At 43.8% G+C, this 288,358-nt stretch overlaps 2 protein-coding genes across 4 annotated transcripts; both read left to right on the top strand.

Moving 5' to 3' along the window:
• The first annotated feature begins 45,497 nt into the window (after positions 1-45,497).
• Positions 45,498-99,123, top strand: LOC115646756 (ras-related protein Rab-10-like). Its single transcript, XM_030552996.1, is given in 7 exon segments — positions 45,498-45,699; positions 45,701-45,737; positions 56,622-56,682; positions 58,108-58,246; positions 77,585-77,674; positions 87,190-87,291; positions 97,989-99,123. Coding segments are annotated over 7 exon segments (624 nt in total). The 5' UTR covers positions 45,498-45,582; the 3' UTR covers positions 98,067-99,123.
• A 10,240-nt stretch (positions 99,124-109,363) lies between these two features.
• GAREM1 (GRB2 associated regulator of MAPK1 subtype 1) lies at positions 109,364-261,787 on the top strand. 3 transcript variants are annotated; one of them, XM_030552994.1, is made up of 6 exons: positions 109,364-109,758; positions 134,933-135,073; positions 229,492-229,622; positions 242,831-244,009; positions 250,309-250,475; positions 260,265-261,787. In XM_030552994.1, exons 1-6 carry the CDS (start codon positions 109,638-109,640, stop codon positions 261,172-261,174), a joined length of 2,649 nt encoding a protein of 882 aa, XP_030408854.1. In that variant the 5' UTR covers positions 109,364-109,637; the 3' UTR covers positions 261,175-261,787. The 3 variants fall into 3 exon arrangements, with proteins under 3 accessions (XP_030408854.1, XP_030408853.1, XP_030408855.1); XM_030552993.1 differs by having other exon boundaries at positions 260,262-261,787; XM_030552995.1 differs by lacking the exons at positions 109,364-109,758; positions 134,933-135,073; positions 229,492-229,622 and adding an exon at positions 234,032-234,118 and having other exon boundaries at positions 260,262-261,787.
• The last annotated feature ends 26,571 nt before the right edge of the window (positions 261,788-288,358 follow it).

Here is a 288,358-nt window from a genome sequence, read left to right as displayed (position 1 = left end):
TGGGGTGTATAAATAGCCACTAAGGGATTGTGGGACAAAGTAGCTGCCTCCCTAGCTACAGCTAATTGGTTGACCAGCAAGAGTTGGGATAAGAAGCTGCAGCCCAGGTAAGAAGGGGAGGCTGCCAGAGAGGCCCAGTAACACCCTGTGTCAGCAGCAAGCTGTGCAAGGAGCAGGACTGAAAATTGACTAAGGTGAGATTGCTGGTGGGGGGAGAATCCTAAACAGGTTTCCCTTCTGCTCTCCATGAGCTAGAGCAAGACTGGACTCCATAGGATCCTTCTACCAAGCCTGTGAGGAATATGACATAAGGTTTTGAGAACAGCAAGAGCTGAGGGAAAGGCTAAAAGAAGTAGTTCTTAAAGGGCCAGTGTACTTCCAAGGGGACTGAGGCCAGGTGAAAGTGTTGAGAGCCTCTCTCATGTGATACCAGAAACGAGAGTCTGCTTGGCTGTAGCACAGACCCATTGGCCTGAGAGGAGCTGGTGAGGGCCCAAACATGGAGGAGTTTTTGTGACAACTAACCCAACAAAAGGCCACATCCTTAAAGGTACAGGCACCTGTTAGGGAACAGCAACAATGGATGCAAGCCTTTTACCTGACAGCTGCTCCAGGCTCAGCAATGCTAGAGCCCCCTCACACTCTGGCTTTAGAAATGAGGTTCTAACATATTCTGTGTTTCTCCTGAGCATGACCCTAGAGGTCAAGGCCTGAAAGAGGGCCATGCAAAAACAAGTCCTATATCACATACCTTTATTTCCTTACTGCATTTGAAATTACCTCTTCAGTTGGATCCTGTCTAGTCCAAGTGCATAAGTAAGGCAGGTACCAGTATGAGTAACTAGTGAAATTAAGCAATAAATCCTAACTTGCACATATCCTGGTCTGACTCTGCAGTCCTATTGCAAGAAATGGAAGTTTCCTTTGAGTAAGGACTGTAGGTCCTGATTGTTCATTAGGTGACCATAGAAAATGCAAATTCCATTATTACAGTGCATGGTTTTTTTGTTCTTCTAATTATAGTGCATGTATATGTTACCAAACTGAATTCTGGTTTCCTCTTGCTCCAGTTAGTCTCCAACTTCAGCATGACCTCTCAGTGAACTGGTGCCATTCCATGCAGGTTCAGGAACTGATTCAGGCTGTTAGGTTCCTTTTGGTTTAAGTTCCATCCATCCAAAGCTGATTGCTTTCACATGCAACTAAGCTGCACCCATTCCTGTTCTCTACAGGGCACCTTCCTGAAAGTTCACCAAGGGCTTGATCTTGCTCTGACTGAAATCTGTGAAAAAACTGTTGACTTTGATGGGCTCATTTTGAGACAAACTTCCTCACAAGTATCAGAGGGGTAGCCGTGTTAGTCTGGATCTGTAAAAAGCAACAAGTCCTGTGGCACAAGCTTTTGTGGGTGAATACCCACTTTGTCAGATGCACAAATACATTCTCCATTCTGTAAGACGTGAAATGAGTATTTCTGATAAATTCTGATACATAGCTGATAAATAGCTGCACTGATAATGGGTGCAGATTGGCATTCCACATGCACTCAAAACTCCTGTTGACTGAAGTTGAGGGACTGGTGTGAGAGTGCAAACCAGTTTCTATCTGGTTCTTTTTTTTTCTGCTTTATGAATCAGTGAAGGAATTTAGAAGGGGGATTAGACAAGCTGTGTATGAACTTGAAGGTGTTTGGGACAGACTTTGCTCTTTCCATAATTAATTCTAAAATATTTTTACTTTTGTTGTTGGTTGTTTGAGAATGGTTTCAGATTTTTTGGGAGTATGTCTGGTTAGAGGATGTATAAATATAAGGTAAGTACATTCAGGCAACAACTTCTCCAGTTTAAAATAGCACCTGAACAAAGGGAAGTACAGCTGATGGGTGAGGTAGGACCTGATGGTTATGGTTTCTTCACCTGTGTTTTCTTGCTGCTGTATAGCATGGCCTGTGTACTGTAGCATGGGGCCAGTTAGGTAGTAGTTCATTTACAAGAATAAAAACAGAAATATGGTTTGCAAATAATAATGTACTCTTTAATATTCCAGAAAAATGCTTAGGGCCAGTTGCTTCCCTCTATTACCTGCCACCGCAGGAAGAAATTTACTATAGACAGCTACCACAATCCCTCTGAGGGTGTGGATCAGAAACCCCTGAGTGGCATACTCCTGTTGCTAAATATGAAATACGAGGCAGATATTACATCTAGTGCAGCCATGAGGTCCTGGACAGGGTGGAATTACCCCATATGAGACATGTTCCTCATGGAACAATGCACAAGTTGAGGCTAGACTTTGAGTGCAAGTTAATGGTGATCAAATCAACATTCACTAGCACTGATCAGCCTGATCACCTGGAATCCTACAGGTCAAATCAATTCCAGAATCTTTTGTTCTGGTTACACATATACCATGCTCTGCTGCCATCTTTGTGACCAGATAATCTAGGACAGCAAGAGGCTTGGCAATTTGAGCGCATTTACTAGTTGAACATAAACCTCTTCTCTCCCCTCCCCACCCTGATGCATATTTTCCCAGATGGTGGTGGAATCTCCTTCCTTAGAGGTTTTTAAGGCCCATCTTGACAAAGCCTTGGATGGGATAATTTAGTTGCTGAGTGGTCCTCCTTTCAGCAGGGTGTTGGACTAGATGACCTCCTGAGGTCCCTTCCAACCCTGATATTCTATAACACTCTGCATGGCTGGTCCTTGGATTAGTGGGTCTTTTGGCCATGCCTACTTCTCCCTCTGACAACTTATGAAGTGTGACTTTTCATAGGCAGGATGCAACACAATTTTTGTTTCTGAGCCCTCGAGTCTATTTTGACATACCTCTTTCCCTTCACGCTGATTTATACAGACAGGTACAGTATAATGTCCAAGACTTCTTTTAACCAAATTAATTTTTAAAATATACAGCTGTTGTACATTCAAAACAAATTTTCAACTACCACTTCTTGTTCCATTCTGTAAGTGTCCCCCCCCCCCCCAAAAAAAAACTATTTTAGGGGAATGGCTAAAGGAGAATTGGAGGGAAGAAAGAACATGGTGACTTCAGGGAAAGAGTGAGTGATTCAGTGCAAAAAGGGTAAATTTCATCTTCACATTCTTAACTGCGAGGACATTCTGCACATCTCAGGAGTGCACTAAGTGGTGCGGTAAACCAGTAAATTAGAAGAATGTAAATTCTTTAGTAGGAATTGCACGCAAGGGGAAAATGCTTCCTTATGCTCATATTTGTTTTCATGAAAATAATGTACACTCTTCCTAAAATCATACTGGTACAAAGCTAAGTAAGACATCAAACCCTGTAATGGATATTACACTGGCCTGAGAAATGGCAGTGACACAACTGTTTTCTATGTATATGAAAATTCTTGTGATGACCATGAAAAATACCATATTCACAGCCTGGCTCTGTGTGTGTAGCTCTCTGTCTTATTTATCTCTCATTAAACTAAATTGCATTCTGATTGGCTGAGTGACCTCTGATGTTGTTTGATTAATAGAGTGCCTTTTGCAAGCTTCAAAGCACTTTACAGAATGAAGATATAGATGTAGATATAGATATATATGATCACTTCACCCACTGCCTACAAGCAGTCACTTCTGGGTTGGATATGGTGGCCATAAAATGCCACTGAAAACTCTCTTTAGGGTCAGAAAATGATGAAGAATATTGTATCCAGTGTCTTCTAACAATCCTGCTAGCCAGGAGCTGTTCCATAACTGCCTTGAAATCAGACTGGAAGTATATAAACCGTGTTTTTTAAAATGACTGAGTACAAATGTTGACTAAATTGAATGTAACCAAAAATAAAGCACGTAAAAGAATATTTTGTGAATTCAATATACAAGAAAGCTGTGAGTAAAGCTAAATTCTCTTCTTGGCCTTCTGATGTAAACCTCTTAAGCTTCACTCTTATCAAGATATCTGCATGTGTGTATATTGGAGGTCGGCAACCTATGGCACATGTGCCAAAGATGGCACGTGAGCCAATTTTTAATGGCACCCTGCTGCCTATTGGGGTCCAGACTGCTGGCCCCAAATAGCCCGCTGCCAAACCCAGGCTGGCAGATGGCTGGGCGGGGCCAGCAGCCAGGACTCTGACAGGCAGAAGTGTGCCATTAAAAATCTTGCTCTTCTCTGCCCCCCTGCCCACCACTCTCTCCTGCAGGGCTAGGGGACAGAAGCTTGGTCCTGCCGGTGCTGCTGCAGGGCAGTCTCCACCAGCAGCCAAGCTCCCTCCTCCCCCACCTCTTCCCCCAGCATGCTGGGTTCCTGTCCCTCCTCCTCTCCCTTCCTGTGGCCAAACAGCTGATGGCCCTGGAGAGGGAGGGGGAGAAGTGGAGCTGGAAGCAGAGCTGCAGTGTGCTCATTGCTCCGGAGAAGAGGCGGGGACGGGGCCTTGGGGAAGAAGGGTGGAATCAGGGCATATCCCTTCCAGCCCCCTGCCGTGAGCCACTCAGGGCAGGGGGCTGGGAACATCCCCACACCCCCAGCCCTGACTCCGGCACCCTCCACACATACTCAGCTCCCCCACACCCCATGCCCTGACTCTTACATCCACATCCCCACCCTGAGCACCAAACAGAAGCTCCTGCACCTCCCACATTCCCACCTGCACCCCTCACACCAAATGGGAGCTGCCCAGGTAAGTGCTCCACACCCAAACCTCCTGCCCCAACCCTGAACCCCCTCCCTCATTCTAGCTCCTGGCTAGACCCTAAACCCCAACCCCCTGCCTGCTCCTTCACCCCCAGCCCTGTGCTCAAGTGCACCCCCACCCTCAGCTCAGTGCAGAGAGAGGAAGAGACTGGACCAGAACCAGGGAGAAGGAAGGTACCCACGGTGTGTGGGCAGGGCCAGGACCCCGACCAGCAGCGGGCTGAGCGGGGCCAGCAGCCAGGACCCAGGCTGGCAGGAGCTGGTGGATGGAACCCCAGACCCACAGCGGGCTGAGCTGAAGCAGGCTGAGCCACTCAGCCCACTGCTGGTCTGGGGTCCTGGCCGCCGGCCCCGCTCAGCCCGCTGCCAGCCTAGGTGAATGGAACCCCAGACCAGCAGCGGGCTGAGTGGGCTGCCGGCGTAAGATCAACATTTTAATTTAATTGAAGCTTCTTAAACATTTTGAAAACCTTGTTTACTTTACATACGACAATAGTTTAGTTATATAATATATAGACTTATAGAGAGACCTTCTAAAAAGTGTTAAAATGTATTACTGGCACGCGAAACATTAAATTAAAGTGACTAAATGAAGACTTGGCACACCACTTCTGAAAGGTTGCCGACCCCTGGTGTATAGCATTATCTCTAACATTTGAGGCATTGTCTAACTGTCTGGATACACAGGCATATTTCTAATCATGAAAGGTTTTTACCTGCAACATAGGTGCTGGAACTAAGGATACTAGGGGTGCTGCCACACCCCCTGGCTTGAAGTGGTTTCCATCACCCACAAGGTTTACAGTTTGGTTCAATGGCTCGCTGCACTGTCACTATACAAATTGTTCTAGCACCCCAGACCTGTGTGCACATGGCTATGTACTCACAGGTACACATAGGTACTGGCACAGGTAAATATTATTTGTGTATGTGACTACTGGATGTGTAGGGGTTTTTTGTGGCCGCTTTGGTCCCAGACCACGAGACACAAGGCAAGTGAGGTAATATCTTTTGTTCAATAAAAGATTCTCATCCACCTTGTCTCTACTTAATGTGTATTAAGACAAGTATTTGTGCGTCTGTACATTTTGCAGGTGCAAATCAGCCTTGGGTTCTTGGGGAGCTGGCCCCTATGCTATATATTTCATACTGTGGCTCTGATTGTGTAGCCGGCCTAAGCTGTATTTGGCACAGGACCCTAGTGGGAGGAAAGGGAGTGCAAAGGCTGCTACCATCACACTTACATTTCCCTAGTCCTTGGGGACTGCCAGGGACCAATTCAGTGCCCAGTGAAAGTCTGAGAACCTTTGGGCTTGTTAGGCCAGTCAGGAATAGTAAGAATGTCAGTGATCCAACCACAACCCCTCTCCCAGGCACTTCCCCAACATGCTCCCTTGTCAAGGTTTTTCCCCACTTTAGAGTACAAAAAGTGGGGACCTGCATGAACACTTCTAAGCTTAATTACTAGCTTATATCGGGTACACTGCCACCAGCCAGAATTTAGTGTCTGGCACACTTTCTGTTCCCCCAAAACCTTCCCTGGGGAACACAGATCCAAACCCCTTGGATCTTAAAACAAGGAGAAATTAACCATCCTCCCCTCCTTTCCCCCCACCAATCCCTGGTCAGTTCAGACCCAATCCCTTGGATCTTAAAACAAGGAAAAATCAATCAGGTTCTTAAAAAGAAAGTGCTTAATTAAAGAAAGAAAAGGTAAAAATTATCTCTGTAAAATCAGGATGGAAAATGCTTTACAGGGTACTCAGATTCATATAGAGCAGAGGGACACCCCCCCTTACCCTTAGATTCAAAGTTACAGCAAACAGAGGTAAAAATCCTTCCAGCAAAAGAAACCTTTACAAGTTGAGAAAACAAACATAAGATTAATCCACCTTGCCTGGCTATTACTTACAATTTTGAAACATGAAAGACTGATTCAGAAAGATTTGGAGAGCCTGGAATTATGTCCCATCCCCCTCAGTCCCGAGAGCGAACAACGAACAAAACAAAAAGCACAAACAAAGACTTCCCTCCACCAAGATTTGAAAGTATCTTGTCCCCCTATTGGTCCTCTGGTCAGGTGTCAGCCAGGTTTACTGAGCTTCTTAACCCTTTACAGGTAAAAGAGACAATTAACCCTTAATCATCTGTTTACAACATCCCTATACCAGTGTTGTGCAGAACCAGCCACACCATCCAGGAATTCCTCAGCACGAGGGAAATCCTCATGCGCTCAGTTCGACAGCCTGTATGACTCCTTTGCACTACTCTGGTGGTGCACAGGAACCATTGCATGGCTCAGGATTAAGTTTCATTTTTCTTTTTTACCTTTTACCTAAGAAAATTGTTTCTACTGTATAAATTTGGGAGAGTACATAGGTCAAATAAGAATCCTCACTAATAAAGGATATTGTGTAATGTACAATATTGCCTAACTCCTGAGGGGGAAAGAGGTTTAAAATAGATTAAAATATACAAAGTAGGCAGCCATCGATGAACTTAAAAAACAGCTCCTACAGTCCCACCTGGCATGTGTCAGTTCAGCTGCCATGGCACAACGGGAGCCCTTCTTATATGATCCTTGTTCATATTATTTATAGAAGATGAGACTAATTTAATATGACAACTTCAGAATTTGCAGTAAACATTTGTAATCTTTTTACACCAAATATAGATGAGATGTTCCATAATTTTCAGCATATTATACCTTGGTCTTCCTTTGAAACATCTGAATGCCTCTAATTTTAAAAAAAAGTCTTTCCTAAGGTACAAACATAGCAAAGGGTACCAGAAATATTTCTGCAAGATTAGGTCATTAAAACTGCTTAGATTTGATTGAAACATTGTCTATCTGGGATGGTTTTGAACCCTTCTCCATTAAAATGATCCTTGGATATGAAAATATGTACCCCTCTTCCAAAAAGAAAAATTAATTTCATAGGCTACATTAACAAGCAGGTCTGCACTCCTTTTATCTTTCAAGAATTCTATGCCTGATTGCATTTATGTTCTCATTTAGTATCTCAAAATGGGCACTTTCTTTCAAGAAGGGTTACTGCATGACTCACCCGCTTAATCTGACTAATTAGCATACTGTTGCCCATTAACAGCATTATAACAACTGTAGCTCTCACTACCTCACTGTCTTGAAAACAGACTTTTTCAGATTTGCAAGGGCATGTGTTGCACCCTATCTTTTGTTAACTCTAAAGATATTTATCACACCAGCAGGATTTGCAGATAGCTGTGGAACAAATGGTATAATTCTTAATATCCTGCAAAAACCCTTAGTCCATAATCTTTTCTAGTGACTTAGTTTTAATATAAATTTCTAATAAGTCCTTAAGTCTGCAAGAAACCTCCCTGGAATCCAGGCAGCTCTCATGCCTCTCCAAATTCTGTTGAAAGGCACCGAGAGTGGGGAATTACAGACAAGTTTTGTGTGTATATGCTAATTCATAAGAGGTAGATCAATATGAGTATCTTTAGTAGTTGAATTAACATTCATAACTTGACCCTATTGCCCACTAATATTTTTGGTGCATATTGCTATTCACAGAGACGTACAGTCTAGAATTAATATAAGATTTGTGGATTCTTGCAAGTATAAATCTATCATGTAGGCATGAATTGCAAACTAGGAATATTCTTATTCATGAAGGTGATTCTGGGAACCACAGGTGCATAAAAGATTAGAATAGAAGGGCTAGCTAGTGCCTTTCAGAGCTATTTGGAATAATTGTGGAGAGGGGTGAGGCTTTAAGTGTTAAAACTTAGGTGCTTAAAATTAGGTACTTAATCTACATTTTTGGCACCTTTAAAAAGGGTCTAATGTTCAAAGAACTACCATCTTCCCAGAGGGAAGACTGGCTTTCCTCCCCCTGGGAACAACAGGAAATTGTGGTCATGTTGAAAAAGAGCACTTTAAGGCAGCATGTAGCTCCTTTCCACTGAGAACAAAAGGAGATGGCAGCCATTTTGAAAGAGACAGTTTTTCATGGAATTCTCTGAAGAATATTAAGCCCTCTTCAGGAAAAATGAAAATGAGCAAATAAAGAAATCTAATGTGTCTTTAAAGATAAGTTTAATTTAATTTGGAACTAGATTGTGCATTATGTGCTAATCATAATTGTACACAGGTATTTCACAGCATCAATACCAGTCAGAGTTAAGGTTGTTTGAGTGCCCTAACTGGGTATTTCCATATCTTATCTTGTTTGGATTTATTTTAAATTTAACCTTTTAAACTCTGAATTTTCTGGGTTTATAATGCTTATTTGGAGGATAATTACAACTTTCCTGTATTTTTACTCTTAAATTATTGATATGCACTCAAACGTAACTCCACATTTGTTTTTTTTTAATCTGGGAATATATGCTCAGAATTTGGGGATACATATATTTTGTAAACTGAACTCAGATGTACAAGACCTCACCAGACAGATCCAAACAGCCAATCAGAATAAGTCTTCAGACAATCCACATTCAAAGCCATATTATGACATATGTTGTCTTGTTGAGCCTATACTCAGACTAAAAAAACAATAGGAGCAAGATAAGTGTGACTTTTCAATATGTATCTCAAAGTGCTGTTAGCTGGAAAGCCTAATTATGATCACTTAAATGCCAACATACTTAATCATTTCACTACTGACCACTGTACCAGAAACATCCATCTAATGTGCTGCTTCAGTGTCACCTGTATGTAAGTGAAACACTCTGGTGTCACACATTCACATGGGCACGCCAAAGGAATAAATCTGCAAAATCTGAATAGACAGATCATTAGACATGATATAGAAAAACATTATTTAGATAATCACAATCTTTGTGTTTTGTTCTTAGAAATCAGGGAAAACATTTTATTTGGATTGCTGGAACTAAAACTCTTAGACTTCAGTGGTAGGTGAAATCCTGTGGAATACTGTTCATATCATGTTTACACTATGAAATTGTGCTGCTGCTGACAATGATATTCAGAATGGTTCCTCCTGCAACTGATCCTGACAATTGTTAACCTCTAATGCAGATGGGGAGGGGGAAACCTACATAAAGTGTGAATGAGAATTGCTTCCATCAAGTCTGTAATGGTGTTGATAACATCATCTTATATACATTAATAGATAAACAATTTTCAATACCAGATGGAGGCAACCCATTGCTGACAAACATCAATATTGGTTCAGTTTCCTACAATAAATAGGGCCTAAATGCTGGCAGAGGTGTGGAGGTAGCCAGCTACAGAAGGCCTCATTTTGCTTAACCGCAACTCTTGACCTTGCCATTGGTATGCCTGTGCTCTGTGACCCCACTGGAGGGAAACTGCAGAGCGGCATATCTGAGTTTACTGCAGATTTTCCACAATTCTGGGTGGAGCGTGCTGCTGATTGAGGCTCTGCTCCTCAATCCTTGATACGTGAATATTTTCTCAACAGCTAATGCGCCATGCTGATATATTCTAGAGGACAGTAAATTGACTATGCGGAAGACAGGAAATTTTGTTCCTCCTGCTGCACAGCAAGGATGGGAATATAAGAATTTTGATTGCAGTGAGGTCCCCAAATCAGCAAACCATTTTAAGCATGTGCTTAATTGTAAGTACCTGAATAAACCCATCCCTATTCAGCAAAGCACTAAAGCATATACTTCAGTGCTTTGCTGAATCTTGACTTAAATGTCTAATGTTACTAAATATCACCCTACAAAACCATGGGTAGCAGTAATTATAACACTGAAGAATGGCTACTACAGGTTACTTGGATGAAATAGCTCATTCAACATTATCATGCATGGTAAAGGATGAATCCCAGTCCAATTTGGCTTGCATAGGGAGCACAACTTGGGGGCATACAGTATGTCAGTCTCTGCAACACAGATTTTCCAAAATATGCAACAATGCATGACATATTGGATGGCAAAAATCAAGCCCCCAAAATGCATTTGGTTGTGTTTCAGTTTTGACTCTTCTGATTCCATTAATCATCTGCTTATTTTAGCAGGAGCCCATCTGAAAATACAGCTTTGAAAATTGTCATTTGATAGATAGATATAACCCCACACACACCCAGAAACTGAAATTATTTTATTTTCACAAAATTAGGAAAGGCAAAAAATGAAAGAGGATTCTACTGACATATATATCCTATAAAAAGTGTGTTTCAACTTAAAACAGACACAGATTATGCAATTAAGTGGCATGAGGTGAAAGAAAATTCTGTTCTGGATTAGGCAATAGCTAAAAGACAGAGAACAAACAGGAATAATTCTCCTGCGGCCAATTCTCCACAGGACAAAAGATTAACAGTTGAGTCCTCTGAGGTTCTCTAGTTTAGAACCGTGTTATGGACGTGGCAGTAGTAACTCCATAGTTAAGTTTGTTTGAAATTTACACTTGAAGCAGGATTAAAATCCTTGCTTTTTACACTTTAATGACTGAATTTAGTTTTACAGATTGGTCTTCCTAGGACAAGTGAATTCTCTTTTTTGCAGTAACTGATTAACTTTGTCTGAAGAAACATCTAAAATGCTCCCTTTTTAAAAGTTTGGTTTGGAGAATCTCTTTCTTTAGCTAAATAACTGAACTCTAGGCTTCACATAGTCTGATAATATCTCTCAAGAAGGCCACTTTTCAAATTCTGATATAATTTAACAGAAATTATTTCCTTCATTTGGCATAAATTTATTCTAATATGCCAAGAGTAAGTGACAGCACTGTTGAGTTTCACAGGCTGCTTCCATTTTCTAATACCACCTGACTGAGTAACTGTGTGCTGTGCGTATTGTTGAAACAGAGCTGTGCCACTGGGAGGAAGGGAATGGGGCTGTGTTGAGGATTCAGAGGGAGATCCTGATTATTTGGATTTGAACATCTGTAGAGGTTCCGTGATAGAAGTAAAAGATCTGTAGTGGAGTTACAGTGTCTGTGTGTGAGAGAGAGAGAGAGAGAGAGAGAGAAAGGGGCAACAAATGAATCTTGCAGATTCTTGCATGCATGCTTGTCCCCAAATAGTCCTCATTCCAAAAATATATTTGTGCAAATATTGATCTAGAAATCAATCTTTTCCACCATTTTTTGTTGTGGCTCTGGATGAAATTTTGATTTGTTCTTAACTGTAATTCAAAGAAAATGTTCTTGATTTTAAAACTGAGCTTTAACTTGGGGAAGACAATTATCATCAAGATAATTAAATCCAGTTAGAACAGAACATTGATCATTTCTTACCTTCATTAGATGAATGTGTAACCCACTAAACTTTGATTACACAAGTACCCCCTATAATTACATTTTACTGCAGGAATAGTGAGTGGGTTCAGTTTGTTTTGACAGCAGAACTCCCACCTCTGGATAACATAAGGTAAATATGCAAATTTGGACAGTCATGGATGCCCATTCTCTAAATTGCTCCCATTTGGAATACAGACACCACAGTGTAGTAAAGCTGCTCTAACTAAAAAATATTTGAGAACAATTTGAGGGTTACCTAAGACTCCTCATAAGCCAATCTTATCACTACATCAGTACAGCAAATACTGTGGAAACAAACAAAACAAACATACAGATCTCTTCATATCAAAAGGCCACAGATCCTATGCATTTAAAACATGCACTGCCAATTTGACATTAACGTCACCACACCATCCTGGACTGAACAAACAGCAAACGCCCAGTTCTTTGAATAGGCTCGTATCTTTCTCCTTGTGGTTACCTTCTTGTTGAAATTAGTAAAAGCAGGCCTGTGGGCATCAGCTTTCAGGGCAGAGATCTTCATGTCCCTTCCCATAAAGCTGTCTCTCTCTGGGCCTGTCTGAACTAACTGAAGAGTTTGGTGCCTTTTTTTCTATATATTTGGGGAAAGAATTGGCCTCCTCGCTTGGAGATGCCCAGGCTCCAAGGGTTTTCCTTTGTTTCCCTGCTAGTCCCAGACTAGTTTGAGTCAGTGGACAGCTACTCCACTCTTCTGGCAAAAAAATAAAACACAACTGACTGTGATAGTTTAAAAGGAACCGCAACAGAAGCATAGGTTAACAAATGCATTCCCCTGTTACTCCTCTGTTAAAATGGTACTAAACATCCCTTGTTAACAAAGATTTTATTATGTTTAGATAAAGGGTATGGACTTTTTAATCACATCTTGCCTTCAGAAACTAACATTATTTTGAGATGTGTGGAAGGGAAACACAATAGCTAATCCCAAAACCAAGACTATTCTGTACAGAAGTACTGTATTCATATAAAAATGCCACAAATAATATAAACAGGATAAGCCTTTAAAAATTCTTCAATGTTCCACCATAAGTAAGTCCCATCATTCAGACACTTTTTTTTAATCCAGATTCTTAAGAAAGGAAAAATTTACAAATTCCCAGAGGGATTTAACCAGTCAACTGAATTCCCACATCCATCCAGCTCAAAGGCCCCAATCTCTTCTAGCCAATTGAAGGGAAAAAACCCTCTTGCTTCAGCCTCTGTGATTAACTCTCTGAGGAACAGCTCCGTGCTGAGCTCCCAAGGGAACAGATTCTGCCACCCATAAACTGAATAATAACTTTGTTCCACAAAGAGTCCCACTAGACCAATGCACTCTGACTGCTTTGCCTTGCTCTGACAATGCCAACACAACCCCTCCCACTCCTGGCTTTCTATGGGTTGCTCTGCAGCCCACAACAGCTGAGAAGCCTTATAACTGCATATGATACAGAGATTCCCTTCCTGTGCATGACATTCCCCCTCCTGGTCCTGCCCCCTAGCATGCCCACTACTCCAGAGATTGTGATGAGGGCCTATGTAGAGCACTATATGACTGTCCTATGCAGTGTCTGCACCAACGGACTCTTTCACCATTTATCTGTTATTCCACAGTTATTAGGGCTACTTCCCTTATACCAAGTGGACCTAGCTTCTCCCTCCATTTTCTGACTCAGAGGTAGCTATTGTACTACAATGTGTAAATTGTTTCTCTAGTCTACATCTAAAAGCTTCTAGCTGTGTCAGAGAAAGTGCTGGCAGCTGAACTCTAGACCAAATGAAAAGTTGTTGGTGTACTTGTGTACGCACTGGATTCCTTTCTATCTTCTATCCAAGCCAGAATTGTGTACAGTATCTTCCCCCATTCAGGTACTTACCACCCCACAGCTTCCAGGCTGTGATTCCAATTGCGTGGAACCTAATTGACATCTTCACTCGTGCTCCAAGTGGGGCAACATTTTACCCAGGTACTATCAATTGCAGGATCAGAACCTAAAATCATGATTGAGATTCCAAATACAGATTAATCATACATGATTACTATAACAGTTTGTAGCCACACCTGATATGATGGGTTGGGCACGTTATTGCTGTAAGCCTCCATGCTAACAGTCTACTTTAAAAAATGCAAACACTTGGCAAATTTAAGTAATTTCTGGAATAAATAAATGTACATACTGTGATGGGGTGCGAATCACACCTGTGGCACCTCCTGCTGGCTGTCCTGGAGATGAGCACTGTTCACCAGTGCGCCCTCTTCTGGTGATGTCTTGCCGCCATCATTTCTGCTCCTGGACCCAGGTCACTCTCAGGACTGCAGTGTCCTCTTCATGACATATCCCTCTGGCTGTGTCATACTCTGTGCTTCCCCCATTCTGGGGAAAAGGCAGCCCTCTGTCGAGCCACTTCCTCGGTGATTAGTGGGGGCAAAGGGGACCCGATCCCACCCACTACTCTAGGTTCCAGCCCAGGGACCCTGTAGATGGCAGCCATGTGCTGTGTCTCCTCCAACCTCTCAGTCTACTTCCCTGGGCCACTTCCCCACAGCCTCAGCACCTTCTCCACCCTTGTCTCAGGGCCTCAGCCTGCCAGCAGTCATCTGGGAGCTCACTCTCAATCCCCTGCCCCTGCCCAGCAGTGCTCTTTCCAAGGTACTAGCTTTCTTCCTCCTGCAAGGCAGCTAATTCTCCCTCCTTGAGCTCCAGGGAGCAACTGAAGTTGCTCTACTCCACAGCCCCTCTTTTATGGACAAGCCCGGCCCAGATTAGCTGCCTCCTGCACAGCCTCCCTAGGGCTCTATTAATCCCTAACGGGCCAGTGTGGGGCAGATGCCCCATTACACATACCTATATTACAGCGGTGCTCCAACTGTGGTTTGGGACCCCAGAGTGGATTGTGACCCTGTTTTAATGGGGTTGCCAGGGCTGGTGTTAGACTTGCTGGGGCTTGGGGCTGAAGCCAAAATCTGAGCCCCACCACCCAGGGCTGAAGCCCTCAAGCTTCGGTGCCCCTGGCAGAGCTTGGGCTTTGGCCCCCCCAACCTGGGAGGTGGGGCTTGGGCTTTGGTCCTCCAGCCTGGATGGTGGGGCTCAGGCTTCAGTCCCCCTTCCCAGCATTGTGTAATAATTTTTGTTGTCAGAAGGGGATCACGATGAATGAAGTTTGAGAAACCCTGCTATATTAAATTATACACAAACTTGACAAAGATTAATAACTACTAACCCATTTAAATTTGCAATTCCAAAAAATTAGTTTAATATACATCTTGCAGAGAAATTGTCTGCAAACTTATTTGCAATGTTTGCATAAATAAGAATGCTACAAGAATGATACCACAAATGCCTTCCTGCCAAACGTGTACAACACAAAGCTGCTCGTTACCACATACCATATGAATAGATCTTGCACGTCCATACTAACAAGATAGGATCACAGAAATTTTGTTGACCCAACTGGTACAGGCAGTAGTAACAGTTATCAGAAGTGGACCCAGTGGTGTGGAAACAGTGAGGGTAGTGTTTCCACAGGTCAGACCAGGTGGAAGGGGAGAAGGTATGTGGGGAATGGATAGGAGATTCCAAGGACAGGGAGTAAGAGAGAGAGAGAGAGATTGGGGGGGTGGAGAGAGAGAGAGAACAGCAAAGGGAAAAAAGAGGGGAGTGGCAATAGGAACATACAATTTGTCCAACATTATGGCTTACATCTCAAGGATTGGTGTCTTGTGTTTTAAGAATCTATGTCCCACATTGCAGGAAGAATGGCTGTGAGGTCTAACTTGGTGGTCCAGCAGAAGAGTTAATACTGTCTTTCTGGCAAAATGTGATATTAATCTTAACAAAACTGTCAGATTCCTGAAATTCTCCTGTCTTAACAAAATATTTTTTTTCTGTTTTAGCTGAATCATGCAGCACAACTTCAATATGTCTTCTTGCTGTGGCTGCTTTTCACAGCTTGTTTTATTTATGGGCCTTAGATTATGTTCTGGTGATTCATAGTACTTCAGCCACTGAAGAGCACTTTTTCAATTGGAAAATTCACTCGAAGTGAATGCATCATCAGCATGATTGTCCATGCATGAAAGAACTACAATCAAAACAAGGAGTACCATTTTTTAAAACCTACGCTTAAGCCAAGAATAACAGTTATCATGAACTATTAAAAGACCTTATTTTTCAGTTTCCAAGAATCTGTTATGGAGAACATGGGTTATCCTTGTCTCTGAGCCTCTTATTCTGAGAACCCTGAATTGCAAATGGAAAAAATTTAATGTACGTATTGTTTTAGAGTCATTAGCATGATACACTCGGCATAATTTAATTTATTTACAACAGATGTATCTACTACTGATTTCTGTGGCAATTTTTTCTAGGAAGAGGCTTATAAGATTTAAGTATTGCATATTCCTTTATTTTCTTTTGTGCTTTCAGAATGCTTAAAAAAGGAAACTGCCTGTAAAATCTTTTAGTGATAAATAAAATATCATTTTGTGAATGATAATCACATTAAAGATATCAGAGGCAAAGTCAGATAGTTGAGTCAAAATGGGTGTCTGTATTTTTGGCAGTTAGTTAAAGAAAAACAAATGTTGGTGGATTTTTTTTTAGGTTTATACTGGTGCAAACCAATGTGAAGCCAGCAACCTCCCTAAAACCACAAAAGAGCCAAAAATAAAATAAAAACCAGCTCTACCCCCCTACAATAATTTATAGTACTTAACATAAACTCCTCATGAGCCTTTCAGTGCATGGAAGCCTAGAGCACCAAAGCATACCCAGAAATCCCAGCCCTCATCCCTTCCCTGCCTCCCTCCCAAGTAGCCTGTGATAACAGAGGGATTTTGCAAATTCAGGCTATTTCAGACTAGAGCAAGGAGGGGTACTTTCCCAAATTGGTGGCCTCTTAGGGAGAGCTGCCTGCCAGCATTGCAGATTACTAATGAGGTAGTATGGTATGGAAATAGAGATGGTCTCTAGCAGGCAGTTCCCCAGCCTCTGATGTTGAGCATCATAGAAATGCCTACAGATACATACATAAATCAGATTAATTCTGTAATACAGAATACCGCACTGTAAATGATTTTGATCATTTACCTTGATTGACACTTCTGTTAGTCACCCTATTTACTTAACATCTATTATGATATGACTCACAAATGTCATGGATCTAAGTACAGGAAAAGATTTATATAATTTAGCTGCTTAGTAGAGGAAGAGCAAAAATTCAGTCACTACATGGGCACCTACACAAACAAAATCCAGATCTCTTTGAAGGGTTTGGTATCACTAAGCCAGAGGAGGGCAAACCATGGCCTGCAGGCTGGTTCCAGCCCATCAGGGGCAGCTCTAGGCACTAGCGCACCAAGTGTGTGTCTGAGGCGGCAAGCCACAGGGAGGTAGCTGCCTTTGGCAGCACGCCTGCTGGAGGTCCGCCAGTCCTGCAGCTTCAGTGGCAATTTCTCGGTGGGTCCGCCGAAGGTGCAGGACCGGTGGACCTCCCACAAGCGTGCTGCCAAAGGCTGCCTAACTGCCGTGCTTGGGGTGGCAAAATACATAGAGCTGCTCCTGCAGCTCGTCAGGGCTTTCAATCTGGCCCGTGGCATTGCCAGCCCTGTGGCACACTGGGGCTAAGGCAGGCTCCCTGCCTGCCCTGGACCTGCGCTGTACCACGTCCCTGTGGCCCAGGGTGGGGGGCAGAGGGCTCCGTGTGCTGTCCTCACCTGCAGGCACTGCCCCCTGCAGCTCCCATTGGCTGGAAATGGGGAACCGTGGTGAATGGGAGCTTTGGGGGTGGTACCCACCAGTTTTATGCCTGTGTAATCAATTACACTATTGTAATTGATTCAGCATAATGGAGAATCAGGCCAAAAATATTCCCTTAAATGGTCAACTGAATTCTTAATCCCTTTTTCATCAATTATAGTAGTAATGTTAAATCTGTTGATTCTCAGTATATTTTACTCCAAACTACAATAAAAATTGTTTGCTTTTTACTTGAATTTAGTAACAGTTTAATTAGCAAGGGAATAACCTTTGAGGTGAACATATAATCCTGGAAACTCATTTTTAAAAGTGCACTAAATGGCCATTTTAGCAATTCTCACTGGAAACACTATTTTCTATTATGAAGCTGATTCATAATGAATCTTTTAGGGATAAAATGAAAATCATTTAACTGTTCCTAACTGGATCCTAACTGGATCCTAGTCTCATCACCATATGGTTCTAGTTTTGTACTGAAGAGTCATAGAGTGCTCACTAGGCTATCCTTCACAAAATGCTTGAATTCTATCGGACATACAGAAGAGATTCCAAGACAAGTAAGGAACTGTCTAACCACCTGTTTCCGGGGAGCTCAGAGGCAACACAAGCTGACTTCTGAATAATAAAACACATACAAGTTTGAAAATTGTTATAACTATTGCATTATCCTTATTTCCAAGCACTTCTACGCAATAAGATTTCAAATTAACATGGAAATAAAATTTGGAGGCCAAGGTGGGTTTTCAAAAATTGGCTCCTGAAGCCATATTTAGGCACCCAAATAAATGATCATATTTTCAAAACTCTTGAGCATCTAACAGTCCCTTTTCAGCACTTTTGAAAAGCAGATCACTTATTTAGGTGCCTAAGTATGTATTTAGGAGCTTAATTTTAGATGCTTATTTTGAAAATCTTTACCAGAGATAATTAGCTCATTAGCTGCAGAAGTAAAGTATTGTGCAATGTATGTATTGCTCCAAAAAAGGAGTTAAAGGAATTTGGGTGAATGCAGGATTATATATTATGATATTTGGGGCTCATTCCATTTGGAGTCTTCAGTGAGCAAGGATGTGGCTGATAGAAGTAGAATCGTAGAACTCATTAAGAACGCAGAATTGGTCAAGAGATATTGGTTTAAATCTATTGTGCGGTGATATTTTACATTATAGATTAAGTGGGCTCTAAGACAAGGACAAAAAATAAAAGTTGGGCTACGATGGTTCTCAGGGGACCCAGGACCATAAGTCAGCGTGTTACCACCTCACTTCCAATGAGAGGAAGTCTTTTGTGTGTGTGTGGTAGCAGGGTGTGAGCTTCCTGAGACTGCCAACTCTCTAGTACAACCTCTCAAGCACTCTCCTCTGGACTTATGCTGCCCTTCCTTCACAAAGCAGCTTAGCAATAGATGCACCCCAATCCCCAACTCTTCGTATCATTCCCATGTATTATCCAGCCCTTAACACTGGCTGTTCACAGAATTTCCAGATTCTTTGCCTTAAACCACCACTTCTGTAAACCACACAGCAGTTGTGAGCACCTATAATAAAATGTTTATTTAAGAAAGAATAAAGAGTTAACTACAAACAAGAGAGACTGATGGAAACAAGTGGTTACAATACAAAACAAAATCATAAAACACAAACCTGTGTCAATAGTTACCATTCCTATCTAATAAAGTAGATTTCTCCCAAAGTTCAGTCTGTTGCAGAACTGACTGGTTTCTCAAGAACCAGGAACCAAACGTTCCTGAAGGGGCACCTGTCAAGGTTTTTTCCCCCACTTTGAACTTTAGGGTACAAATGTGGGGACCTGCATGGACACTTCTAAGCCTAATTACTAGCTTAGATCTGGTAACACTGCCACCACCCAGAATTTTAGTGTCTGGGGCACTTTCTGTCCCCCAAAACTTTCCTCTCCCTGGGTTGCCTTGAGGGACTTCACCAATTCCTTGGTGAACACAGATCCAAACCCCTTGGATCTTAAAACAAGGAAAAATCAATCAGGGTCTTAAAAAGAAAGCGCTTAATTAAAGAAAGAAAAGGTAAAAATTATCTCTGTAAAATCAAGATGGAAAATGCTTTACAGGGTACTCAGATTCCTATAGACCAGAGAGTCTCCTCCCCCCACCCCCAGCCTTAAGTTCAAAGTTACAGCAAACAGAGGTAAAATCCTTCCAGCAAAAAGAAACATTTACAAGTTGAGAAAACAAACATAAGATTAATCCACCTTGCCTGGCTAATTACTTACAAGTTTGAAACATGAGAGACTGATTCAGAAAGATTTGGAGAGCCTGGATTGATGTCCTGTCCCTCTCAGTCCTGAGAGCGAACAACGAAGAAAACAAAAAGCACAAACAAAGACTTCCCTTCTCCAAGATTTGAAAGTATCTTGTCCCCCTATTGGTCCTCTGCTCAGGTGTCAACCAGGTTTACTGAGCTTCTTAACCCTTTACAGGTAAAAGAGACATTAACCCTTAATTATCTGTTTATGACACGCCCCCCAAATCTCAGACAGTGTGGAACCACACTGATGGTGACTTCTTCCTAGAACTTTAGAATAAACAGATTAATAAAACACATGCACCTTTACATATACTACTAATTATGTAAAACTACAAAACTTCTCACATTTCAAGGACAATTTTTAACCAGTTGATTCTGGGAAACTTTCACGGGAGAGTGCATCAGCTACTTTGTTAGAAGCTCCTGAAATGTGTTGAATTTCAAAATCAAAATCTTGGAGAGCTAATCTCCATCAAAGCAGTTTTCTGTTTCCCTTGGCAGTATGAAGCCACTTTAGCGCAGCATGGTCGGTTTGTAGCTGGAAATGCCGTCCCCAAATGTATGGGCATAGCTTTTCCAGGACATACACAATAGCATAGCATTCTTTTTCACTGATTGACCAGTGGCTTTCCCTCTCAGACAGTTTCTTGCTGAGAAACATGACAGGATGGAAGTTTTGATCCGGTCCTTCCTGCATTAAAACTGCTCCTACACCACGCTCAGATGCATCTGTGGTTACTAAGAATAGTTTGTCAAAGTCTGGGGCCCTTAGCACAGGGTCAGACATGAGTGTTGCCTTAAGCTGGGTAAAGGCCTTCTGACACTCATGAGTCGACTTAACTGCATTCGGCTGGGTCTTTTTGGTCAGGTCTGTTAGTCGGGCAGCGATTTGACTGTAGTGTGGTACAAATCGCCTGTAATATCCGGCCAAGCCTAAGAAGGATTGGATCTGTTTCTTTGACTTTGGGACAGGCCACTTTTGGATAGCATCCACCTTGGCCTGTAGGGGGTTTATTGTTCCTTGACCCACCTGATGTTCAAGGTAAGTCACTCTGTTTTGGCCTATTTGACACTTTTTAGCCTTAACAGTTAGTCCTGCCTGCCTGATGCGCTCAAAGACTTTTTCCAGGTGTTCCAGGTGTTCTGCCCATGAATTAGAAAAAATGGCCACATCATCGAGGTAGGCAACTGCATATTCTCCCAATCCTGCTAGGAGACCATCTACAAGTCTTTGGAAGGTGGCGGGTGCATTTCGCAGCCCGAAAGGAAGCATATTAAATTCATACACCCCTGCATGGGTGATGAAGGCTGACCTTTCTTTGGCAGGTTCATCTAGCGGTACTTGCCAGTACTCCTTGGTTAAGTCTATTGTAGAGATGAACTGGGCACGTCCTAATTTCTCCAATAGCTCATCAGTGTGTGGCATTGGATAGTTGTTGGGATGAGTTACAGCATTTAGCTTACAGTAATCCACGCAAAAGCTTATTTCCCCATCTGGTTTGGGTACTAGAACAACTGGAGATGCCCATGCACTGTTAGAGGGGCAGATTATATCCATCTGTAGCATGCTTTGGATCTCCCGTTCTATAGCAGCTTGGGCATGAGGAGACACCCGGTAGGGTGGGGTTCTAATTAGGTGAGCATTACCTGTGTCAATGGAGTGGTGGCTGAGAACATTGGGGCAAAGCTAGCACACAGCTCCTTGATCTGTTGCCGATGCAGATGTTCCAGGGTTTTGGAGAGGTTCACCTCTTCCACGCCACCATCACTTTTTCCTTCGTAGTAGACACCTTCAGGCCACTCAGCGTCATCTCCTCCCTGGGCTGTAAACTGACAAACCTTTAAGTCTCTGGAATAAAAGGGCTTGAGAGAATTAACATGGTACACTTTAGGCTTTAGGGTTGACGTGGGGAATACTATGAGATAATTAACAGCTCCTAGGCGCTCTTGGACCGTGAATGGCCCTTCCCATGATGCTTCCATCTTATGGGCCTGTGGCGCCTTCAAGGTCCCCTACTTTGAAGGAACGTTCTCTGGTATGTTTATCATACCAGGCCTTTTGCTCTTCCTGAGCATCCTTTAGGTTTTCTTTAGCAAGGGCTAAAGAGTGTCGTAGGGTGCTTTGTAGGTTGCTTACAAAGTCTAGAATGTTAGTTCTGGGAGAAGGCGTAAACCCCTCCCATTGCTACTTCACCAACTGTAACGGCTCTTTAACCTCGTGGCCATACACAAGTTCGAATGGTGAAAACCCTAAACTGGGATGTGGTACAGCCCTGTAGGCAAAAAGCAACTGCTGCAACACTAGGTCCCAATCATTGGAGTGTTCATTTACGAATTTACATATCATGGCCCCCAAAGTTCCATTAAACCTCTCCACCAGGCCATTGGTTTGATGGTGATAAGGGGTGGCAACCAAGTGATTCACCCCATGAGCTTCCCACAGATTTTTCATGGTCCATGCCAGGAAATTAGTTCCTGAATCTGTAAGGATGTCGGAGGGCCAACCTACCCTGGCAAAAATGTCTGCTAAGGCCTGACACAAAGTCTTAGCCCTGGTGTTGCTTAGAGCTACTGCTTCTGGCCATCGGGTAGCAAAGTCCATGAAAGTAAGTATGTACTGCTTTCCTCTGGGGGTCTTTTTTGGGAAAGGACCCAGAATACCCACAGCTACTCACTGAAATGGGACCTCAGTTATGGGGAGTGGCTGGAGAGGGGCTTTGACCTGGTCTTGGGGCTTTCCCACTCGTTGGCACACCTCACAAGACTGGACATAATTAGCAACGTCCTTGCCCATTCCCTCCCAGTGGAAAGACTTCCCCAAATGGTCTTTGGTTCTATTCACCCCAGAATGACCACTGGGATGATTATGAGCTAAGCTCGAGAGCTTTACTCGGTACTTAGTTGGAACTACCAACTGTCTTTGAGGATGCCAGTCTTCCTGGTGTCCACCAGAAAGAGTCTCCTTGTATAAAAGTCCTTGTTCTACAACAAACCGGGATCGGTTAGAGGAGCTGAGAGGTGGTAGGGTGCTCCGTGCTGCCGCCCAAGCTTTCTGAAGGCTGTCATCTGCTTCCTGGTCAGCCTGGAACTGTTCTCTTGAGGCTGAAGACACCAGTTCCTCCTTAGACTGTGGACTTGGGCTTGGTCCCTCTGGAAGCAATGTAGGTGATGGGGTTGTTTTAGTTGATTGTGAACTGCTTTCCGCTGGTGCACTATGTGATATTTCAGACTCTGGCTGAGCCTCTTGGGTAGGGTTGTCTGCTGCTTCTGCCAGTCCAGGCCCGCTGGTGCCCTCTGGCATTGGAGTTGTAGATGGGTTTGCAAGTGCTGGCGTCAGTGCTGGCAACGGTTCTGGTGCTGGTTGCTTTTCCAGTTCCGGTTCTGGGACTGGATGCACTATGGCTGTTGCAGTCGTTGGCAGAGGATCCGGTTCCACCACCTCTGTCTGAATCTCTGGTAACACAGACGGGGCCCTGGTGGAAGGCTCAGGAACAGGGATGGGTGTGGAAGCTTGCTTGGCCTGGCTGCGTGTAACCATTCCCACCCTCTTGCCCAGCTTAACATGGTTGGCCAAGTCTTTCCCCAGTAGCATGGGGATGGGATAATTGTCATAGACGGCAAAAGTCCACATTCCTGAGCAGCCCTTGTACTGGACAGGCAATTCAGCTGTAGGCAAGTTTACAGATTTTGACAGGAATGGGTGAATTGTCACTTGGGCCTCTGGGTTGATGAATTTGGGGTTTACTAAGGATTGGTGGATAGCTGACACTTGTATCCCAAAGTCGCTCCACGCGATAACCTTCTTTCTGCCCACTCTCAAGGTTTCTCTTCGCTCCAGGGTATTTGAGAGGCATCTGGGCCTGGGGATCTGTGGGGTGATGGTGGTGTAATGAACTGTACTCGGTTGGGGTTCTTGGGGCAGTTGGCCTTTATATGTCCCAGTTCATTACATTTAAAACATCGCCCAGCTGACAGGTCACTGGGTTGAGGTGGGTTGCTGGAGACTGGTGAGGTGGGACAATAGGGTGTCTGGGGCTTTCCTTGGGTTGTAGGTGGGATCTTGGGTTGTTCCCGGTGATAGGGTTTATTTTCAGTTTGCCCCCTCTGATATTCGCTCCCCTTGCTAGTAGTTTTTTTCTTTTCTGCCACTTCCACCCATCTGGCTCCAATCTCCCCCGCCTCGGTTACAGTTTTGGGTTTCCCATCTAGGAGGTACCTTTCTATTTCCTCAGGAACACCCTCTAAGAACTGCTCCCTTTGCATTAGGAAGGACAGCTCTTCCAGAGATTTAACATTTGCTTGTGATATCTAGGCATCCCAATTCTTTCCAATGTGGTAGGCATGTTGGGTAAATGACACATTTGGTTTCCACCTTAGGGCTCTGAACCGCTAGCGGGCATGCTCAGGTGTTAGCCCCATTCTGATTCTGGCCTTGGTTTGAAAAAGATCATAATCGTTCATGTGTTCCTTAGACATTTCAGCTGCCACCTCTGCTAAGGGTCCACTGAGCTGTGGCCTCACTTCTATCATGTACTGGTCTGCAGAGATGTTGTACCCAAGGCAGGCCCTTTCAAAAATTTCTAAGAAGGCCTCAGTATCATCACCTGCCTTGTAGGTGGGAAATTTTCTGGGATGGGAAACAGTACCTGGAGAAGGGTTGTTAGGGTTGGCTGGTATATCTGGCTTAGCCTTTGCTAAGTCCAGTTCATGCTTTTTCTCTCTTTCCCTCTCTTCCATCTTTTTGCTTTATCTCCATAGCTCTCCTGTGGTCAGCCTCTTTGGCTTTCTCTTCTGTGTCCAGCCTAGCCAGTTCCTGTTTAACTGCTTCCTTGGTATTCATTTTCCTGCTTTCTTGTGCTGGCCACATCCCCCTGCAGCTCACTGAAACTTGGGATGCACTCAGCAGGGCTGCTTGGTTAACAGAGACTTCCTAACTAGCTATACCCGAGAGGTAGAAAGAAAGAAAACAATTCAGCTTGTAAATTCCCTTTTGCTGGCTGCTTGCTCACAGCTTGAAGCCTCCTCTTAACAAAGACCCTTGTTAAAAAAACTTAACACCTCTGCCCTCAGGCTGCTTTCCAAGCAGCTAGAAAGGAGAAAACAAAATCCTACTGGCTTTTGATTCCTAAAAATCCCACACGGCTGCTCACCATGTCAAGGTTTTTTCCCCCACTTTGAACTTTAGGGTACAAATATGGGGACCTGCATGGACACTTCTAAGCCTAATTACTAGCTTAGATCTGGTAACACTGCCACCACCCAGAATTTTAGTGTCTGGGGCACTTTCTGTCCCCCCAAAACTTTCCCCTCCCTGGGTTGCCTTGAGGAACTTCATCAATTCCTTGGTGAACCCAGATCCAAACCCCTTGGATCTTAAAACAAGGAGAAATTAACCATCCCCCTCCTTTCCCCCCACCAATCCCTGGTGAGTCCAGATCCAATCCCCTTGGAACTTAAAACAAGGAAAAATCAATCAGGTTTTTAATTTTTACCTTTTCTTTCTTTAATTAAAAGCTTTCTTTTTATCTCTGTAAAATCAGGTTGGAAAATGCTTTTCAGGGTACTCAGATTCCTATAGACCAAAGGGTCCCCCCACCTAGCCTTAGGTTCAAAGTTATAGCAAACAGAGGTAAAATCCTTCCAGCAAAAGAAACATTTACAAGTTGAGAAAACAAACATAAGACTAACACACCTTGCCTGGCTAATTACTTACAAGTTTGAAATATGAGAGACTGATTCAAAAAGATTTGGAGAGCCTGGATTGATGTCCCATCCCTCTCAGTCCTGAGAGCGAACAACAAACAAATCAAAAAGCACAAAGACTTCCCTCCACCAAGATTTGAAAGTATCTTGTCCCCCTATTGGTCCTCTGGTCAGGTGTCAGCCAGGTTTACTGTGGGTATGGCTACACTTACAGTTGTACAGCGCTAGGAGTTACAGCTGTCTTCGTACAGCTGTGTAGGGAAAGCGCTGCATTGTGGCCACACTGACAGCTACCAGCGCTGCAGTGTGGCCACATTTGCAGCATTTGCAGCGCTGTTGGGAGTGGTGCATTGTGGGCAGCTATCCCAGCGTTCAAGTGGCTGCAACGTGCTTTTCAAAAGAGGGGGGTGGGGTAGAGTGTGACAGGGAGCGTGGGGGAGAGAGAGACAGTGGATTTTTGGAGGTGACACTGTGTCAGCTCCCTACCTTGCAAGTTCTAAGTACTGGAAGATACACAGCACCAACCTGCAACCAATTTAAAAATTTCGAGCCCTTCCCCCACCCCTCTCTTATTCACTAAATGCAAATTATGCACTCCTAAATAGCCTTCAGAGCACATAAGCAGCTGCTAAACATGGATTCCCCCCTCCCCCTCTGCCGTGTGACTTCTCTCTTCAAGCAAACAGCTGTGAACCTTCCAAAGCAATTCCCCTGCCTGCCTCCGCTCGTTCCAGCAAACAGGAGCTGTTTGTTTTTTAGATAAGCAGCTCGTTGGAGCTCGGAGTTCAGCCATTCTTCCGGTTTGTTGTGAGCAGGCATTCTGGGATACCTCCTAATACCCTGGTGGCCAATAACAGCGCTTTTGGTGGCCACACTTGATGAGCAGCGCTGCATCACCAGCGCTGCAATCGTTACACCCCAAGCAGACCAAGTGTAGAGCCAGCGCTGCAGCCAGGGAGTTGCAGCGCTGGATGTGCCTTGCAGGTGTGGACAGTTACTAAGTTGCAGCGCTGTAAACCCACTACCAGCGCTGCAACTCCCCTGAAAACAATCTTTTGTTTCTGGTCACAGACAGGACAAACTTACGTTTTGCGGCAGTTTCTTTTCTAGCTTTAAGTAGTTTTGATTGTTTTTGCCCTTGTTTCTGATGGTTTTCTATTGATTATTCTGGGAATGTGGCAAGGGTAGACGAGTGCAATTACCTCACCGTCTGACTATGGAGGGTGATGGCTCCTTCTTGCCTAAATGGGTCATCATCGAGACTAATTTGTACTCCAAATCCATATAGCATAGTTTCAACATAAATACATTGTTCCTTGACTATTATCCGTACATACATCTCACAATGATTGAATCTTGACAAGTTATGAGCTATCTGTAGATACCTTATATGTTACTCTTTATGGATGAACAGCCTGTAAGATGTGTTTGATGTAGTGAATTTGTCAGGTCTGAGGTGAGATCTGTTTGCAAAGAACAGGAAACCCTTTGCCAAGGGATCTCAGTGTCACATGGGCCTCTGCCATAAAAGTTAATTTCTTTGAGTGAACCTGAAGTACAAGTGAGAATTTTATTAAGTGCACAAAGGTCCGTTATTACATCCTTTTTAAATAACTGTTCCTTTTAATATCCTGGACCTAGAGAAACTGACAGATTCTAAGATGAGTTCTGGAAGACAGGATCATTTCTCAAATTGGAACAAATATCCTGTTTTTAAACAGAATCATATTATTGGAATGATTCAAGCAAAGAAAGGAAAGAAACAATAGCAGTCTTCTGCTTTCATAGTGATGGTGTAATGGGATTACACTGGGGCCACTAATGTATGTTATATGCCTTTGTTTTATGATTTACATAGAATGTGTTGTGGAGGCTTACAAGCTCTTCTAATAACTCAGATCCATGACCTTAATAAAGCTGACTTTCAATTTCATTCTGAGAATTAAACAACTTTATTTCAATTTACAGGGTGGGAGATATAAGCACAATCCAGTATGAACAAATAGGAGCACTTAAGTTACTGGGACTTGAAGCATAATTTTTAAAACAAACTGAATTGGATAGAACTGTGTTTTCAGCATTTCGTTACGTTGCATTTATCCACTGCTAATTTTTAAAGGAGTTGACCTTAAAACTATGTTGTAGCTGGTAATAACAGATGGAAAGACTGTCCTCTTGTGGATAGGAATGTGAGTAGAGTGGTGTGGGGAAAGAGGAAAGTGATATTGTAGCTTTAGCAATGGTGACACTGGCCACTTTAGGGTTTCACTGCAGAGTTCATTTGAGTTAGAACTCAAGTGTTGCCCTTAACTTAAGTTCTGTCTAAACACAAAACCCATTAACTTGAGCATGGTAGTGCTTTTAACTGGAGTTGGTGGGCATGGCAGGAGGATAGTCTGCAGCTCAATTAGGATAACTCATCAGTTGCTAAAACAATCACTGCAGAAACTTTTGTGCAGCTTGAGCATTCTTTCGCGTGTAGCTGTTCTCACTCAGGCTAGGCTAACTTGAGACCAGCGAACTTGAGTGTAGATGACTTAACCCTTCAGTGATGACATAGCCTTAGTTAGACCAGAACTCTCTTGGAATGTGAGCTGATAACATATCACAACAGAGAAAAGTAAATTATCAGAATCCATTTTCTGTGCCTTATATGATGCCAGGAAGTTGATATAAAATAAACTGTAAATGACTGGTTCCTATGCTCCTCACAGGTTTGTAATATGGGCACTGTTGAAGCTCTGTCTCCTCATCTGTGATGAAACAAAGTAAAAAAGAGGGGGAGAAGGGCCTTGCAGATTTCTCTAATCCTAAAATGGAGAGGTAGCTGACATGCAGCCTCTGGCTCAAGTCCAAATGTGATCCCACCCAGAACCAAGCTCAACACTGCAGTAGGTATTTTTACACATACAGCTAAATTCAAGACATAGCCACCAAGGGAGTTCGGGACAAGAAGTAGAAGGATGGACAAGCACAATCAATATGATGCATGTGTAACACAGACAGAGTAGCAGCAGAAGCTCTGAGACGGTTATGGGCCGGAGTCTCAGTTGTCAATGACTTCATTGCTCCATGCCAAACAATTTGCCTACTGTTTTTTAAATAATTATAGAAATTATATCCTCTAGTACATAACCATCCCAGTAATTTCTACAGTACATTTTGTGTAGTCTAGTGATGGCTCTCGGAATCTGGCATAAAATAAGTGACCCTATGTAATTTTAAGCCAAACTGCAAAAAGATACAGATTCTTTATTATTTGAAACTATTTTTAAAAGCCCACCTCAAGGTTCCAACACTGTAATTCTTCTGAAAAAGAACACCACATAAAATACATTGAATCAAGACCAATTTGAATTATAAATCACTGCCTCTTACTAATCAGAACCCAGTATTTCCCAGTGGCCTGAATTATACTGACTGTTCCATATTTCAGAATGGTGAGGATTATCAACTGGCTAGTGAGGATGCTAGTCTTTATCCCAGTGGGATGTCCAGCTATAATAGGCCTGTTAACTCTAAAAATATATCCATACAGTATATTATCCCCATTTCACAGGAGGAGAAACTGGTTCAGAAGTTAAGTGATTTGGCCAAGGGCAGATAAAAAAAATCAGTAACAGAAGCAGGACTGGAGCTCTTGAGCTCCTGGATTTTCTGATATAGTTGGTGTTCAGAACACTAAGCTGTACTTCACACATGTGACATCTAAGGTGCTTAATTACTTTCATTCTTCAGGGTTATATACTTTGTTTGTTTCACTATATTTGAGTTAAGTGTAAGCGAGGGAATGGTCCCGCTATGTATGCAATACTAGCCTATGACCTGCTGTCACTATGACCTACTGTCACAAGCACTGGTCGGTAAACACTGCTAGTACTTTGGTCAAGGAGAGCAACGTGGGATGTAGACATCAGCAGGTAAATGAACCTATGTTCTCATGACCCCTGCCTCAGGATGACTCAAGAAAAACATGTTCCAACCAGTGTGGTCCAATATGACGTATAAAATGCTATAAATATACAATGTAAAGCTTGTCTCGGTGTGCCCTTCCTCTGGCATTAGTCGAGGGGGACACCCGCTCAGCTGATCGGTCAATAAAACAGTAAAGCTCTCTGCGTCTCTCTTTGGAGTAATTGGCTAGCTCTGGGGAGAACGAGCCTAATTTGGCTAACAAATTGGCGACCGCGGCAGGACTCTCCCTGTAGAGGGCGCTGACGCTATCGGTGGCTAGTAGGTTGGTACCGAGAAAAGTGGCCACCCCGAGCTGATTGTGCGGCTCGTGTTCTCGGACCATCACGGCCAACCGGGGTGGCGGTGTCCTCTCTAGAGTAAGTCCCAAAAGGACACAAGAGCACTGAGTTTTTGGTTCCTCAACGTCCCCAAGCCGGACGCGGCCACTCCGGGTGGTAAGTGCGTTTCCCTCCAAAGGGTTGAGGACTAACGCCCCCGAAGTGTGGGTTGGACGACGGAAATTGCGACGAGAAGGTATACTACTAGTAGCATTGTTATAGTTTTGTGAATAATTTGTGTAGTATTAGTTTATGGGTTGTTTAACACAACTCCTCACTCTTTTGCTTCTACTCATGCTTTTCTTCCTTCTTCTTATTGTGTATTGGAAGTTCAACTAGTGTATAAGCATTTGGTGTTTCTGTGTGGAAGGTGAGTGAGTGCTACTAGTTATATCTGGGACTAAGCTGACTCCAGCCGCCCCAAGACTCCTGCAAGGGGAAACCCGATGACCAGGATATCTTGATTGCAAGGGGGGTCAGCCGAACCTCAGTGAACATCTGTTGTGAATCTGTATGTACATAGCGTTTGAGTCTTAAGTATAGTGTCTATGGGGTCCACTCAAAGTTCTTATTCTAGAACACCCCTAGGATGCATGTTAGATAACTGGACAGCGTTTAGACGCCAGGCAGATTATGGGACGGTATTATGTAAAGAAGATCTGATAAAATTTTGCACGGTAGAATGGCCGACATTTAAGGTAGACTGGCCAGATGGTGGTACATTAAAATTAGACATTGTACAGGCTGTGCATGGCATTGTGACCTGAGATGGGCATTGGGACCAGTATCCGTACATAGACATTTGGCAGGATCTGGTAGCCAATCCCCCTCCCTGGTTACAAAAATGTAGGCAGAAGATTCTTAAGATTTTGTTGGCCCGAGCCCCGGTTAAGAAACCCAATACCCCTGTTAAAAGGCCACGCCCTCCCCCTGTAATCCCACGACCTCCGGAATATGTGGTTCCTCCTCCTCCTCCCTTGTACCCAAACCTTTCTCACCTGCAGGAAGGGGAGGGCACTAGCACCCCTTTTGTGTCTGCAGGGGACAAAGAGGATAAAAGCGTAGAACAGGACTCTACCCGGATTTCCCCTGACTCCACACAGAAAGGGCCCATACATACTTATGAATTAAGAAGTAAGGACCAAGGTGGCTCGGCATATCTAATGCCCCTACGTGAAACTTTAGGAGAAGATGGTAAAATGACCATGGTATATGTCCCATTTACTACAAGTGACTTATATAATTGGAAACAACAAAATCCGTCTTTCTCAGACGATCCGGCCCCCCTTACAACAGTCTTTGAAATGCTGATAATAGCTCATAACCCCACATGGACTGATATGCAAATAGCTTTGAGAACATTACTGACAGCAGAGGAAAGGCGAATGGTTGTGGCAAAAGCCTGTGAGTGAGTCGCAGAGACGGACCAGTCAGCCTCAGTGGCTGATCGAGTGCCCGAGTGCGACCCTAAGTGGTCATATACCGAAGTAGGACGAGCTGAACATGCTCGATATGCCGCCACTATAGTGCAGGGTATGAAACGTTGCATTCAAAAAACCCCCAATTGGGCTAAACTATATAATATCAGACAAGAGAGAAATGAGAATCCAGCCGCCTTTTATGAGAGACTTTGTGATACCTGTAAAAGATACACAGAACTGAACTCAGAGGATGAAAATGGGAAACGTGTGTTAATTCCTCTCTTCATTGGTCAATCCTATGAAGATATTAGAAAGAAATTGCAAAAGTTAGAGGGAGCATCCGGAAAGAATATAGAGGAGCTGTTACAAATTGCTCTAAAGGTGTATGATAGACGGGAAGATGAAGAATGTAAGAAGGGAGCTCGGACCCTAGCAATGGCTTCAAGAAAGGGAAACGAAGGCGTTGGGTATGTTGGGGAAAGAGGTAGGAAGCGACTTCCCTGCTTAGGGAGCAATCAGTGCGCCATCTGTAGAGAAGACGGACATTGGAAAAATGAATGTCCTAAAAGACGATTTATGGAAAAGGGACGTAAGAATGAGGCTCCAGCACTCCCAATTTTCTATAACACAACAGATTCGGACAGTGCTTCTCCCCAATAGGGGGGCCGGGGGACCCAGCAGCCCCTCTTAGCAGTACAGGCTGCTGAGTTGGATCCACGGTACAAATTAAGATAGGGGACCGCCAAACAGAGGCCCTAATTGACACCGGTGCTGCCCTTAGTTTACTCCCTAGTACTGAGGCTGCCCTTAGTTTACTCCCTAGTACTGAGGCCCCCCAAAGTAAGGCTGTAGGACATGAAATAGTACAGGGAATTGAAGGACAAAAGATGGCATTAAAGAAAACACTTTCCCTTTTAGTTAAAAAAGGAGACCATCAGATCTCTCATCAGTTCGTCTGTAGTCCCTCATGCCCCATTGCCTTGCTAGGACGAGATATTCTCACTAAACTGCATGCAGAAATCTCGTTCAGCAATGGAACTATTGAAGTTAGGCTTCCGAAACAACAAACTTCGAACTATCAGATGGCCTTATTGTCTGCCAAAAATACGGAATACCAGAATACAGAAGGGGGCCTGATACCGGGGATTAATCCTGAGGTCTGGGCAGAGAAGGGAAGTGTCCCATGGGCTCGGAATGCCTCCCCAGTACGGATACATCTTAAGGAAGGGAGCAGTCCGATCCGTGTCCGACAATATCCTCTGAAGTTGGCTACACAAATTGGTCTAAAACCCCTAATTCTCAAATTTGTGCGATGTGGCTGGCTCAGGGAAGGCACGTCCCCATACAATACTCCAATAATAGGGGTGCCCAACCCTAATGGACAGTATCGATTGGTACAAGACCTAAGACAGGTGAACAAGCAAATAGAAGCCCCCTTTCCAGTAGTTCCGAATCCTCATACTATTCTTGGTCAGATTCCCAAGACTCATAGCTGGTTCTCTGTAATAGATTTAAAAGATGCCTTTTTCTATATTCCTCTACACCCTGACTCACAAAAGCTGTTTGCATTTGAATGGGAAGATCCAGACACCCATTACAAGGCTCAGTATCTGTGGACTGTCGTCCCACAAGGACTTACCTGTGCACCTGATTTTTGGCAGCCAGCTAAAAAGAGACCTTGCCCCATTCCTTGCTAAACACCCCTCATGTAACATAGTTCAGTATTGCGATGATCTGCTTTTAAGTACTGACAGCGAGACATCCTGTAAAGTGCAAACAGTAAAGCTCCTTAATTACCTCGGGTTGCAGGGGTATAAAGTTTCAAAGGAAAAAGCCCAATTAGTGAAGCAGTAGGTCACTTTTCTTGGATATCATCTTTCCCAAGGAAATCGCAGATTGGGAAAAGAAAGAATCCAGGCCATACTCGATTGTCCCCAACCACGAAATCCCCGGGAGTTAAGGGCTTTCTTAGGATTGACCGGATTTTGTAGACTCTGGATCCCTGATTATGGGGGAAAAGCCAAACCCCTATATGAATCCCTAACTAAAGAAGGTTTGCTCTATTGGAAATGGACCAGGGAGATGGAGAAAGCATTTCGAGAGCTTAAGACAGCTTTAACTCAGCCTCCTACTTTGGCTCTTCCAGATCCTCGAAAGCCATTTACCCTGAATGTCCATGAAAGAAATGGAGTAGCAGCAGGGGTCCTGTGTCAACGTTCAGGACCAACCTGGCAACCAATTGGTTACTATTCAAAAGTATTAGATCCTGTTGCCAGGGGATGGCCTGCCTGTTTACGAGCTGTTGCGGCAACCAGCCTCCTTGTTTAGGAAGCTGAAAAGTTAACCCTGGGTGGGGACACTGAAGTTGTGGTTCCCCATGGAGTGCCTCAAATATTAGGGAAAGGAGCCGGAGAGAAACACTTAAATCCCAGTCGGCACTCACGATATGAGGTAGGGCTTTTATTAGCCCCCAATCTAACATTTAGGGCTGTTAGCTCTCTTAACCCAGCAACCTTGTTACCAGACCCTCGGATTTCCCAGGTATCCAGTCCCACTCATGACTGTGTTGAAGCTTTGCAGCAAGAAACTAAACCCCGGCCAGACCTCTCTGATGTGCCCTGGTCAAACCCTGATATCGAAGCGTATGTAGACGGGTCTTGTTACATGTTAAATGGTAAGCGGCATACTGGGGCAGCAGTGGTGGTTAAAAACAAAGGAGTATATAAATTCAAATTGAACCCTAACATGTCTGCTCAAGCAGCAGAATTAGTAGCTCTTATCGAAGCCCTTAGAATGGGAGCTGGAAAGGTTCTTAATTTGTATACTGATAGTCGTTATGCTTACATGGTGGTGCATGCCCACGGAACTCTGTGGAAAGAGAGAGGATTCATTACGGCTTCAGGCCAAAAGATTGCACATGGGGGTCTTATCAAACCCCTCCTAGATGCCCTGATGCTTCCCCTGCGGGTCGCCGTAATCCATGTGTGTGCCCATGGGAAGACCCCTCAAGTTGAACAACGCAAGTATAATCAACTAGCTGATCAAGCGGCAAAAGAAGCTGCACAAGAAGGAGCCGCATGGCTCCTCTTGACACAGGATACTGAAGCCAAAGCCCCGCCTCCTCAGTACACAGCGGAGGAAATACAATATGCCCAGAGCATAGGGGCTCAACAGATCTCCTCAGGATGGTGGAAACTACCCGGAGGAGAGATCTTTGTTCCCCAACCCGTGTTGAGAGAAATTCTTATGCTCTTACATAAAGAAGGACATATGGGGTCGGGAGCAATGGTTGATTTGACCACCCGAACTCTTAAGGGACTGGGCATGCATATGGAAGCCCAGAGAATTGTTACAAATTGTCCTACTTGTCAACAAACAAATCAAAAAGGGTGTGGTCCGCCCCTCCCCATGGGCGGCCGACCCTGGGCCACCTACCCTTTTCAGAACTGGCAAGTTGATTTTGCTGAAATGCCCCATGCAGAGGCTACAAATACATACTTGTTTTTGTTGATCAACTCACTGGGTGGGTAGAGTGCTTCCTCACCAGACATTGCCAGGCCCGAGCTGTTACTAAAGCTTTACTGCAGGAAATCATTCCTCGATATCACCTCCCAGAGGTTATCGATTCGGATCAACGGAAGTCATTTCCTGTCAAAGGTAACCCAACAAATATCCCAAGCTTTTGGTATACAATGGAAATTGCATACCTCGTGGAGACCTCAAAGCTCTGGGCAAGTAGAAAGAATGAATCAAACTTTGAAGGAAACTCTTACTAAATTATGTATGGAGTCTGGATTAAAAGTGGCTAGATGCTTTACCCTTGGCCTTGACTAAAATTCGAAGGGCTCCACGGAAGGGATTGAAATTATCACCCTTCGAATTAGTTTTTGGCTTTCCCCCTCGTGTTCTTATTCCAGGATGTAACTTGGGAGGTGGGAAAAGATATTTTATGGAAACAGGTTTCTGTTCTACAGACTGTCTTGTCCCAATTGCATCGCTACGCAGCAGCCTTCCAGTCTCTTCCATTGGACCAACCTGTACATCCGTTCCAGATCGGTGACCAGGTTCTTGTTAAGAAATGGAAACATGATCCTATAACAGCACGGTGGGACGGCCGCATACACAGTCTCGCTCATCAGCCAGGCTGCAGTTAAACTCCTTGGAAACAGTAAATGGACACATGGTGGATTAGTGACACACGGGTAAAACGGTACGTAAACCCCACTTTAGGGACTGAGTTTCCAGTAGAGGACACCAGCCCTTTGCCCTCCCCGGCACCGGAAGCCCGAGGAGACACAGGCGAAACCTCTGACGACTGGACCAGCTCTCTGTCCGCCCCGGCTCCGGAGGCCCGGGTGGCACAGGTGAAAACTCTACCTGGGAATATCAAGGACTCGACGGACTAAAAGGACTCTTTAAGAAAAAGAGACAATGAAGCAATCAGTAATATTTCTGTTTCTGTACATTCATTATAATTATGGTTGGGAAAACAGGTTTATGCAACTAGGGGAAATTATAGCGAATTCCTTTAATCTTAGCAACTGTTGGGTATGTGGGGGACCAGGAGAATTAGATGAATGGCCTTGGGTAGCCCAGCCAGTGCAACCCAAGTTGTGGATTAGTAACTTAAGTATAGTGCATAATGGAACAGGAATATGGACAGCGGATAGTAGTCCCTGGCGGCTCTATTGCTCAACAATGGGCTTCTTGTGTCTTAATCGAACGAAAGAGGAGGGAGTATATTTGGGGACAAGTAAGTGTGAGTGGACCCTAGCCCTCGGATTTGATTGTTACCAAACCCACTGCCACCTGTACGACTGCTCTAAACATCAAGGGAGATGGAACCATACACATGTAAAACTTACTAATAATAGCTGGGTAGAATGTTCCTACCAACGCCATACAGGTGCAGGTTGCAGGGCAGTAGGACAGGATGGAGTTTTGTGATGCCCTCTTTTTAAGTTGCCAACGAGATAATACCACGAGCAAAGAGCACGTAGTACGGTGGTTTCAGTGGGCATGGCAGCATCATAATGGCACCCGTACTCACTTTAAACACTTCTGGTCTAGTACTAACAACCCAGAGTGGGGCTGTAATTGTACTTGGAAACCAGGGGCTGGGGCATGGAAATGTGAATATTGCACTTCCGACGGCTCACACGCCATAGTAGGGGGGCCCTTAGAGTCAGGGAATTACTTGTATTATGAAGAACCATTGGACCCCGAAACCTGGGATGGCCCTTTTGCTAATGGAACCTGGACCCTGAAAGGCCATTACTGGATTTGTGGGCAATATGCCTACCAAAGGTTGCCTCCAAATTGGTCAGGAGTATGTTACGTTGGATATATTAGGCCCTTGTTCTTTTATTACCTCAAACACAAGGAAATAAATTGGGAATTAAAGTATATGATGATTTAGTTAGAGAAATACGATTCGTAGACTCCACCCTAGCTGCCAGAAGCTCCCAAACATGGGAAGCTCAGGAATGGCCCCCTGAACGAATTATAAAACATTATGGTCCAGCGACTTGGAACCCAAATGAGTTAATATCAGGGGCCAGAGAGCCTATTTATAATTTAAATCGGATAATCAGGTACAGGCGTTTTGGAGATAATAACTAACCAAACGGCCGCAGCCCTGATCTGTTGGCCGATCAATCAACTCAAATGAGAAATGCGATCTATCAACATCATATGGTCCTCGATTACTTACTGGCTGAAAGAAGGGTGGAGTCTGTGCGAAATTAAATGAGTCTAACTGCTGTATACAAATCGATGATAATGGAAAAGTGGTAAAACAGCTTAACAAAGGAAATGAGAAAGTTAGCCCACGTCCCAGTTCAGACATGGGGAGGGTGGAATATGGATTGGTTTACGTCCTGGTTACCACAAATAGGGTGGCTTCGAAAGGGCTTCCTTATCGGTGCAGTCTTTATTATAGCCCTATTAACTCTAGCTTGCTTTGCTCCCTGTTTAATTGCAGTAGTCCGGCGAATTGCTAATCAACGTATCTATCAACGAATAATGGTGCTGTATCAGCCAATAAAACCTGAAGATTGGGGGGTTTAGCTCTCTCAATGCTTTATTCAAAGGGGGGATTGATAGGTAAATCGATGAATTGAAAATTTATTGTATGCAATACTAGCCTATGACCTGCTGTCACTATGACCTGCTTGTCACAAGCACTGGTCGGTAAACACTGCTAGTACTTGGTCAAGGAGAGCAACGTGGAATGTAGACATCAGCAGGTAAATGAACCTATGTACTCCACGATCCCCTGCCCTCAGGATGACTCAAGAAAAACATGTTCCAACCAGTGTGGTCCAATATGACGTATAAAAATGCTATAAAATATACAATGTAAAGCTTGTCTCGGTGTTCCCTTCCTCTGGCATTAGTCGAGGGGAACACCCGCTCAGCTGATCGTTCAATAAAACAGTAAAGCTCTCTGTGTCTCTCTTTGGAGTAATTGGCTAGCTCTCGGGGAGAACGGAGCCTAATTTGGCTAACAATCACATCATACAATTTAAAGCAAATACAAGTTATTTAATTAACAATTAATTTAAAAAAAGATAAGGAAAAATGGGAAAGGTTAAAGGAAACACAATCACCCCCGCTTTGTGGCAGGGACCATCACAAACAGTGTCTCTGGACATCAGGGCACTGCACAGTCTGTTCCTTGTAGGTCCCAGGCCTCCTTCTCAGGCCCTGGCTGTGCTGCAGAGATGCTGCAGCTCAGACAGTTGCTCTGGCGGTGGCCACACACTCTCAGCTCTGGGTGGCAGGGACCCTTCTCCCCAGTGTCACCCCTGCTCTGTCAGGGTTATGATCCCCTCCAGCTCTGGCCTGCAGAGCCTCTTGGCTGAGGGCACCTCCCTGTGCTGATCCCACTGGCCAGGGTCCCCCTTGCTCTCCCCAGCTGCTCACCGCACCCAGCTCCGGACTGCTCCAACCCCAGCTCCACACTGCCCCAGCATGCGGCTGGCTGCTGCTGCTGCTCTGCCTTCAGCTTCTGGGCTGCTTCTCTGGCTTCCCTGGCTCCAGTTGCTACAGCTCTGCTCCCAGGGCAAGTCTGCTCTGCAGGCTGCTTCTGTGATTCTCTCTCAGCTCTCACCCTGCTTCCTAGGCTGCCTGTCTGGCCCACTCTGGCTCTGGTTGCTGCGGCTCTCCTCCACAGGGCAGGTCTCTCTCTCCTGGGCTGTGCTCTGGCTTTTTGGGTTGCAGCTCTGCTCCCAGCAGCTTACCTGGGGCCCTACTCTTGCTTTAGCTCTGCCCCACTCTGTCTGACCCAGGCAATTCCAGCTCACACGAAGATAGGGCCCATCCTGGCCTTCTGTCTCTTTGATTAGCCTGCCCGCCCTGTCAATCAGGCTGACCTGGGGCATTGGCCTCTTGCCATTGCTCCTGGGGACTGTCAGTCTCAGGGTCTTGATTTGCCATCCATCCCTCCCCTTTTAGTGCTGGGAGCTACCAACCAAAACACCCCCACTGAATGTTAGTAAGGGGATAACAGTCCCTGTACATAAGCAGGCAAAAGGGGAAGATCAGCAGATCATCTTGCTCTGACGCTGTTTATAAGGATAGCTATGGTCAGAAGGGAATGCACCATGGATGAGATTTGGCTAGTGTATACAATTTGTCTGCTTGTGTATACAGGATGTTCTTTTACTCCCCTTAATGTTGTTTTTGTTTTGCTGCTGTAGCAAGCAGTACCGGAAAAGACAAAATTGAATCTATAGCAGTGCTTCTCAAACTTTTGTACTAGTGACCCCTTTAATGTAGCAAGCCTCTGAGTGTGACACCCCCCCCTAAATTAAAAACACTTTATATATATATATTTAACACCATTATAAATTCTGGAGGCAAAGCATGGTTTGGGGTGGAGGCTGAGAGTTCACGACACCCCAGGTAATAGCCTTGTGAACCCCTGAGGGGTCCTGACCCCCAATTTGAGAACCTCTGCTCTATAGCATATGAACTCTGCATTAAAATGTATTGTGCCCTGTTGAGAAAGAAGAAATGAGCTGAGCGGGTGTCTTAATCAACTTTCTGAGCCAAGTTCCTGTTAGGCTTTCACCACAGAACCGTCATCTCTTGAAACTGCCCTCTCAAATGATCAACCCTTTACTTCCCCTCTAGAAATAAGCATTACAAATTACTCTCCAAACAATTAACCCTTTGTTTGGCGCAATTACTTTTCCATCTGACCTTTACACAAAAGCCAGCTGGATTTGTGTGACATACTGACATTATATACTAGGCACTTGAAGGGTGGTGCAGGCTTCACACTGCTCATTTCTGAGCGTGAGGATGGAAACACTTCTGCGCTTTTTGTGTAGAACCTCCTAGTGCAGGGACTGGGGTTTAGCACCAGAATTTGCCGAGGAGAAGAAAAAAGTCAGATAAAGGCTAATGGAGGAGGCACAGACAGAGCCCCACGGGAGCTAAGACAGAGCCCTCTTGCCCCCAGAGCTCGCTTGGAGGCAGGCAGCCAGACACAGGCCCACCTCCAGATGCTCACACAGACAGATTACAGCCACCACCCACAGATGGTCACACAGACAGACAGAGCCCCACCCACCCTCAGACATGCTCAGAGACAGACACACACAGCCCCACCACCCCCAGACGCTCCCACACACGAAGGCAGACACGCACAGCCCCCACCACCCCCTGACGCCACACAGAGGCAGACACACACAGACCCACCATCCCCAAGACGCTCACACACACAGGCAGACACACACAGCCCCACCACCCCAGACACTCACACAGAGGCAGACACACACAGCCACACCACCCCCAGACGCTCACACGCACAGACAGACAGACACACACAGATCCCACCAACCCCAGACGCTCACACAGACACAGTCCCACACCCCCAGACGCTCACACGCACAGACAGACAGACACACACAGCCCCCACCACTCCCAGACGCTCACACAGACACAGCCCCATCACCCCCAGACGCTCACACACACGCAGGCAGACACACACAGCCCCACCACCCTAGACGCTCACACACTCACGCAGGCAGACACACACAGCCCCACCATCCCCAGACGCTCACACACACAGGCAGACACACACACACAGCCCCACCACTCCCAGACGCTCACACAGACACAGCCCCACACACCCCAGACGCTCACACACACACACAAAGCCCCACCACCCCAGACGCTCCACACTCACGCAGGCAGCACACACAGCCCCACACATCCCCAGACGCTCACACAGACACAGTCCCACCACCCCAGACGCTCACAACCAGACCGACAGGCACACCACTCCCACAACCCCCAGAGCTCACCCGACAGACAGACAGAACACACAGCCCCACCACCCCTGACGCTCACCACACAGACAGACAGACACACACAGCCCCACCACCCCCAGACGCTCACACGCACAGACAGACACACACAGCCCCACCACCCCCAGACGCTCACACGCACAGACAGACAGACACACAGCCCCACCACCCCCAGACGCTCACACACAGACAGACAGACACACACAGCCCCACCACCCCCAGACGCTCACACGCACAGACAGACAGACACACACAGCCCCACCCCCGACACTCACACGCACAGACAGACACACACAGCCCCACCACCCCCAGACGCTCACACACACACGCAGGCAGACACACACAGCCCCACCACCCCCAGACGCTCACACACACACAGCCCCACCACCCCCAGACGCTCACACGCACAGACAGACACACACAGCCCACCACCCCCAGACGCTCACACGCACAGACAGACAGACACACACAGCCCCACCACCCCCAGACGCTCACACGCACAGACAGGACAGACACACACAGCCCCACCACCCCCCAGACGACTCACACGCACAGACAGACAGACCCCACACAGCCCCACCACCCCCAGACGCTCACACGCACCAGACAGACAGACCCACACAGACCCACCACCCCCAGACGCTCAACGCACAGACCGACAGACACACACAGCCCCACCACCCCCCAGACGCTCACACGCACAGACAGACAGACACACACAGCCCCCACCACCCCCCGGACGCTCACACGCACAGACAGACAGACACACACAGCCCCACCCCCCCAGACGCTCACACGCACAGAAGACAGACACACACAGCCCCACCACCCCCAGACGCTCACACGCACAGGCAGAACAGACAGACACCAAGCCCCACCACCCCCAGACGCTCACACGCACAGACAGACAGACAGACACAGCCCCACCACCCCCAGACGCTCACACGCACAGACAGACACACACAGCCCCACCACCCCCAGACGCTCACACGCACAGACAGACACACCACAGCCCCACCACCCCTGACGCTCACACGCACAGACAGACAGACACACACAGCCCCACCACCCCCTGACGCTCACACGCACAGACAGACAGACACACACAGCCCCCACCAACCCCAGACTCTCACACACACAGGCAGACAGACACACACAGCCCCCCCACCCCCCCTGACGCTCACACGCACAGACAGACAGACACACACAGCCCCACCACCCCCAGACGCTCACACGCACAGGCAGACAGACACACGCAGCCCCCACCACCCCCAGACGCTCACACACAACAGGCAGGCAGACACACACAGCCCCACCATACCCAGACGCTCACCAGACACAGTCCCCACCACCCCCAGACGCTCACACGCACACAGACAGACAGACACACACAGCCCCACCACCCCCAGACGCTCACACGCACAGTCCCACCACCCCCCAGACGCTCACACGCACAGACAGACAGACACACACAGTCCCACCACCCCCAGACGCTCACACGCACAGACAGACAGACACACACAGCCCCACCACCCCAGACGCTCACACGCACAGACAGACAGACACACGCAGCCCCACCACCCCCCAACGCGCACACACACAGGCAGGCAAGACACACACAGCCACCCATCCCCAGACGCTCACACAGACACAGCCCCACCACCCCCCAGACGCTCACACGCACAGACAGACAGAAACACACAGCCCACCACCCCCAGACGCTCACACACACAGGCAGACAGACACACACAGCCCCACCACCCCCAGACGCTCACACACACAGGCAGACAGACACACACAGCCCCACCACCCCCAGACGCTCACACGCACAGACAGACAGACACACACAGCCCCCCACCACCCAAGACGCTCACACGCACACACAGACAGACACACACAGCCACACCACCCCCAGACGCTCACACGCACAGACAGACAGACACACACAGCCCTCACCACCCCCAGACGCTCACACACACAGGCAGACAGACACACACAGCCCCACACCCCCTGACGCTCACAGGCCACAGACAGACAGACACACACAGCCCCACCACCCCCAGACGCTCACACGCACAGACAGACAGACACACACAGCCCCACCACCCCCAGACGCTCACACACACAGGCAGGCAGACACACACAGCCCCACCATCCCCAGACGCTCACACAGACAGCAGTCCCACCACCCCCAGACGCTCACACGCACAGACAGACAGACACACACAGCACCCACACCCCCAGACGCTCACACGCACAGACAGACAGACACACACAGCCCCACCACCCCCAGACGCTCACACGCACAGACAGACAGACACACACAGCCCCACCACCCCAGACGCTCACAAGCACAGACAGAAGACACACACAGCCCCACCACCCCCAGACGCTCACACGCACAGACAGACAGACACACACAGCCCCACCACCCCCAGACGCTCACACGCACAGACAGACAGCCACACACAGCCCCCACCACCCCCAGACGCTCAACACGCAAGGCCAGACAGACAGACACACACAGCCCCACCACCCCAGACGCTCACACACACAGGCAGACAGACACACACAGCCCCACCACCCCCCAGACGCTCACACGCACAGACAGACAGACACACACAGCCCCACCACCCCCAGACGCTCACACGCACAGACAGACAGACACACACAGCCCCACCACCCCCAGACGCTCACACACACAGGCAGACCAGACACACACAGCCCCCACCAACCCAGACGCTCACACGCACAGACAGACAGACAGACACAGCCCCACCACCCCCAGACGCTCACACGCACAGACAGACCACACACAGCCCCCCCCACCCCCAGACGCTCACACGCACAGACAGGAACACACAGCCCCACCACCCCCTGACGCTCACACGCACAGCAGACAAGACACACACAGCCCCCACCACCCGACGCTCACACGCACAGACAGACAGACACACACAGCCCCACCACCCCCAGACGCTCACACACACAGGCAGACAGACAACAACAGCCCCACCACCCCCTGACGCTCACACGCACAGACAGACAGACACACACAGCCCCACCATCCCCAGACGCTCACACGCACAGACAGACAGACACACACAGCCCCACCACCCCCAGACGCTCACACACACAGGCAGGCAGACACACACAGCCCCACCATCCCCAGACGCTCACACAGACACAGTCCCACCACCCCTAGACGCTCACACGCACCAGACAGACAGGACACACACAGCCCCACCACCCCCAGACGCTCACACAGACACAGTCCCACCACCCCAGACGCTCACACGCACAGACAGACAGACACACACAGCCCCACCACCCCCAGACGCTCACACGCACAGACAGACAGACACACACAGCCCCCCCACCCCCAGACGCTCACACGCCCAGACAGACCGACACACCCAGCCCCACCACCCCCAGACGCTCACACACACAGGCAGGCAGACACATCAGCCCCACCACCCCCAGACGCTCACACACACAGGCAGACAGACACACACAGCCCCACCACCCCAGACGCTCACACGCACAGACAGACAGACACACACTGCCCCACCACCCCCAGACGCTCACACGCACAGACAGACAGACACACACAGCCTCACCACCCCCAGACGCTCACACCCACAGACAGCAGACACACAGAGTCCCACCACCCCCAGACGCTCACACGCACAGACAGACAGACACACACAGCCCACCACCCCAGACGCTCACACACACAGGCAGACAGACACACACAGCCCCACCACCCCCAGACGCTCACACGCACAGACAGACAGACACACACAGCCCCACCACCCCCAGACGCTCACACGCACAGCAGACAGACACACGCAGTCCCACCACCCCCAGACGCTCACACGCACAGACAGACAGACACACGCAGCCCCACCCCCCAGACGCTCAACACACAGGCAGGCAGACACACACAGCCCACCACCCCCAGACGCTTCACACGCACAGCACAGGACAGACACAACACAGCCCCACCACCCCCAGACGCTCACACCCACAGGCAGACAGACACACACAGCCCCACCACCCCCAGACGCTCACACGCACAGACAGACAGACACACGCAGCCCCACCACCCCCCAGACGCTCACACGCACAGACAGACAGACACACACAGCCTCACCACCCCCCAGACGCTCACACGCACAGACAGACAGACACGCACAGCCCCACCACCCCCAGACGCTCACACGCACAGACAGACAGACACACACAGCCCCACCACCCCCAGACGCTCACACGCACAGACAGACAGACACACGCAGCCCACCACCCCCAGACGCTCACACAGACACGCAGACAGACACAACACAGCCTCACCACCCCCAGACGCTCACACGCACAGACAGACAGACACCACACAGCCTCACCACCCCCAGACGCTCACACGACCAGACAGACAGACACACACAGCCTCACCACCCCAGACGCTCACACGCACAGACAGACACACACAGCCCCACCACCCCCAGACGCTCACACGCACAGACAGACGCTCACACGCACAGCCTCACCACCCCCAGACGCTCACACAGACACGCACAGATAGACACACGCAGCCCCACCACCCCCAGACGCTCACACAGACACGCACAGATAGCCACCACGCAGCCGGGCGGTGGGAAGCGGCTGGCGCGGGGGGGAGCGCCAGCAGCTGTTTTGCAAGGCCGGAGAGTCCCGGGGCAGTTGGAGCCACACGCGGCGAGGGCGGGTCCCTCCGGCCAGTCCTTGTGGCTCGAAGGACCCGCCCCCCTTCTCCGCGCGGTGGCGCTGGGCCCGGCCGGTTTCGGTTCTGCGCAGGCTGGGTGCTCTCGCCGCTCGCCCCTTTCTGGGACCACAGGACGTGGCTCCCGGACGGGACATGGCTGGGCCGGGGCACTGCTCCGCGGGGAAGCCGCTGCTGGTGAAAATAGTGATGGCCGGGGAGTCCTGCGTGGGGAAAACCTCTATCGTGAGGAGGTACATGGAGCCCAGCCCGCGGGCCGCCCCGCGCCGCCTCCTACATCGCCACCGTCGGTGAGTGACACGGAGCCAGCGCCCGGGCCCCGGCAATCTACACTGATATCCCCCCCCCCCCACACACACACACCCGCATTCAAACCCTCACAGGCTGACACACCCACGTTCACACACTGACATACACCCCCACATTCAAACCCTCACAAACACCCGCATTCACACCTCGACGCTCATTCACACACTGATATACACCCCACATTCACACCCTCACAGACTGACGCTCCTACATTCACACACTGACATACCCCCCACAGTCACACCCTTGCAGACTGACACACATCCGCATTCACACCCTGACACACATCCACACACTGACATACACCCCCGCATTCACAGTATGACAGACTGACACCACCTGCATCCACTCTCTGACATGCGCACATTCACACCTTGGCTACGCTCACTTTCACACTAAACAATATTTATTTATATCTTCAAGACCTACTTTTATCTGAAACACATTTCCAGTCTTTGCTATATTAGACATTTAAACACTGATGGTGAGGACCTAAATAGGGAGAAATGCATGGTCCTGTCTTTCCATCTCCAAATCTTCCTCTTACCAGCTGTCATGTGTTGGCATTAATTAATAGTATATCTGTGACAGCCTCCTGTTGGTCTTAAAATTATTATTTATTTAAAAAATGTATGCAGTAATGCCTAGAGAATTTAACTAAGAGCTTGTCTATACTTACCAGGGTATCCATGGAGCTGTGATCGGTGCAATGGCAGTCAATTTAGCAGATCTAGTAAAGACCTGCAAAATCGACTGAAGATCGCTGTCTCATCAACTCTGTAATCTACCAGCTCGAAAAAGAGTAGAGGGAGTCCGCGGGAGAGACATAAGTAGATCTAAGCTATCCCGTAACTCAAATTATGTAGCTTAGATCGAATTTCCCCCTATAGTATAGACAAGGCCTAAGTCAAGGCCCCATTGTGCTAGGTACTGTACAAACACACACACACACAAAATTATACTGCCTGCTCCAAAGAATTTACAATCTAAATTAAAATGCCTAATTCCTTCATCTTCAATGATAGGTACAAAGTTCAATCCTTTCCATCTATTTTACTGACCCTTCGTAGATAATGATTTGTCAGACATAGTATCTCCAAGAGAATCTCTTCTTCTTCCATATATGTGGATGGCTGTGTTTGTAATTGCCTTGTTTCATGTGCTGTTTAGTGGAAGCTTATAGAAAAATTGTGCAGAGAAACCTGCATGTTCCAGCAGTTTTGCATATGCCCTAGACCAGGGGTCAGCAACCTCTGGCACGTGGCTCACCAGGGTAAGCACCCTAGCGGGCCGGGCCAGTTTATTTACCTGCTGTATTGGCAGGTACGGCGATAGCGGCCCCACTGGCCGGGTCACCGTCCCAGGTCAATGGGGGCTGCGAGAAGTGGCGCAGGTGAGGGATGTGCTTCCCACCACCCCCATTGGCCTGGGATGGCGAACTGCGGCCAGTGGGAGTTACGATCGGCCGAACCTACCGATACGGCAGGTAAACAAACTGGCCCGGCCCGCCGGTGTGCTTACCCTGACAAGCTGCGTCCCAGAGGTTGCCGGCCTCTGCCCTAGACCAGCAGTTCTCAAACTTTAGCAACTCAAGGACCCCTATTTTCATTTAAAAATTTTCAGGGACCTCCAAGCCCCCCCGGCTCAGCCCTATGCCCCGCCACCACTCCATCCCTTCCTCTGAGGCTACACCCCCACCTCTTTCTGCCCCCAATCCACCTCTGCCCCTCCTCTTCCCCCCACCCAAGCGTGCTTCGTCCCCGCTCCTCTCCCTCCCTCCCAGCGCCTCCTTCACACCCCTGAACAGCTGTTCCCCAGCATGCAGGAGGCACTGGGAGGGAGGGGGAGGAGTTGATCAGCAAGGCCGGAAGCCTCAAACATGATTCCACCCCCTTCATGAGCACCTCCTCCCCCTACCTCTAGCGCCTCCTGCATGCTGCTGAACTGGTGTTCCCGGCATGCAGGAGGCACTGGGGGGGAGGGGAAGCAGTTGAGGGAGGGAGGGGGAGGAGGTGATCAGCAGGGCCAGTGGACCCCCTGGGGTATCCTTGGTCTGTGGACCCTAGTTTGAGAAATGCTGCCCTAGACTATCCCTGACCAGTGTTCTTATTGAAAGCCTCATACAATTTATTACTGTTATCGTAGAAATGTTGACTAATGCCTTTCTCCTCAATTGATATTGATTTAAATATGAATACTTAAGTTAAGTGAGGATGTCAGAATCTGGCCCTATGAGAACTGGATGAATTTGGCCCAGTTTTTAACTCCCTTACTTAAGTTGAGTAGTATTCTACTCTGCAAGTCATTCCATTGAAACCTATATGAATAAGGATATCAGAGCCTATCAGAAAGGGATGTGTTGGATAGTGAAATTGATCTTCGAAACCTGTAATAATGTACCTCATCCCTGTGGAATACCTGTGAGAGTGAATGTCTGCTTTCATGATGATACCTAATATTGGAAGTGAACTCATGCTCCTGAGACTTTTTTCTCAAACAGATAGAATTTCTGATACTCTACCTCTGTTCACTCAAGAATCAGAAGCTCCTGTGTATTACAAAACTGGTCATATTAGGAGTGAATTTTCAAAATGCAAGTCTTAATGTGGTTTTCAGAAACTTCTAAGAAAGTTTTTGTCCCATCCATGCTGTAAGCAATTATCCAAATCTGAATAACGATTATTTGCATCTGGTTTCAAAATCCCAAACAGGTCAATTTTGTAGTATACATTGGCCGTAGATTTTTAAAATAAATGGGTTGTGCTGGTGATAAGTGCCAGACTAACAGTACTGGCAGTAGGAAGCCTCCTGTCCAGAAAAGTACAATGCAGGAAGCAACAGTTTAAATTTCTGCAGAAGCTTCCCAATGGGCCTCAGCTGTATCCTGGAGGGACAGTTTCCAATGATGATAGAACAGTTCAGACTTTATGTCCATCTAATCTTCTGTTTCTTTACTAAGTCTACCAACAAGAGTAGCAGTTTTGATTTGGACATATGTCTGATACAATCTTGACTGAGAGCTTTTCTTTCTTGCAGCCCATTGCACACTCATCTGAAGGTTATGAATGGCTATTAATCATTACCTATCCGGCTGGAATTTCAACTGGAAATGAAGTAAAAGGCCTTTACCGGTACTCTGAGATATTTAGTTCCCTAGGAATCTGAGTTTCTGGTGGGGTTGTGTGTCATCAATTTACCATTATTCAGAGATAAAGATAGCAGTCATAGAAGAAAAAAGATTGGAGGGGGACTGTTGAGGATCTCTTTTTGTGTCATGGCAACTAGGCATTCCATGTGCTACAAGCCTGGTAAGACTACAAAATGTCTTGGAGCTGTTAATAGACTCTACTTGCTGAAACTTTCTAAAATTATATATTTAGAAAATGAAAATGTGCATTCACAGTAAATTTTCATTGAAAGCATTTTATGCAGCACTTAAGCTCTCAGGGATGGTTGCCCTTCCCCTCTTCAATTATACAGTTTGGGTGAATTATAAGCAGTTTTCTAATTAAACTTACATGGATCATAAGGCAGATGAATCATATTGAGAATAGCAGACTATAAAGAATTACTTTTTATTTAAACAATGGCACAGGATAGAAAGCCATAGGGAAAGCCTATGAACAAAAAAATCTTGTGTACAAGTGAACATGAAGCTTCTGCACAATACTTTATTTGTTTTATTTATTATAGGTATGAAATAAGTTGTTGTCCTAGCTGTTGTCTTCTTGACAGTGCCATGTGCTTCTATGTGGGGAAAATATTTGTGGAGATCTTGGTTCTAAAAGGTGAAGCTTTCATTTAATTGGGGAAGGGAAAGAACAGAAGGGAAGGAACAGAGAATGTATTTGAATTTCTGTTGAAAGGGATGCATTCAAGTTCCACTTTTTTGTGGGAAGGGAAGTAGCAGACCATTGACTACATCCCTTTGAAAATAAATTCAATACACAAGTTCCACTTGTATTTTGAATTTCTGTTCAAAGGGACACATTCATGAGTGTGGGTGTGTGTACATTTTTGTCTTTGGTTTGTTATAGGTAAATTACAGAAACCTAAAACTGAAATCGCCTTTCAGACAAAGGTTTCTTTTTCTCTAGATTTGCAAATTGATCTGTACCATACTGTAGGTAAATGAACTAATTCTAGATGTCTACATGGACTCCCTGACATTAATTTTATAAAAGAAGAGTGTAGGCTTGAATCGTTGATACATATGGTACTGTATGTAAGTATGGGCTATAAAATCTAATGGACTGTATGTACTGAGAATGCTAATAGTAATCTACATGTTTCCTGTTTTTTTGAACAGCGCCAGATTCTGTTGCTCTTATTTATATTGAGGAGTACTTTTCTCCACAAGTAGTCTAATTTGCAATCTGTTATTTAACAATACATGCGATTACTCACAGAGTGAGATACTACTTGATATGAGTGAGAAGGACAGCATGTTAAATATGTAGCATAAGTGTATAACCACACTCTCATTCTGTTTAAGAGCTATTTGGGCCCAAATTAAATTGGCCTCCATCCCTACTGTGTTCTGGCCCACTTGCCAGGAAGCTATCTAGAATCAATTACCTTGACCAGTTTCCCTTACACAGACCAATCCCCATGAGGATAGGTTTATCTCTATATATTGTATTTCTGTAGCCCTCGTTCCCTTAGTATCTAAATGGCTCACTGTTTCCCCTGCCTCTCTAAGGTATGGAAGTACTATAATCCCCATTTTACAAAAGGCACAGAAAGGCCAAGTGGCTAGCCCAAGATCTCAGAGAAAAGATGTGGTGGAGCAGGGACTTGAACCCAGGTCTTTAAAGTTCTAAGCTAGTTTCTTAGCCATTGGCTCATTCTGCTTCCTGAGGCTTAGGATGCTCTCCTTTTTTCCCCTCTGCCCTCATTAGAAGCAGTAGTGGAAGATTTCAGGAAGTAGATTTTTCAAGTCCTGCTGTACGCTTTTGAGGGGTAGGTTTCCTCTCCCTATAGTAGCTGATACATTTAAGACTTCCCTACAAATGGATTTGTTGCTAATTAACTCCATGGAAACTTATTCAGAAAGACAAGAGCCTTATCCTTGTTTAGGTTAATTCTAAATCTGTAAAATCTCAGGTCACAGATTTGTTTTGGGTGGTTAAACCACTGTCTAGGCTTGATAGCTGATCTGATTCCCTCCCATTGTGAAGAGATTGCTTGTTATTGGGATCGCAGTAGGGATGAGCCATCTGCTTCTGTGGTGGCAGTGCAAGGTCTTGAGGGAACAAGGGCCTCATCTTTTTTGCTGGAGTTTCAGTCAGTGATGCATTCTGAGGTATTCAGTGTATTAAGAGAACTTCATCCCAGAACCTGTGCTTTGGATCCATGTCCTTCCTGGCTGTTGAAGGCCACTGGTGAAGTACTGACTCCCTTGCTTGTGGAGATCAACACCTCTCTTAGAGAGTGCAAGCTGTCTGTTGGTTTGAAGGAAGCAATAATGCAACCTTTGCTCAAGAAGATGTTGCTTGATGCTAATGCTCTTGCTAATTGTCGATCAATAACACATTTTTCACTTTTTGGGTAAGACTGTGGAGAAGATTGTAGTGGGACAACTATCATTATCTAGATGCCACTAACCTCCATGACCTATGTCAATCTGGGTATATAGACCTGACTTTGTCACAGAGTCAGTGATCTCCTCCTGGCAGTAGATGATGATGAGGTGTCCATGCTGGTATTATTAGATCTATCAGCTGCCTTCAATACCATTGATCATGGTATGTTGGTGACTCATCTGCATAATCTGACAGGAGTGGATAGGGCTGCTCCTCAGGGGCTTTCCTCTTTTCTTTCAGAGAGATCTTAGCAGATAATTATGGGCTATTGCTTCTCCTCTCAAAGAGCTCTCAAATGTGAGGTCTCGCAGGATGCCATTCTGTCATCTCTCCTTTTCATATCTGGGTCAGTTAGGAGGGTCAGTAAGTAGGCAGGGGTTGCAGTGTCGTCAGTATGGTTTAGATTAACTGTAGGTCTGTCTAGTCTGATCTGGACAGTACAGTTCAGTGCCTCAACCAATGTCTAGTTGAGATGAAGGCACGAGTGAGAGCAAGATAGCTGAAGCTCACCCAGGTGAGAGAGATGATGGGCTGGGAAAAGCCTCTGGAAGAGATGGCAGAGGTAATATCACCACCCTTTGATTAAAGGAATACATCTGCCATTAGTTATTAGTGTTGCAACTTAGGGGTGACTTTAGAGTCCCAGCTGTTGTTTCACAATCATATTACAGCAATGACCCAGTAAACTTTTTGGCGAGGAAGTTACCTTTTCTTTCAAATGCAGAGTCACCACTGTTATCCATGCTTTTGTTACCTGAGGGTTAGCATATTGCAATGTGATGCTTGAGACTACACCTTAAATTTAAAACCATTTGAAGACTAAGGCTTGTGCAGAATGCCTCTGATTGCTTATTGAGTGGCACACTGGTTGCCCATTGGTCTCTAGCTATGGCCTATGAAGCCCTTAATAGCCTTGGACCTGGCTGCCTAAGGGATTGCCTCTCTGCATGCCATACTGCCACAGCCATGGCCAGTAGAGGTGTTCAGGCTGGATCCCCCTCTTAATAAGAGAGCAAGATAGCTGGCAGGGCATTCTCTGTGAAGATTCTAAGATTCTGGAACTTGCTTCCTGTCTTGACCTGAAATAACCTGAATTTGGTGACTTTCTGGGCATGCTGTAAAAGGCACCTAATTGAGAGGGGTTTTGGAAAGGACTGAGAGTATGCTTCCTAGATGCTGAGGGGGGTGCATGGTGGTTGGCTGGCTGAGTTTCTGTGGAACTGATTATTGTAAAGCTGATGAGTTTTAATTTAGTTGTATTTATTGTTACATACTTAATTATGTTAGTTCTCCTGGAACCTTGAATAGGCATTTTTATTATTTAAATATAAAGAGAGAATGAATCATAAATATCCTATGGCTGTAATAGTTTAGAATTCACACTTAGAAGTTGGTCTGGTTTATATCACATTCTGGGTTTTATATGAAGAATCCAAAGAAGAAAATACAAGCTCCTGTATTCATATAACTTTTATCTCTGGGATGGTGATCAATGTTAGTTTTGTTATGTTGATCATATTATATAACACATTGGCCTCAAACCATCTGAAATCTGTGAGCTGTCTTTGGCACTATATTTTTCATTTTTCTTTCTTGTCTTTTCAATTTGCTAAGTTTGATTGAAACTTCATATAAAGACATGAACAATTCATGCATGCAGTACATATTGACTTCTGTTTTTCACTAACATTCATTGACCTTTTTAGGTCAATGCATTTAAGTTAACTTAAGTCAATATGCCTTATTTTAATTTAGATTACATTTTGGTCTGATTCAGCAGTCTCTAGTTCCTATTTTATACAGAAAAAAGTCATGTCAATTTATTATTAAAATTTATGTCAAATAAGAACTCTTTTCCTGTAGGGCTGGATTTGCCTCGGTGGGTTATAATTTTTTTAAGTATTCCCAACTCAGCCATTTGAAAGTGACCTTCCAAACCTCCACCACATATCATGTCCCTATCGAGTGCTGTAACATCTGCTGTAGAAAGCTGAGCAAACAGTTAAACCAAATTCTATAAGTGGTTCTTCGAAATGGAAGAAGGAATATTTTTCTTCAAATTTGTAGGTTGCCTTATATGAGCATATAAACATGTTTTGGTAAAACTATATTTCCAGCCACCTTTACTAATTTCTTCAAGAAAGTTTAACGTAATATTTATTACAGCTGCCAATTGTATTATTTCATTTTTCCCTTCCATTAAAGTTTCAGTGAGAATTTTCAGCAGCTGAAGGGCACGATCCATATAATAATTTAAACCTCTCCACCCAAACAGCACCCCCACACCAACTTTTAATACTAAGTAGAATCTTGCACCTGAAGGCTGATCCCCCAAAGTCTACTATAAGATGCATTTGGAAGTTAAAAGAAGGGAGATTTTCTGGTATTTTGCCATTTTATTGCACTTCTCTGAATACTTGCCTTTGACAGAGGAGTTAGGCAGCGAGGTTCAAGTAGGAATCAAAATGATGATTCTAACATCAAATTGTTCATTTTCTGAGAACTTGCATTGGAACATTTAGATTTAATGTAAAGCACAGAAGCAGAAGAATGATGGTTCTTTATCTCTACACAGGCAAATATGGTTTTAACCAAATAACATAAGAAAAAAACCAAAAGCTTCCTAACATTATTAATCTTTCTAAACTATAAAATGAAAGTTCCTTTCTGATATATCATCCCTTTGTTAGAGTGGGTTATTTTTTTATCCTCTTGCTGCACAGTAAACTTGATAACAGAATCATCAAACATTAATCTGAAAGGAAGGGCTTTTGAAAAAAAAAAAGTCTTTGTGTTTGTCAGGCAATAATTGAAATTCAGCAATCTTTCCATTGCTAGGGATGTGACTAGCATTCTCTTATAAATCTCCTCTCTACAGGGGACCAGATTGCGGAAGCAGGGGGGAATGTGATGGTACTCTTCCATGCTCTGCCCATAAAATAAGCTCCACATACATAACATGCTGCTCACAATAGAGTGTGCAGATGTTCAAATATAACCATGGAGTGGAATCTGATTGCTCCCATGGGCTCTGCTGGGCTCGGCTTCCCCTCAATGGAGCTCTTGTGTCCTGCTGAGCTTGATATTGGCTCTGCCTGGGGCAGGCTCATGTAGCAGGGAGCTCTGCAGTGTTCTTTAGCTTGGCTTCTTGATTTGGGGAGGGAGGTTGGGTAGTAGTGTCTCCCAATCCCACTTACAGGTGGTGTCAAACTGAGCCGTCACTCATAGTAGATAGTGTATATCTTAAGAATGTGATCTTTTCTCACCTTTCTTTTATGGTTTAGTGAGCAGTGAGTTAACAGCATTGACTTAAAGTATTGTCATTGATATCTGTGTTAGTACCCATTGAGATGAATGGTACAGAACACATCTCTCGGAGCTATGGTTGCAGGTTCTGCAAATGTGGGTAGATGTCACTGCATCATTTACACTTGGGTCATATTTTTGAAGTTACCTTAGCAACCATAACAGCTAGAGGCTTATTTATGTTTTTAAATGAAAGCTTAAAGCTTGTCTACGTGAACATTTAGTACATGAGCAGTCGCACACACTAAGGAACTGTTAATGCGCAGCAGCAAAATCCACATGGACAGTTAGTGCACCACAGGCTAGTCCAGGGTAGATTCACACTCAAGCTTGCCATGTACTAAATATGCGCATAAAGAAGCTCTTAGATTATAGAAAACAAAAAGCAGCGTGAAGGAGGTGCAGGTACCATTGTTTGTGTGCTGAATCTAAGCTCTGCCCCTCTGTCTAAAACACAGACTTCACCAGAACTGAAACCACAAAACTGATGTTTTTCATGTTCCTTTTCTATCAGAGGAGAGTTATTTTAGGAGCATTACAAAGGACAGTTTTGTTCTATTTTGGAATCGTTGAAGTTAAGAGAGATTTCTAGAATTATGGCTATTAGCCCACAGCTAAGGGATAGGAAGACATTTACAAATTGAAGACTATAGAAGATAGACTATTAGGGCTATTCTTCTGAGACAGTCTAAAGATGCTGCTGATTTTACTTCTGAAAAATAAGCAGCTGTGGTACAACAGTTCAAGAATATAGTAGGTATAGACCTCTGAGTACTGTAGGTTCTGATAGCTTGAGGCTTGACTCATGAGCATTACGTAAGATAACTTGCAGTTGAAGGTGTCCTCTAGGGTTTGAAATGTAGTATCTCTCTTCATAAGGTTATCCTTTTGTGGTGTAAGGTATTTATTTATCTGTAACATGGTAGCATCAAAACCAGAATTGCACTCTGGTTTCCAACTTCAGTGATGTCCATTACAACATCTCTTTATTACACTTTAACACAATATAGACTTTTCTTGACATGCAAAAAGGGTGTACTTTTTCAGATGCATGTGAGGAAGTGGGTATTCACCCACGAAAGCTCATGCTCCAAAACGTCTGTTAGTCTATAAGGTGCCACAGGATTCTTTGCTGCTTTTACAGATCCAGACTAACACGGCTACCCTCTGATACTTTTTCAGTTGTGTTAGCCCAGTCAAATTAGTTTAAACACTGCTTTACCCGGACACTGCTTTACCGCATTATATCCGAATTTGTGTTATATCGGGTCACGTTGTATCGAGGTAGAGGTGTAGTAGGTCCAGAATAAGTTTCAGTACCAAAACATTTTGGAGTTTGAGGCATAAACATATAAATGGAAGGGTAGTATAGAGGTATGGTCTTTACTTGAACAGGTGGCCACTTATTTTTGTATCTAATTAATTCAGTTAATTCATTTCTAGTCCTGTTGATGAAATCCTGGACACTTCTTTTCAGTAATGTTGCAGTAAAGGCTAAAGAATGGCATAGGGTGAGCAAATGCCATGTTAGCATTTGTCACTAAACCTCCATGCAGAACTACAGCACTGTTATTATGGGACTGATTCCCTTAGCAGAAATTGCCAATATTGTGACAGTTTTGTGCATGGGCCATCAAACAGCTGTCATGTCACTTGCCAGCTAATGCTGGTTTGTAGCTATAGTTTCCGAGTTGACCATGCACAATGAGTGACTGAGTATAGAACTTTGACCAGTCTGCTAGTTAATTTCAGTAAATTACTGATGTATATCAAAAATAACTCTTATAGTTCTTTTTTCCCTATCTCAGTTTTGTATATATACAATTAGTGGTTTATTATGATTTTTGGTTGATGTTGGTTGGTTGGTGTGCTTCCATTTCTCTACATCCCCAAAATAACTTTTATTTACAAACAGTCTCCATAAGAAATAAATGTTATTTCAAGACATGTAACATATTTTCTTGTTTCTTTTAGGCATTGATTTTAAAGTAAAAACAATAACCTTTAATGATACAACAGTGAAACTTCAAATATGGTGAGTTATAATTTGTTCCACAGATGAAAGCCAGCTAAATTATAGAACTGTACACTGCAAAATTTTGTCTAGCTTTATTTGTCCTCCTACAGTGTAGTGATCATATTAAAGCTTGCAGTAGTGTGAGGACACCATGTTTAGAACAACTAGTACATGTTTTTTAAAAAACAGTTATCTTAGAAACATTTAACATTGAGTTATTGTAACATATGGATAAAATGTAAACCTATATTCCGTACCAAATATAAGCAACTTTATTAAAATGATCAACTTAAAAGAAAAAGCTAGGAGATTTGGATTTAAATATTTCATTATCCTACAAACATATGTTCATAGGGTCAGGTTTAGGATCTTGGATGAAGACTAGCAAGGTGATTCTTTAGGCACCATAATCTTATTTTTAAATAAAAGGGGGTGTTTTTGGGCTGCAGCTGTGGTGGGTTCTGTATATATTTGCCAATTTTTGAGTTTCCAGCCACTAGATCTCCAGTGGCTAGAGGGTTTGGATGCATTCTGGTGAGTTTTTTTTAGTCCCTGTCTACATTTAGGGTAAGATTCTTTGCTTATCTAAATTGCGAGCACAGAACTCACAGCCCAATAGGAGGAGGGGCTTTGGTGGCTTTTGAGCTACTTACGCATTTACTTGATCCTGCGCTGTCTTGTAATCTCTAACATAATCTAGACAGCTCTGGAAGCCTGTCTAAATTACAGCCACCTCCCCAGGATGCTATAAGGGCCATCGTGCTGCCTGGAATCTCTGCAGCCTGCATATCACTCCAGCCTGCCCCCAACATTCTCCCTTTGCCAGGTCTTACAAAGAGATGCTTAGAAAACTACATTACACCTGTCTTCTAAAGTGTCTGTGCTGGGGAAATCATCCCCTAGCCTGATCCAATCATTTTAGAGCAGCTTTACACCACTTTACCCAGTGCAAAGAGGCAAGGGCAAGAGTGAAAACCTCACCTGTAGGGTTTTAGCTATTGGTGTAGCTATCCTAATCTAGCCATACTAATGCTGAAATGCTGCTCTTCTGCAGCTTACCCCAAAGTATGCTTCTGTAGTAGAAGTCATAGTTTATTCCAGTGCAAACATTCTGTACTAAGGGTTGTGCAAATGCAGTTACATAAGTTCAATTACACTGTGGTTAAAAATTTAATGTAGACAAAACCTATTTTTGTCTTTCTTTCAATTATTCAAGTATAGGCTCTAGAATAGTCAACAATATTAACATAAATGCCCAAAATAGTTTGCCAGCTCTTTCCCTGCAGAATGGCATGTATTCTACCACCTCTACCGTAGTTTCCCCACCTCTCTCAGAAAACAGCTCAAAATTGGGGCTGTATTCTTTAAGTTGCACTGAAAAAACCATATCCATACTCTTTCAATGTATGCAGTACCAAGTGACTCCTTTCTGCTGTATTTCAGGGATACTGCTGGTCAGGAACAATTCCATACAATTAGTACTAGTTATTTTCGTGGAGCACGTGGCTTTGTTCTGGTCTATGACATAACAAACTCAGACAGTTTTCAGGGTATAACAAGCTGGATGAAAGATATACATGAGGTAAGAACCTAAATGCAGTTGATATTTTGCTCATTAAACATCTTTATTTCCTGAGTTACTGTACTTAATATGTGTTAATAAATACACGAAAATTGTTGTTACAGCTCCAGTTAAATACCTCTTGCCTGAGCTTATTCCATTCTGGCCTTGATTGCAGTATACCATTGTTGTAATAGATTCATAATACTTAGAGATGAAAAAACCAACTAGGACATCCAGACCATCTGTTTATTAATGCCAAATTGTTTTCTGCAGTTATTTCCCTCCATCTTTTGTCAAGTCTAGTTTTAAATATTTCAAGTTATGGGGCTTCCATCACTAAAGGGAAGTCACCGTGATCTAATTAGCTTTGTATCAGGAAGACCACCCCATTGTTCCTAGTTACCTCATCCCAGGTATCAAACTAAACAGTTCCTCTCCATTTTTTGTGATAATGTCTGTGTGTGTGTGTGTGTGTGTGTGTGTGTGTGTGTGTGTGTGTGTGTGTGTGTGTGTGTGTGTGTGTGTGTGTGTGTGTGTGTGTGTATACTGTTGTGTTCCCTTTGGATGCTTATTCAGACAGTTCATATTTATCTTGTTTAATCTTTCCTCATAAAGTTCTAGCTCCTTACATTAGATTGACAGTGAAAAACAAAAATATTCTTTTAAAATATTTTCTAGGAATATGAACAGGGTAATCGTTGTTGCAGATCAGCCTAGAAACAGCCAATTAGTGAGCCTTATAATTGAAGAACAGGAATAATAAACACTTAATCGAACTCTAGTATGCTATCAATTTATGGAGTGTCTTGGGTAAAATATATTGGGTCATTCATTGTAAAATATGTGTTTTTAAGCAATAACTGTTAAAACACAGGGCATTTTGTGAGAATTAATTACTGACTGGGAGAAGAGGTCCCTCCTGTGCCAGGGCTGCAGCCCAAATGAGTCATTAATCCCCAGTAAATGCTTAGTGCCAAGGTGGTTGTTGCTACTGTAAATTAAAAATGTGCAGGAGTGTGCAGGTAAAACCAAAGTGCAAATTTCATTAAATGTGTAATACAATTTCACTTGGTAAGTACAGGGCATTGGCCTGCTAAACCCCAGGTTGTGAGTTCAATCCTTGAGGGGGCCACTTAGAAATGTGGGGCAAAAATCAGTACTTGGCCCTACTAGTGAAGGCAGGGGGCTGGACTCAATGACCTTTCGGGGTCCCTTCCAGTTCTGTGAGATAGGATAGGTATTGTTAGAGAACTCCTGTGTTGCATGTTAGTCAGTCAAATCAGAGTGTTGAGACAATTAAAACATCCATCTTACAATTTTATTTATTTATTTTCTTTATATTCACATAATACAGATTCTAAAAGCACCTATTCATTGCTGTATGCCCTTTTTACAAATATTAAAAATCACAATCCATGTAAATTACTATATTCAGTAACTTGGCCTCAATCAAAACTAACTAATCAGTATATTAATATATCACACTGTAAGTGATTTTGTGTTTGTACTCCACTTATACTAACAGCGTACTAAGTAGGTATTGTCTTTAGTACTGAATATATTATTACTGTTCAAGTGAGTTCACGATGTACAAGAACTTTAATATTTAGACTATTTTAACATTCAGATCTAAAGGTAACGTAATACTCTGACAGTACATGCAAAGCTGAATAGAGAGATTCTCAAGGAAGACTACCAAAAGTTTAATTTACAAAGTCACTACATATTCAGTACAGATGGGGCTACACCAGAACTGTAGAGCACCTATTAACAGCATATTTATTGCAGGAAAATGACTTCAAAAACTGAAATCTTTTTTTAGAAGTTGCATAGAATTGCAGACAAAAGTGAATTTAGTACAATATTCCTTTCTTCTGTTGATTTGAAAGATAATTTACAGGCTTCAGAGATTGTGTGTAACTCTTCAGAAAGACTGAGAATTCCCTATACCTATATATATTATATGAAAAGTAATAACTATGCCCAAAATCCACTTGAGGAAACTTACCCACTACCTTTACCTACCTGAATGCCTTGAACAGGATTCACAGTGGGTACCCCAAATGGAATCTGAACCAGCATAATCTCTGTACATGGACACAGTGGCCCAGAGACTCACCTGTGTTAGGATTGCTTTGTATCAGGCTAGTGTCAGAAAGTGGCTCTGAAAACAGCATAACCAACCATGAAAGATGATCTCAGTTTAGGGGGATTCTGTGGTGGCATAAGAGTTGTCATAATGGCTCCTATGACATCCACCTTCTCTGCAGTCATTGTAAAGAAAATGACTTGGAGAAAAGGCTGTGGTCAGAGCTTCCCCAAGCCGTAGTGATCTTAGATTTTTGCAGTAGTCCCTTGGGGTCGTTAGCAGGGGTCCCAAATTACATCAACATTTAGGCTACACTAATTTACACCAGAAGCATGACCCTGCACCTAGCAGAATATGGAATGTAATAGGTACAACGAATGGGAGAGAGAGGCTCCTACGAATGGGATCCACAAAAGCCAGAATGATAAAGGCAGGGACCCACCTAATCTAGTCAATAGAAGATGCCACCTTTCTCATGGAGTTTGGCACCTAAGGGCAGGTCTACACTACCGCATAAGTCAATCTAATTTAAGTCTCTCAGGGGTGTGAAAAAGCTCCCCCTCCCCACCAAGCATTGCAAGTTTCGCACTCTCCCCATTGCTTTGTCAGTGGGTGATGCTCTTCCGCCAGCATGGCTTCCACTTCTTGTTGAGGTGTAGTAATTATGCCGATGGAAGAGCGCTGTCCCCTCCGCATAGCGTGTCTTCACCAGATGCACCGTAGCAGTGCCGCTGCATCAGTGTGCTGATGTAGTGCTGTAGTGTAGACTTGTCCAGAGTCTATGCTGCAGGGAGGTGCCTGTTTCTCTTTGCAATCCACAACCAGGAACCCCCTCTTCTGGAACCAGGTGGTTTAGGTGCTGCCTCATACTTGCAAGAATGAATTAGGCACCTGCCTAACTCCACACAAAGTGGCTGCCGAGAGGAAAAGAAAGAGAAGCAGGACCTCTCACACAGCATTTTTCCAAATGGTGAGGGTACTCACCTGGGTTGCGCGAGTCCTCCAGTTTGAGTACTTCACACTCTGATGGGGTGAAGGGATTTCAAGAGAGATCTGCTGCCTCTCGGTTGAGTGTCCTAACCACTGTCCTCTTAAGTGATTGTCACTCTTTTTCTGGCCTGATTATGATTTAATTTTTCAATTGTTTAATTATAGTGGCCTGAGATTTTGAAGGCTCAGTGAGGTGATTCTTTGAAACATCCAGGCTTAACTGATTGATTTTATATAAGAAAAGGAGGTGTTTGTGTGCTGCTGCTGCTGAGATCGAGCTCATGCAGACACAGGCAAACTACGGCCCGTGGGCCACATTCGGCCCGTGGGACCATCCTGCCCAGCCCCTGAGCTCCCAGCTGGGGAGCCTAGTCCCTAGCCCCTCCCCCACAGCCATGCCGCCGCGTGGGCTGTGCTCTGGCTCACCGCTCCCACTGGTAAGGGGGTGGGGAGCAGGAGGGTTAGGTAAAGGAGTGGGGGGTCCTTGGGGGCAGTCAGGGAGGAGGGAGTGGTTGGATGGGGAGGAGGTTCTTGGGGGGCAGTCAGGAGATGGGAGTGGGAGTCCCAGGGGGCCTGTCGGGGGGTGAGGATGTGGATAGGAGTCGAGAGGGCAGTCGGGACAGGGAGCAGGGGGAGTTGTATAAGGGGGTGGAATCCCGGGGGGCAGTTAGGGCGGGGGGTCCTGGGCAGAGGTGGTCCGGGGACAAGAAGCAGGGGTGGTTGGATAGGGGTGAGAGTCCCGGGGGGGCTGTCAGGGAGCAGGGGTGTGGCTAGGAGTTGGGGCAGTTGGGACAGGGAGCAGGGGGGTTGGATAGGGGGCAGGGGTCCCGTGAGGGGGTGGTCAGGGGACAAGGAGCAGGGAGGGTTGGATAGGTTGGAGGTTCTGAGGGGGACAGTCAGGGGGCAGGTAGTGGGAGGGGGTGGATAGGGGAAGGGGGCCAGGCTGTTTGGGGAGGCACAGCCTTCCCTACCCAGCCCTCCATACAGTTGTGCAACCTCGATGTGGTCCTTGGGCCAAAAAGTTTGCCCACCCCTGTACATACCATTTAAAAAAAAGTCAGGGGAAGTTCTTGAAATAACTTGGAAGTAATGCAGCTATTCGACCCTGCTCCACTAAAAGGTTGCGTGCGTTAGTTAGTTAGTTTTAGCATGTGTACAGCTCTTATAAACAGTAATTAAGGCTACATCTATCCTGTGAGCTAGGGGTATGCTTCCCCTGCTCGTGCACACATACTTGTGCTAGTTCTCATAGAGCTTGCCCACGTATAAACAGCAGTATAGCTGTGGTAACACAGGCACCAGCAGTAGAGGCATGGCTGAGCCATGCCAAGCACATGCCCCTGGTTTCAGGCAAGTTTGTATTTGGCACAGCTCAGCCATGCCTCCGCTGCCGTTACTGGTGGCGTCATGGCTAGTCTGCTATCTATACTTGTGCTAGCGCAATGAGAGCTAATGCGAGTATGTGTACACGAGCAGGGCAATCACACTACTAGCTTATATTGTAAACATAGCCTAATTGTCCCAACACCCCTGTGATGTAATGTCTCTGTAAAATGCTTACTTTGGTGCATAGTCTTATCTCCTAGACCTCCCTGATTTGTGTTACCGAGCTGCACTCCCTTATGGTTATATTGTAATGACTGCGGAACTGATGAGCTGGCTCCTAAGGAAATTGTGCGTAGAGTTGTTTGGGGATTTTTCAACAAACCTTTTCTTGCCAAAAAATGCCCATTTGTTGAAACTGAAACTGTTCTCAAACCAAGGTTGGTTTCAATGAATCTCCTGACTTGAATTATGCTTGGATAAAAGAAAGTTCTGAAATTGTTGTGACATTTTTAACAGAAAGTTTTACTTCCTAGAGTCAAAACAACTTTGATTTTGAATTTTTAGTTAATTTAGATTAAAGAAAAGTTTTTTAAAAGGTTTTAAAAAAGAAAAAATGTTCAAAATCTAAATGAAATGTTCTTCAAGTAGTGTGCATACAGATGCTTCTCCACTCTAGGTGTATGAATGCCTCTCTGTGCCTTTGATTGGAGATTTCTCATAGCTGTGTCTGTTTAGCCTGCACATGCATGTTAGTCAGTTTTGTGCCCCAGGATGCTGTTCTACAGCATTATGTGGGCAAACCGCCATCAGTTCCTTCTCAATTGCCTCAGCCTGAGATGGAGCTCTGACAGTAGTCCTTGAAAGAATGTGCCCGTGGCTTGCCAGATAGAGAACCTCTCTCTAAAACATTGAGGTCATTGGTATCTTGAGCTTCACCAGCTCTTCAATTAGGTACTTCTGAGGCTGCTGGTTCCTCAGGTGCCAGGGGCACAGCTAGATCTCAAGGCGGCAAAGCCATGGGCCTGGAGAGACCATCAGTACTGTTACCAGACTGGGGTGGCAAGAAGAGCTCTTCCTCTGTACCAAAAAAGCCCACTTGGGTACTGACCGTGCTTCCCTTGGAGCACACAAGAGCTTTGGTACCGTCAGTGACTGTGCTTGCCTCCGAGTGCCCAAAGCCTACATACTGATAACCCACATGGTACCGCAGGAATTCCAATTTCCCCAGGACATAGCTATATTTGAGACACCTAATTCTCCGCTACTCAGCTCTGAGATGCTGTCAGTACCGAGAACATCCAGATCGCCTGAACTTCGCCTGGTACCAGGCACTCCACCATTCCTGAGTGAACTTGAGGAAGAAGATTCTCATGAAGACCTCGCCTCGGTCTCTTACGTGTCAGTTCAGGGTTCTCCTCTTCACTCCTACGGCAGTCCCTTCCCAGAAGCCTCTGTTGAAGTTGCAACTGTTTGCACCCATTATTACCACCAACGCCTCACTCATATGAACGTCCTTGGGTGCTGCCTCCTATGCCTTATGTACCTCCTTCCATGCCATGTTGGAACCCCTGGGCAGCTTATCACCAATAGTTTTCCAGAGTGTCAAGTGTCACCCGCCATAGAGAGAAGCAACCTTTATCACCTACAGGAGGCTAGAGTTGTTGAAGGGATGTCTCCTATGACTAATATCTCCTCTTCCCCTCAGGATGAAGTAGTCATGCCTCCTTCTCTATCCCTGGGGGATGATTTTAAATATTTCCAGGACCTGGTCTAGAGACTCTCAGACTCCCTACAGATTCCCCTCAAAGAGGTGACAGAGCCTTATCTTAAGCTGTTCAGCATCTTCCACTCAGTGTCATCAGCCCCCATAGCTCTGCCTGTTGATGAAGCTCTGCTGGACCCAGTGAAGATCATCTGGCACACTGCAACATCTATTCTGTCCGTATGCGAAAGAGTGGATAAGAAGCATTACACCCTTGCAAAGAACTCAGAATTTTTATTTTCCCATCCCTCACCTAACTTCTTGGTAGTTGACGAAGTGAATGAACATGGTAGGCAGCACCATGCTAAAACCATGCCTCATGAGAGAGACCACAAGGGTCTGGATCTACTGGGGAGGAAGTCTTATTCCTCAGCCTCCCTACAGTTTAGAATTGCTGATTATCAGGCATTGATGGCAAAGTACAACTGGATGAATTATATCAAGCTGATGTCTTTCATGAAACTTTTGCCGACAGAACACAGGGAACCATTCCAGGCAATTATTGTAGAGGGTCAACTATTTGCCAGGACAACCCAAAAGCCTCCCTTGAGACTGCTGCTACCGCCTCCTGTTCAGTCGCTATGTTGGTGGTAATTAGAAGAGTTTCCTGGCTCCAACTCTCTAAATTCCCAAAAAAGGTTCAGAGTACAGTAGAGGACTTTGGTTTTGATGGGTCTAAGTTGTTCACAGATAGCACGTACGAGTCTCTGTGAACAATGAAGGCCTCTAGCGCTACCTTGTGTTCTCTATTTATATTATGTGACATGATCAGGCTAGATGGCTACAGGAGAGTGTTAGAAGGCAGATGTATTAGTCCCAGATAAAGTAGATCCCTTTTTCCCTGGGTAAAGTAACAAGGGCAGTTCCAGAACAAGCAGGAACTTGCTGGAATCAATTAAGGCAGGCAGGCTAATTAGGACACCTGGAGCCAATTAAGAAGAAACTACTAGAATCAACTAGGACAGACTGGCTAATCAAGGCACCTGAATTTAAAAAGGACCTCACTTCAGTTTGTGGTGTGCATGCAAGGAGCTGGGAGAAAGAGGCACTGGGAGCTGAGAGTGAGAAGGTGCACTGCTGGAGGACTGAGGAGTACAAGCATTATCAGACACCAGGAGAAAGGTCCTATGGTGAGGATAAAGAAGGTGTTGGGAGGAGGCCATGGGGAAGTAGCCCAGGGAGTTGTAGCTGTCACGCAGCTGTTCCAGGAAGCATTCTAGACAACTGCAGTCCACAGGAGGAGTTGACCTGAACTGTGGGTTCCACCAGAGGGGAAGGTCTCTGGGCTGTTCCCCGACCCACATGGTGGATCAGCAGAGACCGTGGGGATTGTTCTCCTTCCGTTTCCCCACACTAGCCGGTGATGAGGTTATCTGAGTAAAACAGCAGATTTGACCCACGAAAGTGGCCAAACTGAGGGCTTCCATGAATCTCTTAGGCAAGTGAATCTGCCAATAAGCACAGAACTCACCAAGGTAGAGGAGGAACTTTGTCACAACACCCACCTAGAAGAGAAAACTCAGCAGGTCTCAGAGAGCCTGCCATGTCCAGTTCCTTTACCTCCCAGAGAGCCTGAGTCAAACCAAAAGAGGCAGAGATCTCAGAGAAGGAAACCGTCCTCTTCTCAGCCTCCTTCCTCGCACTCGTCTACCTCCAAGCAGCCATTTTGACAGGTTGGTTAAGGGCCTGAATTACCATCCTCATCCTCTTCAGCTGCACCTATTCACCAGCCTTCCTCTCTTCGGCGGCTGCTTTCGCCACTTGAGGTGAGCCTGGGAGTCGATCACTACAGACAAATGGGCTTTGGAGATCATCACAAACTACATGATCCACTTTACTTTACTCCCACCAACGAACCCCCCCTTGTCCATCCCTTTTCAGGGTCCCTTCTCACAAGAGCATGCTTTGTCAAGAAATAGACACTCTTACATTTAGGAGCTATAGAACCGGTCCCCATGCAGCACAGAGGAAAGGGGTTTTATTCAAGATACTTCCTGGTACCAGTGAAGAGTGGAGGTTAGAGACCCACCCTAGACCTGAAACTACTCCACACCTGTGTGAAGGCACAGACATTCAAAATGCTGACACTTGCAGCGATAATTCCATCACTAGAACAAGGGGACTGGTTCTCAGCCCTCGACCTTCAGGATGCATAGCTCCACGTCACTGTCCACCCGTCCCACAAACAACTCCTGTTTCATGGTTGGCCATGACTATTTTCAATACCAATGCTCCCCTTTGGCCTGTCATATGCCCTAATGGTCTTCTTGAAGGTCAAATTGGTAGTAGCTGCACAGCTCCGCAGGAAAGGTATCTTAGTATTCCCTTGCCTGGATGACTGGTTGCTGAAAGGCTACTTCTTGGAACTGGTGTCTCGGGAAACTTCTGAAGCCATAGATTTCTTCTTCGAATTGGGCCTGCAATTAAACATACAAAAATCCACCTTGATCCCTGTGCAAAACTTAGAATTCATAAGAACACATTTTGATTCAGTAACAGCAAGCACCTAACTTCCTCTCCACAGATTTGTGGCTCTTTCCAATATAGCATACAATTCAGCTCAGCCCTCAAATCACAGTCAAGAACTGTGTTCAGTTACTACGACACATGGCAGCCACCACCATCATTACAGAATATGCCGGACTTCGAATATGCTACCTTAAAGGGTGGCTCAGAATTGTCTGTTCACCAACCAGACACAATTTAAATCTGCTTCTTTCCGTACCTACCTCTGTAAAACAATCCCTCAACTGGTGGAAAGACCATCACAATGTATGCACAAGAGTCCTATTTCCCCCAACGGTCATCATAACAATGGACACCTCTCTGCTAGGGTGAGAAGCTCATCTAGACACTTACACAATCCAGGGCAAGTGGACGTCAAGCTCCTGGATGCTAGACATCAAGCTCTTGGAACTCAGAGTGGTCAGATATGCCTGTCTCCAATTTCCACTGCTAATCAGGGGCAAACACCTAAAGATGATGACAGACAATATGGCATTCATGTTGTACATCAATCGCCAAAGAGGCACAGGATCCCCCTCCCTTTGCAACAAGGCTGTCAGGCTTTATAATTGGTACATATGCAACCAGTTCGCCCACACAGCAGTCTGTCTCCCAGGGGTTCAGAGCATGACTGCAGGTGCACTCAGCAGACTCTTCTCCCAAGACCACAATCGGGAAAGTAGATCTTCACATATTTTGTTAATGAGGCACCCCTCAGGTAGACTTGTTCACCACAGAGTCAAACAAGAAATGTAACCACCCTCCTTGAGGGGTGGATTGTATCACCAGTCCGTAGGGGATGCTTTTCACCTTCAGTGGTCATCAGCCCTACTGTAAACATTCCCAGCGTCTCCTCTGATAGCCAAAGTTATGCTCAAAATAAAGGAAGACAGAGCCAGAGTCATCCTAATAGTTCTGGACCTGGCCCAAACAAATATGTCTTCCTTACCAGTTACAGCTGGCTGTTTGCTGTCCGATAACTCTTCACACAGCTCTCCATCTTCTCTCCCAGGAGGGTGGGAAGATTTTTTCATCCCAAACTCACGGTTCTTCATCTCAAAGTGTGGTTGGTTGATGGCTCTCAGGATTAGAGACAGCCTGCTCAGGAGATGTAAAAAGAGAACTATTACACAACAAGAAACAGTCTATTTGGTACACATAATCTCAAAAATGGACACAGTTTGCCAGCTGGCGTGGCTGCAGACAGTTTCCGCCAATGACCACATCACTTTTGGATATACTGAAATACACACTAACTCTGAAAACCTCTGGTCTATCGATGAGTTCCATAGGGGTCCACCTGGCAGCCGTCACAGCTCTCTGGGTTATTCCATCTTTGCCCACCTGACCACAATGAGATTTCTAAGAGGGCTAGGAAACCTCTATTCACCAGTCCAACCTACTTCAGAATGGGACCTCAACCTGGTCCTTAAATGCCTCACAAGATAGCCAGAGGTTTGAAGGGCGATCTGCTCACTGCTATATTTGTCAATGAAGATGAGATTCATAGACTCATAGGTCAGAAGGGACCAATCTGATCATCTAGTCTGACCTCCTGCCCAAGGCAGGCCACAGAACCCCACCCATCCAATTTTATAACAACCCCTATCCCAGGACCGAGTTATTGAAATCCTCAAAATTGGTTTGAAGACCTCAAGCTGCAGAGAAAGCACCAGCAAGCGACCCGTGCCCCATGCTGCAGGGGAAGGCGAAAAACCTCCAGGGCCCCTGCCAATCCGCCCTGGAGGAAAATTCCTTCCCGACCCCAAATATGGCGATCAGCTAAACCCTGAGCATGTGGGCAAGAGTCACCAGCCAGCGCCCAAGAAGGAATTCTCTGCAGTAACTCAGTTCCCATTCCATCCAACATCTCCCCGCAGACCACTGAGCAGACCTATCTGGTGGTAATCCAAGATCAATTGCCCAAATTAACGATCCTATCATAACATCCCCTCCATATACTTATCAAGCTTTGTCTTAAAGCCAGGAAAGTCTTTTGCCCCCACTACTTCCCTCGGAAGGCTGTTCCAGAACTTCACTCCCCTAATGGTTAGAAACCTTCGTCTAATTTCAAGTCTAAATTTCCTAATAACCAGTTTATACCCATTCGTCCTCGTGCCTACATTAGTACTAAACTTAAATAATTCCTCTCCCTCCCTAACGTTAACCCCCCTGATATATTTATATAGAGCAAGCATATCCCCCCGCAGCCTTCTTTTGGCCAGGCTAAACAAGCCAAGCTCTTTGAGTCTCCTTTCATAAGGCAGTTTTTCCATTCCTCAGATCATCCTTGTAGCCCGTCTCTGAACCTGTTCCAGTTTGAATTCATCCTTCTTGAACATGGGACACCAGAACTGCACACAGTATTCCAAATGGGGTCTCACCAACGCCTTGTATAACGGTACTAACACCTCCTTATCCTTGCAGGAAATACCCCGCCTGATGCATCCCAAAATCGCATTTGCTTTTTTAACAGCCGTATCACACTGGCGACTCATAGTCATCCTGCTATCAACCAGTACCCCAAGGTCCTTCTCCTCCTCCGTCGCTTCCAACTGATGCGCCCCCAACGTATATCCAAAATTCTTATTATTAATTCCTAAATGCATAACCTTGCACTTTTCACTATTGTATTTCATCCTATTTCTATTACTCCAGTTTACAAGGTGGTTCAGATCTTCCTGAATAATATCCCTGTCCTTCTCCGTGTTAGCAATACCCCCCAGCTTCGTGTCATCCGCAAACTTTATTAGCACATTCCCGCTCTTTGTGCCAAGGTCAGTAATAAAAAGGTTAAATAAGATCGGTCCCAAAACCGATCCTTGAGGGACTCCACTAGTGACCTCCTTCCAGCCTGACAATTCACCTTTCAATATGACCCTCTGGAGTCTCCCCTTTAACCAGTTCCTTATCCACCTTACAACTTTCATATTCATTCCCATCTTTTCCAATTTGACTAACAGTTCCCCGTGCGGAACCATGTCGAACGCCTTACTGAAATCTAGGTAAATTATATCTACCGCATTTCCTTTATCTAAGTAATCTGTCATCTTCTCAAAGAAGGAGATCAGATTGGTTTGACACAATCTACCTTTACTAAATCTGTGTTGCAATTCGTCCCAATTACCATTGACCTCTATGTCCTTAACTACTTTCTCCCTTAAAATTTTTTCCAAGACCTTGCATACTACAGACGTCAAGCTAACAGGCCTATAGTTACCCGGATCACTTTTATTCCCTTTCTTAAAAATAGGAACGACATTAGCAATCCTCCAGTCATATGGCACAACCCCCGAGTTTATCGATTGCTTAAAAATTCTCGTTAACGGGCTCGCAATTTCACGCGCCAGTTCCTTTAATATCCTTGGATGGAAATTGTCCGGGCCCTCCGACTTCGTCCCATCGAGCTGTTCAAGTACGGCCTCTACCTCAGTTGCGGTAATATCCACTTCCATATCCACATTCCCGTTTATCATCCCTCCATCATCGCAAGGTTCCTCACTAGTCTTATTAAAAACTGAAGCAAAGTACTTATTTAGATGTTGGGCCATGCCTAGGTTATCCTTAACCTCCATTCCATCCTCAGTATATAGCGGCCCCACTTCTTTCTTTGTTTTCTTCTTATTTATGTGGCTGTAGAACCTTTTACTATTGGTTTTGATTCCCTTTGCAAGGTCCAGTTCAATGCGGCTTTTAGCCTTCCTCACTTTATGCCTACATGTTCTGACCTCACCAAGGTAGCTTTCCTTACTGATCCTGCCTTTCTTCCACTCCCTGTAAGCTTTCTGCTTTTGTCTAATCCCCTCTCTGAGTTGCTTGCTCATCCAGTTTGGCCTACAACTCCTGCCCATGGTTTTTTTCCCCTTTCTCAGGATGCAGGCTTCCGACAGTCTCCACAGCTGCGACTTAAAGTAATTCCAGGCCTCCTCCGCATTTAAATCCACTAATTCCTCCGTCCAATCCACTTCCCTAACTAATTTCTTTAACTCTTTAAAATTAGCCCTCGAGAAGTCAAAAACCCTAATCCCAGATCTACATTTGTTTATCCTTCCATCTAGTTTGAACTGAATCAGCTCATGATCACTCGAACCAAGGTTGTCCCCTACCACCATTTCTTCTACGAGGTCCTCACTGCTCACCAACACCAAATCTAAAATGGCATCTCCTCTCGTAGGTACTTCAACTACTTGATGAAGAAATCCATCCGCTATCACATCCAGAAAAATCTGACCCCTATTATTCTTGCAAGTACTCGTCCTCCAGTCTATATCTGGGAAGTTGAAGTCCCCCATAATCACACATTTCCCCTTTGTGTTTACTTCATTAAAGAGGTCTCTATCCATATCCCAATCAGATCCTGGCGGTCTGTAGCACATGCCAAGTACTATCTCAGGGGAAGCTCTAGTTGCTTTTTTACCCAGTGTGATTTTTGCCCAGACAGACTCTGTCTTATCCATTCCATCGCTTCTTATTTCGCTACAGTTAATTTCATCATTGATGTATAAGGCTACTCCACCACCTTTGCCTTTCTTCCTGTCTTTTCTAAACAGCACATAGCCTTCAATAACCGTGCTCCAGTCATGAGTACTATTCCACCAGGTTTCAGTTATCCCTATAATATCCGGTTTCACTTCCTGCACCAGTAACTCCAGTTCCTCCATCTTGTTACCTAGGCTCCTCGCATTAGTGTACAGACCTTTTAATTTTTGGCGTTTGGCGTCAGTGACATTCTTTCCCCTGTCGTGCAGAGACCTTTTACCACCAGCATCACCCGTTACTCTGGTTTCTACTCCACTATTCCTCCTTGGATCAAATCTTGGGACCGCAAGGGTATCCCCTCTCACTTTGTTTACTTTCCTCTCCAGGTTATATTCCGGCGTGGAGATCTCCTGAACATCTCCCAACCATCTCCCCCAACTTCCTAGTTTAAAGCTCTCTTGATGAGGTCGGCGAGCCTCCATCCTAGAATTCTATTTCCCTCCTTGCTTAGATGAAGTCCATCCTGAGCGAACAGTCGTCTATCCGTAAACGCTTCTCAGTGACCGTACATCCCAAAGCCCTCCTTATAACACCACTCCCTAAGCCATCTGTTGATCGCCATAATCTTGTCACTCCTTCGTCGCCCCGCTCTAGGAACCGGCAGAATCCCACTGAAGATCACCGGAGCCTCGATGTCTTTGAGCCTCTTCCCCAGTCTGGCATAGTCCTCCTTGATACAGTCCAGCGAGTAACTAGCCGTATCATTCGTTCCCACATGAAGGATAATCAACGGATTCTTTCCCGCTCCCGCTAAGATCGTATTCAGCCTCAGGTCCACATCCTGTATCTTAGCCCCTGGCAGACAGCACACCCTTCTGTTCTCCCGATCAGGTCTAGTTACAGGCCTATCTACTCTTCTCAGTAAAGAGTCTCCAATCACGTAGACTTGCCTTTTCCTGGCGACAGTGCGATTCTGCAGTCTATCCCCCACAGCAGGTGGTCGCAATTCCTTTCGATTTGTATTCGCCCTTACAGTCCTCCTAGGGCTCATACTTGGTGTCGCCTCCATTGACTCCTCCCCTCCTTCTGCAGGACTAGCTGCTCACCTCTTCTTCCTCGCCCTTTGTCCTTCAGCAGCCTGCTGTGCTCCATCTTCATTTTCCAACTCAGCAAACCTGTTCCTGAGTTCTATTTCTCCATCGCTGGCCCGTCTTTTCCTCTGCCTGGTTCTCCTAGTCACATGCTTCCACCGTCCACTTTCCTCACCCAGCAGCCCCTCCTCAGAGTCCTTTGGTCCTGCTTCTATCTGCTCGTCTGAGTTTGTCCCCTGTGCCTCATCATGTCTGTGTTCCATCATCTGCTTAAATCCCCTTCTAAACTCAGCCAGAGTTTCCACTTGCATCTCCAGTCCCCTTACCTTTTCCTCCAGCAGCTCTATCAGGCGGCACTTCATGCAGATGAAACTCCTTTCAGGTGCTTCCTCTAGGACCATGTACATGCCGCAGCTACCGCATCCGGTCATCCTCAGTGTGTCTGCACCTGCTACCTCCGCCTCCATCGTAGCGCTCCAACTCTGTGCCTGGCAATCCACGCCTCACACCGCACCGCAGGCCACCAACAAGTGTTGGGCTGCTGGCAGACCCCTGCCTCTTCCCTAGTCTGCCTTCCTGGTTCCTCTGCCTTGGTCTCCCCTGTAACCTCCCCCTGGAAACTCCCCTGTTAGCCGCTCTGTTCGCCGCCTCCTGTGCCGCTGCAGCTGACTGTGCCGCTGCCTGAGTGCCTGGCTCCTTATATAGGACCCCTAATCAGGTAAGCCCCGCCCCCAACTCAGGGTTCAGCCTCGCTCCCAGCACACAGCCCCTAGCAGCCTGCACACACACTCACTCACACACAAACACCATAAACTACACAAACCTGCTCCTCCAACAGCACTCCCACTGAAACTCCCCTGTTAGCCGCTCTGTTCGCCGCCTCCTGATAGCCATCTCATCAGCACGACGGGTTGGAGAAATAGGAGCCCTGATGGCATACTCCCCCTTCACGGGTGTTCTTTAAAGACAAAGTCATACTGTGGCCACACCCCAAATTCTTACCTAAGATTTCTTCAGAGTTCCATCTCAATCAGCCCATTCACCTGCCTATCTTCCACCCCAAACTGGATCCATATTGCTAGGAAGCACTTCTGCACACCCGGGATGTCAGGAGAGCCCTGGCCTTCTATCTAGTAGACAGAACAAAGCCCTTCAGAAAGATCTACAAGTTATTTGTCTCACTATCAGATAGGTCAAAAGGATCAGCTGTCTCTAGACATAGGCTTTCTAAGTGGTTATCAGGCTGCATTAACTCTTGTCACCAGTCTTGCAATATTCAGCCACTTTCGGATATATGCACTGATTCTACAAGATCCATCACGTCTTTTACTGCCTTCCTCAAGAACATTTTGATTATCGAAATCTTATAAAGCCACTTCTTGGACATTTGTACATTCATTCACCGAACACTATGTGACAATACATGATTCCGCCTCTACTACTGTGTTTGGCTCAGCTGTACTTTCCTCCATACAGGACTCGACTCTGAAGCCCCCTCTACCTTAGAAGGTACTGTTTGGTAGTCACCTAGAGTGGGGCCCCACAGAGACACTACTTGATGAAGAAGAAACGGTTACTCACCCTGTGCAGAAACTGTGGTTCTTTGAGATGTGTGTCCCTATGGGTGCTTCACTATCTGAGCTCCTTACCCTCTGCTTTGGAGTTCTTTGCCATAGAGCTTCGTAGTAGAGAAAGAACTCTACCACAGTTTGCCCACGCTGTGCTATATAACAACGACGTGGGGCAGGAGACTGACTAAAACTCATGCATGGGTGAAACAGACACTGCTATAAGAAATCTGCATTCATAGTCACAGGAGAGCTCTAGCTCACCTAGAGTGGAGCACTTGTAGGGACACACATCTTCAAGAACCGCCGTTACCGCACAGGGTAAATAACTTCTTTCGATTGACCCAAACTGAATTTTTGGTTGGTTGGTTCATTAACATTTTCATGGTCCTGATTTGGGGTGGGAAACATTTTCAAAAAAAAATTTTAAAAAAATTCAGAATGCACAAACTACTTCCTGCCCAGCCTTACTTGTGGCTGCAGTAGCTTCCTCAGTGGCCACTTCGGAAGTAGCACAGTCACAGCTGCTAATTAGTTAGGGGTCCATTTCCCTCACTCTCTTTTCCCCTCCCCACCTCATCTCCCAAAAGGTAGGGACTTCTGGCTATGGGTTTTTCAGTCCAAAGAGAGATTCCTGGGTAACTGTTGGAAAGCCCATGAATATCCTGAATTTTAGGAAAAATCCAAGGGCCATAGTCTGTGCAGGAGTAAATCAGCATAGCACTACTGATGCTGATTTTCACGAGCTAAGGATCTGGCTACAGAGTCAGATTTCAGCCTTAGCAATTCGTTAGTTTTGGAAATGAAAATCACTATCATCTATATAACTAACTGAAAAAAAAAAAAAGGTAGAAATTCAGCTTAACATTTAGTTTCCGAAAATGAAGGTATGGCCAGTGACTATCATCAGCTTTTTCAAACTTAAAAAAACAGCTATAATATTTGCAAAACACTTTGAGAGCATTGGTAGAAAGATGCTATAAAAATGTAAACTTATTAAATTAGCATACAAATAATAGATTTCTGAAAGAGCCATTGTCTTAAGCCTTTTTAGTTGTTACTTACGATTTGAATCTGTTTTGAAAGAACATTCCTATGGCAAGAATATTTATACTTTTTGTATATACAGAAATTAATTCATTTAAATCATGACTACCATATTTTACACAGTAAGTATTAATATTTCCTTTTGACCTTTTACTTCAAAGTAAAGTCAAATGTCATTAAAAATTTTAGATACATAAAATCTCTCAAATAAAATAATCAACTTATGTGATGTGTTTAAATTGTCTATTTATTATATCCTATTTTAGGGACTGATGTATGTAATTTTGTGTAGAAGAACCATTGACCTTAATGAGTAAAGCTTCAGTGCATTCTGAAACAGCCAGCATTTTGGTCTATTAATCCAGATTAGATTGATTCATTATTTTAGATCTGTACTTTGTACTCTTATGATGAGCTTACTTCATTTTAACACAACGTCATCTGCAGTTATGAAATGAGATGAGCTGACTCTAAAATGAGAGTGGATTAAAAAAATGAAATAGTGTACCCTCGTAATAAATAATTGTGCCTCATGCCATACTTTTCAAATGAAGCAACTTTGTTGTAAAAAGTGCAAGTAGACTAAAACTAATGATTCTATGATCTTTTAATGAATAAACATTCTTTTTTGCATTTCTCTGAAAGTGTGTGTGTGTGTGTGTGTGTGTGTGTGTGTGTGTGTGTGTGTGTGTGTGTGTGTGAGCGAGAGAGAGAGAGAGAGAGGAAGGGGTTGGATGTATATTCCTTTTTTGAATTGTACACACTAGCACTCACTTCGATATAACTTAAGTCGCACAAAGGTGTGAAAAAGCCACCCCTCTGAGCAATGTAAGTTACACCACCCTAAGCACCATTGTGGACAGTGCTGTGTCGGCAGGAGAGATCTGGGAGATGGTGTAATTACGCTGATGACAGAGCTCTCTCCCATCAGCATAGAGTGTCTGCACTAGCAGCGCTACAGCGGCGTAGCTACATCGGTCCAGCTGCGCTTCTGTAGCGATTCTAGTGTAGACTAGTCCTTAGATTTGTCGAAGGTCTCAGGAGTGATGGGTCTACAATAGACTGAAGTTTCTGTTTATCTATATATGTTAATCGTATTGGCTGCAGCAAAGCAAACTTCCCTAATTTTGACCTACTTGGGCCACCTCTGGAGATGGAAGGGCAACTCATTCTCCATGCCCATTCATTCCCTGGCCTCTTTTGATACTGACAAGCATTTTACTCAGTTGCAGTTATGATGGTGGTGTTTTGTAATCTGGATGCTGGTGAACTAGGGGCTGGACTGAAGCCATCAATTCTCTTCATTCAAGCCACAAAAAGTGGTTTAAAATGTCTATAAATATTACTTATTTCAGAACATGTGACAGTTGGCAAGTTCCAGGTTCTGTCACTGAACTTCTCACTTCCCTTTTTACTGTTTCAGATATGCACAGTTATGATGGCCTGGCCTAAAATAATATATAAGGTATCAAAGTATGTAACTTTGCTGGATTAGCTGGAAAACTGATGTAGACAAAGGATAGTAGACTTGATCTTGCTCCTTTTGTGGTTGATGAGGTTTTGCTATTTACATCAGTAAGAGTAGGATGAGATTATAGTTTCTTTTCTTAGAAGGTTTTGGAATAATCTAACTTTTATCATGGTGAGGTTGGACATTCTGGGCACAGTGCTACCATCTGATGTTGAAGAATAGAAGGTAGAGAGGGTACCAGGTGCCTCTTGTCTCACCCTGTGCGCTCAGGCAGTATGACAGCTCTTTCCATAGTACACAAGAGTGCTAAAAGGTAGACCTAAATAATGTGCCAGCCCATGCATCACATTCCTCTAAGGAAGCATTTCTCAAACTTGGGATGCCGCTTGTTTAGGGAAAGCCCCTGGCGGGCCAGGCCAGTTTGTTTACCTTCTGCGTCCACAAGGTTGGCTGATTGTGGCTTCCACTGGCTGCAGTTCGCTGCTCCAGGCCAATGAGGGACATACTGGCTGCCACTTTCAGCAGCTCCCATTGGCCTGGAGCAGCGAACCACGGCCAATGGGAGCCGCGATCGGCTGGACTTGTGGACATGGCAGGTAAACAGACCGGCCTGGCTCGCCAGGGACTTTCCCTAAACAAACGGTGTCCCAAGTTTGGGAAACACTGCTCAAAGGGGACTTGAACTGGGAGTTGGGGGCATTTCCTGCCTCCCAAATCATCAGCATCAAGCATTCATCAGAAGTTGGAGGCTATATGCCTTGTATCTTTTCAAAGGATAAGCAAATTGTACTCTACTCCATCACATTCTGCCACTCTGCATTACTCTACATTATGATGTCCTGTCCCAGTCAGTGGGATCCTTGTAGCTCTCTAGGTAGCATCTCTATCCTTGAAAAGATCAGGGAAAAGATTAACACTTTATTTCAGAGAAATAAAATGCTGAAGGTTAGAATGAAAAAAAGGGTGTGTATTTTGTTTTTTAAACTTCATGATAAATGTTAATATTTTTTCTCTTCTTTTGTCATTAGAAAGCAGATGACGAGGTGGATATAGTACTGTTGGGTAACAAGTGTGATAAGGAGACAGAACGTGTAATTCCAAAGCATAGAGGAGAAAAGGTAGGCATAGATCACTAGTGTTTTTTCTCCTAGCCCTGCAGAGTATTTTGGCATTTGAATGTGAACTCTGACCTTAAAAACTAAAATGTTCCTGAGTCCAAATATTTTGTTATGAATTGCTGCAAAATAATACTTCTTTAATATGTGAGCAGAATATGGCAAATAACTTTACTAGTTGCTATCTTTAGAACACTAATTACTATAAAAGTTTAACTTTAAAGCACTTTTATTGTATACTTTCTAGCATAACACCTGAAACTCTTTTATTTCAGAGTTAGACTTCAAAAATATTTTGGAGTCTGCATTTTCAGGTTTTGTTTTTAAGTGGGATGTTAAAATACAGTATTTATTTCATTCCACAGCATTTTTTCTAAAACATGATATATCAGTAATCTTCATCAACAGTATCTATGACTCTTGCATTGCTGTCTTTAAGGCATGATTTTCATTGTCTTGTTCACAAGACCGCAAGCAACAGAAAGTCTGGAGTTGCATTACTCTATTGTACCCCTTTGAGTCTATGAAATAAAAATATCACTTCCTTAACAATATCGCTTACTATCAATCAGTGAGAGGAAAAATAGGCCCAGCGACTGCAAATTTGGGTACGCAGAGGTCTTTTAGAGGGTACATCAACTCATCCACGTATAAGCCCATTTTTACAACAGGCTGCATAAAAAGCACTAGTGAAGTCAGTACAAAATAAAATTTCATATAGACAATGACTTGTATATACTGCTCTATATACTATACACTGAAATGTAAGTACAGTATTTGTATTCCAATTGATTTATTTTATAATGATATGGTAAAAATGAGAAAATAAGCAAACTTTTTCAGTAACAGTGTGCTTGTGACACTTACTATATTTTTCTGTTTGATTTTGTAAACAAGTAGATTTGAAGTGAGATGAAACTTGGGGGTATGCAAGACAAATCATACTCCTGAAAAGGGCACAGTAATCTGAAAAGGTTGAGAGCCACTGCTATATGTAGGGCCCTACCAAATTCATGGCCATGAAAAATGCATCACGGATTGTGAAATCTAGTCTCCCACCATGAAATCTGGTCTTTTATGTGCTTTTACCCTATACTATCCAGATTTCATGGGGGAGACCAGCATTTTTTAGACTGGGGGTCCTGACCTAAAAGGAGTTGGGGGGGTTGCAAGGTTATTTTAGGGGGGCCACAGTATTCCTACCCTTACTTCTGGCTGCCTACAGAGCTGGGTGGCTGGAGAGTGGTGGCTGGTGGCTGGACGCCCCGCTCTGATGGCGGTGCCTCACCAGCAGCAGTGCAGAAGTAAGAGTGGCAATACCATACCATGCCACCCTTACTTCTGCACTGCTGCCTTCAGAGCTGGGAAGCTAGAGAGTGGCAGTGCTGGCTGAGGGTCATGTCATTCTTACTTTTGTGCTGCTGCTGGTGGTGGCTCTGCCTGCAGAGCTGGTCTTCAGGACAGCAGCCTCCGCTCTCCAGTTGCCCAGCTCTGAGGGCAGCACGGCCGCCAGCAGCAGCGCAGAAGTAAGGGTTGCAGTACTGCAACTCCCCATAAAATAACCTTGCAACCCTCCCACACACAGCTCCTTTATGGGTCAGGAACCTTACAATTACAGCACTGTGGAATTTCAGATATAAATAGCTGAAATCATGAAATTTACAGTTTTAAAAATCCCATGACCATGAAATTGACCAAAATGGACCATGAATTTGGTAGGGCCCTTGCAATAGACCAAGGAATCTCTCTGGCACCCCTGCTGCTGTTTCCATATGTCAGAGGCAACCACTTAACATGCTACTCTCTCTCATTGAGTATGCAGTGCTGCCTACATAAGTGGTCGAGTTTGTGATCCACTGTCTTGAGAGAGCAAGATGCAGGGTCTTTTCCATTGAGGGCTCCTGCTGTTGCATCTCTCTTCCTCCATTTGTTCACTGTAGCTTATCTTTGGTATCCTTCATAGTGGGACTGAATTCTCTTTTTATTGTTGTGGTTTTATCTTATATTTGGGGTTCCATTGTTCTTTGCACTTTTGGGAGTTGGACTGAGGAAGGTTCTAATTTGTAAATAAATAGCACTCCAGCTATAATCAGCAGTATGTTTATTCTGTGGCCATGGAATTTGCTGCATGTTGAATTTTGTTTCCAAATCTAAGTTTTTTTTTCTGTACTTTTTAAAGTTATTTCTAGTCTTAATCTTTTTGTGAAAACGTGAATGGAAATGTTGTCTTCCTAACTGTGCAGACAGCCTGCAGCAATAACCCTAAGACATGTACTAGCTGTTCCATTCATATCAATTGATTTTAACAATGAATTATAAATAGGGTGACCAGATGTCCTGTTTTTATAGGGACAGTCCTGTTTTTTGGGACTTTTTCTTATAAAGGCGCCTATTACCTCCCACCCCGTCCCATTTTTTCACAGTTGCTATCTGGTCACCCTAATTGTAAAGAAGATGTGCCAGATCCTCAGGTAGTGTAACAGGACAAAGTTCCACTGAAGTCCTGGACCTACGCAGATTTGTGTTAGCTGAGGATATGGCTAGAGAGTTTTAAATTTCAGCATTGTTAACCCTTTTGCTGCCAAACATATTCTCAGACATATCTAGGTAAAGTACTTATCCCACATTACCCAGATCACCTTCCGTGCCTTCTTATGTAGAGCTGATACACAAAAATATGGCCTTTTGACCAAAAGGAGAATTTCCATGGAAAATTTTTGTTTTGTTGAATTTCTGGGCCTTTTTTTAATGAAAAAACAGAACATTTGGGGTTTTCAAAAAGTGAGACTGGAGGGTGGTTTTATTTTTCTCATCTTTTTCTTCCATTTTTTTTTGATCTTACGTTTCTAGTACAGATTCTGAGAAATTTCAAACATGAACGTTTTGATAGTTTTTTAGAAAATGTTCATGAAATATAAATAGCATTTTTTTGGCTGGCTTTGTTCTCAGATGCCCAAAGCCCCAGCTGCCAATACCTGCAGCTTCTCCCTAACCATTTCTGCAGTGTGCCAACATACAAATCTGGAAGCATGTGGAAAACTGAAAATGTGAGAACTATGTAAAATGTATTGAAAATCAAATTGAATATCGCAGTCAGTACAGTAGTCCCTGTATTAATTTTTTTATTTGCTTTCACACTTAAATTAAAAAACATGTTTTGTTTATCTAAGTGGAGCTGCCTCAAAATGTCCATATTGATGTACTACTGTACCTCAAACCAAAGGGCTATGCTTCAAAGTACACAAGTCCTTGGGTGTAGTTAAGATTGCATAATCATTTATCTTATAACCTCTGGGTGCAACTTGTTAGAAAGGGAGTAAGAATAGTGGAGCTCTGTGGGGGGGCACACAGGGAGAAGTATGCTGTATCTTTTAAAGAACCGTAGCAAATTACTCTCTCAGAACCCACTGGGAGATCAGGGAGGCACATCCTGATATTGTGGCTATAACTCTCAGCATACACTGGCTTTTGCTGCTGAAAATTATATGCATGCATAAGGTTTATAATCAGCCTTTATCTCATTCATAAGGTGGACACTCCATCAGGCAGGGTGAGCACCTTATATGAGACAGGGTGTTTTGTTAGCATTTAACCAATTTTTTCAGATTATGAAATTCTAAAGTAATAATAGTAATAAATAAATAATGTCATTGTGAACAGTATTGCAAGCTGTATCTTTTAAAGTGCACAGTTCCCTTATTCATTATATACCTTGAATTTGAGGATTTTCATGGACTTTGTCTAGCCTGCACAGAGTAGTACAAGATGTGCTGTGTGTGTTTACATACCATTTTAAACAAAGTGATCATGTAACTGGAGTTTATTATAATGCATATACACAAGGGGGCAGTGTTAAGGTTTCACAGACTGTTAAATATGGTATTTTCTGACTTCTGAATGCTTAACCCTGCAACCATATATTTCTTTTAACACTTTATTTTTTAATAAATCATTACCTCTTCACCAGCCAGTCTGCTCCCTAGATTTCTCCTGTGTTTTGAAGCCCTCTTTAGTTATACTAACTGTTGCTTTTTCTAATATGATTTCAAAGCTCTAGAGAATCCTGAATGAGTCAGTTGGTGAAAGGTTCCATAAGCAAGGAAATAGCTGACACTGTCCACTCACTCCACTGTCACTGTCCACTTCTTTTAAAAAGAAATGAAAAGAAAATCGTAGAATACCAACTCTGCCAATGAGTGATTCAAATACATCTATTTTATACTACACTCAGAACTGCAAGCCACAAGAATTATTCCTTTGCAGAATCCCGCAGGGAGGATTTATGAATCCTGCAAGATTCTCCTGTATGTTGGCTCTTCCTGAAGTACCTCAAAATTCTGGACACATTATCCCATTTTGTAGTAGAAAAACCCAATTTCATTGAGAGAATTTCTTATGAAACCATTTGATTTTGTAATTCTCTCACTTCTGCCACTCGGAAGATGACATTATGTCAGACAATTTAATCTTGACAGTAGTTTATATTACAAGTAAGTTTCTTTTTTTGTGGTCATTCATTTTGACAGAAATTTTACCTTTTTAAGAAGCAAAACTAGTAACATTATTTCTCTTTCTCAAGAGTAAATAAATTCTTTCCCCTGAATCAGTGATTCTCAACCAGGGGACTATACAGGTTTCCAGGAGGAACAACAGCTCATCTAAATATTTGCCTAGTTTTACAACAGGCTCTAGAGCCCTGCAGCGGGACGGGGATCCTGCAGGTCTTGCAGAACCCACTGCCATAATAACAGGAGCAGAATAAAATTTCAACAAACAATGTGGGAGCAAGTGCGAGTGGGTATTGCAGGACGGGAGCAGGATTAAAAAAATAGTCCTCCAGCACCATAAACAATATGAATTCCCCAGCCAGCAGCCACCACTCTTTGGGAGCTCTGAAGATGAAAGCGCCAGCAGCAGCACAGAGTATAGGTGGCAATACTATACCATTCCATCCTTACTTCTGTGTGGGTGCTGGTGGAGGTGTTGACTTCAGAGCTGGGTGGCTGGCCAGCAGCCGCTGAATGACAAGGTTCACAAGTGAAAAACAGGCTCAAGTATCACACTGAAGTGTAAGTACAGTATTTACATTCCAGTCAATTTATTTTATAATTATATGGTAAAAATGAGAGAGTAAGCAATTTTTCAGAAACAGTGTGCTTTGACACTTCTGGATTTTTATGTCTGATTTTGTAAGCAAGTCATTTTTAAGTGAGATGAAACTTGGGATACGCAAGACAGATCAGACTCTTGAAAGGCGTAGAATAGTCTGGAAAGGTTGAAAACGACTGCTCTAAATTGTTGTTTTTTTATTGTCTTCAATATCCTTATAACTCATTGACCATAACTTTTTACACCAGTCCAAGCACAACATACAGCCTAATGCCTTCTGGCATTTTCAAGTGTGACTTTTGAATTTTGAGGGAAGATGAGCAGATTAGCATTGTTGCTTCCTGCACCCCTAAACATAATTTATTTTGTTTATTTTTAAAAGGAATGTAATCTGAGTTGTAACTAGAACTGGTTGAAAAGCATACATAATTGCCAACAGTTGACATTTTTTTTCCAATGGAGAATCTTCCAAATGAGCTTGAGGTCTGGGAGCTACTAAAGGTATGGCTACACTCCAATTAGACACCTGTGGCTGACCCGTGCCAGCTGATTTGGGCTAAGGGACTCGGGCTAAGCGGTTGCTTAATTGTGATGTAGACGTTCAGGCTCAGGCTGCAGCCCAAGCTCTGGGACCCTCCCACTTTGCAGGATCCTAGAGCCCAGTGTCCAGTTTGAGCCCGAACATCTACACCACAGTAAAACAGCCCCTTAGCCTGAGCCCCAGGAGCCCAAGTCAGCTGGCACGGATCAGCCACAGGTTTTTAATTGCAGCGTAGTCATACCCTGAGCCTCACAGGATTTTGTGTAACACTGTAAACTTCATTGTTCTCTGTGAGTGGGATCCTGTCCCTCAGTTCCATGCATAGAAGGGAAGTCTGCACATGGACCTCTCTTTACTGCATGGAAGGGAATGGGGATAGACTTTTTTTGACTGCACTGTTCTTGCAGAGATTCCACTCCAATCCCTCATTGGCTTCCTTCAGTGGAAGGAAATGATCCAGCCCTTTGTTCTCTTCTCCAAATTTCCAACTGTATAAACTAGCATAACCAGCAAGCCGAGGTCCTCAAGATAGCTGTGAACTCCATCTTTTCCTCACACTAACAGCGATAGAAGACATGTGTCAGGGAAATGCACTGGAACAAAGGAGCATAAATAAGTTAAATCAAATTCATTAACCTAAAAACTACACTGTCTTTTCCTTCTTTCATTTTTTTAACCATTTATTTTTCTTTTCTCACATCTCCAACTCATTCCATCTATCTCCATACTACTTTTTCCACATAAATGTTTGCTGTGTAGTCTCATATTATCTGTTCCTTTTCTTTCCATGGAAAGGAGCGTCTCCTTTCCTCTTATTTTGTCTTATCTCATTACTACTTGTCCCATTCTCTATTACTCACTGCCGCAAGGTGACTGGCCTCTTGAAGAGGAGTGGAGCCAGCCCCACCCTAGGCATAATTAATTAGCTACTTCCCAGCCTGAGAGGGTGGAACTAGGGGGTTAGGTAATAGTTTAACAGACACCAAGGCCTCATAAGAAGACTGAGAGAGATGTGTGGAGCGTGGAGCCATGGGGAGTGTGCAGATTCCTGTGGAAGTCCCTGAGCCAGGGTCTGCAGGAGGCTGGGTATTCCAGGGAAACAAAGTGCTCTGTACCAGAGCAAGGAAGGATGCAAGAAATAGAGCCCAGCATGGGCTAAGAATATTACTCCAAGGGAGCCAGCCTGGAGACTGTGTGCTCTATACCAGAGCCAGAAAGCCCAGGGGCTGGGAACAGGGCTCATAGGAAGGGCTGAGGAGAAGCCCTGGAAGAGCAGAATGACATTTTTGTTTGTTGGGACTTTTTAGTTTTTGTTTTGTTTTCCTGGAAGGGTTTAAGGTTGTTTGTGACTTGACTGGAGGGCTGAGCCACATCACAGCACTGACTGGTGTGCAGAGAGCTGAGAAGACTCATCTCTGGGTTAGGAAACTGAGACTGGGAGTGCCTGTAGCACTATGCTTGGACAGCAGGGACTGCTACACTCTGACACTCACCATCTTTCTCTCTCTAGTGTTAAAATGTCTCTGTCCCTTTACGCCCCTTCTTGTGTCTTTTTGTATTCTGTTGTCCCACCATGGTTCTTCGCATCTTTTTCTCATCCCTCTGAAATTCTTCCCCATAATGGTTCCTTTCCCCCTCTCCCTTTCGTGGTTTCATCCTTTTCCTACCTCCAAGTGGGGCTTTTGCTTCTAGTTTGAGGACTTAAGACCCTTTCCTCTTTATTACGTTTTATTTCTTCTCTCCCTAAAGGACTTCCTGCTGTTGAGGTGGAAGTTAGATTCTCTCTTCTTCAGCCCTCCATGGACCAGGTCGTCTTCTATGAGCTACACCTCCCTCTGGGGAGAGACTACCCTGGCAACTTGAAGTAGGCACTGGCTTTGCTGCAGGTGATGGGAATGGATGGGAGCCTGCAGGGACTGTAGCATTTGTAGTCTAAAACTTAGGAGCATGGTTATAGAAGAGGACTGTAAATAGTTGATGATTTTAAAGAAAAACTATGGTTCTGTAACTGGTTTATATGTTGAAGAGTTACTCCCTGATGGAAAATGCTAAAAACTTGTGTTTTAAATTAAGAAAACTGTAATCACTTGAAAAACTCCACTTTCCTGAGTCAAGTGGAGGTGTTGGGCTCCCAGACCCACAAAATTAACATTATATTTTTATCACATCACAGATCTCAAATTGATTGTAGCATTCCAAGACCCATATACCCAGCACAACCCTTAAAAGACCACCACCGGCAGCGCATATTACGCTTTAAACATGCTCCTCTGGATTTCAGGCCATGCCTGATACAACAAAAGATTCTATTCAGAATGTTTTGGGAATCACAGAAGTTGTGCAAGTTGTGGAGGCCTTGTCCTTTGTTTGTTGGTGCTGTAATAAAGAAGGAGGAAACCTGATGCATATTCTATGGGACTGTCCATCAGTCAGGCAGCTATGGAAAAAGGTATGCACATGAGTGAGATTAGGGCTTGGCCTCAGCAATCAAACCTAAACTGAAAATGATTTCCTAGGTTATGTATCTCCTGCGCTGGATTTAACTCCACCACAAAGACTTTGGTTCTTGAGGGCCACAATAATTACCAAGTGCATGAATTTTTAAAAATGGAGGAGTAGGGTTATGGCCAGAATAAAACAGTAATATTCAGACCTGTCTGAGTTAGCAGCAAAAGAAAGGATAGGTTTTTGATGTAGAGAGCAGTTAAATGAATTTGAAGAAATTTGGACCCCATTTCTTGATACATTTGGATAAAGAATATTGAGATAGCTCAAATAATTCCAGACTTCCATTCCACTTGACCTCTCCACTTTTACCCTCTCAATGGCTGCCACTTCCCCCATACCCAGCTTCGCTTTTTCCTATTTGTATCTTTTTTATTATTATTGTTACCTCCATCCTAACATGTTATGCCTGTGTAATATTGTCTGATTGTGTTTTTGTCTGGTTTTGTAGCTTTGACAAGCTGTAAAGTTGCATAATTGTAAAATTGTATTGAATAGCCTGTGAATTGTGCTGTATTTGTTAACATAAAAATGTAAGTCGTTTACCTTTTTGTATTTTTATTGAATTTTTATGAAAATTAATTTAAAAATGAATCTTAAAAATGGGAGAAAACTGAGATTATGCAATACACTAACTGGCTCTCCAAAATTAGGGATATACGAAGTTCAGGTGCTTCATATAACCCAGCTCTGTTCAATTTATGCTCCGTGTGTCTGATCCGGTGGGATTTAGCTCAGGGCCCATATCCCTATGCTGCAAATACAGACAGAAATAATTTTTAAAAAATTCCACAAGACTTAAACATATTATCCATTAACCTCAATGTTATCCTTTTTGGAATTGTATTACCATTTAGACTGTAGTGTCTATCTTTTTATATTGAATCATTTATTTCTGTAATCTAGAACTGGGTTCATTTTTACATCCTCATTTTCATATCTATAGATTTTTGCCAGATTTGAAACTGTACATTTTGCAGTCCAAATCTTCCTTCTCGATATTTTAAAAAGTTTCATTCAAACACAGCTGTATATAATCCATTCTCCATATCAATGAACAATTAGAGGCCCATTACCCTTTTATCTTTTAATTTGTGTATGAAGACAAATGTCAGAAAAAGCATCACTGCACGTGCAAAATGTATTAGTATGTTTTAAGAATTCCTGAGATTAGTAAATTGAGGATGCATATGAAATTCTATGAAATCGCATTCACTAAAGTTATGAATGCATGCTTTATTATTTATTATTAATTCAGTCTGTTTACTTGTATTGAAAAGTTGCTTTATCAAATATTTTGTTTTTATAAATAGTATTGTACATATGGATATAAGTCATTCCTTTACCTTTATTTGTTTTTCAGCTTGCATGGGAATATGGTATACCTTTTTTTGAAACCAGTGCTACAGATAACATAAATATTGAAGATGCCTTTTCAGTATTGGTCAAAGAAATATTGGACAAGGTAGGTTCCTTTTTGGGGGGAGGAGGCAATGCAATAAAACTTTTTTGGGACAAATCCTGTGGACAGAGTAAGTGCTGCGGAAGACCTTTAACACAGCAGAACCAGTTTGGTGAGCCTCTCTACAGGGGAATATATACCAGCTGTGTATCATGGAGCTGTGCTCTGTGGATGTGTCTTGTACTGTAGCACACAAAAAATTTGGGTTTGGGGAAGAGGTGGGGCTGGTGGATGTGCAGCTTTGCGGATTCACCAGCCACAGGCGCTTCTCCCGTGACTTGGGCCGGGAGTATAGAAGCTGTGGAAGAAGTTAGCCGTTTATTTTCAATTAGCGAATGTATAATCCACAATTTATAACACACGTGTGCAAATTATTTACATTGGTATTGCTAAATAAAGAGGAAAATAAATTCCTCTTTTGAAATTGCTAGGACTTAAAGGATTTCTGAGTTAATTAGCAATGGATTGCTGCTGTCAGAATCAGTCTCTCAGCCTGAAGGGTGTGGCAGTGTAAAGGTACTTACTACTGCATGATGGAGTCTGAGTGTCTAGAGCAATATTACAAAACACTGAATTATTAATTAGCTAAGACAATATTTTCCATCAAGGGATTTATTTTTAGATTGCAGAATATTGCTTTAGATATTAATGGATATTCTTCTTAAATATATTATCATTCATCACCAACATTAGTTATGCAAAATTAGCCTTCAGTTCAGAATAGTGTTGAAGTCATAATGAAGATAAATGAACAAAATTACTGGCAAAGTTGAAAATTCCAGTGTTTCGATTTAAATGGCCATACAGGGTGGTGTTTTATTAATTCAGCTGGACTATATGGGCCCAAAGGGTCAAAGTTGTTAACATAACCCAAGTCAGTGTCCAACATTACACAATTTCAGAAAGGTTTGAGGCTTGATATACAGAGACCTCAGCCTGCTTAGTACCATGGAGTAAACAGCATTAAAAATCCTTTCAACTGTTTATTAAAAATACAGAAAAGAGGGAAAAACAACATCCCTTGTTCCCTTTCCCTTTAGCTGGAAAGAATAGTTGGACAGTCTCTTGGGTGATATTACAGATGGTAATAATTATCCTTTGGGGAAAAGAGAAGAAGTTAGTAGAGATGGGCTGGAGCTGCTGCTGCTGCTTCCTTTAAAGTCTCATTTCTAGAAGACAAAACAGGACAAACACACACAAAAGGAGAGAGAAAAGAACAGCAAAGATAAAAAATGACAGTTCTGTCTCTGGTATTGACTTTCACTTGCAACCGTACTGCTGGAAATACATAGTGTACCAGAGTATGCAGTCTTGGCTGGCTAAGCCAGACTCTTATTAAACAGAAGGCAAAAGGAGAGAACTTGGAAAGAGAAGAAATCAGGTGGGGAAGGAAAGGAACACATGTTGTGGGGGTGGGGGAAGAGAGAGAGAAAATCTCACATCCCAGGTGGTGCGTGGGATTCAGCTGCAGCTGGTAGAGATGGAAAAATCATCTGGGTCCCTTTCTCTGGCCCAGTCTGGACAGAACATTTCTTGGGATCAGGGGAACCAAGGCTGGGGGTCCCAGGAGATGGTGGGGGTGGCAGCCACGATGGTGAAGTTTGCTGCAGTAGCCAGAGTTCCTCCCAAAGTCTCTTTTTCTTTTTTTCTTTTTTTTAAGGATCCGGAAAGGGAGTGATAGATGGAATAGCTCATCTGTTCATAATTTTGTCTACCAATTAGGTCTAATTTCTGAAACACCAATTTTAGTTCATTTATTTCCATTCTCCTTCTGTTTACTAGTCACAATCTTAATACAGTCCTTGAATTATCAGTAGGACTTTTTGTTTGTACTAACTCAATCTTTCTGTCTTACTTTTGCACCTTTAGTCAGCATTTGTTGTTGTAGATTATGACATTCCATGAACTTTCACTCACTTTTTACAGTTGCGCTCACAAGTAGGGTAATTCATAGACCTAATTATCACAATAGTGGTGAAACTGATCAGCTCAGAGTGAGACTGCTTCTAAATCAAGGACCAGTACTATCATACAACAGTACTAAGCTTATTACTGTCAAAAAAATCATTCACATCAGAAGAACTAACAGTAGGCCTCTTAAGATTTGGTAGAGTGTCTCAAATAGGTTTACTTTTATTTCTTTTGTAACCAAGGAATTTACTGCATGTACTTGAAACACAAAAGGATATTGTTTTAATGCTGTGGTTCCCAAACTTTAACAACCTGTGAACCCCTTTCACGAAAATGTCAAGTCTCGTGAACCCCCTCTTAAAAATGAATATTTCCAGGGATTTTCTCCTTTACCTGAGTATAAATTATAAAAACAGTAATCTTGGAAATATTGAATTTATTTTTGTGACATGTTTATTACACACTATGTATTCATTATTATTTATCAGTACAGTATTTTATTGCATTATGAAAATGGCAACACTCTTCCAAGATCTCACTTTCGTAGCTTGTATCACTTTGAATAAGCCTGTTATAAGACAAGGCTCCTATGTTTCATCAAGGAGTATCAGATGTGAAACAGCATGAAGGTATTTAAGAAGCCAATTCAAAGAGTTCCTCCTACACAACAATTCAGGTCTTGAGCACTCCAGGCAAACAACGCACATGACAACAAAGCTTAAACTTGTTCTTCATAATAATTTTAAAAACAATACTAGCTGCCTATTTAATTTTAAAAACAGCAAAAAATATCCACTTCCCTTTTCTTGTAAGGAGTCTTGAAGGTTAAGTCTCCTCAGTGTCCCATCCTGCTCAGGGTCCTAGGGACAGCTCTGTCCGCCATTAGGGAATTTTTCCCCGAGAACCCCATGTAACATTTCGTGAACCCCCAGGGGTTCACGAACCCCTGTTTGGGATATGCTGTTTTAATGTAATAGACATGTTTGCTGTTGCTGAGACATCTGAAGTTCAAATTACAGGTAAGCAATAACAGTTGTGAAGATTCACTAGCAAATTTATATATCAATATTAAACATTGAGGATTAAGGGGAACAGTTTTTTAATTCTAAAAACATTTATTCAAATACATCTTTGGTTATAAATGAAATGATTTTGATTGTCTCAGTCAGATTAATCGAGGACTCTTGTCTGTGCTGCAAAACAAACACATACATTAGCTAAACTAGTCATTAGCTTTAAAAGAAGCACAAATCCAGCATGGAAAAGGATAGGGAAACTGAGGTGAATTTGAGGAGTTGTTAGAAGAAGATGGCTCATCTTCTGTTCATAGTTTACCTATCATCATGCTACTTTACTTTCATTAGCACTTAAATATATTCCAACATTATTAATTTTGTGTGTAATTAAATCAAACGATGGTAATTTCAAGCCCAGGAGATAAAAAGATTTGGATATTGATACAGTGGGCCAATGCCTTTGTTATTTATGTTACAAAGGCATGATACTGGCTAGTCTCTCCCATGTTCTCCAGCATGAGGTGTGCAGCTTTTGTACTTTGCTTTCAACTGTGCAGCATACAGAAAAAGCCTTGTGTATTTTCTTTGTTGGCAAGGGGAGAGACCTTTAGGCTTTACTCAAGCACCCAAATGACTTTAAGAGCGTGAAAGCATGATCATATTATGTGAACATGCTGTAGTGTCACTGACAGAAGGGGGATGAAACATAAAGATCCTGTTTGAGTAGTCAGTATCTTTTATGAATAAAGAATAATAAGGTATGTTAGAATAACAGTGTCTCTGGAATTTTCTTTAAAGTAAGCAGAAAAACTACAAAATAATTAATAACTATTAATACAACTAGCTGCAAAGACAAATATATATTAAGCTCATATTTCTAGGGTGACCAGATGTCCCAATTTTATAGGGACAGTCCTGATTCTGGGGGCTTTTTCTTATACAGGCTCTTATACCGCCCACCCCGTTCCTGATTTTTCACACTTGCTGTCTAGTCACCCGGCGTATTTCTACATAATGTGTATTGTGTAGGACCTGAGAGACTTGGCTGCAGTCTATAAGGTGCCACAGGATTCTTTGCTGCTTTTACAGATCCAGACTAACACGGCTACCCCTCTGATACTTGGCTGCAATGTGTAATGACATTCAACTGTAAGGTTACTTGCATTCATGTTATTCTAAGTATGAGTTTAATATATTCACTTATCTTAGAAGATGCTCATTTTCTATAGTATAGACATGCTGACAGAGGTCTTAGCATGTTGAGAAAGCTATATGTCAACCATCTGTTTGACTAGAAGTGTGTAAACTTATTAATTTCCACTTGGTGTGTGTATGCTTGTGCAAAATGTTTTAATGAGAATTTGCAAATTTGCCAGTAGTAAAATTTCTTCTTTTCTGGAGATTTTTGAAATCCCTGATGGGTTAGCAGGTGCTTCTGTAACATTATTTTGGTCAGTGGTTTACCATCTTCCAGTGAAATTTGTTTTGTTGATTCAAATGAGGTTCTTCCTCACCTCAGTTTTATTTAGTTTTCCCATTTGACTGGTAAGGCAGAGTTTACAATAAAAACCTGCCTTCTGGTTTTACCAAAATTTTCAGGTACAACAAAATAATTTGCTTGTTCACAAAACAGTGAAACCTGGATGTACTGCTTGAATTTTAACCTCCCTAACTCTATGCTGGAGAAGTGAATGTAGTCAGCAATGTGACCAGTAACTGTGTAAAATGATGCCGTGCTGTAATCGACACATCAGGGACAGTAGTACATCTGTTTTATAATAATAAAACATTTATTTACCCATCATAAAATAAGGTAAAGCCCCACACAGTGTTCTGGTCCAAAATCGTTTCTCGAGGCACAGGTCTCTGAGTTCCCTTCCCTTTGGCCAATTGTGTCTATGGCATTGATCCTCCTATCCCAGGATACACACAGGAGAAGGGGGTGAAGACTAGATGCACCCCTGCTGGATATAGATAGGCCAGGGAAAGCATATTATCTCACACTAATTCCACAAAGGAAATCCCTTTTAAGAAGTTCCATGGGGAAGCCATTAGGGCCAGGTTGCCAGGAAGCAGGTGAGTTATGTGAAGAGCTGATGTAAAAAGCTGCAGAGACAAATATATTTGCAGGTTCACAGCAACAACTTTTTATTGGTCCTACAAAACCCAGGATTTCTGCTAAATATTCTTGAGCTCCATCTGCTGGCACTTTAGTAACTGACTATATAGTCTCTTCCTGCAACCGGAATGCTGGGGACCTATAATTTGTGCCAGATTCAGGGCTTCCTGGAGCTCTAAAATTAGAGCAGTTTGTGGTTTGAAGGACTCTCAAGTTGGAGGAAACATTGAAATGTGTTAAAACACATTGAATATTTGGGCCTCATACCATGGCAGCAAGTTACCTTATGTCAAAGTCTGCTACATCTTCCCTTGTGTTGTATTTTTATAGTGGGCTTGAGGCATATATTTTGTGCTCACTGGTATCAGATACTTAAAACAACATTATATAGACTTTTAAGTTGTGCGCCAGTTGTGAAAATCATTTTACAGTAAGGTCTCAATCTTGCAGCTCTCACATAAATTGTCTCAAAGTTAACTGATCACCTGAACTCATTACAACTACTCACCTGAGTAACAGAGGCAGGCCATAATTTTGAGAGTGGCTAATACATGGTTTTTTGTTCAATCCAAACAGCTATTATTAAATGACTTTATATTATTGAAAAAATCTTTAGTGTGAATTAATGTTTCTGACATTATTATTTGGGCTTGTCAGGTATTCTGAAAGTTTGCAGAGGCATGTTTACAAATAACAGTATTTTATTTATTCAGAATTCTTAAGAGTCTGGATTCAGATTTGCCTAAACCTGCTCGTTAGACAATGACAGCTGTTTAATATCACTGCTCATGGTTACCAAGTGACCCATCTTGCAATCATGAGTCACACATTAAACAAAACCAGAAAAAAATACAGTTAGCATTTAGATTTATGCATACTGTCATATGTTGCTGAGTTTAATGGCTGAAGATCAGTCGTCATCCCAAATAGCTTTTGACAAGAAAATTATAGTCTCTGTACTTAAGTCTGGTCTTTGTGGATTCTTGGTTATGACATCATATTAACTGGGGGGGAGGAGGAAAGAAACTATGTTTAAGCTCCCCTTCCCCCCCAAATCAGCAAAATAAATACCAGGAGCAATTGCCATTCTCTGAAGAATACAACAAAACTGTAAACAATGTTCTTCACTCCCCAAAAATACAATTAACCATCAAAACAAGTTTCTGTATTTAATAAACATGTATTTACTGAGCAAAAGAACTATCGAAACCGAGCACAATGTTTCTATCCAGTGTTTTCCTCTACTGAAGGTGAGAGTAACATATAAAGCTAATGATTGGATACTATTTGGATGAAAAGGTATCATTGTATGAACAGTACCTGCTGCAACCGTTTCATAATGGTTCTTTTATATTGATTAGGGATGTTTTTGATAATGAAACCTGAAAGATTATCTATTCAATTAATTTAATCTGTACTATATTTAATTAAATGCCCAAAGATATGTTAAAACAATGCATTATGATACAGTTTTTAGTTACATTACCACATAGTATTTCCTTATTCTGTGAACAGGACAGACTATACTCTGGGAGTGAATCAGGGTTGAGTAGTGAATGAAGCTGTTGTCTGTGTGGCCCATGCCTCAATTGTTGCACAAGAATAGCGTGTGGTAAATGAGGAAGGGAACTGAAGAGAAAGGAGAGTCTTGTTGTTAAGGCAGTTGCATGCCATTCTGGAGAACTGGATTCTATCTCTGGCTCTGTCACAGAGTTCCTGTGCGGTGCTGGGCAAGTCACATAAAAATTTTTACAGGTGAGCAGTGTGTGTTCCTCACTGGGTTCCTCTGGGTACACAGCTTGAGCCACCTGGTCTGATTGTAGATATGCAGTGTGTGCTCACAACTGCAGATGTGGTCATTGGGAGCTCTGCTGTGAACATACGTAGAGTGCTATTAAATGCCATGTACTCTGAAAAAGCAGACTCTGGGCTTCTCAAATTTTCAGACACTCTGTTGCGAATTTGATCATTTTTGCTTTAATCGTTGTACATCAGTTCCCTATGTGTCAAATGGGGATAATAATATCCCCTCAAAGTGGTATTGTGAGGATTAATGAATTTGTGTTTATAAAGATCTCAGATACTACAATGACAGCATCTAGAAAAGCCCATGAAGAAATTAATAATTCTGCCGCCAGTACAGGATTTGAATGGTGTATGAAATACCTAATTCGTGGGTCTACATATTACATGATTGATTATAAAAAGAAAAGTCAACTGGTGCTCATTCAGTGAGTGCTGCCCTGTACACTGGATGTGGCCAAAGGTCTGATGGAAAAACTAGTATATGATCCTAGAAATCTGTTGGCCACGGAAAAATGCAGAATTTGCATTTTTACAGAGAATCCTTAGTTTTTACATTTTGTGGGGAAAAAAAACCAACAATAATAGAACCCTGTTTATCCAAGCCCCCATTATCTGGGTCTCCACGTTAACAAAAAAAGGGCTGAACTCCACCGCTCAACATAAAAGTATTGGGCATATGTAAGAAATACAAATTGCAGTTCTATTAATTATATTTTATTATAATGATTGATGGCACTGGTGGGCTTCAAACTTGCTTAAAAAGTGTAGATATATCAAAACATTGTGTTCAACAATACCTATATAGTGGCTAGGGAAACTAAAATTGCATTTTAAACATGAAAAAACACCAATTTTTATGGGGGGGTTTAATCAGAATTTTGAGCCTTTTATCATGGAAAACTAGGACCCCTGGTGATCATGTAGCTAAAGACCATCATAATGCATGCATACATACAGGAGAGCAGAATAAAGGTTGCAAAGACAGCCTTCATTCTGGTATTTCCTAATTATTGAGTTCTTGACTTTGCAATCTTAACATTCTTTTAATGTTGGGAGTTTTATGTAATTTCCTATGTTTTTAAAGAAAAACTTAAACATTGAAAAAACAAAATTTCCATCATGTGAATCCATATGGACCTTGCATATTGGTCTTCAGCAGAGTTGGGGTGCTTACATATGACAGAGTCCTACCAGCTGTCCCTTGAGTTAACTGAGTAACTGGTAGCAGTAGAAGGCTGTTATCTTCTATGAGGACCTGCCCCAGAAAGAGATAAAGACACACTTTGTGGGTTTTACAGCTGTTTACGGTGAATAGAATGTTGAGACTCAGAAATAATGGATTCAGTTCCAGGTTCTGTAGTGGAATGTTTTCTAGTAGTTATAAACACTTGTTCCCCCTTTCCCTATCCATTTCTACTCCTAACCCATTCCCCTGCTGCCATATTCAGCTCCTGCTGATTCCAACTCCAGTCCCACCCTGCTGAACCATTTTAGCTGAAACTTTAAAAAAAACCAAACCATAAGGCAAATATCCAACACTTAATTTCTTATGCCCTTTGAAATCTAAGTTCATACTGTATAGTCTCCCAGACATGCCTATCAATTGTTCTGCATTTTGCAGGACGTTTTTCAGTCATTTTCTGGCCCAGGTCCATGCTTTGAGTTCCATGATGCTTATTCCCTCAAAGAGGTAAAGAGAGATCCCTTTCAACAACTGGCCTCTGTAGCAAGAAACATGTAAGTATTGCTGCTGGCAATGGTTCTCAACTAGGGGTACGTAGAGGTCTTCCAGAGGTACATCAACTCATCTAGATATTTGTCCAGTTTTACAGCAAGCTACATAAAAAGTACTAGCGAAGTCAGTACAAAGTAAAATTTCATGTGGACAATGACTTGTTTATACTGTTCTATATACTATACACTGAAAAGTAAATACAGTATTTATATTCCAATTGATTTATTTTATAATTATATGGTAAAAATGAGAAAGCAAGCAATTTTTCAGTAGTAGTGTGTTGTGACACTTTTTTTATTTTTGTTTGATTTTGTAAGCAAGTAGTTTTTAAGTGAGGTGAAACTTGGGGTACACAAGACACATCAGACTCCTGAAAGGGGAACAGTAGTCTGGAAAGGTTGAGAGCCACTGGCTGCTGGATTCAGAGAGAAAGTGGGGGACTCCTCTTGGATGCATGTATGTCTCTGTGTATCATTGCTTTCTTGGTAAACAAGCCAAGCAGAAAAGGAAAGAATAGTAAGTAAAGAAATTGGAAACCATTTTTTCTTTATCTGCATAACAAAAGGTCCCATGTTTTTATCCCCTCATTCCGGGATTCAGTGTCCCACCTCTCAGGGACTTAAGATGTTTGCTACAAGTACACTGCATAACTGGTTTTGATTGTTTTTCTTGTCAGTATTAATTGCCCAATTTAATATATCTCATCACTTACAGGAAGTGCCTTAGGCCAAAACCTTGCGCTGGGATTATTATCTTCTCTTAATGTTAGTAAATAAATGTTTTACTATTGTACAATGCTGTTTTGATGGTTTTACTTCTATTAAGCCTGAGTTAATTAAATGCTGGGAGTTGCTTGGATTAAAAAAGCAATTGGCTAGCAAAACTAATGAACTATAATGTATATGCCAAGGTAAGTTAACTTCCTTCATAACAATAAAGGGTCTGATTCATTTTTTTTAAAGGATGCTGAACACCTGCAACTCCCATTGACTTCAACTGGATTTGCTGATGCTCAGCTCTCTGCAAAGCAGGCCCTAAACAAGTCCATTTCATTTACTGAAATATGAGTTTAGGACCTTTGATCTCCTGGGCTCAAGTCACCACAGCTGGACAGAAAGGAGCAATTGTTAATCCTGGCTCCAGAAAGGCCCTTGTTTCTCCAGGAGAGTTATCATTGAGGAAGGGTGGGCATGTTTCACATTACTTGTCTCTTGTGGGGTTCTGCTAGTTTAAGTTATTGTTTGAATTCCTTAGCAGCTGAGGATGCATTGAATTGGCACATCCCTGCCTGGAACTGCAGAGCCCCCCTCCACCCCAGTAGGAGTTGTGTGTGTGCTTTGTGCTGCTGGATCCCTTCCTTTGAGCTGACTTTCCACCAATGAGAGGGATGAGATGAAACAAATCCAATTTCTCAGAGCTGAGGGAGTTTATAATACTTCCTATTACTGTACAGTAAATTAGGAAAAAATTGGCAAAATAAGTCAATTCATGAGTACCACTGTAGAGGATCTCTGAAGATTGGGGTTTTAGAGCATAAAATCCATTTCTACTTTTAAATTAAATGTGAAAATGAGTACTGATATTTGTGCACATCACAAAACTACCATACCATTTGTCATAGCAAAATCTGATGCTTATTTAAAGTCCTAGATGACACTAGGGCTAAATTGCTCACGAGGGAAAGCTCTAACTTATACATGCAGTCAGTAGCATTCCCTACATGAGCAAGTACCACTCCGTGAGTAGAGATTTACAGGATAAGCTCATGACTTGTGATATCTTCTCAGAAGACCATACATGCCCACCTCTAGGATCTTTCAGGACTCAGAAAAGAGGCTAGAGTCAAGTATAGTATGAGAATGTCCTATCAGCCTGTCACTTCCATGGGCACTAGACTCATCCAATTTATTAGAAAACTCCCTAAAATATCCAGCCTTTCATTTGACTCTTCAGAGCTAGAAATATATTTAGTAACACACTAAAATGTTTTATAAAGCTAAAATATGTGATGGGCTGCCTTGAGTCCACTCATGGAGAAGAATATTCAAGCATCTGTTAATGTAGTGCAGCTGCATTCATCTTAATGCTATGTTCATTTTAATTTGTTTTGCAGAATTCCTGCATATTGTGTGACTTAGATGTGGTTGATCTAAATGAAAGTAAGAAAAAGAGAACTTGCTGCCAATTGTGAAATGTCACCTGCACTTCTGTCTTACTTCGAGAAGTGTTAACGATTTCATAGGAATACACAAAGGTGTTAAAATGAATTTGATTATTTAGGCAATTTGTGTATGTTACAGAAATCTTGCTGCTGTAAGTATTGACATTTACAATGCAACAGTACTGTATATACATGAATGTTCTATTTCCTAGTTTTTAAAAGTGAAGTTAAATCAATTATTTGCATTTAGGACCTTTATGACCAGCACAGTGGGACTATTCATATATGCCAGTGTTTGCAGGAATGGGACCTAAATGTACAATCCTTCTCTTGTTGAAGTTAATAACTGCCTTAATTTTTTTCTTTGTCTGTCTCTTCACATAGTGAACCCTATAACAAAGGGCCCCTCAGACATGCAACCCTCAGATCTAAATGACCAATTTAAAATATTCCCAAAGTTTCTAATACAGTCTGAATTAAGTTTAAATTAGAGACATTATCAATTAAATTAGAGACCATAACTGAGATTCTGCCGTGTCCTTGGGTGGTCGCTTAACATACATTTCTGGATTGTTTTGGGGTGGGTTTTTTTTTAAGGTGGCGGGGGGGGGAATTGGTTGTTTGGTTTTTGTTTGTTTTTTTCCAGTGTAAAGAGTTTGTATTGTTTTGTAATACCAGTGCAAAACAAGGTGTAACAGGACCAAAAGAGAAAAGAAAAACTTATCTAATGTACATACATTATACAGACAGACTTTAGAATGAAGAAAAAAACAGAAGTTGATAAATACATGTATTTACACTAATGTAATGTTACACACTGTGTGCAGAACACCAAATCAATTATTATTATTTATTGGGACTCTCAATGCTAAGAAAGACTTCATCATGTTACACATGGATGAATGCATCCTCGTAATTTGTACATCAGAACAATGGAATGTTTCCAGTGGTCAATAGATTGCTGATAAGAAGTTTATAGCCTTGTAAAATAATAGTAGTGGAATATTTTCAGGATGTTAAAGTTTTCTAATGTTCTTATCAATTTGTTCCTTTATACTAGATGATCTGAGTATTAATAAAAGTATATTCAGTGGTAATTAAGTTTTTGTGGCCTTTTAATCTATACACTGTCACTTTCTCCCAGTATAAATACATTGAAAATCTGATTCCTGCTCTAAGTAGAACCCATTTTTGTACTGATATTATAGCACTGACTTCAGTGGAGTAATTCCTGATGTTTACAAGTATAAGAAGAACAGAATCAGATCCTGTGTGTTCTTTTTTTATTAAGAACAACCACTTCACACACACACAAATCAAATAAAGAATATTAAGCTGAGGGAGTGCTGTTGATTTGTTTTGATTTGGTTAATTATAATTTGGCATGGGAGTTATGTATCCCCAGTTGATTGTTAATGTAGTTGGTTCTAGCATGTCTTTATGAATGAATGTTTTGCCAGATTCTGCTGTCAGTTACAGCAGTAAAAATCCAGAGTGATTCAGTTGATTTGTTGTTCTGGGTTTTCACAGGTCTAAGTGAGAACAGAATTGGACAAGAAATTGTAAACAAAGAAATGGGGCCAAAATCTGCTCCGGTTACACCAATGACAGTGGATCTACACAGGTGTAACTGAGGGCCAAATTTGGGCCATACCAAATGCAGGTAACATTTCTATATCTTAATCAAGATTTAGAACATGGGTACTTTCTTTTACTGGTTACACCAGATCATTTTATCCTCTGTTATAAGAGGGTGACAGTCACTGTCCACATTAGGGAGAAACAGTTCTTTCCTTAATTCCCCAGTACACAGTAGGAATCTGCCCACTGCTCCATCCTTTTTAGATAGTGCAGTCTCCTCCACCTGGGTTACTGGCCAGCTCAACACTATGGTATGAAAGGGGTGTGCATTCTTTCTGCTTCTTCGGGATGATTTTTTTCATTTGCTGATAGGATGGAGCAATCCGTCCTTTTAGGTAAGTAGTGTTGCAGCCCTGGTAAGCTCCCCCTGCTGGACACTCACTAGGCTGCTCTGCTTGGGTCCCACCATGATGGACCCTTGTGTTTTTATGCTTCGCTTGGTCTGAGAAGGATGCAACGTGGTTTCTTTGACCTCTGTTAGAAAAGGAACTTTGAGGTTCAGCTGTCCTAAGTGCCCAGGACCAGTGCTGTTCCCCACAAGACACCCCTGTAGCTTAAGCACATTTGTTCCCAGAGCTCCAATCTGTAAATACTTTGCTTTACACTTTACCTCTCCAGGCACATGATAGTTGAAGCACATAACACATAGACTTTGGAAAGATTTCTAACACAACAGCTCTTTATTTTAGATAGCACAAAAGAAAAGAAGTTTGTCTGATCAAAACAATAAAACAGATGTATGCGTTTTTCTACCACAGTTTCCTCACCACCATTGAACATTCTTTGGGATTTGGAGAGAGTTCTCTGGGATGTCCAGGATCATCCTTCCTGTACATGGCTTCTTGCTCATGGAGTCAGTCATTCTCACTCACTATGCTGTCTCTTCTCACCTCCTCTAGCCAGCCCAGCTTCTTTTGGAAGGAAAAGGTCCCCTCTGCTACAAAACTGGACCCCTTTGTTTCTTTCTTTTGTCTCAAGCCTCATTAGTCTTTTTAACCTGCTCTGTCACTTTTTTCTCCTGCTTGGGGATTTTACATTCTCCACTCCCCTCCCAGATAAACTTGACTGAACAGGTTTTCCAGCTCAGACACCCTCCTTAGCATATCCATTGTTCAGCCAGAATCCAGATGTTAAGATTAATGATTTCTTTTGTTCTGTTGCTTCTTGATAGGATGGGTGAAACATGTTAGGGACCCTGTCAGCCCATAGTTGCCTCACTACACATTGATGCATTCATTCAATGATATAGCAATTACAAATTCTGGTTAATTTTATGAAAGTTGTACCTGAACTGATTCCCCGGATTATCACAGATACTATGATTGTTTCAGGACCATGTACAAATAAATGATGCACCCAGGGAAGAAGGCTCCCATACTCAAGTCTTCCAACTCCAATACCATCCAAAGACCAGGGGCAATTCAAACCTCTTCATTGGACGCACTTTATTCTTTGCACTGTTATTAGATATAACAAGACAAAAAGGAAGACATGGTCCTGCTGGGATTGTCATCTAAACAGAAATCATAGAACTGGCACAAGAATTACTCAGTGACTCAAAGGACGATATTTTGGAGTATATCTTTATTTGCTTTTAAATTATGTTTTCCTTCAGAGGTTGGGTGAGTGACAGTATCATTGATGCAAATTAGCATTGGTGGGGTTTGTGGAATAAATTAGTTTTAAGGAGGGATTTGAATGGAGAAGGTGTTAGACACTGTCTTAGGTTGTTCAAAGCATAAAGGACAACATGGAAGAAGGCAAGGTGTGCCCACATTATTCCCAAAGAGCCCTCTATGGCAGTGTGTCAAGGTTTTTCCCCAGTTTGAACTTTAGAGTACAAAAAGTGGGGACCTGCATGAACACTTCTAAGCTTAATTACTAGCTTAGATCTGGTACACTGCCACCAGCCAGAATTTAGTGTCTGGCACACTTTCTATTCCCCCAAAACCTTCCCTGGGGAACACAGATCCAAACCCCTTGGATCTTAAAACAAGGAGAAATTAACCATCCCCCCTCCTTTCCCCCAGACTTTCCCTTCCCTGGGTTGCCTTGAGAGGCTTCACACAGATCCAAACTCCTTGGATCTTAAAACAAGGAGGAATTAACCATCCCCCCTCCTCCCCCCCCACCAATCCCTGGTGAGTTTAGACCCAATCCCTTGGATCTTAAAACAAGGAAAAATCAATCTGGTTCTTAAAAAGAAAGATTTTAATTAAAGAAAGAAAAAAGTAAAAATTAGCTCTGTAAAATCAGGATGGAAAATGTTTTACAGGGTACTCAGATTCATATAGACCAGAGGGGGATCCCCCCCCCAGCCTTAGATTCAAAGTTACAGCAACGAGAGGTAAAAATCCTTCCAGCAAAAAGAAACATTTACAAGTTGAGAAAACAAAAACAAGACTAATCCGCCTTGCCTGGCTATTACTTACAATTTTGAAACATAAAAGACTGATTCAGAAAGATTTAGAGAGCCTGGGTGTATGTCTGGTCCCTCTTAGTCCCAAGAGCAAACAACGAACAAAACAAAAAGCACAAACAAAGACTTCCCTCCACCAAGATTTGAAAGTATCTTGTCCCCCTATTGGTCCTCTGGTCAGGTATCAGCCAGGTTTACTGAGCTTCTTAACCCTTTACAGGTAAAAGAGACATTAACCCTTAACCATCTGTTTATGACACAGTGGTTCTCAACTTTTATGGGCTCAGGGTTCATTTATAAATGTTTATTGTTGCAACCCAGGAAACAGTCTTGGGGCAGAGACCCTGTCGTGATTTTGATTGCACCTTGCTTGGCACTCACCCCACAGTGGTGGCTCCTGTAGCTCCTGTGCTGTTGGGCTGACTGGACTTGGCTCTCTGCTGCAAGAATTGCAACCTCCAGGATTGCAGTGCCAGTCAGGTTTGGTCCCGCCCTCCTGACTGGACCAAATTTGTGGTAGTGGAGTTGTGACCCGACTTGTGGGGTTGCAGTGCCACTCACTCAAATTTGGCCTACTCGGACTCCTGTCATCAAGATGACTGGACCAAACCTGAGTGGCACTGGGACCCTAGAAGTTGCAGTGCCTGGAGCAGGAAAGTAAGTCCAACCAGCCCCGTGGGACAGGAGCTGCCATGCGACCCTTTGAAACATTCTGTCAAATTGATTTTGGGTCCTGATCTATAGATTGAGAAATCCTGCTCTATGGCACCTTGTATGAGCAAAGGTTAGAATCCTGAGGTGGAGCCAGGCTATCATTCAGATTAATTTTACTAAGAAGATAAGAAAAGTATTCTCTTTCAAAGCACCAGAACTACCAGATATCACATAGACCCAGAACTTTAATGCACAATTTCAGGCCCATTTCATTTGTTTATGGCCCCACAGACAAGTTTTAGCCACAAAAGGATCAAGCACTTCATTAAAATCCCCAGAAATTACAATAGGGATATTAGGTTCTCCATGTAATTTAGTAAAGCCTATGAAGGTTTCGAGATCGAATGTTAGGTCCATACATATTACAATGATTAGTTCAGATACATTTGTGTTTACTTTCAGGATTAAAAATCTGCCCTGATTATCTGAAATTGACTCAGAGAATGTTACTGCCAGTGCTTTATAGAAGATTATGGCTACCCCTCTAGATGTGAATGACAAGCAGCAAGACACTGTTTCTTCTACCCAGTCATGTTCTACATTAACAGTCCTATCTGTGGTCAACTGTGTCTCCAGCAAAAGCACTACATCTGCCTTTGTTCTCTTTAATAATAAGTACACTTGTTTTATTTTAATTGGAGTGTTGAGTCTCTTTACATTCCAGGAAATAAAATTGAAATTCATGACCAACATTTTTCTCATATGTGATCTTACAAATGAGGGGAATTGAATATTTGTGTCATTTGCTCTATTGCATCCCATCCTGCTCCCTTCATGCAATCCCATGAGAGCAGGGACACAGATTTTGGATTACCTTGCCAGATGCTCGGCACTTGTCAGATTGCTACCAAATAAGGTAGGTGCAGGAGACTTGGGAGAAGGCATCAACATTAGATGCAGCCACCTAGTGAGGCTTGCTGTAAATCAGTCATGTCATTTTTCTGACTATGAAGATCAGGAAAGAGGAAAGGGGAAGAAAGATGGGTTGGGCAAGATAATGGGAACAGGACACACAAGAACCAAATAGAATATAACAAAAAGGAAAAAATAAAATAATTTACAGGAATGTATGAACATTCATGTACTTGGCAATGCATGTTGAAAGACATCTCTAACTATGCATAGCTAAACCCTTTTCATACTCCAGGGGGGACAGGTGTAGGTAGCCTTTCACTACTCTTAGGGGTCCAAAAATTGTTATAAATAACAACCCCACATGGGAAATATCCCCAACAAAGGGGATGTATGGGGAATATTTGAAGTCCATAATGTAGCAAGTTTCCCAAAGGTGGTTATAGCCATCTCTGAGATTGTGTAGGACGCATAGGCTCAGAAGGGTTTTGGATAAGGGACTCTGTGTTTAATTACAAGCAGCAGATTCTTGTAGTCAGAGTTCCCTTGTGGTGGTAATTTTCCAGTAATAGGCTGGAGTTGCCATTCCCTATATTTCAAACCATTTACAACCACTAAACAATCCAATAACTGTTACCCCAACCTTAAGTGCAAGCAGCTAAACAAGTGTCCCCAGACACACAGTCTTGCAGCTAGCATGATTGTAGGTAGCTTCCCTTACTAGTGTCTCTAGGTCCATGCTGCAGGTATCCACCAGCAATGGCATGGCACGGTCCAAATCAGAGGAGACCACCTTCTGTTCTCAGGATTCTCAACAATGTGCAAATACCCTGACTCACTCCTGCCTGCCTACCTCAAGAGAGGCTGGCCTTCCCTGCATCCAGGGCCGGCTCCAGGCACCAGTGCAGCAAGCAGGTGCTTGGGGTGACCAATGGGAAGGGGCGGCACGTCCAGGTCTTCGGTGGCAATTTGGCAGCGGGTCCCTCAGGAAGTGCTGCTGATCATGGCTGTTTCCCCCCCACACCCTCTCCCGCTTGGGGCAGCAAAATCCCTGGAGCCAGCCCCGCCTGCATCGAGCCACCTGATGCTTGCTAAGAAAGGGTTCAGAATGAATTTGTTGTAGTTCACCAATGTGGGATTGGGGAGTGAGGGGGCCATGTTTTATGTTTCTACTTCCTCAGCATCAGACAGCTCATTAAAGCAATCACAGACACAATTCACAGTTAGCAGGGTGTTACATTACATATTCATACATAGCATTACATATTCATCAGTAGGACAGTCCATGCATGTCCGTGCCATATTGTCATAATTCAAAACGCCCTGTAGAAAACACACAACCTATATATGGGTCCCACTTCACCACATCCAGCTATGAGCAAAGGTGGTGAGCTGTCAATATAATGGGAGTAAGTTAGGCCTGCAAGAATGCCAAGGCAAACAAAACACCAGCAGTTGGTGTAACCAGGAACAAAACACACCAAAAGTCATTTCTAAGTTATTTATGAAGCTCTCTGGCTCCTGAGGTTTTCGGAATGAACGGGTCACATTTCCAGCTATTACATGAAACAATGCAGGAAACCTCATATAGGCCTTTTTGTTTTACCAGTGCCCTTGACCTGACAAAAGCTGCCCTCTGCTCCACAACTTCCCTTGCAAAATTCTGAAAAATGGTAATTTTAGATGGGGGATTGTCCCAGCCAAGCTTTCTTTTTCTGTTACCAAGCCTAGGACAGATTCTTTGGTTGTGAACCTGAGAAATCTGATTATCAGGGCTCTGAGGTTAGCCTCAGGGGCAGGCCAGAGACCTGTGGGCTCTTTCAGTATACAGTAGAATATCAGAGTTATGAACACCTGAGGAATGCAGGTTGTTTGTAACTCTGAAATGTTCATAATTCTGAACAAAACATTATGGTTGTTCTTTCAAAAGTTTACAACTGAACATTGACTAAATACAGCTTTGATACTGTACTATGCAGAAGAAAAATGCTGCTTTCCCTTTATTTTTTTAGCTGTTTACCTTTAACACAATACTGTACTGTATTTTGTATTTGATTTTTTGTTTGTCTCTGCTGCTGCATGATTGCATACTTCCAGTTCCAAATAAGGTGTGTGGTTGAATGATCAGTTTGTAACTCTGAGGTGCTATTGTAAAGTATAAAGTCTGCAGGCAGATTGAGAATTTCTGTTTCAAGTCTGGGGATAAATTCCAGAAGTTTCCCTCGTTCTCCCTAAGGGACTCCTGTGATTATAAGATTGTTTCTGTATAATCTGCCTTCCAGCTCAGTCAATTTAGTTTATTAAGTTAATTAATTTTATATCCCTGAAGTATATCTCAATTTGGGCAGCCCTTTTACTGGTGACTGTAGCTTTAATTGCCAAAGTGTCTGCAGTCACTTTTTGAGTCAGCACATTCTCACTGTCCTTAGTGGTGGACATCTGGGATGGGATGGGGTGTGGGGGGTGTCTCACTTCTTTGGGATTTGCAGATCGAAGAGGAGCTTGCCATTGCTACTTGAGCTGATCTCATGGGTACCAGCACAGGTTCAGGTATACAGTTTTTGGTTTCTGGAGGGGAAAAGGATGGCGTCCAGCAGTAGACGGGGGTGGATGCTGGTAGATAGCCTCAGCACACTTGGGAGTTCACTCTGCCATGTTCCATGACCCCCTTGAAGTGCAACATAGAGATTTTTAAAACTGACTGAATTTTTGAATCCAGGATGTCTATTTGCCCAGCACTAGATAAACCAATTTTAGTCAGTATGTAGGTGTCGCCTTCTAAAAAATCAAACGTACATCCTGTGAAAATTGAGCAATAACAATAGATTAGGATTTCAGGAGGTAGAAGATAGGCAAATCCACTAGTGGGAGAGAAAATGGAATTTGGAAATGTCTGACATTAAAAATTTGTCTGAAGCACACCTATGTAAATAAAGAGGATCTGAATATAGCTTTCTGCTTTGTGTTTGCTCAAAATCTTCAGAGAAATTAGCAATAACTATCTCCAGGTGAGGCAGAAAGACACATTTCTCCCAGTACAGCAACACATGACTTGCATGAGGTTTGAGGGAGGCAAGCTTTAAACCATATTCTGAGGCAAATCTACACTGGAATTCAAACATGTTAGCCAGCGCCAAGTTTAAAAACAGTTTTTGCTAGAAAGGTGCTTCGGGGCCCAGTGAACAGAGTGTCTTAACCATGGTCTTGTGAATTATTTTATAATAATTTATATTTTATAGGTTACATTCACTGAGTTTGTTACACCAGTGGCAAGTTCAAACCATTCTTTTGCTTTCCAAGTTAGAATAATGTTTTTAGCTAATATAACATCACTTTCCATTTCAACAGTTCTTTTCACAAGGATTTCCAAGCACTTTTCAAACATTAATTTATTAAGGGGACACAAATTAAAAATCACACTTGTGTCTGAATATATTTTCATGCTTACTATTGTTACAAGTAACACCTGAAAGTACCATAATTGAGAACAAAGAAAGAAGGTTTTCCACCATCAGAGCTCTGAAGAAACTGAGTCAGATCGAACAATTGAGGCACAGGCTCAAACCGCACTGTCCTATGGGAAGCAAACAATTTAACCTAGGTTTGTCTGTAGCACAGTAGGTCTCAAAACTGCTGCTTTTAGGATTGTGCAGTTTGTACTTCCTTCTGCAGCTGACACATCTTGCTGTTCAGAGCAAGTGGAGGGGGTAAATCTATGGATGGTCCTTCCTCCTCCCCACCCATTTGAGTTTGCTTGCTGTCCAGGGGGCACTAGCAGAGATTGCAAATCTGGCCCCTTTGTGGGATGTTTGAAGGGCTACAAGGAGGGAGAAGGCTCCTTGCCATATTACCTTTTTTGTGCACTAGCAGAAGGATCAGCCATAGTCTGGGTCAATTGTAATGCAATCCACCCAACCTAATTAATAAAATCAGAGTTCTGACAACAAAGTGAACACAGTAAACTCATCACAATACAATATAATGGCTTAGAGTTAGTTCCTCCATTGAGTTATTTATGGATTTAAAACAGTTCTCCATTGCCTAGCAATCTGTGCATCCTACACTCATTGTAAAGAATCACAATGTTACATAAAATACGGGTTCTCCAAAATAAAGACTTCATAACAAAATCCCTTCTGAAAAGAAGTCTAATGGTTGGTTTAAAAACATAATTGAACAGATATTTCATGCCATGATAACCAAACATATGTTTACTATTCCCATATGTAATAATCATAAATCAAAATTCCTGATCTAATTATCTTTACGCCCTAAATATGCAAACATTATCACAAGTGAAAACTGAAAAACTGATCTATGGTTTAATTGGATGTCTTTCCTAATGTGATGTGAATTGGCAAAATCTCCAACACTGAATTAAATGGTGAAGAGATTTAATGCAAACTCCTATAAATCCAAATTGCTGTGATAAGAGGAGTAAAATTGCTGAATATTTGTCTACCTGTGTTTGTACAGCATGTAGCACAAAGGGGTCCTGGTCCCTGACTAGGGCTCTTAGTCACTACAGTAATACAAATAATAATAAAAAATAATACTTAGTTTAAACACAAAAGTATATTCAAAGGGATCTGTTCTCTTCCCTCCATGCACAGGGAAATAACACATGGAAACCTCATATCTGTGAAAAGAAGAGAGCCCAGAGAGTTGTTTTGCTTTAAATACACACAATTTATGTTAAAGGAAATTACATATTGTATATACTTTACTTGTGTCATTCTGTGTTCTTTTTGCTGCTTAAGAGGTTTTGCTAACAAAAATTCTGGGAACTCACTGCCGGATAGCACTCGGAACAATTTTTAAAGCTCAAACACTTTGTAAAATTAGAAGCATTATCCTTCCAGATGTGGAATTTGCTTTTGAAATTATGCAAATCCATTTGCACATTTTACTGTTAACTGGTGTAAAAGAAGACAAAGTGTCCTTTAAGACTTCACTGTTCTACAGGAGAATCATAAGTTTGGAGGGTTTTTGTAGCGTGTCTTTTTTGAAGTTTATGGTTTAACATTTTATAAAGTACCATCTCTAGAGATTAGATATAGATGTTTGCACATGGCTGATGAAATACAGGTTATGCAAACAAACCTCAAAGCCTGGAGCAGACTCAGAGGCGGAGTTTAGGTGCTCAAGCAGTGATCAATAAGGCAAACCACTTTAGCCCACTGGGAAGAACTATGTAACTGCGTGGGACAGCAACCCTTTATTTGGCAGTTAGGGCCACAACGGCTCCTGCTGCTGTGTAAACAGTAGGTATTACTCCTGACCCAGGGCTCTCTAAGAGCTTTACAGCGGTTATCCCATTTCACAGCTGGGAACGGGAGATGCAGAGCGCGTCAAAGCAACTCAGTGGCCTAGCTGGGCATTGACCCCTGGGCAGTACTGTAAGGCAAATGTACGCCCTGCTCTATTCATGTCTCGCAGGAGCTGCGCCCGCCAAGCCCTGGCCCTCCCGCAGCCCGGGGGCTGCTTGCTAGGGACTCTGCGCAGCGGCTGCAGGTTGCCGGAGCGGTCAGAGGGGGGAGCGAGCGGGACAGACTTTGCAGTGCCAGAGCCTCCCCCGTTCAGGGAAAGCAGAAGGGAGCCAGCCAGCCAGCCCGGCACTTTCCTTTTGGGAGCGGGGAGGAGCAGCAGCTGCGCAGGCGTCTCTCGCACCCTGTTGATTAGTCAATGCTGGGATGGCGTTTCCTGGGCCAGTCGCAGTTGCGAGCCGAGCGGGGAGCAGCCCCGGGGGGCTGGAGGAGCAGCCGCAGCCGCTGGGCGGGTGTCACCTTGCGCTTCGCCAAGCCTAGCATGTCCTGGGGAAGCGGAGGTGGAGGCGGCGGTGGCAGCAGCAGCAGCAGCAGCTGCCGCTGAGCAAGGCGAGCTCCGTCCTGTTGGCTGCAGCACCCCGGCGCGCAGGAGCCGCAGCTGCCTGCCAGCCTGACTCCCCCTCCCCGGGCCCGGAGGCGGAAGAAAAGATGGACCCGGGCCCCTCGCTGGGATCCTGTCTCAAGGATGTGAAGTGGAGCGCACTGTCCGTCCCCTTGGACCAGCTGGTTAGCACCTACCGGCTGCCCCAGCTCGTGCGGCTGGACAGCGGTGAGTAAAGCCCCGGGCCGGGGGGGCAGGGCTGGGAACAGCAGCCGCCTATTAACTTCTGCAGACTCTTCGGCCGGGAATGGTTTCTCCTGCGCATCCCGCGTCTGCAAGGCAGGGGGAGACTCCCCGGAGCGCGCGGCGCGGCCCCCTGCACAGCCCGGGGGCTGCCCGACCTGGGGCACAGGCGCGGTCACTTGCCCGGGGACCCCCAGCTTGCCACGGGCAGAGCTGCGGACAGAACCTACTCGTAGCCCGCCGTCCTTTGGACCAGCGCTTCTCCAGCTGTTCCATCTTCGCAAGTCCGGGGGTCCTCTTAGGACTTGGGTCCCAGCACGTTTCCTTGCGGCCTGCTCTCATCTCTGGGGCCACAAACCTCTGCCAGGGCTGGATTGTGACAGGGGTGTGTGAAATCCCTCTGTTTCAGTTAGCCTTGGTTTGCAAAAAAAATCTTGAATGCTTTCTGGCAGGAACTGCATGTGGGTCTGGGTCTGCTTCATTTATTGGGGTGCAAGTAATTCATTGTGAACTGTGGAAAATACAGAAGTCAGGAGATGTTTATAAGGTTAAGGATTAGCTCCAAGTGTTTCTAGCTTGGAAAAATGTTACCCCCATAAAAGTAAGATTCTGAGGGTCCGGAGAACTGCAGAACGCTACAACATACTAAAACTGCATTCGTTTTGCACTCTTAGATCAGACATCTCTGCTTATTAGATGTTACAGTAAAGTTTTTGCTTTTTCACTATTTTCTTTCTGTAGTCTACTGGTTTAAACAAATTGGATCGTGCTCCTTTGTGTGCATGAGTTTGGACTCACTGAGCTTCCCCAATGTCAGTTGGGAGTCTTTGAGAGTAAAATAATACCTGATTAAAATACAGGAAGACATTTGCAACACCTAAGGCTCAATCCTGTGATTACATGTTGTAGAACCTACATCAAGGCTGAAGTAAAAGGAATATTAAATAAACCAGGTAGTCTAAGCCATAAATGTTCATCATGTTAATGTTGATTGAAAGAGCAACAGACTCTTTTGTTTTTGTTTTTTAAAAAACACAACATGAGAAGTCTGTGAATCTCAAAGAAAAGGAACTTTTTATTACTATTTACTTGTATGCTAACCTACAGTCTCTAGGTCAGCATATTATTTTCTATTAAAATCTGGAAATTAGAGGTTATGCCCCTGACAGAATGGCTAGCAGAGCAACATGCTGCTACATGAGATGAGAAGTTGGGAATGATATTTGGTATTGCTTTTCCTTGAAGGTTTGGAGTGTCATGGAAATAATCATAGATTTTCAGAGACCAGCAACTAGAGGTCATAAAAGTATTATTATGCCAGTCACAGACAGAGAGTTCAGGAAGTAGAACTTGGGTGAGAGGGATCAGTCCAGAGAGAGCAGTTCAAGAGGTACAAAAGCAATGGCTTCTTCTTGGCCCAATACAAATGTAGGAGTGATTGTTTTTTCCCTTGATGTATAGGAAGACAGCTCGTGTTTGGGTGCCTGTTGCAGCAGTTATGGTACTTTCAACCTGTCATCTATGAAGTGACATGGAGGGTTGTATGACTTGATAAAATAATTTGTGTACCAAGTTTTGCATTTGACTTAAAAGTTGTCCTTTTTATGGCTTTGAGACTGGGCCAACATGCTTAAGTAATATCTCATCATCTGCTCATCCACACTGCAATCAGCCTATTGCTTACCTGTCCTTATTATAATCCTTAGGTGATAGGAGCCAGAGCTTTTTGTAACTCTGCCCCTTGATTATGCAGTATCTTTCCTATATTGCTTTGTAGTGCTCAAGTCCTGATGGTCAGAAGTAGGGTGAAGAAAAGATTTTCCACCTTAACTGCTGATTAGTTTTATAGTGTTGCATCACATGGCGCTGCAATATTTATGTGAAAGCTGCTATGTTAATGTAACTTGTATTGTAGTCACTTTCTGTGACTTGAAGCAGCTAAGATGGCCTCCGACAGTTGTGCTTAAGATTGTCAGGTTGCTGGAAGCAATTCCAGATGTAGTATGTCTTTTGATAAATCTCAGAATTCTCTCCCAGGCTTATGTGGTGTATGCTGCTTCTTCATCTTTGTTGACTTGCCATCATTGTTGATGTGATCTTTTTTGACTTCCAAATTCACAGTCCATTTTGGTCAATTTCACAGTCATAGGATTAAAAAAAAATTGTAAATTTCAGGATTTCAGCTATTTAAATTTGAAATTTCACTGTGTTGTAATTGTAGAGGTCCTGACTAAAAAAGGAGTTGGGAGGGGGGTTGCGGTACTGCTGCCCTTACTGGCCTGATCTAAAGACAGTGCTGAGTATCCACAAATCCCATTGTAGTCAATGGGGAGCTGCATGTGCTCTGCCCCCTTTGGAATTCAAGCCACTTTTAGTTAGGTGCCTATATTCAGGTGCCCTAGGTTTAAAATGTTGGCTGCTTTTCCCTTTGTTAATTTTTGTTAAAAGTAAACTCTCTTTGGGGGGGGAGGTAGGAGGAGGAGTAGGAAGAGGGATTGAGGAGCTGGAAATTTTTTTTCATACATCAGTGTTCGTAAGACTTCATTTTTCTTGTCTTTGAACAGTTGCTTTCTTGACGCTTTCTAGCGATGTGGAGATTATTGTAATGTTGTCTTCTCATCTCTTTTGTGATTTAGGTCTTAGGAAAAATGAAATTATTAAATTGTTTGAGTCCAAGAACTTCACTACTCCGTTGTCAGGGACTGTCTACGCTGTGAGGAGAACCAGGGTGATGCAAATTGCAGAGTGCACCAAAGTGTTGCGGTCTAACACTCCCCCCCCCCCCCCGCCCCCGCCCTGGACACAGCTGGAATGAGCTAAAAGCATCCTCTTTCAGACAAGACACTGTCAATGCAAGCTAAGTACATTTTTAGTTTGCACCAACAGCATCCACACAGGGCATTGAAAGTACAACACTTAGGTGCGATCTGCAGTTTATGCCACTGTAATCTGTGCTGTGGCGCAGTATAGACATAGCTTTAGTATCATCATGTCTGATGACTTCAAACTGTGAATAAAGTGAAAATGAATGAATGAAGTCACATTTCTTGTGCCAGAATTGGCTATAACTTAGAATGCAGATATGAACATCCTGGGAGAATGTCCTCTCCAAATAGTTCTGCTTGCTCTGTAAGCACAGTTAATGATAAAAATACAGCTGATATGAAACGGAAACATTTATTGTCCAGAATCAAGATCTGAAATATTTACCTAAATTAAAGCTACTTTTGGGTTAGGGAGAGTGGGTTTTTGGGGTTTCCTTGGGGAGGGGAGGAGTGAGGGAAGAAGAAATCTGCCTAGTTATATATAAACTGCACATGTTAGTAGTTAGGTTGTGACATCTCACCTCAAACTGAAATTAAAAGATATATATTCATAGCTTCTGATGAAAACTGAGATAGTTCAAGCTGATAGGAATATTTAGTTCCAATTTCTAAATAGCTTGCACTTGCTAATTCATCATAATGCCACTAAAGTGGTTAGTCCTCTGAAATACAGAATGGTCCTTAGAGTATTTACCATCTTTATTTCAGATGCTGTTGGTTTTGTGTTTTTATTAAATGCCTATTGCCATAGCAATTGCCAGTATTTTTTTTTTAAAAAGCTCCATTGTCACCTTAACAAGTGACAGTACTTAGACTGCTATTACCATGCATGTTGCCAGTATGTCTTAACAGGCTAAATATTAATAGAAAACCCAAGGTAACCAAATGCAGACACAACTAACAAACATTATACCCAATGAATAAGCATTACATCCTGTCTTAGGTCTCACTAAATTGGCTCTGTCAGACCAAGGAGAACAAGTTTCAAAGACAGTAAGAACTGGATGAGAGAGTCCTGCCTCCACCCCCGAATTACGCTCCAGGAGATGGAATCCTGGCGTCATTGAAGTCAGTGGGAGTTTTGCCATTAACTTCCAAGGGGAAAGGATTGCACCCCAGGATCCAACAGCAAAAATACCTTTATATGACCTTTACTCACACTGCAGGGTATTAGGCGAGAGCAGGTCTCTGTGGTAATGGTGTCTCAGCCCATTCAGGGATTATAAATAGACAACAAAATACTTACCTTTAGATCTTTCTGGTGAGTTATAATACTACCTTCTTTATCTGCTAAATGAGTCAAAGCTCCATGTAGAGCTTATCCTTATTTTCTCAAGTTTTGAACATTTCTGGTGGCACTGGTGTAGTCTAAGGATAATCTCAGAAGCCGGAAGAAAAATGCTATTAAGACTAAGTGGAAAATTATGCTTTGGTTAAAGAGTTAAACTGCATGGCTTTTTGGCAGCAAATGGTGAACTCCGTGTCTGGCATTCAAATCCAGCTTTTGTTTTTAAATAGGAAAATTCAGTGTCCTACTGTTGTCTTATTTATTGGAACCCCTGTCATCCTAGCACTATTGTTAATTTTTGACAGTTTACTATTGTTTGTTTTTTATCCCCAAGGAGGGACCTGGGACCACATTCCCTCTCAATTGCAGAGACTGGTCTCTCTAGCGATGAGATCACTATCGCTGCTGTCTGCTTGCACTCATCTTCTGGATAAAAATATTTCCCAGTGTCGTCAGTTATTTAACAATCATCACTTCAGAAAAAATATTTAAAACGAATGATACTAGTGTTTTTAAAATCAAACATCCTGGCACTAGTCTGGCTGGGTAGATAGCCCAGCTTAAGGCACCACTGTTTAGAAGTCTTTTTTGGCTGTTTGCTGAGCCTAACTCAGAACACCCCTCTGAATTCTTCTGGAGATATAGCGACCTATCAACACTAAGTTATTAAGACTCAGAGGGAAATAATTTCTTTTGACCCAAAGCATAAATGCAATATTTGTGGTTGCTTTAAGGCAGACTGACTGAATTATGATGATGATTTCAAGGAGGGAAAGCCTATGAAAAGTAGGGGTTGTGTAAAATATCTTATGAACCCTGATTAAACTGTCTCTTAAATAACTGTGCTGGGAGATACTTTACTTGATGCCTGATCTGGCTGAGCTTGAGGTTGCCATGTTGCTGCTTGGGAGGAACAGGCTTTATTTATTACATTGTAAATCCTGTCTTCAATGAGGTACCACACCAGAGGTAACCTATTTTTAAAAAGACGTTTAGAATCATAATAAGCAATTAGAAATTAGAGATGGAAAAGACCTCTATCTACTCCATTCCCCTGTTAATGCAAGATTGTTCCCTACAGCATGTGAAGTGTTTAGTCTAGTTCTAAATGATAAGATAGTGTTGTTTGGTTTCGAGAGAGAACATCACACTAAATAGAACAGTTTGACTATGTACATAGTGAACAATTCACATTGCATCCTTTTACAAACTCAGGGATATTCTTGAAATTGAACAATGGTTTTATACTAAGAAATTCACTCCTCCTGAGGTTTGAGTGTGGTATTGTTTATTGTGGATAGTCTTCTTTCAAGAAACTATTGCAAAGTGCTTCGGTGGACTGTAGTATTTGGAGGAGGTGGTAAGAACTAGTTCGGAAAAACTAAAGTAGATCAAAAAGACATGAGCCCTTGGAATATACTTGATCCAAATACCCATGCTGTGTGAGGCAAGCTATTGTACAGTGTGCAGGTAGATGATGGTTCAATGGGTAGGTAAAGCCTTCAGTTAGGAGAAGTTTCAAAGTACATCCTGTTTTTTTACTTAGTGAAAGCTTACCTGTGGCCTGACTTTTTCCCATAAGCTTTGAGCAGCTCTGAAAAATCAGACCATTAATGTTTGAATTGCACGTACGTCAATGCTCACAATTAATATAATCTTCCACCCTCTGCCCCACATACATACTTTCCCTCGTGGTCTGCTGATTCCATCATGACAATTGAGTGAAAAAGCAGATGGCTGCCTGCCCCTAACCAGTGCTTGCTGTATTTTCCTTTCCAACAGGCAGAAACATGTTCCAGAAACACTTTAGTGAAAAAGCTTTTAAATTGTTTTAAGTCCGCTCTACCTTAGGGCATCTATGAAAATGATAGTGCCCTCCTGGAGTTGGAGTCCAAGTAACTTGGCAACACCTATTCTCAAGTGTAGAACAATCTTCCAGATGAGGTGGACATGAGCTGACTAATGTATCTCTGAATTTTAAAGCTAAAAACCCTTGTTGTTTGAGCCTCTTGTTCAGTAGCAACTTCAGATACAATAGTGTGTACTGTATGTTCTTGAATCAATATGCTACTTCTATTATTGTGGGCTCTTGATAATGCTCCGCTATGGTGGTCAAGGATTCAAAACAGTTTGTTCTGACTGCTATTTTCATGTGCTCATAAGTGCTCAGATATCACAGGGAATGGTACCTAGATAAAGGCACAAAATAGACCTTCTGGGCTGAAATTTCGCACTCTTGACCTGTACACAAAGATTACGTTTTTAAAATAAAATATCTAAGGAACATCTCTCCAGCAAATTCTTTAGTTCAAGAGTAAAAGAAAAAATACTTTTTTTTTTAAATGATGGCTCCTTTTTAAAATTATTTTTATTAAAAGAAATTTGGCCAAGTCTTCTGGGAGATTTAGTGCATTGGCTTGGTTTAATCTTTTAAAATATCACTTAGGGCTGTGGTTCTCACCTTTTTTCATTTGCAAACCCCTTTGGAAATTTCGAATGTGGACTCCTTTGGAAATCTATTGCATGTGTGTATATAGTTGAACTGTGTTCAGTTAGTTTTCAGTCCTTTAGAGCAGGGATTCTCAAACTTCATTTCACCGTGACTCTCGACAACAAAAATTAATACATGACCCAGGAGTTGGGACCGAAACCTGAGCCCACCTAAGCCCCATTGTTTGGGGGAGGAGGGGAAAACCTGAGTGGGGGTGGGTCAAAGCCAAAGCACTTCAGCCCCAGGCAGGGGGCCTGTAACCTGAGCCCCACTGCCCAGGGCTGAAGCCCTCAAGTTTTGGCTTCTGCCCTGCCTTGTGGGGCTCTGGGGTTGCTAGATGTCTGACTTTTTGACTGGAACACCCCATCAAAAAGGGATGCTGGTGGCTCAGGTCAGCACTGCTGACTAGGCCATTAATGGTCTGGCCAGTGATGCAGTGGGGCTAAGGCAAGCTCCCTGTCTGCCATGGCTCTGCGAAGCTCCTGGAAGCAGCGGCATGTTCCCCCTCACCCCCGCCACCTTCTAGCTCCTATGCGTAGGGGCAGTCAGGGGGCTCTCTGCTGCCCCCGCCCCAGGAGTCAGCTCCATAGTTCCCATTGGCTGAATTGCAGCCAATGGGAGCTGCGGGGGCTGTGCCTGTGGATGGGGCAGCACTCAGAGCTGCCTGGCCATGCCTCTGCATAGGAGCCGGGGGGGGGGGAAGGGAACGTGCTGCTGCTTCCAGGAGCTGCTTTAGGTAAGCTCCAGTCTGCATCTCTGACCCCCTCCTTTTGCCCCAACCCACTTCCACAGTCCTGATGCCCCTTCCACCTTCTGAACCCCTCAATCCCAGCCTGGAGCCCCCTTTTGCACCCCAGACCCTTCATTCCCAGCTGGAGCCTGCACCCCAACCCCCTGGCCCAGCCCTAATGCCCCTCCCACCCTTCAGCCTCAGCGTGGAGCACCCTCCTACACCCCTAGCTGGAGCCCTCACCCCCCCCACGCACACACCTCAACCCTCTGCCCCAGTCTGGAGCCCCTCCTCCCCACACTCGGAATCCCTCAGCCCTAGCCAGTAGCCACCTTCTGTACCCCAAATTCCTCATCCCTGGGCCTGCACCCCCCAGCTGGAGCCCTCATCCAGCCTACACCCCAACCACCTGCCCCAGCCTGGAGCCCCCTACTGCACCCTGAACCTCTCATTTCTGGTCCCACCTCAGAACCTGCACCCTGAGCCCCCTCCCACACTCTGAAACCCAGACCAGAGCCCCCTCCTACACTCCAGAGCCTTAACCCCCAGCTGGAGCCCTCACCCCCTCCTGCACCCCGACTCCCTGAGCCAGTGTGATGAAAATGAGTGAGTGAGGGTGGGGAGAGTGAGCGAGAAGGTGGGGAGATGGAATGAGAGAGGGGTGGGGCCTTGGAGATGGGGCAGGGCAAGAGTGTTCGGTTTTGTGCAAGTAAAAAGTTGGCAACACTATGGGGCTCAGGCTTCGGCCTCCGGCCCCAGCAAGTCTAAGCTAGCCCCGGTGACCCCCTTAAATGGGCTCATGACCCACTTTGAGGTCCTGACCCGCAGTTTGAGAACTGCTGCCTTAGACATAGTCCAGGGACCCCAGGGTCTGCGGACCACAAATTGAGAACCACTGACTTAAGGACACAAATTTAAGGTAAACTCAATCAGAAACTAAGATAGGATGCCCAAGTAAGTAGGATAGTTCTTAAGAAATGAAAAAAAATGTTGTGCAATGGTTCACGTATTGTTGTTTCAAATTGTTGTAATAAAGCATGACACAAGGGACTAGCGTTAAAACTGACATAGGAAAGAAGTTAATATATTTAATACCTTTATGGGTATTCATCACTCTTGTACTAGTCCAGTGAACTTAAGGGAACATGCTGAAAAGAAATGCTACAGAATATGGGACAACATGGTATAGCAGTTAATTTCAGTAACAGGGGCTATGTTCCAGGAATTCCACCTGTGGTTTGACTGCAGCACAAATATTGGTATTTAGACATACTGAATAACTAGCTGTCAAGATCTGAGAATCTCTTACAGGAAAATACTCATCATATTAATAACACACATACTGCATATGACTCAAAAAACTTCATAAAACACTGTGTGCCAGATTCCTTAAATCTCTTGCATTTTATATTTATGGTGCTTTCGGTTAGTTTAACTGTGCTATTTACATGTTATTCTTACTTGTACAGCCTGCATTTTCCATACTATATATAGCTCTGTAGCTAGTCATGGTACTTTTATAAGCAAATATACAATAAAGACAGTGTTTCTGCTCTGAGAACTTTGTACTGTAATTTAGACTTAAAATACAACACAATGATGAAAGACCATGGTGTGTGAGGAGGTAGGGAAGTATGTTCATGTTGAGCGGATCAAATGTTCCCTAGACTGTTTTGGAAAACTAGCAAATCAACTGCATGTTTTGTAGGGGAAAATCATCCACTCCCAATCATGGAGTGGTGTGAATAACTGGAAGTCACAGAGCTCCAGGAACGCCTCACTTAATGTTGTAGTTATGTTCCTGAAAAATGCGACTTTAAGCGAAATGATGTTAAGCTGATCCAATTTCCCCATAAGAATTAATGTAAATGAGGGGGTTAGGTTCCAGGGAATCTTTTTTCACCAGACAAAAGACTTATACACACACTCAGTATAAGTTTTAAACAAACAGTTTAATACTGGTATACAGTGGTGATGATTGTGAAGATTGGTTGAGGTGGAGGAGTCCGAGAGTGGGATATCTCCCAGGGAACGCTTTACTGCTAAATGAACTAGCAATTGACTGAGCCCTCAAGGATTAATTCTCACAACACTCTACAAGGCAGCAAGAACGGATGGAGGGCAGACAGAGAGAGACACACTGTGTGTGAGAGAAAAAATGTGCATTTTCCCTTAAAGTAGCTGACTCCAGGCTTAAGGACACTACCTTGTTAACTAAATCAGCTTGCTGAGACCCACAGCTACTGCCTAGAAGCCCCCTCCGTTGGTTATGTGTCCTGCCTGCTCTGTGGAAGATGGGGTAAGCTGGGTGCAGGAGCAGGGGGAGGAGGAAACACCCTGACATTAGCTCCCCTCTTCCACCCTCCCCCTGTACAGCAAGCAGAAGTCTCTGGGAGCAGCTCCAAGGCAGAGGGCAGGAGCAGCACATGGCAGTAGGGGGAGGGACAGCTGCTGTGCAGGGAACTTAGGGGGGCTGTTGGTCCACCTTGGTTCCAACCACTCACCAGCTAGCTGCAACGGGCTGCTCTTCCTGCAAGCAGTGCACAAAACAGGCAGCTGCCAAACGACTGTTTGATGGGAGCATTTCACAACTTTAAATGAGCATGTTCCCTAATTAATCAGTAACTTAACATTAAAACAACGTTAACCAGGACAACTTTAAGTGAGGAATTTCTGTAATTACATTTAAATTGATTTACAGCCTTATGTCTTTGTTCTGGAAGAACACTTTCAGAAGCCTTAAATTACTCTTGAGTATCAGTATAAAATTATTGAAAATGCAAACTTCTATTTGCTGAAAAGACCCAAATCTCTCTCTTCCCGTCCCCCCGCTGAAGGTTATAGCCACATCACACATTTTACATCTGATCATAAAACATTCACTTTTGAAACTGTGCCCATGTAACTGTATTATGGTCATACTTGTCTGTTCTCAAATTTGAAACTTTGTTCATATTTGTTCTGGGAAAAAATGTCAAGCTTCTGTGGATGGTGAGTAGGAAAGATGAGGCTCCTTGAGAACGTACCTCCCTCAGATCATAATATAAGATGACTAGCTATGTATGTGTATGGTACCACACAGTGTTCAGAGCGTGGGTGTGGCTAGCAGCAAGCCGCAAAACTACAGCAAGTACCATTCCAGTGTAGGTGAAAGACAGTATATAGGAAAGGGCACACTTTAATTAAAAAAACAAAAATTGTAGTGCTCAGTAATAAAAGTGCTTTGTGAATTGTGAGTATTATTCTCCCTCCGCCCTCTTAGAGATAGGGAAGTTGGCCATGGAGATTTTTTTCTCAGTATTGTGTGCTGCTTGACAAAAGTGGAATCTTTTCTCCTTTTCCACATTTTTTAAAAAATTGTTACTGTAGAAAAGTTTAAAAATAAGAGTGATTTTTTTACCCTTCGCATGCCCCTCTCTCCTGCCAAGTGTCCTGTGTCTTGCTTTGTGATTCCCTCAAGTTTATATGTCGTGCCATATAGATCTTTTGTTCTGTTGCTGGGGATTGTCCACTTTCCCTCTCTGTAGAGAAGTAGGAGGAACTAGCTTCCCAAATGTTTCCACTTGAGTGGGTAACCCTTTAAGATCTAACAGCCAACCATGGTTCCTGGTTTGGTAGGCACATGTTGTTGCCCTTTTCAACAATGATAGAGGCCACATCAAGGCATTCCATGATTCAACAATTTCTCAACATAGACATGTTCCCCAAATCATCACACGAGGAGTAATGTAAATGATTTTACGAAAACGAGCTACCCTAACCATAATGTGCTTTGTTACACTGGAGGCTCTGTGTAACTTTCTGTTTTTGTTTGTTGCCGTGAATGGGGTTCCCTGTGAACAAGAGAGCTCCTTAAGCATAAGTGAAATTGCAAACCCTTCTGGCCTCTTTTTCTCAGTATATGCAGGCTTTGACTTCTGCAGAAAGTCCATATGAAGTTTTGTCTGTCAGTTATTAGTGTACAGTAACATTTCTTCTATTCTAATGCAAACTGATTTTGAGTCTTTGTACTCAAACAGTCTGGCTAGAGCGTAATGATAACTTCTTCCTTTGGCCTGCAAAGCTTTACCTGAACACTGCCTACCTCAGTTAATTTTTGTTTGTTTGGGGAGTCTGTCCAAGATACTGTCAAGTTCAAACATTGGTCCTGGTAATCTGCAAACAGGGATCAATGGTTCACAACGATAGACTCCCTTGAGAAGTGAGCATGACGTCTTTGTTCCCAGCACCATTAGCCCAGAAAGCAAGTGGCCTTGTTATATAATATGCTCAGAGAACATATTCCTGCAAATGGCATTTTAAAATATAAATAGTTGACAGTAAGACAGCTTAAAACAATTCTTCAGCTTGCTTGCCTTGCTCAGGAAAAGCCTAAATGAATAGATGGGGCTTACAGTAACAAAGTTAGGCTTAATTGGCCCATCAGAGGAAGCACATCCTATATTATTTTAAGTTTTAGATGCTAACATGTTCATAATATGGGCTTCCTGCGTCTAAGGAGAGCTAGTAAGTTTCCTAACTGATCTTTGTTTCCAGTCAGCTTCTCCATGCTTGATCCCATTAAGGCAAGTCAAACCATTTTTTTTTTAAATGTTTAGTATTACTAGCCCTAATCAGCCAAAAATCATGGTACTTCAAAAAGGATAAGTTTGGGGTTCTCTGCCTTTGTTTTATTTTAAGCTTTTTTTTAGTTTTCACACTTTCAAGCTTTTCGCAATAGTGAAGGCTATAAACTTTTAAAAACGATAGCTGAAATTAACATGTAATCATAACTTGAAAGATGACCCTTCTTAAACCCTAAATGTCCGGAGACTTGGATAAAATAGAGTGGGAAACGCTGTTTACTTCCAAACATGCTGCTAAGTATTAAGTCAGCTGTTTAATTAAAGGATTTGTTAAGACTCCCCACAGTAATGCATGAGAAACCATTCTAATGGTTCTGTTCTTGGATCAGGATTGTAGCTAAATGTTATGCACATACAGTATAGCAAAGTTTGAATTGCCTCCTATGATGAGCAACATTAAGGAATAGAGTGGTGGCTTTGTACACTTTCTGTTGCCATCCTGTGTTTTGGAATACAAGCGGTAACGCTGGGACGTTATTGCAGAGAAAAACTTTTCTGTGTGGTGATGGTGGGAGGGTTGCTGTCATAAACAGATAGTTAAGGGTTAATAGAACAGAAGCACTTCATGTCTCTTTTTTAACTGTAAAGGGTTAACAAGTTCAGTGAGCCTGGCTGTCATCTGACCAGAGGACCAATCAGGGGACAGGATACTTTCAAATCTTGAGGGAGGGAAGTTTTTGTGTGTGCTGTTAGTTTTTGGTGGTTGTTCTCTCTGGGTTCTGAGAGTGACCAGACGTGCAACCAGATTTCTCTCCAATCTCTCTGATACAGTCTCTTATATGTCCAGAATAGTAAGTACTAGGTAGATAAAGCGAGTTAGGCTTATGTTTGTTTTCTTTATTTGCAAATGTGTATTTGGCTGAAAAGGATTTTAATTTGTACTTATATGTTTAGGCTGGGAGGGTATTCCCAGTGTCTATAGCTGAAAGACCCTGTAACATTTTCCATCTTAAATTTACAAAGATATTTTTTACTGTTTCTTCTTTCTTTAATTAAAAGCTTTTCTTGTTTAAGAACCTGATTGTTTTTTTTATTCTGGTGAGACCCCAGGGGACTGGGTCTGGATCCACCAGGGAATTGGTGGGGAGAAAGGAGGGAAGGGGGAGAAAGAGGTTAATTTTCTCTCTGTGTTAGGATTACTTTCTCTCTCAGGGAGAGTCTGGGAGGGGGAGAGAGAAGGAGGAGGGAAGGTGAATTTTCCTCTCTGTTTTAAGATTCAAGGAGTTTGAATCACAGTGATCTTCCAGGGTAACCCAGGGAGGGGAAGCCTGGGAGAGGCAACGGTGAGGGAAAGGGTTTACTTTCCTTGTGTTAAGATCCAGAGGGTCTTGGGGGTTCCCGTGCAAGGTCTTGGGGGGACCAGAGTGTACCAGGCACTGGAATTCCTGGTTGATGGCAGCGCTACAAGTACTAAGCTGGTAATTGAGCTTGGAGGAATTCATGCTGGTACCCCATCTTTTGGATGCTAAGGTTCAGAGTGGGAAACTATGCCATGACAGTTGCATGTGTTGAAAAATTTGCTCCATGTCATTTGGCTTGTGTTCATAAAAAGGAAACACTTCCGATTCTCTGGGATGTTTCTTCAAAAGATTTAAAACAAACACAAACAAAACCATAATGAAGCCTAGATTGTTACTCTTGGCTTTTTGCTTGGTGGGTCATAAACGCAAACTGAATCAAAACACCAACGGAGAAATCCTGGCCTCATTGAAAACAATGGGAGATTTGTAATTGATTTCAGTGGGCCAGAATTTCACCCCAAGTGTCTTGTTAGCTAGAAATCTGAATACTTAAAATATTTTTTACTTATATTAAGTAGTGGTTTGAACAGAACTTATGGGTTTTTGAAACCCAGGCCTGAAGCTGGAGAAAAGCTTCCATTGGAACAAGCTGGGGTTTTCAATGGTGGTGTGATACAGTAGGAAAAATCAGGCTTCATGTTTATTCACTGGGACTGCTGTAGAACTCTGTTCTTAAAGAAACAAAACTTCCCTGTCTCTGCTGGCTGGTGTGAGAGGAGTAGGGGGTAGGTAGTGCAATGGGTGCCAGTGTGAGATACGCTTGTGTTTTGTCTAATGAATTGTATCCAGCATTTGCAGGAGAGTTGGGGACTGAGGGGGTGAAAGCTTGATTCCTAAAATAGTTAACAACACTGTGTGACCATACGCAAGGGTGGATCAGGCCCTTAAATAGGAGACCTCAAAGTAACTTATCGGTGCTGCAAGAAGTGTTGTTAGTGATTCTGTAGATGAATACTGAACTGCAGGGGGTTGGGAGTATTATGGCATTTGATGTCTTGTCTCTTAGATGTGATTTTAATATTTTGTTTCATCTTGACTAGTAGTGCCTACTGAAGATGCTGTTGAGCATGCTGTCTCTCTAAAAATATAGGGTTAACCGTGGTGTCCTAGCTAAATTTCTTGTGATTAGATTGTCTACCTATGACTCCTCTGCTATTCCATCTGCATGCTGCATTTCCCACTACCAGTTGTGTAGTGCTGCTTTCTCATTTAGCCTAGCAGTGCTTGTATTTGAGGGGCTGGTAAAGTGGGGTAGTTTAGAACTTAGAAAAGGGGAGGGGAATCCCATTTTGGGTTCTATTCCCAGCTCTGCCATAGGTTCAACTACAACAAAGTTGCATACATAGATTCATTCTGTCAATTTGGGCAAGTCACTTAGTACTTTAATTTTGACACACCAATGATGTTGCATGCTGGGAAAAGCATTGTACTCTAAGGATCTGTGCAACCTTCTTCGCAGGGTATGCTTCTTTGTGTAGGCTCTGTAGCTTTCTTTTCCTGCAAGTTAATTGCTGTAATTGACATCTCCTCCTCTTAATCAACTGAAGCTGCAGGGTGTCTTCCCAATATGCAAATACAGTACTTGAGCTACAATGCCATTTGGAGTTGTACAAGATCTTTCAAATGTTGGGGCTCTTGTACACTCTTTTCCTTTACTCTCCTTATTTGGTAAAGGCCAGTGTATTCAACCTTCTGATGTGTTTAACCTTTTATCATTGGCTTCTGTAAGTTAGCAAAGGTTTCTCTCTACAATATTTCACAATTTTTGTAAGGTGCTCTGTCCGCAAAAAAATTGTCAGTAATGGACCTTGACCTTGCAAAACAATTGTTCATTGTCAATTGCATATCTCAGCTTGGCTTGGTTGTTGGCTGGATGATGGCATCATGATGTGTGTCTGTGTAACCATTCCTGTATGGGCTTCAACATTCTACTTGCAACATTAGTACTTATGATGCAACCAAATACTTGTAATGGATTCCCAAGGCACAACATTAAGGGTACTAAGAATCTGGGGTTTCTTGTGATTAGAAGAACACCATCAATTTAAAAACTACACTTTGTACTTGTTATAAGTTACACTAAAGATTAGAGGGAATCCAGAAAAGATTTTTCTCCCAGTTTGCTTGCTTTGTGTATTTGACATGACTTTCCTCATTGTTTACCCTTCCCCTTTTCTTTTGTTTTTTTGCCAGAAGAACCGACAAGACACACCTTTCCTTTTAAAAAACACAAATGTGATTGTAAAACCTCAAACCCATAGAGGAATTTAGGGATAGAGGAGCAGATTGTTGTACCTGAAACTACTCATAAGACGTTTGTGTGTGTGTGTGTGTGTATTTGACTAGATTGCAAGTTGATGGTGTCAATTTTAAAGAAAGCATTGGGGCTGTGAGCCAACCACCACTCCTGATTGTCTCCGTTAATAAGAACCAAGTATCTTTATAGAAAATGCCTGAGTGTTAATACATTTGAAATACAGTGCAGTCAGAATGATAGCTTTAAATATTTGTGGATTCTACAGAAAATTTATTGGAAAGACATTAACGGTTTGAACAATACTTCCAGAAAGCTTAGTTAGAAACAAGTCTAAGATGTTCCCACAATTTACATCCCATTCTCTCTGGACCTCTGTCTCAGAAGGTCTTGGTATCCTGAGGATGAGCAGGGAACTATTTTAACTAATGTTACCATGTGATTCCTTCATCCACTTCTTTCTTCTGACACTGATAACCAAGTCAGATGATGATTCTGTCAGACACTCTATCCTAATTAGTTCATTTCAAATAAAAAATTAGAATAACTAATACAAAGAGATTTTTCCTATGTGTTGCAAATTGCTCCTGGAATTTAAAACCTTCATTCTTTTTAACTGTTCCAGGGTAGACTTGGATTTTAAATGTTGAAAAACTGAAATGTACATCTAAGTGTGATGTCTTGCAAAAAAGCTTCTGTGTACAACTACATTTCTTTATTTGCCCTGTTTTCAATTTGAAATAAGAAAATGATAGAAATAGAGAGGGAAACTAAAATCATAGCCTGTCAAACTTGTTCAATTTGTGTTTTCTATGCTGAGAGAACTGTTCCCTAAAACTTTCCCACCTGCTCCCTTACACAGCTGTCCTATTAGGTGCTGTAATGTCTCTTGGCAAAAATAAATTCTAATGTGGTCAAGGAACTGAAAACTACAGTGATTTGAAATCCAATAAATGAGTAACAAAACAGCACTGCTGGTCTGAGCAACCAGTAGCAGTTTTAAAGACCGCTATCTTGTGAGCTACTAGAACCAGAAATGACACACCATTGGAGAACTGTGAATCCTGGCTCTGGAGGTTCAGAATCTCTTGAAACTTTAAAATCATCTTATAAAACCTAGTAAAGCTAATACCTCGACTTCAACTCCCCTCTTCCAGCAAAGCCTGAGAGGCTGCTTAGTCTCAGGCTGCTGCTGTGCATGCAGTGACTGCTTATGGCACTCAAAAGGAGCTATGGCACAGAACAGCTGCTATTAACAGTGCACCAGGAACTACTTATTACAGCAACAGTTTAGGTCGGGGGTGTGTGTGTGTGTGTGTGTGTGTGAGAGAGAGAGAGAGAGAGAGTCACAGATACTACATTTTTGTGAAATTATTGTAAATGTGTCTGTTAACAGTCAGTGAAATAGCAAAAACACTGAAGGGGTGAGAAGGAATCTTAAAAAATTAGGTGAACCCCCCCCCCCCAGTAATGCTCCATATTTATGATTTCTCAGTGCTAGAAATGCTTGTTGTACCATTACACATACTTCCAAACACTTGTTCAGTACCAGTGACCAGAAGGCAAAGTTTACAATCCTTGTAGTCTCGAATGTATTGGAGTTTTTTTTTCCACATTGTAGTAGGTATTGTTTTTCACAACACTAAATGTTTTAATTCCCTCCCCACATTCTAAAACTTGTCAAAATGATATAATTCAATCAAATGCTTATCACAACTTAGTTGGACCATTCATCAATTTTACTCTTAAACTCTTTTTTGTCCTCATTATAAATCTCTGGAATATGTTTGTATGGAAGAAATAGGATGTGCAGCCAGTCAGTGGTGTTCAGATTAGATCTATGGGGTACTGGATTAAGCAAATAACAACCCCCCCCTCCCACCATGGTTCTATAAAATTAAATACTGAACGAAATGTTAATGGATGGTACTCCCTTCTTACCCCTCACGGGGGCTGGCCCAGGCCCTTCCTTGCCCCCTTGAATGTTTCTCCATGCCCCCTCCAGTTTGGGGAACACTGATCTATGGTCTAAGTTGTTAGCAAACTGTAGTGATGACTTTTTTTAGTTTAGATTTTGATTTTATCAGAATTAAGCAGGAGAGCAGCTTGCATGTTCGCACTGACATTAAGAGAAATCCTATCCTCTTAATTTTAATACTCCGACTTTACAAGGAAGTACACTTCTTCTCTCCCTTCCCCCCTCCCCAAATCTAAGTTTTTAGAAGTGGAATTACTCTACTTTTTAACTAAATCTGAAAAAAATAATTATCTGAAGGAATAAAGAGGCACCTGTTCTACAAGGGAGAAGTTGCTATGGTACTTCAGTATAACCATACCATAGAAATAAAACATGATACATTGGTAACGTTCTCCTAGGTCATGAGCTGGATGGGAAATAAACATTGATTAGCCTTTGGCTAGAAAAGATTGTCATGCTGTTCTCATTTGTGCTTGCTCTTTCCCAGCTGTTAAACCAAAGCTGGGCAGTTTGTCTGTTTGAAACATAGTAACTATCGTTTTAATTATAGCTGGAGTTGATATTTAAATGGAAAAGACTATTTTTTATGAGAAATATTGAACTGCTTCCAAATGGCTACATGCTACTGTGCATAGTAGAGATTTTGACTGTTCTACAGTACTCTGCTGTTTCATGGTAAACCTACCACCAGAATATCATGCTTTCTACATTATTTCCATCCGTTATTGTAAATTAGGTCAGAAAAGAGCATGTCCTCCAGTCTTAGCCTTAATTTTGCATAAGAATTCACAGTATCACTTAAATTAACATTTGAGAATCTAATATATTGGAAAGCTGACCATCTCCTTCGGCATTCTATTCCACTGCTCAGTTGTTTTGTACTAAGGATTTTTTTTAAACTTTCCTACCATTGCTAACACCAACGCAATGTTTTTAAAACACTAGCAAATCTCCTATGGCTGTTAACACCAGTTTACTCTTGTTTGGTGTAAGCAACAGTGAGAAATCTTTGCAAAAAAGTCTTGTTTTAGACAAGGCCTGTGAAGAATTTTTTTTTCCCTTTCCTGTTTATAGCTATAGGCTGTTTGTCCTGAGACTGTAAGTTGTCTTCACTTGAACAGGTACTGATCATCATGTGCCCCCTCCCCCTTTTTTTAGACTCTAACTTCAGCTCCCCAGAATTCATTTTATTGAAATAAATCATACTTATTATGTTTTTGTTGCCCTTTCTGTACTTTTCTCAACCTTTTTTTACAAAAAGCTACATGGATTGCTTAGGGGATTGGTAATGGGATATAGTGCCTTTCAGGTTGGTCAGCTGAAGTCCTAGAACCAAGTGACCAAAATCTGCCCATAGACATGTACATACAGCTCTTGTTGACCAATGGGAATTGCACTTCCATATTTAAGGGCAGAATTTGGCCCACTGAACAAAGATGGAAGCTATCTTGCCACCATAGGATTGCACTTAAGAGCAGCTCTGTCAGTCAGTATTGGCTCAAGAGTTGCTTGAGGTATGAGAATTGACTATTTCAAAAGAAATATCTGTGGTTAAAAAAAAATAGTAATATGTGTTGCTGATTTGTAAAGATCGGTCTGAACTTGGATCCAGAGTTTGCAGCTTGAGTCTCTTGCTGATCATTAATTGGTAAATTCACAACTACACACTTTTCTTGGGTATCAAGTGATCAGAGGAATAACAAATTAAGTAGGAACCCTAATGCTAGAGGCTAGTCAAACACTGACTGACGTGGACCCACCAATGAAAGGAGGTATGGATTTTGGATTTGGCACAATCTAAGGCTGTGTCTAATTCTGTTGCTCTGGGACTGGAATACCATGGTACCAAGTATGGTATAAATACCTAGCTATGGCATGAAGTCTGCCCAGAGGAGATTGAAGCCATCCAATAGGGCTCACAATTTATTCTGTACCAAGAGGCATATAGTCAGCTTCTACAGTGCTGTCAGTTACTAGGGTTCACAATTTAGGGATGATTTTAGACCATGAGCTGCTGTTTCAGCTTTCTTGTGAGAAAGTAAAAAATGATTCTTCATTGTAGGAAGAGAAACATTTACAAGTTTGTGTCTTCAAAAGAAGAATAAGGGATAGTTCTAGGCTCAGTTTCATCTTGGAATGAAGACAAAGAAGTGCTTCCTTCAGAATTTTTCTGCTGGAAATATGGTATCCAGTCAAACTGGTTTATTTAAATGGTGTCTGTTACCTTTCTCCTTTTTCCCAAACTCTACCTCCTTTTAAAATGTCTCCAAAGTAAAAAAAATAATAATAATTTAATGTTTAAGGGGTGGATATAAACTTTTAACCAAGATGACCAAATGTAGCATTTTAAAATGTGTAGATTCTTGTAGCTCTGTATTTTATTTTCAACAGCATATTTTTGTAAGTGAATGAGTCATGTTGATCTTCATATTTTGTAAGTAACTTGAATGTCAGTTTACTAGTGCTTGTTGGAATTGAAAAGTGGTCACCTAGAATGTGTGTAATGGGCAAGAATGCTGTTTTATGAAACTTAATGGACCAAAATTTAATTGCTAAACTAGAGCAACTCCATTCACTGACTTTTAAGAGTAGAATGTGATTTTTAACTACTGCAGCAGACATGTAGATGGTATTTACTAAACACGCTCAGTTAAATAAAAGCATCTGCTCTTGCACAGTAAAATAGTGCATTCCTGTAAAATACTTTCACCGTTTGCCTTTTTGGTAGGATGCATGAAGCCATATAACTCTACATAAACAACGTCTACGCACTGACCCCCAAATCCTTAGTATGAAAGAACGGAGTTCATACTGAATATATTCTACCCCGAAAGCATTAGTTTACAGTTAAAATTGTTGGAGGCCATTTCCTAACACAATCACTTAAAATCGAGGAAATTCAGTTCAGGTACTGAGCACTTCCACACCAACTTCCAATGACATGACTGGCCACTGAAACATCCTAATACCCAAACTCTCACTTCTTTCAGTTCCAGCATATGACCAACCACGGTGCTCTCATCCAATTCTGAACAATTGCACTCAAACTTAAAACCTGATCTTGGTGTGAGATCCTACTGGTAGTGGAGCTTTTCTCTTTTAACAAAAGCTGACTGAGAAATTTCCAGGTTTATGGATCTTGGGTAGCAGATAGAATACCTCTGGTCGGGGCTTTAGGGGTATGTCTGTGTAGATTTGTTCCTGTGCTATAGCAGGGCGTTTCTTGAGCAGATGGTGTAGTTTCTTTCCTGGAAAACGATTTCTCTCTCTCTCTGACCTTGGGAGGCAGGCCAGTCTTTGCTTATAGACAGCCCCCAACCTGAAGCAAATACCAGCAACTACACACCACACCATAGAAACACTGACCCAGGAACCAATCCCTGTAACAAACCTCGTTGCCTACTCTGTCCCCATATCTACTCTAGCGACACTTTCGGAGGACCCAACCACATGAGCCACAGCATCAGGGACTCACTTGCCTGCACATCCACTGATGTGATATATGCCATCATGTGCCAGCACTGCCCCTCTGCCATATTGCATTGGCCAAACTGGACAGTCTCTATGTAAAAGAAAAAATGGACATAAATCAGACATCAGGAATGGTAACATACAAAAACCAGTAGGAGACCACTTCAATCTTCCTGGACATTCAATAACAGATTTAAAAGTAGCCATCCTTCAACAACAAAACTTCAAAAACAGACTTCAAAGAGAAACTGCTGAGCTGCAATCCATTTGCAAATGTAACACCATTAATTTGGGAGTGGCTGGCTCACTACAAAAGCAATTTTCCCTCTCTTGGTACTGACACTTCCTCATCAATTATTGGGAGTGGACCACATCCACCCTGACTGAATTGGCCTTGTCAACACTGGTTCTCCACTTGTAAGGTAACTCCCTTCTCTTCGTGTCAATATATTTATGCCTATATCTGTAACTTTAACTCCATGCATCTGAAGAAATGGGGTTTTTTACCTGTGAAAGCTTATGCCCAAATAAATCTGTTTAGTCATTAAGGTGCCACCAGACTCCTCATTGTTTTTGTGGATACAGACAAACACGGCTATCCCTCTGATACTCTACACTCCTAGTCCCCACCCAGTTTTAATTAATACAGTAAACATTGACAAATCACTTTGTGAGAACCATAAAAGAAACAATTCTTGTGTGTCTGTGTGCTTTGCTGAGTATATCTTTTTTTCATACTGTACAAGGATGACCTCTGAAATTCCTGATCATTACACTCAAGCTTTTTATTTGTGTATTGTTTTGAAATTATAACTTTGAACTCTCAGTGACAGAAAAAGATGTGCAAGGTATGCTTTGTACTGCCTTCAAACATCATGCACTGTAACCAGTGAAACTAGTAAAATACAAGTTAATTCCATATGGTCATGAACATTATATTTACTGTAGGACAAAGTAATTGCTTGTTGCCAATTACTATAAAAAGCATGAATGTAACCATATGAACTGTAAGTCTGCCTTAACCAGATTTTGAATCTGTTATTGGATGTCTTCCTGTAAAATCTTCTTCTCTTTTTTCAAACACACCAATTCTAATTTGCTGTGTGACACAAATATTTGAAGAAAAGTTTTGTATATTAGCAGTTAGCTTGTGATCAGAGTAGGCAAGATACCAGAGGGCGAAGATTCTAGAAAGGCTGTATGTGTGTGCATGTGCACCTGAGGTTCTTATGCCAATTACCTGGCGTTACTTCAAAAACATGGTGGGACTTGAGGCCATTCCACTACAGTGAAGCAAGTTTGCCATTTCCTCCCTAGACTCCCTCTCACCCCCCTCACTTGCTCAGGAACAACCGTGCTGCAGGAGTGGGTGTTATAATGAAAGTAGAAGAAATTTATATTAACTAAACAGACTCCATCCATTCATTGGAATATCAAGGAATGTGATAAATGTACCACTTAAAATTCAGTTCTGAATACTAATTCTTATGTTGAAGCCACCTTTTCTCTCTAGACTACAAATGGTGAGGACATACTGGAATAAAGTAGCAGGTGCTAAAGGACTATTTAATCTAGTGGAGAAGGACATAACAGGAACTGTAAATTGAAGCCAGACAAATTTAAATGAGAAATGAGGCACACATTTTAACCGTGACAAATCAGAACAAACTACCAAGGGAAGTAGTGGATTCTCCATGTCCTGAAATCTTCAAGACTGGATGTTTTTCTGGAAGATGTTGTTTAGACAAATGCAAGCTATTGCGTTTAATACAAGAGTAAGTGGATTAAATTCTTTGACCTGTTTTATACACGAGGTCAAACTAGATTACCTAATGTCCTCTTCTGGTCTTAAATCTATGAATTCACACAGAACACGTCTTTAAAATGTGTAGGTGGGTGGTACTTGCAGGATTAGAACAGGTGGTGGCCATTGCAAATGGAGTATTAGAAGTTTCCTGTTACTTTACTTTACTTAGTCCTGTTTGCCTATATCTCCTTTGTGGGGGATCTCAGCAGGGAAAATAAAAACAGTTCAAGATGGTGAAAGTATGAGAAATTCTGCGCTAATTATCTGCATGGAAGAACTTGAAGGATCCAGTTCCAGAAGTGGAGAAGGTATATGAGCTTCTGTAGTAGTTGACGGGAATATGCATTTCCATACTTGATAGCAAGGTTGAAAGAGGACTTGCTTTATGAAAGATTTTTGGCCATGATTGGTGGGGAACAGGGAAAATAAAACCTAAAATTATTGGCATTTTTGCCCCACTACTCCTGGCCTGTGTTGGTTACACATCAGTCTCTGATTTTAAAGGCATTGTAATAGCATGAATTTGCCTTAAGGCTCTTCCCTATGCGTTCAGTAGAAAGACTGAATGTGATTGAAGACAAGTAAGAGCAACATGCTATGGAGGAGACAGAGTATGGCACATGGACTGTCAGATACACTGTAATGTAAATACCGTGGCCCCAGAACCCAGTATGTGAGGTATTGTAACGACGATATCTTATCTATGGCCCCCCTTTTTTTAACACATTATGGGGTCCATTGCTCTTTGGAAGTTGTTTTGCACCTTCTCGTCTGCCATTTTGAATGGCCATGTGACATGACTCTCAGAGGCACTGTGCATGCCAAACACTTCTGTCCTGACCAGGAATAGTGAGTGGCATGTGCATCTGAAATTCGACAGGGACAAAGGAGCTGTAGAGGATAGATAGTTATGGGGCAAATGAACTGGGAGTGTTTGGGATGGGCTTGATAGCTGCCAATGGATGAAGGAAAGGCATCCGCCAAAACAACGTAAGCAAAGGTCGTCTTTACATATCTTGCTCACCTTGAATTTTCATTTACTTCAGCATTAGAAAACTTTAGCATAAAGACTGCAGGACTGAGCCTCAAATAACAGGAATTGCCAACTGGGTAGTGAGTGGGAAGAGAGTAGAATAACTAAACTGAAATAACTTTCCACCCCCAGGAGTATATCCAGTGACCTGTTCACCATAACTGATATGGCTGTAAATTCTTGTAGAACAGTCTAGAGCACCAAATGGAAGTCCTCTGAATGGACTGAGCCTGTGGGAGGAAATATGCTAATTTCAGATGTTAAATGTTGTAAACACAAAATATCTTTGCATATAGGAATAACTGACTTGTTACTGTCTGTAAACTTGTGAAAATTATTTGGTATCCTCTTATCTAGGACACTTATAACTGCAGTATATTTTGTGTGTAACTTGTTATACGTCTGTCTATGATGCCTGTTTAAAATGCTTTACTAAATAGGATTAAAGCAAGCATTAGTGCTACAAAAGTGTTGATCTGAATACATTCTTTAATCTAAATGACAGGTGATGCTTACCAGCTACATCTGTGTGTATGTAAAACTGAGATCTAAGTTTAGATTTCTGTGTGACTGCACCATGTCATGGCCATCTATCCTCAGAGGTGTCTTGTTCCTCTGCTATCTTTTTGATCAGAACATGGATCCACTGCAGTACAATAGGAGATACTTGATCAGTCTTATAAGTGCTTCTGCTCTTCAATGTGCAGAATTGTGCTTTCTTGTATTTTATGATTGAGCATATAATTGCAAAAGTGGATGATGAAATGGACCTTTTGTTTAGAAACAAAATACCTTGGTTGTGTAACTCCATAATTCTCAATAACAATTAATGTTGATTTTGTACAGACAATTCCAGTGTGTTCTTTAATAAGGCTTATCATTGTATTTGGAGTGGGGAAGTCTTCCTTTGTTCTGTTCCCTCTCACCACTTGCTGCAAAACCCCCAGTAAAGTATGAGTAAGCACACTGGTTATCTCTGTATTTTGACCCTTAAAATGTCATGTGCTTCTCATTAAGAGAACTAAATAAAAATAAATGGAGGCCAAAAAGTCTGCTCATTCTAGCTTTCTTCATAAGAACCTTAGAGTTGCTGCTGAATAACTGAATTACATTTTTCTAGTATTCATATGCTAGTATTTAATTTTATTTTCTCAAGTTGTAAGAGTAAATTGCTAAATGAAAATGTATAAGATTGTAGCCTGTCATCAGAAACTTTTGATATTTAAGTTGGGTAAAATACTTAATCACTACAGTAAATAGTCATGCAGAATACATGGCTTTAAATTGTGTAATACAGAGTTTAGTAATATTTCTTTATGCAGTGAATCTGATGTAATTTTTATATCTGTTTTGCAGGAGACGCTGTTGAAGGCCTTCGAGAGAATGATTACCTCGTGATTCATTCATGCCGGCAGTGGACAACAATTACAGCTCATAGTCTGGAGGAGGGTCATTATGTCATAGGGCCAAAAATAGAAATCCCTGTACATTATGCAGGTAAAGCTATAGTTTATTTTAAAATCAACTAATCAAAGAAAATGAATTGCCTATCAATTACATTGATCACTTTGCTTGGCAGAGAGAAGCTAAATATCTGGTGTTAGAGTGATGGTGTCTGAACCTTGTAACAGAGAGCATAAGAGGTACTGAAGCCACATCCAGGGCTACTGCATTAGTTTGAATGCATTTGTATTTATTTAGGCAACACGCTGGTAAATCACATAATTATTTACTAGAGTTATCAAACGATGAAAAAAATCATAATTGTGAGATTGAAAAAATAGTCCTGATTAATCACACTTTTAATTGCATTATTAAAAAATAACAGAATACCAATTTAAATTCAGCATGGAAGCATGTTCTCTGGAATGGTGGTCAAAGGATGAAGGGGCATACGATCTGGCATGCAAATACTTTGCAACATCGGCTACAGCCGTGCCTGTTCTCACTTTCAGGTGACATTTGACATAAGAAGGCAGCATTGTCTCCTATAAATGTAAACAAACTTGATTGGCTGAGCCAGAATTAGGATTGAGTGGATTTGTAGGCCCTAAAATTTTACATTGTTTTGTTTCGAGTGTAGTTATATAAAAAATAATAATTCTACATTTGTAAGTTGCACTTTCATGATAGAGATTGCACTTACAGTACTCATATTCGGTGAATTGAAAATACTATTTCTTTTTTTACAGTTCAAATATTTGTAATAAAAATAATATAAAGTGAGCATTGTACACTTTGTATTCTATATTATAATTGAAATTAATATATTTGAAAATGTAGAAAAACATCAAAAATATGTATAATTTAAATTGGTATTCTATTAACACTGCAATTAAAACTGCGATTAATCGCAACTAGTTTTTAATCTAGTTAATTTGTTTTACGTTAATCACTTGAGTTACCTGTGATTGACAGCCCTACTATTTAGTAAAAGAGGATATAATTTTGGAATATAATTAGCTGCCAGTAATTTTCATATGAACTCATTAACAGTATTTCATAGTATTTTTGAGTACCTTTTTAGTAGTAGCACAAGTGAAATAGGACAGAGATGGAATAAATTTGACACTTAGCTGCATATTTTCATGGTAGGGGTTTACAGTAGTACCACAATAAGAGCCAGAGAGTGATATAAAATCAGCATAGAATCATTAAGGTTGGAAGGGACCTCAAGAGATCATCTAGTCCAACCCCCTGCTCAAAGCAGGACCAATCTCCACTTCCCTAAATGGTCCCCTCAAGGATTAAACTTGCAACCCTGGGTTTAGCAGGCCAATGCTCAAACCACTGAGCTATCCCTCACCCCATAATTCTAACTCAACTTCAATATCTTCCTGCTACAGACTGCACAAAATAGACTTTTTTTATTGTTACACATAAATCGGTATAATTAATTAATATCACTTCCAAGTTATTTTCTTTGTGGCAAAAACTGCATTAGTACTATTTTATGTCACCTAAGAACTTACTGTATTTTTTTCCCCAAATTGGCCCGGATAAACATGTTTAGTATTTAAATGCTATCTACCATAGGAAGATACATAAACTCCTCTCCATGAGGGGGAAAAACTAGATGGGGACGATGGAAAGTGGAATGGACAACTTGAATTATAAACACTAATAAAATGTAAGAAACAAAATTGGGGCCACATTTTCCTTTTCTTTCCTATATTGTGTTGACTAGGTTACTGTCCTTTTGTTAACATGGTTGTTTTGGTTCCTTCTAATACATAATTAATGTAATAAAAGTATACTTAGTGTGGAAGAGCTTGCTGGCATTAAAGCAAAAAGTTTTGGATATGAAAGACTTGCAGCAGTGATATGCTATATTTCAATGATGGGACTTACTCTAGTTTTTTCCCCATTTCTGTTTCTCCTTGGAGTTTGGAAACTTAATTTTAAAAGTCTCATTTATATTCTTCAGAGTGAAGGCACATACAGTATATCATAACACATGTGGCATTAAACTTGTTTAGTATAAACAGATTTTAATTTATGCATAGTAGCAACAATCTCAAAGACCCCCACACTGCTTGAGCTGTAATGCTTTGGTCAAATAAACACTTAGCTTTCTACATACTGAATGGTGTGTTTTGGAATCTTCAGTGTACTCTTGGAAGATGGGGAACATAAAATTAAAATAATTATGGCACAAAAGAGTGCTGGCATCTTAAGGAGTTTATTGATGCATGATTGTTACTAATGTCTTTTTGCAGCAGTTAACTTATTTTACTGTTTTTCCTTGAAATATTGGTTTGTTTAATTCTGAATTTGAGATTAGGGTTAGATCCTAATCTGTTAGACTGGTATGAATCCAGAATCACGCCACCCTATGTAGTAACTCCAGATTTACATAGATGTGTCTGAGATAAAAATCTGGAATAATTAGGCTATACTCCCAAGATCCCACAGAAGTCTAGTTTTGCATAGGGACTCTATCAGTATAGGATGTGGCTAATACCACCAAAAAATGTGTCTTTTTAATATGCATAATACACTTTGCTTACCAGTAAAGAAACCATCACTGGAAAAATAAAACACTTACTAGAAAAGTAAAACCAACTTTCCCTCTACTTAAGTGTAATTCATTATATTGTAAACTAAACATTAAAATGCCTTCTATGGGTATAGAAAAGTTCTGGTCAAAAACTAAATATCAACTTCTGAATTTTGCCTTAACTAATGAAGAATTTCAGAGCTTACTCTATATGAGGTGAACATACACACTTGCTGGGTTCTGACACTATCCTGGAATAGCTTCAGACATTAGTTAGAAATTATTTTGAAAATATGCAGTGTTACAGGTGATGTAGTACTGGGAAAGAAGAACTTGTGTAAGTGTGTGTAGCCTTTTCTCAGAGAAGTTTTTGTAATCTACTGTTTGGATGGTGTGCTTATGTAGATTTAATGGCAGCTTCTCCACATTAACACACTGAACTGCCTGCCCTGATCCAAGTGTTACTAAAGGGTATGGTCTTCAGCTGTAGTTGGGGTTGATATGTACTGGAGGTATATTTAGCTACTAGCCAATTTATATAAAAAATTCTGTTTTTGTATTTGAAAAATGCCCATCACTTGGCAGTTGTTTGGTGTGGATTTACACCATTTAGAGTTGTCTTAATGGCCACTCTAGAGCTAACCTCTGAAGGATTTAAAATGTCTATTGGTGCTTTTTGTTATCATGGGGTGCTAAATGTTGTACCTCTATAAATCTTGGCTATCTAATGCTTTGCTGACTACCGTTCTTTTAATGAATGCTGTAACTTTAAGCTCCTATGAATTGGGAACATGCAGTGTGAATACCACACTAGCATTTTGATATTGGTTATTGTTAAAATTTTCTACAAGACCTATAGAATTCCTGTGGGTGTTATAATAGCAATGGGTGGGTTTTTTTAGGATGAAGTAGCTTTCTTCTGTCAAAATTATAGTAAAGTAGCTTCCGTCATGATTTTTGAGTGCAACTACTGAACGAGAAGGGGAAGTTGAAACTAATTTTATTCTCCTGGATTATAGGTTTAATTACCACGAGACTCTCATTCGTATACATAACTGCTAGTATTGAGCAAGCATTATTTTTGCTACCCCTCAAAATGAGGTACAAAGACTGTTTAGAACGTTAAATATTAATGTTTATTTCACTCAAAGCTTTTTTAGCAGGATAGAAATGAATTATTGAATGATGAATCCTGAGCTTAGCTCTACTGTCCTGCTGACCATCACTTCCAGGGTTTTTCCACTGCTTCAGTGTAAATATTCTACTCTGGATGGTGGCAGGTTTAGATTCTTGTTGCAGAGGAACAGTTAATTATGGCACAGCTGTTAAGTCTGTGAGTGTTCCCTTTTGAATACTGTTTCCAGTCTGCTTCCCTTTAGAGTAAAAGCTAAAGTTAATGTAGCATCTAGTTCAATTTTCATATAATTAAAACAAAATGGCTAATGTGATCTGGCTCCTAAAACAAAAGATAAAAGTCTTCACATGCATGTTAAATGAAGGGTGGGTCAAAATTAACATTTTGATTGTGAGTCATATCTTAATGTGTATGAATAGAATCTGGCTTCATGAGAATTTAAAGACATTACGTTACTTGGAATTGGCGTTAATTTGCTGTCTAGTGTGTCTGTCCTTTCCCAGGGTAATTGGTACCCACTGTCTTATTTCATAAATGAAACCTATCAAGGAGGCACCCTGTTGTAAAATAGCTTTATAAATGTTTAAAATACACCTAGTCCTAGATGCACACACTGAACAATGGACATCTGTCTCTGTAGCATCTTCAACTGATTGTGTGAATTATGCATGAGTCAGGTTGGAAAAATTAATAACATCAGCTCAGGCAATGATCTATAGCTTTCCGGATGTTAGTAAAAAATAGTCCGTCGTGGGGGAGGGGGCGGGGGAGCGGTCATATTATCTTGGGGCACAGGACTGAAGGACTTCAGTGATACACTTTCCTTTTAAACAAAAGGGACTTTGGAAATGGAAAGCACGCAGAAGCAGACTGCAGTATACTGCTTCTTATCAACATTGATTGCCTACCTCATCCCCATCCGTGGTAGTCCCCTTGGAGTCAGTCGGAAAGGTGAATTTCCTTGTTTAATGAATGGTGACTCCATAAACAGACACTTTGACCCTCAATTTGATTTGACCCCAGTGTGCTATACACTGGCACTTTACATAGGCTTGAAAGGGAGTATGTAATACACTAGCTGCTGCATGTGCTCATGTGTCACTGCACCGGCAATTCAGGCTTCTAATATCTTGGACCTCCATTAGGTTTCTTTTTGCTCAAGAAGTAGAGACTTTTTGATGCTGAGGGTCCCAGGTTCAGTCATTGCTGGTGACCATAATGTATGTGTGTGTGGTCATAGTTCATTACACCTGTATGTCCTTTCTTTGAAAGTCCCTAGAAGTGGACACATTACTCAGACTTGTCATTCTGCAGGCATTACATGTGGAGCAAGGACTTCAATAATTCAAAAAATTGACAGAGCCATTTGATTTTTTTTTTTAAACTAACAAAACTTTACAGAACAACAAAGATGCTGTGGGTAAGTATAATACAATATAATACATGAAGGGTGTGGAGAAAACTAATAAGGAAGTGTTATTTACCCCTTCACATAACACAAGAACTAGGTTCACCCACCTAATAATGACATTAATAGACAGCAGATTTAAAACAAACATAAGGAAGTATTTCTTCACACAAAGCGCAGTCAACCTGTGGAACTCGTTGCCGGGGGTGTTGTGAAAGCCAAAAGTATAATTGAGTTTAAAAAAGAATTAGATAAATTCATGGGAGATAAGTCCATCAATGGCTATTAGTTAAGATGGTCAGTGATGCAACCCCATCCTCTGGGTGTTCCTGGCTGACTGCTTGAAGCTGGGACTAGATGACAGGTATTGGATCACTCAGTAAATTAACCTGTTCTGTTTATTCCCTCTTAAGCATCTGGTACTGGCCACTGTCAGATGATCGGATACTGTGCTAAATAGACCATTGATCTCACCCAGTATGGCCATTCTTATAAAGGGAAAAAAAGTGTGGGGGGGGGGAGAGCAAGACAGAGAAGAGAAACTTATATTGAAGATAAGCAAGTTTGATGAAACTGGAGGGTCATTTAACCAATAATATCTCTGCCCCCGCCCTTCTGTTGTGACTTCCCCATTCAACCTTGCAGAACTGGAACTGTAGGGTTTAAAAAAAGTTGTATATAAAATGTAATATAGGGTCTAAAATCTGCTGTACCTAGATGGCACCTTGCTTGCCTCATTTGTTCTTCTGACTGCCATGTTTGACGAGTTTCCTCAGAGCAAGAACACTCCTCCTGAAGAGAGATGTAAAGCAACACGTTTTAAAAGCTAAACTTAAAAAAAAAAAAATTTTTCTCATTGCTTGGGGGCGGGGGGAGAATACCTCCTTCCATATATGAACACACAGATGACAGCTATGATGTAACTAGTAAAGAAGAAAACACTTCCTAATTTTTTAAAATAAAAGAACATCATATTCCAGGGTGTGTTACACTGTCATGTATTTTGGGTGTTGTAAACATTCTGCCTTTGACCTCATGCCTCACAGCATAGTGGAGATGTGCAATTATTGTGCTATAATAACACATGCCCTGTCCTGTTGCTTACCTACATGTTTTGATAGCTATCAGAGTGTCTCTTTTAAACAAAGCAATGATTGAAAAATTTAAAACTGCGTCATGTGAGCCTTTGACAGGTGAGGCAACTGGGATGAATAAGTCAGAAATCTCTTTGCTGGTTTAGTAGGATGTTATTGTATGATAGCTCTAAAGCTTGTTAATACTAGTTAGACTTGTTAATCATGGCCAAATGCCACATAGGGTTGTGTTGCTCATTTGTTTCCTGCTAATGAGGAGGATGATATTGGCTAAAGGCCCTCTTATAAGTGAACTTGCCTCTTCAGTTGTGGAGCTGGAGAGCGCTAAGAATACGTCTACACTGTGTTTTAAAACCGAGGGCTGCAAATCTCAGAGCCTGGGTCTAGTGGTGTGTGGAGGAACTCCGGGGGGGGAAGGCGCAGCAGGGCTGGGACCAGCCCCCCACAGGGGGCAGAGAGGGAGCCCCACCCAGCCCCTCTCCTGCCCCAGCTCTGCTTGGGCCCTGCTCCCAGCTGCATCCCCCTCATCTGGCCCCACACCTGGCCCTGTCTCGAGCCTCGGCGTGGCTCATTCCCACCCCCAGTTGCAGCACCAGCCTCTTCCTCCTTACCCCTATTCATGTCACTCCCACCCCTCCTCCCGCAGTAGAGGCCCCACTTCTGGCCCCACCTCTTGGGGGTGGGGGGAGGGGCAGAGCGCAGATGGGGTAAGGGTGTGTGAGAGACCCTCAAAAGTTTGGGGACCACTGATCTATAGACTCAGGCTTGTGTGGCTTGCCCTATGGTGTTAAAAAACAGCTATTCAGTTGTTTGGGCTGTGGCTCTTGTGGGTTTCAGATGCTAGGCTCCTGCCTGACTCCAAATGTCTACACAGTTGTTTTTAGCATCATAGCACAAGCCTGAGTCTTGCTCTTGTGATTTTTAAAATGCAGTGTAGATAGACCCTAAAACTCCTGTGATCTGTGGCTTTGGATGCTGCTCCTATTTCAAAAGGTTCTCTTGTCTCTTGGACTCCAGTTTGTGATTCGGACAGCCCTTCTGCCGTATGCTATATGGATCCTTGGGAATTATAAGGAAGGCACATGTCTTCATACTGTGGCATTTGCATACCAGTCTAGCTACTTTCTTAAAACATTTGACAAAGAATTATTAAATAGCCATGCTAAGGCTGTGGCTTGTCCAAGGTCACAAGGTGTTTGGAATAGAGCTGTGAACTTATTTGCCCCTCAGGACTATGCCAACCCTATTAGACCTCCACTACATACTAAGTATGCCCAGTGTCTCCCGGACACCTGTAGAGGAAGGAGAGGACACTGAGTTCTTCCTTGGCTGACAGTCTGAAGGTCTTCACTGCCAAAATTCAGCCATTAAAAAGCGGACCTTGCCGGGACAACTCTTCGCTTAAGCTTCCCACTGTGAATCCACAGTTGAGGGAAGCACCCCTTTCCCCATGTTCCAAATATTTAGTAAAGTACAGGGGCCTCTAGTGTCTAGTTGTCTGTACAATTGGAAAGAAGAGCAGGTAGTGTATATTTGGCTTCCTCTGATACCAAACATTTTTCTTTCTGCCAGTGGAACTGTATAGTCCTAGGTCATAGTGACTCCTCCTTAAGAGGTTCCAAGAAAAGAGGATGAGACCTAGAACAGGGAGTAGCATTGCTATTGGGTGGGGAGTTTATTCACATGAATTCTTCCTTACATGCAGCTGTACCACTCCCTGCCATGAAGCAGGGTGTTTTACTTCTTAATTTTACTTTGTACTGTGCCTGAGATAGTGTAACCTTGTCATAAACAGATAGCTAAGGGTTAATGTCTCTTTCACCTAAAAAAAAAAGTAACCTGAAGCACCTGACCAGAGGACCAATCAGGAAACCAGACTTTTTCAGATCTGGGTGGAGGGAAGTTTGTGTGTGGAAGTCCTTTGTTCTTGGGTCTTCTGCCTGTACTCTCTCAGCTATGAGGAGTGATTTTTTTCTATTTCCTGCTTTCTAATCTTCTGTTTCCAAGTTGTGAGTACAAAGATGGTTTGTTGTTTTGTATTTACATGTCTATAGTTGCTGGAGTGCTTTGAATTGTATTCTTTTTGAATAAGGCTGTTTATTCAATATTCTTTTAAGCAAATGACCCTGTATTTGTCACCTTAATACAGAGAGACCATTTTTATGTATTTTTCTTTCTTTTTTATATAAAGCTTTCTTTTAAGACCTGTTGGAGTTTTTCTTTAGTGGGGAACTCCAGGGAATTGAGTCTGTACTCACCAGGGAATTGGTGGGAGGAAGAAGTCAGGGGGAAATCTGTGTGTGTTAGATTTACTAGCCTGACTTTGCATTCCCTCTGGGTGAAGAGGGAAGTGCTAGTGTTTCCAGGACTGGAAATAGAGAGGGTGGACTCCCTCTGTTTAGATTCACGGAGCTTGCTTCTGTGTCTCTCTCCAGGAACACCTGGAGGGGAGAAGGGAAAAGGTTTATTTCCCTTTGTTGTGAGACTCAAGGGATTTGGGTCTTGGGGTCCCCAGGGAAGGTTTTTGGGGGGACCAGAGTGCCCCAAAACACTCTAATTTTTTGGGTGGTGGCAGCTTTACCAGGTCCAAGCTGGTAACTAAGCTTGGAGGTTTTCATGCTAACCCTCATATTTTGGACGCTAAGGTCCAAATCTGGGACTAGGTTATGATATGGTGTGCAGTGGTGGGATAGAGAGAATCCAGAAGCCAGTAGGAATATTATATTTTTCTTTTCTCTGCTAGGGGCTTTTAAGCAGAGAGAAACAGTTTGGTTTTTAAAGGGAACCATCACCTGCCTTGTAGGTGGGAAATTTCCTGTGATGTGGAACAATCATTGGCGCAGGGTTGTTAGGGTTGGCTGTGTTTTGCTTAGTCTTTTCTAATTCCATGGCCTGTCGGTGGGCTTCCCTCTGGAGTTCCAGCTGTTTTTGGTGGTCTGCATCTTTGGCTGCTTGCTCTCTTTTGTAGGCTGCCTCTCTTTCTCTTTCTCTCAGCTCCATCTCTTGTAGTCTTTTTTTCCAGTTCTCGCCTGTGTTCAGCTTCTTTGATTTGTTCTTCGGCCTCCATTTTTGTCTTGGTAGGCATGGTTCCTGTTTTCTTGTGTTGGGGTGCCCTCCGGTGTTTATTGTCTGAACTGCAGGCTCTGTTGCCTCCTGGGGTCTGCTTAGCAACAGTGCCTTTTTTCCTTTCTTCCTCTAGCTAATGTTTTCAATGTAAAGTAAACCAGAAAAACCACTTTATTTGCATGTGTATAGTGCTGGTATGTGACTCCTAATGGGAGTGCTATTGTGTGACAAAAGACCCTTAATAGCTCCTTAATGGTTTCTTGCTTAATATGCAAGCCACAACTGCCAGAGAGAGCAGAAAAAAAAATTCTCTCCGGTTCCCTTTAAAACCAAACTGTTTCTCTCTGCTTAAAAGCCCCTAGCAGAGAAAAGAAAAATATAATATTCCTACTGGCTTCTGGATTCTCTCTATCCCACCACTGCACACCATATCATAACCTAGTCCCAGATTTGGACCTTAGCGTCCAAAATATGGGGGTTAGCATGAAAACCTCCAAGCTTAGTTACCAGCTTGGACCTGGTAAAGCTGCCACCACCCAAAAAATTAGAGTGTTTTGGGGCACTCTGGTCCCCCCAAAAACCTTCCCTGGGGACCCCAAGACCCAAATCCCTTGAGTCTCACAACAAAGGGAAATAAACCTTTTCCCTTCTCCCCTCCAGGTGTTCCTGGAGAGAGACACAGAAGCAAGCTCCGTGAATCTAAACAGAGGGAGTCCACCCTCTCTATTTCCAGTCCTGGAAACACTAGCACTTCCCTCTTCACCCAGAGGGAATGCAAAGTCAGGCTAGTAAATCTAACACACACAGATTTCCCCCTGACTTCTTCCTCCCACCAATTCCCTGGTGAGTACAGACTCAATTCCCTGGAGTTCCCCACTAAAGAAAAACTCCAACAGGTCTTAAAAGAAAGCTTTATATAAAAAAGAAAGAAAAATACATAAAAATGGTCTCTCTGTATTAAGGTGACAAATACAGGGTCATTTGCTTAAAAGAATATTGAATAAACAGCCTTATTCAAAAAGAATACAATTCAAAGCACTCCAGCAACTATAGACATGTAAATACAAAACAACAAACCATCTTTGTACTCACAACTTGGAAACAGAAGATTAGAAAGCAGGAAATAGAAAAAAATCACTCCTCATAGCTGAGAGAGTACAGGCAGAAGACCCAAGAACAAAGGACTTCCACACACAAACTTCCCTCCACTCAGATCTGAAAAAGTCTGGTTTCCTGATTGGTCCTCTGGTCAGGTGCTTCAGGTTACTTTTTTTTTTAGGTGAAAGAGACATTAACCCTTAGCTATCTGTTTATGACAAACCTGACACCCAAATAGCACATGGCTCTCTTGGGGCTAATGTGCCCTAAACGGCTGCATAACTTTCAGAAAGAACAGTGCCTAAATGCAGTATTTTTAATACTTTTTTGGTACACTTCATGTAAGTAAATGTGTGCCACTTCCAAAAGACACTTATTCATCTGATGGCCCAGTAGTTAATGCTATTGTATGGAAGGCTACCTGTGATGTTGATCCCTGCTGGTTTTAGTGCCATTATGAAGACATCCAGTTGGTAACGTCTTTCTTGCAATTATTGCTGATAAAAGTACAGTCACTGACATGTGGTCATACATAACTGTTAGAGAAACATCCAGTTATAATAGTGCTTTTTTAGCTTTTTATCTCAAAGATTTGGTTAGTTGCATAAAGGTCCATGAAAATCATTCATCTGTTCCTCCCCAGAAACAAAGTGTAAAAGGTACAGATTTGAGGTGGGTTTTTTCAATTGTTTCTGTAATTGAAGAATCAAAGAGCCCCCATTTTTCTTAGGGCTTGGCTACACTAGAGAGTTGCAGCGCTGGTGAGGGGGTTACAACGCTGCAACTTAGGATGTGGCCACACTTGCAAAGCACGGCCAGCGCTGCAACTCCCTGGTTGCAGCGCTGGCTGTACACCCGGTCGAGCCTCGGGTGTAGGGATTCCAGCGCTGGTGATCCAGCGCTGGTCAGCAAGTGTGGACGCCCACCAGCGCTTTTATTGACCTCCGGGGTATAAGGAGGTATCCCAGAATTCCTGTCCACAACAAACCGGAAGAAAGGGAGAGCTCGTAGTTCAGCCAAACTGCTTATTTAAAAAACAAACACAGCTCCTGTTTGCTGAGCGAGCTGAGGCAGGCAGGGGAATTACTTTGGAATGTTCACAGCTGTTTGCTTGAAGAGAGAAACAGCACTCTCACATGGCAGGGGGGGAGGGGGAAGTCCGTGTTCAGCAGTTGCTGATCTGGTCTGACGGGTATTTAGCAGTACATAATTTGCATTTAGTGAATGAGAGAGGAGTGGGGGAAGGGAGTTAAAACTTTTAAAATGATTGAAGGTAGGCACAGTCCTTAGAACTTGCAAGGCAGGGAGCTGAGAACAGTGTCAACTCCAAAAATCCATTCTGTCTGTCTCCTCCACGCTCCCTGTCACATTCCACCCCACCCCCCTCTTTTGAAAAGCACGTTGCAGCCACTTGAATGCTGGGATAGCTGTCCACAATGCACCACTCCCAACAGCGCTGCAAGTGCTGCAAATGTGGCCACACTGCAGCGCTGGTAGCTGTCAGTGTGGCCACACTGCAGCGCTGACCCTACACAGCTGTACGAACCCAGCTGTAACTACCAGCGCTGCAAAACTGTAAGTGTAGCCATACTCTCAGTAGTGGTTGGCCCTTATTTAAATATTTCTGTAACTTGAGACTTCTCTTCTTGATGCTCTTTGGGGTTCTCTCTTTCCCTGTCCTTCAGCAGACTGCAGCATTCTTGTATCTTCTCTTGGGAACAAGTGTCCTGTACTCACATCTTTTTAAGAGACTGATCAGATAGGTATGTAGCAGGATTGTAGCCTTACTACCTTATATTAAAGTCAGAGACTGATTATTTTTTCTGTTTGAAAGCCTGGATTCCCAGCTGGATTTTAAAAATAGCCCTCTATGGAAAGCGATTAACTGTCCTAATGAAAGCCTTCAGCTCCTCCAAAATCTAAACGTTCATTTGAGGCAGATGGGAAGAGACACAACTAAATTTCTAGCCTTTCTAATTGGAGAAGATAACTGGCCAAACATGGAGTTTGTGTCCAATACAGCATCTTCCTCCTGATTCTTCAGGCAGCTCTGTGCTTCTGCTGTTGCTCTAGCTTTGCGAACTTGCAGCTGGATGAAAGCTTACCAGGGTCTTGTCAGTCTTCATTGGGATTTTTTCAGATTCCTTTGGGCGGCAATAAAACTGATGAAAATTTGGTTCAGTTTCACTCTGCTGCTGCTTAGGAAGGAACAGCAAGGCATATATTGAGGATAACGATTTAAAAATAATGGTCAAGGAAAGGGTAGAGTAGCAGCCCATCTCAGCAGCCAAGGGGCTGGGGGGAGGGTCAGAGAGGAGTGGGAAGCATTCTCTTTCCCTCACGCCAGTCTCAAAGGGCATGGTTACTGGTTTTGGTGAAGCTGGTAAAAATGGTAAGTTTCACTTTCTCCGCAAAACGAGAATCCATGGTCTCCTTTTATAGTAGGCAGACAACCTGTTCCTCTGTTAAAAAAATTTTGCTATGTCTTCCTTCCTTACAGACACATGTTATGGACTGAAGATGCATATTGGTAATGAAGGTCTAGGTGAACTAGTCATAGCTGACGACAGTATGTGTGTTTGTGCGGGTAGGAAAGAAAGTCAACACTGCTGCAAATGAAGCTCTTTCAAAGAATGCTGTAGTAACTGGTAGGGTTCTGATTTTAATTCAAATACAGGATCATGTAATCCTTATTTTGCTAGATCCATACTATAGAATTGTGATGCAGAATTCTTGCAAGTACAAATATTTAAAAGATTATTTTGGGGGTGACTGCTTTATTATGTGGATTCACTTGCACATTCCTTCTTTCGTCTTCCACCCTCCCTCCTCTTTTTGTGCATTTTGCCTCCCTTTCACATTGATCTCCTTACTCCCTTTCCTGGATTTTGGTCTCCTCCTCTAGGTCCAAATCTACTTTTGAAAAAAATGATATAGGTTTCCTATCACAGATGTAGGAAATAGTATGTAAAACCCACATTTCAGACTTGCCTTGATTAACTGCCCAAAATTAGAGGAGGAGCTGTTGTAACTAAACTAAAATGGCAAGTAAATAGTGCAAAAACAACGAATATTAATTTTGTTGCTTAAAATACAGCACACTGGATAGAAGTCTACAGGCAGACTTTGGGGATGGAGTTTGGAGGAGAGCAGGAAGCTTATAGTAGAGGATGATGTGATCTTGTAAATGTCTGCTCAGGCATCCAAAAGTTTCTTCTCAGAGTCAGTGTGTGCTGCTTGAACTGCTGATGGGAAGTCTGGTAGGACTACTTCATTCCTTCTCCTGAAAACCAGAAGACGTTATGCCTGGGAACCAAAGCAGTCACAACTGTCTCCTATTAAAGAAACTGACATCACAGGTTTCTTAAGCTATGACTGAACTGCTGTATAAAGCAGTGCCAGTAGCAAAATGGAAACACACTAGTAAGCCAAATATAAATTTGTTGGTTATGTGGGGAGTTTCAAGTAGAGTTTAAGTTTTAGCCAGTGATCCAGGACTGTAATTTTGTAGGGGGAGATACTTCCTTAAAGTATGAACAGTGAGCAGGTTTGTGCTTACTTTTTTTAAAAAAAAGTAATCCTTAAGTCAGGTGTGGGCAAACTTTTTTGGCCCAAGGGCTGCATCGGGTTTTGTAAATTGTATGGAGGGCTGGTGAGGGGAGGGGGTCATGGCCCGACCCCCACCTCCTATCTGTGCCCCCCACCAGGATTCCTGCCCCATCCAATCACCCCTGTTCCCTGATTGCCCCCCCGGGACACTTGCCCCATCCACACACCAATGCTCCCTGTCCCCTGACTGCCTCCGGAGCCCTGCCACCCCATCTAACCCCTCCTCTCATTCCTGCTGGGCCCCCAGAACCCCTGCCTCATCCAACCACCCTTTGTCCCTGCCACCCCATCCAATGCCCCCAATTGTTCCCCTGGGGCCGCTGCCCCCATTCAACCTCCTGTTCCCCCCCTTGACCTCATCCACACCCCCGCCCCCAAGCACCACCCCAAACTCCTCTGCCCTCTATCCATCTCCCCCCCTCTCGCTTCATGCCCCCTTACCGCACTGCCTGGAGCACTGGTGGCTGGCAGTGCTACAACCACGCCACCGCGCAGCACAGAGCACTAGGTCGAGTCAGGCTCAGCTCTGCAGCTGCGCTGCCCCAGGAGCTCCCAGCACCGCTGCCCAGAGCATTGACAGCTGTGTTACTAAAAGGTGCGTAGTGTAGACATAGCTGAAGAGTAGAACAGGTGGCAATGGAAGGCTGGGGTACACCATGAACTCTGAGGATTTAGCTTTATTCTGTAGGACCTAGGCTCTGAAGAAACACTACCAAAGCCTACAGCATTATTTTGGTTCAAGCTGTGTGTACATACTTTTTCTGTATTTTTTTCCCACTCAGCTTTTTTTTATTAAGTACAAGAATACTGCTCCTGTTATTGGGTAAACTGTAAAACACTCTTTTTTTTTTTTTTGAACCCAAGGGCAGAGCAGGTAACGTGAAGGGAAAATGCAGCATGCCTGGGTTTGTCACATGTAGGCTCCCATGCAGGCTTGGTTGGTGGGCCACCTGGCAGACAAGCTAAGACTTTAACAGAGACTCTGTTTTGGATGATTGATGGACTTCATAGGATAAGGAAGAAATTTAAAACTAAACCACTGAGTAAGTTACATTTTGGGAACGGAATCGTGACAGTGGTCCCCTTCAATATTCCTTGTGTCAGAGGTTCAAAGGTCACTATGCAGTGACACTGACCCACAGTTAGAAGAGAAAATGTTTTGGGATGGCCCTTTTATGTAGCCTTGAAGAAGGAGATCCCTTTCCTTGGATATGTCAATAATCTTCAGTTTTAGAACCCGTCCTGTACGGAACAGCTCATTGCATTGTATCTTAATTAATCACTAGCGTCAGCTCTGCCAAAATTAAATCTATTAATCTCTCATGAGAAACTAGAGAATGAAATAATAATACAGAACTGGCAGCGTACTTCCTTAGGATTTACATTCATTTTGGTGAGGTAAAGAAAAATGACCTCCTGAAAAGTACAAATATCTCTAACAGTGGACTAGATTGCTGGAAATCAGGGATGAAACTCTTGCATAGGAAAAATGCTGTGGTTTCTTAAACTTAAGTCTGATAGGCTCAAAATACAATCTACTTTAATCTCAGTTGTTTTTTTTAACTGTTTATGGAGAGCAATGCTAAAATCCAAACTTTATGGTTCTAGTGCATTTAAATGTCTTTCCTGCATTCCCTTCCCAACTCCCAGGCAGAACTGCTTATATGAAGAGTCTACGGTGTATTCTTGAGTAGTTTTTGTTTTTTGTCCTCCGCCTCCCCAATCCTGCATAAACCTTCTGCTAGTTAGCTGCCCATGGCTTTGGTCAAGGACCATACTGCAGAAGGATATGCAGCATAAGACACACAGTGCCACTAAATGAAGTACCTTACCTATGAAATGTGTTAGAACTACATCTGGAAGCAGGGCCTGGCCAGTGTTTGGATGGGAGACCTCTGAGGAAAACAGTGGACTGCAATATATATTGATAGCGCTTTGGTGGGTGGCACTCTGAGGGTACGTCTACATCTACAATTTTGCAGCGCTGGTTGTTACAGCTGTATTAGTACAGCTGTATAGGGCCAGTGCTGCAGAGTGGCCACACTTACAGCAACCAGCGCTGCAAGTGGTGTTAGATGTGGCCACACTGCAGTGCTGTTGGGCGGCTTCAAGAGGGGTTCGGGGAACGCGAGAGCAAACCAGGGAAGGAGACCAACTTCGCCGCGGTTTGCTCTCGCGTTCCCCGAACCCCCCTGCAAACCGCAGGGAAGGAGACCTGCTTGCACAGAGGTTCGGGGAACGCGAGAGCAAACCGGGGAAGTAGACCAGCTTCACCGCGATTTGCTCTCGCGTTCCCCGAACCCCCCTGCAAACCGGGGAAGGAGACCTGCTTGATTACCAGATGCTTCCTCAGGTATGCTGGGATACCTGCTTATTCCACGGAGGTCAAGAAAAGCGCTGGTAAGTGTCTACACTTGATTACCAGCGCTGGATCCTCTACACCCGAGACAAAACGGGAGTACGGCCAGCGCTGCAAACAGGGAGTTGCAGCGCTGGTGATGCCCTGCAGATGTGTACACCTCCTAAGTTGCAGCGCTGTAACCCCCTCACCAGCGCTGCAACTTTGTGATGTAGACAAGCCCTGAGTCAGAACAGAACCAATGTTCTGGCACAGTGCTGGATGAGGATCAGAGCTGAATTTAGTGCTGCTGGAGGTGTTTCATATCAACTGTGAATAAATAAATCTTGACCTCTGGTTGTTAAAGATCTAGAGGAGTCTCTCTCTCTCTCTCTCTGAGACTGAGTGCTGCGGGGGCTTGCTGTCTCTCCCAGCACAGGAGAAGGGATGACTAGGCTGAATGGAACTTACTGAAAACTTCTGCGGAAGGACTGAAGTTTGGTAAGATTTATGCAGGTCAGTCTCTTTTGTTTTAACCCATTTCTTTAACCACAGTGTTCGGCTCACTGTTAAATACTGTAGTATTGTGTTTTGAAAAGGCTGAGCTGTTACTGTGTATGGAGCTCCCAAGAGAGAGAGACTCCTGCAGTGACCCAAGCCAAATGGGCCCTGCAAAAGCAGCCACAGTGAGAAACAGATGCTGAAGCTGAGGGACCCAATCTAAGAGTGGGAGAGTTGTGGAACTTCCTTCAGGCCCTCCATCACTAGGAAGGGTGCACTCACAAGAGACTGCAGGGCGCAGCGTGCCCAGTGATCCATGACAGGAAGCATTTGGGATGAGAAGTAGGGTTGCTGTGTGGTATTAAACAGTTCAGACTTTCTCCAGACATTGCTGTGGTGTTTGGTGGTGAAGTGATCCCTATTGCATGGTATCAAATTTCTTTGTAAAGCACTTCGGTTTCCTTCAGGAGGAAGGTTGCTATAGAAATGAGAGCTTTATATTTATAGAGAACTATGAAAGTAGAATGCACAAAGATAGTTTGACTTCAGAACTGGTGGACTAAAGGGAGATAATGTCTTGTATCAGGGTGTGAATAATAAACATACTGGCCTGATACCAATCAGATGGTGTATCTGTCAGTGTCTGCCTGAAAATACCCTTTTTTTATATATAAAAAAGAAGGCTTAATGATATTCTTCAGGTTGCAAAAGCAGGGCTTATATCTGTGAGCAGGTCCCTGTACCTATGCAACTCACTTATTTCAGTGGGACCCCATCCAGGGATAAGGTTCTGTTCATGCTGATAGAATTTCAGGATCAGGGCCATAATCTTTAACCTGTAACAGTCTCCATTTATTTCATGACACTAAATACTGTGATTTGATTTAAGTTTTGTGATGTGCTTTTCAACACAGTTGTTTGTTAAGCTGTATTTATGGATAAAACTGCAAAGACTGGAATTTAGTTTCTTCTAGAAAAAAAGACATATGGCAAGCAAATGGCCCTTTGTAAATGAGCCTCCCACTCAGCAGTTGGCTGCTCATCCAATTTGTGTGTGGTGTAGAGCTAAAAAAGTCTCTTACTGCCAGAATATTCTTATGACCTTTCAGGTTTAGGAAAAAATAGACGAAAATGTAACAGTATTATAAAGGTACACATCTGCCAATGTTGGAGAAGCTAAACCAATGCTGTAAAACTTAGTTTGGGGAATGGGTGTCACTTTCTTTCTCTCGATGGTGGCAAGGTACCTACAGTTGTTATGAAGTACCTTTGCAGCCTGGCAAATAAATAACACAACACTCCACAAGTATTTCCAAGGTTCTGAAAGTATCATGTGGAAGTTAAAGATGTCTTAAAATGTTTCAGAAGCTGAACAACTTTGCACAGAGTATTAAATTCCTGTTGACCAAATACTGCTCTTGGTCACAGTTGTGCTACTCTGTTTTAGGTGATGGATTTGCATTGCTATAATCTAGGGTTGCCAACCCTCCTGGATTGGCTGGGAGTCTCCTGGAATCAGGCTCGATCTCCTGGAAACTGCTGAAGCCAATCCGGGAGATTTTAGGCCACTAAAAGTCCAGCGGGGCTAAGGCAGGTTCCCCATCGGCCCTGGCTCCACATCGCTGCCGGAAGCAGCGTCATGTCTGGCAGTGGCTCCTAGGAGGAGGCATGGTCAGGAGGTCTCTGCGCTCTGCCCCCACCCCAAGTGCTGACTCCACAGCTCCCGTTGGCCAGGAATGGGGAACTGCAACCAATGGGAGCTACAGGGGCAGCACGCAGAGCCGCCTAGAAGTCACTGCCAGACATGCCGCCACTTCTTGGAGCCACCCAAAGTAAGCACGCATGGCTGGAGCCTGCATCCCAAACCCCCTCCTGCACCCCAACCCTCTGCCCCAGCCTTGAACCCCCTCCTACACTCAGACTTCCTCCTGGAGCCCACACTCCGAACCCCCCTGCACCCCAGCCCTGAGCCCCCTCCTACACCCAGACTTCCTCCTGGAGCCTGAACCCTCCTGCACCCCAGCCCTGAGCCCCCTCCCACACCCAAACTCCCTCTTGGAGCCTGAACCCCCTGCCCCAAGTTGGAACCCCCTCCCACACCCAGATTCCTTCCTGGAGCCTGCGCTCCAAACCCCCCTCCTGTACCCTGAGCCCCCTCCTGCACCCAAACTCCCTTCCAGAGCCTGTACCCCGAACCCCCTGCCCCAAGTACAGAATCCCCTCTTGTACCCCAAACCCCTGCCTCAGCCCAGTGAAAGTGAGTGAGGGTGGAGGAAAGGGAGCAATGGAGGGAGGGGGGATGGAGTGAGCAGAGGAGGTGGGTCCTCTGAGAAAGGACAGGGCAAGGGTGTTTGGGGTTGTGTGATTAGACTGTTGGCAACCCTAGTGCAGTCAAAAGCAAAAAAATGGCCCTGTTTACAGACACATTTTCTCACTACAACTTTGGGAGCCCAAATAAATGTGTGGAGAAATTAAACTGTTGTCCTGTCCTGATGAAGGAACTCCGGTGCTACACAAATGATTCTAATATTGGGATCTGACTCAATACTTAATACCCCTCCATTGTGATAGCCTTGCTTAGACAAATGCAGAGTACCATGCTATCTCTCCTCACGCTGCTCTGTATTTTTGGAAGTCTAGTGTTGATGGCAAGGGCTGGTGTAGCAGCTGCAGTGGTGCAGTTTTGTCTTTCCAGTTGCAGGGGTGGCTTTAGGTATTTTGCCACCCCAAGCACGGCAGGCAGGCTGCCTTCGGCGGCTTGCCTGCAGGAGGTGTCCAGCCCGCGGATTCAGTGGCACGTCTGCGGGAGGTCCACCGAAGCCGCGGGACCAGCAGACCCTCCGCAGGCATGTCACTGAAGGCAGCCTGCCTGCCACCCTCGCAGCGACCGGCAAAGCGCCCCCCCCGTGGCTTGCCGCCCAAAGCATGCACTTGGCATGCTGGTGCCTGGAGCTGCCCCTGCCAGTTGTAATCCAACAATGCCTCTCACAATCCAGTGACTGCTTTGGAAGCCGAGAGCACTTTGTCACCTACCAAGCCATTTGTAAGTTGGCATATAGACCTGAGAGCAGTAGAGGAAGGAAATACTCGTCTTGGTATCTTGCACTGCCACCCAAAGGTGTTTATGATCATCTTAATAATGACAGAAGTTCTGACTCTGGAGTCTGTCTGGCAACTGCTGGGAAGGTTGTTGACATTTTTTTCCACCATGGCATCTGTAGTGAGGGTATAGGAGGTGCCTTCATGCATCACAGAACCAGTCAAAGAATCACTGATGCGCAAAAAAATCTCAGAAGGTGCAAATATGTCTGAGACAGTAACTGTTATGAAACTGTGCAAGACATTCAGGGAAAAGTACAACAACGTTTGCAAGGAAAGCTATATATGGGCACGTCATCCTCTGTGTCCCTGAAACAGGATGGCTAGTGTACACTGCTGCAAATAGAACTGGTTAAATAATATCTGTGCAATTCTCAGTGTGTCTTTGTTCCTGCATTGAAGCTCTCTTAATGGAGGAGGGTGGGTAAAAGAGTTAAATAGTTTTAGTAGCAAACTGTTGTAGGAGACACACAGGGACGTGTGTGGGGGCTCATTGAGGACTAAAACATCGGGAAATTGCAAAGTAACATCAGATAACACAGAAGTATTTACAGAAGCTATAGTGAAACTAGAACATCTTTCTAGCATCTGAGTTATTCTAGCTGAGTTCTTACAGCTCTTTCAATATAGGAGAGGGAACCGTGAGCAAAAACGGCTTATCTGTATACAGCCCATTAAATTAAATTGCAATAACTAATTCAAGTCTCATACTTCTGCCTTTTGCTAAATCTAATTCAATGTCACTACACAAAGTATATATCATCAGCAATGTGGTAGTCATGTAAACAAACTGGGATGTGGTTAAGGCTGTATTTTCTCTTAGATCTAAAATTCTGAAGAGGCTATCAGCTGACAAACGCCTGATCTCTTCATAAATTGGAGCTTTTCATATGACAGCTCAGGTTTCTTCTTGCAAACCATTGCATTGCAGTTTGTAATAGGGGGTAGGAGAGTGTGTGTGTGTGTGTGTGTGTGTGAGAGAGAGAGAGATGGCTGACTTCTGCATGTTGTGAATTTCTCCATCCCGCCCCTGCTCCACCTCTTCCAAAGCCCCCACCTCCATCACTTTCTCCTCTCCCTCCTCCCCCCATTGCTCGGTGCATCATCTCAAGGAGCCTGTCTGCAAGTAGGAGATGGCCCCGGCTGAGCAGAAGCTGGTGTGGGTTAATGACCTGGCACCTCCCCCAGCCCTGTGATTACTGAACTTTTGGTTTGGTTGCCATTTAGGGTTACTAGGCTTCCTTTTTGACTGGACTTTCCAATCGAAAACCAGGCACCTGGCAACCCTGAATGGTATCCCACTCACCTCCTATACATCCTCTCCAGAGTCCAGGCAACCTATGACTGCGCTCCTACGTGGCTGCACTAATTAGGTGTGCAGCTCCTGATGCCCTCTTTCGTGGCCGTGCAGGTGCGCACCTGAGAGGGAATGCAGGTGGCAACCCTATGTTAAAATGGTGATAAGATGGACATGAAAACAAGAAAGGTAAAGGTGGCTCAACCTCGGGACACAGAAGCAGCCTGTATGGGGTCTTTCCGGTCTCTTAACAGCTGCTATGGCTGTGTCTTCAGTGACAAAAAAGGCAAGCGTTTTGCAGCAGGATAACTAATATGGGTTAACTGTGCTGCTGTAAAAATATAGTGGAGACAAGGCATCCATAGTTTTACTTCAGGGTAAACTAGATGAGATGAACTGTGGGTGGGATATAGTCGCATTGACTTCCAGTTAACTAGAAACTACAGCGGTGAACAATATTTTCCTAGCAGGGAAATTAAACTAGATCTTTTATTAGATTATTGCCATCGCCTTAGTCTGTCTTGTAAAGAGCTGTGTAAATTTACTACACTATATAAATAAGTAACTTTTAGCAGTTTTCTATGGCTAAGTTGTCTAATGACTAACTGATAGCATGCCATAAAAGGAGATTTCTGAATGTTTATTACTATAGCTCTTCCAGTGTTTTATGTGAGCTGAATGAAATGCTGAAATATGTTAACATACCAGACGTCCAAAAGGGGCAGAATAGAAGTTATGCTTCCAGGAACACTTTAAATAGTATGGGTGAGGGGAAAAGGAGGTTTCTGATACTGTGACTCTTCATTATGATAAATTATTGCAGCTTATTGCACTGGAATATTATAACTGAGGATAGATAGCACTTCCCTTAGAAAATCTTAGGCCTGGCCTACACTACAAGGTTAGGTTGCTGTATGTTGCCTTGCATCAACCTAGCTGTGGAAATGGCTTCACTTAAGTTTGGCTCCTGTCGACATAAATGTGCTTCTGCACCAGTTCAGTAACCCCACCTTCCTGAGCAGCATAGAGCAATGGTCAATGTAAATAGGTTGACACAGTGTCAGTGTAGACACTGCCTTGCTTGCCTTGACTGTTACTGGCTTTCAGGAGCCGTCCCATGATGCCCCACAGTGACAATACATTTGATACAAGTGGTCCTTGTGAGGACGCATGGTGCTGATGCAAGGAGCAAAGTGCATACACGCACAAGCAATGTAGTAACTGCGGTGGCTGTATGCCAACATAAATTAGGTCAACATAATTGTGTAGTGTGGATATAACCACTACCTACTTGGTGTGATGTTCTATACCCCTCTAGTGGCACCTAGACTATCTGGAGCAGGGGCAGGCAAACTGTTTTTGGCCTGAGGGCCGTGTCGGGTTTCAGAAATTGTATGGAGGGCTGGTTAGGGGAGGCTGTGCCTCCCCAAACAGCCAGGCGTGGCCCGCCCTCTATCCGACCCCCCCCCCACCCGCTTCTCACCCCCTGACAGCACCTCCCCCCAGGTCTCCTGCTCCATCCAACCCCACCCCTCATTCTCTGATGGGTCCCTCCTGGGAGCCCTGCCCTATCCACCTCCTTCTCCCTGTCCTCTGACTGCCCCTGGAACCCCTTCCCCTGATTGCACCCTGCCACCCCATCCAACCACCCCTTCTCCCTGTCCCATGACTGCCCCCAGAACCCCTGCCCCTGACTGCCCCCTGCTGTCCCATCCAACCCCTCCTCTCCTTCCTGACTGCCCCCCCCCGGGACCCTTGTCCCCATTCAACCCCCTGTTCCCTGCCCTCTGACTGCCCCCGCCCTCTGACCACCACCCCGAACTACCTTGCCCTCTATTCAACTCCCCTGCTCTCTGCCCCCTTACCATGCTGCCTGGAGCACCCGTGGCTGTTAGCACTATGGCCGTGCCGCCCAGCTGGAGACAGCCATGCACCACGCAGCAGAGAGCACTGGATCAGGCTGGGCTCTGCAGCTGCGCTGTCCCAGGAGCTTGCAGCCCCCCCACTCAGAGCATTGTGCCGGTAGCAGAGTGAGCTGAGGCTGTAGGGGAGGGGCCGGGGGCAAGCCAGCTGGGCAGGAGGGTCCCACAGGCCAGATGTGGCCTGCGGGCTGTAGTTTGCCCACCTCTGACCTAGAGATTCATGAGTCTGCTACAGCCTTAGATAAGAGCCCATGTGGCTTTTAGCTCATGCAGTAGAGGCTTGTACACTAAACCTCAGAGGTTTCAGGTTCGCTCCTGCCTGCTGACAACTGGAGCCTCTCTGCATTATATAGACATAGCTTTACTTTGCAGGGGCTTGTAACTGTCGTCTTGCACTTCCAAAATATAGTAAATAAGGGGTTTTTGGTCCTAGGCTGGTGTCTTTTTGTCACAGTAAAACATTTTAAAACTATTGACTCCTTCTGTTCCCCTCCTGCCAGTTTCCAAAGCTCTATTCATGACTCTGTTCACTTTGCCAAAGGATTATTTAGTAATAAGCAGGAATTACATTGGTTGATTGGGCCACTGTGTGTACTGAGGTGTTTTCTCATAGGGAGAGATTAATTTTCTAAATCCTTGCAAGGTATACAGTTACTGTGATGATAGGGAATGGGACACACATGTACCTGCCCTAGACAGCTGGCTTGAGGGGCTTTTTAGTTAAGGGAGTTGTGTTGACTGAATTAGCTAGGTACGTACTTAGTCCCATCTTGGTAACAGCCTAGTAAATCTTGCCCTTCAAAATTGGAAGTCACTTCAGCTATAGTAAGGCCTGGTCTACACTGGGGGGGGGGGGGAATTGATCTAAGACATACCCTAAGTTCTGAAAGAAAGCATTTTCATCAGAAATACCTGGCTATCTTCATTATGACCTATGAATTAACTAGGGCATTTTATTTTAAACAGACTTTCTGCCAGCTGGTGAAACTTAGTGGCTTAAAAATCTTCCCCTACGTATAACCAATCAGGAAGCAGAAATTTAATATCTGATTGGTTATCATTGCCCCAGGCTTCAGTATTGACAGCTTCTACAGAGGTCAACAAAACAAATGTCTTGGGTTGTTTTTGGCCTGTCAAGAATTTTTTTTTTAGAATGTAATTTTTCTTCAGTGCTTTAAGTCTAGTAAGATGTAATATAGCATGATTCCATTTAAAATCAGTACAAACACATGCCTTTACATTAAGCCTTGGATTGTTTGTCTGAGCCTTTTGATTTAGAAAGTAGCCTTTGAGGTGCAGATTTCTTATACTTTCTCTTGGACTTTATTTTTATTTAACTTATGCAGCAGTAATTCTGTACTCATATATGGTGAAGCAGATGCCATTCCTAGAGAGCACAACATTGGTCCAGACACACAATAAGCATTTATTAAATGTAAATACTTAAACATGACTTTCAGAGTTGTTCGTGTAGCTAAGCCAAAGACTCATTCTTCTAGTGCTTTTGGTCTCAGTATGGTGTTTTTCTGAAGAAAGAAACATTTTCCTTCTTTACCATAGTATGAGAGTGCTGATTTCATTAAAGCAGATGGTAATAGCAAGATTTTAAGTTCAGTGTTTGGTGGAGTAGAATCACTAAACTTTTGTCGTCAGGTGACATAGCAAAACTGAAACATTTCTCAAAGGGCTTCTGAGATTATCAAACTCTGCCTTTATTTCCATAAAGTGGTAATATGTGCATTTCTAAAATAACTCTTACTGCAGTATCCTGAACTGGAGTCATGAGCATTCATTCAGACATCTATTTTGAAACAAATGGCAGAAATCCCTTTGACTTCAGTGGAAGCAGAGCTAGACTAGTGCTGAGTGTTCCAGAAAATCCCACCTTTAAAAAGCTGCTTTCTTGTTCTGAGCATTTGACAGTACTCTTTATCCACCTTTTCAGGCTTTCTGTTGATATTGCTTTTGGATGAGACTTAGGTGAATAATTAAGGATGGATTTAAAATGTGAATTTGAGGAAGTGATTGATGTGTTTGTGGAAAGTTTGTTTATTTTGTTTGGACACACTGGCCAGGACTTGGGGCTCATGTCCAAGATGCATAATGGAAGTCATTTCTGAATATGACTCTCTGAAGTATTTTTAATTTTTAATCAAACATAATTAAAATCAATATGTGGTCCTACTCTGAAAATGTAGGGCTTATCTAAACATAATATATTGTATGGTTTAAATAGATCTACCTAGAAACAGATTATAGGAGATGCACTAATTTTATTAGTATGGACACAGTTATACTGCTGAAAAGGTGCTTATATCTGGAATCAGCTATGCATGTTGGATGTAGTGAGTTTCAAAATCAATCAAACAAACCACAAATCCTGCAAACTCACACTGGACTCTCTACCTACAGGTGCCTCATCACTGGTTATAAGGGTTCTAAACTAGACCCTCACTTACAGCTATCAGCAGCAATGGGTTTATAGGTGTAGCTGATTGGAACATAGAAGTCCCTCAAACTAAGATCTTGTCTTCACTGCAGTGTTAGCTCGAGATGTAGTCTGAATGTTGCCCTTACCCCAACTCCATGTCTGTGTACACACATTTCTAGCTCAAGTTAAGTCATGCTTTAAACTGGAGCTGGTTGGCCTGTCAGGGAGAGTGGGTGGAAGCATAAGTGCTGCTGATGCAGTTATACCTGTATCCAGTATTGTGTTAGAAGATAACAGAACTGTCCTTTTGTGTAGTTAGTCACATCTACCTGCTTTAGTGACAAACATAGGTTTATACAGTACTACTTTTTCATTATATGTTGAGTTACATCTATTGTGGAAATCATTAAGTAAATGTGGAATCCTATAATACTACTACTACAGATGCATATCAGGCTGAAGCCATATTTTTTGGAGTTCAGTCTTCCTTTATATATCCTTATTTTGCAATTGCAAAGTAGTACACATGCAATTTTTCAGTCATAACTAGTTCTAGGTACAATCTGCTAGAGAGAAAAGCTCCCATTGTTGTTTGCAGTGTTATTGTAGTGGTGTTATTCCCAGGATATTGGAGAGACAAGGTGAGTGAGATATATTTTACTGGACCATTCCAGCTTTTGAGCTTACACAGAGCTCTTCTTCAGGTCTGGGAAAGATAGTCAAATACAAGGTAGAACAGATTCTTCTTCGAGTGATTGCTCATATCCATTCCAGTTAGGTGTGCGCACGCTGCGTGCACGTTCGTCGGAGAAACTTTTACCCTAGCAACCCAGGCGGGTCGGCTGGGCTCCCACTGGAGTGGCGCCGCTATGGCGCCCAATATATATCCCAGCCGACCCGGCCACCCTTCAGTTCCTTCTTACCGCCCGTGTCGGTCGTTGGAACTGTGGAGCGCGGCTTCACTGACCTCCACACTCCCTAGCAGCTCATTTCACTATCGTTGTATATAGTAGTTATAGTTATTGTTGTACATATATGTACAGTGGGAAAAACAAGATACGCCCTGCCGGTTATCAGATACCCTGCCGGTATAGTGAACTGGCCAAAGGAGGACATGGAGGCTGCCGATGTGAAGACCCGGAAGCTCCTCACAATGCATGGAGGTTTCCACCCCAAGTCCAACACCCAGAGACTGTATACCAGCAGGAAAGAAGGCGGGCGGGGCTTGGTGAGCGTCAAAGCCACTGTCCTGGACGAAACCCGAAGCATCCAGGAGTACATCAGTAAGATGGCCCCCAAAGATGAGCTGCTGAGAGAATGCCTGAGGCAGCAGCAGACATGGGAGGAAGACCAAGCAGAAGAAGTGCCATGGCAAGACAAGATCCTGCATGGGATGTACCATCGACAGATAGCTGAGGTGGCTGACATTGGGAAATCCTACCAGTGGCTGAAAAGGGCTGGACTAAAAGACAGCACTGAGGCACTGATCATAGCAGCACAGGAACAGGCACTGAGCACCAGATCCATTGAAGCAGGGGTCTACCATATAAGAGAGGACCCAAGGTGCAGACTGTGCAGAGAGGTCTCAGAGACAGTCCAACACATAGTGGCAGGATGTAAGATGCAGGCAGGAACAGCATACACTGAACGGCACAACCAAGTGGCTGGCATTGTGTACAGGAACATCTGCATAGCGTATGGGCTAGATCCTCCCAAGACCAGATGGGAGATTCCACAGAAGGTTGTGGAGAATAGCAGGGCTAAAATTCTGTGGGACTTCCAGATCCAGACGGACAAGCAGGTACTGGCCAATCAACCAGACATTGTGGTAATAGATAAGGACCAGAAGACAGCGATGGTGATAGATATAGCAGTGCCAAGTGACAGCAACATCAGGAAGAAGGAGTATGAGAAGCTGCAGAAGTACCAGGGCCTGAAAGAGGAACTAGAGAGGATGTGGAAAGTGAAGGCCAAAGTGGTCCCAGTGGTGGTAGGAGCACTCGGGGCTGTGACTCCTAAGCTGGGTGAGTGGCTCCAACAGATCCCAGGAACAACATCAGAGCTCTCTGTCCAGAAGAGTGGAGTGCTAGGAACAGCTAAGATACTGCGCAGAACCCTCAAACTCCCAGGCCTCTGGTAGAGGACCCGAGTTTGAGGAAGACACATACCACCCATAGGGGTGAGAGGAGATATATATATATCTATATATCTATATAGATATAGATAGATATATATAGATATATATATACATATATAGAATTATTAGTCAGTCAGTTATCTAGTGTTATTAGTGTAGTTATTAGTTGTAGTTTGAGGGGATCGGGGACCACCCCCATTCCCCGCACCAGGAGCCGGAGCTCATGCCCGGCTCATTGGGTTTCAAGCAGTGCTCAGCTTGTCACAAGCCCATGCCAGTTGGAGACCCCCATGACTCCTGCTTGAAGTGCCTCGGGGAGTCGCACTTATCGGCCAAGTGCTCAATCTGCAAGTCTTTCAAGCAGAGAACCAAGAAGGAGCGAGACATTAGATTAAGACAGCTCCTTATGGAAGCGGCCCTGACACCTCCGCCCTCGGCACCGAGCACATGTCAGCCAGTAAGCAAGGGCACCGCCACGGCACCGAGCGCGGCCACCAAGAAGCCGGCACCGAAACCGACTCCGAGCTGCTCCCTCTCCCCTAGGCCGAAGGTGGCGAAGGCGCAGATCATCCCACCACCAGCTGCCTCGCAGTCAGAGCCTGCGCCAAAGACAGATCGCCCGGCACCGATACCTGCCGCGGCACCGTCTAAGTCGGTACCGTTGACTCCGACCCCACGAGGGCCGTCGAGTCTGGCACCTGGCGGCTCCCCAGTGCACACCGTGGTAGAGCCTGCTTCGCCTTCTACCCCGGAGACGTTTGCCGCAGCGAGGGATCTGATCGCGATCACCGAGGCACCGTTGCCCTTACCCCTGGCACCGCCGGTGCGGGTACTGCACTCTATGGGCAAACCGACCCTGACCAGACCAGCTTCGGTCAGCGTAGCAGACCGGCACCGCTCCAGATCGCGGTCCTGCGGACGCTCTGCATCTTGGCGTTGCTCATGCTCTCGACGTCGATCTCGGTCCCGGCACCGGTCAGACTCCCGGCACCGATCACCTTGGCACCGCTCATGCTCCCGACACCGGTCAGGATCCCGGCACCGGTCGACATCTCGAGCGTCAACCTGGTACTCACGGTATCACTCCAGCTCACGGCACCGCGGTGGGCGCCGCGCCTCCAGGAGCAGATCAAGACAGAGGGACTCGAGATCCCGGTCGACCTCCCGGCACCAAGCCGGTCGCAGGTCCCGGTCTCGCTCTCAACATCGTCACCAATACCGACACAGGTCACCACTACCCAGAGGTGTAAGGTCTGTCGGTACCTCGGCGCCAACTTTCGCTGCTCCACCTTGGCCATCTAGAGGCACGTCGGCATCCTCCCAGGCGGGTAGCTACTATGAATGGGACCAGGATCCTGAAGTACCGCTGGGAGTGTTCCAGGACCCCCGCCCGCAGGACGAGGGTGCCCAACAGTGGGGTTTTTGGACACCCTGGGCATATCATCAGACCAAGGGTGCCCCCGTGCCCCAGACACGTTCTACCGTCTCAGGACATCGGGTGCCAGAGGCCACTGTTTTCCGCCCCCCCCGTGGTTGAGTCGGATGAACAGCCGCCACCAGACTCCCCGGGTCAACTCGAGCAGGAACCAGTCCAGGAGCAGGAGACCGTACAGGATGCCCTCATCCCCGGAGTATCCTCCTCCTCCTCCTCACCAGATGAGGCCATGGCTGGGTCTTCAGCGTCAGGACCACCACCGATAGACCTCAGGGCCCAGCAGGACCTCCTCCGTAGAGTGGCCCTTAATATCAACCTACCTGCAGAGGAGGTCCCAGAGGTTGAGGACCCGGTAGTGAGCATCCTCTCGGCCGATGCACCTACCCGGGTAGCCCTCCCATTCATAAAGACTATTCAATCTACCGCCGATAACCTGTGGCAGTCACCAGCCTCCATCCTGCCGACAGCTAAGGGAGTGGAAAGGAAGTACATGGTACCCTTTCGGGGGTACGAGTACCTATATGTCCACCCTCCGCCTTCCTCCCTAGTTGTCCAGTCTGTCAACGACAGGGAACGGCACGGCCAACAGGCTCCGGCCCCCAAGGCCAAGGAAGCTAGACGAATGGACCTCATGGGGCGCAAGGTGTATTCAGCTGGGGCCTTGCAACTCCGTGTGGCCAACCAACAGGCCCTACTGGGCCGTTATAACTATAATATATGGGCGGAGGTGGGTAAGTTCTCCGAACTTCTACCCCAGGACTCAAGCCCGGAATTTAATGCGTTCCTGGAGGAGGGTAAGAAGGTGGCCAGGACCTTACTCCAGGCCTCCCTCGACGCGGCTGACTCAGCAGCCAGAACCCTGGCCTCGGGAATAACCATGAGGCGCATTTCATGGCTTCAGGCCTCCACACTACCTCCGGAACTCCAATATACCGTCCAGGACTTACCCTTTGACGGGAAAGGGTTGTTCTCGGACAAGACGGACTCCAAATTGCAAAACCTGAAGGACAATCGAGTCATCACACGCTTGCTGGGGATGCATACACCTTCCACCCAGCGTAGACCCTTCAGGCCCCAAGCACGACACCCATACTTCCCACCCCATCAGAGGCAGGACCTCAGTAGACGGCGTGGCCGGGGGGGCCGCAGACGCCAATCCGGCTCCCAGGGAGGCCAAAGCCAAGGGCCCTCCAAGGCACCACCGGGTTCCAAGTCCAGCTTATGAAGGTGCGCCCGGGGACAGCGTACCAGGCGCAAGACAGGATCCTTCCCCTACCTTCTCCAACCGCCTCTCCCACTTCCTCCTGGCGTGGTCCCGGTTAACTTCAGACCGTTGGGTGCTGCGCACAGTGAAGCAAGGATACCACCTGCAATTTGCTTCCTTGCCCCCTTCCCGCCCCCCCTTCCTGATCCCTCTTCAGGGACCCCTCTCACGAGCAAACCCTTCTGCAGGAGGTTCATTCTCTCCTCGCAGCGGGAGCTATAGAGGAGGTACCTCTAGTGGAGAGAGGCAAGGGGTTCTACTCCCAATATTTTCTGATCCCCAAGTCCAAGGGAGGTCTCAGACTCATCCTAGACCTGCGGGGCCTCAACCAATGGATGCTCAAGTTGAAGTTCCGCATGATCTCCCTGGGAACCATTATCCCATCCCTGGATTCTGGAGACTGGTATGCCGCCTTCGACATGAAGGACGCGTACTTCCATATTGCCATCTTTCCACCGCACAGGAAGTACCTTCGCTTCACGGTCAGACATCAGCACTTCCAGTTCGCAGTCCTACCCTTCGGCCTCTCCACGGCCCCGAGGGTGTTCACCAAGTGCATGGCCATTGTGGCCGCCCACCTCCGTCGGCAGGAAATCCACGTGTTCCCGTACCTCGACAACTGGCTCCTAAAGGGGTCCTCCCAGTCGCAGGTGCGGCGACATGTCGAGGTGGTTACGGACCTCTTTTCCCAGCTAGGCCTGCTTCTCAATGCCAAAAAATCCAGCCTGGTCCCCACACAGAGGTTGGACTTCATAGGCGCGACCCTGGACTCTACTCAAGCCAGGGCTTACTTACCTCAGCCCCGCTTCCAGACTATCGTCTTGATCATACGGAGCTTGCAGGCCTCCCCAATCACCTCGGCTCGCACGTGCCTCACACTACTAGGGCATATGGCCGCATGCACTTACGTAACGAAGTATGCCAGGCTCCGAATGAGGCCCTTCCAAACGTGGCTTCATTCCGTATTCCGCCCGGGCAGGGACCACCTAGATGTATTGGTGACGGTCCCCCCCGACCCTCTCCGCTCCCTCGACTGATGGCTGACCCCGTCCCTAGTATGCGCGGGGATGCCGTTCCATCCTCAGCCACAGTCGATGACTCTAACAACCGATGCATCATCCCTGGGGTGGGGGGCCCACCTAGGGCACCTGCGTACCCAAGGCCTCTGGTCATCCCAAGAGCTGTGACTCCACATAAATATCCGGGAGTTGAGGGCAGTCTGCCTCGCCTGCCAGGTGTTTCAACAACGTCTGCACGGCCGTTGTGTTTCCGTACTCACGGACAACACAACGGCCATGTACTATATCAACAAACAGGGGGGAACCCGTTCGTCTCCCCTATGTCAGGAAGCCATTCGACTCTGGGACTTCTGCATAGCCCAGTCGATAGATCTGGTGGCATCCTTCCTCCCAGGGGTCAAGAACACACTGGCGGACAGACTCAGCCGATCCTTCCTATGCCACGAATGGTCGATCAGACCGGATGTCATCCATTCCATCTTCCAGAGGTGGGGATTTCCCCGCATAGACCTCTTCGCGACCAAGTCCAACAGGAAGTGCCAGGAGTTTTGCTCCTTTCAGGGCCTCTCTCCCAGGTCAATCACGGACGCATTCCTCCTGCCATGGTCCCACAACCTACTGTATGCCTTCCCTCCGTTCCCTTTGGTGCACAAGGTCCTGTTGAAACTACGCAGGGACAAAGCGCATCTGATCCTGATCGCACCCGCGTGGCCCAGACAGCACTGGTTCACCACCTTGCTGGACCTGTCTGTGGACCCTCCAATCCCCCTTCCTCTCCACCCAGACCTGATCACGCAGGATCATGGCAGGCTCTGTCACCCGGACCTACGAGCCCTGCACCTCACGGCGTGGCTCCTGCATGGCTGAACACGGCGGAGCTCAGCTGCTCCGCACCGGTCCAGCATATTCTCCTTAACAGCAGGAAGCCTTCCACTCGCTCAACGTACAGGGCCAAGTGGAAGCGCTTCTCCTGCTGGTGTGCTACTCAGGGGGTGAACCCTATGCAGACCCCGATTCCCACGGTCCTGGACTACCTCTGGTACCTTAAGCAGCAGGGCATGGCGTCATCCTCCTTAAAGGTGCACTTAGCGGCCATATCCGCCTTTCGCCCAGGAGAGGGTGGCCGCTCCGTATTCTCCCACGCCCTAGTCGCCAGATTTGTTAAAGGCCTGGAGTGTCTCTACCCCCCCACACGCCGCCCTGCCCCTACCTGGGACCTTAACTTGGTCCTAAACAGGCTCACGCTCCCACCATTTGAACCACTAGTGACTTGCTCGCTCACGTACCTGTCTTGGAAGACAGTCTTCCTGGTGGCCATTACATCGGCCAGACGGGTCTCCGAGCTGAGAGCTCTTACAGTGGACCCACCCTACACCGTCTTCCATAAGGACAAAGTGCACCTGCGACCCCACCCGGCATTCCTCCCTAAGGTTGTGTCTGCCTTCCATACCAACCAGGACATCTTCCTCCCGGTCTTCTTCCCGAAGCCACACTCTTCTCGGAGAGAACAGCAGCTACACTCCTTAGATGTACGCAGAGCGCTCGCTTTCTACATTGAGCAAACAAAGCCATTCAGGAAGTCCCCTCAGCTGTTTGTGGCGGTCGTAGAACGGATGAGGGGTCGACCAATCTCCTCTCAGAGGATTTCCTCCTGGGTGACTGCATGCATTCGCGCATGCTACGACCTAGCTCGTGTCCCCTCTAGCCACCTTACCGCGCATTCCACAAGAGCTCAGGCGTCGTCGGCAGCCTTCCTGGCGCACGTGCTTATCCAGGAGATATGCCGTGCAGCAACCTGGTCATCAATCCACACATTCACCGCACACTATGCGCTAGTCGGACAATCTAGAGATGATGCGGCCTTTGGCGTAGCAGTTCTAAATACCGCCACATCTCACTCCGACCCCACCGCCTAGGTAAGGCTTGGGAATCACCTAACTGGAATGGATATGAGCAATCACTCAAAGAAGAAAAGACGGTTACTCACCTTTGTAACTGTTGTTCTTCGAGATGTGTTGCTCATATCCATTCCAAACCCACCCTCCTTCCCCACTGTCGGAGTAGCCGGCAAGAAGGAACTGAAGGGTGGCCGGGTCGGCTGGGATATATATTGGGCGCCATAGCGGCGCCACTCCAGGAGGCACCCAGCTGACCCGCCTGGGTTGCTAGGGTAAAAGTTTCTCCGACGAACGTGCACGCGGCGCGCGCACACCTAACTGGAATGGATACGAGCAACACATCTCGAAGAACAACAGTTACAAAGGTGAGTAACCGTCTTTTGTTTAGCATCAGTAAACAACATTTTAAGAGACCTTTCAAGGTGAAGTGGCCAGTTAAACGTCTGCAGTCATAGGACAGAAAAAGGGGGGTTAGTGGGTTACAGATTGTTGTAATAAGCCATAGATCCAGTGTCTTTATTAAATCCATTATTTTTAGTGTCTAGAAAAGTTGTGAATTTAAGCTCCCAGGCTTGTCTTTTGAAGGTGTTGTGCTGGTTAACTGACCACATCACCTTGAATGGTCCCTTGCAAAGTGTGTTAACTACCTATGCTAAACAATCTGTTCCACCTTGTATTTAGCTGTGACGCTCCAAGTATGTTTCCCGGACCTGAAGAAGAGCTCTGTAGAAGCTCAAAAGCTTGTCTCTCTCACCAACAAAAGTTGGTCCAATACAAGTTATTACCTTCCCCTACCTTGTCTCTCTAGCGAGTTAATGGCATTCATGCCTCAAAATCATTGTCTGTGCAAAAGGGAGGCAAAGTTGAGATAAAGACAATAATCAGGTCTGAAGTGTCAACACTGGGGTCCCTTCATACAGCAGTTATCTTTTTTTACATAATTTAAAGGAGCAGATTATTTTTAGCTGTGATTACAAGCCCATCAAAAAATATCCCTTCATTGACATAGTAATACAACACTTCCCCTCTGGCTTTAAAGTTGAAATGAAAGGTATTACTTTGTCAGTGGAGGCAGTTTGGCAATATGCCACATTTTGTTATGTTGTTGCTTGTTCTCTTGACCATGAGTGTGGTCACCTTTCAGAAATGAAAACTGATATTTCTTTTGTGCATGATTGATTTCTTATAGGATTTACCCTCTTATCAGGTTGACTTCTCAACAGATATTGGTGACTGACCCAAGTTATGTTCGTGGAGTTGACATCTGTTGTTATATTGATTGTGCTGTTCCTAAATACAGCAGTCACTTTTAGATATGGCCATTTGCTCCCCCCGCCCCCCGCTTTTTTAAAAAACATTATTTAGTGCTGTGAACGCTTAGTCATCATACTTATGTAACTGAGCTCAAAATGCTAAATTCTGAAAGAAGGATTTTTTTAAAAGATTTACAAGAACCACAACTTCCATTATGCTTTTTATATACATCTTTGTGTGATATCTATTTGACCTGCAGTAGTTATTGGTGCACTTCAAATAGCTGCTGAATTTTAGGAAGATTACTAGGCTATTTTAACCTTAAGTTAGAGTTACCTTTCCATCATATAACTTGTACACAGTCATATAAAGAAACAAGATTAATATAGTGTATTATTCAGATGGGAAATGGTGACTGAATCAGTTTACTTAAGAGGTTGTCTATTGGCTTAAAGATTGCTCTGTATTAGAGTAAAGTCAACTTCAAAACCTAATCAGGCCAATGATGTAATGCATGCAAGTTCTAGATTTTGTTCCCTTTTTACAAAAAAGTTTTCTAAGAGACCAACGTTCTGAGTTGCTGTTTCTCATTATTGCAAGTAGCCCCACACTCTAGAGGTTGCTAGACTTTTAGCATCCACAAGAACCCCTCCTCCTGGGATCCCTCTGTTCCCTCGTGGTGAGATAAGAACTTCTGTGGCAGGCTCCTACAAGAATGGTGGAAGCGGAGTGTTTGCAGTGGTGTGCTTGGTGCAGCAGTATTTGCAAAGAGGGTGTGTTCTCTTGTGTCAAGGCCAATGGGACCTAAAATTTAGGGTATGCCTATACTGCAGCTGGGAGCTCAAATCCAGGGAGTCAGGTGGGTTTGAGCTTGGATGGTTAGCCTGTGCCTCTGCTGATGCCACAGTGTCCACACTGCTATTTCTAGTGTGCTAGTGTAACCCACACACCGATGGGTGTCTGTCGGTGTTATGCTAGCTTGAGCCAAGGATGGTACCATGAGTCTGTCTACCTGGGCTGAGTGGCTTGCTCCCAGCTGCAGTGTACGCATAGCCTTAATCTCCTCCAAGAGTGAGGAAGAGATCTCTCAAGATATAGCCTCTCACTCTAAGCACGTGGCCCGCCCTGTGGGGAGACACCAATCTTGTACATTAGTTGTGCAGACAAAGGTGTGTGTGTGTCAGGGTTGGGGTGGGGTGTCTTAACTCAGCTCTGAACCTAGCCACTGCAGCGTACCTGACTGTCCTTCAAGCCATTTTGTGATTGTAACCTTAGCTGTAACCTTTGCTTTGCATTGTAACCTTCCTGTTTTTGATTGAGATACCCAAGTGGTGTTGAAAACTTGTCTCATCTGACAAGGACAGTCTGTTCTGGAACTGTGCTCATAGTTGGAGCTGGGACACCTCAGAACGCTAACAGAGAGAGCCATCAAGGGCCATCAGCGCTTTCACTTGGCTGTCAGCACCAAGGTATTCTCTACAAGAAGGCTGGCTGAAGGAAGGGACTGCAGCTGTGCAGCCTGGACACATGGCAAAAGGGGTCAGAGTATAGCCTTGAAATGCTGACCAAACCCAGGACTTGCAGGAGGTATAAGATGAGACATCGGGGGGAAACACTGGAGAGTGCTGCTTTCAGGGCTGTTTGTTTTTCAAATATCTTTAACTCTGTAGTACTTGCTTTAATTCTTGTAACTATGGTTAAGAAATTTCTTTGCTAAGCTTGTGTCCCTTGCTTTACTGCCATGTTGTCCCTGAAGGATTTCACTAGAAAACCAGAGTTCCCACAACCAGATGGACTCGGGGGGAATGTGTCTAAACAACTCGGGGGTTAGGAGGGCCAAGGCACAGGTCCCAAGATGTAGGGAGCCAGGCTGGCCTATGCCCAGAAGGGTGTCAGACATAGTCTGCATGCAGGATTGTGTCTCAGACCTCCCTCCCCCCCCCCCCCCCCCCCGACCAGCAATAGTGACCAGTAACTACCCAGAGCCGGAGGGCCTTAGAAGCACGGTGTATCTGTCCAGAAAAGACCAGGTTGTCACAGTTTGACACTTAAGCTCCAGGGTGCACTCTTGTGGGAGACAGACAAAGTTAAGAGAACACTATGTAATATTGTCTCAAAAGATCCATCTTGCCCTTCATGTTATCAACGCCACAAAAACCTTGAACAGAAGTTTGATTTTTGTTGTTGCATTGGGGATTGCTGAGTACAATTAAGCTACAGTTAAAACTGAGTTTTTTCAGTAACTGTATCTCTCAAAGCAATGTGGAACCTTATTACAAGAAAATTTTCATTTTGTTATCTCTGGTAAACAATGTTTTGTAAATCATAAGAACATAAAAATGGCAATGCTGAGTCAGACCAGTGGTCCGTCTAGCCCAGTTATCCTGTCTTCTGACAGTGGTTGGTGGTAGATGCTTCAGAGGAAATGACTAGAACAGGACAATTACTGAGTGATCCACCCCCTATCATCCACTCCAGCTTCTAGCAAAATCACTACACCAAGCAACGAAGAAAATAATTTACAACCTTAACTTCATTATATAATCAGGGCACTTAGAGAATTGGAATACTATAGTCAAGATTGCAAAACTGATTCTATTATAGCATCTGCTTTTCAGGCACTTTTTCTTTAATTATTCTTCTGGATTGGAATTTCCTGTTTGTTTTGTTTCAGCCCATAAGTGAAATGTAGATGTGTGGAACATTTTGGGCTCTTTCAGCAGTTTTGAGTTCTTGGAAGTTTCCGGTCTCAAAGTAACATTTGGGCATTTCATCACTGCCTAATGACCCAATAATACTAAAATTGATATGAGTCAAGATTATATGGCTTTCTTATTTCAAAAAGACAACTAATCTGGGTAGCCCATTTCCTGTAGAACAGGGGTCTCAAACTTCATTGCACCGCAACCCCCTTCTGACAACAAAAATTACTACACAACCCCACAAGGGGGGACCGAAGTCTGAGCCTGCCCCGGGGGGGGCAAAGCCAAAGCCCAAGCCTAAGACCTTCAGCCCCAGGTGGGGGGCCTGTAACCTGAACCCTGCCAACCAAGGCTGAAGCCTTTGGACTTTGGCCCCGGGTTGTGGGGCTCAAACTTTGGCCCCAGACTCCAGCAAGTCTAACACCAGCCCTGGTGATCCCATTAAAATGGTCCTTTGGGGTCCTGACCTGCAGTTTGAGAACCGCTGCTTTAGAAATTCTTAATCCCAAATGCGTTTCACTGAAGCTGGCAGGTGCAGGCCTTTCATCAACAGGTTTTGTATAGTACTCTTCAGATCTGTTGTAAACCAATGTGGATATTTTGCATAGTGCTCAGTCATAGTTAAATATGTGTGCAATATGTGTAACATGAATTTTAAGGTACCGTGAACTCTCATTTATTACAATTTTATACAGAAATTAAATGGTTGAAATGTAAAAATTCAAAATTGTCAGATGTAGTTGCTCCTAGATATTAATGATCACTTATCAATTAGTTCATTGACTAGTTCATTGACTGTCTAGGCTTTACCAACAGAAATCGGGAAAAATAAAATGTAGCTCATCTCAAAACTGACTCCAGGAGTGGGTAGAACCCACAAATAACTTTAAAAAAAAATGTTTTGAAGTTTAACTTCAACATTTTTTTCCACTATGTTATAGAACATGAGAAGAACCTAAAAAAATCTTAATTATGCAGCTGGAAAATACATGTAGCATTAGCTTTTATCCCCACCCTAAATTGACTGCAACTAATTTTAAGCTGCACTTGGGTAGTATTTTCATTTGGAGTAAACATTGTGTTAGTTTTAAACTAACTTGCTGAAACCTGGGATAAACTAAAGTTGTTGTGAAAAGTAATATGACAGTGGAACTATGAAGCCATTTTTATTAAAGAAATTAGATTTAAGTAAACGGCCATCATGTAGAATCAAATTCAGACCTGGTGTAAGTGTTTGCAACACTCTTGTGTGGAATTCCACCTACTGACAACAAAGTGAATGAAACACACACACAGTGAGTAATGTGATATGTGACTAAAGTCAACAGGTCACAGCTCATTTACTTAATGGACTAACTAAAAAAACTTGCATTGACTTTGTTGAGGAGATATATCTCTGCACCACTTCTTAGCATAAGGGTGTGATTAATTTTGAATCTAGTTTATTCAGAGAGTCTATTTTTTATTATTTGTATTTCAGTAGCAGCCACGATATCTTGGGCACTACTGAAATGCACAGGAAGGCACAGCACCTACCCCAAAAAGTTGTCAGTCTAATAAAGACAGGCAACATACAAAGGGAGGGAGGAGTAGGATGCAATCAAAAGAGACACACAAAGTATGTGGATGATATACTTTTTTTTGGTGTCACACTGATCTTTTATTCAAACCAGTGTTGCTTTTTTTTTCCCTGCCGCTAGCAGCCTCTTCCCTTGACTGAGTGATGCTTCCTGTCTTCCATTCTTGGTAGAGAATCTATGTGTTCTGCCAGAATGCAGCTGTCATTTGAAACAATCTGTTCTGTGCTTTGGTGTAGGCTGGGTGTTCAAAGGGGAGCTCTGTTGATTCTTACACATTTAAGAGATTAGAGTGTGACTTCAACCCCCGTTATAAAGGCTTAAAGACCAGCTGCAGAAGGAAGTATTAGGAGACCATTTCACTAGCCGGGGCTTTCTACAGTGAAGTGGTTTGGGGTATGGTCTGTGTGGATTGGGAGGAGGGGCATGCTATTGTTTCTATCAAACAGCCCCTCAGTTTTTAAAAGGTAATTAAAAATAAATCCACAAACAGCAGTGCTATATAAAATTCCTAAAAGGGTTTCTTTACAGTATCCACACAGTACCGTATTCTGCTGTGCGCCCCCCCACCCCAGGCAGAAGACCTTTTCCTTATGCTAGCATGAAACTTAGTCAAATAATTGTTTGCTAAACACTTGCTTAGACTCACTCACTCCTTCTTCCAAAAATATCTATGAAACCCTGAATGTACAGAAATGGCAGTGAGTGTGGAGAGCCTGTGGCAATTTTATTTTATTTTTGTGAGAGCAGTTGAGAACCTGTTTGTCTGATTTCTTTTTATGAAGAAAAGAAAAAATAAATGTAGCTGATTAGATTTACCTAGCTTCCTTAGCAGTAATGACTGAAGGAAAAAAACGTTTCTATTGGACAAATGAGTCTGGAGGGTAATTGCTGCCAGAATCACATGATAGTGTGCAGTCGTAAGGAGCTTGCTCACAGTTACAAAGGGTGCTTGTAGATGAGTTAATTGTCTAAAATAAGCCTCCCTTAATAATTGGCACGTACCCTGAGTTTTGCCCCCAGTGTACCAGGTATTCTGTTGAAAGTTTTTCTTCTAAAGACTATTTTGGGAGACCAATTAATATTTAGCCTATTTATATTTGTTTGTGTGTAAGGTGGATACTTTCTATTTCAATGATACCAGCATACACCACTATTCCAGTAGTAATACTGCTTGTTGGGAATATTAATTAAATTAAGTTGAACCTAAAGACAACTCACCTTGAGTGTAAGGAAAAAAACTAATTACTCTCTGGCTTCATTTGTATTCACAAAGCTAGAAATTACTGCCTTTATCTCCCAGTAGTGTTTTATTTGAAGCTGAAGGAAGAAAAACTTCTATTAGTATTCATATAATCTTTAAGCACCTTGCGATTCATGCTGTTAATGCACTTGATTGTGGGGATGGAGGAAAATTTTAAGTCTCTCTGAATAAAGGTTGTTTACATTATATACAGTGGGAATGCAGTTTGAGCATGCAAGTTGAAGTAGACCAAAAAGCTATTGAAGAATGTTTCATAAACCTCATGTTAAACTTAAAAAAAAATTGTATTTTAGTTAGTATAGTGATCTTTTTTCCCTGATACTTAGAAGTGTCATTTTTTTTAAATTTGACTCACACCAATGGAAAATGTAAGTTCCATTAGAAAAACAATTACACCGTACTCAAATGGTAATTACTGAAGGTAGAAAACTTCCCCAAAAGATGTGTTCAACTTAATCAAAAAATGGTATCAGTTTTATTCTGTTTATTACAGAAAACTACTTACCTTCCCAAGTTCTAAGTGAACATTAATTTTTTTTAATCACTTAATGTACTTCATCTATGGCTGTAAAATTCAAGTTCTATCAGAAAAGTTCAAAAGATCTCCACAAGCTCCCCAGACAGTCAATGAATATTTCAGCTGTTCAGTTTTAGAGAATCATAAGATCACATCTTTTTTTCCTCCTCCTCTCTCTCCAGTCTGCAAAGACTGGTCTGTTTGTACAGTTTCTTGGAACAAAATCCAGTGACAGTCTGCGCAGTAGATTTATTAAGCAAATACAGTAGCTCCTTCTGTAGCTTCCTTTCCTGTATCATGTCTGTAACCTCTGGCCCCCTTCCAGGATGTCAAGCCAAGCAAGATAGCTGGATACATTAATTGTGCTTATGAGGAGTTGAGGGGCTTAGACTTATTTCATCTACTGCTGTTTGTTGTTTTTTTTTAACCTTGTCATGCTAACTAATTCCTCAAGATATTTAGTTTTAAAGCAAATGTTGGCCTGTCGACCACTCATTAGTGGGCTGTGGAGAGGTAGCTGGCTGGTGAAACGGAACTGGCTTTGTTCCTTGTTTCCAGCTGCTAAATACACTAAAAGAAGCTAAAAATGTATTTTTTTTTTCATTTCAGTAGTTGTTGTTGCTACTATGAGGATGTTAAGTGGTTGTGAATGGGAAGATGGTCTACAGGACAGTATCTCCTTAAGATATGTTCCCACCCCATAAAACCATTTGAGAACTAATGGCTTAAAGGACTACTTTCTTAATACTCTGTGGCACTATCTTCTCTGTAGTTAATGTGATTGCTTTGTTTGGTTTGTAGACAGTAGAATCCTATTAATTTGGACACCCTGCTTTCCAGTGGATGGCCTTTCTTCCCTACTGAGGAAAAACATATTTTGTTAATCAGGCAATCTCAATCTTGTTGGCGCCACCAGGGAGCTGTACAGCTTCAGAAAGCCCATTGTGTTATTAGACAGGCCTATAGAGTGAGAAGGCACTATCTACAATGTGGGTGGGGGGGTGGAGAGACTGCTAACTGCCTGGTGTCAGGGTTGCCTAGTGTGTGTAGTTTGTGAAAAGGAAGTCATGCCCTTTCATTGCTCACCTTTTCCCTTTGAATTCCTTTTGGTGCATACTCTTTAGAAAGGGAGTTTTGTGTGAAGAGTTTAGAAGAAACATGGTAGATAAACGAAAGTGTACATAAGATAAAAGTGGTGGGTTACACCTCAGTAATTAAAAATATATATGAGACAAGTAAATGTTAATTCTTTCCAGTAAAACTGTTGTTGCCAACCCATTATTAAATCAAAACAAACAAGACCTGAGTTGCACTGTCCTTGTGCTTTCCACAACAGTTGTCTGTTCATTATGTGAACTACAAGTTTACTTGAGATTTTTTGATACAGTCCAACAAAAGATCAAAAGTCTTATATCGAGAGTGACTGTATGCAATTGTGAGAAAAGAAAACACGGGCATGGTGGATGTAGGATGGTATCGCAACTATTAAATGTCTTAGCTTCTCCCAGGCTCTCTGGCAACTTGATTGTTTTTAGGGTTCTAGAGTCTGTGGGCTTTTTTTGTTAAGGTGAACTAAACTTTATTTAAAATTCAAAAACTAAAAGCTCAAATGATTGATAAATTTATCAATAAATTATAGTTTTAAAATCACTTCCTCCTTCACTTACTTACCAAGACCGGTGTTCAGGCCCTCTGGGGTCTGTATTTTTCTCATGCTGTAGGTGGTGCCTATGGGCTCTACAGTTAGAGCTGGAGATGTAATTTCCAGCTTGGGGAGACATAGGCCCACTAGGGGATTGTCTACATTACGACATTGTCGACAAAACTTTTGTCTTTCATAGGTACTTTAAAAAGCACCCCCGCGAAAGACAAAAGTTTTGCTGATGCCAGTGGCATTGTGAATGCGGCTTTGTTGGCAGCAACGCTCTCCTGCTGACAAAGCTAATGCCGCTTTTGGGGCTGGAAGCATTTTGTTGGCAAAAGTGCTGACAAAATACTGATAGAGAGCATTCACACACGCTGACTTTTAGTGACAAGGCTGTATTGACAAAGCCTTGTTGCTAAAAGCTGCGTAGTGTAGACAAGCCCTAAGTGTGCTCGCTCAATGGAAGCTAGTGCACCTACGTCTCCCTGAGCTGGAAATTACATCTCCTGCTCTAACTGTAGAGCCTATAGGCATCAACTGTAGCATGAGGAAAAACACAAAACCCAGAGGGCCTGAACATGGTCTGCAGTCATAGGTTATAAATTGTTGTAATGAGCAATAAAGCTAGTATCTCCATGGAAACCATGATTTTTAGAATCTAGCAGAGTTATGAATTTAACTTCCAAGCTCGTCTTTTGAAAGAGTTGTGCAGGTTTCTTTTGAGGATTGGGACTGATGGCTCAGATATGGAGTGATCACTTTTTGAAAACTGTTCACCCGCAGATGGTAGGATGGAAGAAAAGGGAAGGAAGAAAAGACGATTACTCACCTTTGTAACTGTTGTTCTTTGAGATGTGTTGCTCATATCCATTCCAAACCTGCCCTCCTTCCCCATTGTCGGAGTAGCCAGCAAGAAGGAACTGAGGGGTGGTTGGGTCGGCAGTGGTATATATCTGGCCCCATGGCGGCTCCACTCTGGGGGGTGCCCAGCCGACCCACCGAGTGTTGCTGGGGTAGAAATCTTCCGACAAACGTGCATGCGGCGCTCGCACACCTAACTGGAATGGATATGAGCAACACATCTCAAAGAACAACAGTTACAAAGGTGAGTAACTGTCTTTTCCTTCCTAAGTGGAGTACTTTGTATTGTCCTTATTGAATTTCATCCTGTATGTTTCGGACCATTTTTCTAGTTTGTCAAGATCATTTTGAATTTTAATCCTATCCTCCAAAGCACTTACAACCCCTCTCAGCTTTGTATCATCTGCAGATTTTATAAGTGTACTCTGTATGCTGTTATCGAAATCACTTACGAAGATATTGAACAAAACTGGATGCAGGACCAATCCCTGTGGGACCCTACTTAATATGCCTTTCCAACTTGACTATGAACTGCTGATAACTACTCTCTGGGAACAGTTTTCCAACCAGTTATGCTCCCACTTTTATAGTAGTTCCATCTAGGTTGTATTTCCCTAGTATGTTTATGAGAAGGTCATATGAGAATGTCAAAAGCCTTACTAAAGTCAGGATATAACACATCTGCCACTTCCCCTCCATCCACAAGGTTTATTATGCTGTCAAAGAAAGCTATTAGGTTGTTTGATATGATTTGTTCTTGACAAATCCATGTTGACTGTTACTTATCCCGTTTATCTTCTAGGCATTTGCAGATTGATTGCTTGATTAGTTGCTCCATTATCTTTCCAGATACTGAAGTTCAGCTGACTGGTCTATAATTCCCCAGGTTGTCCTTATCCCTCTTTTTGTAGATTGACACTATATTTGCCCACTTCCAGTCTTCTAGAATCCCTCCCGTCTTCTATGAGTCTTCGAAGATAGTTACTTTTCCCTATTTTAGCCTTTGATCCTACCACAGTTTCCCTGGCGTTCCCTATGTTAAGTGTCTGATGGTCACTAACCTTTTTGGTGAAACCTGAAACAAAAAGGACATTTAGCACTTATGCTGTTTCCACATTTTCTGTTGTTGTCTTTTTCCCTCATGAACACTTTCCACAAAACAGTACCCTCATCTCAACTCTGCCAATCTTCCCAGTACGGTTTCTTAAAAATGTTGACACCTTGAATGACTTCTCCCAGACAGAAAGAAAAGAAATAAGATGGTGGTGTGGGGGAGAAAGGAATGGGAGTGGGCACAGAGCTCCTGGCATGAGGGGAAGTGAGGGACCAATCATGGAAGGGCAAGAGTGAGGGAAATCCGGAGAACTTGCCATGGTGGGAAAGGGGGGAATGAAGGGGCACACAGAGCCAATGTTATGGGGGACACATAGAGGCCCTGGCGTGAGGGAAGGGGTGGAAGATGCTGCAGGAAGTCCTTTAAATAGAGAGGGCTGGGAGGGCAGCACACAGGGAGCTGTGGGGGAGGGGGAAGAATGGAGGAGTTCAAGGAGTCCCTGGTGCGTGCAGTGTGGTTGGCCTATGAAGCAACAGTTTGCAACCCTCTAGTTCTAGTGTTAATACTGAATAAGCTTTTACACTTTAAAACTGCTGTTCAGTTTGTCTTGTAACTTCTTTACCTTGTCACTGGTTATTGAAGTTATAGTCCAGTGACAGGATGAGCCTCGTTTGACCCCACTCTGCACCAATGTTGTTTCTATATGAGGCAACTGGGGATACAACTCTTAGGCCAGATTACTTTTACAAAGGTATTGGGGAATGAGTAGGGGATTGCAGTCCTATGGCATGTATAAGAATATGCAATACAATCCTTTAGTGTCCACCAGTTTCCTTGTTTTGGTTGGATTCTTGCATCAGCAGGAAACAACTGTGAATGTGTTTAAAGGGATGAACCTCTGAGTACACAGTATCTGCACAATCTGCTCATATAAATATAAGTGCATTACAATATCACTGTACCACAGTGTCACTTAACCATCAAACTGGATATACCCTTCTGACTTTTAATCTTCACCAGTCTTACCATAAAAGAGTCTTCTCTTGAGGAGGGGTGAGGGGGTCACGGACTGAAGGTCTAGTAATTAAACTGTAGGGTAAACCAGGTGTAAGTTAATTGAAATAAGAATGAAGTAGGATAAAAAGCATTTTGGTTTGCGGCCACCCACTCTAAAGTATCTGTTTACCAGCCACTAGCAAAAGAATAGTTCAGAGATTGATTTGGGCACTTGAACTAATACTGCACACATTCACCATCTGTTGAATCTGGATTAAATGAGGCACACATGCAAGGATTTAATTGTCACTTTTATTCTAATCACGTGAAAGACTTTAGTGTATTCCAACAGATCTGAGCTAAAGCTTAGCATGGAAAATGGTTGATCTTCCAATAATGCTCTTGCTCACTAGAGTACATCTGTATAAAACCAGAACCAATAATCTAGCTCATGTAATCATCAGTAATTATATGCATTCCCTCCCTATTGATGTTCTGGACACTTAGTGAAAAATAAGTATATAAAGATGACTCGCAAGACAGTTTCTGACTATATTAATGTAAAGGCAGTCAGTGACTAATATTCACAAATGCAGTTATTCCAGTAAGCCAGTGTATTATCTGTTTAGTTTTTCCATATGTTGTCCTCCTCCTTTTGTCACTTGTTAAGCCTGGGTATATTCTAAGAAAACAGCTTTTCAGGATGAGCCAGATGCTTTTGGAAGAAATAAGTTTTTAAAAAATCACTTGGTTTAAAAGAATATAAACTTGTCAGCTATAAATATTTATGCAGTGATGTTGTAGCTGTCAGTCCCAGGATATTAGAGAGACAAAGTGGGTGAGGTAATATTTACTGGACCAACTTTTCTTGGTGAAAGAGACAGGTTTACGCACAGCTCTTCAGAGCTATGCGTAAGCTTGGATGCATGTCTCTCTCACCAAGAGAAGTTGGTCAAATGAAAGATATAGCCTCACCCACATTGTGTGTCATAAATATTTATAACTTTCAAAGCATTCCTGTTTTATATGCTGTTACCAATCAGAACTGCTGTTAAGATAATTGTTGAATTTCAGTGAAATATTGTTCTTGCAAGTCTTGATGCTTATGAATGAATAACACTGCACTTTTCTAAAACTGTGATGTAAATTCTCTGTCAACTTCCGATAACTTTCATATTGTAACTGCAAAAAGGGAGCACAAAAGAAAAATTAGAAGATTGTGCTTCAGTTGCAAAACCACATTTGTGGTTTTTCTCCAAAGACAAATAATTAAAGAAGAACACGGTTAATGCTCCTTGAGAACAAAATCCATTCTCTTCTGTTGGTCTGATGTAAGAAAAAATATTTATTTTTGAATAAAGCTTTAATGGTATTTGTGTTTCAAAGGTGCAAAAAAATTTCTATAAATGGTTGTCTGCTTTGAATGTTGTAGTGAAATATTGTATATTAAGATTATAGAATTAAACTTACCTTAAACACTGAGTGGACTGACACACATCTTTTTAATAGATTTGGCCTCCCAGAAGAAGGTAGAGTAGAATTATACTTGGGAATATTTTAGGGCAGACTTAAAAAATGGGAGGTTTTCTCAGGCCGGATCTATACTACAGACTCCTGTTGGCATAGCTGTGTCAGTAATGGGTGCAATTAGGTGTGATGTCTGACCGATGTAGATGTGCTCGCAAAAGTCCCTAGTGTGGACACCATTATGCTGGCAAAACTGTGCTTTTAGTGACATAATTTGTTTCGGATGGCAGAGAGCGTTACTATCTATACTGGTAAAAAAGCAGAGCTTTGCTGGTATAGCTGCATACATGCTAGGAACTTACTGCAGATATAATATACTGGTAAAGTGCTCCTAGTATAAATGTAGCCTAAGAATCATAGAATATCAGGGTTGGAAGGGACCTCAGGAGGTCATCTAGTCCAATACCCTGCTCAAAGCAGGACCAACACCAACTAAATTATCCCAGCCAGGGCTTTGTTAAGCTGGGCCTTAAAAACCTCTATGGATGGAGATGGACTCTGTTTATAAATGAAGTTCTTTACATGGGAAACAGAGAAATTGGCTACTGAATCAAACCTGCATGAAGAAGTATAAACGGTTTTTGAGAAATCAATCTGTAGATTTTTCTTTTCCTCCACAGGAAGCAAGATCTGGCAAGGCATATAGCAACTGCCACAAATGTATAAGCCAGAGAAAATATATGTAATAACATGACAACCGTGTCTCCAATTTATGTTTTATAGTTCTTAGGTTTTTTGGTTCACTTCTATCCTTTCCAGTATAACTTCATTTTTTATTTTTGTAAATTTCTATATATTCCTTTACTACTTGCAGCTCTTTTTGAGAAAAAGGATGTTTGTCCAATACCTTTTGAAAGGAGAGTGTTCATCAGAAGTTCACTTGTTTCTCAATATCTAATATTAATTTACATATTGAGAGGAATTTAAGTCATGTGGCACAGCTTTAAGCAAATCTTTGGAGGTGAAGGGTAAAGATATTAAGTCTCATACTCTAGGCAACGGATTCCTGAATTGACTATTTAACCTCCTGCCCACCAGTTCATGCACTTACTTTGTGCTGTTTACTCAAAGTGTGTGCCCCTGGCTATATTATTCAAAATCAGTAGGAGTGTAGGAACTTGCGAGGGGTGGAGGGGAAGAGGGCTGTTAAAAATAATTATTCTACTTTAAACATCATATTTTTTTAAAAGCTTCCTTGTACTCTTCCTACATACCAAGGTCCAAAAAGTTAATTCCTTTCCTCTACCTCAAGCAGGCAACTGTCCCATTTTGAAATCTAGTTAAACCTATTGCAACAGTATCAGTTCAAAATTTTACAATTCATTTTGTACCATATGTTTTACATTCATTGTGGTTTCTAGTGAGTCCTTCATAAACATTTCTGAATCAATGGTAACATCTCTGGGATAAAAACAATTGTCACCTTTGCATATGACAGGGGTGGCTAAACTCACTGACCCTCTGAGGCGCATACAACAATCTTCAGACATTCAAGAGGTGAGATGCACCTGCCAGTGATCGGGGCTTCAGCCCTGTGGGAAGGAGAGTTTTGGGGCTTCAGAAGGTGGCTGCTGGGGCTCTGCACTCCAGCCCAGCTCCTGCTGAAGCCCCAAACCCCAGCAGACACACCCAGCACTGCTGAAGCCCCAAGACCCCTCTCCTTGCTGAGCAGAAGCCCTGAACTCTTTCCCTCTACATACATACCACGTCTGGTAGGTGGAGAAGGGGAGGGAATGGGGGCACAGGGGCTTTGTGAGCCACACTTTAACTGTAAAAAAGCGGCATGCAGCTCGCGAGCTGCAGTTTGGCCACCCTGGTATATGAGGAAAAGAAGAGAATTTTACTACTGAAAAGCTAGACTTGCAAGGAAGAGGAAGGGTGAAAGCCTTTTTAAAATTTATGGAAAGGGTGGCTTTCTGCATTCAAAAAATTAGGAAACTTTGAGACTTGGAGGTCAATAATCTGTTCTTCTTCGAGTGATTGCTCACATCCATTCCAGTTAGGTGTGCGCGCCGCGCGTGCACGTTCGTCGGAAACTTTTTTACCCTAGCAACTCCAGTGGGCCGGCAGGTCGCCCCCTAGAGTGGCGCCGCCATGGCGCTCTATATATACCCCTGCCGGCCCGCCCGCTCCTCAGTTCCTTCTTACCGCCGTGTCGGTCGTTGGAACTGTGGAGCGCGGCTTAGCTGTCCTCCACGTCCCTAGCTCTCCTAGTATCTCTATCGCTTGTCTATCGTTATCTCTAGTTCCATATAGTTGTTAATTAGTTTAAGTAGATAGTTTAGTTAAATAGTTGTTAAGTAGTTCTTTGCCGGGGGCTTAGCCCTTCCCGGCACCCGGCGCCAGGCTCATGCCTGTCTCGCCGGGCTTCAAACAGTGTGCGGCCTGCAAGAAGCCCATGCCTACCAGCGATCCCCACGAAGCGTGCCTGAAGTGCCTCGGGGAATCGCACAGATCTGACAAGTGCCGCATCTGTAAGGCTTTTAAGCCGAGGACAAAAAAGGAGAGGGATCAGAGGCTACGAACTCTCCTAATGGAGGCGGCACTTGACCCGTCGGCTTCGCAGGCCGTGGTATCGGCACCGGCACCGGATCGCTCCGGCACCGAGAAGACTCCCCGGCACCGACCTTCTCCGGCACCGGAATCAGAGCCAAGGCCGTCGAAGTCTGATACTCCGGCCAGACAGACCCGGCTTGAGCGCCCGGCCTCGACATCGGCCGCGGCGCCGCCGGCACCGTCAGCACCGTTGACTCCGGGCCCGGCGGGTCCGTTGAGTCCGGTACCGCCGAGCTCCCCCATGAGATCTGGGGTTGAGATAGTGGTCCCATCCACACCGGAGACCTTCGCCTCGGCTCGGGACCTTATTGCCCTGACTGAGCCCACTCGGCTGCCACCCCCGGTACCTCCGGTGCGGGTTGTGTCCAGAGGCAAGCCCATGCTGTCGGCGCCGCCCAGAGACAGTCGTTCGCCATCCAGGTCCCGACGTCTTGGGCGCTCCAGATCCCGACGCCGCTCGCAGTCCCGGCACCGCTCCCCTCAGCGGTACCGGTCGCACTCGCGGCAACGGTCGGCATCGAGACGGTCGCGGTCAGGCTCCAGTCGGCGTCACCGGCACCGCGACTCCAGGAGCAGGTCCCGACGCTACTCGCCGCACCGGTCGACCTCCCGGCACCGAGCTGGTGGCAGGTCCCGGTCTCGGTCGACCTCCCGGCGCCGAGCTGGTGGTAGGTCCCGATCGACCTCCCGGCACCGAGCTGGTGGCAGGTCCCGGTCGACCTCCCGGCACCGAGCTGGTGGCAGGTCCCGGTACCGAAGCGGCACCCGGTACCGATCAGGATCCCGGCACCGTGATAGATCCCGGTCCCGATCCCGGTCCCGGCACCGATATGACTCCCGGCACCGGTCCCCGGCACCGAGACGATCCTCCGTGCCGGCACGCGCAGACCCTTACCATCCAGGGTCGGCCCCACCATGGCCCTCGAGACAGCCGTCCGTATCTTCCCAGACGGACAGCGGGTATGCGCTGGGCACCGACCGGCAGGCGGCGCTGTTCGGTGATCCGCCGCTGCAAGACCAAGGCCCACAACAGTGGGGATTCTGGACACCCTGGGCATACCATCAGGCCCAGGGCACCCAGCAGCTCCCTGCTAGACCGGTGACTGCGGAGCGTAGGGCCCCTGAAGCCTCCTTGTCTCGCCCCCCTCCCTCCCCGGAAGGGGACGAAGGGCCCAAACAGCAGGACTCCGCTGTAGCTCCGGAGGCAGAGGCGAGGGCTGAGGAAGACCCTCAGTTGGACACTATCGTGCCTGGGGTCTCATCATCCTCCTCCCCGGATGAGGCGGTGGCGGGTACCTCCTCCAACAGTCCCCCCCCGCTGGATCTCAGGGCGCACCAGGACCTCCTCAGGCGATTGGCTCAAAACCTGAGTCTGCAGGCAGAGGAGGTCTCGGAGATAGAGGACCCAATTGTCACCATCCTCTCTTCTGATGCTCCCACCAGGGTCGCCCTGCCCTTCATACGGACCATCCAGGCCAATGCCAATACTATCTGGCAGTCCCCGGCCTCCATCCCTCCGACAGCGAAAGGAGTCGAGAGAAAGTACATGGCCCCTTCTAGGGGCTATGAATATCTACATGTTCACCCGACTCCCGGTTCACTGGTAGTGCAATCGGTGAACGATAGGGAGCGTCACGGCCAGGAGGCTCCGGCCCCCAAGTCCAGAGAGGCCAGGCGGATGGACCTCCTTGGCCGTAAGGTGTATTCGGCTGGGGCGCTGCAGCTCAGGGTCTCTAACCAGCAGGCCCTGCTGAGCAGATACGCCTTTAACTCCTGGGTGGCAGTGGACAAATTTAAGGAGCTGCTGCCACAGGATGCTCGCCAAGAGTTTACGGCCATCTTGGACGAAGGCAAGAAGGTCGCACGCACGGCCTTACAAGCCTCCTTGGACGCTGCGGACTCGGCTGCCCGTACCCTCGCGTCAGGAGTTACGATGCGTCGCATCTCCTGGCTGCAGGTTTCCGGCCTTCCGCCGGAGCTCCAGCACACTATACAGGACCTTCCTTTCGAAGGCCAGGGCCTGTTTTCCGATAAGACAGACCCCAGACTCAAGAGTCTAAAAGACAACAGGGTCATCATGCGGTCCCTCGGGATGCATACCCCCGTGACGCAGCGTAGACCCTTTAGGTCGCAACAACAGCAACAACGTAGGCCGTTTTCCCAGTTCCGCCAGCGGCAGGACCTTTACAGGCGCCGCGGCAGGAACGGCAGGCGCAGGCAGTCTGGGAACCAAGGGGGGCAGAACCAAGGCTCCTCAAAACCCCCGCCTGGTCCTAAGCCTTCATTTTGAAGGTGCGCCCGAGGGCGCGGTAACAGTTTCCCCTATGGATCCTTTCCCCCCGTTTTCAAACCGCCTTTCGTTTTTCCTCCCGGCGTGGTCCCAAATAACATCGGACCGCTGGGTCTTAAGTATGGTGCAGATGGGATACCGCCTGCAGTTTGTTTCGTTTCCTCCTTCCCGCCCTCCTTCCTCGTCCCTCTTCAGGGACCCCTCTCACGAGCAATTCCTTCGGCAGGAGGTGCAGACGCTCCTCAGCAAAGGAGCCATAGAGGCGGTTCCGGAAAACGAGAAAGGCAAAGGGTTTTATTCCCGCTACTTTCTGATCCCCAAGGCCAAGGGGGGCCTCAGGCCTATCCTCGACCTGCGAGAACTCAACAAATACCTCGTGAAGTTGAAGTTCCGCATGGTATCCCTGGGGACCATTATTCCATCCCTGGATCCGGGAGACTGGTACGCCGCCCTCGACATGCAGGACGCTTATTTCCACATTGCCATTTGGCCGCGCCACAGACGCTTTCTCCGCTTCGTTGTGGGGGCTCTTCATTATCAGTTTGCAGTCCTCCCATTCGGCCTGTCCACGGCCCCGAGGGTGTTTACAAAATGCATGGCAGTTGTCGTGGCGCATCTTCGGCGCAACCGTGTCCACGTGTTCCCTTATCTGGACGACTGGTTGATTCGGGGCACGTCGGAACAGCAGGTCAACAGCCATGTCCGCATGATCACCGCCATGTTTGCAAGTCTGGGCCTCTTGATAAACACAGACAAGTCCACTCTGAGGCCCACGCAGAAGGTGGAATTTATCGGGGCCGTCTTGGACGCCACTGTGGGCAGGGCCTCGCTGCCTCTGCAACGGTTCCAGACCATGGCGGCGATCGTTCTACGTTTGCGGTCAGCCCCATTGACGTCAGTGAGGACATGTCTAACCCTGTTAGGCCACATGGCGGCGTGCACTTTTGTGACCGGCTACGCTCGGCTCCACATGAGGCCTCTCCAGCTGTGGCTTATCAGTCGTTACAGGCCGCAAAGGCAACCTTTAGACATGTTACTCACAATCCCCCAGAAGGTCTTAGATTCTCTCGGCTGGTGGTTAGACCAGTCCGTATTATGTGCGGGTCTTCCCTTTCACCCCTCTCAGCCATCGGTATCCCTGACAACGGATGCCTCAGATCTAGGCTGGGGGGCCCACCTAGGGACCCTGCGGACACAGGGCCTGTGGTCCCAGGAGGAGGTGGGGCTCCACATCAACATACGGGAGTTGAGAGCGGTCCGCCTTGCTTGTCAAGCGTTTTGTCATCAGCTTCAGGGTCGTTGTGTCGCCGTGTTTACGGACAACACGACGACCATGTACTATATCAACAAGCAGGGCGGCACCAGGTCCTCCTCCTTGTGCCACGAGGCGATACGTCTCTGGGACTTTTGCATAGCCCACTCCATTCACCTCAGGGCTTCCTTCCTCCCTGGAGTACGGAACACTCTGGCAGATCGATTGAGCAGATCCTTCCTGTCACACGAGTGGTCCCTTCGCCCGGACGTCGCTCTCTCCGTTTTCCGGAGGTGGGGTTATCCCCGGGTGGACCTCTTCGCGTCCAAGGGGAACAGGAAGTGCCAAGCGTTCTGCTCCTTTCAGGGCAGGGAGCCGGGGTCAATAGCGGATGCCTTCCTCATCCAGTGGTCGACCCACCTGTACTATGCATTTCCCCCGTTCCCTCTGGTCCACAAGGTCCTCCTGAAGGTGCGCAGGGACAGGGCTCTCGTGATCATGGTGGCCCCGGCGTGGCCCAGGCAGCACTGGTACACCATGCTGCTGGACTTGGCCATAGCCGACCCAGTTCCCCTGCCCCTTCATCCGGACCTGATTACCCAGGACCACGGGACCCTCTGTCACCCAGACCTGCAGTCGCTGCACCTAGCGGCGTGGCTCCTGCGTGGCTGACTGGTTCAGAGCTGCGCTGCTCTACGCCTGTGAGAGAGGTGCTCTTGAGCAGCAGGAAACCGTCCACAAGAGCCACATATTCAGCGAAATGGAAGCGCTTCTCCTGTTGGTGCGTAGAGAGAAATCTCCGCCCTATGGAGGTTTCGGTTTCCGAAATCTTAGACTACGTTTTGTCCCTCAAAGGGCAAGGTCTGGCCTTATCGTCGTTGCGAGTCCACCTAGCAGCTATCTCCACCTTTCACCCGGGTGCGGACGGTCGCTCCGTTTTTTCTCACCCGACGGTGTCGAGATTCCTTAAAGGGCTGGAACGTTTATTCCCTAACGTCCGTCCCCCTACTCCAACCTGGGATCTTAACCTGGTGTTGTCCCGGCTCATGGGACCCCCCTTTGAGCCGTTAGCTACTTGCTCCCTGCTCTACCTCTCTTGGAAAACTGCCTTTCTAGTGGCTATCACCTCAGCTAGACGGGTGTCGGAGCTCCGAGCTCTGGTGGTAGACCCCCCATATACGGTCTTCCACAAGGATAAGGTGCAGCTGAGGCCACACCCTGCTTTTCTGCCCAAGGTGGTCTCAGCCTTTCATATCAACCAAGAGATTTTCCTTCCGGTTTTTTTCCCAAAACCTCACTCCTCAGGCAGGGAGCAGCAGCTCCACTCGCTGGATGTCCGTAGGGCTCTCGCGTTCTACATAGAGAGGACTAAGCCCTTCCGAAAATCCCCCCAACTTTTCGTGGCGGTAGCAGACCGTATGAAAGGTCTTCCTATCTCCTCCCAGAGGATATCCTCTTGGGTTACGTCCTGTATCAGGACTTGTTATGACTTGGCCCATGTCCCTACGGGCCGTGTGACTGCGCATTCTACTAGGGCGCAGGCGTCGTCGCTGGCTTTCCTAGCCCGTGTGCCCATCCAGGAAATCTGTCGGGCAGCGACCTGGTCATCGGTCCACACCTTTGCTTCCCACTATGCCCTGGTCCAGCAGTCGAGAGAGGATGCGGCCTTCGGATCTGCAGTGCTCCATGCCGCGACTTCTCACTCCGACCCCACCGCCTAGGTATGGCTTGGGAGTCACCTAACTGGAATGGATGTGAGCAATCACTCGAAGAAGAAAACACGGTTACTCACCTTTGTAACTGTTGTTCTTCGAGATGTGTTGCTCACATCCATTCCGCACCCGCCCTCCTTCCCCACTGTCGGAGTAGCCGGCAAGAAGGAACTGAGGAGCGGGCGGGCCGGCAGGGGTATATATAGAGCGCCATGGCGGCGCCACTCTAGGGGGCGACCTGCCGGCCCACTGGAGTTGCTAGGGTAAAAAAGTTTCCGACGAACGTGCACGCGCGGCGCGCACACCTAACTGGAATGGATGTGAGCAACACATCTCGAAGAACAACAGTTACAAAGGTGAGTAACCGTGTTTTTCTGTAACTGGATTTGCATGGTTTGACTGTATACTAGCACAAAGTCAAAAATCAGGGCATTACAATTCCAACTGTAGCTTATTCTTTTCAGAGATGGTTACAGATTACTCTTTACATCGGTGAATGTACAGTTCTCTAAGCCGTTCTGACTCGCTGAAATTTAAAGGATAGATCAAAGTAAGAACAACATTTCTACCAGAAAATGTATTGCGTTCTGCTGCACCATGTGACACCCAAGATTAGTATAACTGAAAGAGATTAGGGGAAAAGATATTTTCCTCTTTCCATTTTATTTCTTTTGTACCTGTCCCCTCTTGATTTTTTTTATTTTCAGAGTGGGTTTTCCGTATCCAGATAGACTAAGTTGTTTATGCTGAGTTAGTGTTTTAGTGTAGGGGTGATGCTAAAGCACCATCCCACTCTTTCTTTCATAGAGAACATTGAAATCAAAACAAGCGATGTTGTGTGGGCATAGGTTCTGCCTGGATGCTGTATAATCTGCTGTATATTAACATTGTCTTGTTTGAGGCTGTATGTAGGTTGGCAGTCCTAGTTACTAACGTTTACAGTTTGAAAACTATGTACAGCTTAAGGGGAACCCACTTCAGAATGAGAAAGTGGAATAAGGTAAAAAGACATGCCTCAAACAAAATGATGGCAGTAGATATCGAAGACCAAAAGCATAAATTTAGGGAACACTTGGTGTGGACATAAACCTTGAACTAAGCTGGGGTCTTAAAGGAATAAGTACACAAAAGGAGCAGTTTTAAAATGTAGAGATAACTTATTCCTTTCTATTCTCAGCTCCCACCTCCTCTCTTGGCAGAAGTTTGCTTTTCCCCTTATCTAATGGGAATGCAATCAAATTGCCTGTTCCATGGCTGACTTCAGCTGAAATTCCATTGTCACTTAACAGTTGGGACTGTGTAAAACTGATTTATATGGGCGTAGTACTGTACTTCAGGGCAAATTTTGTGTTTGAAGTTCAGAGGCAAGTGGTAGTTCCAAGCTTACTTCAATGAACCTTCCTAAATGTAAGACTAAAATGGTTAAACTACTATTTCCTTCACCGCCCCCAGGTCAGACGTGCATATGCAGGCACTGCAAATAATGAAAGGGACCATTCATCACTTTGGTGGGCTTGCCAATTCCATATTGCCTAAAGTAGGAAGGTTTCGTTTTGAAGCACCCTGAGTCTTTGGGTGGAAAATGATTCAACAGTTTTTTTTATTCCACATATTTAAGCTTTGAATCTGAAGCTGTTTGACTCACTGCAGCCAAAGTAAATGAGTCCCTGTGGAAATGCTGAAAGTGAAACTCTTCTTCTTCTTCAACGCTTAGCCAGACAGTTGGCCATAGCCATCATTCACGATTTGATCTGTTCCTGCGCAGCCACTAAGGCTTGACAGCCTCAGAGTCCAATATTGGATCAGCCTTGATGAACCCATGTAATAGGGGTCTGCCTCTGAGCTGCCTCCACCCCTCAGTTGGTGGACTTCTATCCCGGATGTTACAAGCCATCTGGAGAACAGCGTTTGCTGGAACGTCTTGTGGCATCCTTGCAGCATTTCCGAAAAGTGTAAGGGGCTGCCTGCGGACAATGGCTCCAGTAGTCTGTGTACCTGAATGACCATAAACATCTGCATTACAGATGAAGTCATTCCACTTTATGCCCAATATACAACATTGACATTTTGTGTGGAAAGCCTCCAGCTTTGTCCAGTCTGCGCGGAGTAATGTTCATGTTTCGCAGCTATAGAACAGTATGGGAAGGATACAGCTCGAATAAATCCTGAACTTGGTTGTCATACTAAGATGATGTTGATTCCATATCCGTTGTACATGGCCCCTGGCAGATGCTGCGATGTCAATCCAATGGAGAACCTCCTTGTGAGAACTGGAATTGCTGGTAAGTATAGAACCCAGATAGCAAAAGCTGGAGAAGTTGTTCAAAGAGATTGGAGTCGCAAGTGGACCTGGTCCTAGATTTTGAAGTTTTGTCTTTGGTCTCCATGTTTCATGATCAATCTCAGCTGACTCCTCCTTGATATGCTGGAGTACCTCACGGAACCTGTTGGGGCTCTGTACTAAAAGAACAATGTCATCAGTGCTGTCAAGGTCTGTGAGTGAGAGATCATCAATCTCAATGTCTGTGGACCTGATAGAATGCTGCATTATGAAATCCATTGCCTGACAAAAGAGTGCAGGGGCCAGAATGCAACCCTGCCTAGCACCAGATACTGATTTAAAAGGCGTTGATCTCTAGTTCCCCAGAAGAACACAGGCAGTGGTTCCATTATAAAGTTCTCTAATCCAGTCCAGCAGAGTGGTAGGGACACCTACACCCTTTAAGGCCTTCCATAACACAACATGGTCTACTGAATCAAATGCAGCCTTAAGATCAACATATGCTATGTAAGGGCTTCCTGAACTTGCGATGTATCTCTGACAGCAAATGAAGGGCCAAAATGGCCTCTAATGTGGACCTGTTCCTTGTAAAGCATGACTGTTGGGGATGACGCTTCCGATGTAGCAAAGCCTCCAGGCATGCCAGCAAAACATGTGCAAATACCTTCCCTGGAATGGAGAGCAAGGTGATCGGCTTGTAGCTCTTAAATTCACTGCATGGTCCCTTGCCCTTATAGAGCGAGATCACAATACCGTCCTTCCAGGCAGTTGGCAGGGTTCCAGTTCTCGACACCAGATGAAAGATAGCCAGAAGTAATTCTGCTGTCGGTTCAATAGCTCATTTTAGCAGCTCTGAGGGGATGCCATCAGCACCAGCTGCACGTCCGTTTTTCAGTTTAGAGATGGCACATTTCACTTCCTCCAACGTTGATGCATCAGTACAAATGTCTGGATCTGGAACACAGTGACAGCCAGATCATCCAGCTTTAAACAGGTGGCCACTGGAGGATGGTTCAAGACACGTGATAATGTTCTGACCAGCTGGAGAGAATGTCATCATCCGATTTTACATGGACGGCCTTGGCTGTCATTCAGGATGCCGTTTGTAGTGACTACCACTTGACCGCTGAGGTTGTGAATGGTGCGGAATGCTGGCTTCAAGTCGCCGCTGGCTAAGCCAAATTTGACGACGTCCGCCACTTGGTTATAATGTGCCTTGCGATCGCAGAGTGGCAAGGTGTTTAAATTTTTGCTTCAGCTGATTGAGTGTGCTTATCACCACACTGGCGGGCTGCAGCCTTCAATTTAATTATCTGGAAGGCCTCCTCTGATAGCCATGGATGATGTGCTGGATGCCTACAGCCAATCATCTGCTCAGCAGATTGCTTGAGGGTAGAAGTGAACAGGGACCAGACCACCTTCACATCATCTGGCAGATTGAGTAGAGCTGAGAATCTGTTGTTGATGTCAATAGAGAACCTGTTGGCTAAACCTGGCACATGGAGTATGTCGATGTCATACTTCATCACAGAGGGCTTGCCTGCTCATTGGACATCAGCATCGTACAAGCAGCCACTAGATGGTGATCTGTGTTTACCCCACATTCCACAATACAATATACTCTACAGGACGCAAAAAGATGCCTATCGTGTATAGTGATATCGTCCAACTCCTTCTGAGTGACGCCATCATGAAAGATCCATTGCACTGGTGTGTGTGTGTGTGTGTGTGTGTTGCCTCTTGAACCATGACCCAAGAATGGAAAGATTCTGAGAGGCACAGAATGTGAGTAATTGGAGAAAGTTATCCTTGGGTTTGCCTGAACCATAATGACCAATGACCTGTTGAAACCCAGTTTGCAGGGAGCCAGTAACTGCATTTAGGTCACTCAGGATCACAAGATCATGTGGAGGGACTGTGCATACGAGATGTTCCAGTTGATCGTGGAAATGATTTTTAACTGAGTCAACAGATTCCTCTGTCAGCGCACAGGCTACTGTGACAATGAGGTTAACCGTGCTGATGTTTAAGAAAGTGAAATTGACGGAACATAATTATTCCTTGCAGAGATCAGACTACTCTAATCTGTCTGGAGTTCCTCTCCTCCAGTTCCAGTCTGGCTTCCACCCCATGCACTCCAGTGAAACCATTTTCACCAGAGACTCTAACTTCTTCTTAGTTAAAGCTTAGCACTACTACTTCATCTTCTCGTCTTTGACCTGTTTTCTTTTACATTATTGACCTTTTTGTTTTCTTTAAATCTTGTCCTCCCTTGGCTTTTGTGACTGTCCTCTCCTGGTTCTCCCTCTCTAATTGCTCCTTCAAGCATGTATTTTGAAGGATCCTCCTCCTCTTTCCCTCAGCTTTCTGAAAAGAGTTCCACAGGGCTCTCTCCTTGGTTTCTTCTCCCTCTGTTACCCTCTGGATAATCTTATCTGCAAACACAAATTCAACTACTTATGCATCTCTATGCTAACAACTCTCAAATCTACCTCTAATCTAATCCAGACCTGGCTCTTTCTCTCCATACTAAAATCTCAGCCTCCCACACACACTTCCCCGCCCCCCTCCCTCAGTTTTCTAACTTTTATTTGTATAATATGAGAAGTCAACCCTGTTTCTGTTTTACATATCGGGAAAGCAAGCAAAAAAGTATCTGGTTTGATGAAACTGATATCTGGAATGAGCATTAACTGAACTTGGTGTCATAGTCTTAGAAGTAGTGATGAGACAAAATTCAAAAGGTTCTGAAGTTAGGATGGGACAATTGCCCCAAAGTTCAGGTGTCAGAGACTCTCTCTTTCCATCAGGCTCTATCTGCCTGTACCAATGATACTAATGTCTTTTTTTTTTTCCCCCCTTTACTGTCCAGTTTCACCTTTGGTGGGAAATGAGCAGTCCCCTCCCCACGCTGTGGCAAGAGAGAGTCCCATTGCTCTACTACTTTAAAAGACACTCTGGAATATCGTTCTGAGCATACTACAATATTAAAGTTTTTGATTAGTTAAGAGGGACCAGAAGAAAGCTAATATTGGCCTAATATTTTAAAAGGATAAATCGGATGTCCTATGTAATTACAGCCCTGTCAGCCTGACATCGATCCCAGGCAAAGTAATGGAACAGATGACAGGGGATGTGGATAATGAAGAATTAAAGGAGGATAATTAGAATTGATGCCAGTCAATATAGGTTTATAAAAAATAGTTCTTGTCAAACTTGCTTTATCTTTTTTGGTGAGATTACAAGTAGGATTGATAAAGGAATAGTGTTCATGTAATATACATAAAGTTCTGTAAGGCGTTTTACTTGTATCACACAACATTTGGGTTAAGAAACTAGAACTATACAAAAATTTACATCATACTATACATGTTAAATGGATTTTAAATGGCTGATAGGTCTGAAAATGAAATTCTAAATGGGAAATCAAGTGGGTATGATTTTAGTAGAGTCCCTCAGGGATTGGTTCTTTGCTCTAAAGCTTTTTATCAATGACCTGGAAGAAAACAAAATCATTGTTGATAAAGCTTGCAGACACCACAAACATTCAGGGAGTGGTAAGTAATGAAGAAGACCGGTTACAGATACAGAGCAATCTGGATGGCTTGATAAGCTGGGCACAAGCAAACAACTTGTTTTAATACAGCCAAATGTTTATATCTATGAACAAAGAGTGTAGGTCATCCTTACAGAATGGGGGACTCTATCCTGGGAATCACTGAATCTGGAAAAAAAAATGGAAGTCATAGTGAGGTGACCAAAGGGAGTGGAGGGGATATGAAAGGCCAGAATCTGAATCAGTTGGTAAGATGGGTGCAAGTGAACAATGAGTTTTAATATGGCCAATTGTAAAGCTGTCCACGTAGGAACAAAGAGTGTAGACCATATTTACAGGATGGGGAACTTGGGAGTCCTGGCAGATAATCATCTGAACATGAGCTCCCAGCACAATGCTGTGGCCGAAAAGGTAAATGTGATTCTTGGATGTATTAACAAGGGAATATAGAGCAGAAGTACAGAAAGGTTGTTACTTTTGTATTGACACTGGTGCAACCTCTGCTAGAATATTGTGTTCAGTTCCGATATCAACAATTCAAGAAGGATGTTGACAAATTGGAGAGGGTTCAGAGACGAGCCAAGGTTAATTTAAATTTAAAAAAGGTCTGCACCCAGAACTGTTTGTTCTCATGCCAAAAGAGCAACCAGGAGACTTTTGAATCTTTTTCATGAAATCTGAAGCCTAGAGTTCTACTCATAAGGGTATCAGCATATGAGATGCTGGTAGGCTGAGATGAAAGGATTGGAAAACAGGCCTTTATAATGAGAGACCAAGGAGCTCAATTTATTTAGCTCAACAAGGAGAAAAGTGAAGGAGTGACTTATCTCAGTCCCTGAGAACTTACATGGGGAACAGAAACTTGGTGATAGAGGGCTCTTCAGTCTAGCAGACAAACATATAGCAAGATCCAATGCCAGGACATTGAAGCTAGCCAAATTCAGGTTAGAAATAAGGAACAAATATTTAACAGGGAGGGTAATTAAACATTGGAACAGCAGCTGTGGTGGATTCTCGATCACTGGAAATTTTTAAATCAAGATTGGATGTTTTTTTTAAAAGATGTGGTTCCTTCTGGCCTTATAATTTATGACTCTGTATGAGAAAGATCCCTCACTGTGCGTTCTTGTGGAAATAGAGGCAGAGATCTCCCAAGACTTGGAATTTCACAATACCATGGTGCCCACTGAAACAAGATTCCACAGTCTGAGTGTCTTTTGCAACTTTTAAAGTGGCAGAGTGGGGAAATTTAGCTTGTTTCAGTGGATCAGAGTGTGGAGTGGACTGCTGAGGCACCCCCAAATGCTTTATTGTCAATGCTTGTGATTTTATTTTGTCTCAAGATTTGTGTTTGTGGCGGTTTATTATAAGTATTATTTATTTATTAAATCCCCAGCTCCTAGAGTTACAAGACTCTCAATGTTTTGTTGGTGGAAAAATGCTGGAAAATATTATTGGAGGGCACCCTAGTGGGAAAGTGAAGAAACAGAATCAATCTCTTTTTTTAACTTTTTTTTATTTCATGATTTGAAGCTAATCTTGTGATTTTTCTGAGGGGTGGGGCTCAACTCACAATTTCAGTATTTGCCAATCCCAAGCCCTCAAAATAATGAAATTGGAAACTGAGAGCCAACAACATAGTGGCAAGAGGGAGGCAGGCGCTGTCAAGGGGAAAGAGGATCACTAGCATCTTAACTTAAATCACTCACTTATCCTCACCGAACTTTTGGCTCGCTTGTGTTTTGGCCATTGCTACTTTAAATAAGAACCTGTATGCTTCTCTGGCCTTGTCTACACTGACGGCGGCATGTAGAGTACGTGTCGCTACCCACCACAGTGAAAAGCCAAGGTTCTAGCATGTCTTTACTGACCTAAACTGGGCCTCACCTTTTTCTCTACTATTTATAAAGGGGCATGCAGTGTATGTACTCTACACGCTGCCATACAAGTAGACGTAGCGTCTGTATCAGTTCTCTCCTTCTGTAAAGTGTGTATTATTCCTCTCTTGTTCTTGGTTAAGTGCAAAGTGTGTAGCTTTGAAGTGTTAGGACTAAGAATAAAACTGTCCTTCAACTGTAACAGCTAGTCACAAGATGAGGAAAATAATTAACCTGAGGCAGGAATGAACCTAATAATGAGCACCTTCAGTACATACTAGTGGGACTTTCCCAGTCTTGCTGCAGTCTAAGAGTGGATTGCTCCAGAAGATGAGACCAAATGCTATAGTGGGGTCAGCAGGCTGCCAGATTTCTTACCTTTCTGTCCCTTCCTTGGATTATGATAAAAGGGTTTAGGTGTGTGTTTGGATTTGCATTCTCTGTTCCCCCCACCCCCCTTTACCAATCCCCTCTTCTCACAGTAGCCAGTGCTGGCCCTAGGTGTTTTGTTGCCCAGGATGGAAAACATTTACAGAGCCCCTGAGCAGCTGAGTATATTTAAAAAAAAAAAAATAAAAAAAAAATAAAAAGCCTGAGCAATATGCTCCTTTCCCTCCCACTGGGCTGTTAATTTGGCACCCTGGTCGACTGCCATGATCACCTGCCCTTAAGTCTTGTCCTGACTGTAACTCTGTCATTTTTGGAAGTGTAGAAAAATTCAGTCTGAGTGCTGAGGGAAGGTTTGGCATATGTGTATGTAATTGGACTCGCTCACTCATCCCTAATGAAGAGCACAGTTTCTTGTTTTGCAATGTGTTGTACAGTTTATTTTATAAATAACTTGTGACTGTCTGAGTAATTGGTTATAGCTGATGGTAAGGCTATTTCAGATTTTTAGTAATTTTCATTGATTTAAGGAATGCTCCTACTTAGCTGCTGATGGCTTTTGGAAGCCTGCTTTAATGTTTGAACTAGTGATGAACAAATCTCGAAGGTTCACAGTGGAGCTTCACTTTGAATAAACTTCTGAAAGTTTGAGGCCTGAATTTTTTAAAAACTTTCAAACCCTAAATAAGTTTTTTGGTTTTTTTCCCTTTCCTTTCTCCCCCCCCCATTCCCCCACGCAAGAGGGGCTGAGCATACCCAACTCCCATTGGGGTCAACTTCTGAAAATTCAGATAATGCTTTCTTTACGTTCTTGAGTTTGAAAATTTGGACTTGGCTGTTTATCTGAAAAGCCTTCGTAATGTCCAGTGCCCTCTTTCCTGTTCAGCAGCCCCCCTGTCCATCCACATCTTCTCAGTAGGTTCTAACTCTCAACCTTCCCCCATGTTCTCTCCTGGAGGAGTCCAGCATCAGGCTGCCACCTTCGGGGAGTGACCAATAACTTCCCCCCAAATCCTGGGTTGTCAAACAACCTTTTACTTTTCTCACTTTCTCCCCTCCCACCCCCAAGCCTCCTGCAAAAAAAGAATCCACTCAGGTCTCCTCTTGGGAGAGTGGATGGGCTTGCCTGTTCTGGGACCTAGCAACTCCTTTACTTCCCCTAATGAACAAGTAATTTCAGATTTGAAATTACTCCTAGTGGAGATCACCCTTCCAACTGTGAAGTAGATTTTACAATAGCATAAAAACTTTCCTTCCATATCTGCATGATTGGAGTTTCATGAAGGAATGGAAGAAGAGGGATTAGCAGTTATTGCAGGAATGGATGCTAGTAATGGAAATAAATTTGGCCACTTTCGGGATCATACTCCCCCACCCCACCCCTCCCCGCTGCCACTGCCTTCATTTAAGATGTTTTAGATGAACTCCTGTTTGCTCATTAAGTAACATTCTTCTGCTCCTATACTGTCACCCCCAACTAAAGGGTACATTGTTTCTATGCCTAACCATGCAGGTTTTTCATTTTGTGTAAATGTATGGCTTTGTTAGAACCAACTATTTTTATTCCTGCTCTTCCTCTTTTCCGCTGTCTCTTTGTAGATTCCTTTGTAATAGCACCAGTAATGTCAATAGCTGACTGAGTTGACAAAATGCTCAGTGCAGGGTTTCCCACAGTGACTGCTGCATTGATGACCTCTATCTCATAATTTGGCATATGCCGAGAAGAATAAGGTTAATTACACATCCTCTCCAGAGGTATTTGTTCAAAAAGCTGGCGCCATGCCTCTGGCACTTTAAGATCCTGAAGCTTAAAGCTTGCAAGTGTAGCGTCTAAAATGACAAACCTCCTGGAAACGAAATCCTAGTGTTCTTGAGAAGTTCACAGCACATGATTTCTAGCATGTTTGAACAGCTCTTCACTGCGTCACCCCTGATTTTCACACAGTAGCCTTGCTTTATAATACATGTGGAAATTCTGACATCCTGAACTTTGCATTACAGAACAATAGTTTCCACCCTGTTTAGTGATGTCTGAATTGAGAGCTCATGCAGGCTTAGATCTTCATTTCTTGGAGTTGTTTAAGTAATCTTTTCTCTTTATATTTAGTTTATGGTATAATATTTGAAAGCATTCTTCTTTATCAGTGAACCAGCAATCTAGCCCTTCCAGTGTCCTATACCAGTTAGAAGTGCTCTGGGCTGTTTAAAATTAACCCAGCCATTTTATACTAAAAGTGCTAGCTCAAAACAACTTTTTCAGACATTGCTTTACACAGCAAAGCCATGGAAACACATTTTTTTCTACTCTGCTGGAGGCAAATACTTAGTTCCCTGTCCCACTGAAACTGGAATGGAGTTGGGCAATGCAAATTAATTCTGTGTGGGTTCTTGACTGTTTAACTACAGTGACTCCTATCACTCCCCACCCTGCCTTAACTGGAACTAGGAAAATTCCTTTTTCGTTTGTAAATTAGGTTTGTGTTTGTTGGCTCTTGAGTAATAGTCTGTTTATTAAAACTTTATCTAAATGCAACACATTTAGTATAAAGAAGTACTCTTTGCTACTATAATATAAGAATATTATAGCCTTTCATTAATGTGTAAGTTAATATTTCACTAGTGTTAAAAGGATTCTGCTTTTAAATCATGAACAGTAATGGGTCTTAATTAACTGCATGTGGAAAAATTATTATTTGATACTGGATCCTGGTGGTAACAAGGATTTGAGGCCATACAAAAGTCTCTAAAAATCTATCCTTTGATTTTTGTTGTTGTAAAAATGTTCTCCTTCTACATCCTATGCACAATTTGATGTCCAGTTATTACACTGATACCAATGTGAGAAGTTGTAGGGCATCAAAAAAATTATTCTCTCCAAAAGCCATCTCTGCTACACAATCTGTCAGTCCTGAACTGAAATCCAGGAGCAAAAACAGCTCAGCTATGTAGGGACCTAAGAAATATGTTGTCCCATACCAAAGACATAAGCCCTTTTTTAATATGAATAATTATTTTGCTGCTTCAAAACTGCCTATCTAGTATTTTGGATATAATCCATGAGATTTGTAAAATACTTTCACTATTTTTTTTGCCACTTAAGGCTTCTGTTACAGAGGTTATATATATTGAAGGGGACTAATATGGTCCTGACTAGAATTCACACCTTGAATTGTTAACAGGCAAGCAACCTGATTAAATAAAAATGAAAGAGATTTAGTAGATCTGAGTGTTTGCCAACTATTTGCAAATAAAGATCTCAAGACCTTTAATCTCCAGCAAGTGCAGCTACCTCTTTAATCTAATATTTATAATCCTTAATCTGTGTTCAATTCAGACCATCTGTTTCTTCAATTTTGTTGCAGGAAGGTGAGGGCTTCAGCACCACTAGTTTTCCCTTCCAGTTGCCTTCCAATTTAGAATTATAGTCCTGTAGGTTTAGAAATTTTATCAACAGCAGAAAGAACCTTGTCAGAGGTCAGTCTGCTTTTTTCACTAGACAGGTTTGCAATCTTCTCTGAAATCTCAACCTGCCGGCATCTAATACCCTGTGGGTAGAACTCTAGGCTTCAGATTCCATGAAAAAGGCACTTCAAGCTAAAAAGGATAGTTTCAAAAGTCTCCTGGTTGCTCTTTTGGCAGTTTTGAGAAATAGCAGTTCTGGGCGAAGGCCTCAGGCCAAGAGCAACTTAAAAAAAAAAGAGAGAGAGCTTGAACCAGGTCTTTGGAAGTAGAGGAGATAAAAGTATTGCCAGCTGATCACTGTCAAAATATATGAACATGTTTCTTTTATAGCTAATGTGATATTAGTGCAGAAATAAAGAAAACTCAGCACCAGAATCTGAGCTCTTGAACTACTCTCTCACAAGCGGGACGACGACTTTGTATCACACCACTGTCATGCTTTCACCATAAATCTTGTTTATGTAAGTCAGGAAAGTTTGTCCCTGTGCAAGTGTGATCTTTCAGTGGTATAGAGACAATGTAGGAGGTCGTATGCCACACGCAGTCAGTTTGGCAGGTGTAGCAATGAAAAGGGGGCTTGGTTGGGACGCCTTTATTCCACGCAGATTCTGGGCTATATTTTCAATTCTTTGTGTTTCTAGGATAAGTTGGAGTAGTCCTCGGGTGCTCTGACACCCAGTATAGCGGGCCTTGTATGTGCAGAGCAGTGTAAAGAAAATCTATAGAACACCTTTGCATGGCCCCTTGATTTACTCTTGCAGCTGACAGGAAATATTCCTTGTTGGGGGCTGTTAAGGCATTGATGTTTGTAAACCCTTTACCTCAAGGATAAGGACAGATAGAGAACATTGTCCCTAGCAGACTGCTGCTAGAGGAGAAAAGGAAGTTTTAGAGGTCTGATTCTATGTCCACGTTGCAATTGAAGTTGTGATTTCAGCTCATGTAGGTAAGATGTGCTAGCTTTAATTTAGTAGCATGGCTAGAAATAGTGGTGAAGATGCTGCGGCACGGGCTTCAGCCCAAGCTGGTAATGTGAGTACATAGATACCTGGGGTCCTAGGTGGGCTTGCACCGCTCATTTTGATGCCTGTGCCACCACAACTTCAGTGCTGTTCTTAGCTGTGGTAGCTAAATTAAAGCTAGCATGGATAAGTTTACCTGAGCTGCAATCACACCTGCAATTGCAGATCAACTGCAGTGGAGACCGAGGCTAAGGCCTAAAGAAGCCCTGTGGCACATTTTGATATGTAGCACACATGCAGCCTTCAGCCCCAAGTGCACAGGGGTTGCCTTCAGCAAGGTCAGCTGTGCTGATCCCCCTAAGAAGTGAACCAAGCAACAGCACCAGTTTAACGTAGTGTTACCAGTCCTTTCTGTCTGAAGTACAGGACAGCTCATACTCGGGAGCAGAGATGCCTCCTGAGGGGTTCAGAAGCCCCTTGATAGGACTACTTTTTGAACTCCAGTAGCCTCTAGGGCAGTAGCTGAGACTCACAAGATAAGGAGAGGTGCAGGGTAGAGAACAGACACTGGCTTAGCCCTTCCACTCCCTTGGACAGAGACGTGACCTCTGCACTGAGGAGAGGCAATGAGCCGATGAAGAGCAGATGAATCCTAAGAATGACACACATGTGCTCCTGGCTACTCTCAGCTTTGCTGGGTATTACAAATCAGTACAGTGTCTGAAAGCCCAGGGAGTTGTTTTTTGTGCATTATCTTGTAAACAGCCTGGTGATGAGAGAATCTATTCTGGTTTAAGAATGACTTTTTTACCGTTGATGATGAATGAAGCTGAAATAAAGCAGTTTAATTTTTATAAAACTGTTGACCCTGCAAGGTGTAGGTAATTATTTTAATTACTGTAATGAGCAAACTACTTGGAAATTATTAAGAGGATGTGGCTACAGGTCTTGTTAAACTGTCTTACTTGTACTGAGGTAACTTTTCTTTAACCAAAGGGACACTGATATTTTTTTTCTCTCCTACTTTAACAGCAAGACTTGCAGGAGTTCATTGTTACTTTACATTGCATTTCTTTCTCTGGGGTTGCAGTCCTCCCCAGCCATGTTCAGTCTATCAATATAATATGCTGATACACATTGCCAATGAACATCAGAATGATCTTCCATAGTTACTGTGCGCAGGACTATTAGTGCAGGCAAGATTAATATGTAGTGTGTGAAGGTTGTCAAAAAGTTAGACTCAGGACTCAGTTTGTCAGACCACTCTGTTTTATTAGCACAGTGCTCTGCTAATAACACTCAGATAATGTGAGCACCATGCAAGACACAAACTATCTTATTTATACAGATAAAAGGACGAGCGCTTAACAAGATAACAAAGGAAGCAGAATCTGATAAGTTTACCTGGGCTAGGCATGCATATCTTATTTCGTTACCAACTATTACCGATCTTCTGTTAATGTTTCGCCATTAGCACCCTTGTTTATGCCTAATGTTTCTTTTCCTGATACCTGTATTTCAACTTTTATTTCTGCTTAAAGGTACATACAACATTTCTTTAATCCGTTCTTATTTTTACAATATAATTCATTCTACTTTCACAAGGTGTAGCTGGCGAATCCCATACAGTAAATCAAGAAGCATTTTAAGTTGTTTTGGTGCTCTAGTTTTTTGGTAGGTAACACACATACACATTTTGGCAGCACATAATAAAATATAGGTGGGGTGTACGCATATGTTCGTCTAGCATGAAGACACTAATGATGCTGGTTGAACATGAAAAAAAGTAAGAACAAAATGGTATCTAGAAAATAAAATAAATTTCTTACCAATATGATTTTCCACTGAAAAAAACTTTGGTACAACTGATCTAATCTGGATATGCCATACAAAAACTCGTGATAGGTAGTTATCTGAAATAGACTTTCGTTTTTTTAATTGGTCAACTGATAGCTGGTCATGAGGCTGAAACATGAGTTTCTTTAGGAAAGCTATTGTCACAGGTAGCTGGCGTCTGATTTCCAACCTCTCTACACTGCAGACTTGTACATTTGTACTACTCTCCAAGAATTTACAGTTAAACACATCAAAATGATAGAGGAATTACTTCATAGGGTACACGGAGCCAGCTTTAGGCACCAGAGTCTGAAGCTTGGGGTGGCACTTTTCATGGGGCGGCATTCCAGTCCTTTTTTGGTTGAGGCGGCAAAAAACCTGGAGCCGGCCCTGAGGGTACAGGGGTTATAATTGAGTAATGAAATAAAACTAAGAAAAGACGACTTAGGCTAACTATCAGGAAAAATATTCTGGATTACAACATCTATTAGGTTGCGGAACAGTCTCTGGAGAGAAATGGTAGAAGCTCATTCATTTAAGATACTTAAAACTATACAGGGCAAAACATTAAAATACACTATAGGGACAGATCTCGCCAGAGCAAGAAGATAAACTAGAATCATGTCACCTGACCTTTTCTTTTTTTCTGATTTGTAGAAACACTTTCAATTCCGAGGAGACTAATAAGGGATAAAAACATAGTTCAGATAAACGGCACTGTTGTTTTAGACAGATCTTGTGCGTCGAAAGTGGAAGTATGTAGGGTAATTTTACTTGATATATACATGTGGTTTGTTTACTTACTAGACACTTACTGAAAAATCTGGCCTTTCTGGATAGAGCTTTTTGGTGCTGCATGCTGTAATCTTGCAATAAGGCATAAAGAGCACGGTATGTATGTTATTAATTGATATTAAACTTCTAATATCAAGGATTTGTGTTCAGTTTAATGTGTTCCCTTATTACTGTCTGTATTTCTCTGTCTTTAAAGGATCATATTTTAACCTGTTCATTGATATACTCACCTCTACTGTACAGAAGAAAGGAAACTTCTCTTATTTTTTTTCCCCTTTCAATAAAAACACCAAACTCAATCCCATTTTTGAATAATAGAGGGAGAAGGGTTAATCTCTACCTTTACCTTTAATTTATGATTCTGTGAATTTGGGTAATCCATGGCTTCTGGCTGTATAGCTTTGGAAGTACTGCTTCTGGAGAGGGGTCGCAGGAGAGATTCTTAGTGATGCAGTGAGTCCTTTGCTGGGTAGCTTTTTATATTCTGTCCTAGATTGCTCTGCAGAGAGAAACAACCCTACCGTGCGGGATTGACACGCACAAAAAATTAATAGGAAAAACAAGCTTTCATAGGATAAGACCAGAAAGGACGAGTGTGATCCACTCAGACCATCTGTATGATACAGGCCATAGAATTTCATCGAGTTAGCCCTGAAAGTCAGGGTTTGAGTTTATCCTTCTATGTAAAGTGAACAAAACAAATAACTTGCATAAAGTAGACAAGTTATTGTGATTGCCTTTCCTCTTACTGTATTGCAGACTTTCCTGTCTCATTGCATTGTTCATAGAAAACATCCGACTTGATTCCAACACGAATCTGCTGAGATGTAGATTTAATACTTCTCTGACCCCTTTCCAAGAAATGAATGAGTTCAAATGTCAACTGGAAGTGAGCTCACTGATAGGGATCTTACCTTGCTTTGTCCCAAATCTCAGGACACCTGCTGCAGCTAGAAGTTGAGAGTCAAGCAGAGAAGCCTGTAGCAGGCAGAGCTAAAATAGCAGCAGGTTATGATGCGGGGGACAGCCTGCAAATGGAAGAGGTGAGGCAACCCTTGTGCATAGATCACAGGAGGTCAGTTCATAAGGGCCTCTAATGATACCACAGATGAGACTGAATTCTGGCCAGGTTAACCCTACGTTATGTAACTGTCTTCTGGTACTTGCATGGCCCCCATTCCCATAGCATCTGGGCAATTCAGACTACCAGAAGCTGTGAGTAGAAGACTGGTAGATCACTCATCACTCCATAATTGCCCTGTTCTGTACACACACCCCTGAAGCTCTGGTACAGGTGACTGTCAAAGACATGATACTGGACAACACTGACCATGGTCTGATCCAGTATGGCTGTTCTTATGTTATCCGTCTCACAAAAAGCACTGTATACTACTAAGGACTGTGGCTGCTGACTCAGTCATTTTCTGGTTTTTAAAGTTCCTCCCATTCGGTTAATTAAAAAACCTGTTCGTGCACATGAAACAAAAGCACTTTTTATATGAAATTGATCTATGGACATTTTCAAGATTGCTTCTGTCTGAATGCACTTTTTCTTTAGCTTTGTTTAGCCTATCAAAAACTTCTGCCAGAAACAGCACTGTCCTTGTCAAATGGAATATTTTACTATACACACCATCCTACACTTGCACCACAGCCTGTTTAACATGGAACAAGGTCAAAACCTGAAAGGCACAAAAGAATGCTCAACAAGCAAGGTTGCAATGAATGAAGCAAAAGTTGTGCTATTGAAAAGGAGGCACTGATGTGGGAGCAGCAAAGCCAGGAAGCCTTGTCAGCAAAAGAATAAAAAGAAGGGGGGAGGAGGGGAGTTTTGTGCCCAGAAGAAAAAGTCGAGCATGCTGTTTCTAGCATGGTACTAATGTGCTAACTGTTTGGCAGCATGAACCCTGAAACTTCTTTTAGAGTGAAAGCTATTATGCGCTGCAGAGAAATTAATCATTTAGTTTAGCATTTACTAGGCTCATCTGACTTTTGACTAAAAAGACTTGTCAAGAGCTAAACAATGTGGTTAAGCCTGAATGGAAAGGCCAGTCTCATTGCACTGAATCTGTATTTTGAAGTGGTTACCAAATCTGAACACATGCTGTTTAACTGTCTCTAGCGTAAACCAACAAATCATTTTTATTTTCAGAAGCACAAAAATCTCTTCTTTTCCATTTACTTTCTATACCATCTCTCTTTCTCTAGTATAGGAGCTGTTCGTTGTTTTTTAGTCAACCAAAGTGATAGAAGTTAGAACAGGTCTAACACAACTAAATATTGTAGTTAATGAACTGCAAAACTCTCATTGACTTCATTAGGATAACGATTTGGCCCCTAGAGTGAATAATCTGCATTCTAAATTCAAGTCTTCAATCTAAAGGCAACATTTCATTTAAGTCAAGAGGAGTTTTGCTGTTGACCTCAGCAGGACAGGAATTTGTGTATATCAGAAGTCTGTATATCAGACTTAGCACCTACTTACCGGTTGCACTGAATAAGCTCAGTTAGGATTCTCACTTAGCTTATTCAGTGCAACCAGTAAGTAGGTGCTAAGTTTGATTCACTTTTACATCTACATTCATTGAAATTTTAAATAATCCTTCATCAGACAATTGATAATATCCTATCAATACTATGTTTACCATTACAAAGCTTCTATTCCCCTTCTTCAGTGAACATAGACTCTGTAAATAGTAAACCTATGAGCAAATAAAATGACATTTAGCACATTTTGAAATATTCTGCTCCTAGCAAAAAATAAAGCTTTAACTTTAGTGCTCATGCAACATGCCAACTTGACAGCACTAGAACTCCACCGTTGCATTTATGGTGGTGGTGCAGGGGAGGAGAGGGGTGTGGCAGTCCAGACTTCCCTATGGTGACCCTCTAATAATCGTATTGTGAAAAATATTATTATTCCAAAGGACTGAATGGGCATAGATATCCATTATCCCTCACCTCTAGAGGTGAGGGATAATGGATATCTATGCCCATTCAGTCCTTTGGAATAATTTGCAGCTTCAGATGTGAACCAGTAGAAAGGTTGCCAGGTGTCTGTGTTTTGACCAGAACACCCAGTCCAAAAGGGACCCTGGTGGCTCTGGTCAGCACTGCTGACCGGGCCATTAAAAGTTGTTATAGGATATGATATATGATGTATTATTATTATTTATTATGATAAAATCATGAAAAAATCGCATTTGCACCTCAACCCTAAACTATAATAGGCTGCTATTCTAATCCTGGGTGTTTCAGTCAGTCTGCCTGAAACTGTGGTGGTTTTGTGTAATTGACAAATGTCCACCAAGAAGTTGGTTGAGATCATCAAAACTAACTTTTTCTTGTGACTGAATTAAATTTTCATCTGGCTTTAGACAGCCCCCAGCTCTTCTTAGTTTTTTGAACTGTCCCCCGAAACCACTGTATACTGCTTATAGTTGGTCACAGGATGAACAGTTAGGAGTAGGTCTGAAGGCAGATTACAGCTGATTCAGTAGTGTGTGCACTACCTTTTTTTGCTGCTGAGCTGTTTTAATTTAATATCCCACACAGAAATATGCAGCAGAAAATCAGCTATTGGAGAACAAATACTGAAAATAATCTCAGCTTGGTTATGGTTTGGAAAACACCCATGTAAAAACATCTTTTTGGTCTTTGTTCTCCGTTTGATATAACTTCTATATCAAATTTGCTCCGTTTTCTAATCCAAATTAGATTTTGTCTCAGTGCTCGCACTGCAGGCTCAACCCCAATGCTAGCAATCAAACTCTTTTTTCTCAATAAAACAGCACCAGCAGGAAGGGGTTTGGATTCTGAACTTGCTGTTGCAGCAGCCTAGATGCACAAGGCATAATGGCTCTTGTTTATAAATATTCTAGAGCTGTCAGCTCTCTGGGGCAGACAGTAGTAATAACTTGCGTCAGTCAGTAGATTAAGCAGTTTATTGACACTTAGTTCCATCTTTTTACCAAGGCACTTCTCTAATTGTAACTACATTTATAAGCAGCTGCATTCTTCCCACTCCAAGGACTCATATTTTGGTGGGTTTTAAGCTTTGAATCAGGGAGCTAGTTAGTATGCTAACAGAAATAGTATCCAGGTTCATTAGGTAAATTCTGAAATTTTAAAAGCATTGTCGTCTTTCCCTTTGCCTCCCTGCCACTCTCATCTCAGCCTTTCATGTGCTGTCCAATATATTTTGACAGAGGTTCAAGCCAAATGAGGAACAAATTGGCAATGCCTCCTCCAAAATCCCCCCTCCCTCCCAGTGGCAGGACACAGATTGCAGGGAGCCTCCCCAGGATCCCTAATACTAGTGAGGTGGATCTGGTGACCACAAGCCACTGGTGATCTCTCCTCTCTTTAGTACTGCCAGAGACTGAGGAGGCCTCCAGCAAGTCTCTCTTCTTTCGTGTCCCTTCTCCATAGGAAAAAAGCTGGTGCATGAGCTGCCCAAGTGTAGCTTCTTTGGGTATGGCTACACTTACAGTTTTGCAGCGCTGGTAGTTACAGCTGTGTTCGTACAGCTGTGTAGGACCAGCGCTGCAGTGTGGCCACACTGACAGCAACCAGCGCTGCAGTGTGGCCACATTCACAGCACTTGCAGTGCTGTTGGGAGTGGTGCATTGTGGGCAGCTATCCCACAGAGCACCTCGTCCCATTTTGGCGCTGTGTCTTGTGGGAAGGGGAAGGAAGTGTGCGGGTCTTTCCGCTTTCTGTTCCAACGCCCCGTGGTGCTTTGCTACACATTCCGAGCAGTTTGGCGGCATTGTGAGTCTGCAGCGCGATTTCTGAGATTTTTGTTATAAATGGAGCCTGAGCTGCTGAGGACCTTGCTAATGAATGTTGCCAGCACATCACGCATGGCAGTGGAGCTATTCCTTCAGCTGCAAAGTGACAGTGAGGAGTCAGACGATGATATTGAAACGCCTGACGCTGAAGACACTCAATTGCTTGTGGCAGTAACAGACGTGCTCAGCACCGTGGAACGGCGCTTTTGGGCTCGGGAAACCAGCACTCAGTGGTGGGATCACATCGTCCTGCAAGCCTGGGATGACAAGCAGTGGCTGCAGAACTTTAGGATGAGAAAAGCCACTTTCATGTCACTGTGTGCTGAGCTCGCCCCTACCCTGCGGCTCAGGGACACGAGATTGAGAGCTGCCCTGCCAGGGGAGAAGCGGGAGGCTATTGCAATCTGGAAGCTGGCAACTCCAGACAGCTACCGATCAGTGGCGAACCAGTTTGGAGTGGGAAAGTCCACCGTTGGAATGGTGCTGATGCAAATTTGCACAGCCATTAATCGCACCCTGCTAAGAAGAACTGTGACTCTTGGGAACGTGCAGGACATTGTGGATGGCTTTGCAGAAATGGGTTTCCCTAACTGTGGAGGGGCAATAGATGGGACGCATATTCCTATTCTGTCACCACCCCACCTGGCATCAGAGTACGTTAATCGCAAGGGGTATTTCTCCGTGGTTCTGCAAGCGCTTGTGGATCACCGTGGGCGTTTCACTGACATTTACTCAGGATGGCCTGGAAAGGTGCATGATGCACGCATCTTTCGGAACAGTTCCCTGTTCAGGAGGCTGAGGGCTGGGACTTTTTTCCCAGACCGCAAGATCACAGTAGGGGACGTCGAAATGCCCACTGTGATCCTTGGAGACCCCGCTTACTCCTTAATGCCATGGCTCATGAAACCGTATACAGGGAAGCTTGACAGGAGCAAGGACCGGTTCAACTATAGGCTGAGCCAGTGCAGAATGACTGTGGAGTGTGCTTTTGGCCGTTTGAAAGCTCGCTGGAGGTGTCTTTATGGGAAGCTAGATTTGGGGGAAAGCAGCATCTCTGCTGTTATATCCGCGTGCTGTACCCTCCATAATATTTGTGCAGGGAAGGGTGAAAGATTCAGTGAGGAATGGACCTCTGAGGTTCGACGCCTAGAGGATGAATTTGCACAGCCAGAGAGCAGGGCTACTAGGGAGGCCCAGGAAAGGGCTTCAAGGATTAGGGATGCTTTAAGGGAGCAATTTGATGCTGAGAGCCAACAGTAATGTTCGGTGCCTTTGCTGTGCTTTGTTCTATCTTGGGGTACAATATTTACCACTTCCTGCAATAATAAAACGTATTGTAAAAGCCATAAAATCCTTTATTCAAAATACAGTACATAAAAGGCCAGGGGGGTTAGGGTGGTGGACTGTACATTCAGAGGTTTGAATATGTCCTGTTTGGATTACTGTTCAATGTCTGCTGCACTTCAGGATTACTATGCTGCAGGGTAATGGGGGTGGAGTGCACAGGGTAAGAATTATAGTTATCAGGGCTTTTAGGTGATCGTACAGGTGTTGGGGGCAGCTGGGGGTAATAAGAAACTGGCTGCTGGAGAAAGGTGTTTTGTGCAAATACTGGGGAACAAGAAAGAGAGCTTTGGGAGGGCTGTGGGTTACCACGGTACATATCTGCCTGCATGGCTACGAGAGACTCGAAAGACTCAGTTTGGCGAGCCAGGAGGCTTATCATCTGCTTTGAGGTTTTTTTGATAGCCAGTTCCTTTCTCCTGCTTTCTGTTTGCCTCCAGTCATACATTTTCTCTCTCCATTCATACATTTTCTCTCTCCATTCCTGTGTCTTCCTACTTTCTCTGTTGTAGTGATTCATAACTGCTTTGATCAATTCTTCTTTTGATTTTCTGGGATTTCTTCTCAAGTTCTGCAAGCGACGTGAGGCCGGTGATCCGGCTGCATTAGTCAAGGTCACTAGAAAAAACAAAGATAGAACCATGTAATACACAGAGGCTACATTGTTTATTATCACACAGTGAAGGAGTTCTTAGACTTTTTGTAGCATCCTTCCTACATACCTCACATAACACAGAGAGGCCAGGGGAGCTAAGTCATGGCGAGCAATGGGGTGAGTGTTTCTGTCCCGAGTGCACCTGGGAGGGGGAATTGACTGATGGGTCACTGGGGTTTATCTGCACTGGGTACAGGAGGTAGCTGGTGTCCTGCACAGGGGACAGTAGTGAACAGGAAGGTGGCGAGCTGCTGGCGGGGGGGGTGGTTCCGCGTTAATGCCGGCCTGCTGGTGAGGGGGGGGAAACGCACAACTGTGCTGGCTGCCTGCTGTGAAGGGTGGGGGAACACCGGAGCGCACCGCGGGGCTGGATGCCTGCTGGGAGGGGGGTGGGGGAACACTGGAGTGCACCGCGGGGCTGGATGCCTGCTGGGAAGGGGGAGGGGAGACCGGAGCGCACCGTGGGGCTGGATGCCTGCTGGGAGGGGGGTGGGGGAACATCGGAGCGCACCGCGGGGCTGGATGCCTGCTGGGAGGGGAGTGGGGGAACACCGGAGCACACCGCGGGACTGGATGCCTGCTGGGAAGGGGGAGGGGAGACTGGAGGGCACCGCGGGGCTAGCTACGTGCTGGGAAGGGGGGGGGGGAAGACTGGAGTGCACCGCGGGGCTGGGGGGGGGACCGCGAACCTGGCGCCCTGCACTCAAGTATCCCTAAATTCTCAACAGGGTTTCCTACTGCCAGATATATCACTGCTGCGTGTTACCTGGGAAGAGAGGGAGGGTCTTCTACAGCAATGTGGATTCCGCCCTGGCCCCTATGCAGCTTGCCTGTGTGCAGCCATGGTCCCCCCACCCCTCGCTGCACAGTGGATCGGACGAGTTAGCCTGACCGGGACAAGGACCACGGTGGCTCTCCCAATAAACTTGAGAAAGCAAATTGCCCATGCTCTGGCTGCAACTTTTCAAGAGATTACCGAGGCAGATTACAGAGACGTGATAGAGCAAATCAATGGGCTATTCCACGTTTAGGCATGCATGCAGGCAGCCATAACCCAAACCCTCCTCTCCCAAAACATAAAAATCTGCTTACCCTGAGCACGCTCCTCAGTTTCTTCCTCACCAGCAACTTCCTGCTGCTGTGACTGGCTAGCCTCCTCCTGGCTTGAGAAGAGCTCCTGGCTGCATGCCTCCTGGGACTCCGGGGTGTCTCCCTCCACGCCAGTAGCCTCACTGTCGGCTTCCTCTACACCCTCCCCCACTTCTCCCTGCTCTGAACTCTCCATCGTGGTCCTCGGATTGGCAGTGGGGTCACACTCAAGTATGGCATCCAGCTCCTTGTAAAAACGGCAGGTTGTGGGGGCAGCTCCTGAGCGGCGATTTCCCTCACGGGCTTTGCAGTAAGCACTCCTCAGCTCTTTTATTTTGACCCTGCACTGCAACGCATCCCGTTCATGGCCCCTTGTCAGCAAGGACTGCGATATCTGCCCATAGGTATCATAATTTCTCCTTCTGGAGCGCAGCTGTGCTTGCACAGCCTCCTCACCCCAAACACTGATGAGGTCCTGCAGCTCTGAATTGTTCCATGCTGGGGCTCGTTTGGGGCGTGGAGGCATGGTCGCTGATTGATTGAATGATTGATTGCACTCCACACCTGGCTGAGCAAACAGGAAGGGGATTTTTAAAATTCCCGGGGCATTTAAAGGAGGGGTCAGCTGAGCCCAGGGCAGTGGAGTGTGCATGATTACCAGAGAGGCTTCTAAGGTATGCTGGGATACCTCCTTATACCACGGAGGTCAATAAAAGCGCTAGTGGGTGTCCACACTTGCTGACCAGCGCTGGATCACCAGCGCTGGATCCCCTACACCCGAGGCTCGACCGGGTGTACAGCCAGTGCTGCAACCAAGGAGTTGCAGCGCTGGCCGTGCTTTGCAAGTGTGGCCACATCCTAAGTTGCAGCACTGTAACCCCCTCACCAGCGCTGCAACTCTGTAGTGTAGCCAAGCCCTTTATCTTTGCTGTTATCCAATTTCGAACCTTGTTTGGTGTGAGCTTCTAGAGTACTTCTCTTGCATTTTCTTTAACATGTCCCTCTCCTTGTGTGATGCTACAGTGTGGTGGATTTTACGATCATCCTGTAGGTTCCACTATTAATGTGGGAATGTATTTGTAAACTTGCTGCTCAACAGTTTGACACGGGCTATGGCTAATCAAGAAAGTCAGATATTACAACAGATTCACTTAATGGCTGCCCATTGTTACAACATGTGAACCGATACTTAGGAAACTGAGAATTGCTTATGTAATGTTCTTAATACCCTTCGGCAACACACAAGAAACATGAAATGGTGGTGTTAATTATAAATGAGGTTGTTAATATCTAGGAAGATGAGTTAAACTTAAGGTTGTTGTACATTGAAAAGTTGCAAAAGCATAGGCCTACACTGGCGCTTTACAGCGCTGCAACTTTCTCGCTCAGGGGTATGAAAAAAACACCCCCCTGAGCGCTGCAAGATACAGCGCTGTAAAGCACCAGTGTAAACAGTGCCGCAGCGCTGGGAACGCGGCTCCCAGCACTGCAAGCTAAATCCCATGAGGATGTGGAGTACGTGCAGCGCTGAGAGAGCTCTCTCCCAGCACTGGCGCTGTGACCACACTCGCACTTCAAAGTGCTTTTGAAGTTTCAAGTGTAACCATGCCCATAGTTACGTCTCGCGGGATGTGAAAAATCTGTGTCCCTGAGAGAGATAGTTAAGCCAACCTAACTGCCAGTGTAGACAGCACTAGGTCAATGGAAGAGTTTTTCCATCAACCTAGCTTCTGCCCTTAGGGGAGGTGGATTACCGACAGTGACAGGAGAACTCCCCCACCCCATTGCTGTGGTATGTGTCTACACTGAAGTGTGATAGCTATGCAGCAACATTTTAAACATAGACATGAGCGTAGTAAATATTTAATGCCCTTGCCGTATACTGTGGTTAGTCGTGGTTTCTGTAAATCATATATATAATTTATTTATTGTGATAACCTAGTAGTTGTGACTCTAACCTATAAAACAAAGGATGAAGATATTTGTTTTGGTTTGCCATTTTAAGTCATCTGTAACTTAATACACCTACATATTCAGTGTCTTGGGTTAAATCTAGGTGAAATGTGATTAAAGTGCCATTGGCACTCTTGTACTGATTGGTGTTATGGTGCCAGTATCTACATGTTTAGAATAATAGTCTGCTACATCTTTTCTATCTAGCCCCTGTTTCTTTGCCAATGCTTAATTATAGATTCTGATTAAAAGTCCAGAGCAATGCTGGTAGTCTTTGATTGTATTGCCATGTGGAAGACCCTGTTTTGATTCCCTTTCCTGATCTCTTCAACACTATAATGTAAAGGTGTTGTCCTAGCAGTGTGCCAACCATTCACTATGACATCTCCAACTGAATGATGATGCATGTCTCAGTCTTTTTTTTCTTGGCTGAATGGATGACGACAAAGCAGGACTCCTATCAGTGATATAACGCAGAAATAAATTGTGATGATTGAAACCCCCAAAACTTTAATAATCCTTCCAAGAAGTAAAACTATTCCTATTCCTTTCTGCCAGCCAGTTCCCTTCCACTGTGCATAGGGTACTATGCAATCAATTATTATGTTATTGAATGTGCTATTGTGCCTTGCCCTGTTTTGTTTTACAGTACCATAAATTCAGCTCAAGTGTGCATCACAGGTTCTAATTACAATTTTATATTTACTTAAACATGCTTTTTTTGCCAGTTAATTTTCATTCTGTTCCCAAAATTGCTAAAAGTGTGCATGTGTTTTTCTATGTGCATGTTGGGGGGATGGGTGTTCCTTTCTTTAAAAATGAATGTGATGAACACCTATATAACAATGCAATATTTTACTAGTTCGCAGAGCTGTTGAGGATTTAATAATGTTTGTACAGTCCATACAAAATGTGCCCCATAAATGCACCTGGAATTCCTTCCTTTACTGTGTCTACTATATTTTCACTCTCTCCTTCTAAAGACAGATTCCAAGAAGTCTCTTGTTTCAAAATGACTGTAACTCCTAGTGCCCTCTAATCTTTCTGCAAAAAACTGTAAACCAATGAATAAATGACTGAAAAAATACACTCAAAATTTCAGTAAACTGAAAGAAGGGGAAGCAAACAAGAGAGCAGACATGTAGTTTCCCGTTTATTGTTACTACTGCTGCATGTCCCCCAAATACTTCCTTTGCAGGCTGATTGTCTAGATTGTAAACTTTTGGAGGCAGGTATCAAACTTATTCATAAAGTACCTAGCATCCTACTGGAACTATTCAAATTACAGCTGCATCAGGACTTATGATTGTTGGGGAGTTTCCCCTAAAAAAGATGCTTTGGGTATATGTAATTGCAAAAATTATCACCTTAATACTTCATAAAATGAAATACAATACTTGAGCATAATTGTACATAATTCTACAAAAGGAAGATAAATTACCTGCATGTCAGTATGGGTTATGATTATATCCAGGTTATTTTAATACGGTATTTTGTCTGGCTTCCAATTTCCCCCTCAACTCTGCTATGTCCGTGGTGTAAGATAGCTCCACTCTATGAACTAGCTGACAGAGTGAAGATTGATCAAAATAAGCTGAGACTTCCCTGGGTGAGACAAATCTATCTCCATGTCAAACAATGGGGTTACTCTCCTGTCCTTGTGTGCACATGCAACACTAATGGGAGTTATGTGCACATGTCAACAGAAGCATGTACAATATCCCCATCCATAAGAGAAGCAGAAGTTATGAGGTGGCTTTTCAAATTGAAATATTGCATCTATTGCACTGCTAATAATCTCTTCTTCTTCGAGATGTGTTGCTCATATCCATTCCAGGTAGGTGTACGCGCTGCGCGTGCACGTCTGCCGGAAACTTTTTACCCTAGCAACTCCAGCGGGCCAGCAGGTCGCCCCCTAGAGTGGCGCCAGTATGGCACCAGATATATACCCCTGCCGGCCCACCCGCTCCTCAGTTCCTTCTTACCGCCGTGTCGATTGCTGGAACTGTGGAGTGCGGCTTGCTGACCTCCATGTCCCTAGCTCTCCTGTATTTGTTCATCGTCTTTCATTGTAAATAGTTCATAGTTAGTTAGTAGATAGACTGTTCGTTAGTAGTTAGTTGAAATCTTGTAATATAGTTGTCTAACATCGCTTGCGGGTGGGCCGTTGCCCTGCCCGGCACCGGGCCCATGCCTGGCTCGCCGGGCTTCAAGCAGTGCTCGGCGTGCAAGAAGCCGATGCCTACGAGCGATCCCCACGACGCGTGCCTTAAGTGCCTGGGGGAATCGCATATCAGCGAAAAGTGCCACATTTGCAAGGCTTTTAAGCCTTGCACGAAGAAGGAGAGAGACCAAAGACTCAGCGCTCTCCTTATGGAAGCGGCTCTGTCTCCGGCACTGTCAGCGCAGTCAGCCAGTTCTACTCCGGCACCGGACCGCGCTGGCACCGGCAAGACTCCCCGGCACCGGGAGCAGACTCTCGTCCCTCGACGTCTGCAACACCATCCAGGCAGGCCCGAGTGGACCGCCCGGCACCTACCCTAGCCGCGGCACCGCCTGCAGGACTGCTGTCGACTCCGGGCCCGGAAGGTCCGTCGAGTCCAGCCCCTCCTAGCTCCCCCTTAAGATCAGGGGTCGAGCTCCGGGTACCGTCTACGCCAGAGACCTTTGCCTCAGCTCGGGACCTGATCGCGATGACGGAGCCATCGCAGCCTCAGCCGGCACCCCCGGGACGGGTAACCTCCAGGGGTAAACCGATGCTTCGAGCGCTGTCTCCCGAGCCCCGGCACCGATCACCCCGGAGGCGTGAACGCTCGCGCTCGGGGCGCCGCTCTAAGTCCCGGCACTGCTCTCCCAGGCGGTACCCGTCGTACTCGCGGCACCAATCGCCATCTGCACGGTCCCGGTCGGGCTCGTCTCACCGCCGGCACCGAGACTTCAGGAGCCGTTCACCTCGGCGTTCGGCGCCTCGGTCGACCTCCTGGCACCGAACCGGTGGTAGGTCCCGATCCCGGTCGACCTCCCGGCACCGCGCCGGTGGCAGGTCCTGGTCTCCGCTGCCGTCCCGGTACCACGCTCATCGAGGGTCGCGGTCCCACTCCCGGAACCAACATCGCTCCCGATCCGGATCCCGGCGCCGGTCATCACGCCGATCCCGATCCCGGCACCGATGTGTGTCGCGGCACCGAGCCTCGGCACCGAGGGGAGCGTCGGTCTCGGCGCACAGAGTCGTATACCAATCAGGTTCAGCGCCTCCGTGGCCGTCTCGGGAGCCGTCGGTCTCTTCCCAGACTGACAGCGTCTATGCCATGGGCTAGGGCACGCACTCGGCCCTGTTCCAGGACCCTCCCCCACAAGAGCGAGAGCCTCAGCAGTGGGGGTTTTGGACCCCTTGGGCGTATTCCCAGGCCCAGGCCCTGCAACACATTACCCCCCGACCTACAGGGGAACGCAGACCTCCAGAGGCGACGGTATTGAGACCCCCTCACTCTCCGGAAGTGGATGGCAGGTCCAGTCACCTGGACTCAGAGCTTCCTCCAGGGACGGAGGTGAAGCCCCACACGGACCCCCCCGTGGACACTTTGTTGCCGGGGGTTTCCTCGTCCTCGTCTCCGGATGAGGCAGTGGCGGGTACCTCGTCCTCCAGTCCTCCCCCGCTGGATCTTAGGGCGCACCAAGACCTCCTCCGCCGGGTGGCACAGAATCTGGACTTGCAAGCGGAGGAGGTGTCTGAAATTGAGGACCCGGTGGTGAGCATCCTTTCCGCCGATGCGCCCACCAGAGTGGCCCTGCCCTTTATAAAGACAATCCAGGCCAACGCCAATATCATCTGGCAGTCACCGGCCTCCATCCCTCCGACCGCTCGAGGGGTGGAACGAAAGTACATGGCCCCCTCGAAGGGCTATGAATACTTATATGTTCACCCGACACCCTGCTCGTTAGTGGTCCAGTCGGTGAACGACAGGGAGCGCCACGGGCAAGAGGCCCCAGCGCCCAAGTCGAAGGAGGCGAGAAGGATGGACCTCCTGGGCCGCAAGGTCTATTCGTCGGGGGTGCTACAGCTCAGGGTCTCAAACCAGCAGGCCCTCCTCAGCTGCTACTCCTTCAACTCGTGTGTAGCGGCGGGGAAGTTCGCGGAGCTCTTGCCTCAGGATGCTCGCCAGGAATTTTCCACCATCCTGGACGAGGGCAAGAAAGTAGCAAGAACATCGCTACAGGCCTCCCTTGATGCTGCCGACTCCGCCGCTCGGACCCTGGCCTCGGGGCTCACGATGCGCCGAATTTCCTGGCTGCAGGTCTCTGGCCTTCCGCCGGAGCTCCAACATACAATCCAGGACCTCCCCTTTGAAGGCCAGGGCCTGTTTTCTGATAAAACAGACCCGAGACTAAAAGACCTCAAAGACAACAGGGTCATAATACGGTCGCTCGGCATGCACACGCCTGCGACGCAGCGCAGGCCATTCCAGCAGCAAAACCAGCAGCAGCAGCGGCGGCCGTACCCCCAGTTCCGCCCAAGGCAGGACCTCTCTAGGCGCCGTGGCAGGAACAACCGCCGCAGGCAGTCCAGTGGCCAAACGGGGCAGAACCAAGGCTCCACCAAGGCCCCTCCAGGGCCTAAGCCTTCCTTTTGAAGGTGCGCCCAAGGGCGCAGTACCAGTTTCCCCTCTGGATCCCTCCCCACAGTTTTCCAACCGCCTTTCCTTTTTCCTCCCGGCGTGGACCCGAATAACGTTGGACCGTTGGGTCTTGCGTACAGTGCAGGCCGGTTATCGCCTGCAGTTTTCTTCGCCCCCCCCCCTTCCCCGTCCCTCTTCAGGGACCCCTCTCACGAGCAATTCCTCCGTCAGGAGGTACATGCGCTCCTTGTCAAGGGAGCCGTAGAGGCGGTTCCGGACAACGAGAAGGGCAAGGGATTTTATTCCCGCTACTTTCTAATCCCCAAATCCAAGGGCGGCCTCAGGCCCATCCTCGACTTGCGGGAACTCAACAAGTATATCTTGAAGTTGAAGTTCCGCATGGTATCCCTTGGAACGATCATCCCATCCCTGGATCCCAGAGACTGGTACGCCGCCCTCGATATGCAGGACGCTTATTTTCACATCTCCACTGCCCCCCAACACAGACGTTTTCTCCGCTTTGTGGTCGGCCGCCAACATTATCAGTTTGCGGTCCTTCCGTTTGGCCTCTCTACGGCCCTGAGGGTGTTTACGAAATGCATGGCAGTCGTCGTCGCACACCTTCGACGTTGCTGCATTCATGTCTTCCCCTACCTGGACGACTGGCTGATCCGAGGCACATCGGAGCTGCAGGTCCGCGCCCATGTCGACAGGATCAGCACCCTCTTTGCTGCCTTGGGCCTCGTCATCAATGTGGACAAGTCTACTCTGCTCCCCACGTAGCGGATAGAGTTCATCGGGGCCGTTCTGGACTCTACCCTGGCCAGGGCCTTGCTACCCTTCCCCAGGTTCCAGTCGCTGTCGGCCATCATTCTACGTTTGCAGGCGGCCCCGCTGACCTCTCTGCGAACATGCCTGGCCCTTCTAGGCCACATGGCTGCCTGTACGTTCATAACGGCATATGCCCGTCTCCGCATGAGACCTCTTCGGTCATGGCTCATTGCTCAGTATCGGCCGGCCAGACATTCGTTGGACACAGTCGTCACCGTTCCTCAGAGGGCACTGGACTCTCTTCGCTAGTGGCTGGACCGGTCCATGGTCTGTGCGGGGCTCCCGTTCCATCCGCCCGAATCCTCGGCATCCCTGACCACGGACGCCTCAGATCTGGGCTGGGGAGTGCACTGTGGCACCCAGAGAACTCAGGGCTTGTGGACTTCTCAAGAGATTAACCTCCATATCAACATACGAGAGTTGAGAGCGGTCCGCCTTGCTTGTCAAGCGTTTGTCCATCTCCTTCAAGGTCGTTGTGTCGCGGTGGTCACCGACAACACGACGACCATGTTTTACATCAACAAGCAGGGTGGCACCAGATCCTCTCCCCTGTGTCTTGAGGCAGATCCTCTCCCCTGTGTCTTGAGGCAATGTGCCTCTGGGAGCTTTCCATAGCCCATTCGGTTCACCTTTCCGCCTCCTATCTCCCGGGAGTGCGGAACACTCTGGCAGATTGGCTGAGCAGATCCTTCCGTTCGCACGAGTGGTCCCTCCGTCCGGACGTCGCCCTCTCACTCTTCCAGAGGTGGGGTCATCCCCGGATGGACCTCTTCGCATCCAGGCAGAACAGGAAGTGTCGAGCATTCTGCTCCTTCCAGGGTCGGGAACCAGGGTCTCTAGCAGATGCATTCCTGATCCTATGGACAGCCCACCTGTGTTACGCATTCCCTCCCGTTCTGCTGATACACAGGGTTCTCCTCAAGGTGCGCAGAGAAAGAGCCCGGGTGATTCTCATAGCCCCAGCATGGGCCAGACAGCATTGGTACCCCATGTTGCTGGACCTCTCAGTAGCCAACCCAGTTACCCTGCCCCTACATCGGGACCTGATCACCCAGGACCACGGCAGGCTATGTCACCCGGACCTTCCATCTCTACACCTTACGGCATGGCTCCTGTGTGGTTGACAGGCTCCGAGCTGCGCTGTTCTACCCCGGTTCGGGAGAGTCTCATGGGCAGTAGAAAGCCTTCCACCAGGGCGACTTACTCGGCTAAGTGGAAGCGTTTCTCCTGCTGGTATTCAGAGAAAGCTCTTCGCCCTATGGAGACTCCCGTCACCACTATTTTAGACTACATCTGGTCCCTCAAGACCCAGGGTCTAGAGTTGTCGTCTCTCCGGGTCCACCTAGCGGCCATCTCCGTGTTTCACCCGGGAATGGACGGTTGTTCTGTCTTCTCCCACCCTATGGTGGCCAGATTCCTGAAGGGACTCGAGCGGCTCTATCCACAAATCCACCCTCCAGCCCCTTCATGGGACCTCAACCTGGTCCTAACTCGGCTCATGGGCCCTCCATTCGAGCCATTAGCTATTTGCTCCCTGCTCTACCTCTCGTGGAAGACTGCCTTCCTAGTGGCCATTACCTCAGCTAGACGAGTGTCCGAACTGAGGGCCCTCACAGTGGACCCGCCGTATACCATCTTCCATAAAGACAAGGTACGGCTGAGGCCTCACCCTGCCTTTCTTCCCAAGGTGGTCTCAGCTTTCCATGTTAATCAGGAGATTTTCCTCCCAGTCTTTTTCCCAAAGCCCCATTCGTCCCGCAGAGAGCAACAGCTCCACTCGCTAGATGTACGTCGGGCGCTAGCATTTTATGTGGACAGGACCAAACCCTTTCGCAAGTCCCCCCAGTTATTTGTGGTGGTAGCGGACCAGGTTAAGGGGCTGCCGATTTCCTCCCAGAGGCTATCTTCCTGGGTTACCTCCTGCATCAGAACCTGCTACGACCTGACCCACGTTCCAGCGGGCCATGTGACTGCTCACTCCACCAGAGCACAAGCATCATCGCTGGCTTTCCTGGCCCGTGTACCGATCCAAGAGATTTGTAGGGCGGCGACCTGGTCATCGGTCCACACATTCGCTTCCCATTACGCCCTGGTTCAGCAGTCCAGAGATGATGCGGCCTTTGGCTCTGCAGTACTCCAGGCCGCGACCTCTCACTCCGACCCCACCGCCTAGGTAAGGCTTGGGAATCACCTACCTGGAATGGATATGAGCAATCACTCGAAGAAGAAAAGACGGTTACTCACCTTTGTGACTGTTGTTCTTCGAGATGTGTTGCTCATATCCATTCCACACCCGCCCTCCTTCCCCACTGTCGGAGTAGCCGGCAAGAAGGAACAGAGGAGCGGGTGGGCCGGCAGGGGTATATAGCTGGTGCCATACTGGTGCCACTCTAGGGGGCGACCTGCCAGCCCACTGGAGTTGCTAGGGTAAAAAGTTTCCGGCAGACGTGCATGCGTGGCGCGTACACCTACCTGGAATGGATATGAGCAACACATCTCGAAGAACAACAGTTACAAAGGTGAGTAACCATCTTTTCCTTCTCTACCTCCTCCTCCTCTTTCCCAAGCCACTTCAGTTTGAAATTCATTATTTTGGTCATTCACATCTTTCTTACTCCTTTGACTCTGTCTTTTAAAATCTCTTCTCAATTCTAGTTAAAGTCATTCTGCTCAAAAAGAAAAGCAAAAGTGTTCCCAGAGTCCACTGGCACTTGAGTTCTTATGGGGAATGTTGGCAAAATCAACAGTCTTTCCCAAAATGGTGGAATTTTGTCAAACAGATAAAGAGTCTAAACATTGTAGGCCATGACTGTGGTTCTGGAAAATGCTGAGTATGTTGTCAACGCTCATCATAGTGTGAAATATAAACCTCTGCTTCTCACTCTTGTTATCCCAATGTATTGTCTATTAGTTCCTGAACAGCACTGTGTCCTGCAGATGGAATAACTCACTTGGAGATTTTACTAAATAATCAAAACTTCTGAAAGGCAATACAACTTTTTCTTTAGAGAAGGGTTTGACAAGTAACACATCTGAACAGATGTTTCTGCAGCCTCCACCCTTTCTGTATGGTGGCACAAAAACACTTTACACAGAATGGTCTGTTACAGAATTTCTGTACTGATTTAACAAATTGATTTCACATCTCCTTTTGTGTTTGTGTTAACTCTTACATTGTCTCTGGGAATATGTATTTAATCAATTTTTGTATTCGAACAGGGATTTTTAAAAGTAAAGTACAGTAAAACAGTAATTATAGTAAGTGGAAAGAATTATTACAGTAAAAAGCAAAATCAGTAGTCTCATTACACCTTGTTCTTCTGTTCTGGATTTTGTTAGGGACTGTTTAAGAGGGACTGGACTGGACTGGACTTTTTTCTACAAGAAATGGATCACATAATTTTTAGAGGAAAATGCTGATCTTCTGTGTCAATTATTGCTTTCATCTTTGTAGCTGGAGATCTACAGATTATCCAAATACTAGCAGATGTGGCACTTTCCAAGGGAAGAGCTGCTGCTCTAGGCTTTATTTTTCCCCTTGTTGTTTCATGTTTCCATGCTCATCTTTTTTATCTCGGTTGCATTTACCATTTTCATTGCAAGCACCTTTGCATGAAAATAATCTCATTTCTCCATCTATTTAGGTGGTATCCTAAAAGTGCAATACTGCCTTAATACACTGTCTTTCTTTCCCTGCATCAGAGACCATGTTCTGGTTGTATTGGTGTGTACTGGTTTCATTGCATTGGTTAACAAGAAAAACCCTTTATTAGGCTTTTACAATTTGATTGTGCTAATATAAAATGTGCCATGATATGAGAGTTGCATGTGCACGCCTCTGAAAACATTTTATTTTTCATTCCTGACAATACTTCATTATCAAATACCTAAATAAAATGAAGATAAGTCATGTTGTGATTGTGGTTCAAGCTTCTGTTAATTTTGTAAAGTTTTCTGGTTAAATTGACCTTCTCTCAACAGTAGTAGTGTTTTACTACACTCTGCGTGCAGTATTGTTTGATTGTTAGTTTTAAAACAAAAACAAAGTCTTGTCTTTAGGAGATGAATAACTTACAGGTACATTTGTTCCAAAATGCCCAGAGTATATATTCATTTTGTGTGTCTGTGTTTAGAAGAACATCATTAAGGTTGCAAAGTCAAACACTCCCAAGAAATTCCAGAATTCATGTTGCCTGTACAACCATAATTCTGCCCCCTTGTGCATATGTGTTTAATAGTCTTTAGTTACATGAACACACACTACTTCCCCCACAGGCCCTTGCCTTATTCAATGCACAGTATACAATGCTCGCTTAATGAGCAGCTATTCAATATTTTGTTTTCTCCTTGTTCAGCATGCGGCCTCGGGCTTTACTGCATACAGTTCAAACTCTGCTCTGAAGACAGAATTATTAATTTCCTCATGGACTTTTCTGCAGTTCTCATCACTATATTATCCGAGTGCTTCATAAACATTAATTTGTCTTCACACAGCCCCTGTGAGATGAGTGGGTATTATTGTTCCGATTTTACAACAGGAAGCTGAGGAACAGAGAGATTAAGATCAAAAGCAGCTATTTATTTAGCGGAAGCTAACCCCGCCCAGGGAGCTCCCTCTCCCCTCTGTGGCAGCTAACCCCACCTGGGGAGACCCCTGCCACAGCAGCTAACCCCATCTGGGCAGCCTGCCCCAGCTCACCTCAATTCTGCCTCCTCCGCTGAGCATGCTGGTGCTGCTCTAATTCTCCTCCCTTCCCAGGCTTGTGATGCCAATTGAAGGAGACTTAGAGCGGGGGCTGTGTGTTCAGCGGAGGAGGCACAGTGGAGGTGATTTGGGACTGGGAGCGGTTCCCCTGTGTGCCCCTCCCCCCCCCGCCGCCGTTTCTGCAGGCGGGCCACCTAGTTTGCCTAAGTGGTTGCACCAGCCCTGCCCATTTGGGACAGGTAGGACCTGATTTTTTTTTTTTTTTCTTCAGAGTATGTAGCATTATACAGCACTTGGTATGTTCAAAGCACAGCTCCCACTGACTTGATTTGCAGCCAGGAGTGCTCAGCATTACTGCAGATCAGACTCTCGGTCTCAACTGGTGCATACAGAAAAGGAGAAACCAAACTTTGCACAGGTTACTCACCATCACATAGGAACTTTGTGCCAGAGGCAGGGATAGAATCCAATTCTCTAGAGCAGCATTCAAGTGCCTTAATTCTGAAAAGTTGGTCCAATAAGAGATATTACCTCACTCACTTTTTCTCTCTAACTCTGAGACCTCATTCACTATACACCTTCCAACTTCTGCAACATATGAACCAGGGGTCCTACAGAAAAGTCTCCCTCACTACAAAAGACTGATTGATCCCCAGAACTAGTTCATTCTATACACTAGAATGGCAAGGTCTTGTGGGAAAAAATGTAGCAGTGCAAGGGAGCTCAAGAAGTCACCTAGTCCAGTCCCCTACATGGAGGCAGGACAAGTATACCTAGTAGGGCTGTTGGTTAATTCACAGAATTAACTCAAAAAATTAATCACAATGAAAAAATTAATCGCTGTTTTAATTGCGCTGTTTCAATACCAGTTGAAATTTATTAAATATTTTTGAATGTTTTTCTACATTTTCAAATATATTGATTTCAATTACAACACAGAATACCAAGGGTACAGTGCTCACTTTATTATTTTTTATTACACAATAAATAGTATTTTTCAGTTCACCTCATACAAGTACCATAGTGAAATCTCTTTATTGCGAAAGCACAACTTACAAATGTCAATTTCTTTTTTGTTACATAACTGCACTCAAAAACAAAACAATGTAAAATTTTAGAGCCTACGGGTGTGTCTATACTACCCGCCGATGCAGCAGGTAGTAATCGATCTATTGAGGATCGATTATCGTGTCTCATCTAGACGCGATAAATCAATTCGCAAATTGACGCCCGTACTCCACCTCGGCAGGAGGAGTAAGCAGTGTCGATGGGGGACCCGCAGCAGTCAACTCGCCGCTGTGAGAACAGCCAGGTAAGTTGAACTAAGATACTTTGACTTCATAACTGAAGTTGCGTATCTTAGATCGATTTCCCCCCTCCAGTGTAGACCAGCCCTACAAGTCCACTTAGTCCTACTTCTTGTTCAGCCAATTGCTAAGAGAAACAAATTTGTTTACATTTAGAGATGATAATGCTGCCCGCTTCTTATTTGCAGTGTCACCTGAAAGTGAGAACAGTCGTTCACATATCACTTTTGTAGCCAGCATTGCAGGGTGTTTATATGCCAGATATGCTAAACATTCATATGCCTCTTCCTTCTTCAGCCACCTTCCTGAGGACATGCTTCCATGCTGATGATACTCGTTAATTAAATCTGTCACTGAACTCCTTGGGGAGATAATTGCTCTGTTTTACCTGTATTCTGCCATATATTTCATATTATAGTAGTTTCAGATGATGACCCAGCACATGTTGTTCATTTTAAGAACACTTTCACTGCAAATCTGACAAAACGCAAAGAAGATACCAATGTGAGATTTCTAAGGCTAGATACAGCACTCGACTCAAGGTTTAGGAATCTGCAGTGCCTTCCAAAATCTGAGAGGGATGAGGTGTGGAGCAAGCTCTCAGAAGTCTTAAAAGAGCAACACTTCGATGTGAAAACTACAGAACCCGAACTACCAAAAAAGAAAGTCAGCCTTCTGCTGGTGGCATCTGACTCAGATGATGAAAAGAACTTGCATTGGTCTGCACTGCTTTGGATCATTCTCCAGAGGAACTCGTCATCCGCATGGACACACATCCTCTGGAATTGTGGTTTAAGAATGAAGGAACATATGAATCATTTGCACATCTGGCGTATAAATATTTTGTGACCAGCTACAACAATGCCATGCAGATGCCTGTTCTCACTTTCAGGTGATATTGTAAACAAAAAGTGGGCAGCATTATCTCCTGCAAATGTAAATAAGCTTGTTTGTCTGAGCGTTTGACTGACTGAGAAGTAGGACTGAGTGGACTGTAGGCTCTAAAGTTTTACGGTGTTTGTTTGTTTGTTTGTTTTTAATGCAGGGGGTTTTTTTGTACATAAGTCTACATTTGTGAGTTGCACTCTTATGAAAAAGAGATTGCACTACAGTACTTGTATTAGGTGAATTGAAAAATACTTTTTTGATTTTTACAGTGTAAATATTTGTAATCAAACATACTATAAAGTGAGCACTGTACACTTTGTATTCCGTGTTGTAATTGAAATAATTATATTTGAAAAAGTAGAAAACATCAAAAAATATTTAAATAAGTTGTATTCTATTAACAGTGCGATTAATTGAGATAAACTTTTTTTAATCCCTTGACAGCCCTAATACCTAGTATGCAAAAAGAGCATATGATCATGTAATTGAAGACCTGTATTGTAGTGCATATGTGTAAGGAGCTGAATTAAGGTTGCTCAGGCAAGGGAAGCATTGAGAACACAGGAGTGACAGTCGCTCAACTTTTAGTTTCAGTCCCTGGATCCAGACCTGGCCTGGCCCACAGCGGCCTAAAGCTGCAGTTGTAGGTAAAATCTTGCTCAGTCCTTTGCAGCCCTGGGCTGGAGCATGCTCAGTGAGGAGAGTCTCTGTTAAGCTCTAGCAAGTCTCTACTGATCATGTGGGAACTGTGACTCTTCAAAGGCTTATAACTTGGCCCTGCTCCAAAATAATGGGTGGGGGAGGGCTTGAGTTTTGCCTATGCTAAAAAACAACTTATTTGTCCCTTGCCTCATTCTTGGAAACAGCTGGACTGTTTTGGTTGAAATTTTCCCAACAACCATTATGGAAAATTTCAGCCCAAACGGTTAAAGTTTGGCAAAGCTTTATAAGCAACTGAAAACAGGGTATTATTGTGGTGGGAAATGTCAGGGAACTTTTAAGAGGCTACTAACCCTGCCTATCATACTTTAAAACTACCATGGAATCTGTACAAGGGCAAACTCCTACCTTATGAGTCCACCCGAAGTCCACCCCTTAAACACTGCTGTTCTACCCTGATTAGAAGATTAGCCTCCATTTGTCAGCAGTGGCTTGTAGTCAGATGGGACACTTGGAGTGGATCCTCCTGGTTATAAGAGAGAGGGGGGCTGCTGTCAGGGCTCCTGGACTGTGAGATTTGCTTCCCCCACCCCACTTGGTTCAAAGCAGTCAAAATTTGGGGAGCTTCTGGCATGCCCCAAAAGATGTCTGTCTAATAAGGTTTTTGAACAGGGCAGAAGGTATGTTCCCTAGATGAAGGGGCAGGAGACATGTTTTTAGGTGGTTTGCCGGCTGAGTTCCTGTTGAATTGATGATAATTTTGATGCTTCGGCGATCAAATTGTATTTGTTAATGGTGTGTTAGAGTGCCTGGAGCCTTGGATAGGTACCTTTTTAGCTATTTAAAATCTAAACAAATTAAACCACCAGTTTTTCTGTCTGGAGTCATTGCTTGAGACACATTTCACTGTATTGTATTGTTGATGGAGAATATCCTGTAGGATACTAATATCAGTATTTTTCAAAACTGGGGGGAATCACTCCACTGATTAAATTAATCTCACCAATATACTAAGCATGTATGTAGTGTCTGTCCCAGCTTTAGCTACTGCTCTTTAGAACAAAAGTTTACTTTCAAATTGTACGTTCATATTGCATAAAAAGAAATGCGGTAAATGAGGTGATTATTCAGGATCGTATAAACATTCCTTCTAAAATCCTGAATGTGACCACAGTATTAGGGTCTGGGCAGAGATTTGTCTTCTGAGACATTTAGAAAAGTAATAAAATTAAAATGTCTGTTGTGGTGTGGGATTAAGTTAGCAGGGAACACTTATTTCCAAGATTTCATAATTTATTTACTTTAGAAGGGGAATACGTTATCTTCCACAAAGTTTTAAATAGGTGTGTGTGTGCGCATGTGTTTGTTTAAAGGTACACGTTTTTAATGATGGATTAAATGGAGCTAGCTCTAACAAGTAATTTGAAAAATTGTTTCTGATTGTAAACTGTCATGTGGAAAGCATTCAGCCAGTACACTACTGTTACCAAAATATGGTGTAAGGAAATTTGGTTTAAATGTAACCCCTTTACTTCAGTCTAATGACACTTTTAAAAATTTCAGAACTATTTTTGGTTTCTTTGTGGCACAAGGTTTTTTTGTGTTTTCTATAAATCAAGGTATTCTAAGAGATTTCTACACAGAAGCTGTAAGGTATAAGTGTACACATGTAGAAGCACTAGTAGTTACTTGCCAGTTCTAGAGAGCATCTGATAAGATACCTTTTTAATTTGACTTCACCTCCCACACATTCTTGTAATTCTGGGTTAGTGAAACTTGGTCGCTTTTCATTTGAAAGCTTATGAAGACTCTTTTGCAATCTCTTCTGTTGTTGCTTAACTATTAATAATCAGACAAAACTGACCGAGCATCATAGTGAAGGAGTGAGCAAGCAGTTGCCACAGTGACAGCTGTCCAATGTAAATATCTTACCACTCTTCTGTTTATCATCTGTTTTCAGGGCAGTTTAAGCTGCTGGAACAAGACCGAGATATTAAGGAGCCAGTGCAGTATTTTAACAGTGTGGAGGAGGTGGCTAAAGCATTTCCTGAACGAGTTTACGTCATGGAGGAAATAACATTCAACGTTAAGGTAGCCCCTGAATAAATATTTGTCCCCATCTAAATGATTAACTGGTACAATCTTTATATACATGGCAAACGAGCAACTGTGTTATGTGGTTAAAAGTGACTTTAAGACAGATGAGTCCTTAGTCATATATTCGTAGGCAGTGATCTTCAGTATAATTTTTTGTAGTATTAAAACGGTGTGTTCTTCAAGGGCCCTTTTGATCCTACAGCCCAGCAGCGAAGCACCCCCAATAATCCATCCAGCTAACTCAAGTGCTGTTGCCAGATTCTAGACAAAGTGTCTTTTGTTTCACCCCCCAAAAGCAGTCTGGATTTTACTCCCTGCTAAGCAACAGCTGCTCCACTCGGTCTCCAGAAAGCCTCATTTCCAGACAGTGTGTAGGGTACTGTGATGGAGTTACTTGTCTCTAATCAGATGGCAGACTACTGCAGTTAAATAGCATTGCATATAAATCAAAACAACAAAAAAACCCACTTGCTTTTCTTGTGTACATCTTGAGTCTGTGAGAGGATCAGAGATTCACAGTGGGAAAGGGTTTCCTGTGGCCACACACGAGCACTCAGACTGAAACTGCATTAAATAGGACAGTGTCTGAATCCATCCACATGCATTCTCACCTGTAGTTTCAGTAGGATACAGTGCAAGCCAGTTCAGTGCCCAACACGGGTCACAGCAGTCTCAAGGCTGATGTAATTTGTGCCAGTTGGAACACCAACGAGGGTTGTTACATAACTCCTTGGAGCTGGAGCACGTAGGAACTAACCATACCTCCTACGCTGGTGTGGGAGCGAGCTGGTTATGCTGGCTTTACACCGCCAGCGAGTCCTCTGCCCAAGAGGAATTCCTAGCTAGCTCCTTCATCTCTCTTGCGCTGCTGCAGCAGAGGACCAGAGTTTCGCCCGTAGTTTCGACACACGTGAAGCATGATGTTTGAAAGGATGCTATATAAATGTGAAATATGATTTAACTCACGCATTCATTTTGTCACTACATCTTTCAAAACAGCACATTGTTTTCATATAGACTCTCTTGATTAACCTGAATGTGTATAACTGCATTCCAAGGACAAAGCTAAACATACATAAGATTAAATACATTCTTATAGTGGGACTCATAGCTCTGTGCAACACTGTACAAATGTATTGGCATTATTTAACTGATCAATGGAAAAATTAAAATGCAGTCAGTGAAATGCACACTATGATTTTATAGGGTGAGGAGTATACAGCTATAAGCTTGTTAAATGTAAAATGTTCCCACATAAGCTGGATAGAATTTTTAAAAAATACTTTGCCAATTCAGTATGCCTAAAGTTAAATGCAGCATGCTGTTTTGATATCAATACTGTATTCAGAAAATTGCTCTATACAGTAATATGCTTCCGTTTAAAAAAATTCCATGTTTAATAGTGGGTTAAACAGGTGCCTTAGCCTTTTTCCCCCCTGAAACTTGCCCCTGCCTGCAGGTATATGGGATCTTGGGGAGCAATTACCACACAGCTGGGGTTCCAATTAATTTCTTTATTAAAGGGAAAAAAAAGGAAGTGGTGGGAATTTAATAATGAAATACGATGGGATGGGGTGTATAGGTTGTTTACAATAGACAACGATGGGGGGGTTCTTCTTATTGAACAGTGTAGGGAGTTCTAATAGTGGGCTACAGCAAGTGGGGTTCAGCACAATGGGATACAGTACAGTCAATAAGCAACTCTAGATACAGTGTGGAAATGCAAAGCGTACCCAAAAGAAATGCAAAATAAAATGGTAGCTTGTATATGAGTTAATAGCTAGATACACAATGTAACACAGTGGCATCAATGTAAATACAAAGTATATCAGAAAAGTGGAGGCAACCAATGGGGTGTTATAATTACAAGTAAAATGTGAGTTACAGTACAACAATACAATATCAATATAAAGGCTGGGTCAAGAAACAGGAGGGGGGGAGTGAGTGATTAGTGGTATGCAGACGAGCGGCTGGAAGCAGCGAGAGACTCTGAAGCCCTGCAGGGTAAGGACAACGGAGCAGTGTGATGGTGATCTTCGGTAGGGGAGGGGCAGCGGAGGGCGATGCAGACGCGGGAGGGGGGAAGCAGCAAGGAGCTGGGAAGTTCGGAGAGAGTGTAGATGCGGGGGAAAAGCAGCAAAGGGTTATAACGGAGACACGGAGGAGCACACAGAGGGGGAGATTGGAGCGGGGGGAAAGCAGACATGGGAAAGTTCAGGGAGAGATTGGGACAGCGGGAAGGCGAATTTAAGCAGCAAAAACCTTATCTATCTTAACCAACGACTAGGCAAAACAACAAATATCACAATTCTAAGCAAAGCTATAACAAGCAACTATAGGGAGCAACAAAACAGTAAACTATAACAAGGCAGGTGAAACTTGCAAGCTCTACAATCTTAACAAACTATGACTTATTAAACTAAAAAAAACAAGACCTATGGTGCACCTTATGCTATGGGGAGGTTACAGAGGGCAGAGTGGTATGTGTCCAGGACCCAGCTCCCAAGGAAGCCAAGGGATGGTGGCTACAGCGGTGGATACAGCTGAAAGCAGAGAGCCCCAAGGCAAAGCCCACAGGAGCAGAGCTTAGCAGCGGCACAAACTTATTTTTAGCGGCAAAGAACCTTGGAGTTTAAGAGAGGTTTTAAGACACAGACCAAGGTTTAGCTTGAGTCTGTGTGCTGGGGAAACAGAGCCAGCAGCTAAAATAATAAAATAAAAGTATAGAAAGTTTTACAGAGGGATTCTTACCAGTCCCCAAGGCAGCTGCAAAGGCAGAAGCAGCAGCAACATCAGAAGAGGCAAGGAGGGCTCGGTACAGTCTCAATAATCAGGAAATCTCTCAGGTAGCAATTTGTTCTTCGTGGGGGGGGGCGTTCAAAAAATGGGGGTACGCTCAAAAATAAAACGAGAGCGGAGAAAGGACCCCCCAGAACCCCTGGCTGATCAGACCAGGCAGCAATGCAGGAACCTTTCTGAGGTGTGTTTCAAAAATGTCTGGTTTTAAAGGCAAACTTGGGCAGTTTCCCGCCAGTAATCCTGATAGGCTCCCTCTGTCACAGGGGAGGGGGCACAGGAAAAAAACTGAAGGTAAGCCCAGAGACATGCCTGGACATAGTCCTGTGCAATAGGTGACTCAAGAGCACATGAGGCCTATGACTCATGCCCAGGATCTTAAAAACACATTAGGTCTTGCAGCTCTGGACATTGCCTACCCTACACCAAGCCCAGGCTCAACGAGGTGATAACAGGACTAACCCTTTGAACAGGGCAGTGGTCCCACTTAGCACGCAGCACAAGTGGCCATCCCTTTGAGAAGGGCAGTGGCCATTGTAAACAACTTAACAGCCAGGGAAGGGCGGCCACAGGAGAACAGAAAACAAAATGGAGTCTGGGGACAGCTGTAAGAAACAAAATGGAATAGGGGATAGCTGTAACAGACAAAACTGTTTCAAATTATTGATATCTGTCCAGACCAGGGGTGGCGAGCCTGAGAAGGAGCCAGAATTTACCCATGTACATTGTCAAAGAGCCACAGTAATACGTCAGCAACCCCTCACTAGCTCCCCCACCACACTGCTCCCAGTGCCTCCCACCCACCGGCAGCCCTGCCAGTCATTGCCTCTCCCTCCCCGCACCTCCTGATCAGCTGTTTCCTGGTGTGCAGGAGACTTGGGGGTGGGGGGGAGGAGTGAGGGCACAGCAGGCTCAGGGGAGGGCATGGGAAGGGATGGAGTGGGGGCAGGGCCCATGGCAGAGCCAGGGGTTGAGCAGCGAACACCCACTAGCACATTGGAAAGTTGGTGCCTGTTGCTCCAGCCCTGGAGTTGCTGCCTATACAAGGAGCTGCATATTAACTTCTCAAGAGCCGCATGTGGCTCCAGAGCCACAGGTTGGCCACCCCTGGTCCAGACCAAACAAACCTGTTTACGTCCAAAAATAAAAACAAAAGTGAAGTAATGTAACAGGATTGGCTAACAGTTTAAGTGTTAACTTTTTATAAGACTGTAACAAAATAAATATTGTACAATATAAATGCCATATGTGTAAGAGCCTATGAAACTGACGTAAGCACTGGAGACGACTAAAGTTTATCATGTCTATATACAGTGAATCATTCCAGTTTTATATGTTGTAAAATAATACAGCATTATTCGGTATTCAAATACAAGAAGGAAAGAAAAAGGCTAATGTAACATAGTTGTTGCATCCGAGTGTATGCAGCATTGACATGGAAGCTCACGAGAAGTTCTTGGAATCTGCACTAAGGGTTCTTCAACTTAGGAGTTGTGATTTCTTCTCCCTCCACCACTCTTCCCATAGGCAGGGTTCTGGCTAGATCCCAGCTGGATGGAGGGTGGGTGCTGGCATGGGAGAAGGTTGAGAATCGCTGATCTATCCAGTAGAGACCTCTGCCGAGGAAATCTTGTAACCAAAGGTGTGGTGTCAGTATTCTGATAACAGAAAACACTTAAATCAAGAATTAGAAGGTGAGCCTGTTTGTTTGTTTGTTTGTTTGTTTGTTTGTTTGTTTGTTTGTTTGTTTGTTTGTTTGTTGTTAATATGACTTATATTAAAAGGAAACCCAAATGCTGTACTAGGCTTGATAGGCAAGCCAGGAGAATCTCCTGCCACTGTGACAGGGTTTTGTAAAATATCTGCCCAGTTACTATAGTTCCATACACATACATCATGTTAGTATTGTTGCATGCACAGCAAAGCAATTTTACTTCAGTCCTATTCTATCAATTAACATCATAGTGCAATAAAATATAGGCAGTATTATAAAAATCAATTTTCTTTTACTCTTAAACTTCTTCTCTCACAGGTCAGTGCAGAGTTTGCTTCCTGTTTTGAATCCCTCTCCGTCCACTCCTTTGTTATGTTTCATACCCGTCTGCTTTTCCTGCCACAGTTTGTTCTCCAAACTTTCACTCCTAGCTTTCCCTCACCTTTATTATGTTTCCAGGTGCAAAAAATAGAGGTCTGGTGGTTAGGATTTCTCACTAACAGGTAACTTTCAAAGGAAAAACTCCTGTCTTCTCTGATGCACCAGGGTAACAGCTATGTTGCTCCCCATCCCTGCACATTGAACCGGCCATAAATATGCACCTGCTGCGCCTGTTATGGCTGGTCCAGTGTGATCCTTGCTTCTCCATCTAAATGCCTGTGGTGGGGCAGGATTTGCAGTCAGCACTGTAAAGAGGAGAAAACCTGGCTTTTGATGTAGCTATGGATGTTGTGAATTTGAATCTTGCTGTTTATGGGATAAAAGGCTATTTTATTTTACTATACTTTGTGGGGAAAATGACTCCTTTTTCCTTAATAACTGACATCTAGGTGCAGGGGGAATCTTTTCGCTTCTTCCCCTTATATCTGTGGCAGGCAGACATGGCGCAAAATCTGCTGGGTCATCTGTGAGATAGAAGAGGCAGTGCATGTGGCTGGAGTACAGTTCTGTGTAACAGTAGGCAGAAATGGGAATTGAAGATTTATTATAGAATTATTAACAATTTATGAGTCCTTCTATATCAACATTGTTTTCCTAATGGGTAAAGAGCCCATAGGTGGGTGGGTGGGTGTGTGTGTGTGTGTGTGTGTGTGTGTGTGTGTGTGTGTGTGTGTGTGTGTGTGTGTGTGTGTGTGTGTGTGTGTGTGTGTGTGTGTGAGAGAGAGAGAGAATTTAGAATATTCTGGATACAGACTTTCTTAGATTCATATTTAATCTACACGGAAATGAGAACTGGAAAATTTTAAAGAGATTAAGATTTTGTGGTTAACATATGCAGTTTCTACAAGTACCGGTCCTTTGCTGAAATGCTATTTGGTAACCTCTTCGGTGTAATACTTGGTAAATCACCACAGAGATCTTTGTTTATATAGCACCATTACACTAGTGAAGATGGCTTTTCTTGATTCTCCACAGGTGGAGGGAAAGCACTAGAGAAAAGCAGAGCTGCATCAGGGAATAGCTTTTTCTACGCTAATAGCAATAGGTTGTCAAGGATAGGTAGTTGGATGTTGCAGGAAGAGAGTCCATATAATTAACTAGATAGCTGGTCAGATTGATTAGAACAAAAGAATAACCCCCCTCTCACATCATATTGGACATGTAACTTGGTAAAGCTTCCATAAAGAGAGGCAATATTGTCCCGGTGGATAGAGTATAGGCCTGGGAGCTGAGAATTCCTGAATTCCAAAGACTGCCACTGACTCTTTGTCCAGGATCACTTTTTTCCAAAATGTGTTAACAGAAGTGTTGCTGCTTACCTGCGTCCAACAGAGAGTCTGAGAATTATTGTTTGTAGAGCATTTCAAAGATGCACATGTGCTATAATTCCTAAGTAATTTTTGCTTTCTTACTGAAGAAATCATTTGGCTGGTGGGAAACTTTTTAGTCTCTGAAAAGTAATGTGTTTAAGTAAGCCTCTTGTCATAGTGGTTTACTGTGCTAGTCCCTACAGCTGTGGTTCACAAACTTTTCCAGTCGCACCCCCCCACACACACCATTAACGGAATCTGTTTGTCCCCTCCCCCCCTTACTACACAGCCAAGGCTTCCTCAGCAGAGGAGCTTGTGCTGAAGGTGAAGCTGGCGGTGGAACTGGGGATTGAGGAGGGGCTGGGTCTAGAGGCAGAACTGATCTGGGGGTGGAGAGAGGATGAGGGCTGGGGCTGGGGCTGGAGGGAAGCTGAGGTTGGGGGTGGAGTGGGACTGATGGTGGATCTGGCTGGAGGTGGAGCTGGGCCTGGGGGCTGAACAGGGGTGGGGGCAGAGCGGGGCTGGAAGTGTGGCATTTCCTCCCCAACCCCCAGTGGGGGCTGGCCTGGGCCCTGCCGCATGCTTCCCTGAATGTTCCTCCATGCCCTCTAGGGGAACACGCCGCACAGTTTGGGGACCACTGCCCTACAGAGTGCATTTTTTCTCAGAAATAAAAACAAGAGCTTTTATTTGCTTGAGAAATGATCAGTTTTCTAAGCCTTAAAAATGTTATGCAACTGAATGAATAAATTGTTGATTTACTGGCATAGTTGCATTGCAGCTTGTCAGTCCTAATAAGCTTGTCTTTTGTTTCCAAAAAAAAATCACTTTAGATGCCTGTAACCAATGTGGTATTTTAAAATGCCGCAGTAGTGATTGCTAGAATCAGTCCATCTTCAGTTTTAAATTTAAATTGTAGCCCAGGTCCCCTCATTGTTACCTGGCCTAATACAGTACTAAGATTGTGCTTTATATTGAACCTTTCAGTTTATAGGCAGTATTGAGATACTGCCTTAACTCCTGGAACCAAGGAAAGCCTGCTTCAGGTGATGGAAATAAACACATGCATACTATTGACGTGAATGGCGCTGACCATCAAATTTAGGAGCCTTTCAGTCTCTGATCATGTAGGCAACTGCTTACTCTTCCAGTTTATCCATCCCCTTAAGAACGTTGTGTTTTTATGTAGCCTAACACTCCTTAGACAAATAAAAACAGAGCTGTTTATTTTTTAACCTTTTTTTGCTATCTGCGAATAACTAACTTGGGTTTGTAAAGTAGTTTAAATACTCAAAAGTACTGCTGCAGAGGTGACTATAAAGCTTTGTAGTTAAAGGATTTTTAGTTAGCACTGATGCTAAGCCACCTTTACTGTAGAAGCAGCAAAGAGTCCTGTGGCACTTTATAGATGTATTGGAGCGTGAGCTTTCATGGGTGAATACCCACTTTGTCGGATGCATGCACCCACGAAAGCTCATGCTCCAATATGTCTGTTAGTCTAGAAGGTGCCACAGGACTCTTTGCTGCTTTTACAGATCCAGACTAATACGGCTACCCTCTGATACTTTACTGTGGAATAACTGCTGCACTCCCTCATAATAAGATGCAGCAGATGTAAAAAGCTATAATAAAGCAACTAAATAAAAAGTTTTTTTTATAAGCCTTTATATACTTTTTCATCAAATGATAACAGATTAGAACTATTAGGACTTGAAAACCTATTGCATCAGCTATTAGTGCAAAATAATAGATTCTGCCAACTTCTGAGAGGCAATATGTTAAACTTCCCAGTACAAAATTTTTGTTAAGTAATCATTTTTTATCTACCTGATGTCTGTCTTCTGCAGCAAATGTCACTTTAGTCACTCTAAATTGCCACTGAATTGCAGGAGACAGAGTTTAAAAGATTACGGTGACGTAATTCATCACTGTTTTGTAGTACATTTGATAAAATGTTTTGTAGGAAGCCAGTGAGTGAGGTCAAAATGCTGGCATCAGTGCTGAACTGCTGACATGGGTTGATAACTGGCAGAGAGAGAACAGAGAGCAACTAATATATGGAAGAGGATCCTTCTGGTGGAAAATAAGTCCCAAACCTACTTTTTAGTATAGGGAGTTGTTCAGTTTAAATGTCTGCTAGTGGTTTAGAAATGGCTTTGAAACGTCTAAATACTCTAATTTTAAGTGGAAGGGGAAAAAATTTTCAGAAAAATGTAAAACTTGCAGTGCTGTCACACTGCTGAGAGGTGAATTGTTTAAACAAAACTTGCTCACTGAACTCATCCTTTCACATCCCATCACCTGGTTTTACGTTCCTACAAATCAGCAGGGCTCTTGTTCCAAGACTAATGTGTTTCAAAACCAGTATTGCCAACTCTCATGATTTTACCCCAACTCGAGAGATTCTGGGTATAGTTTTACCTGTCTCATGCAAACACGGTCAAAGGCACCAACTTGCCAATTTTTCTTTATTCAAAATAACCACTATCTCCTGTTACTGTCACTGAGGCAGACGCCAGCAAGATGGCCCCCATTTCCTTGCAATCTATCTGCATGTGGACGTGGGGCTGTCCTTAATAAAATTTACTGCCACCTATCATTGTTCTCAGTAAGATTTGAAGCCAGGCCCCTGTCAAAATGGCTGCCACTCTCGTTCAGGCGGACGTTGAGTGGTGGGATGTTGGTGCCTGTGGAAGAGCTCTCACAATGACATGAGAAGTTCCTGTGATGAATGACTTTTCAGGGCTGGGTATGTGGGCAGAGCTCTGTGCGAGAGCTTTGGGGCGAAGGACGCAGACATGCCCTGCCTTAATGTATGGCCCTATAGCTGGGAGAGGGGCCCCAGAGGCATGAGGTAGGGGAAAGAGGTGTTGGAGAAGTGGCGCTGCTAGGTCCCAGGCAGAGAAATGTAGCTGCTGTGTCAAGACAGTAATAAGAAATGAATGGCAGTTACCTTTTCCTCACCCTAAGTTAGGGAAGTGTAGTTTCCACCTGAGCAGGCGGGGAGAGACATGCATTTTTGGTTGCATTAAAGGGTCATTGAAAGTTTATTTTTCTACCTGAAATCATCACACAGAGGAGTAGAAGGAAGTTAAAATAAAGCCAAAAGATGGACTAAAACCATGGTTTGTTGTTTTTTCATTCCCCCACCCCAGAAAATCAACCTTTTTTTAAAAAATCATAATTTTTGATCACTTGAGGTTGGCAATACTGAATTAGGAGGGAGGAGCGAGGAATATCCTAATGAGAACACAGATGAGTTAATCTGGGGGCAATAGCCTTGCTGACCTGTAGGCATGGAAATAAGGAGAGAAATGAGTCACAGTGGGACCCTGAGTCCAGACTGAGACCTCTTTGAGCTACCAAAACACTAATGCTATCAGTAATGGATGTTTAAGCATTGCAGTATGTAGTTGGTTATTGATTGTACTTTGATTATCAGTGCTTCTCCTCTTAAGATTATTCCTTCTGTCATATCTTGAGGGTTACAACTTTTAATAAAATCCTAAAGAGTCTTTTTAATAGTGTGTCAAACATCGGGGGACTCTTCAGTTAGTTGTGTCTTCACTGGTGAGTACTCTGAGCTATCTAGATTCTGCCTCCATGGAGATGGCAGTCTACTGTCTTTTCCTGGTCACAGGCAGAGTATAGAAAAAAACATCTTCTGTAACTTGTTTCATACATAGGTCTCTAATATTAAGTGTGCTGCTTTTTTCATCATACTAGCTTTGCTCATTTTGTATTGATCTTAGTATTTATCATTTTGTGTGCCATCTTAGTATTTATCTTTGTATATGGAGGCAAGCTAGCTCTGTGTCTAATAACACTAGATAACTAGCTCCACCATGGACTCCTGAGGGATTGATTCTGTAAGGTGCTGAGCACCTTCGCTGAGGAAATGGGTGCCCTCAGCCCCAACAGGTTTGGGTCTGTAAGTATGAGAAGTGATCACTGAAATTGTTCTATTTGTATTGTATATGACAATAAAGAGAGCCAAAGAGCAGCACAGACACAGTAGGATTAAGGTTAGGGCATTCTAGTTTTGTGGTTACTGATAATGTGAAATTATTATGAGCAATGAGTGAGAGTTTTAAATTTCTCAGAACGTTGCTACAGGGGCAGAATCACAGTAGTTTAGGTGCCAGGTTTTAGAAATGTAACCTTAAGGATGTCATCTTAATTTTTTGGTTGTGTTTTAACACTGTTAGTTTAACATGATTGTAAATTATAGTGTAAATAGGACACACATACATTTCTGCTTTGTGTCCTGAAACAAACATTTACATCATCTACACTAGAATGTACAGGCATATTAACTAACATGTTAATGTATTAAAATAGACTAAAAATCAAACCCAGGAAAAGGAGAGTTAGGGTTTCCTTAACTCTCTTTCCAGAATGTTGGAATTAATATGCATTCAACCCACTGAGATCTGTCTTCAACTTTAACTTCACCTTAATAAGGATTTTTAGGTGGGAGCTAAATCTGTTGTGCAATCTTTCAACTGCTGGTTTTCCTTTCCTTTTTAAAGATAATCATTTTTGTGGTCATCTTTTATGATGGTTTCAAACAGCTGATCTGTACTGAATTTGCCATTCAGAGTGAAGTTTGCAGAGTTGTGTTTTATTCAAGCTAGGACCAGACTGGATCCCTGGCAAGACTTTTCTATTGTTTTAACACTTATGTCATTAGTAAAATGTAGCTTTATTTCCTAAATCATCATCAGGTAAATTTATGCAGTAAAGTTATAGAACTCTCTGCTAAGAGTCTGGGTTGAAAACAAAATTAAATTTGACTTGTCCAATTTATTAATCAGTTCACTATTATTTATTTTAAATGCTGCTTTTCTTTTTCTATAAGAAAAGAATCTGTCATCACTGATAACTAGCATTCACCTCAGCAGACCCATGAACTGCACTCTTCATTGTGAAGCCATGGTGTTAATCACCTCAGAAGCTTAATATCTGGCTAAACGTTTCCTGCTGTTCTGGATTGTTGTAGGTTTCTAGGGAACTGCAAGTTGTCAAAGCGCAACTCAGCAATCATAGATTTTATAACACCTCTTGCTCTTCCCTTTACTCCCTCTGATGCCCTTTTAAAAAAAAAAGTGCAGTAAGAAAATACAGCCACTTCTCAAGTCTTGAATTTCTTATTATGTGCCCTACCTCTTCAAAACAATACACATACACTTGCACTTCCATGGAAGTGAAGGTTCTTGCAGAAGATGACGCTTTAAGAAAGTCGGTGTGGTATGCACAATGTGTGTTGAGTTTCCTCAACTCCCACCAATTCCACTGAAGTCAAAATGACATCCAGTAACCAAATCCTGAATGTAACTTCCTGTGCACTGGTCTTGAAGAGCAATTGGAATGAGCTTGATGAAAGTTATCAGCAGAAGGCTGAATGTTTTCCTTTTGTGTGTGTGTATGTCAGTGTTTCTGAATGTTGCCTGACCTCTAGCGTAAGTTGTGAATGGGTGTTATGTACAATAAAACCTTGATAGTTTCCTGGATTGGACTGATTAGGGTTGTTTAGATAATGCAGAACTTGAATAACTTCCTCTCAGGAAACATTGAAGCTGAAATGCTAAGCAGACATGCTGAACATACCAAAGCACTTGTTCATACTTGCTGTGAAAGACTCTCAGAAGTCAATCACATTTTCACAAATACGGACAAATTGCAGACTTCAATGGGGAAGGGCAATTGCTTACAGCATTTCTCATTTATTTAACAGACTGAGACAACAAAATTGGTTAGTAAGCTGTCTTAATAATTTATGTGGTGGCTATTTGCTAACAGTGTCAATTTTGAAGCACGGAATTAGGGCTTTACTCTGCACATAAACAGGATGTTCTGTGGATGGAGAAAACAATTTTTACATAGTTTAAAAAAATCTGCAAATGAAATCCCTATTCAACATGCCCAGCCACTAATACTCTGTACTACAATGTACAGCAGGTGCCTGTAACAGGATGGCAGGATCTGCCTGAAACATCTTACTCTGCATACAGGTATTGATCCTGCTGAGAAAAGGCGAGCTGGGTTCTGTTACTTGACTGGGGAAGGTGTTTTTTAGGACACCCAAATGTAAGGCAGATAGGGGTGGCTGTCTAGAGAGAGAGGATCTAGAGTTCAATAGTCTTGAGGTAATAACCGTAGAGCAACCAAGCCTGGGCATCTTTTTACCTTCTAGTACAATTTCCATAGTAGGAAATATGACCATACGTATGTTATATAAAGTCTCAAATCACAATCTAGATAAAACCAAGGGGGAAGCCTAGGGTCTGGTAGAGAGAGGTGGGCAGAGGTGACAGAACCAATATTCTTGATGGGGGTTCATTGCCTTGAGGGCCTAGGAAGGGGTTATGCCAAGAAGGTATCTTTACTCCTGGATCATGCGGGAGAGGCACAATAAAGGGGCCATCTCTGCTCCTCAAGGAAGGAAGCTGGAGAGGGAGAGAATCTTTTCTCCCTTTTCCTCCGAGACCTCTGCAGGGAAGTGCCATAAAGTAGCAAACAGAAGAGAGAATGGATGCCAAATAACTAGGGATACCAATATCTCCCAAATATACTTTACTGCTTTTGGATGGCTGCTATTTAAAAGTGCAGAATATTTTATTTGTCCTTCACTAAAAACTAGTCTTTTATAGTCAGTCACACTCTTTCTAGCAACTATGTCGGCTCCAGATGACCCTACTTTTTTCTCAAGCAAAAACCATAGTAATGTGTGGTGCATATTAGAAATTTAACTTGTGCAGATTTCCATGATAAAATTCTTGTGTTTGACTCTATTAAAGTTATTAAAATTAATTTACAGTTTCTTGTGAGATGTAATCTCCCATCCTACTGTCCAATCCCATCTAAATAGACTTGGTATGAATTCAGTTGCTATCTTCACTGTGCAGGGAGAAATATTTTTATTTGTATTTGTATTGCAGGTGGCTTCGGGTGAATGCAATGAAGACACAGAGGTTTATAATATCACCCTCAGCACTGGGGATGAGCTCACCTTAATGGGACAAGCGGAAATCCTTTACGCAAAAACGTCCAAGGAAAAGTCACGACTCAACACCATCTTCAAGAAAATTGGGAAGCTTAATTCCATCAGCAAGCTAGGCAGAGGCAAAATGCCGTGTCTCATCTGTATGAACCATAGGACCAATGAAAGCATTAGCCTTCCTTTCCAGTGCAAGGGCAGATTTAGCACCCGCAGTCCACTGGAGCTACAAATGCAAGAAGGTGAGCACACAATTCGCAATATAGTAGAAAAAACAAGGTTGCCTGTTAATGTAACTGTGCCAAGCCCCACACCAAGAAACCCTTATGACCTGCATTTTATCCGTGAAGGACATAGATACAAGTTTGTCAATATTCAAACCAAGACTGTGGTGGTTTGTTGTGTGCTGCGTGGTAACAAAGTTATTCCAATGCATTTTCCCTTGCACTTGACTCTTCCAAAGTTTAGCCTCCCAGAGAGCCTTGTAAAGGGTGAGCTGTGGCATGAAACCATGGTCCAGCACTGGTTTAATATCTGCCAGGAACAGTTTGACATAGATGAATATTCCCGGGCTGTGCGAGATGTGAAAACTGACTGGAATGAAGATTGTAAGAGCCCTAAGAAAAGTCGATGCACTGGGCACAATCATATGCCCAATTCTCTCAGCTATGCCCGGGATGAACTAACACAGTCCTTTCACCGGCTCTCAGTTTGCGTTTATGGAAACAACTTGCATGGAAACAGTGAAGTGAACCTTCATGGGTGCAGAGATTTGTGTAGCGAGTGGGCCCTGTTTTCTCATGATGATCTTCAGTACCAGGACACTGGTGACAGTAGCAGTGACTACCTTTTTCCTGAAGTTAGTGAAGAATCCATGTTTCTACCTGCGAAACCAGAACTCCCTTATGAAGAACTGTGGCTGGACCAAGAATCTGGGAAGCCCCACAATCAGCCTCTTACACGCTCACTAAGTGAAAAAAACAAATGTGATAATTACAGAAGTTCTTTCCGGTCAAAGGGTGGTACTGCATCTCTTCCTATACCTGGAACTCTAGCAGCAGCAACGAAATCTTCAGATGTTTCCCTACCTCCACCTCCGGTGCCTCCCAAATCAGAAGCTGTAAGTCAGTGTTGTTTATTTTTATTTATTTTTAAATGAGTGTGCACTTGGGGAATCATTAGGGCAAGACTCAGACTTGAGATAGGGAAAGGAGAAATGTATATTGTAATCTAATCCTTGCCACATGGAAATCATAACATAGGATTGATTTTAAAACAAATTAACAACTAACATTTAATCCCTACACTTTGGGATGTATATTGCCTTGGTTACTGCTCTTACAAATAAGGATTCGCAGATCCTAAATGAGCCCTTCACTTTTCCAATTATATCTCCCCTTCAATGCATCACATTTTGCTCAAGCTTTTTGTTGTTGAAGTATGTTGGTCATGGACCCATTCAGAATACCTTCACATCATCCTCGATTCAGCCACAGAGGTTGCTGCACAGTGATACTTCAGTATTTTCAATGTGTATCTTCAGTTAATAGTTTGTCACATTGCACAATTCACTTAAATTTGAAAATGATCATAGATTCCTTTTTCCTCCATTATAAACCTGACTGTATTTTGGAGTATGCTTAAACCACCCCACTCAATCCCAGACTTTACCAAACTAAAACCAATCTTATCCCTGGGTAAATTCCACCTCTCTCCCTGAGGAAAGTCTGAGGCAAACTGGACAAGGTATTTGTGAGATAGAAGAGTTCGAAAGTCAAGGAGTCCTTTGCTTTTGAGACATTTTTCCTAACTTGGTTTGATCAAAAGTCACATTTCCTAAAACAACTGGCCTAGAAATTCCAAATTTTGCAGTAATAGATTGGTCTTGGTAAAGACAGGTGCCTTGAGCTAATGCTGGATTTTTTAGGGAGAAAGTGTTGATTGTGAAAAGGAGCTTACGTTTCAAGTTGGAACCCTGCAGAGTTCTTAGCTCATAAGCCTTGATTATTACTTTTTTACACAGTTTGTTTTTTCTCTGCCAGAGTTCATAATACAAGCTCTGTAGTAGTTATTCCCCCTCCTAATGCTACCCTAGAATTTGTTTAAAGATACCTCTGCCTCTGGGCCTCACACTTAGGGGCTCCCCCAATCTCTTTAAATAGGCTTGGGTGGAGATTATAACCTTGCATGGGTTGCTGTTACTGAGACTTTCTTAAACATTTTTTAAATCAAAGAAACCCTTAGCCAAAAGGCTCTGATTAGGAATTATTATGAAGTTTGAATGCCTTAAACCTATCCTGGGTGATTCCTGACCTTCTTTCAAGTTTAACTAATGAAGAAAATTTTACGGAGTCTAAACACCCTCATTAAAACAAAAAGAACTGAATCCTCTCCCTCTCAGCCTTCTCCCAACTATTATTAACCCTTTGCACATACACATCTGCAAATGATGATACTTTTGCAACTGTGGGGGCAATGACAGTGCTGGATAAGTACACATACAGAACTGGAGACCTAGGATGAGGCCCTCCTGAAAATCAGTACCCATTCCACAAGCTGGAACTGCAGCATTATGTAAACATAACTCTAGGAGCTGTGCTGACAAACAGTTGGAGATGCACAATTACAATGTTTTGACAATGCTATGTATATTGTCAAAACAAGTGGCCATGTTAACTTCAGCTGCATTCCAAATGGAAGACAAATGAGCTTCCTGGAAAGAACAGAAGTCCATGGGAGCACGGTAGATTGGGACTTCATCTGCTTATTGAACAGTATATACAATTACTCTCAACTTGGTAGTTTATAATGCTAAAAAAAAGCATATAAAATACAGAAACCTTAGTTCAATATTGTTCTGAGTTAGTAGGGCTGAGTTCGGTGAATAGATATTTCCATGAACGATGCCTTTTAAAGTCATCTTGAAAGTATGTTTTGGTGGTGTGTGTTACTTTTCAAGGCGTGCGTAATATTTGGCTGAGCAACTTCAGCAATTTTAGTATATTTCTTGCCATGAAATGGAACCAATTTCTGCTAAAGTTATTAATATACATTTTCAGACAGGGTCGGGTATTTATCTGATCTATGGAATGAATCAGAATCAGTGTTGTGCCTTCCTGGAACAGCTCCAGAAAGAACATCAGCCACCTACTGACTTCATCAGTGGGCTAGAGTTAAAAAAAAATGTTTGTTCGGTTTCCATGTGAAGTATTTATAGAGCAAGTAGAGCTCAGTAGCTGCTAGTGAACATATGGTTTTGTCATCACTCCCTTAAAATGATATTTCATAGTATGTCTCCATCAAACTTGGCTAATGCTTGTACTTCTGCATACAAAACATTTAAAATATACTGTAATATAGCATGGCCAGAGGGCAGCAGGAGAATGATAGATGGGAGCTATGTAAGCCCCAGGATGATGAGAGCCGTATTCCCTGTAGAGGGAAGAGAGGCTGCTACAGATTAATTAGAGCACCTGAAACCAATTAATCCAATTAGAGCACCTGAAGCCTATCACCTGATTAAAAAAACCCTGCTTCAACTCCTCCAACTGTCTGATTGAAGCAGAGTGGTTTGGTGTTGGAGTAGAAAGCAGTTTCGAGAAGTGCTGTGGCGGGCCAGAGGACCAAGAGCCTAGGTCAGGGGTCGGCAACCTTTCGGAAGTGGTGTGCCAAGTTTTCCTTTATTCACTCTAATTTAAGGTTCCGCATGCCAGTAATACATTTAAATGTTTTTAGAAGGTCTCTTTATTTAAGTCTATAATATATAACTAAACTATTGTTGTATGTAAAGTAAATAAGGTTTTTAAAATGTTTAAGAAGCTTAATTTAAAATTAAATTAAAATGAAGAGCCCCCGGGACTGGTGGTCAGGATGTGGGCAGCGTGAGTGCCACTGAAAATCAGCTTGCGTGCCGCCTTCGGCACACGTGTCATAGGTTGCCTATCCCTGCCCCAGGTAAAGGGAAACCCGGCTTGTGCAGAGCAGAGGGACTCTACAGACACAAGAGGTTGGGAGAAACTTGGCCCAAGTGGAGAGAGGGCAGGAAGCCCCCCACAAGCTGAAGGGCCGGAGAGGGAAGTAGTCCAGGGGAAGGAATCGCTAGTTCAAGTGGTTTACCGCTATCCCTAGGGCCCCTGGGCAGGGACCCAGAGTAGAAGACGGGCCTGGCTCCCTCTCTCTCCACTCCCCTTTCCTGGGACAGTTGATACCTCAGTTCAGGGGTGAGAAACGGAGCCCTGAACCCCTCACAAGAGGAGAAAGCGCAGAACCCATCATAATAGTGCCGGCAATTTGCCACGATACTTTAAAAAGGGGGGAAAAATGGTTTGTGGGACACTTAACTATTTTAGAAGTTTGACCTTTTTTTTTCTCGTTTACAAGATTATCAAAAGTTTTTAATCTTATGTGAAAAAAATATAATGTATTCTGTAAACGTATTAGAAAAAGTTTAATAGTGAAAATAAATAGGAAGTCAAGTCACTGCTAAGAGACTTCATGCTGGGTGGATTGTCTGGTATGTTTATTTTTTTAAGCACGTGCAGCATGGGGTATACTGGAAGAGTCAAGTTCATGTAAACAAAAAACATTGAAAAAATATATTTAGGAAAAGCTGAGGTTTTAAGTGGAGAACCCTGTTTATTTGATTGTTAGCCATGAATTTTTTTCTACTTTTAAAACTGTAGGCGAGATGTATTCTGTATCATGGACACATTTTTCAGAAGCTCCTGTCACTTAGCTGCTTCTAAAAATTTTACCCCACATGGTTACAATGGCTGAAGGCTGTGACTCTGGCAGACCAGGTGCCAAGGCCCTAAGTCTCACCTGAACAATGACACACATAGCTGGAACCAGTCTGGCTCACCTGTGCCTTAGTATTGTGAAAATAGATATTAGAATTAAAAACTGTGTTTAGACTTTGTGGAATGCATGTAAGTTACTGCGTGTGTAATTAATTGTGCCAATATCTCTTATTCTTTCAAGTAAAAAAATAATAATAATAATTCCTTGCCGGCTCCATGCATACAATGAGCTGCCCTGAACAGTCTCTCTCTGACCCTAAGGGCATGTTACAGAGCACGCCATATTCACTTTGCTTAGTCTGGCTTCATTTTTTTAAGTCCCTAGGCATTCTTGGGGGGCACAGTACTAAAATGGTTCCAGAATTTTATGCCTGAATTCAATAACAAACATATGTAAAGTTGATTCCAGTCTTTTAGCGAGAGAGCAAATAGGAGCCCTTAGAGCCACATTTATTTCAGCATTTTATGCTGTTGGGCATTTCCTGTAATTTTAACTTGTTCTGATTTGAGAAAAGAATGTACTGAAATGTCCCAGTCCCTGATTTCCTTTTTAACGTAAGTATTAAATGGGTTATTGCATTTGGGGAAGCAATGAAGTAAGTTGCAAAAGTTTCCACATTTATTTTTTTTAAATCAATTAGATCACTTTAACGCTAATTGCATGTTGCAGTGTTGCCAAGCTGTTAGTTCTGCAGTGTTCTTAAATTTAAACATACAATTTCCACCTAAAATGAGAATTTCCTTTGCTCCATTACATGTTTAACATAAGACTGGATGCGGTATATGAAGGGCCTGATTTTTACCTGTGGTGCAGTCATTACAAACATGTATGAGTAACTTTTACTCTGAATAAATTTATTCAGTGCAACTAGTCATGTGAGTAAAATTACACTCCTTCAGAAGGGTTTGAGTCGGGTCCTTAGCCCGTTGGTCCATTCTATGAGGAACGTTCTTCTAACTAGAAATGGGCCTGAACTGAAACTTTGATAAAGGAAGAATAATTACAGTAATGCACCAGTAGTCAAGTATGATGAAAACTGCTCTGATTATGACAATTGGGCCACTGCCGTGACTGTAGCTGTGATATAAGTGTAAGCTGGAAACATGGTGGGAGATGAAGATATTTCTTTTGCTCAAAATCCAACCTAACAGAATGAGTTTGTATTTTATCAGGTTCCTTTGCCCTCATACTTTAACCCGTTGGTGTTGCATATGTTGCTGGTGGTCTTGCTCGCTGAATTTTTCTCTCTCTCTCTTCTCACCCCCTCCTCCCCATAAACACTGAAGTATATCTAATTCCCTTTTTGAGCTTGGAGACTTGAGTCCATTTTTACTTTACACCACAAATAGAAGGAAAAATAATTAAGGCTATTTGCTAATTTACATGTAACGTGGTGTAATGGGTCACTTTTAGAGGTTACACTAATTCTTTCAGTGCTTGGCTTCTAAAGTACATCTGGATTTCCGCAGAGCTGAAATCATAGAACTCACTGTCAGACCTAACCTATAATATACCTGTAAAGATGTGTATTGTTTGATAAACCTAAACCCTCTTTCAGCAGAATTAATGAAGACTGAGAACAAAAGTGTATTCAGTTCAGTTGCCTTGTCAATTCCCCTGAGCTTCTGTAGCAGATCTGGTAGTAGAAGTAGAAACAGACTTCCTAAATTGTAGGTTAGCCTAACTGAAGGTGTTTGTACTTTAGTGGTTAAGGATGGCAGGGAAGACAGGACTGGTTACAATGCGCCCTCTGCTGGCTGGCACAAAGAACTTACACATATTTTCCATCAAAACCACAAGAGCAAGAATGCAAGACAGCAGCAAAAAGTGAAAATGGCAACCAGAATAAAGAGTCAGATATCCCAACTAGTCTATTTCAGTTCTGCAGTGCTACTGCATCTGCTCTGGAGTGTTATCAAATGTATCCTATAGTACATATGGCGTACATTAGCAGTAACAGCAAAGATTTCTGTGGCACCTTATAGACTAACAGACGTATTGAAACACGAGCTTTCGTGGGTGCATGCATCCAACAAAGTGAGTATTCACCCACGAAAGCTCGTGCTCCAATACGTCTGTTAGTCTATAAGGTGCCACAGGACTCTTTGCTGCTTTTACAGATCCAGACTAACATGGCTACCCCTCTGATACTATTTAGATATTGTCACTTCCTGTCTTAGGAGGGATCACTACAACTAACTAAACTCCATTAGCAAACAGATTTGTTCAAATGTCTCATTCCCCTACAGCACATACAGTACCTGAAATGTTCAGTCTAACCTTCTACACCACTTAGTTTCCTTTAAACAATTCCAATCTTCATTCTTTTGAATGAACAGATGTAAAACTAGTGAAATAAAAGTACATAAAAATATACACTAGTAACTTTACTTTGCCAGTAATAAGACTTTCTGGTTGCAAACTTTTTGTAAGCTTTTGTCTCCTCTAGCGGGTACTTAAGACAGACACATATTTGGTGATAAAGTATTGTTTACCACTAGCATTTTCTTTTTCCTTTTTATTATTTCCTTCCGAGGTAGAAACCTGAACTTACATCTGGTGCAGAATGTTGTTACTTGGGTTCTCAAGCTATTTGCTAAATGTTCTTTTCTAACATAGGTAAGAGAGGAATGCAGGCTCCTCAATGCTCCGCCTGTTCCACCACGAAGTTCAAAGCCCTTGTCCACCAGTCCTTCCATTCCTCCTCGCACAATCAAACCAGCACGGCAACAGACTCGTTCTCCTAGCCCTACGCTGTCTTACTATTCTTCCGGATTGCACAACATGTATGTATTTGAGCTATGAAATCCAAATATTTCCCTCTATAGGGAAATACTGTTTGTCTATGAATGTGTACATTTTTAACTATTCTGAAAATAGTCTGATGAATGGTTTTTTAAAAGTTTTCTGTTAACATATGATGGAGGTTGGTGTCACTGCTTCCTGTTAGGGGTTAACTTGGGACTTGGCTACACTCGAAACTCCAAATCACTGCTGCGGGAGCACTCCCGCGGCAGCGCTTTGAAGTGCAAGTATGGTCACGGCACCAGCGCTGGGAGAGAGTCTCCCAGCGCTGCAGGTACTCCACCTCCCTGTGGGGATTAGCTTGCAGTGCCGGGAGCTGCCACTGTTTACACTGGCGCTTTACAGCGCTGTAACTTGCTGCGCTCAGGGGGGTGTTTTTTCACACCCCTGAGCAAAGAAGTTGCAGCGCTGTAAAGTGCCAGTGTAGCCAAGGCCTTGGTGAAGTAGCTCTTTTTTAAAATACTCAAGGCAAAGCAAACTCACATAAGCAGAAATTGTTAATTTATTATACAATACATGAAAATTATTACTTAATACTTACATATTTTACCATAGGTGTGCAGGATATGAGATAGAAAATCTATCCTAAATTTCAAGGGGAATCATATACAATTCTGTATAACACTTAATTTTAAAACAAAATCTATGAAGGGAATGTTAACACCGGGGGGTAAACATGCAAGCCCCAAAATACTAAAGTTAGCTTGTATGTGCAAACTTAACTCTGTGCAAAATCTTATTAAATATCCTAGCAACATTTTTGTCATCACCCATGCTTTATACATTGCTCTTAAACATTTTCATTGAAATATATTTATTTAGATGCAAGTATCAAGTATTGGGAGTAGCGGGGTTAGTCTTTATCTACAAAAACAACAAGGAGTCAGTGGCACCTTAGACTAACAGATTTATTTGGGCATAAGCTTTTGTGGGTAAAAAAACCACTTTTTTTTTTTACCCACAAAAGCTTTGCCCAAATCATAGAATATCAGGCTTGGAAGGGACCTCAGGAGGTCATCTAGTCCCACCCCTGCTCAAAGCAGCACCAATTCCCAGCTAAATCATCTCAGCCAGGGCTTTGTCAATCCTGACCTTAAAAACCTCTAAGGAAGGAGATTCTACCACCCCCTAGGTAACCATTCCATTGCTTCACCACCCTCCTAGTGAAAACGTGTTTCCTAATATCCAACCTAAACCTCCCCCATTGCAACTTGAGACCATTACTCCTTGTTCTGTCATCTGCTACCACTGAAAACAGTCTAGATCTATCCTCTTTGGAACCCCCTTTCAGCAATTGAAGGCAGCTATCAAATCTCCCCTCATTCTTCTCTTCTGCAGACTAAACAATTCCAGTTCCCTCAGCCTCTCCTCATCAGTCATGTGCTCCATCCGCCTAATCATTTTTGCTGCCCTCCGCTGGACTCTTTCCAATTTTTTCACAGTCTTCTTATAGTGTGGGGCCCAAAACTGGACACAGTACTCCAGATGAGGCCTCACCAATGTCGAATAGAGGGGAATGATCACGTCCCTCGATCTATTGGCAATGCCCCTACTTTTACCGCCCAAAATGCCGTTAGCCTTCTTGGCAACAAGAGCACACTGTTGACTCATATCCAGCTTCTCGTCCACTGTAACTCCTAGGTCCTTTTCTGCAGAACTGCTTCCTAGCCATTTGGTCCCTAGTTTCTAACAGTGAATGGGATTCTTCCGTCCTAAGTGCAGGACTCTGCACTTGTCCTTGTTGAACCTCTTCAGGTTTCTTTTCTGTATCCTATTCCTACCCTCCAGCATATCTACCACTCCTCCCAGTTTAGTGTAATCTGCAAACTTGCCGAGGGTGCAATCTACGCCTTCCTTGAGATCTTTATGGAATAAAACTAGCCCAGAATCGACCCTTGGGGCACTCTGCTTGACACCAGCTGCCAACTAGACATGGAGCCATTGATCACTACCCATTGAGCCCGACGATCTAGCCAGCTTTCTGTCTACCCTATAGTCCGTTCATCCAGCTACTTTAACTTTCCGGCAAGAATATTGTGAGAGACGGTATCAAAAGCTTTGCTAAAGTCAAGGATTAACACATCCACTGCTTTCCCCTCATCCACAGGCCTAATTATCACCTCATAGAAGGCAGTTAGGTTAGTCAGGCATGACTTGCCCTTGGTGAATCCACGCTGACTGTTCCTGATCACTTTCCTCTCCTCCAAGTGCTTCAAAATTGATTCCTTGAGGACCTGCTCCATGATTTTTCCAGGGACTGAGGTGAGGCTGACCGGCCTGTAGTTTCCTGCATCCTCCTCCTTCCCTTTTTTAAAGATGGGCACTGCATAAGCTTTTTTCCAGTCCTCCAGGACCTCCCTCGGTGGCCAGGAGTTTTCAAAGATAATGGCCAATGGCTCTGCAATCACATTCTCTAACTCCTTCAGCACTCTCAGATGCAGTGCATCCGGCCCCATGGACTTGTGCTTGTCCAGTTTTTCTAAATAGTCCCGAGCCACTTCTTTCTCCACAGAGGGCTAATCACCTCCTCCCCATACTGTGCTGCCCAGTGCGGCAGTCTGGGAGCTGACCTTGTTCGTGAAGACAGATCTGTTAGTCTTTAAGGTGCCACCAGACTCCTTAGATGCCAGCAGTAAACTATGAAGCTAATTTATGTTGGAATTACCGTGCTAACTCAGACCAGTGGGGTGGTCCCACTGTTGGGAAGTGTGTAGTAGATAGATTATGGAATAGCTTGCCTATTGGTTTCCTAGACTTACCTTGTTAGAGGTCAGCATATGCCTTTAAGCATGAAGGTTTATGTACCCCCTTCAACGTAACTGAACGTTCTGACTGTTCATATAAACGTTTAGTGATCTCTTCCTAAGCCCTACTAGATCCCTGCCTCCTTTGAGTCCTGCAGCGCTGAGTTCCAGTAGGGTTGTTTGTGGCGGATGAGAGAGGGTGTCAATAAACATCTTCAAAAGTATTTCCTTTTATTGATCTTTATCATTTACATTTTTTAAAAGATGTCATTAAATATTTCCTTGTTCTTGTGTTGTGGCAGAAAATAAACAGGAACAACCAATTTATTTTCTCTATCATGTTCATTTTGTACACCCCTACGATGTCCTCTCTTACTAACTACCCTCGTAAACTAGATGGGCCTCGAGCTGGATTGTCTAGTCTGCCAATGCCACTTTGCGCAGTCTAAGTGGCCGCAAATGCCCGTGAAGTAGGAGATGAACAGTAGAGAATGACCTTCATGTGGCAGGGATGCTCTCTTCTGTCATAAACCTGCCACCTAAACTAGCTGCCTCCCCCCTTATGCATAGTGCACAGAAAAGTGTGGTGGAGGGTGGTGGAGGCAGAATAGGGAGAGGGAGGAGGTGCATTGGGGAGGAGCTCTTCTATGTCTGATCCTCCACTGGTGTAAGTTAGGCTGCCCCTGTGCGGCTATAACGTGTGCTGGGGTGGCGTGGTTCCGAATCAGTGAGCACAGCTGGCTGGCTACAGCCCCTCTCCGCACTCAGCACCGTTACAGAATACCATAGTATTTGCACTGTTTTTTCCATCTCATGCCTTATACTGACTAACTTTTCTTTTTTCTTTTTGACCACTGCTGCACACTGAGCAGAGGTTTCCATTGAGCTGTCACACAGAGGTGCCCAAGTATCTTTCCTGTGTTATCCATTGTTGGATTGTTAAGCTTTGTCTACACAGAATTCCCCTGCCTGTGCACACATACTCATGCTAGCTCTCATCAAGCTGAGCCCAATGGGTATGTACTCGGCCATGCCTCAGCTGCTGCTATCCTCAAGGCTACATTGCTATTTATGCTCGCACTAGCTCGATGAGAGTTAGGGCTAGTCTGTGCACGAGCAGGGGAATCACACCCCTAGCTTGCAATTTAGAGACAGCCTAAGGGCATGGCTACACTTGCAGATGAAGAGCGCTGGGAGTTAAACCAGCCCTCAGAGACTACAGCAGGGAAGGCGCTGCAGTGTGTTCACACTGTCAGCTGCAAGCGCACTGGTGTGACCACGTTTGCAGCACTTGCAGTGGCATTAGGAGCGGTGCATTATCGGCAGCTATCTCTTCTCATTCTGGCACTGTGACTCATGGGAAGGGGGAGGGAGGATGCGGGGCATTCTGGGTTCCATCCCAATGCCCTATGATGAATCACTTCACATCCCCACAATCCCTGTGCTTCCATCCACATTTGGCACCATTTTTCAATCTTTTTGGTACTGCACACTCTGTCTTCCCTTTTAATCGGTGGGAATGGATCCTGAACTGCTGAGGAATATGCTGATGGGTCTCGCCAGCACATCATGAATTGCAGTTGAGTTACTCCTTAAGCTACAAACTGAGGAGTCTGAGGATGATGTCAACTCACATAACGCATACAATGCGAGATTGCTTGTGGCATTCACGGACATGCTAACCACCCTGCAACATCGTTTTTGGGCTTGGGAAACAAGCAATGAGTGGTGGGATCACATCGTCATGCAAGTCTGGGCTGATGTGCAGTGGCTGCAGAACTTTCGGATGAGAAAAGCCACTTTCATGGCACTGTGTGATGAGCTTGCCCCCACCCTGTGGCGCAAGCACACGAGATTGAGAGCTGCCCTGCCAGTGGAGAAGCGGGTGGCTATTGCAATCTGGAAGCCAACAACTTCAGACAGCTACCGATTGGTCGCGAACCAGTTTGGAGTGGGAAAGTCGACCGCTGGAATTGTGTTGATGCAAGTTTACAGGTCCATTAATCGCATCCTGCTCAGAAGAACTGTGACTCTGGGTAACGTGCATGACATTGTGGCTGGCTTTGCACCAATAGATTTCCCTAACTGTGGAAGGGCGATAGATGGGACACACATTTCAATTCTGGCATCAGCCCACCTGGCCTCCAAGTATGTTAATCGGAAGGGGTATTTCTCTGTGATTCTCCACATGCTTGGGGATCATCCTAGGCTTTTCATTGACATTAACGCAAGCTGGTCCAGAAAGGTGCATGAGTCATGCATCTTTTGGAACACAGGCCTGTTCAGGGAGCTGCAAGCCAGCACTTTCTTCCCAGACTAGATCACCGTAGGGGAAGTCGAAATGCCTATTGCAATCCTTGGAGACCCTGCTTACCCTTTAATGCCATGGCTCTTGAAACCCTACACAGGGAGCCTTGACAGCAGCAAGGAGTGGTTCAACAGCAGTCTGAGTCAGTGCAGAATGACTGTGGGGTGTGCTTTTGGCTGTTTAAAGGGCCGCTGGTGCTGTCTGCTTGGAAAGCTGGACCTGGCTGATGACCACGTCCCCACGGTTATATCCGTGTGCTGTACCCTCCATAACATTTGTGAAGGGAAGGGTGAAAGATTCACTCAGGCATTGACCTCGGAGGTTCAGCACCTGGAGGCTGAACACTGTCCCCACATTTTCCACAGGAGTTTGTCCTGGAAGAAATCTCGCTGCTGGGGGTGACCTGGGAAGCAAGGGAGTAAGTTTCTACTACAATGTGGCTTCTGCCTTGGCCCATATGCAGTGTGCCTGTGTGCAGCAATGGTTCCCGCACCCATCACGGCACAGTGGTGCGGACATGTTAGCTTTACTGGAACAAGGAGCACAGTAGCTCTGCCACGGAACCTGTGCAAGTGGATTTCCCAGCTTCTGCATGAGACCTTTGAAGAGATCACTGAGGCCAATTACCATGATGTGATAGAGCACATCAACGCCCTATTCAGCATCTAGGCATGCATGCAGCCCTAACCCTCCTCACCTCAAGAGCCCACACCAAACAACTTCATTCCCAAAATAAAAGCCGCTTATCGGGCACCTCTGGTGTTTGTCCTTCCCCAAGCACCATCTGCTGCGACAGGCTACCTTCCTCCTGGCTTGAAAACAGCTCCTGGCTGCATTCATCTGGGGATGCTGGGCTGTGTCTCTCCTCCTCAGCATCCTCGCTCCCGCTTTCCTCCTCCTCCTCCTCCTGCCTTGTTGAACTGGGCTCTGAAGTGTCCATGGTGGTCTTTGGAGTGGAGATGGGGTCGCCCTCAAGTATCATGTCCAGCTTTTTGTAGAAATGGCAGGTCGTGGGGGCAGCACCAGATCAGCTGTTTGCATTGCACGGTTTGCGATAGGCATTCCGCAGCTCTTTCACTTTAACCCTGCAATGAGGGCAGGGCAGTAGAGTTCAAAGTGATGACCAGAGTGACGAGAACAGGCATTGTGGGACACTTCTGGAGGCCGATCAGAGTACATTAATAGACCAAGGTGTCCACACTGGCGCCGCGGTGCTCCAGCAGGGCACAGCAAGCGTTCTGCTTCTCATGGAGGTGGATTACCAGGAGCGCTCCAGCTTGAATCCAGGAGCTCTACATGCCTTGCCAGTGTGGACGCCTCATGAATTAGGGGCTTCTTTAATGCGCTCTAACTCGCAAGTGTAGTCAAGCCCTAAGTTAAAATGTAGGATTGGCAGAATTCAATTTTTATTTTTTTTATAATTTCAGCAGATAATACTGATTATTTTTAAACCTTTTTTTCAGTTTTAATCAACTTAAATTTCCACAGTTGAAGGAAATTATTAGGGGGAGGGGTGTTGCACAATAATTATTCAATGACAGTAGATGGTGGGATGCAAAGAGGTAGAGGTTTATAACTAAGTCCCTATGTCGTTCGCAATATTGTGGAAATTGCAATTCCTGAAATATTAGGCTTCTACCACCATTTTTATTTTAATTATCTTACTTTGCACAGTCACCAACTTTGTGTACATTTTGAGTGTGCAATTAGTACTGCACTAACATTCAATACCTACAGCAATTGTGTTAAGACTTTTAGTCTTCACTCTTTTTTTGAATGAATGTTATATAGTTGCCACAAAATGTCTGGTTATCAAAAAAAAATTAGCAGTCATAACATAATACTGGAGTATTGTATCGTTCCAGCAAATTTTTCTTAAATTTTCTTGGCTTTTCCAAATTACAGCAATTAATAAAGATCCGTTATCACTTTTCCACTATTTTCTATGTCTTGTCTACAACTCAGCCATGATTGAAGATTATTCAAGTAGGGCCTTATTTATAACCATTAAAACACAAATTGTCAACATTACATATTAAAATATATAAAGTAAATATGCTTAAATAAACCTCTTAAGTTCTCAAGTATCAAAATTGATGGATAGTTAAAGAAAAATGCTTATTATTGGTGGAAATATTTTTTCGTGTGTGTATGGTGAAAATGACATTTACTCACATTTTCTGATTAAAAACCCAGTCCTTCCAAGCCTAGTTAAGTGTATGAAAAATTCAAATGACTTTTTCCACCACTGTGTTTGTTTCTCTGCTATACATGGAGGTATTTTGTAAATAATTGTGTTCATTTTAACTTTTCCAGTTTCCTTACTACTGAAGGAAGGTTTACTGGTCTGTCACTCCTAGGATTACCCCAAGCACTTAAAAAAATAATAATAATAGTAATTAAAAAAAAGCAGCAAAGAGTCCTGTGGCACCTTATAGACTAACAGATATTTTGGAGCATGAGGTTTCGTGGGTGAATACCCACTTCGTCTACATGCATCCGACGAAGTGGGTATTCACCCACGAAAGCTCATGCTCCAAAACGTCTGTTAGTCTATAAGGTGCCACAAGATTCTTTGCTGCTTTTACAGATCCAGATTAACACGGCTACCCCTCTGATGATGATAAAAAAAAAATAGATAAAACATTTACTACTCTTGTCCTCTGTCATATACCTGATTTTAATAGGAGATTGCAAAGTTTAGTAGGCAACTTTACTCCTTAATTCTTAAACCCCTCCAGCACCCTTGGATATAAATTATCTGATCCTGAGCTTAATTGACTAATTAGGACTATTCTTCCGAAAGTGCCCTTGAAAAAAAGAGGCAGTTGGCATCATAGCTAACTTACTTGCATATTTAAATAGGTTATACATAGCAGCAAACTTTTATTATTGCTATTGTTTTACTTGATCTGTATTATGTTGTATAAGTATGGTTGGGTGTGTACTTCTCACAGAAGTAACTTTCACAAATCCTGTCCAGTGCTTAATTTGTAATGAAAGAGGTGCCGGGACTCAAGCAATTAGGTGGCAGGACTGAAGCAATTGTTTTTCTTTCATAACTTCCAGCAAGTTAAAGTGGTATGGGCTGGATGAGTGGACTTTTCAAGGGCATTTTAGGAAGGATAGTCCTAATTAATCAATTAAGCTCAGGATCAGATAATTTATGTGGATAGAAAGCTGGCTAGATCGTCAGGCTCAACAGGTAGTGATCAGTGGCTCCAGAAAATCATAGAATATCAGGGTTGGAAGGGACCTCAGGAGGTCATCTAATCCAACCCCCTGCTCAGAGCAGGACCAATCTCCAGACAGATTTTTGCCCCAGATCCCTAAATGGCCCTGTCACGGATTGAACTCATAACCCTGGGTTTAGCAGGCCAATGCTCAAACCACTGAGCTATCCCTCCCCCCAGAAATGGATTCTGAAGTTTTTGGGGGACAGGTTTCCTCTGCTGGACCAGGAACTTGAACCCTGGGCCCTCAGATTAAAAGTCTGATGCTCTGCTAACTGAGCTAGCCAAGTTCCATGTCTAGCTGGCAGCCGGTATCAAGTGGAGTGCCCCAAGGGTCGGTCCTTGGGCGAGTTTTGTTTAATGTCTTCATTAATGATTTAGAGGATGGTGTGAACTGCATTCTCAGCAAGTTTGCAGATGATACTAAACTGGGAGGAATGGTAGATATGCTGAAGGGTAGGGATAAGATACAGAGGGACCTAGACAAATTGGAGGATTGGTCCAAAAGAAATCTGATGCAGTTCAACAAGGACAAGTGCAGAGTCCTGCACTTAAGACAGAAGAATCCCATGCACTGCTACAGACTAGAAACCGAATGGCTAAGCTGCAGTTCTGCAGAAAAAGACCTGGGGTTACAGTGGACGAGAAGCTGGATATGAGTCAACAATGTTCCCTTGTTGCCAAGAAGGCTAATGGCGTTTTGGGCTGTATAAGTAGGGGCATTGCCAGCAGATTGAGGAACGTGATCATTCCTCTCTATTCAACATTGGTGAGGCGTCATCTGGAGTTCTGTGTCCAGTTTTGGGCCCCACACTACAAGATGGCTGTGGAAAAATTGGAAAGAGTCCAGCGGCGGGGATGGAGCACAAGACTTGTGAGGAGAGGCTGAGGGAACTGAGATTGTTTAGTCTGCAGAAGAGAAGAGTGAGGGGGGATTTGATAGCTGCTTTCAACTACCTGAAAGGGGATTCCAAAGAGGATGGATTTAGACTGTTCTCAGTGGTAGCAGATGACAGAACAAGGAGTAATGGTCTCAAGTTGCAGTGGGAGAGATTTAGGTTGGATGTTAGGAAGAACTTTTTCACTAGGAGGGTGGTGAAGCACTGGAATGGGTTACCTAGGGAGGTGATGGAATCTCCTTCCGTAGAGGTTTTTAAGGTCAGGCTTGACAAAGCTCTGGCTAGGATGATCTGGCTTGGTCCTGCTAGTGAAGACAGGGGGCTGGACTCGATGACCTTTCGGGGTCCCTTCCAGTTCTGTGAGCTAGGTATATCTCCATATATTTATTATTATTTATTATTTAGTTGGGGACTGGTCCTGCTTTGAGCAAGGGGTTGGACTAGATGACCTCTTGAGGTCCCTTCCACTCCTGATAATCTATGATTCTATAGTCTGATCTCCTAGTTTATATGGTTAAATATCAACATTGCTTATACACTAACCATTCTTCATACTAACTATCTTTTTGCTTTGTTTTTTAAGCAGTATCACAGAAGGTGACATGACAAATCCACCTGAGAGTGCCCCTGTTTCTTGCTACCCTTGCAACATGATGGAAACCGAATCAAAAAAGCCTGACAGCAAGCTGCCTTTTGGAAGCCCCTCAGCTGAAGCTCTGCCTTCTAGGTTGTCCTGGCCAAACCATTTTTCTGGAGCTGCCGAAGGCTTAAACAGGAACGATTTTCTGCTGGATCCAAGCAGGAGTTATAGTTATCCAAGACAGAAGACTCCAGGCACACCAAAGAGAAACTGTCCAGCCTCTTTTACTTTTGACTTTGATGGATGTGAACTCCCTGCTGTGTACACACAGTTGGCCACAACAGAGTTCAGCAACACCATTTGCAGTTGTCCAAAGTCAGCAAGCTACTCTTTAGAATGCACTGATGAGAAAAATCTGGCAGTCAGCAATGCAAAGCAGAGTCATTCGTGCCCTGCCTTACCTCCTCGTGCGCCAAAATTGAACGATGAGAAGCCAGTTCTAGACACTTGTCCTCTGCCTCTGAAAATAGACGGTGCAGAGGAACAATCTCAGACTGGTTCACCAGACCTCTCAGAAGATCAATATCCTGTTAAAAAGGGCATGCAGAACGTTTTCTCTATTTCTTACCCATTTTCGTCTCCCCTTCATCTTCAGTTAGCACCAAGGTCTTGTGGCGATGGCTCTCCTTGGCAACCACCTACAGACCTTTCTGGGCTCTCAATAGAGGAAGTATCTAAATCTCTGAGATTTATTGGTTTATCAGAAGATGTCATATCATTCTTTGTTACAGAGAAGATTGATGGCAATTTACTCGTTCAGCTTACAGAAGAGATCCTTTCTGAGGACTTTAAGCTAAGCAAATTGCAGGTTAAGAAAATACTGCAATTCATTAATGGCTGGCGGCCGAAGATGTAGTTCAGTGATTCTGACTGATGTTTAATGAAACTGTGTGAGAGATGTGCTAGAAATGCTGGGGCTAGTACATCGTTTCCTGTTTTTGCACTAAAAGCCCTTTCTGTAAATAATAGTGGAAGAAATTCTTACTATGCAGATAAAGTTTTAGAGTGGTGAACAGATTTTTATATGTCAATAAAAATGTAGGGAACCCATAGAGGTGTGCCGTGTGCATCACTGAACATTCAGCAGCTGCTAAAAACTGGACGTTAAGGGAATTAATTTTTACTCGTGTAGTCTGTCAAGACATAGTATTTATTACTGAACAATTAATATGAAAGACCACACACAACTCCATTTACAGTTTTGTGTTAACAGCAAAAAATGCATTTCTTCTGAGGTTACTTCTATTCGGATTATTGGCAACATGCCATGACTTAGTTTTTTCTTTTCTACTGTTAATAAAGGATATGATCAAACCTATAAAACACCATTTTTAACATTGTATCTGAACTTTTTAAAGAGTTTTAAAACTTCCTTTGAAATGCCACTGAAACAGTATATTTTGCAAGATAATTTTACCAAAATATCTTCATGACTACCTAGATAAATTTGCCACGTTACTGCTTCTGAATAAAACACTTATATATGAAATAAATAAATAAAGCTTAGTGTTCCTGAAAATAAAGAGCCTGCTTATCTGGTTGACCATGGGGGAAAAAGTGTTTGCTACTCTGAACCATTCTTTTCTTGCCATAAACCAATGAAGAGTTTATGAGCCATAGATTTCAAAAGATACTTTGTTATCAAGTGAGTCACTTCTTAGTATGACCATCAGGTCATGCCGTTTTCTTGTGGGAAAGGCAGCTTACTTCACCAAATCAGTTCACGTGTTTCTTTGGCAGATCCCAGTGTGGCATGTTGCAAGTTGAGCCTTCTGTTAATTCACCCATTCCATGTCCCCATCACTAGGAGAAAGAAACCCAATTTGATTGATCTTACTGTTCTGATGAGCTCCATGAACACATCCGGCCTCTGCAATGAGATATATGCAGGCAGATAGTTGCACTTGTATAGAGTCCCCTTGAACTAAATCATTGTTGAAGTACAAAAGCACACTAACTCCCTGTAACAGTGCAGAAACTGAAATGTAGAGAGGGGATTACATACGCTGGGTGAGAGTCTTTGCTTTCTCTCTAAGGCCTTGTCCACACTAATGCTGTAAGTCGATGTAAGTTACACTAGTTAAATTACGTAAGTTACATAACTTACATCAACTTAATGTGGTGTATATACCATGCTATATCAATGGGAAACGCTCTCCTGTCAACATAGTGTCCACCTCCAGTTGAGGTGGATTAAGTCAACAGGAGAGCGCTCTCCCATCGACTTATTGTGTCTTCACCAGACCCACTAAATCGATGCAGCAGCACTGATTTAGCCTGTAGTGAAAACAAGACCTAAGACCCAGCACAGAACTAGGAGAATCAGGGGAGGAAAAGCTGACTTACAACCACATTTTCAGCCCTTCCAATTCTGGGCTTCTTGGGGGGGGGCAGAGTGAACCTGGCCAGTAACTTGGGCAGCCCTCAACAGCTTGTCGCTGTCTGCCTATGGGCAGCAGAGCTGCTTCTGCCCTGCGTGGCCCACACCTGCCTGCCTTGTTATGCCCTGCTTTGGCACACCCTTATGCCAGGATTTGCAAGGAGATCCTCAAAGACAGCCTGTGGCTAGCCTCCTCAATTCCTGCACTGGGGGGTTCACCCATGGCCAGACCCAAAGACATCAGTGCCTTAACATCATTCTGGCTCCTTCCCCTGGCGTACAGCAGCCTGAGCAGGGGGTGAGAATGTTTTTGGCACACAGAAAATTAACTTTTGCCATTGGTGGGAGTATAGTGGAAGCACTGAGACTAGGCAGAGAGCAGACGAAAGTTTGAGAGACTGATTTAATATGTTTTCTCAACCACTCTGAGGCACAAAAAGGGGGATACCTACAAACCATCAAAATGTTCCTGTGCCCTGGACAAATCTCAGGTCATGCCTTAGTGCAAAAGGCAAATTTATTCTTTGTATTGCAGTAGCATGCTGAAGTCCCAGTGGGGGACAAAGGCCCTATTTTGGTGGGTGCTAAACATCCATCTAACCAAAAATATATAAACATTCCTTGCCCTAAGGAAAGTTTATAATTGTAACATTTGACAAATGGCAGATTGATACGACAAATCAATGACTTTCCCTAGCTGCTTTTTGTTGCTTCTGTTCATTGGAGTTTTAAAATATTTATTCAACATTTACATTTACTAATTATATTTTTAAAGTGCGAGTAAGGCTAAATTGGATAAACTCAAATACTGTTCAGAGTTAAATGCTAGTCTGTCCATAGGGCTGTGTAGGATGTAATTACTATTTGTTAGCCCTAACTAAATCACACGGACATATTCAACACTGGAAGGCTCAAACTTTACATTTACTTAAGTGTGTGTTTTTTTGATACACGGGTTACTCTTGGAAAAGACTGAATGGGTTGCAGTCTTGATAACATTCACTCATCTGAGATGGGTTTCAGGTCATTTAAAAAGCACACAGCAACTGGGCTTCTTTGAGTACAAGCTGGATGCATATTGCTGTGTGTCTGCCTCACCAGTTGGTCTGTTTTTGCTGACGATAGCATACTGGAATTTGAAGGCTGGGTTCTGATGCATCAATACCACACCAGCCTAGTCTCAAATGGAACAGGCCACTAGGATGTAAGCCCAGGGTTAGTAGAACTCGAGCTAGCAGACCCTGGGTTTGTTAACCTAGGACTTGAGCATCTACATTCATTTGTACCCCAGGTTAAGAATTGTTGAACTCTGGGTCCCAACCTGGGGCTCCAGTGTCTACGCTGCATTATGCTGGCCAAGGTCCAATCCCCCATGTCCCAGACTTTGTAGTGCCCTCCAAAAAGGTGGCCTCTCTAGCCTGTTGATGGTGGTGTGGTGTGAGGAAAAACTTGACTGTCACCAAACTTCACTGTCCAGGGGACAAATAAAGCCTATCTGTGGAATTGCGCAATACTTTCAGCAGCGTCCCAGAACACGAATCCAGTGAAGGTATCTTGACTCCGATTCAGCCCATCCAGCCCTGTTGGTTGGTGTAATGTGTGCATAGACAGAAGGGGAGTTAGGCTTTAACCTGAGTTCGAACCCTGGGCTTACATTACTGTGTAGACACACACACACCCTCATTAAGAACAGAGGAATATAATCATGTTTGCAGATGCAGGTTCTAAGTACAAAGTCCCAGCTGAGACACAATTGCAGGCCAATCAGATTTCTGCTGTGCTCCTTGAAATGGCTTGTTCTGCCTGGGGATTTCTTAGATATCTTTATGCATAGTTCATTAGTGTGCAACATTTCCTCCCAGTCTTTCCAAAAAGTAGTTCACAGGCTTAATTTTCCATTTCTTTATTAGATTTCTATATACTAATAACTGTCAAAAGGGGACTTTTCCAGGCCTGAATAGCTTAAGAAAGCTGCCTGCTTGACCTGTGGGCCTGGCTTTTTAAAGGTATTTAGGCATTGCAAGGCCTAAGTCACCTTTAAAAGAGGGATTTCGCCAAGTCACTTTGGCCCAGATTTTTAAGGCTGTTTAGGTGTTGCTGCACTCAGCATTGCAACAACTAATTTTCAGAAGGGATTTTAGGCACTTAGAGCATGTCTACACTAAAAACTTAAGTCAACCTATATTAGTGGGAAGCCAGGAGTCTTGCTGCATCCAGGCTCCCACTGTGGAGCCAGGACCCTGGGAGCAGCCCAGCACTGAACAGGGAGCCCAGGCATCAGGTAGCAGCCTGGCTGGGAACAGGGAGGACTAATCTTGTCAATTTTATGGCTCCAGTATGGAGGCGTGAAATTAACAAGACTGACAGCTAACAGCCCATGTAAGTCATGCAGTGTCTATGTGAACATTGCTTCTCCCTGACCACGCCAACATAAGCCCCAGGCCTCTCATGGATGTGGAGTTACATTGGTTTAGTAGGGCACTTACATTAGCAGAAGCAAGGCTGTAGCATGTACACTAACATAGGTGCCATTAGCTGCCTTACATCAACTTAACTGTGTAGTGAAGACCAGGGCTTAGTCTAAATTCCATCGACAGCCAACGGGATTGAGACCCCTACGTGCCATTTGAGTTCCTAAATCAGGCTTTGCGAAGCTGAGCACAGCATTGCTTTAAAAATCTGGGCCTTAGGAGCTTAAATCTAAAAAAAGCATAGCATTTTATAACTAACATTTCAAAGCTGAGCATCTCCTAGGATGGAGGTTCTCAAACTGGGGGGTCGGGACCCCTCAGGGGGGTCATGAGGTTATTACATGGGGGGTTGTGAGCAGTCAGCCTCCACCCAAACCCCACTTTGCTTCCAGTAATTATAACCATGTTAAATATGTAAAGAAGTGTTTTTCATTTAAAAGGAGGGTTGCATACAGAGGCTTTCAATGTAAAAGGTGTCACCAGCACAAAAGTTTGAGAACCACTGTACTAGGAGGTGCTGAGTGTCCTCCAAATCCTTTGAAGTCAATGGGAGGTGATGGCGCTCAGTCCTTCATAGGACTGAGCTCCTCTATGAATATGTAACTTTATCACACTGAATAATTTTTAGCACTTTCTCCTTACCTGAAACACACTGTTCTGTGTTTCCAGGCACTTTTTACAACTTGACAACTGGATTACGTTCACAATCGAAATACATTGACAAATTTAGAGCTTTTGGGTGTTTTATTCTGAGTGAGGCACTTTGACAAGTGTTTTGCATACAAGCAAATTCTTAAATTCCGCATGGAAAACCAGACTTTATTCTTGTCAGTCTCAAGTTTTATGCTCTTTGCTATGGATTTGGACTAGCTTGTGTTTTTCCTTCTAAAGCTAACTGTATCTCTTGAGTTCAGTTCAGAGATCCAGCACCTCCAAGACTGGATGCTAAAATCACATGCTTATCAGAGACCCCCTTCTCCCTACAGCAGAATTCTATCCCTGATTTTGGATTTCCTTGCTTGTGAAAATCGGACCAATGATAATTATTGGTATTTGCAGTAATTTTCTTTCTTTTAAAAGTGCAAATTGTGGAACACTGTCCTGAATTGAATCCTTTTTATCCTTTTCTGTGGCTTGTAGTGCACTGCCCCACTATGTCAATGCGAACGGAACTAGGTACCTTTTAGTTTGTGCCAACAGGATCTACATGGGTAGTTAGAGCACTATACAGAGCACATCCCTCTAATGTGCTTTGCCAGACTGTATAGACAAGTCCTAACAGAGGGGACTTGCCTACTTTTGTAAGGGGGCAGCAACAAAATTATTTTTTTCGGAGCAGGGGACTTAGGAGAAGCTTAGGTTCTCTTTAAATACTTGTATATCACTGCCTGTCTGACTAACCAAAGTCTTACTAAAATCAGTTCATTGTGTATCTTTGTAGTCGGATAGCTTTTCCTTACTTTTGCCGTATTAAAACTAATAGCGCTACAAAATTAGAGGCTGAAGACGCTTGATCCATCCAATACAAGAAGGAAAATGTCTTTTTAAAAGCTTTCTTTGCAGCTAAGAATCAGTGGATTAAAGCACTTAGTATTTTGTATCCTTTTTGTCAGTATCGCCATTCTAATTACCTTCTTTAATTGATTTTATATCATGACACTATGTTTAACAGCTCATTGTGTGAATGGATGCAACATTTTAAAAACCTTTATTTTAAATCTGTTGTTAAGTACTTGAAGTGTTTTCTGCTGCAGCTTCCTCTTGAGACAAATTCTTGACTCCCAACTAATTAAAATCTGTTAATACAAGTCATTTACATTTTAGGTATCTTTCATGGGCAGTGAGCTGGATGTTGGAGGGAAAGATGTAGTGGCTGAAGGCAAGCATGTGTGGAGCTGAGGTAGGCATATGACCTCTTTGGGGACCACAGGAGGAGCATACTTAGAAGCAGTACTGACTATACCATTCAAAAAGGGGAGCACACTAGCTTCCAGGTGCTAGCAGGTGTGTGAAGGAGAAAAAACCTGGCCACAGACCTAACTCACCCAGTAGTTGCCTTTAAGGGTATGTCTACACAGCAAAGAAAAACACCCAGCTGGCCCATGCCAGCCAACTCAAGCTCACCGGGCTTGGGCTGTTTCATTGCTAGGTAGACTTCCAGGCTTGGGCGGAAGCCTGAGCTTTGGGACCGTCCCACCTCGCTGAGTTATAGATGAGTTGAGAAGTCTACACAGCAATGAAACATCCCCACGAGCCCTAGTTGGCTAGCCTGGGCCGATTGCAGGTGTCTAATTGCTGTGTAGATATGCCCTGTGTGCAAGTAGTGTTGCAATGCTCAAAGTGCAAACTAGAGGTTACTAATGAAATCTGAGGTGGCGGGAATGTGAGTTCTTTGATTAGATGCAGCTGTGTATTGCATGTGTGTATGCATGTCCAGCGCACCAGAGATGGATAACTTCACCTAGAAGTACCCATAGAGGCAGTGCTCAAACCCTGCATCTGTAGCCCTTCCCCAGGCTGTATAAGGATAGTGCCACCCCAATCCCCTCAGTTCCTTCTTACCACTGGTGGCTACAATCAAGGCCTTGTTTGGTGTCTTCACCTCACACTTTTGCTCTCTGTTTTCTGAGAACTTTTCTTGTACATAATAGTCAGGGCCGGCTCCAGGCACCAGCCGAGAAAGCTTGTGCTTGGGGTGGCAGATTCTAAGGGGCAGCATTCCAGCTAATCCTAGGGCGGCACGGCTGCCCTATTTATTTATTTATTTGTTTGTTTGTTTTGCCTCCGGGTCCAGCATCCCTGTACCCAGGCTTTTTTATTTTATTTATTTATTTTTTTTAATTTTATTTTTTTTTTGCTTTGCCTCCGGGTCCGGCCATCCTGCACCCTGGGATTTTTTGTGGTTTTTTTGGCTTTGCCTCCGGGTCCGGCTGCCCTACACCCTGTTTGTTTGGATGTTTTGGTTGGTTGGTTGGTTGGTTTATTTTTGCTTGGGGCAGCAAAAAAGTCAGAGCTGGCCCTGGTAGTAGTACATTAGGCTTAGTTTAAATCTTAGCTATAACCGCTGGTGTCCTTCCCCAAGCCATGTGCAACCCCAGAGGAGCAGTGTCTTCATCCTGTGGATGTCAAGTGATGTCTAGCATTTTATCAGAGTAGAACTAAACCTTTCTGTTCCTTACCTTGTCTGTCTGTCTCATCTGTGGGCCGAATGAAGGCTTGAGCAGTCTCTCCACAGACAGTCTCCAGGTGGAAAACTTCCTGTATCATGACAGCATATGGAGTACCCCAGGCTACGCCTCCTCAAGGGGTCCAAGCTCGTTCCACGAGAGCTCAGGCGACGTCAGTGGCATATCTAAATGACATTCCTATATTGTGTGCAGTGTTGCTGTAGCAAGGTGGGTGAGGTAATACCTTTTATTGGACCAATTTCTGTTTGTGAGAGAGACAAATCTTTCGAGCTTCTACAGAGCTCTTCTTCAGGTCTATATTGGACATTTGCAAGGCGGCCACTTGGTCCTCTGTGCATGTATTTGCAAACCACTCTGCCATTATGGGAAGGCAGGCCTGCAGTCCTCTTTTAAGTAGATGCCAGGCACTATCTGCAAGTACTGCATGCGAGTCACCCACCTGGAATACACAGCTGCATCTACTCAAAGAAAAGTCAGTTACTCACCTGCACCTGTTGCTCTCTGAGTTGTGATGCAGACTTGCATTCCTCAGCCCAACCCCTGTCCCCTCTGCATCGGAGTCTGTACTTTAGACATTCAGTGTGGGGAACTGAGAGGGGTCTGAGCAATGCCACCCTTGTACAGCAGGGTGTGAGCACCACCCCTACGGGTACTGCTAGGCAAAGTTCTCCAGCCCCATCGTGCAGTGTACGCACACCCACATGGAATCCACGTCAGCATCGCATCTTAAAGAACAACAGTTGCAAGTAGGTCACAAGGCAACAACAGTTGCAAGTAGGTCACCAGTTTGCCTGTATTGTCACTAATATGGTGTGATAGCTAGGTAATAAGTCAGTTCAGAGGCCTTGCTGCAAGTTAGGGGAAAGTACCTTTCCATTAATGATGTCTTCAACTCATAATAATCTAAGAACTGTTTATATTTGACCATCTATGTTCATAATGGCCAGATTGAAAATCTCGAGTATGATTCTTCTTGATTCTGGCAGTCTTCTGTGTATTTTTATCTACAACCGGAATAACTTCTAGCTTTAGCTGTTTAAATGTGCTTTGTATAGTAAAAAAAATGTGACGGGATCCCCAGGGTGCAGTCGGGGACCGTGAGACCACTGTACCCCCTTAACTCTCCAGCCTGGGCGCTCTCTTACAATGCCTTGCAAGTGACCAGCAACCCCCTCCAGGTGCTGTTATCACTCAGCACAACTGCATGTGGAGCCCCACAGCCAGCTAGATTGCATGAATGCCCCCAAAGCCACTCATGAATCACAACCAGAGCCAAACTCCTCAGCTCCAAGCACTGTACCTCAGGAATATACTGTCTTGCACTGCTCAAGATGAGCAGTGCAAATTTATTAATTGGTTCACCACTTCATCAATGGAAAGTGGACATACACCAGCCTTTGCAAACCTGAGCAAATTTCCACACGCTTCAGGCAAACTTGCTGGTAAAAAGAACAGGAGTACTTGTGGCACCTCAGAGGCTAACAAATTTGAGCATAAGCTTTCGTGGGCAAGAAAGAACATGAGATATATACATATCTACAGAGAACATGAAACAGTGGGTGTTACCATACACACTCTAACGAGAGTGTCCTAGCTCACTGGTAAAGATAAACAGTTAAACAAATGTATTGACTACAAAAGATAGATTTTAAGTGATTATAATGATAGGCAAAAAGTGAGAGTTTGTTACCAGAATAAAATAAAATATAAGCATGCGGTCTAAATTCTCAACCCTAGTAGAGTGGGAAACATCTAGATGAAGCAGTTTTTCTCACCCCACAGGATATTGCAGTTTGTAGTTTCATCCTTGACACCTTGGCCAGCCTCCTCTGTTGAAGTCTTTGGTATCTCTGTGGCTTGCAGCATAGGTGGGGGGCAGGAAAAAGGGGAAGCATGGGCCTGTTGTGTTCTGTTTTATATCCTGAGTCCCATGTGCTTGGAGAATAAAAGTCCAGGCATGTCTGATGGGCATTGCTGAGTGCCCAGGCAAAGCTGAGCAAGTCCCTTGGTGTGGCCTCATTCAGGTGAGTCATTGCTGGACAATGGCTGTTCACGATTGTTTTGACACCTTCCCAGGCATTGGTTACTTTCCTTATTTCCCTATATCTTAGGGCTAGTCTACACTGGCAACACTAAAGTGCTGCTGTGGCAGTGCTTTAACATGGCTTGTAGTCATGGCAGAGTCGTGACTCTAAAAAAAAAATCCCACCTCCACAAGGGGCGTGGCTCCCAGCGCTGGTAGCGCAGCTCCCACCACTGGTGCACTGTCTACACTGGCTTTTTACAGCACTGAAACTTGCTGTGCTCAGGGGGTTGTTTTTTCACACCCACAAACAAGAAAGTTGCAGTGCTGTAAAGTGCCAGTGTAGACAAGCCCTCTGCTTATATCTAATCTGATTCCCAAACTTACAGCATGTTTTAGTGACAACCATACAACACAATTTCATAACTTCATATGTACTAAAGATACATATATTTAGATAGAACAGTGGGTTTCAGCCGATCATAACCTCTCCCCGATCCCTCCCATGGCATGCTTATATGCAATATCACAATTATATATAGATGAGGAATATGGGGGTTACAGGGCACACCCCCAAGGTATAGTATGTCACAGATAACATTTGAAAACAAATGCAAAAATCCAAATCCTTTGACTTAGCACACTTCTGATATAAAAAGAAAGTGTTGGAGTTTGGGGTTTTTTGTGGAATTCTGTGCTGGCTTAGGCTTCTCTGTAAAAGGCTGAAGGCAGATGATTTAAAGCAGTTGCAAATAAATATCCCTTTAATATAAATAAACAAATGTCAATTGTTTATTGTAAGTATATAAACTGTATATTAAAGATACTATTTTCATGATATTTTGAATGTGTTTGCAGTTTGTTGAAATAGTGGATGGGTCACATGTAGAGAATAAAATGTTTAGCATTTTAGGTTTAGGAACCTCAGTGATTGACACCTCACTAATATCTGTGTAAATCAAATGTAAGCAGTGTTGCATTTCCACTACTTCAATGGAAAATGACTCTTCTCGGTTACACTAATCAGGCCCCTTTGTTCTCCGTTCTAGAAATACTATACGTTGTGCAGTCTTTCAGTTGCACTGTATTGACATCTTCAGAAGACTGAGGGCTAGGAAAGAATTTATAACCAGCAAGTTATTCTTTGCCCATGGACATCTGCTTACACCACTGCTTTCCTGAGCTCTAGATCTTCTAGCATGCTTTTAGAGAAACGTATTCAGTTAAAATGTTGAGAACAATCTTTAGTGAAGAACCATGAATAAATACTGTCACAATTCAGGGTAACTGCAGCTGTATTCCCCATCCCCGATCTAGCAAGGGCACCCATTCGTAGGCATCCAGCTCCCCATCTGTCTCATTTCTTGGGGTCACCGTCCAGACTGGGGTATTTCCAGGCTACACATTTCCCTGCTTGTGAATTTCCCAGCAGGTCAGACTGCCTAAGCAGTCCTGCTTTGCTTTCTCCTCAAGGGCTATAAACAGTGTAATTCCCCAAAGCTACGTTACCACGCTGCTTTTTCTGAACAAGCACATTCAAGGTGAAAGCATTACAGAGAAAACATATGAAAAACAGTGAAAATCTACATGCGTGCTAATAAGCTTACCAGAGATCACCCCAACTCAAACTTTGGCGAGTGAACCGTCCTCCAAACTCCCACAGGTGTTTTTTTCTGTGGTGGTGCCTTTTTGGAGGTGTTACAGCCTGAATAAATTTGCCTAATTAGCCCCCAGTTATTGTTCCGATCCCCCATTGTATTGTATTCAATTCCTGGCCCACAATGACACACAGATTTAATAAGGTTTAACTTCATTCAATAAGATTTGTCCCGGATATTGCAGGAAATTTCCATATCTATCACAAATCATCCTGCAAAACATGGAGAGTATCTGGTGCAAAACTTCAGTTTACACAAAACAATGTTCTGTCCTTGGTCGCTTGTTCTCTTTTCATGCAGTCATTGGTGTGGGTGGAATATCCATTGTTCTGCTACTCACATCTTACAGAAACATGCTGCCATTGCACCAAATTCCTCTTTGGCATAAACTCTGATGCCAGGCCAAAAAAAAAAAAAAGCGTACTCTAGCATTGTGAAATTGCATCATAACGGTAGTCATGGAGGTCTCACAGAGCTGCTGCCTGGTAACATTCATTATAAGATGTAACTTGAAAACATAATGGCCCCAAATCCAGCTTGCAAATAGTGAAATGCAGGAGGTGGATTTCCACAGCCTCAACTGTAAACATTTGGAATTGGCTAGAATTTAGAGGGAGGCAGGTATGGTTTTCAAAAACAGAGATCCAGTGGGAATTAAAACCCCTTTCACTCCTCAGAAGGAGCCATTTAGGCAGGGCTTCATGCTATGGAGGCGCTGTGTGGGGGTGGGCATACACAGATGAAACCTGGAGAGAGGGAACATTGTGCTGATATATAATGGTCAAACGCATACCTAGTTTTTCCAGTGAAATTGACGGAGTTACACAAGGGATAGACGTGTCCAACTGTCAAATGTTCTAGAGCAGTGTTTCTCAACCTTTTTGATACCAGTGACCGGATTGCTGCCTTCCTAAACTGTGTCAGGGAGATCTCAGGGACCAGCAAGGAGACTGCCGCGGACCGGAGCCAGTCCATGGGCTAGTCATTGAGAAACATTCTGCTAAAGAATAATTCCAACTGAAAAACACAAGATATTTCCAAAAGCTGTGAAACAGTTTGATTTTTATGCATTTTAATTAGGAAGGATGTACCTGGCTGAATTCCAAGCTCTTGAGAGAGATCATGTGATACGTGGAGGGGAAGGGAAAGGCAGTAGCAAATTGTAAAACAAAACATAAGTTTCCTTTTAAGGAAAATATCATTCCCACTAGACACATTAAAACATCTCAAATGTGTATGCGTATTTGGATACAGTGATTGGCATGTAACATCTGAAACACATCTCCTGTCCATAATTTTAATAGTCACAACTATTTTTATATAGGGAATATCAATAGCAGATGTTTCTTAAACAAAATCTAATTTTTAAATGACAGTTTGCTGGGGCTGTGTGTACTGCTACCTTCTAACGGGTATAATCCATGTCCAAAACTGTTTTAGACCTGTCGCTGAATTTCTTGTCCTGAAGTTGAGGGGCTAAGATATATAACCTAATGAAAGATCATTCGTATTCCAGCTGAGATTCTGGTGTCAAATCACTCCAGTGCTTTGTTGCTGTTGCATATGATAGCGCTAGAATCGCATCCATATGGAAGGGTGTATGAAGTACTGACAGATCAGTTTTAATCTGTCACATTCCTTCCCACTGAGCCTTATACTTTCACTACTGAAAATATTTAAGGTCAGCCCTTTTTTATTTTATATTTTATTTTATTTTTTTAAGGAGCAGGTAGGGAAGCAAGGGTAATAGAAAATAAACCTGCAAGAACCTTGTCTCATTTGTTGCTTAGCAAAAATGAGAAATGCTCAGGTGGGAGGGGGCAGGAGTCCCCTATCAAACTTCCCTTTGATTAAACAGCAGCAGTGAGCAGCTCTAAAGACCATCCCTGGGATAAGAGGCCTGAGGAAGGAGAATAGGGCAAGAGGAAATGGAGCAATCTTCAGGGCTCTGCAAAGAGATTTGGCAGATACCTCCTATTTTACATTAATGATGGGGATAACAACGAAGTGGCAAAACCAACATAATGTCATTCTCTGAAGTCCTGTTGACCTGAGTGGTTGGTTAGCCATTGTAGTACCATGATGTGCCACACAGTGTCAGACTGGCATACAGCTATGAAAGGAAAACTGGCTCAAATACTTCATACATTGCTCAAAGAGTTGGCGTCGGGAATCTCATTAGGACTCATGACTCACTGTCTAGTCGTTGCCAATCTTTTTAAAAGCTCTGCTATAGTTAAGATCCATCTTAATCATTCTGCGACAATTTCATTATATAAACAGTTCTTAATTAGTATGGGTCAATGGGCCAGCTCTACTGCACTGTGTTTTAGTGTATTAGCACAAAGAGGAAACAAAGAAGAAAACTGCCTCATGGGATGATTTATTAGAAGACCTACAAAGATCTCATTAAATTCCAAAGGACTATGCTTCCTAGTGATTATAACTTTATCTATCCTGTTTGCTTAATTACAGTTCTGCAAGTGTGAGAAATAGGTGGCTGCAAAGGATTTTCAAAAACAATGATAAACCCCATTGATATTGAATTGGATCATTTGGGCTCATGATTTATGAGCTTGTCATGCCCCTGCTGGTGCAAAAGTAAGTACAAACCACATCAGTAACCAGCTCCAGGACTTTCGCCTTAGCACCAATTATAGTGCTATCCCTTAAAAAGACAGTGCTAGTCATAATAACGGACTATTATTCATCCCAGATGTAACTCCATCTCTGCCAAAGTCAAGGATGAATTTGGCCCAATATGTCCTATTAGCTTTGCCTATATTTGTAGCGAATCATACTAATTTACTATTCTGTCTGCTTGTGATGAGCTGTAAGCGACAAATAACTTTTGTCTGTGAATATGTCCAGAAAACGCACTGCTTTCAAATGGTCTTTCCTTTCCCTCCCTCTCTGGATTTAGTTTTAAAAATAGCTGGAGTCCTTCTGCCTCAAACATCCCCCAACCCTCCAAATATGTGACTGAAAATCTAGTAAATAATTAGTCTCCAATTTAAATGGCATGTAGTAAGAAACAACTGACAGATTCTCAAGATGAAAATCAATAGTGTTTTCAGACCTTGAGTAAAATGAAATATTGCCAAGCATTTCTAGAAAGTATGATATCTGTAACTAAGCTGTTACCCCTTTGCTGACAAAACTTTATATATAAATATATTCTCCTGAGATTGGCTTCTACTAAAACACTGGATCCAAAGAGCTCTGGAATCTGTGGAAGTGTAGATTCTACTCCATATCTGAACTTCTTGTCTTGTGGTTCTCTCTCTCTGATGGGCCAGACTAAATATCAGCTGTTCAAATATAAGAGTGATGGGCTCAGAGTTTAAAATAAAAAAACCAAACCACCCACTGGGGACCCTATGCAATATTATTAAACTGGTGCCCCTATGGCCGTTGTCAGCCCAGGCTCATGTATTTTATATAAGGGTGGTCTTTTGAAGGATTTATTTAAAAAACTGTATGTCTGAAGATCCAAGCATTTCAGGCTAAAGATGAATACTCAGATTGTGCATCTAAAAATCTATGCAAGGATTTTTTTTAGAGATGTGATTTTATAATCTTCAGCAACAGACTAATGAAATATTTTAAAGCAAATTTTAAGATTCTGAGGTCCTGTAGACTGACATGTTCCGAGTCAGTATTACAGTAATGCACAACTGTTTTTGTCAGTAAATTCAGAAACAGTATATACTTGGAGGTTGGCAAATACCTGTTAAATGGCTTCCTTACCCCTTGAATGGCTCTTCAACAGTGTCAGTGTTGTGCTAATAGGTCTGGCAGGCTGGAAGGCTTTTTCACTTTTAAGCACTAGATCCCCTCCAGAGGAAGACAGCTGCAGCAGCCAGCTGTGGTGAGAGCCTGCAGGAAGGTTCAGATTAGAACAGGGATAGGAAGAGGCAGGAAGGTGGATACTAAGGCCCAGGGGTGCCCAAAATTTTCGGATGCCCTACGCAGCCCTATATGCTGCATATGCCTATAGCCAGCCCTGCCCACCTAGATAATCTAAATAACCTCAGGTTTTGAAGTAATTCAAATTCTGTGGCTTAGTAAGTCAACTATTTATCTACTAACATATGTAACTTATGAGAAATTGGACACATCACAATGGAACTTGTGTGCAAATCCAGTCTGGCAATCTGCATAGTGCAAGTAGGCTTCTTCCAGCCACGATGGTTGAACAGTAACATTGCCTTTCCTTCTTAGTGTCTGTTCACGTCTGTGGTGGCACCACCAGGCTGGCACACGGCTAGCCTCTGAAATCCCACGTGCTTTCCGGTGAGGAATAGTGTTTGATGGCTATATCGCTAACACAGCTTGTGTTGAGGGGCAGGGGCAGCTGTGTTTCCTTGGAGAACTGAGTGTCAATACGTTTTTTTTATATTTAATGTTACAAAATATATTGTCGATATCAACAAAAAAACATGTAGAGAAAACAGGCAAGAGACTCCTTTTGTTTTTCTCCAGCTTTAATTTTACAGCCTGAAAGCATCATCCCCAGCTGTCCACACTACCCCTAAAATACTCCAGCTGGAATCTTCTGACCCCTTAAACAACACGTTTCCAGTGCAAACCTTCCCTGCCTAACTGCTGATGCCTTCTGAATGCCCAAAGCACCAGGCCTGGGTCAGAAGACCCTCTCACCTTGTCACTTGCCAATATTATCCTGTTGGGCCCCATAAATTAGATTCTTAGCTCCTACTGTTGCTTGCTTCCTAACCCAATAGCAACGAATAGATCATCTAGGAGGCATGTGAGTGCCTACTGCCCCTCCCTGAGGTCTTTGGAGCCCATTGGTGTTCTGATCTACTACTGATTCTTCAGATATATTTAGGAGAAGCACTAGCAGCCCTCTCCTCTCCTGACGCTCTTTGGAGAAGCCATCCTGGAGATTCTTTGAGGAACCTAATTACAGATAGACTCCAAGCTAAGTCTCCCCAAGGCAACTAGGAACATCCTGAACATTTTCTGTAGAGTTTCTGATACGCTTGATCATGTCCAGAGGCCAGCACAGGGTTCATGGAGTAGTCCAGTTTTCCTCCCCCATCAGTGAGGTTTCTGGCTACCACAAGTCTGGCTACTCGTCTTCCTCCAAGCAGCTGAATTTCTAGTATTCTAAAACTTCTCAAGTAACAGGAGGGACAGCAAAGAGCTCAGATGTTCACAAGTGTGTACTTGTCCATTTAGGGTGACCAGATGTCCCGATTTTATAGGGACAGTCCCGATTTTTGGGTCTTTTTCTTATATAGACTCTTATTACCCCCTACCCCAGTCCTGATTTTTCACACTTGTTGTCAGGTCACCCTATGTCCATTGTGCACCTTTGTATGTTTTGTTTTGAATTCTTTAGTGTGCTGGAGTCTCAAAAAAATAAAATAACTAGAGGGAGGGGAGGGTAGCCATTAAAGTAATTAGGACATAAAAATGGCATAAAGAACTAGTTTCTTACTTTGTGAAGCAGGTAAAAGTTGTGGCCTCGATACTGACAGTGTGTCTTTAAATAACTTATAGAGTATTTATTCATAATTGGAACTAGCAAAATTATATCTTAAAATCAATTATTAGAACACTTTATGCCTAATTTGTAACTCATATAACCAATTTACCTTTTATAATATGCTGTAAGAACATTGCATTCACCAAAGACTGCAGCACAGAAATATACAGTTCAGCTTAACTTTATATCAGAGCTCAGCATTTGCATCCTTCTATGCATCTGCCAAGAAAAAATAAACACATCCTCTCTGCTTCCTACTTATGTTCAGTATTCTTCTAATGCCTAATGAACAGCTTGTAGAAGGGCACATGCAAATACAAATTGTACATGTGATTTACTTCAGCAGTAGGCTGAATGCTGAATGACCACAGAGCTCTGCTTCAGTGACATACTTTATGTATTACCAGCAAAGAGTCCTGTGGCACCTTATAGACTAACAGACGTATTGGAGCATGAGCTTTCGTGGGTGAATACCCACTTGGTTGGATGCATGCACCCACGAAAGCTCATGCTCCAATACGTCTGTTAATCTATAAGGTGCCACAGGACTCTTTGCTGCTTTTACAGATCCAGACTAACATGGCTACCCACTTTATGTATTATCCCTTATTTATTGTTCTGTGTTAACCCTTGCAAGTTGAGTTCTTAAACACGTTTCTAGTTATAGTAATGAAATTAATTGACATTTTTTTAGGGTTGGTTACAACTCAACTCATCCTCTTTTTAAATACATTGTAAATATTTGGAAGGTATTTATACGTAGCTGTATTCTAGAATGAGACAGCTTTACTATACATGTAATGTTTAAAACTGATCATTGCATGTTTCAAATGAATGTGAAGGAGTACTCTGTAAAATTGACACGTTATTAAAGGAGTGCTGAAAAGATGGCAAGGCCCACCTATTTTGATTTTGTTAAATAAGATTTTACAAGATTGAGCACAAATAAAAATATTATCCTTTGCCTCTTTTTAAAAATCAATATACAGGGTTAATAGGATTTAAACATTTATCCTGCAATAGTGAAAACATTAACATAATAGTGTGCTCCTATGTGGTGATAGGAAAATGAAACTGACCTATAAGCAGGAAGTGAAACTGGTTAATGTATATACTCTGTCCAAGCAGAGTGAAATGGACAAGGTAAACAAATGTGAAAAGTAGCCTAGATTTAAATGGTAAGGGTTTCTTTAACATCAAAATCTAGTTGCACAGGTGGGGATTTCTTGAATGCAATTGTTTTAACTTAAATTTACTTAGGTTTAATTCTGTTTAGTAAGATAAATCCTGTTAAAGCTCAATTTATTTTCTCTATTTTCATATATAAAAATATAGGGTGACTGGCTAGCCGCTAGAGACCTGGGTTCAAATACAATTTTCCTAGGAGTGAAATGAATTTGGGTTTAGTTTTGTTTTCTTGTGGTCTGCTACAACAAGAAGTCGTCCTCATAAAGTTAAGCTGCTGCTGTTGAGGAAATGGAAGAGGTATGTTTAGTTGCTCTGTGTTAAGAAGACTGTGTAGTTTCTGTCCCTGTACCAATGTGTTTTGCTTTAGACAGTGCCACCAAATCCCCAAAATGTAAAGGTTTTCAGGATTTTAAAGTAAGATTACTGTAGCAGCTTTCCCTGGTTTAATTATTTTATATTGCAGCTAGTTGATTGATGCATTTGGTAAGCTGATTGCTCGCTGAAAAGCATTATGAGATTTTGTTTCCATTGATGCAACCTATTCCAAAAAGTCCAAAGAGTTCAATGATGGATTGGGAGGAAGCTTTGGAGCAAATCATGTCTCTCCTCATACCCTATCAGTGCATTTCCTTGGTAGCTCGGTCTGCGTGGAGGGAATTGTGATCAAATTTTGAACTTTTATGTAATTTTGTCTAGGTTTTTATTTCCCTGCCTGCTTGAAAGGGGTGTATATATAAAAACAGAGCCTTCTCCTCCCATCCTTTCTGTGTCACTTGTCATCTTAGGTCCTGATTCTATAATCACACCTACATAGGCAGGTCCCTGTACTTGTGTGAAACCCCACTGACTTGAGTGGGGCTCCGTGCTACTGTAGGAGTCTACCAGCATGGTTCTGATTGCAGAGTTGGAATTCTTGACTGTAAGCTCATGTGGAAATGGGTGTGTTTGTGGAGTACCCAGCACTTAGCTTTGTGGGGGTGGGGATGGGAGGGAATGAATCCAGTCTTGTATACATGTGGCTGGTGTAACCTTAGTTCTTATTCAAATAACTTGGCAAAGTGATTCGCGTCCTAGTTGTACCATTATGTGCTTTAACATGACAGTGACACCCTTCCTTCCACCTTGTTCTCCTGAGTGGAAAAATGCAAAGATGTTGCATACCTGAGACAGAAACATTCAGTTTACAATTTCTGGAAAGGGTTATCACAGGATATTAAGTAGCTAAATTATCTTTTTGGGGGGCGGGGAGGGCACGGATGGAAGAAGTCATAAAAATGCTCTCAAATCCAGATCTAGATATATTTGGTTGACGATGTCTCTCCTAATCAACTACAAATTGAAATGGCCCTCTTAAAAATGAATGAATGAATGAGATTTTTAACTTTATATAGGGAATGACTGAGGTGTATAATTGGGTATATAAACCACGGAAGATCTTATATTAATAAAAATATTAAAATAAATGATTTCTTGTAAACATGATTTCAAATATTGTTTCTTCTGTGATTGACTTCTATGATTATTACTAAAACAGGACTGGAAGGGACCTCAAGAGGTCATCTAGTCCAGAGGGTCTCAAACTTTTTCTTTCTGAGGCCTCCCCACCCCTCCCACCCCGTGCTCTAAAACTCCATGTTCCAAAATAACTATTTTTCTGCATATACAGTAGATTAAAAGCCAGGGCCAGCATTAGGGAGTAGCATCCAGGGCAATTGCATGGGGTCCCACACCACAGGGGGCCTCGCGAAGTTAAGTTGCTTGGGCTTCGGCTTCAGCCCCAGTGGCAAAGATCAGGCTTCAACTTTCTGCCCTGAGCCCCAGCGAGTCCAATGCCCGGACCTGCTTTCTGAATTATTTTGGCGGACCCCCAGAAACCTGCTCATGGCCCTGCAGGAGGCCCCAGACCTCTAGTTGAGAACTGCTGATCTAGTCCAATCCCCCACACTTATGGAAGGACTAAGTATGATCTAGACCAGTGGTTTTCAAACTGATTTTCTGGGAACTCAGTTGAAGAAAATTGTTGATGCCCATGACCCAACAGAGCTGGGGATGAGGGGTTTGGGGTGCGGGAGAGGATCAGGGCTGGGGCAGAGGGTTGGAGTGCGGGGTGAGGGTTGCGGGTTGCAAGGTGGGGCAAGGAATGAGTGGTTCAGGGTATGCGAGGGGGCTCTGGGCTGTGGCAGGGGGTTGGGTGCGGGGTTGAGGCATGGACTTACGTCGAGTGGCTTCTGGTCAGGGGTGCAGAGGCAGGCTTCCCACCTGTCCTGGCACCACGGACCATGCTGCACCATGGAAGTGGCCAGCAGCAGGTCTGGCTCCTAGGCGGAGGCATACAAGAGGCTCTGTGCGGCTCTCACCTGCAGGCACCGCCCTCCCACTCCCATTTGCCAGGAATCGACCAATGGGAGTGCAGAGCCTGTGCTCGGGGCAGGGGCAGCGCACGGAACCCTGTGGCCCCCCTGCTTAGAAGCCAGGCCCACTGCTGGCCTCTTCTGGGGCGCAGTGTGGTATTGGAGCAGGGGGGCACTAAACCTGCCTTAGCCAGGCAGCGCTGCCGACGGGACTTTTAACATCTTGGTCAGCAGTGCTGACCAGAGCCGTTGGGTTGCAGAGCAAGGCAACTGATTGTTTCTTCCTAAGTGCAGTTCTTTGCATTTGTCCTTATTGAATTTCACCCTATTTACTTCAGACCATTTCTCTAATTTGTCCAGCTCATTTGGAATTTTAATCCTATCCTCCAAAGCACTTTCAACCCCTCCCAGCTTGGTATCATCTGCAATCTTTATAAGTGTACTCTCTATGCCATTATCTAAATCACTGATGAAGATATTGAACAGAACTGGACCCAGAAATGATCCCTGCAAGACCCAACTCCAATATGCTCTTCCAACTTGACTGTGAATTACTGACAACTACTCTCTAGGAACAGTTTTCCAGCCAGTTATGCACCCATACTAAAATAGCTCCATCTGGGTTGTATTTCCCTAGTTTATTTAGGAGAAGGTCATGCAAAACACTATCAAAAGCCTTACTAAAGTCAGATATACCACATCTACCACTTATCTCTATCCAAAAGGCCTGTTACCCTGTCAAAGAAAGCTATCAGGTTGGTTTGACGAAATTTGATCTTGACAAATCCTTTTTGACTGCTATCCTTTTAGAAGCTTGCAAATTGATTGCTTAATTATGTGCTCCATTATTTTTCTGGGTACTGAAGTTAAGCTGACTGGTCTATAATTCTCTGAGTTGTCCTTAGTCCCCTTTTTATAGATGGGCACTATATTTGCTCTTTTCCAGTCCTCTGGAATGCCTGAAAAAGCGCCAGCTGGTCAGCTTCCTCGCTCTTGGCTATTAGTACTCATGATGATCTGGTGAATATAGGTAAACCTGGAGACAGAGTTCAGGTAGTGTGAATATATTACTGCCTCCCATCCGTGAAAGGAAACTTCACCTCTGGCATGTTTAGGTAGGATCTAATTTATGCTCAGTTTAAGTTGTCTTAATTATGAAACAGAAAACATTTTTTTCCATTCCAACAATTCTAAACAAATATACCAACCCTTTGCAGTCAAGTTAAGGACTGTGCTCTGCATGAACAATAACTTTATTTATATTTCATTTGGATAACTTGGGGGAGGAGGCATTTTCTCATTACACATTTTTAAAAGAAACTTTCTTACATACTCTTTTCTCAAAAGTAGCTTATAGAATAAAGAAAACCAATAAAAGAGGGATAATCTTAGAGGCCACAAATCAAAGTGTATTCCATTGCTTTTTTGGTCCAGAAATGCAGCTTATTTTCAAAATATTTCTTCTGATTTGCAGCATAGCTTAACAGTTGTCTGGTCAACTGTACGTGACTAAGTGCAAGCCTCTTTGAAAACGAAAAACTTGTTTGTCATTCTCTTTCATTTCCCTTAAGTAGAAATCCCCTCCCAAAACTCAAAATCCATTCTGTAGTTGGGTACCGCCTGACCTACAGCATGGAAAGCATGGCTTAATCGAGTTATTTTTGGGGTGGGGAGGGTGGAAGGATGGCAGAAGGGACAGAAAAATCCTAAGTGCTGGAAAATTATGCTATTCTGATGTTGAGACTTCATTAAATCCTCTTTTTAGGGGAGGATTTCCTTCATTAAGGCATAGTAAAAAGGATAAATCTAATAACCATTTTAAAACCAAGAATTTGATTCTTTGCCCTCTTTTTTCCTAAGCAGCTCTTGTGTTATGAAGAAAATTGTCTTCATTCCAGTATTTGTTTAATAGTTAATTTATGTAATTTTCTTTGCATCTGGGTAAAAAATGTCTAGGACAATAATTCTGGCTAATAATATGAAAACTGATGAGCAAAGAAATAGCACCATATTCTCAGCTGATGGTGTGGCAAAGATCAAGCAATTCTGCAAAGCTAAACTAAAGTATATTACAAATTGCTAATGGATAATGAGATTCCATTCTAATGCTGATAATGTGCAATGTAAGTGTTTCCTGTTTCTTAAAGGATATTTTTGACCATTTAAGCAAATCTTTAGCACCAAGCATTCGTGGCCATGAGTATATTAAAAAAGTCATTTTGTGTATGCTGCTTGGAAGTAATGAGAAAGTTCTCAACAATGGGACACGCATTAGAGGAGACATCAATATCTTATTAATAGGTAAGACATGTAGAGTTAATAGTGCATTGATGAGTTCTTTTTACTATCCCCCTCCTCCTCCTCATGCTAGTGTTGTTCTGTTATGCAATATTAGTATGAAAATAAAAGCCAAACTAGTACAATGACTCGCATCATTTTGTCTTTTACAAACATGTTTGTTACTATCTTAGGAGCAATGTATTTTATTTTGAGGCACATTTTTACAGTCTCTATTTTGTCCCACGCTTTCTCGCATGCTTGACATCTGTTCTATGTTCATAATTTTTGGAGTCATTATGGGCAATAAATGTACAGCCTAACCCTGCACTCCTTTTTCTGTCAAAACACTAGTTGATTTCAAGAATGGTCCATCAAGTTTGTGAAACTAGACTTCTTCTGTTACATATAGGCATAGTAGAAGTTCAGTTACTGCTTCATTTGCAAATACCAGTTCTTTTGAGTGTTCATAATTAAACTACATTAACTTAGTGATACCAACATGGTACCTGACAGCTCTTGGTAGAGATAACAACTTTCTTATATATATCAAACTGATCAAGTTATTTTGGTAATTTGTCTTTAAAAATGGATTAACATGAAATAATGAGTGTTAAATCCTCCCAGAATCTCTTTGAAAAATGCTTTCCTTTTCTTTTAAAATGGATAACTTACATAGGCAGTTACTGGTGTCATCGAAATGATACTTTGTGTACAGTTTACTGCCAACTTTTTAACTAACTCAATTAAAAATAGTAGTCCCATCTTTTCTTGTCTAAAGGGGCCTGTATAGGAGCAGGAAGGAAATACCTTGCAATGTATGAAAGCACATTGTGTGTGCAGCCACTAATGTTCAAACTAGTCATTAAATGTCTCTACAGGGCCTTTTAACCCAATACAATATCCATCAAACTTCTGTCATTAGTAAAACAAAATGCTGGGATGGACATTGAACTAATTCTTTGGAACAGTTGTAATGGGAATACGACTTTAAAAAAATCTTCATTGAATGTTCAGGGAACAGGAAATTTAGGTACATTTCTCTGAAGAATATATAATTGATGACAATTATTCCATGAGGATTCTGAAGCTAGGGAATCTAGTAATCATAAGGGAAAGTCTCAATCTTGGAGGTTCTATCATACCCATCGAAATAGTATGACCATTCCTTCAACGTTCTAGCCTTATTGCAATGGACAAAGATTGTTTGGTTTTTTCCAGTTCTTCATAAATATTGTAATAAAATAGCTTGATTTTGTAAAATGTAGCTTTCTTACGAAGTTCAGGGTGTGTCCTTTACACTCTAACACTTCTGTTTCTAAAGTCAATGTTCTCTTTCTTGTTTCTAATTTGAGTTTGAAATCAACATGACTTTCTTTGCTTGCAATATTTTTTGTACACTAGCACCATACATGTTAGCCTAGGTCCAGGGAGATCATTTTGGTAGTTAATTGTTGAGGCATGATTTTGAAACTAGGTGGGACAAAAGGAAGTGCTGATATAAAATATCTGAATTCTAGAATTCAGAGGAGACTTCTCACCCAGATTCTTAAAATGTTAAGGCTTAAACTACAAATATTTCATTGTAAAGGTCTATTTAAGTGCTTCAACCTTCGTTTTTGTGCTGCTTGCAACACATGGGGTCCAATAGAGAAGATCATCATTCCTAGAATAATTAAAAAAGCTAGGTCAATGCTCTTGCTTTTATCTAGCCTAAATCCTAACTTTTTAACAGCTATTTTGGGGTGGGGGAGTATAAAATACAAGTCACAGAAGCTGGAAATAACTGATACTTGAAGTTACTTACAGGACTTACTGAAGCTTTAGAAGTCCTTCTCTCCCTCCCCTACACCTCTTCTTCCAGGGTTAAATTAAACGTTGCCAGATCTGTGTATCAGATATATCATCTTTTCAACCTGGAAATAAGGTGTAAATTTTTAACAGTGAAGGCAATGGAACAATTTATCAAGGATTTGATGGATTCAAGATTGGGAGTTTTTTTCTAAAAGATCTGCTCTAGGAGTTATTTTGGGGAAGTTTCATGGCTTAAGAAGTTATACAGGAAATCCGACTAGATGGTCACAGTGGTCCTTTCTGGTCTTGGAAATTATGTATCTGTATATGATTCTATAGCAGTCATTTAAATGTTCTCTTTTTAGAGGTTTCTTACCTTCACCCATTTTTTGCACAGGAATAGCAGTCCAAAAGAGTCCAACATATGAAGCATTTGTCACTGCAATTAAAATATATGTTACAAACTTTAGCTACAACTGACTTTTAGCTGGCTGCCAAAGCCGGGCCCTTGTAGTCCATGGTTGCAGGCTCGTCTGAAGTGAGGGACCTAGAAATGTCAGGAATAACTTAAGAGGTTTTTTAAACAAGTAAATTCCTAGCCTGCTGCCTTGTGATACTCAAAAGTGTAAGCCAATTGCTAGTTTTAAAATCCTGTTATTTGAGCCATCCTAAAAGGTCACATGTCGTTCTCTGTCCTATTCCCACAACCTCTGTCCAGTTAACCAGATTTGATTTCAGGTGTCTATGAAAGCTGTGACCAGAGGTTCCGCCCCTCCCCCCATGGGTGTATTTGCTGTGTGTGTGATTTTTGTGGGGTGGAGCTAGGATGGGGGTTAAAAAGGGAAAGGGCCTCAACCCAGTTCATGGCTGTGGGAGAGTAATGTTTCCCAGTCTGCTTCTAATGGCCGTAGGGCTGCTCCAGACTGTCTTGCAGGTGGATGTCTGCAGTTGAGCTGACTCTGAACATGAGGAAGGACTGACAGCTCCATAACATGAGGTGCTGTGTTCAGTGACCTAATCTCAGATTTGACAGTGATTTATTGTGACCTTATTACTCAATTTCCTCTCTTGTAAAATGGTGAAATGAGCTACCCTACTATCTGCCATAACTACATGTTATGCTGAAAAGTACTGGAGACTGCATGGGTTACAAACCTTGTTGAGATTGTTGGGTGTGAACAGACACTTCAGTTAACATAAATGTAAGAATAAGTTAATCACAAGTCCCTCCCTAAGACAAGACAAAAGGGGTATGTGAGCCCACCCGCAGCTTTGGACTGAATGGCTGGAGGGGCTTTGTTCCATATAGTTTGGGTAAGGATTGTGGGGGGTTGTGAGTGGGCAACCCACAAAGAATCAGAGAGCAAGGGAATGGCTACACTTGCAGCTGTACAGCGTGGGAGTTACAGCTGTCATCGTACAGCTGTGTAGGGAAAATGCTGCAGTGTGGCCACACTGACAGCTACCAGCGCTGCAGTGTGGCCACATTTGCAGCATTTGCAGCGCTGTTGGGAGTGGTGCATTATGGGCAGCTATCCCACAGAGCACCTCGTCCCATTTTGGCACCGTGGGTTGTGGGAAGGGGATGGAAGGGTGCGGGTCTTTCCGCTTCCTGTCCCAGTGCCCCGTGATGCATCGCTTCACATCTCAGCAGACACTGTTTTTCCGTCCACATTTGGCACCATTGTGACTGTCCCAACGGTTTCTGTGCAGCGTGATTTCTGTGGGAAATGGAGCCCGAGCTGCTGAGGAGTATACTGATGAGTCTCACCAGCACAACACGTTTGGCAGTTGAGCTATTCCTTCAGCTCCAAAGTGACAGTGAGGAGTCCGACAATGATATCTAGTCGCCTGACGCGTCTGACACTAAATTGCTTGTGGAATTCACGGAAATGCTCAGCACCATGGAACGCCACTTTTGGGATCGGGAAACAAGCACTGAGTGGTGGGATCACATCGTCATGGAAGTCTGGGATGGTAAACAGTGGCTGCAGATCTTTCGGATGAGAAAAGCCACTTTCATGGGACTGTGTGCTGAGCTCGCCCCCACCCTGCGGCACAAGGACACGAGATTGAGAGCTGCCCTGCCGCTGGAGAAGTGGGTGGCTATTGCAGTCTGGAAGCTGGCAACTCCAGACAGCTACTGATCGGTTGTGAACGAGTTTGGAATGGGAAAGTCAACCGTTGGAATCGTGTTTGATGCAAGTTTGCAGGGCCATGAATCGCATCCTGCTAAGAAGAACCATGACTCTGGGGAACGTGCAGGACATTGTGGATGGCTTTGCACAAATGGGTTTCCCTAACTGTGGAGGGGCGATAGATAGGACGCATATTCCTATTCTGGCACCACCCCACCTAGCATCCGAGTACATTAATCGGAAGAGGTATTTCTCTATGGTTCTCCAGGTGCTTGTGGATCACCGTGGGTGTTTCATTGACATTAACACAGGCTGGCCTGGAAAGGTGCATGATGCACACATCTTTCGGAACAGTGGCCTGTTCAGGAAGCTGCAGGCCGGGACTTTTTTCCCAGACCGCAAGATCACAGTAGGGGACATCGAAATGCCCATTGTGATCCTTGGAGACCCCGCTTACCCCACTTAATGCCTTGGCTCATGAAACCATATATAGGGAAGCTTGACAGGAGCAAGGACCGGTTCAACTACAGGCTGAGCCGGTGCCAAATGACTGTGGAGTGTGCTTTTGGCCGTTTAAAAGGGCTCTGGCGATTTCTGTATGGGAAGCTAGACTTGGGGGAAAGCAGCATCCCTGCAGTTATATCCGCGTGCTGTACCCTCCATAATATTTGTGAAGGGATGGGTGAAACATTCATTCAGGAATCGACCTCCGAGGTTCAACTTGAATCTGCACAGCCAGAAAGCAGGGCTACTAGAGAGGACCAGCACAGGGCTACAACGATTAGGGATGCCTTGAGGGAGGAATGTGAGGCTGAAAACCAACAGTAATGTTTGGTGCCTTGCACGGGAGTGAAGTGCAGTGGTTACAATGTTAGTAGGAATCTGTTTTTCCTAAAATGATTTGCAATGCCTGTTTCTTTCCTGGGCTATGGTATCTTTCACTTTCTGCAATAATAAAGACTGTTTTCAAAGCCAAGAATTCATTTATTGAAAAGAAAATAACTTTCTTGACAGACACACAAAATTTTGGGAACCTAAAAGGGCAGGGGGGTGGGGT

This window comes from Gopherus evgoodei, chromosome 2 (assembly GCF_007399415.2).
Source record: "Gopherus evgoodei ecotype Sinaloan lineage chromosome 2, rGopEvg1_v1.p, whole genome shotgun sequence".
Taxonomy (NCBI): domain Eukaryota; kingdom Metazoa; phylum Chordata; order Testudines; family Testudinidae; genus Gopherus; species Gopherus evgoodei.
Note: the sequence above shows the minus strand (reverse complement) of the source record. Positions and strands in the feature narration are given on the sequence as shown.

What these genes read in the sequence shown, in the direction of transcription:
- GAREM1 (XM_030552993.1), top strand. Translation starts at nt 109,638, where the DNA reads ATGGACCCGGGCCCCTCGCTGGGATCCTGTCTCAAGGATGTGAAGTGG. An exon ending in GCTCGTGCGGCTGGACAGCG is followed by an intron (nt 109,759 to 134,932) that starts GTGAGTAAAGCC and finishes TCTGTTTTGCAG; the next exon opens with GAGACGCTGTTGAAGGCCTT. An exon ending in TGCCTCCCAAATCAGAAGCT is followed by an intron (nt 244,010 to 250,308) that starts GTAAGTCAGTGT and finishes TTTCTAACATAG; the next exon opens with GTAAGAGAGGAATGCAGGCT.